This window comes from Lineus longissimus, chromosome 4 (genome assembly GCF_910592395.1).
Source record: "Lineus longissimus chromosome 4, tnLinLong1.2, whole genome shotgun sequence".
In the NCBI taxonomy this organism is placed as follows: Eukaryota; Metazoa; Nemertea; class Pilidiophora; order Heteronemertea; family Lineidae; genus Lineus; species Lineus longissimus.
This window is the reverse complement of record NC_088311.1, coordinates 3,581,374-3,844,420: the sequence shown is the minus strand read 5'-3', so window position 1 is coordinate 3,844,420 and position 263,047 is coordinate 3,581,374. Positions and strand designations below refer to the sequence as shown.

The 263,047-nt window shown below is 40.9% G+C and overlaps 21 protein-coding genes across 56 annotated transcripts; 11 read left to right on the top strand and 10 right to left on the bottom strand.

Moving 5' to 3' along the window:
* Positions 1 to 24,076: 24,076 nt before the first annotated feature.
* LOC135487194 (meiotic recombination protein SPO11-like) lies at positions 24,077 to 38,222 on the bottom strand. Its single transcript, XM_064770682.1, has 12 exons — positions 38,092 to 38,222; positions 37,508 to 37,621; positions 37,152 to 37,240; positions 36,927 to 36,993; positions 36,655 to 36,763; positions 36,302 to 36,388; positions 35,979 to 36,015; positions 35,437 to 35,546; positions 31,033 to 31,170; positions 29,937 to 30,013; positions 25,471 to 25,582; positions 24,077 to 24,371 (listed from the first exon to the last, which is right to left on the bottom strand). Exons 1-12 carry the CDS (start codon positions 38,136 to 38,138, stop codon positions 24,252 to 24,254), a joined length of 1,107 nt encoding a protein of 368 aa, XP_064626752.1. The 5' UTR covers positions 38,139 to 38,222; the 3' UTR covers positions 24,077 to 24,251.
* Positions 38,223 to 39,017: 795 nt separating this feature from the next.
* LOC135487181 (integumentary mucin C.1-like) lies at positions 39,018 to 43,988 on the top strand. Its single transcript, XM_064770666.1, has 8 exons — positions 39,018 to 39,132; positions 39,552 to 39,728; positions 40,106 to 40,288; positions 40,583 to 40,759; positions 41,050 to 41,232; positions 41,852 to 42,391; positions 42,700 to 42,796; positions 43,241 to 43,988. Exons 1-8 carry the CDS (start codon positions 39,078 to 39,080, stop codon positions 43,476 to 43,478), a joined length of 1,650 nt encoding a protein of 549 aa, XP_064626736.1. The 5' UTR covers positions 39,018 to 39,077; the 3' UTR covers positions 43,479 to 43,988.
* A 775-nt stretch (positions 43,989 to 44,763) lies between these two features.
* LOC135487165 (CUB and sushi domain-containing protein 3-like) lies at positions 44,764 to 59,158 on the top strand. Its single transcript, XM_064770620.1, has 25 exons — positions 44,764 to 44,827; positions 45,389 to 45,592; positions 46,315 to 46,662; positions 46,863 to 47,060; positions 47,378 to 47,710; positions 47,971 to 48,171; positions 48,762 to 49,097; positions 49,430 to 49,633; positions 49,904 to 50,089; positions 50,288 to 50,488; positions 51,100 to 51,297; positions 51,595 to 51,816; positions 52,067 to 52,270; positions 52,742 to 52,945; positions 53,293 to 53,496; positions 53,786 to 53,989; positions 54,500 to 54,697; positions 54,926 to 55,129; positions 55,541 to 55,741; positions 55,984 to 56,187; positions 56,602 to 56,799; positions 57,109 to 57,306; positions 57,607 to 57,657; positions 58,074 to 58,170; positions 58,492 to 59,158. Exons 1-25 carry the CDS (start codon positions 44,770 to 44,772, stop codon positions 58,622 to 58,624), a joined length of 4,989 nt encoding a protein of 1,662 aa, XP_064626690.1. The 5' UTR covers positions 44,764 to 44,769; the 3' UTR covers positions 58,625 to 59,158.
* A 4,166-nt stretch (positions 59,159 to 63,324) lies between these two features.
* LOC135487182 (cytochrome P450 3A11-like) lies at positions 63,325 to 70,120 on the top strand. The gene is made up of 13 exons (XM_064770667.1): positions 63,325 to 63,481; positions 63,988 to 64,081; positions 64,753 to 64,805; positions 65,152 to 65,248; positions 65,652 to 65,777; positions 66,110 to 66,198; positions 66,495 to 66,664; positions 67,123 to 67,256; positions 67,502 to 67,675; positions 68,150 to 68,293; positions 68,559 to 68,647; positions 68,988 to 69,134; positions 69,481 to 70,120. The coding sequence occupies exons 1-13, from the start codon at positions 63,426 to 63,428 to the stop codon at positions 69,722 to 69,724; spliced, it is 1,617 nt and encodes a 538-aa protein (XP_064626737.1). The 5' UTR covers positions 63,325 to 63,425; the 3' UTR covers positions 69,725 to 70,120.
* Positions 70,121 to 73,544: 3,424 nt separating this feature from the next.
* LOC135487198 (retinol dehydrogenase 7-like) lies at positions 73,545 to 76,469 on the bottom strand. Its single transcript, XM_064770688.1, has 5 exons — positions 76,166 to 76,469; positions 75,270 to 75,589; positions 74,610 to 74,874; positions 74,298 to 74,455; positions 73,545 to 74,094 (listed from the first exon to the last, which is right to left on the bottom strand). Coding segments are annotated over exons 1-5 (957 nt in total). The 5' UTR covers positions 76,168 to 76,469; the 3' UTR covers positions 73,545 to 73,882.
* A 352-nt stretch (positions 76,470 to 76,821) lies between these two features.
* LOC135487197 (phospholipid phosphatase 3-like) lies at positions 76,822 to 79,860 on the top strand. The gene is made up of 6 exons (XM_064770687.1): positions 76,822 to 77,021; positions 77,349 to 77,503; positions 77,693 to 78,024; positions 78,252 to 78,309; positions 78,664 to 78,840; positions 79,204 to 79,860. Exons 1-6 carry the CDS (start codon positions 76,961 to 76,963, stop codon positions 79,396 to 79,398), a joined length of 978 nt encoding a protein of 325 aa, XP_064626757.1. The 5' UTR covers positions 76,822 to 76,960; the 3' UTR covers positions 79,399 to 79,860.
* On the bottom strand, positions 79,861 to 85,672 carry LOC135487187 (glycine amidinotransferase, mitochondrial-like). The gene is made up of 9 exons (XM_064770674.1): positions 85,588 to 85,672; positions 83,678 to 83,758; positions 83,248 to 83,430; positions 82,534 to 82,732; positions 81,794 to 81,984; positions 81,268 to 81,390; positions 80,727 to 80,964; positions 80,327 to 80,471; positions 79,861 to 79,986 (listed from the first exon to the last, which is right to left on the bottom strand). The coding sequence occupies exons 2-9, from the start codon at positions 83,735 to 83,737 to the stop codon at positions 79,893 to 79,895; spliced, it is 1,233 nt and encodes a 410-aa protein (XP_064626744.1). The 5' UTR covers positions 83,738 to 83,758; positions 85,588 to 85,672; the 3' UTR covers positions 79,861 to 79,892.
* Positions 85,058 to 92,170, top strand: LOC135485979 (proprotein convertase subtilisin/kexin type 5-like). Its single transcript, XM_064768419.1, has 13 exons — positions 85,058 to 85,234; positions 86,824 to 86,981; positions 87,408 to 87,498; positions 87,755 to 87,843; positions 88,192 to 88,313; positions 88,478 to 88,516; positions 88,940 to 89,035; positions 89,463 to 89,573; positions 89,827 to 89,928; positions 90,132 to 90,257; positions 90,813 to 90,974; positions 91,263 to 91,385; positions 91,626 to 92,170. The coding sequence occupies exons 1-13, from the start codon at positions 85,058 to 85,060 to the stop codon at positions 91,775 to 91,777; spliced, it is 1,548 nt and encodes a 515-aa protein (XP_064624489.1). The 3' UTR covers positions 91,778 to 92,170.
* A 554-nt stretch (positions 92,171 to 92,724) lies between these two features.
* Positions 92,725 to 102,166, bottom strand: LOC135487170 (uncharacterized). 2 transcript variants are annotated; one of them, XR_010446787.1, is made up of 10 exons: positions 101,706 to 102,166; positions 100,743 to 100,910; positions 99,182 to 99,343; positions 98,717 to 98,841; positions 98,038 to 98,219; positions 97,550 to 97,769; positions 95,733 to 97,296; positions 95,276 to 95,367; positions 93,366 to 94,872; positions 92,725 to 93,067 (listed from the first exon to the last, which is right to left on the bottom strand). XR_010446787.1 is itself a non-coding variant. In XM_064770638.1 (9 exons), the coding sequence occupies exons 1-9, from the start codon at positions 101,957 to 101,959 to the stop codon at positions 94,721 to 94,723; spliced, it is 2,919 nt and encodes a 972-aa protein (XP_064626708.1). In that variant the 5' UTR covers positions 101,960 to 102,166; the 3' UTR covers positions 92,725 to 94,720. The 2 variants fall into 2 exon arrangements, 1 of the variants encoding a protein (XP_064626708.1); XM_064770638.1 differs by having other exon boundaries at positions 92,725 to 94,872.
* Positions 102,167 to 105,052: 2,886 nt separating this feature from the next.
* Positions 105,053 to 127,746, bottom strand: LOC135487164 (coiled-coil and C2 domain-containing protein 2A-like). 7 transcript variants are annotated; one of them, XM_064770613.1, is made up of 39 exons: positions 127,418 to 127,746; positions 126,881 to 127,046; positions 126,570 to 126,626; positions 126,084 to 126,411; positions 125,704 to 125,849; positions 125,382 to 125,483; positions 124,963 to 125,043; positions 123,475 to 123,699; positions 123,106 to 123,172; positions 122,793 to 122,813; positions 121,395 to 121,523; positions 120,977 to 121,119; positions 120,616 to 120,738; positions 120,194 to 120,403; positions 119,622 to 119,752; positions 119,178 to 119,318; positions 118,718 to 118,940; positions 118,210 to 118,409; positions 117,917 to 118,009; positions 117,629 to 117,713; positions 117,247 to 117,400; positions 116,854 to 116,998; positions 116,422 to 116,560; positions 115,885 to 116,109; positions 115,446 to 115,630; positions 115,051 to 115,261; positions 113,919 to 113,978; positions 112,020 to 112,129; positions 111,418 to 111,613; positions 111,077 to 111,268; positions 110,155 to 110,169; positions 108,532 to 108,732; positions 108,194 to 108,283; positions 107,891 to 107,987; positions 107,518 to 107,672; positions 107,082 to 107,204; positions 106,593 to 106,753; positions 106,242 to 106,317; positions 105,053 to 106,014 (listed from the first exon to the last, which is right to left on the bottom strand). In XM_064770613.1, exons 1-39 carry the CDS (start codon positions 127,426 to 127,428, stop codon positions 105,826 to 105,828), a joined length of 5,406 nt encoding a protein of 1,801 aa, XP_064626683.1. In that variant the 5' UTR covers positions 127,429 to 127,746; the 3' UTR covers positions 105,053 to 105,825. The 7 variants fall into 7 exon arrangements, with proteins under 7 accessions (XP_064626683.1, XP_064626687.1, XP_064626684.1 ...); XM_064770617.1 differs by lacking the exon at positions 113,919 to 113,978 and adding an exon at positions 113,277 to 113,297; XM_064770614.1 differs by lacking the exon at positions 124,963 to 125,043 and adding an exon at positions 124,317 to 124,385.
* A 600-nt stretch (positions 127,747 to 128,346) lies between these two features.
* Positions 128,347 to 134,626, bottom strand: LOC135487186 (regulator of chromosome condensation-like). Of its 2 annotated transcripts, none has more exons than XM_064770673.1 (11): positions 134,544 to 134,626; positions 133,644 to 133,766; positions 133,096 to 133,283; positions 132,668 to 132,847; positions 132,275 to 132,422; positions 132,002 to 132,073; positions 131,163 to 131,327; positions 130,769 to 130,882; positions 130,472 to 130,630; positions 130,056 to 130,164; positions 128,347 to 129,614 (listed from the first exon to the last, which is right to left on the bottom strand). In XM_064770673.1, exons 2-11 carry the CDS (start codon positions 133,732 to 133,734, stop codon positions 129,551 to 129,553), a joined length of 1,290 nt encoding a protein of 429 aa, XP_064626743.1. In that variant the 5' UTR covers positions 133,735 to 133,766; positions 134,544 to 134,626; the 3' UTR covers positions 128,347 to 129,550. The 2 variants fall into 2 exon arrangements, with proteins under 2 accessions (XP_064626743.1, XP_064626742.1); XM_064770672.1 differs by lacking the exon at positions 134,544 to 134,626 and adding an exon at positions 134,300 to 134,416.
* Positions 134,627 to 135,441: 815 nt separating this feature from the next.
* Positions 135,442 to 148,744, bottom strand: LOC135487171 (epidermal growth factor receptor substrate 15-like 1). 7 transcript variants are annotated; one of them, XM_064770644.1, is made up of 23 exons: positions 148,702 to 148,744; positions 148,029 to 148,073; positions 147,602 to 147,691; positions 147,099 to 147,242; positions 146,770 to 146,832; positions 146,358 to 146,441; positions 145,898 to 145,999; positions 145,520 to 145,717; positions 145,128 to 145,294; positions 144,706 to 144,981; positions 144,237 to 144,408; positions 143,974 to 144,036; positions 143,684 to 143,731; positions 143,232 to 143,381; positions 142,846 to 142,986; positions 142,384 to 142,579; positions 142,095 to 142,204; positions 141,773 to 141,836; positions 141,411 to 141,469; positions 140,504 to 140,974; positions 140,138 to 140,161; positions 139,365 to 139,420; positions 137,438 to 137,568 (listed from the first exon to the last, which is right to left on the bottom strand). In XM_064770644.1, exons 1-22 carry the CDS (start codon positions 148,729 to 148,731, stop codon positions 139,403 to 139,405), a joined length of 2,715 nt encoding a protein of 904 aa, XP_064626714.1. In that variant the 5' UTR covers positions 148,732 to 148,744; the 3' UTR covers positions 137,438 to 137,568; positions 139,365 to 139,402. The 7 variants fall into 7 exon arrangements, with proteins under 7 accessions (XP_064626709.1, XP_064626712.1, XP_064626713.1 ...); XM_064770645.1 differs by having other exon boundaries at positions 137,548 to 137,568; positions 139,355 to 139,420; XM_064770639.1 differs by lacking the exon at positions 139,365 to 139,420 and having other exon boundaries at positions 135,442 to 137,568.
* Positions 148,745 to 149,719: 975 nt separating this feature from the next.
* Positions 149,720 to 175,720, top strand: LOC135487166 (uncharacterized). 13 transcript variants are annotated; one of them, XM_064770623.1, is made up of 34 exons: positions 149,720 to 149,789; positions 150,517 to 150,851; positions 155,265 to 155,399; positions 155,987 to 156,079; positions 156,919 to 157,054; positions 157,187 to 157,346; positions 157,756 to 157,782; positions 158,529 to 158,588; positions 158,776 to 158,906; positions 159,340 to 159,372; positions 160,002 to 160,148; positions 160,542 to 160,702; positions 161,629 to 161,700; positions 163,006 to 163,121; positions 163,530 to 163,736; positions 163,980 to 164,184; positions 164,466 to 164,576; positions 165,359 to 165,520; positions 167,001 to 167,119; positions 168,974 to 169,097; positions 169,289 to 169,562; positions 169,747 to 170,003; positions 170,288 to 170,407; positions 170,542 to 170,697; positions 170,960 to 171,076; positions 171,310 to 171,483; positions 171,754 to 171,978; positions 172,167 to 172,253; positions 172,404 to 172,586; positions 172,701 to 172,808; positions 172,986 to 173,141; positions 173,386 to 173,475; positions 173,727 to 173,870; positions 174,071 to 175,720. In XM_064770623.1, the coding sequence occupies exons 2-34, from the start codon at positions 150,669 to 150,671 to the stop codon at positions 174,104 to 174,106; spliced, it is 4,509 nt and encodes a 1,502-aa protein (XP_064626693.1). In that variant the 5' UTR covers positions 149,720 to 149,789; positions 150,517 to 150,668; the 3' UTR covers positions 174,107 to 175,720. The 13 variants fall into 13 exon arrangements, with proteins under 13 accessions (XP_064626693.1, XP_064626692.1, XP_064626691.1 ...); XM_064770622.1 differs by lacking the exon at positions 161,629 to 161,700 and adding an exon at positions 162,479 to 162,550 and having other exon boundaries at positions 149,724 to 149,863; XM_064770621.1 differs by having other exon boundaries at positions 149,724 to 149,863.
* Positions 175,721 to 176,632: 912 nt separating this feature from the next.
* Positions 176,633 to 181,806, bottom strand: LOC135487185 (DNA methyltransferase 1-associated protein 1-like). Of its 2 annotated transcripts, XM_064770670.1 has the most exons (13): positions 181,701 to 181,806; positions 181,342 to 181,445; positions 180,872 to 180,957; positions 180,458 to 180,578; positions 179,858 to 180,151; positions 179,516 to 179,623; positions 179,147 to 179,338; positions 178,726 to 178,797; positions 178,548 to 178,620; positions 178,097 to 178,251; positions 177,826 to 177,954; positions 177,547 to 177,570; positions 176,633 to 177,172 (listed from the first exon to the last, which is right to left on the bottom strand). In XM_064770670.1, the coding sequence occupies exons 2-12, from the start codon at positions 181,435 to 181,437 to the stop codon at positions 177,565 to 177,567; spliced, it is 1,332 nt and encodes a 443-aa protein (XP_064626740.1). In that variant the 5' UTR covers positions 181,438 to 181,445; positions 181,701 to 181,806; the 3' UTR covers positions 176,633 to 177,172; positions 177,547 to 177,564. The 2 variants fall into 2 exon arrangements, with proteins under 2 accessions (XP_064626740.1, XP_064626739.1); XM_064770669.1 differs by lacking the exon at positions 177,547 to 177,570.
* A 137-nt stretch (positions 181,807 to 181,943) lies between these two features.
* LOC135487179 (methylcrotonoyl-CoA carboxylase beta chain, mitochondrial-like) lies at positions 181,944 to 186,344 on the top strand. Its single transcript, XM_064770661.1, has 10 exons — positions 181,944 to 182,491; positions 182,708 to 182,967; positions 183,133 to 183,311; positions 183,576 to 183,765; positions 183,966 to 184,057; positions 184,317 to 184,474; positions 184,675 to 184,793; positions 185,016 to 185,111; positions 185,428 to 185,574; positions 185,833 to 186,344. The coding sequence occupies exons 1-10, from the start codon at positions 182,044 to 182,046 to the stop codon at positions 185,908 to 185,910; spliced, it is 1,767 nt and encodes a 588-aa protein (XP_064626731.1). The 5' UTR covers positions 181,944 to 182,043; the 3' UTR covers positions 185,911 to 186,344.
* Positions 186,345 to 189,003: 2,659 nt separating this feature from the next.
* Positions 189,004 to 208,864, top strand: LOC135487172 (muscle, skeletal receptor tyrosine protein kinase-like). Of its 3 annotated transcripts, XM_064770647.1 has the most exons (10): positions 189,004 to 189,358; positions 193,876 to 194,151; positions 194,446 to 194,570; positions 195,286 to 195,445; positions 198,674 to 198,766; positions 201,252 to 201,381; positions 202,161 to 202,412; positions 203,353 to 203,552; positions 203,887 to 204,129; positions 204,400 to 208,864. In XM_064770647.1, exons 1-10 carry the CDS (start codon positions 189,295 to 189,297, stop codon positions 205,617 to 205,619), a joined length of 2,763 nt encoding a protein of 920 aa, XP_064626717.1. In that variant the 5' UTR covers positions 189,004 to 189,294; the 3' UTR covers positions 205,620 to 208,864. The 3 variants fall into 3 exon arrangements, with proteins under 3 accessions (XP_064626717.1, XP_064626719.1, XP_064626718.1); XM_064770649.1 differs by lacking the exon at positions 198,674 to 198,766 and having other exon boundaries at positions 201,255 to 201,381; XM_064770648.1 differs by lacking the exon at positions 198,674 to 198,766.
* A 364-nt stretch (positions 208,865 to 209,228) lies between these two features.
* On the bottom strand, positions 209,229 to 210,870 carry LOC135487208 (proteasome assembly chaperone 3-like). Its single transcript, XM_064770700.1, has 4 exons — positions 210,823 to 210,870; positions 210,190 to 210,291; positions 209,768 to 209,848; positions 209,229 to 209,526 (listed from the first exon to the last, which is right to left on the bottom strand). The coding sequence occupies exons 1-4, from the start codon at positions 210,862 to 210,864 to the stop codon at positions 209,383 to 209,385; spliced, it is 369 nt and encodes a 122-aa protein (XP_064626770.1). The 5' UTR covers positions 210,865 to 210,870; the 3' UTR covers positions 209,229 to 209,382.
* Positions 210,871 to 210,979: 109 nt separating this feature from the next.
* LOC135487175 (CAP-Gly domain-containing linker protein 4-like) lies at positions 210,980 to 225,416 on the top strand. Of its 3 annotated transcripts, none has more exons than XM_064770655.1 (14): positions 210,980 to 211,126; positions 216,013 to 216,337; positions 216,888 to 217,143; positions 217,474 to 217,617; positions 217,711 to 217,910; positions 218,208 to 218,343; positions 218,607 to 218,747; positions 221,449 to 221,580; positions 221,915 to 222,038; positions 222,267 to 222,370; positions 222,624 to 222,650; positions 223,291 to 223,369; positions 223,607 to 223,719; positions 224,099 to 225,416. In XM_064770655.1, exons 2-14 carry the CDS (start codon positions 216,035 to 216,037, stop codon positions 224,317 to 224,319), a joined length of 1,980 nt encoding a protein of 659 aa, XP_064626725.1. In that variant the 5' UTR covers positions 210,980 to 211,126; positions 216,013 to 216,034; the 3' UTR covers positions 224,320 to 225,416. The 3 variants fall into 3 exon arrangements, with proteins under 3 accessions (XP_064626725.1, XP_064626722.1, XP_064626723.1); XM_064770652.1 differs by lacking the exon at positions 210,980 to 211,126 and adding an exon at positions 213,466 to 213,842; XM_064770653.1 differs by lacking the exons at positions 210,980 to 211,126; positions 222,624 to 222,650 and adding an exon at positions 213,466 to 213,842.
* Positions 225,417 to 226,558: 1,142 nt separating this feature from the next.
* LOC135486463 (ethanolamine kinase 1-like) lies at positions 226,559 to 230,653 on the bottom strand. Its single transcript, XM_064769258.1, has 8 exons — positions 230,445 to 230,653; positions 229,707 to 229,981; positions 229,217 to 229,378; positions 228,806 to 228,948; positions 228,255 to 228,341; positions 227,717 to 227,877; positions 227,126 to 227,208; positions 226,559 to 226,821 (listed from the first exon to the last, which is right to left on the bottom strand). Exons 1-8 carry the CDS (start codon positions 230,559 to 230,561, stop codon positions 226,749 to 226,751), a joined length of 1,101 nt encoding a protein of 366 aa, XP_064625328.1. The 5' UTR covers positions 230,562 to 230,653; the 3' UTR covers positions 226,559 to 226,748.
* Positions 230,654 to 240,713: 10,060 nt separating this feature from the next.
* LOC135486496 (doublesex- and mab-3-related transcription factor dmd-4-like) lies at positions 240,714 to 247,307 on the top strand. The gene is made up of 2 exons (XM_064769313.1): positions 240,714 to 241,151; positions 245,975 to 247,307. Exons 1-2 carry the CDS (start codon positions 240,740 to 240,742, stop codon positions 246,799 to 246,801), a joined length of 1,239 nt encoding a protein of 412 aa, XP_064625383.1. The 5' UTR covers positions 240,714 to 240,739; the 3' UTR covers positions 246,802 to 247,307.
* A 3,041-nt stretch (positions 247,308 to 250,348) lies between these two features.
* LOC135486051 (FGGY carbohydrate kinase domain-containing protein-like) lies at positions 250,349 to 256,475 on the top strand. Of its 5 annotated transcripts, none has more exons than XM_064768532.1 (16): positions 250,349 to 250,394; positions 250,760 to 250,971; positions 251,230 to 251,341; positions 251,614 to 251,765; positions 252,082 to 252,170; positions 252,450 to 252,574; positions 253,028 to 253,156; positions 253,445 to 253,533; positions 253,711 to 253,818; positions 254,089 to 254,150; positions 254,416 to 254,572; positions 254,991 to 255,065; positions 255,248 to 255,371; positions 255,547 to 255,641; positions 255,841 to 255,902; positions 256,067 to 256,475. In XM_064768532.1, exons 2-16 carry the CDS (start codon positions 250,780 to 250,782, stop codon positions 256,140 to 256,142), a joined length of 1,647 nt encoding a protein of 548 aa, XP_064624602.1. In that variant the 5' UTR covers positions 250,349 to 250,394; positions 250,760 to 250,779; the 3' UTR covers positions 256,143 to 256,475. The 5 variants fall into 5 exon arrangements, with proteins under 5 accessions (XP_064624602.1, XP_064624600.1, XP_064624599.1 ...); XM_064768530.1 differs by having other exon boundaries at positions 250,369 to 250,394; positions 250,693 to 250,971; XM_064768529.1 differs by having other exon boundaries at positions 250,385 to 250,515.
* The last annotated feature ends 6,572 nt before the right edge of the window (positions 256,476 to 263,047 follow it).

The window sequence follows — 263,047 nt, the reverse complement described above, 5'->3', positions numbered from 1 at the left end:
ATCTGAATTGGTCAATTCAGTCAAGCGGGAACTAATATCCTTGGAACTTTGCGATGACTAGAAATTAACGAGGAGAATCTATATCTGAAGCTTACTGGTGTTATTGAGAATTTGATTGAAAAAGATTAATGGGCATAAGCGTTGCATGCCACAACGGTAAGTTATGCGCCAATTGGTTTTCTTTTACATTAACGGGACATCAACCAACCGATCACAAGATTACATGTAGCCGACTGATTAAAAATGCGTGAAATCGAATCGATCATTACATCGGCAATCGCACTTCAAAATCAAAGGGCTTGGCTCTCAATAATGCTGCACCAGGCAACTAGGGACCAATCAATATTTTTTCAATCATTTTCGTCCAAGCATACGTATAATGAGTGAAGGCACCATAAGAGCTGGGAAATAATTCTGCTAATAAATTGGATTATTCCGCTACTTGTGGCTAGCCTCTATTGTTTGCTTTGTAAACGAAGCTGATGCTTTGATATAGGCTGTTTCCAACATGCATATTAACACCGACAGATTTCCCTTCACGTAAGGCCTATGTACTAAAAATGTCAAACACTTTTTAAGGCTCCTCTGGCATTTCGAGGAGGGTGCAGTTCTTTCAAATTGGCAGCGTAATTGTGCAAGTGTTGCCTGCAGGGATTCTTAATTACTACTCTTTACGTCTACACCCCGGATCTCACCGCCGAGACATTAACTTAGCTTCACTCAATGGACCGTAGATTAGCGTTCCATTTAGCAAGAACTCCATGCCAGGGAGTGTATTATTTTTGCTCTTTTTCTTCTTGATGCACTTTAGCAAGCATATCTAGCAACGTTTCAAAAGCTTTTACGATTATCTTAAGTACGCCCATACAGTAGTAACATCCGATTAATTCATCGAAAAACTTATCCATTTTTGGCCTTTTTTCGAAAAAGTACAGCATGCTATATGAACGCGAACGAAACTTGAAGAACAGTTAACACATGCAGGATGTGAATACATCCAAATGTGTACACAAAAATGTGTTGATAGAATGTCTGTGCATGTGCTCTCTGCCCGGGACGTATACCTCAATATGTACCCTGTGATGGAAGACAGTAACCTAGCCCAAACACCCTTAAAACCGTTCAGATAAATCACCGAAGAATGATCGAGTTGTTTTCAGTTATAACTGTATTTGGACACATAATAAGGTCGAGGTCACAATGATCCCCTGGGTATGATAAACTTGCTACTTCTAAAGACACGATTACGTGTCATGCAGCTTTAAAAATTCCGTCCTCCAGACCCCCCATCTAATTTTTATCAATAATTCGATTCGATAATCGTGATACTGCACCTGGTCTGGAGAAATAATCGCCAAAGCTTCTGAATGATAAGATTAACAGAAAGTTAATGCATATAATAAAATTGACCACGTCCTTAAATAATCTAAATTTATTGGTCGCGTAACGTAGCGTCAAGTAATCTAGCTAATGTATCTTTTAAGATGTCACAAAGACCTCGGGAAACTTAACCGCATTAGTGTGCATTAGCAAATGGCTTTAATACAATCAATTATTCACGAAATCGTCTAATCAATCATAAGGGTGGACAACAACAACTTAAAGGTTGGTGACATCTCAAGGATTTTAGGGTGTTTAATTAAAATGCGGAGAAAACCATGGTGGAGGCATAAGTATATGTTCAGTACAACTCATTTGTAACTACACTGTAAATATAGACTCCCCGAGCAGTCCATATCTTCACCATATTCATTTCGTTTCATGAGCTGAGGGACCAGGCCGGTGTGACAGCGGATATAGTCCCCCTGGAGTCATAGTCCGGTAGCATTGTATTTGACCAATTAAGCAGCATGATCTATTGTACCGCCAACCCTAACCAAAACATTTAGCAATGCGGGCTATTGTTACACGGACTATCAGCCCTAGGACTACTATCCCCGCCACACCGGCCCACTACGTTCCGGGTGTTTGTAACTTGCGACAGCACTAATAAAGTCACTATTCTCCTTATTTAACTGCGTTTGCGCTGAAAATTATGCAGAATTTGTCCTTGTTAATGGTATTGCCGACAAGGGAGTCCTTAATCCTCCCAATTCCATATCCTCTTATGCTATATCACGAGCCACCAAGAGATACTCACCGAATGCACGTGACCATTAATATTCCATTGAGGCCATTAGTTTATGGTGAAATTAGTAACTGGTCGAGACGTTAATGATGAAGTTGAGGAGATTTCGTATCGGAGAAGTACCTTTCCATCAATAGATCAAGAGGTCATATACAATTATTGATTGCTGAAGACAAATATTAGTTTGAGACAGGTTGGAGGGCCGTTCACTCATAAATCGAGCGACGAATCTTAGGCAATCTATACTCCCAAGTCTGTGCTAATAATGACAAAAGCAGGGTGGACAACGACCAACATTTTCCAAGAAAATCGTTCATGTTGTAGGTCGATTGGCTAATGTCAGAATATAAGGGGGATAGGAGAACCACAGGGAAAAGTTAGTCTCTCCATTGCGCTCTCGTCGCGATTCTCACAGCGCGCATAGATATACTAGATAGGGGCGAGCTTTCCTCAGTTTACCTCACAAGCGTACAAGCCGACTCCGAGTAAATGGACATGAGGGAGGCTCTGTCCTTTACTGGCTAATTCCTTAACGATGATAAATCAAGTCTAACCCCACTCATAAAGCGAGCTTTGAGCTATATCACTCGGATTAGCCGTCCTATAAATCATACCCCAACATCATATTAAAAGGACGATGTGAATGTGGATGTGAATAAAAATTGTTCGTCATGGGCTGAAGGCATTACTACTCATTTTGTCGGCCGGCTTAGGGAGCATAAGCTGATATTGATGATTTATCCACAGATTGATGTCTAGGGCATTTAGGGTGTAATAAGTCAGTTGGGAAGTACTCCCTGCGTCAACAAGTCCACCAAAGATGCCCTGGCAGCTTTTAAAGGCATACCTTGCATCAATAATGATAAAGGAAGTTGGTCTACAGTCGCGAAGATTATATTTTTCCGGACCTTTTGCTGCTAATAACTCTGAAACCACCTGGAATAATTTGATAACTTTTCAAACTTTATTAGTTCATATTCGGAGACACTCTTAATTGAAAACTGATTACATTTGATAGCCTGCGGCATAAGTTAAATGGATGATGTTGGTGTAATTTCATGCAACATTGATTGCGATAGAAACGTGGGTGAAATCGGTCGTGCAAACGCATCACTTTCTAAACACTCTGAAACACAGCCCAAACGCCTCACGGCACCATCAATAATAAACCAATTAAATGGTAAGTGGATCCAAATCGGCACCAAAAGTAAACTCTGGCGATGTTAAGCATCCTCAGTCACCTAGGCGACCGTTAGAACGCATGTCATGTCACGAACAACGCCACTTTGTATTATTTACCACCGTGTTGACGGCCTGTCATAGTTCATCCTGAGGTAATCAGGGGTTAATGTTCGCTTGTGTGCAGGGCCGGTAGAAGCGAACATTAACTCCTAATTTCCTCAGGATGAGTTTTGTTAAAATGCTGCTGAATTCCAGTGGACTTCCAGGTAAAGTGGTTACGAGTACAACTGTGCCCAATGTGTAACAACTGTGGATCCACTAGTTGACGTTTATTAACAAGCAGAGCTTCGAGAATCAAACCACTGTCATGTGAGACACCCGTCTCAGATATGTAATTTTCATTTTATTACGATAGATTTCTACATATCAAAAGTGGCACACAGCTCGACCTGGTGAATAAAACTGAGCTAAAACAAACGTCAACAGATAATTGTCGCAATTCTGCTTAATCAGTCCCAAAGCGAAGAGCAGGAAAATAGTAGGCCCAAGCACTTTTGATGAATTGTACAATGTACCACCTGCATTTAATGGCAAGTGCAGCTGTTATCTTGTCTAATTGGTCACTTTCATTTGTTAAAGCTTTTGAAATGGAAGGTGACAATGGTGCCGGATACCATCGTCACAAAATGATATTCTGAAAAGAGATTTAATGAGCCAACAGGTGGCAATTTGATAAGCACATGAATTGAAATTAATGTTTGGATTAAACGATTAGAATTAAATTGATTGTGACACTGAACCTATTCAGTACTTGGCCTTAATTGGCTACTTGGAGTACACCTTCTCACTCTGCGGTGTGTAGGTCACCATGGTCACTGCCATAAGTTTCATATCCATCCTCGCACAACAGGGTCAGTGTCATACATAAGCGAGGTCGTAGGCCCCGAAACTCATGGATGTCAAATAGCAGGTGGGGTTTGTTGGGGTCCTTACTGTCTCCCGCCATGAGGGCTGTGATAGCAAGTACAGGGTTAACATAAGTAAGCTTGTTGGAGCCCGTTGTGTCTTCCCTCAGGGCTGTGCGGGTTGTGGCTTGCGAGTTATCATCATCAGTATCGCAGGTATAGGGTATAGCATAAATTAGCTTATCGGAGTCCGATATGCCTCCCCTCAGGGATGTGCGGTTCGTTGACATGGGTTTAGCAGGTAGGGTAACATAAAGGTTCGCCTGTTGGAGTCAACTATGTCTCCCCTCACGGCTGTGCGGGTTACAATAATCAGTTGTGTCACATGCCCGAAGGTCCGGCGACCTCCATAAAGGGTCGCCCAGGGGGTAGTATAGGAAGTAGACGAAGCTAATCATGTCTGATCCTACTAGTCATATACAATGTACATGTATACATCTATATCAATCGATGAATGACATCCTTCACGTCTGCTGACGGTTTCAGCCTAAGTAATGGATGGACGTTGAGGAGTAATTGCAAGTTCAAAACTATAGGGCGTAAAATCGCCGAGAAAGCGAAGAAACATTTCTTGCAACTTGACAAAAGGTTGCTTCTTCAGTAAACAGCAACGTATAAAGTGAGCTTGTTTTCAACTACTGGGCCGAGATCTGAATGGGACCTGTGATTTCTTCTAAACGGTTAGCGTCCACAAATATCGAAAGCATACGTCAAGCAACTATTGAGAACTAACAGTGCGGGGAGCAAAACATGATTTGATGTATCTTCTTTGTCACTGGTTCTAATATCTGCAAAATGAACGCCAGTAAAAACGATTTCCACAACCATTAGGAAATAAAAAATACTTAGAGTTTCAGCACCATTTGATGTTGCCCCCGGGGAATTGGCTTATCTATGATTGGACTGTCAAGCCTCATGACATATGGCTCCCTCAGGAAAAACCTCTTTTTATAGCCTCGATCTACATACCGATTGAACAGTAAATGATCCATGAATATCGAATGGTATCTGAACATAAGGACTGTTTGGTAAAGAACGATATAATAATTTAAGATATTACCATCCAATATTTACCTTCAGTTACATGACTGTATACATACGCACAGTCAGTCAACTATCAGTACACGTAAAGACATCACCCGCTAAAATTCCATGATTAAAGATGTTCAAGTCATATTTTGGTGTTTGCCAAAAAGCTTTTCGTCGCAGCACATCCATCACGTAGTTATAGCGTAGTAGATATCTGCACACTGCATTGAAGCATTCCACAGTCGGATGCGCATTACACAGAAACGTTAGTTGCACGCGATACATGTTTTTAAACATTAGTTGCACGCGATACATGTTTTTATATCGCGTGCAACTAACGTTTAAAAATAGTGTATGTGTGAAATATGTATAAAAATATGTGCTTCACACATATTTAAAAATATGTGTGAAGCTGATCCACAAGAAAGAGACCCCTCGCCACGAATTTCCTAATAGGTAGCCTCAAATTGAATCATTGCTTCAAATACAACACACTTAACAAATTAGAACCACGTCTCGCTTCACTTGGACTCGAGACCATACACGGATGGTGGGGTTCAATTCTACCCACCGCATGTTGCTTTGCTCCGGCATGGTTACCTTCAGCAGCCTATACCTTTCTTCATCGAAGATGTTTATTGATGGATTAATTTGCTTTCAGAGTAAAAGCGACGCAAACCAAATATATAAAAGCTTCTCGGCAAACTCACTCTCTGTTGGGTGTTTTATCCGATATAATACCTTACCGCCATCCGTTTTACGGCATCACACTCCTATTACCCTGATCACGCTCAGATGCCATGATCTACAAGCAGCTGATCGCAGCAATACTCCCTGCCAGAAAAAAGACGAGTAAGCATGCCAGAAGCAAGAGGGCACGATTATCTTGTATCCTTCAATGCCGCGAACTATCGGGACATCCTTTCATCCATGTTCTTGACATTTACCATTTTTATGGCGCACTGAAGAAATGGTAAGGCAACAATGTCAAGAATATACAGACAGAGGCCAACCGATATCTCTTGGATTGGGTCCATGACAGGGATATGGTTACCGTTATGCCGTCAGACTGAGTATGACCTCTGCAACCTTGAAAAATCAGAACAAAGGTGATAGAAATATGATGTAGCCTCATCAGATACACCCATTATACATGTAAACATTTTGTCACTCTAGCTAAAACTGCCGGCCTCCAAATGGTAAAATACAGATTTTCAAGACGGCGTCTTGGTGACCATTAAGTAGGTCAAATCGCGAAAGCGAAAATTCATGTGGGACCGGGCATCCTGCCCAAAGCTACCATCAGGCCACGGTTCGGCCATCTAGCCCCAGCGGCAACGAAAAGTGCTCCGCCAACGGAAGACGGCCGCCAACGCCCAAGCTCCCCACAGTTGAGCTAAAAAAGTATCCGTGCTAACGAAAAGACGCTGGCCCATCTTTCACCTTACATCTCGGTAACTAGCTTCATCAGCAATAACCTTTCAGTAATTTTGAAACCCTGCAACTAACTGTCTCCAGAGGAAGGTGATTAAAAAAGCTTCTTTGAAAATCTGCAATGATTCTCGATGACCTTTAAGATGTGCCCCTCAGAACAGTACTTCCTCAGAAGCTAATAGCTTTCAATTATCTTGCCGACAAGAGCCAATCAAGGGCGCAGCTTGAAAACACTCGAATCCACGGTGAAGGAAATTACAAAACGGAAGGACAATCACTAAGATTTAAATGAGTGAAAACGTTAAATCGAAAAGTACCAAATAGAAGTAATAAGATACCTTATTCTTAATCTATCTCTATCTGTCAATACTTAATTACAAGTAAACTTGTACCGGGTAAAGCGATGACAACATAATTACTAGAAATATTCCTTTTTTCGGTCTCAAATCTTAACACTGCTTCAAAGGTATAAACGTTTAAATCTTTTAATCTTCTCAACACAAGCACTTCAAATTTGATAACATCAAAGTGCTAAATAATTTTGTCAAGTTTAAGATCCGAAGCGAATGATATCGAAATATTTTATGAAATCGTAAGTAGATCCCATTGTCTATCACTTTATATTTCATCTTCTTCCACTTTAATGCTCGTCGCGCATACTGTCATTACATAATGCTTCTTTCTGATAGCAACAACAGTTTATCCTCTTATTAAAGGGATTTAACTTTTGATGCATTAAACTCGATTTTTTTCTTATAGAGAGAAAAATGTCATTAGGCTCAGGTGATGTACTAAGTTATTCAATCATGAAATGTCAAAAACGTGACTTCTATGGGACATTTTAAGGAATCCTCACTTAAAACGCTTCTGCACCCTAGAGATTTCGAGGGGATGACAACGAGCGCAACAAGCACATCACATAATCTGTTATAAATGTATCCATCATTATCAAAAGAACAAAGCGATTCGGAAGGGGGTTCTTCTTTGCGAACACCCTGCAAGACAGTCACTCCCTTCACTCGGTTTCTATGACAAAACTTGCTGTCTATTATATGATCTGTGCTTCTGCTCGATACAGATGGTTCTGCCCACAATAAGTTCTCTCGGGCCAAATTTCCTTTCGGACGGTTGTCAGCCTTCAGGGCATTCGAAGCCTTCAGCCACGCAGTCCCAACAAGAAATAGTATCAAAACCTCATACGCATTTTATCTCAAGTTTAGATGGATGTCGTTCTTCAAACTAACATTAAAGTAAAACATTATTTTCTGCTTAATTGAGTTAGCAATGGCATATCTTGAAACAGCAGCATTTGCCAAATTTCCATTTTTCAACTAACATTAGCAGAGGCCATTTAAATAATCAATCGGCAAAACAACTGCATATTTCATGGTCTCTTGACAGTCTAATAGGACACTTAGGGAAAGACAAACCTCTCAATTGAGTTAGTGAGGATATCACTTTTCGAATTAGAATGAGCCAATTTTTTTTAGTGTTTGTCTATCTATATGCGGAGTTTCCTCGATACGCTTTTTAACTAAAAATTCAACTCACTTCTGATAAAATAACTGCCTCAGCCAATTTGAGAAAATTCCCCGGGGTACTTTTCCTCAGCATTGCAGTTGTTGAAAAAACACCGCAGGAATGTGCACCGGGCTATTGTTAATTCCAAAGTGATGTCATTGCCAAGTCGATTAAGTTAGCTAATAGATTTCCATCCCATGGTATCTCAGGTTAATTGGATGTCGTGGTAATGGCTAATGACATAGTAGCAGACGCATAGCAGGATAGTGGAAAGAGCTCTCGTGTGGGTAGATTTTGTCTGGTCTGTGAGAAATTCCCAGTTGGTGTACAATGTATGCACAGTTGGACCCCAAAGCTGGGTTGACGTTCAACCTTTTCACTTGTATCGCGTCTCGCTCGCACTTTTCGCATGTCTTCCAACTTTTCACATGCCACGTAATATGAAGAACGAACACATCTGTCCAAAGAACGGGCCACGTAGGATTGACGATGTCACTTTACCCCAACTCAAACTGGCGTCAGTGGCCGTTTTCAAAAATAAGGAATCCTATACCACCTTTGATGCCTTTACTAAGTTGGGAGTTGACCAGTCATGCCGGGAGTGTCTGCACGACCACCATTGCGATGATGGATGAAGGTTAAAGATCTCTTCAAAGGACATCGATCTTTGTTGTTAAGATTTCCTTTAGCCAATCAGAATAACTATTCAGCGACAACTACGAGCCTTTTGATCTCCAATATCTGCCTCTGCCAGAAATGAGCACCACTCTCGTTCTTATATAAAGCAAATTAGTCAGACAAGTATTGACTGTGTTCTCCTTAAGTAACTCCGTCTGCTGATCTGTCTTGATGTGATTCTCATCAGTAACTTTTTCCAAAGTATTTCAAGTACAAAGTATATATGGCTGATTTATATCAGAGAGCTCTGTCGCGCGAGAGGAAATCTACTTTGCTTGTTCTGGAGGTCCGGCACAATTCTGGGTGCGAGTATGGATGAGATACAACTGTTACCATACCCTTGAAACTGATTGCTCCCTGAACCGATTATGATGTATTTCATCAGCAGTATATTGATTTCATCCATTAATGCCATCCAACCGGGCTACCGGAAAGTTCTACACATTCAGATTCCTCCATAAGATCACGCGAGATTAGATATTGATCTAGAATCAGACATGACTCTTTCCCTGCCGAGTTTTAATTGACGGCCTTGAACAGGTAACATGGTGTTACCATGGCAACACGGACTCCAGTATAAACAAACACAACTTGTAGATATTCAGTTACATGTTACATGTCCCTCTAGTATGCAGATGACAGCATGATTATCCTGCCAAGATGGACCGCAAAGTCGGGTTTTATGTATCAGAGCGGACAAGACAGCGGACAGAATCAGCTAGTGGATCAATGCCAGACTGATGGGCAGGTGTACATATTTCTTTCTGGAGTGCCACGACGAGCAAGATAGATCCTTACTCCACGTGAATTCAAGCCAGGACGAGTTAATTTCCTCATCCGAAGTAGGAAGCAGCCATGAAGGATTATGCGTTATAATCCTGGCTCAGGCCCCCTTCAACTCTTCTCAAGCCTTGGGTGCGTAACAAAGACACTGCAATAGGCTTCGGCTAAATCCCCTCATTCAGTTTGGTGTTATACTTGGGTAACATCCTCTACCTCTGATCATGACCATTGAGTGGTCTGGATCAGGAGCCATAATCCAGTTTTCAATACTTATTGAAATTGTTTCTTGAAAAACCTTTGCCAGTTAAAAGCAGTGAACGGAGTTTCACAAAAAAAGTTACTCTTAGTAATCTGGGTCTCAAGGATATTGACTTTATGAAAACGGTATGCTGATGGTATCCCACATTCAGGCATACGTTCAAAACAACCGGTAGCCTGTTTAGATTTGTTTACTCTTTTCGTAAGACATTCTTCTTGAGGATATAAACATAAAACCAGACTTCTGGCATGTTTGTTATGCAGGGAAGTATCAGTGCCACACCTTCTGTAAAATTAGCCATTACTTTAGGATCGTGTTTGAGAGGTAGCTCAACTGCTTTCTATCTTTTTCTGCTGTCTTATATCTTATTCATCCTTCATAGTTCTTTCAAGCATAAGATATCACTTATTTTAACCTTACTGAGTGGATCACTTTGTCATAGAAAAGACTGAAGTCCTTCTGCTTAAACTGCATAAAATAACCAAAACTTTATTTTCAAGAGAAATTGTTAATGGATTTATGTATCCCCAAGAGGGCAATAAACAACAGTGTTCTCTATTAGGCAATATTATTACTCTTTAAAAGCATGTTGGTATAGGACACATGAGAATAAATAATACTAGAAGGTCGATATGTAGTTTTCAACAGCCAAAACACAACAGGGACAGCACATCGTATTCAAACTCGCTTGGGCACTGTAATGTTGATGGGTTTGAACTGGAGTGCCGGCTCCTCGGGGGAAATTACGTCATGAGCGTACCGAAGTATGCCAGGTTTACCAATAAGTAAGATCAGTGTTTCTTCTTAGTCCTTTACCAAAATAATGCGACCAAAGCATAACTAGTATTGGTTTTAAAATGTTCATCCCGTTTTTATCTCTTTTGTGTTATTAGACAATGCCTCTAGTACCTCTATTAAATCGCCAAGCGCCTAACAGGAGAGCTTGCGAGAACAATAATTCCGCAGCCGATAATTTCGGAACCAATGTTTTGTAGCTATAAGGTATACCGTATAGCTTTTTTCCCAAATTATATATGTTAATATGTCAGCTAAAAAAATATGCCACCTTAAACTAGAAGCTTTAGGAATTTGTTTGGAAAAGATTTCATGAAAGATGTTGTGGGTATTGCGTAATAAGCCAAAATGGGACATTCATTAGCATTTTCTATGGCCCAGGCTTTAAGAAACACCCTGTACAACTTGCAGCAGACTGGATTAGTTTATACTTTAGAATGTGAAATGACCTGCATGTTTATCAGAAATCTCTTCACAGCTCGGTGCTTTTAGAGGGTACCAATCAGCCGTCAGTAGCATAAGTGGTTAGATGTAAACTTCGCTACCATTATATTCCCGCGATTAACCTATGAGAGCAAAGGCGCAGGTGTTTCCCAATCCTTTACATTTGAGGACTATCGCAGAATCTCATGTTTGTCTATTGTAACATGCAGGTCATTTCACATTCTAAAGTATAAACTAATCCAGTCTGCTGCAAGTTGTACAGGGTGTTTCTTAAAGCCTGGGCCATAGAAAATGCTAATGAATGTCCCATTTTGGCTTATTACGCAATACCCACAACATCTTTCATGAAATCTTTTCCAAACAAATTCCTAAAGCTTCTAGTTTAAGGTGGCATATTTTTTTAGCTGACATATTAACATATATTAAAGGCAATTTATATTGCTCAATTTTTGTGAAACAGTCTGCATCATACATATGCATTCCCCGGCTGGCATATGTATGAGGTAACTAGCACCATTACCCCAACCCCCGGGGTAGAGCATTTAATTTCAAGAGGAAAATGAGATTCATGACATTCTTGGGGGGATATTTGCTCGTGGGGAACAACGATCAGCGGAGAAGGAGAATGCGATTTTCTAACGGGAAATTACATGCACATACACGTTACCTTCAATCGTGTTTACTCGTCGGTTTGCCATTTGGTCTTCTGCAAAACACGAAAAAGATTTCACGACCGTTTAATTTTAGCAAATGCATTGTCAAACGAGAACATTTAAAGCGCAAAATATCGATCAACAGCAAACGCGTTAACTGTCTACCGTTACATTAGAAAAGACGAAAATTCGCTGGCTAACTTACTTTGCGAATGTATCGCAGCTTACGTCATGCTACTCTTGTGCGTCTTCGAATAGCAGCATGGATCAGATGAATGCTGCATGCTCCTCCCTTCGCACACATCACTAAGACGTAGTGCCAAATGCAGGTCAGGATGACTCTTCGGGGTCCTGAGGCTATAGACACCTCAGCTCGGGAGACCCATAAACTCTTAGCTGATATACCAGTATACCTACCATATGTGTTCTGCATATATAAGCCCTAATCTCATTCTACAATATCAAATGATAATAGACAATTAGCATAAATTGATAATGGTTTGATACTAAATCTTTAAAAAATAAAATGACAAGATATAATCATACAGACTCGAATTCGTTCCTTCAACTAATTAGTAATTTACCTGCCCATAATTACCCCGATTCAATTAGCCAGAATCTTCATTGTATCATCTTAACAAAAGCAATGAAGTCGATAAAAACGAAAAGGCTAATTATCTTTTCAATTTTGTATCGTATTATTTTCTTTTGACGGCTTGCGTTTCTGATATAGGCTATTAAGAAAACGCATGATACTGAGCACTTACCAATCATCTTGCTATATTAGTGGTTTGAAGTTATTCGACCTCACCACAATTTGGTTGCAGTCATCTGAAAATCAACATCAAGAGTGTATGCTGGCACTTATTAATCCCAATAGCAGACCGATCTGCTTCAGCGGAGATTGCGTTTTTTTTCGTATCAGCCGTATGAAGCTGCTGACCTCGTCCCAAAGCAAAACAATTCCGTCTGATTAATGGACGTGAGCTTGCCAATTATCGTTTTCATTGTCTTCAAATAACGTTACTAGCTTTATATGACACAAACCAAATGACATGACCATTCGCTTGAAAGCTATCTTTCAGCACGTTATGATAGTTACGATCGACTGTAGCCTACTTCATCATCAGACACATTAATCACGCCTATCGGCCCATACAGCATACAGCAACGTGCCCATGTTCTCTAAATCAGATTTCGCATGATCAGCTCAAGTCGATATCTGCACGACCTCAAGGGGGCATTTTATCTTTCTTCATGCTTGACCACTCACGAAGTCACAGACCGTCTGGCTACATACTACACAACTTTATCCAGGAGTGATCATGATTAATTCGGAGAAAGAGACTGACGGGCGAGGCATTTGCGACAACTGACCAAAGGCACATAAAGCATGTTCAAGTGGCCATTTCCACGGCCTACGTCGGTCAAGGATATCTCGTGGCCTAATGGATATGGCATTGGTCTCCGAAACCGGCGTCCCCGGTTCGAATCCCGCTGCGGCCTTTTAAACTTTCTTTCCGTATTTTTCTTTAAATTTTTGAGATAAGTTAAAATACAAAACCGATTCAAATGCTATAAGCCCATAGTTATCATGGCCAACTCTTACATTTAGTGTTATGCGTACCCCTCGTCCTCCTGAAGCAAATTTCACATGATGAGCGATAGTCGATATCTGCTCACTCATTCATGACTTACCTCTCGGGATCATTCCATCTTATCTCTCTGCATGGTCACTCACGAGACATTGATTGTCATGGCCCGTCTCCACCACGTTTCCGAGGAATGACCTAAATCGATTTGGAAGCCGCATCCCCGCAGGAATAGTTGGATCACTGCATAGGCTGCAAAAGACTCACGACGTTTTGAGTGTCAGTCCACAGATAGACCATGAAAAAAGTGATATAGTGGGGAAATGGGGTCGGCGGATTTGACTGAAACTTTTAGCATTGGTTAGTCTTACATGTAGAACAGGATTATTACTGGTCCAGTATTTTTCAGAAAAAATAATTAGGACAGGAATGGGACGCAAAATACGTTTTTCAGGGATTTTCAGGAAAAAAGTGCTCCGTTTCCCTGACTAAAAATACCAAACTTTCTTGGGGTGTTTCTACATTGGACACTGCTTCAGTTGACACAATTAGAGCATACAGAATGTGCACGTTGATTAAAGATAGTTTTAACCGACTACGTAGGAGTTTGAAATGAATTTTTATTGACAAGTGTGGAATTCTTCAGTCACTTCAAATATTCACTGTACCATGCAATCACAATATTTTCACACTGAAATCTGCCAATACGAATTTGACTGAGCATCTCCCAAACCTCCTAGGAAGTTTCTCATTGCTTATCCCAATGAAATGCTCACATCTCCCTTGCTATGCTCAGACCCCGCAACGCATACCTAATGGCAGACTCTCATTAATGCAGGACTGCATCCCCATCTTGAATGACAAGTAGTCTTCAATGATCAATCCAAGATAGAAGATACTACTTTTTCTGGACGATGACAGTCCCCAGGGTAATCTGTCTCTTTTCATGATGCAGTATTCATGAATATATGATGTATAGGCCTTCCTTAGTCGAAAGAATCCGAGCGCGAAAATCACCAATAAAAAATCTCGTGTCTTTTTTATTCCAATCCTCTAAGATGCGCCGAAAGAACGACATACGATTGCTGCAGAATGTAGTGTTGGACGGATGTTTCAGGCGTCACTGGTTACACGGTACAAACTACAACCTCGGAAAAAACACCCCTTGTAAATCGGTTAGTTCCAAGCTGAAACCCTGCAGAGAATTCTAATGGAAGACTCACATTAACGCAGAACTGCATCCACATCATGCATCCTAAGTAGTATTCATCGATCCTTCACGATACAAAACACCATTTCTTTTATGTCGATGATGGTCTCTGGGGGTAATCTGTCTACTGACACAGCTGTCCATGATCCTACGTTATGCAAAAAGGGCTTCTCTATCCTGGCCAAAGGATTTGTCCTACGGTATTTAGCCCCGGAGTTAGTTGCCCATGATATTGGGCTTCCTCCATTCTGCATCATCTAGCAGTCCTAGTCGTCACTCCACGATAAAGATATTTCTGGACGATGCAGGTCTCGCACAGGGGGAATCTGTCTTCACGGTACCAGCCAATGACCCCATAGCGAAAGGTACGAAAACCTAGGAATCTTAGGTGAGGAGACGCTTTGAAAGAGGACGGGAAGTTATTTTGATAATTTGAAAATATGGAAGATAAGAAAAGATGTAAATCATCTGCTTACAGAAAATACACTCGTCTCAGGGACATCAATACATCATAACTTTTTAAAAAGTTTTCCCTTTTCCCCGATTTCTGGTTTGGCCAAAACTTTGTACCATTCGTGATCTCGAGTAGCGTACATAGTATATTGATTTCTTGCCAGAGTTTATATTCATCTCTGGGACCGACAGTCCCAGAGGTAATCAAGATCTACTGATTCGCTTCTCCAATGACCAGAAGTAATAGGAAGAGCAAATGAGGTTTTGTTTGGTGAAACACTGCAACACAAAAATTATTACGGGGAACTCTCCCTGTGCCAAAAGAAAAATTAATATGAGTAATCTAAAGGTGAGAGCATTGTTTTGTTTTTGTACTATAAGCCTAATCTCCTCGGACAACCTTATAGATGCATGGATGGCCATTTGTTAGCCTGGCATAAAAATGAGAAGTACCACAAAGTAGGTTGTCCAGGGATGGCATGGCGTCGGGAGAAACACGAAAAGAAAGAGCCTACTTTAGTGATAGCTGCACAAAAATATGCACGACAATATCGCCTCCTTTTTGTTCGTTGAACTTTGATCTACTGAACGTAAAAAAACATGGAAAAGTAAACGCAGCTAATACCATGACGACGAGGAAAAACCATATTTTCCTTTGACGTATAATGTCAAGGTCACGTGTCAAAGGTAATCAGGCTATCGGTTGACGACTTCATCTCACGTTTTGAACGGTTTATCCCTTTCGGTAGCACACGATTCCTCCAATAAATTTCGTCATATATGCTCAACTGACTATCACTCACGATGACTGCCTGAATGAACGAAGAGGCGGGGAGAAGGCACGCGTTTAAGCCTACATTTAATGCGGTGTTTGATAGAACATTTAAAGTCGCCCGTCGTCGATTTCTCTCCTCGGAAACCCTTTCTGTGGCCGCGAGTCACGTCCGCTAATAAAATTGCGGAACTCGGAAGAAAGTGTTGGATGTCCCGGAACGGAGGAGAGGTTTAGTGTCAATGTCAATAGGCGAGTCTGCCAATCATGCTAAATGCCATTAAGCTTCTTTCTCATCCGTAAACTGTTTTGCTGCGCTAGTTTCCTTAGAGGAGGACAGTTGTGATATTGGAAAAATGCCACGATATCGCATTAACTGGTCAGATAAAGCTACAGAAAGTGTCTAATAAACGTAATGCCACCATAACAGGGCGAAGCTAAGATAGAAGTGATGTACAGATTTCCTATCAAATATTCAAAATATCGCTGTCCCTCACAAATACGTTCCATCCATCCACACTGTAGCTTCCCCTGGCACGCCCCTTTTAGTAAACCTACTAGTTTTATTATCCGATTATCATGTTCCTTCTTTGAGTCATCCCGTACAAAATCCGTCCACAAAGGGTGAAATGTCCCCTAGATGAAATCCAATGGATAAAATCTTGTCTTTCTTCCTTGACTGGCAAACCATCTGTTCACCAACTCTCGTCTCAAAGAAATCAATTCTCATCTTACAAGTAAACCGATCCTGCCGAGAGACAATTTCTAAAGGATTTACAGGATATGGGCAACATTATCACCAGGGGGACATGCACGTATAATGTACACATCGTGATGCAGTGTGCCTGGCATTCTGAGGTAAGGTTAACGTCTGCTCGTCAGTTTAAGATCCTCGCGATGTGGTGATGTATGCTTGTTATGGGCTTTCTTGTATGAATTTTGTTGAAGATGACCAAAAGCAGTACAGTCCATCACGTTTTCTTATCTTGATTTTATCATTCTAGAAACTTACTCTAAACAAAAATTCTTAATATTATATATTTATACCACATTAGTGGAAGTCTCTCCCAAACTCCCCACCCGCACCCCACCACCAAATTAAGTCTATTGTGGCATCAATTAATCTTTAGATGGACCCTAAGCAGAATATGACAGGGAAGCAAACAGTCTCCATTTCGAACAGGGAGAACCAGTGAACCTTTAACCACATCCTCAAAAGTCAATCCTGTGCAAAACGACAACATTGTGTCGGGGGTAGCTGCTTATGTCGTGACGACAGCAGAACAAAGAATCGTAATAACCCAAGGTGGTGACAAACTACATTGTCACGGCAACACAGCAGCCCCCAGCACGTAATGCTAATTTTGGTCTCGCTCATGCAGTTACGCTGCAGGGACACTCCAACCTGTCATCGCCTGAGATTGTGACCTGACACAAGGATGAAGACAGGGTAGCACTTCATGACCGTGATGTCGCCCTACCATTTTTCATGACATCTGATGTTACGCAACGACCAATGTTACCAAGACCCGATGCAACCTTGGGGTGTAAAGCATGACCTGGTTAAAAGTTTATTCCCGCAGATGACAAAATGACGACTCAAAACACAATTCAACATGCTATACGAGGGTAAAGTTTCAATCTAACCTTTGCAAGATAAACGCTGAAGTCACGTCAAGATCTCCCAAGACAACCAAGCCAATTAATTTCAAGCTATCATTTCACGTTTTGCCATGCTCTACCAAGGCTGAACTCCGCCATGACTAAAGCTGGAGAATTCCCAAAGCGCCGAATTGATTCGACTCTAATCTTCATGTCAATCTTACAGAAATCAATTCCATAAGGTTATTTTGTTTCTTTGCTTATTATGGATAGATAGGGTACGAACTCTGTAGAGTCGTAAACGTAAACGAATTTTTGTGGTGCTGTATGGCATGATTAAAAACAGGTGATAGAAATTAAAAATGAGAGGTAGCGGGAGTTATTGCCGGCAAGCAATAATGCATATATCAGAGTTTCTTTTTGAGATTCAAGAAGTGGTATGAAAGGATTTGTGTACATTTCCCGATGTTCAAAATCATCTTCTATAGCAATACACTATTAGCCTGTCGATTCAACGGACGGCGCTGCCCAGCGCACCTGAAATTTACCAAGTTCAAAGACCAATCACCGCAAACTGGCTTTCATCACATCAAGAGTATTATTCTGAGCACGACACAAGTAGTAATTCCCTAGAAAGTGACTGTCATCCTAAACCATTCCAATCTCCCCATCTCGCAAAGACCTCCTTTGATCCACAGAACAACTCCACTGTCGCCAAACCCTCGGCACAATTTCCGTTCCGCACGCATCGCAATCAAACTAATTCACACTCGTGGCTTATGGAGTTATGGTCTAAAGGTGGCGTGACCTCAGTGCAAGCATGGCATGAACTGATACCATCAAGTAATGGACAAATCTGATCGCATTGATCATGCTGACATTGCCTCGATCTTTTGATACTCTCTTCCTATGATAATGATATACATGAGAGAATGATGGAAAGTGAACAAGAACTGGCCACTGGCGAGTGGATGTTGAATGGATACAGTTTTGACAAATGGTTACCATGATCTAGGCTAACAATAAGCTTTTTCAAACTTTAACACACTAAGCTATCAACCTTTAAAATACAGCTTCCTGAGTTACAACTCCAAGGAGTTTCATGATACACGTCAGGATTCCTTAATACAACTCTAGATTTCGACCTAAGTTTACAACTCAGGAATCGCGTGATCGAATTCCCAAGTGTCAAGTCAGGATTTCTGAATCCTGGGTACAAATCATTACTGAGTTACAAGTCAGGATTCCTGCAACCCATGGTGCTAATATTATGACGAAGTGCCTGTATGTGGCAGATAGACCATATCAAGGCATTAACCAGCTGTCAATTTTCGTCCGATAAGATATTCAGTAACAGTCAGAGCGATCTGTCAAATAACCAATACCTTATCAGTTTATTGTCAGTGTCGGACAAACACCCTATAAATCGGAGATATCGCCTATTGAAGGTAAACGAGCTGAATTCGTAACGGTCTAACGAAATATTTCTGGAAGTGGCCAGCCGTTTATCAGAATTCATTCTAGAACACGAATTAGTGAACAACACGCAGATTAAAAAAAAAACATCCCCTTTACTCTTCAGCATAAAATCAGCACGTAGATCGTCATGAGCCTTTTTGGCCCCTGGTCATTTCAGCCGAAAAAAATGTTACACAAAAGCCTTTAAAAATCTGTCGCAAAGATTTCCTTGAAGATGTCTCAGGTCGTCACAGTCTTTGAAGGCAGAGAAGCATAGTAAAAATTAGATGTGACAACGCAAATTGCATCGCAGTTTCAATGAACTCAAACCAATTACTGTGTCCCCCTCGATATATACACAACTTCATCATGAAGATTTTGTGATGCCTTGATACCTCGCCAAGAATTCCTTTCAACAAATTGCATAACAAACATATTTCTATCAGAATTTCTTGTCAAAAAAAATGAAATGAAAACGAAACATTCCACCACTGGCTGTTTCATTTCTAAAAAGATTTTGACTTGAATTGATTTAAAACTTACTTTGAATGCAAGAAAGATTTTTGCCTTTTTTACTTCAGTCATTACACTTTTGAAATAAACATGAAATACGACACTATGAAGTTTGCTCAAAGATACGTCAGCCATCACAGCGTTTGAATAGCTGTGAACATGGTGAAAATACTAGCGAATGAAATGTCATATTGCGAAATGCATCGTACGTTCACTGAATCCAGGCCAATTACTCTTTCCCCCCCGTGGATATGCACCACCTTTATGATATTGTCATGTCTTTTAAGAAAATATATTAGTCGTATTACATTTCCTTTTGAGAAGTTTAAAAAAAGAATTATCATTAATTCTTGTTAGAGATAGTTCCTTCCACAAGGAAGCATTCTATAAGGAAACTTTTAATTATTAAAGACTTCAATTTGACTTGAACAAAAATCATTTATCACGGCGTGCCATGGTAACGTTTTCTTACGAATTCTCAAAACATTTTTTTTAAACAGAACTCATTTGTTTTACATTTGTATGGGCTAAAAAGATATCCATGCATATTTTTCAATAGGATAATGATGTTTATTAGCCTGGGAAACTTTTCTTCAGCATTCCATACAACAACAGTCCCGGCAAAGTCCAGTTGTTCATTATCCTGGATTAGAATTTTCCCTTTAATATGATTCCACTCTTGTTGATCATTGACAGCTACTGCAGGTTCCCAGCAATTTGTGACAGGAAACCAATGATTACTGAATTATAAGCATATTGTGCAGACAGGATAATTAGATTTCTTGTTTGTCTTATTGGTAATTGATAAGCTGGTAATGAACATTGCGTGACAACAACAAACCGATATGGCGGCAGTTTATTGCACAGTTCCGTGGAGAGGCATATATCACCATGACCTTGCTGGTCTACCAAGCTAAGACCTCAGTTACATGGACTGCAGTGTCTCTGCCGGTATCAGGGTATATTCTGATGATATCACTATCAGAACCAACTAAATCACAAAGGCGAGATTACCACCATGCACGCAATGCCCACTGCCGATATGATATGAAATGACAGTTAAACCAAAATTTTCAATTCCCCTCGGATACATAGGTACTCTATCCTATGCGTCTCGCCCTAGACACTATTAGTCCTTTGAACGATGCACACAGTCTGTTGTTTTTAATGTCCAACAAATGCTCAACAAGTTGCCAACAATAATAATGTCTACTTTGTTGTTGCAAAAATTTTACCCGGCCGCCCCTAAAAAACGGAGACTAAGAGTACCTTGGCACATGTTCAAAAAGCACAAAAACCAGTGGCCAAAAGGGAGACAACACATTTCTTCAAAGATACAGATTTTTTTGTGCTTCCAGCTGGCTTTGTCCCCTATCTGTTTGTATCATTCTATTTACAGCTCGTATGCCTCCAAGGCATATGGTCACAAAGTACAAGATTCAACCTTTCTCCTTTGCAGCCCACACAAGGATTTGCTTTGCTTCTTTCCCCAAAGGGAAGTGACAGTATACGCTTGCTTGCTTTGACGACACTATTAATTTCATTAATTATTTTTCTTCAGAAACTAAGGAAGAATTATGTCCTGAAAGTGGCCCCTCTTGGAGAGGATGTCATCCTTTGATAAAGACGCAAGTTTACTAGTTCGTGTTTGGCAAACAATCTAATCCAAAGGGAGGATCATACATGTAATCATCAAAGACAAAGAAGTTTTTATGAGTAGCCCACCGGCCCTTGGTTTTTAATGCAGCATCCAGCGATGATTTAAGGTGGAATGGCCAAATAGAAACGAAGCGAAAGGGAACAGATCTGGATATAAAATATCCTTCGCCTTTATCAACCTCAAGAATTTTGAATCTTAGAACCGAATCAGGAAATCAAAAGGAAATCGAGCAAGACGTGAGGAAACCAATACCACTAACAGTAAATCGGTGTTTAGGAGGTAGCAATACGATATTCTTCTTTAGTCATCCCGCGATTCAGGCCACCTGGGTTCTACCAATAAAATTCAATGCATGATATCACAATAACGGACCATTTTAAGCAGAAACAGGTCTGAACAACGCTTCCAAGACAACGTATCTTTTTCTCGACATACGGTAATCTCCGTTTGCCATTTTGCGGCTTTGTTCATCATGACAATCAATATGCCACAGAGAGCCGAGGAAAAAGCCTACTTCCTCTCTGCCATTGTGGTGATTGAGCAAGGTTTGCTCAAGATTCATACCATTAAAACTCATCAAATCCACAGTGTGCCTCCTTTTACAAAGTTAAAATCATGTCACATGATGCACCAAAGTTTGTTTGGTGATAAATGTACATCTTTCCTTAATGACGCTGCCTTTGTAAACAGGCTTCTCTGATGTCGTTTCCATCAATTCCTGAATGACAACAAAGTCGTCTTACCAGCTCAGAAAACCTTTAGATGAGCCGAGATGAAAGACTATGGCCCATTCATCCCGATTTATGCCATTTTTCTTAGGAGTTTGAAAGATTATAAGAAAGATACCCTGGTGTAATTTAGGAGGCAGGAAATGTTCCAAGAACTGGATATAAGCGCGTTTTTTTTTTGTGGATCTTCCTTTTTAATTTGCTTCGTGGATCTGTCTATCATAATCACTGGAAAAGAATGTTTTATAGAAAGAAGTTCACTTTCTTTGCTATTGGCATCTGCGAACGGCATCAATTCCAAGACCCACCTACCTGCCCCCCTTGCCCGACAAATACTCAATCTCCACTCTTGGGGTTCCATCCAGGATAGCCGATTTCCTCCTCTTTGTGGAGACACAATCATGTATGCCAGGACAACCAGAGTAGAAAAAGCATCACAATGGACGACAACCCTTCAGTAGACACCATAAGAAAATAGTACTTTCATAGTGACTTCGTAAATGGTTGTCCCTACTCTATCTAATGAACCCATGCCTGGGCAGGATCTGATATTTCTTGACCCGACCAACAAAAGGATGAGTACTTTTGTAGCGTATTGTGCAGCAGGAGTCTGTTTCTAACAATGGCAACAAAAGCACCTGCAAAAGGTGTCAGTGTCACAAGTAGTTACTCGGTAAATCACCACATCTTCATCACCATGCTGCATAACGTGTATACCATTCACAGACAGAGTGGTAGGGACATTGCCCAATACACCATTAGGGCAACACACAGGGAAAATCAATGCTAATTAACCATTATTTATTTTTCTAAATATCACGAAATGACAACTTAGACATGTTTTCAAAATATCAACATTTTATTGAAAATTTTCATGATGACATGGAAGACAATGTCAGTCTGAGTACTGAACCAGGATTCGGGATGAAAACATCAAAGTCTAGTTGATTGAGAGGGACTATCGTTTTCGTGATATTTTGAAGATTTACTACCAAACCAGCATTGATATCAAAATTTCGCTTTAACATCTATTAGATTATGTATCTATTATCAATATCCGCATTTTCAGCGTTATATCACGCACAGTTTGCGGATGCAGACCACTTTAAAAATACCTTGTACCCAGGTCTTACAGGCTTTTCAGTCCTGTACATTCATGCTCATGGATGGTCATATCGACCCTGGATCCAAGGCCCCTTTTTGAGTTCGATGGCAGAATTTTGCAAAAATTTACCAAATGTTTGAAAAACCATGAAGCGGTTGGAATTTTGAGCAGATTTTTGCATGCAGCATCTGTACGACATCAACAACTACATTGGCAGTGTTTTATTGGTTCTGACATGTCGAGATATCAATTATAACAATATATCAATTAGAACAATACATCATTTTGGGTCATTTTTGGATGGATTTTCAGGGTAAACACGAGCGACACTAAGATGCTGAAAATTTTGGAACGTAATGATGGATAAATAATCTGATTGATGCTAAAGCCAAATATCGATATCGGTGCTAATTAACCATTTATTCTTCCAAATATCACGAAATGACAACTTTATCATATTCTCAAAATATCAACATTTTTTGAAAATTTTCTTGATGACAACGAATACAATGTCAGCCTGAGTACCGAACCAAGATTTGGGGTGAAAACATCAAAGTCTAGTTGATTGAGAGGGACTATCGTTTTCGTGATATTTTGAAGATTTACTGCCAAACCAGCATCGATGTAAAAATTTCGCTTTAACATCTATCAGATTATGTATCTATCATCAATATCCCGCATTTTCAGCATTATATCACGCACAGTTTGCGGATGCAGACCACTTTAAAAATACCTTGTACCCAGGTCTTACAGGCTTTTCAGTCCTATACATTCATGCTCATGGGTGGTCATGTGGGCCCTGGATCCAAGGCCCCTTTTTGAGTTTGATGGAAGAATTTTGCAAAAATTTACCAAATGTTTGAAAAACCATGAAGCGGTTGGAATTTTGAGCAGATCTTTGCATGCAGCATCTGTACGACATCAACAACTACATTGGCAGTGTTTTATTGGGACTGACATGTCGAGATATCAATTATAACAATACATGTATATCATTTTGGGTCATTTTTGGACCCTGATTTCGAGGGAGAACTTGGGTGTGGGATTAAGGTGACCAGGAGGAAAATGCCTGCCCTCCCCCCCTACTCCCAAGCTTGAGTGATGATATACAGTGGAATCCCGCCAAATTTATCTTGCTACAGATGAACATTTTTTGTGATTCCTGAATGTTGGTGCTATGACAATGACTGTTTGTCATCATTTTCCAAGGCAAGCATTTTGTGCTAACCCCCATTACATCTACATGTATCATTACTTCATCATAAGCAGCCAATTGTGTGTCATCTCTCAAATCCAGCCACCGTAGCGCACCTTGTTTGGCAGATACACCTCACTCAGGAAGTTCATGGATATCGACGCAAGACACTGGATCTCTGCTTTCAGCCCCATCCTCAGCATGATGTCAATCTGGAAAAGACAGCGGGGACAAAGGAGCCAAATTATTGGTATAATTAATATCTTTCTCTGATCATCATACACAGACCGTTTTGCACTTGGCAAACAGAAGACAAAGTTGCTTCGTTCAATTCTTGACCTCAGGTGGACAGATTAAAAAAGTTCACCTGAACTGATAACCTCAGTTTGAGAATTAGGTGAGCACATCAGATAATTCTACATGTCCTGAGCCAATTGGTACTTGTAATTTGTTCAGAACTTCTTGGGCTATCGACTATTATTGGGAAAGAGAAGGAACCTGACAGAAGACTGCAGAGAACATATCACCTGTCCTTACAAGACATGCAGACACACAGACTTTGAGACAGGGCGATTTCTCCAATGAAGCCAAACAAATTATTCATGCCTTTATCAAGAGCAAACATACCATCTTAAAAGGCAGGTTTCTTACACCATGTTCTGGCAGTGATTTATTTGATCCCATATTGGTTTTATCAAGGGACATAAATTCTGGCGAGCGAGGTAACCAAACTGATACGGTTGGTCAAAATGATGGATGACTTAATATCTGACGATTGATCCGTTAAATATTTGTTTATCTGTACACAAGTCCAACGTGATGGCCAATACATCAGATCATGATTGCAATATACCGTTTCGTGGCCATTGATATCAAGGAACAAATAATCTACTGAAACACTAACAGGCCAGATTATTGAGACTGAACCCTGGGAACTGAACCTCGCTATACCATATCTTACAAATATTCTGTTCATTCATACGAAACAAAATTGTTTTTTGTAACTCTCCTTGAGGACTTTGAGGACTTTGAGAACCTTGGCAGATTTCATACACATGTCAGACTTAATTGCAAAAAGTGCCAGTAATAGTTTTCAGTCCGACTGGAGATGAAACTGACATGGGTTGGAAGTCTACTTTGCGCTGGACTGTCAACAACTGTCGCCTACCGGTAATAGAGTTCCTCTTGGCTCCTTCATTTGGTTCCTGCCCATAAAAACTGGAAAGCACATAACTCCGATATAGATTTTCATTTCATGAGCAATGTTTTGAGTGAATCATATATTATATGTTAATACCCTCTTTACCTTACCTCTTGTTTCCATACTGGATTCTGGAGTATGTATGGCCTCCTCAACAGATCTCTGGCCTTATCAACATCAGGCTTGGTCAGAGGAATCAAGGCTGAATTGGGAACGTTCAACCTGAAATGACACAAGATGAGAAATTCAGGATCATCAAGTTTCATAAAGAACTAGGTTCAGGATAATCATACTGGAATCGTTCATACCTAGTATAAACAGGAATACAAACTTGTACCAAAAACTACTACAAAAATTGCACACCACTCTTGGTGTGCTGATGCTCAACATCAGGTCATGCTGTGAATTTTTCACAGTATAGATTTTCTTTTTCTTATGGCAAAATTCTTACATTTACTATCGACAATTTCATTAACTTGCTATGGAATAGGATATTTTATCTTCATAAATATTTCTATCTTTCCCATGCAACATACCTTCATTTATTAGAGACTTTTCTTCTCTTCTAATTCGTCTTTAACGAAATTTCTTTGGCATAAAAGTACTTTTGAAGCAACTAGACCAAATGAATTTGAACCATGTGAAAAATCAAACCAAAAGTTCTAAGGACATTCCCCTCTGAGTATAATGCAGGCCTCAGCAATATTGTACAAATCCTGTCTTTGAAATATAAGTATTTTCAAAAAGCTCCAATATCGTCTTTGTCAGTCTCTTGACAAATGAGAACCTCATAATGGCCTGGGGTTTCTTGCTGCAGAAGATAAGGTTTAACCTATTATTAAAAATCTTATTTTAAAAACCCCTCGACGCAGCTATTTCTTTACAAAGTTCTATCTTCTTGGTTTCAATATTGCAAAATAAGGTGCCGTGCTTTGGTAATCTTGACTCATTGTGGAAGTTCTGGAGGGGCTGCAATGTGCTGAGAGAATGCGACAACCCAGACCTCATTTTTAAAATAGCTATCCACTAGTCTTGGTATCAAGAAAACTTTAGAGCCCAAAATAATCTGTGTTAGTGGCAACCAAGTCAGTTACAGTTGATGTGGTCCTTGTTTCCCATGATGACTGACCATCTTTCTCCAGCATGTTCATTGAGGTTGCCCTTCTGGCAACGAGATATTTCACTTTTTTACTTCAGAAGACTATTGGTTTCTGAAGAAGGACAACAACTTAGCAAATTCGTTGATAACATGACCAAAACCCTTACAATCAAGCTGTTCCAGTTTCTGTCTTCTTTCCGAAACTGATGTTGTCAGCAGCCCTATAACAGTATGATAAAGCGACCGTAAGAGGGTAAATTGACAAAGTAAGGAAACAAGTAGTCCTTAACTGAACGTAATGGACGAAAGTGACACTTTATGGCCAGAGAAATAGAAAATCAATGCAATTATTGTAGAATTATTGGGCAGTGACATACTACAGTGGTTGTAATTCGTGATGACGGCCATTTTCTGATGTAAAGTACCCTTGTTGACCGTAAATCAGAAACAAGAGAGGATGTTGGTCTCAATAACAAGCACTGGGCTTAGTTACAGAAAGGGGAATTAAGACTGTAAATCTGGATCATTAGTGACAAAGTTTCCATGGCCCCAATTCACAAGCCAAAGTCACAACTGATGGGCCTGACTAAATGGATCAATTCATGCACTGCCGTATGAAGTTGAAGGCTAAGGGATTGATAACAATTTAACTACTAAACAAATAGCCCCTAACTCCACCTTAGTTGCGAGAGTCTGTCCACAGTAATTCCTTTGACTTTCCTTTGACTAAGTCAATACTAGTGACAATTAGAGGGACAGATCAAGGTGACTAATCGAATGAGAAACCACAAGACAGAGAATGTGCAATTAACCCCATTCATCGTTGTCTATGTCTAGAAAGAAAATGATTTTGCCATTTGTAACAATTGTATTATCATGAGTGAGGCACACTCAACCATACACCGATATGAGGTGGGGGCTTGCTGAGGTCATGGAACACGGGTAATGGATGTCTGGGCAGGATACTGCCATTTTCTCATGAGAGCTTTTGGATGATCCTTTATTACTTCACAACTATGTCAAGGTATTAAGGGGGGGGGGGGGTTCACCTGAACCATTCTCCTGTATATGCCCCAGATCATGATTTGGGGCACCATTCACTTTGAACAGCAATATCAAAAAGATCAAGGGGTCACAGATTAGCACAATCAAACAATGTGCAGAGGATATGGAGACAGATTTGAACACTCCTATTCTATAGTCGATCATATTAGAAAACAAAGCATTGCTAGACGAATGTCAATAGAATTTGTGATATCAGTATCGACAATAAGGGTTCACAGAATAACAACATATCAACTTGCAGATGAGCTGAACACAAAGGATCAGCATAACAAAGAAAAGTAATTATTAGTTGAAGCTTTCATGATCTCCCTTATATCAAAATAGTGGGGATTCCTGCTTTGGCTCCAGGTAACATGCCTTGTATCATTTGACTAGGTACCAAATTCACCAGAACATCATCAGGCCAAGAAATATGACTGTAGAATAATGAGACTCTTGACTAGTGGTAAAGATGTCCTTGGTTTAAAAATAAGTTGAAGTGAGTTTTCAGGTAGGTCTCTTGACCTAATTTGCCTTCCACCCAAGAGCATAACCTATAAAAGCAAGAAATTAACATAGTTTGGTCTGTTGCCTATTGAAACTATCCAGGACAAACGACCACAAACTTTATCACTGAGCCTTGGTTGATGGATACTACCAGGCCCATAATCATCGAGCTATGAACTACAATCTCATCTACCCCAAAAAATACCCTAGAGTCAATTCAGCCACCCGTTTCCGACACAAGAGGAAATGGCGGCAAGCTGGCTGGATGATGCTATCAGAGCTCTGCTGATGAAATGTTCGACTTTATATCACAGGGACCTGATGCAAATCTCTTAGTCTTAAATGGTGATGGAAGGCATGTTCAGCAAGGTCTCATCTTGGTTCATCCAATGTCTTGTCATCATGGTGTTGTGACTTTAGCCACAGTCAATCGACCCCAGATGAGCACAATATTAGGTCTATCAGACTGATCTACGGCCTATATCATATGAATGATATCAGAAATAATGGCCATAATATACTTAGAAAAGATATCACGTTTGCCAATAAAAGTGTCAAGACCACTCCACAAGATATTGGATGATCCAAGATGAGACCTTGTTCAACATACCGTCATCTAATGTTACTTCACTTGGTTGATGAGGTGATATCATAGAAGACAATATATGGTGAAGAGTCAGGATCAAATATGGTGAACACACACAAGAACATTGTAAATCAAGAAAATTTTGCGTGGGTTTTAATCATGCTTGCGGATTTCATGAAAAACTGAAAGAAATTTTTGCAATCCACCAAATTGAGCTGGACACCTTCACCACACCAGCCAGCGACAATCCCTCTTTGGAATGTGTGTCATTTATAATCTATGTTCAAGTTGCTTATGTTGGTTCATATAAGGAAAGAATGAAATTACTACCAAAAAATCAAGTTGCCTTGACAAGGATTCGAACAACAGATCCTTGGACTGCCGGTCCTTCGCAAGTCGGACTGGATTACCAGTCTACTGTTGTGAAATGGTTTTTAAAAACTCATCAAGGTACGTACTGAAAACCTTGTTACATGACATATTGTGTCTGATTGTAATGAAAATATCTTGGTGAAGCCAACATTCGTATCCATCCTTTACAGTGTATAATCAATCTCCATATAACTGGAAATCAATTTCAGTAACTTGATCTTTTAAGAGCTGAAGTAAGGTTCATTGTTATGGCAGCAGTAATCATCCTAACAATGTTTGAACTTGATTAGCTCATGACATTTCAATTTAAAACGTTGGACAATGTGAATAGCTTCATTGAATTATTCAGGTGAATTAATAAGCTGATACAGAAGTAGCAGATCCCGCTGTTATCAAAACCAGATAAAGTATCAGGTATAATACAAGACACATAGGTTTTCCTTATAAGTAAGAAGTTTTCTGTGGCCACAAAGATGATTTTATAGCTTGCAGCAGAATCTATTCTAAGCCTTATTAATGTGTTGTCAAAACTGTACTTTCTGCTGAATATACAATGATTTCGGTCCTTGTGAAGCAAAATCCTTTATATCAACAATTACTAATGCACTTTCTTTCACTTCTTCGTTCTAAACCCTTTTCAAGTCTGGAGAAAGCGAAAGCAATGTTATCTTTAGAAGTGTTACTCAATCTACTCTGAATAAATAGAAAACCTTTCCTGATGATCACTGAACAAAAACAGCACTTTTAGAAAGTTGCCACTAGCAAAAATTTAGTCTAAAATTGCTATGTGAAGCAAAAGTCTGACTTTAGATACATAATATGGAAATATGAATATGAATTGTCTTATATGAAAGATGAAGAAGGATAAGCCAAAAATCAGGTAAGCTCCTCAGGTGTAACCGTGTGGAAAGACTGTGACTTTTTTAAAGATTCATAGTTTCTTTATTTTATTTGTATTTTGTGCTTACCTCTGTATGTCAGATGGCAGCACACCAAGCCACTTGATGGCTGGTACGGTCAGGTTGTGAGCTTCAAATGAGAGCGCCTGAAAAAAATAACAACATCTCTTACAAAATCCGTCCTTCCAAATGATATGTAAAACTAATTCTTGCACCAGGTGCCCATGCAAGGCCATGCAAAAGACTCCATCCGAGTGGGCAGATTTTGTGATGCACTCCTTTCCCTGGCCGAGACAGAGTCACTAGGCCAATAAACCCAACTGGTGCCTAAATAAACCGAAGTAGCAAGCAAAACTGCTCATCCTACCTCCTCAAATTGCGGAACAAGTCTGTCTAAGAAAGAGTAAGATATAGAGACATAGGCTCAATTTACTATAAATTATACATTTATGCTGTTGTTTCAGGCTCTCAATAATCACTTTCTGATAGAACCATTGAGTAATGGAATATTTGTCATCATTTTTGCCCTGGCATAAAATGAACATTTCCTGAAAGATTCTAAGCCTAAGTTTAAGGATTAAAACACTCCATGCTGCATGATGAAAGTTTATGGCAATATGGTAAAAGGTTAACCAGGAGTGAAGAAGAGATCGAGGAAAAAAGCTGACTTGTTATTGGTGGTTTTGAATAAAGCATCATCTGGTGTAGTCTTGTGGATGATGGTTTATGGTTATGATCAACATTAGCTAAGACGATAGCGATGACTATGGTCACCAAATGGCCATGAAGGCTCAACAGTCCATAATTTCGTGGATTAATGCTCCAATGTCATCAACAGGGAGAGTATTTTATGACTGTTTAAGAGTTAATTTATGAACACTTACTCGGGGAAAGAAACAAGATGATGACTTCCCTGGAATCCCCCATCGATCAATGATTTGTATCAGCTTGACGCAAAATGTATTTGCTTAAGGTGCCAATCTTTTTTGCATATTTAACAAATTTTAATTGCATAACTATATCTTGTACACATGTGGGGGAAAAATTTCTCTGAAACTGACAGCACATGCACTGGTGTCCTCCAACATAGTTGAATAATCAATAATGACAAAAATCTTGATATGACATAAAACAAGACCTCAATCGAAGTGAGAACAGGGGTTACCTTTGACCCAAACTTGTATATGGAGAGGATTTCTATTCCATGAGGGTCGGCATCCACGAGGCCAAAGATTGGAATCTTGAATTCATCCCATAACCTCTTCAGCATCAACCTTGTGTTTACATCAGGAAAGCCTTTACCCTAGAAAATCAAAAATAAAAGGGGATGCAAGGACAAAACATAGTAGTTTTCAAATCTGGTTGCCTGCCGAGTCAAAACATAAGTCAGGTTGCATCTATTAGAAGCCTGATGGGAAGTTTGAGGCAAATATTAATCTTAGGCGTGGAAGGCTGCATGATGCCCATCTTTGTTAATGGGATCCCTTGCCTGTGTTCAGACTTTTAGACTACATCAATTCTAAAAGTACAAGTGCCATTTTTTCCAAAAGGGGCAGAGTCCTTTTTTGAATTTTCAGGCCTGTTAGGTTGAATAGTCACCAACAACCTTGATCTAATAAAGTATGCCCAACACACCAGAACTGGTCAGGGGCATGAAAGCTCAGTTTCATCATAAGCAAATATTCCTAGCCATCTTGAACTGCAGCTGGTTATTGTACGACATGTGTGACCTTTCGCCCACTAGGAACCTGCTCAATCATTTTTGGTGTCAAATTAAAGACTCTATCAGTGATTGATTTGATTAAAGCTGTGTCCACACAATACAATAAGCCTGATTCAAGGCCATATCAATTCAGTTCTGCAACATAAAGATAAACCGACTGTCACGCCCTAAGTTCCTTAATAATGGATTATCTCACACCATGTTACCTTTTCTCATTATGAATGAGCTCAATCGATCATTGTTGACATCAAATTAGAGTCCATCATCGAAAGATTTATCTTTAAGCTGCTTCCATGCGTGAGTTGAACTTATTTCGAGGCTCATTTAAAACTGTGTCATGAACCTTTAGCAAACAGATCTCGAGTCTATGGCAGGCAGATGACTGGAACTTCTCACTTCTCACATGTGGATGTTTGGTGATGACAGGCCAATAAGTTTATTGTCTTCTTTAAAAGTAAGATCTGTCACTTCAATTGTGCACAAGGTCAGAAGAGCAACACGTGACAGGGATCTAAGCACAATTTATTCAATAGCTTTCCTTCAACTAGAGCAAAGACATGACAGACACCTCCACAGTAAAAGACTGAAAGCAATTTTTCCAATCCAATTAATTTCCACACAGAATTAAATTAGAACCCACATGTCTTGGAGACATTCAGCGGATTCTAACATGTTAGTTCCAGTCGATTGATGTCTGTCTGTCTCCTGGAGGAGTACGGCGTCCATTTCAATTTATCAAGGACAGGAAGGAAGCCATGCCAATGTTTGTTTTTGATAGTGGATCATTTTTTAAGATAAAGATGCAAAGAGTGGATCTTCTTTTTCATTATTTAAGACACTAATGTCAATATGCTAATGCACTTTATCAAGCCAGATGAAAAGATTATGGCCAAAACACAAATTTACAATTGGCAACTTTCAGTCCTCTTTAAATGATTATCATACAAAACCTGGTCATCTGCAGGTTGGTTGTTCAATTAGCTAAAAGCTACAATGGAGGAAAGAAATAAGTGGCTACACTGGGGGATTTGATATTGGCAGATCACAAATTCATCACATTGTCACTGAGGATTGCGAGGCACTAGCTCTCCGACGAATATTCGAAAGCTTTTCGGTGAACTGATAATCCCTGAAGAGAAACCCAGACTCACTATGTAGGATGAGGCAGATGGAGAATAGAACTAGAAGTTTAGAACCAAGCTTGCCAACATTTCAACGCATGTTTGTGTGCCAGCTCTTTGACAGAGGAGACAAAACCTTTACACCATGATGCTACAAACGAAAACATCAAACAAAAGACCAGCTAGTATTGAGAATGAGAAGACGCCAATCTTCAATTTGATATCGTGCAGAAAGAATGACTTTATAACAGAGCAGCCAGCAGTATTGGCAAACCATGACTGCTGAAGAGACAACACCTTGGTGACGGATATTTATTTTTGCAATTGCTGCAGCAGATAGTAGATACCATGGTTTGCTGCCGGACTTTCTTTACAAGGTTTCACATGAGATCTCTATCAGAGCTGAAGAAATAATACTATTCAGAGATACTGCAGCAAACACTGTTGCAACTGATTGAGTTAACTGCAAACACCCCAACAAAACAAGATAATTCATGAACTATAGTTAGGGATTAAACTAGTACAACTTAGATTTACCACAATGACTTAGACTTGGGCAGACAATCTGTCTCCCACACTACTGTGCAATGGATGACGCCATTGCTCCTAAAAGAGTTTGATAAAGTTTAAACTACACGAATGTACTTCCTGTGTTGTCTGACCTCAAATAACTAGGCACCTTACAATATTGACCAAGTGGCCAGTTTGTTTACCGACAGATAGAAATCCAATAATTGGCTGTGTTTGACAAGGCACAACCAGCACAAATGGACAAACCCAATAACTCATCTTCAAACACAGTGTCCGGTGATCAATCGTCTCTACTATGGGGTTATCGGGCAAGTCAATGTTGTTCGAGCCATTACTAATGTGCAACAGGATGCCCAGTTGATGAAAATGGAACTCAAATGCAGATAAACAATCCAACTCACTCAACAAGCGTTGTTTGTGGAGAGAAAGCTGCTTTTGTTGTGTATCACATGTGGTGTGATTACACTTCCTGATCCTAGGAAGTTGACAGAAGGTGGACACAAATAAATGAGCTGGTCCCAACACATGGAGTTCTAGGGAAATGTCTGTCATAAACTTCTAACTGGACCAAATGGCATTTATAAGTGTGCACTCGCCCCAACTGAAATGTCAATACAGGAACTAGATGCCAATTTTTTTCCAGACATGACGTTTAAAAATGACATCCTACTCCAAAGTATCTATGATGTCTATAAACGTCATTTTTCACTGAAAGTGTTAAATGCACCCCAGAAGAAAACATGATATTTATCAAAATATCATAAAGAAAGTCTGACGTTCAAAACTTCATGAGGAGCTACAGAAGCTAATAAAAATTTTTCACGAGAAAAAATTATATCATCATGATTACCATACATCTTCTCACATAATAGGATGCTTACATACATCACAGGAATAAATCTTCCTTGCAACTTATCAGGATACTACCAGTAGATTTACTGATTACAATGAACTAATCCGCTCACATCATTTAGTCACAAAAGCCGACTGATGACAAAAACATTGTTCCGCACATGAAAACAACTTAAGACGATTATGACACTCCTCGTGAACACATTGTTATCCTATGTACTTAACGCCAAGCGGCTAAAAATATGCATTGTACCGTGAGAATATGAGTTTTTCTTCTCCAAGTTGTGAGAAAGTAGGTACTTACTGTTTGATCTATAGAGATAATCAACTCCAACATCAGACTTTGGAAACAATTAGAATGTTGAGTTTTTACAGTAGGATCTCATTTTACACTGCCTATGTACTGATTGTAAAGTAATGTAAGAACGACAAACACCATTTTCATCACAACGCTTAAAGAAACTTAGGCAGCTTATATCACATGATCTCCAGATGATGATAACGCAGTATCCAAAATTGTTTTCATATATTCTGAACTCTACAATCTACAATGGAAGATGCTCCACAAATGAGGAATTTCTATTGCTGAAAGCTACAATGTAGCCATGACAAAACAACATTATTGTGATACGAAAACAGGAGCCTATCGAGTTTTTAACAAACCCCCTCCAGCAGGTACAACAATCTAACACCTTTGCCCCTTTTGCTGGCATACTGTTCATTTCCAACCCCAATGCAGTTGAACATTCACATACACAACCGCTTAATGGTATTCATCTACCACATGCAACACGAGTTGACTCTGAGTAACAGAGTTAAAAAATAAGGTGCCTAACAGGAGTGTCGAGTATCTTTTGAGGTATGTAGGCTCCAGGTCTTATGCCTGGAGGGACTTGACTGAAAGATGGAGGTCTATTTGCCCACTGCAGGCAATGCTTTGCCGACTGAAAAAACGTCACACATTTTTGGTACAGGGATGCTTACACATGTCAGTGGGAGTGCCCCCCCCCCCCTCAAAGGTCTGTAACAGTGTTAGGGCCATCTATGGGCAGAAATGAGATTTGTAAGTGAGAAAAATCCCAGAAACTTGAGAAGTCATTCATATTATAGTATAGGATAGGATATGTAGGCCTTATATATTCTCTAACCTGTCACAGTTGCGGAAGTAAATAGAATTAAATGGGATAACAGTACCACATCACAATAGATTCCACTAAGTCAATATAAAGTAGTTCCAGAAATTGCACTGTCAGGCAAACACACAGTAGCATCTCCATCTATACTAAAATCATGAAATAATAATGAAAGAGAGTCGGCACTTAATACAATATTTTTCACTTACCGTAATGTAAATACAGGGTGAAATCTTCCTCGTAACGTTATCATCAAGCAATCTCTGAAAGGTTGCATCTTTCTCAATGACGAAAATGGCCTTGGCATCACTACGCAAATCTTGAACAAGTTAAGCGAAAAAAGGCCCGCACTTCATGAATGTGGATGTCGCGAATAAACCAAAAGTACTTCGAAACCCAACCAACAGATTTGAGTGATTTTTTAAAAATCATTTCACTCTGATGATGTAACACTGACACTAACAGTAACAAACAGGTTTAGCCAGTCGAAACCCAACAAGCAGATTCAACTGAATTTGAAATTTAAAACACAACACGAACAGATTTAGAAGTGTGAAAAGTAAAGAGGCCATCCTAATTGGTAAAGAGGTTGTAGAGGTACAAGCTGTAACCCCTTTATTTTTGCAAGGAATACCTGGGATGGCCTCAGGTGTTCGTAAGTGAATCTGCTATAAACAAAGCAATTTAATACTATCTGTCATGAGGCACTTAGTCCCTCAAAGATATACTGCAGCTATTTAAAAAAGAATACTTTTTATTCCAAAGATGTCCATTGGTATCATCACACCCTAAAATGAAAAGATTTTGTCACTATCAAACTCTATGACACACTCTTGGGGACCACCCTGGTCTTGCCTGAATGTTCAAGATCGCTGCCCAGCAAAAATTCCAAATCACTCAGATTGAATTTCTTACAATTCCTGTAACATTTTGCATAATAGTCACTAGTTTTGTTTGTTTTGGTAACTGAAATGGTTGTTGTTGTCATTGATAGACCTACAAAATCGCAAATATTGACACAGTTTTTCATAAAGCGTTGTTCTGCATTGAAAAGAAGGATGAACATTGACTTACCGATGGGGAGAGGCTGCAGTCGACATAGTTCATATCAGCTTCTGTATACTTTAGGTCACCAGCGACACAACCTTTGGATGTGGCAAGCTGGAACAATCGACAAAAGAATCTTAAATAATTTGCAGTAAAACAGTTACCCAATAGTGATAACTTATTCTAATTTGCTTGGAAATAATGTGTTAAGCAGCCTAGAAACTTTCTTTCCCAATTAAGCTACATGCATTCAGAGATTTTTAACTTCACCACACCCTTAGAATGGATCCAATTGGTCTTTATCAACATGATTGAACGGTAACAAGGTCAGCCAAGGCCTCCTAGTGTTCTCCTAAACGTAGTACGTTCTTCGAGCTTACCACATGCAAGTCCCATCTTGGCACTTGAATCATGCATGAAACGTTGTCCACAATGTCATCAACGACAGCTTGATTGGTGAAGAGATGAGGGTCCTGATAGTACAAGTCTCTGAAATAAGGAATAACTGTCTTAAAATTGCATGCTACTCATGATTTAGGCCCTATTTATACATCATCAACAGAGCAGACATGTTCTTCAAAGGACCTCAAGCAATAGCTAGAGCATTCCAGCTCTCAATCGAAACGGCTATCTAACTGCTTGAATTACCTACCTCTTGGTACAATAGGAATCTGTCTGAACTAGTTTGTAAATGATGGATATCACCTTCAGAGTAAGAGCTGCAATGAGGAAATAGAAATATTTGTTTTATTTTTTCAATTTTAACACGAGATAAAACATAAATTTGGTGAAATCCTCTACTTCGACAATAATACAGTGTTTGTCACTAAAATCCTGATACCCGTCTTCATCTATTAGGGCCAGTATCATTGCTCACCAAATTTATTAACAGATGTTAAACTGTTGAATCGGATTGAACTGGTTTTGCCATCTTTCTTAAGTTGGACTCCTACTCCCTCAGTGTACCTGCAACAAAAGAGATTTGTTTTTGTATAAAATTGAATGGCTGAAGACCCTCGGCTTAAAGATGGCAACGCATTTTTTCTCAATGAGGCAATGTTTCCAGAATGTCATGGAAAGGTTAACCACTTATTAATTTGATTCCTGAAAGACAATGACCATGACTGCAGCCACAAGTTCCACTGTAACAGTTCCACTCCAGGCTGGAGTATCTCACTCGATTCTATAACTCATAACACAGATGGCATAGGGGAACTAGGAAGTTCTGGTTACCGTATGTTATCCCAACTGGTACGGCTGGCCATAGAGAGGACAGGAGGCTCATTCTTGGAAATCATTCTAACCACATCTTTTATCACTCCTTCCAATAACAACATTACTTGACTCCTGAAAGTGAAAGAGCAACACTTAAGGAGAATGAAATTAGCAGCTTTTTATTGTCTTAGAAGAAAATATCATTTCAAGACAGCTTTCTTTGTCAATTGGGCATAATTTGTCTTGGTTTCTCTCCTCATCCTACACTTCAGCTGCCTGTGGCTGTGGATAAACTCATCAGTTTGTCATCGATTCATATTTCAAAACAATCAAATGATGGCAAATTACTTTGGCCGCATCCAATATACTTGGCCATCATCAGTCAATCAAGTTTACATAGTCATAGGGCCTATCGAGCTCTAAATTAACATTGCACGGACTGCCACTGGACCTGGTCCAGTCACGTGGCGATGCACTGCCCCGCATGCACTGGGATTGCATGCATGAATGCACGTGAACATCACGGCAAGGTCAAGGAATGGATTGAGCCGGTACTTCAGTTTTACTTTCTGAATCAGACCCAATATTTTTTAAACACCTACGCGCTTATTCTCTCAGCTCGATCTCTCTTGGTTCCCTGGATATTCATGCCAGCAGTGCATGTCTTAAGAACCGTTTCAACACGTTCGTTCTCATCAAAATTGTCTCTCAATTCATCAACCAAATTCCAGAACTCCCGCTGCAGGATCGACGCCATCTTTAAGAGGATGAGGATAACCAGCTCATGGAGGTTTTGGGCGTGTCAACATCGATAACCAGCTGGGTGAGTAAATCGCGAGAAAAGGATAAGTATGCACATGTTTCTGGCGAATTACTCTCGCAGTTGACCAGTGCACCATTCAATAATTTGGTCGTCATCACTAGGCTATTCACCTGAGCCATGACATAATTTGGGGTATAAATCACCACTGCACTGGCCTTGGAATTCAACCCACATCTTGAGCAATTAGGCACGATGAGGACGCATCAGATAAGATGTGAGATATTTTGATATTGTCTTCCATCGTGCCATCGATCAGCAACCATAAATAGATCTTCTCCCAAATCTACCCGACATGATGAACGCATGTCAAGTGCCTCGCCGAACACTGGGACCAGCCGATCAATGCTCTCTAAACCATCCCTGGAAATGTGAAAAATGCCGTGAGGTTTTATAGGTGACCCGTCACAGCAAAACCAGGGAAAAGTTGCTCTAACCTTGGCAGGTTCAGTTATTTGTTCTTTTCACTGCTTTCTGCCTTTTGAGTGCAGAGTGAACCTGAATAGGCTAACATCAATTTCTTCCATCATTCCTGATGTCATTTGGGCTCATCTTCTGTGCGACATGCGCCTGGTTTTTTGGCATTTTTTCATCATTCTTGTAGAACACCGTCAAGTGGCACATGACCGATGGCATCACTGAATTGATCGATCCTCTTAATTGTCAAGCAAGGTCAAAGATTTCACCATACTAGCACATGATCACAATTTGACCCATGCACTTTTTCCCTGTGTGTCGGAGGATTTAATCACACCACTTTACTATAGTATGCATCCTTCTGTTCCTATTATATTGCTGGTACTTTTTACTGTAACCACCAATGGTAAGTAATAGGCTATGAGGTGTTACAGAATGCATTTGACACTTTTGATTGAGAAAGATTTATTTCGGAAACCGTTGCAGTCACTATAATATGGCCATCTTAAATTTTATATGGCTCTGCTCCCACTGCGGCTACGTCCTTGCTAGCGAAATTTTTGCGTACATTCGACCTCAGATAGATCAAATAAACTTCTTATTTTTGCTGATAGCTTTAGATTCAATGCTTAGTTACCAAGTTTAGTAACCAAGGTAATGGCGTCACCGACTGCTCAACTCACCAGTCCCGACGGTCGATTCACAAGTCACGTATTCGGCCAAGTATAACAACAGTGCCTTTAGCTTGTATGACGGTGCCAGTCGAATGGGACAGGAGTGGAAAGGGTAGGCATCTAGATAAAAACCGTTTCATTTCTTTTGTAGCTTCCACTTGTCAGCCGCTTTCCCAGCCTGAGAATGGCTCCATCGACAACTTGGCAACGTCGGTCGGTTCGAAGGTCACTTATTTCTGTAATAAGGAGTTTACTCTGTCTGGCGGTGACAGTGCGAGGACATGCCAGTCGGATGGGATGTGGAGTGGAAAGGCACCAATTTGCACACGTGAGTTATAACTTAGAGTAACCAACCTTAGGTTGTTGAATCAGCCGAGTTTATTCGTATACAACAACTTCTCATACTGCCTACGTTTCTTCTAAAATACCGGCATTACCCAAGTTAGACTATAGGCAATGCTTCTTACCCGAAAGGACGGACACCCGATTCAGTTGCGAAGATGGAATGCCTCACAGGTTACAAAATGAATGGAGACAGTGTAGGAACGAGACTTGGAGTGGAGACAGATGCCATATTGTCAGCGTATTAAGTAGCCTATACATCGCTGCTATAAGAGAAAGGAGCTAAACTAGGAAGTTGCGAGTTTGTCTTGATTTTATAATTTAGGCTGTGCTGAAATAAACTGCTTGTTTTCTCGTGTGCAGAAATCCAATGTCCCACACCGAAACCCGTCCAGAATTCCTACCTCAATTCAACAGACAGAAATAATGTTGGGAGCAAGTTGACGTACACATGCCTCAACGATGGCTTCACCATGACGGCCGGTGACAAGGAGAGAGTATGTCAGAAGACTGGGACGTGGAGTGGGGTTCCACCCACATGCACGCGTAAGTTATAAAACTTCATTCAGACTGGGGCAAATAACTTTACTCTGACAAGATGTACATGTACTTCCAGTGGGACTTAAAACCGCTGAGATTCTTGAACCTCCGTCAGAAACATCAGTAGCTAGGGCCTACTGGTCATGCCATCCAAGGCTCCTACCCCCACTTGGAAGCTATAACTGCATTAGGAGAGGCAAGCAAGAATGCGCGAACACACACAGGTGATCACATATCGCATTACATATAATAATGATATTAAAACCACGGACTTCATCCACATTATCTTACTCGTTTCAGCAATAACGTGTGGAAAATTGGACCCGCCATCGAACAGCTACATCAGCTACACCAACCTGCACTATGCGCACAGCAAAGCTTCCTTCAAGTGTCGGGATGGATTTGGGCTTAGGGGTCCTAAGATGAGAGAATGTCTACCAAGTGGCAAGTGGAGTGGGTCATCACCAATGTGTCTCCGTAAGTCATTTCTTCATCACTTCATCTTATTCTCTGATACTAGCGATTAGGATGCAAGATCAAGCATATGTCCGGGTGATTGAACACCGACACCACAATGTGTGAACTTCTCACTCCTTGCCACTCAAGCCCACAAGGAGGGGTGTACTGTGATATCGTACGTCAGAGCAAACTAGATCTGCAAATATACGTGATGACGCTGATAATGAAATCATGAAATCCCACCCGCTAATGTCATAACGTTACCTCCCTTTAAAATTATTCAAAAGCAACGTACCGTTCTTTTGCAGGAGTGTGCGCTAACACGATCAGAGTCCCTAAGTTTGGAACTGTGGACCGGTTATCTCATGGGGGACTGTTCGCCGGTGATACCGTCACCTACAACTGCCGTTTTGGTTACAAGCTAGTCGGGAATGCAAAGCAAGTGTGCGGCAATGATGGGAGCTGGATTGGTACTCCACCAATCTGTGAACGTAGGTCAATGATATTATCACTGCAGACGCAGCTGTTGTTATAGAGTCTTTTAAGGTATTTTTACCTACTATTGGGAAGAAATAATTTGCTTAGTGCGATGCCCAGCCAAGCTAATATGATAGTAAGAGATGCTCAGATGGACGACAAATTGATATGCTACACTGTGTTATGCAGTGTTACATTTGTTTAATTTAGCGCAGGGCCTAGTTATACCAGACACGGACCTCCAACACCCGAGCCCTAAGAAACATATGAGTATAGAGAAATAATAACCATATGTAATGGATCATGATCAATTTCAACTCATGTGTCAACTCGAACTGGTCAGTGCCGGTAAGGTGGTTCCCATAGTTTCCATGCCCTATATGGCACATATCTGACCTTTGAAATTGCGTTCGTATATGGGATGCCATTCATTTTAAAGCCTCATATCATAACAACTGCAGATGGATTGTGTAGAGTTTTTAACCAATGAAGGTGGCCATTTACTGTCGTATGAAGTAATCGGGAAGCTTATCTTTTAACATTTCTCAGTAGACTGAGCTATTTGCAAAGCTCTCCGGACTCAATTAAACGTGAATTGCACTTTGCTCTCACTTCTTTACCTCTTCATTTTAGCTCCCACGACAACAACCATATCAACCGCTACAACTTCAACCACTACAACTTCTACTACCACACCTACCACCACGACAACGCCTACCACTACCACCTCTACCACCACCACAACGCCTCCTTCCACCACGGCAACGCCAACCACAACCACCACGACAACGCCAACCACTACCACTACGACAACGCCAACCACTACCACCTCTACCACCACTACAACGCCTCCTTCCACCACGGCAACGCCAACCACTACCACCTCTCCCAACACTACAACGTCTACCACTACCGCCTTTAACACCACTGCTATCACTACTAAAACTACAGCGCCTAAAGACACAGCTAGACCACCATACTCTACCACCCTTACCACAAAATCTACCACTCGGCAAAGAACACGATCTACTACCATCGCCACTGTTATCACTCCGACCTCACTTACGTCGAGACCATCGATACCAAGCAAGCAGACGATAGCATCGACGCAACAAGCAGACCAAGTCATTTCCATCGGTGGCAACCCAAATTCTGGCGCACAACACAAAGATGGTAGATATTTTTTGGTAGAAAGTGTAAGGCATTATCTAGTTATCAGATACCAACCCTTGACAATTTCAGTGACAGAAGTATGCCTTTTGTATCAGTAAAAGTTTTTATTAAAAGACTATTTTGATAATTTTGAAAGGACTTCAGTTGGCATTTATTTGAACAAAAGAGAACAGCCGAACTAACATAACTGATATGTTATCGCCTCCGTCTTTGCCTATCGCAAGAGAGCGAGCTTTATGCTGTGATGAATAGCGGAGGGACTTCAACATGTTCGTGTCTAAACCAAATTACCTTTCTTGACTTTGCAGAATCGCCTTCGAACTTGCCACTGATAATTGGAGCAACAGTCGGCGGCTTGCTTCTGGTTGCAATAATTCTTACTGCTATCATTGTCTTTACAAAAAGGTACGTGTTAAAACATGCACTCTTCCGATCCTTCGGACTAAATGACTTGCCATTATACTTACGTCACTGATACTACTGTCTTTTTCATAATCACGAGAATATCCAATGCTAAGAGCAGAGTTCCCTTTTTCACTCCAGTGGTCAAACCAGCTGTCTTCAGTCCTGCCACCGTGGAGGCAGAAACAAATATAATTTCATGAGAATAATTTTCTGGTTATTATCGTGTATCTCGTTTCGGAGCAACTCAGTATTTTTTGCAAGAACTTTTGCTATATGTAAAGTAAACATCTTACTGATCTTGAGAAGAACATACTCCTGTCCAAAAAATCACGGGGTCTTTGGGTTGGCCTTCAAAACATAAATTGCAGGTCACTGTTATTGATAGCGAAAATAGAATTACCGTCCTGGATTTCTAACAAATTTTCCATTCTTTTCATATTCTAGGAACCAGCCTCCACCTCCAGGCGCCCAGAAATTCGAAAATCCAGATGACGCTGATAACAATCTCAAGATAGACATTGGGCGACAATCCGTCATGTTTGAGAAAGCTAAAGACGACTGGCGCGCTAACCCCACTTATCGGGACACGGACGACATTATTGATGACGAAGGTGTTGATATTGAATATCAAGATGATAACCTGTATGCGAATGCGACATCTTTTCTGAAACCCGATGCGTAGACTGCTTGTTATGATATATATGCCTATACTTACTTAACTGGATTACCTTCGATCAAGGTGGCTTCTCTGTTCTCACAGTAATATTTAATAAAGCTTACTTTCCGCTGAAGTAGCAAAAGCGGGAAACCGCTCGGGTTTCACAGATGTTCGTTCATGAGTTTTGGCAATGGTTACTGGCCACAAAACCTGTGAAAGCGATAAAACCGCCTCGGTAAGCCACTGTAGTGGAATTAGACCTTAGTACTCCCTGTGCCACCATCGAGAGCGCGCTGGGGGTGGGGGCATAAGGATACAAGGCACTGAACTGTATTGTAGATACATTTTATGCGCCGATAGGATTTGCGAAACGATTGGTTACATGATAGAATGTATAAAAATGGAAGAGAAATCATTGTTAGAATTATGGATTCTTTTCATGTTAAGATATTGGTATATGCAATTCCTTGATTGGTAACTGACCAATTAAAACCAGCGAGCTGCAGTTGTGAAATAAAACTCTTATTGGTTCCAGTTTGTTGTTGTTTGTTGTTGAATCTTCTTGTTCGGTCGCCTGCATATCACGAGCAGTTGCTAACAATTTTCACGGGCCTGCATGGGTCACCTGCTAATGATGTCAAGGACTAAACAGATTTCTTATAGCTATCATCCAGCTCTTTGCAAAACGCAATGTGCCAATCTGCTTCCGGTGAAAAGATAAGACCGACCGCTGGGAGGCCCAACCTGGAAAAGAAATTGTTCTGTCAGCTCTATCGAGTTTCTCCTGTAATCGAAGACTCAGAAAATAGGGCATGCCATTTGTGAAAAAGTCGAGGCTATGACACACTACAATTCTCCACCTTCAGATGCCGTATTTATTTTAGTGGGTTATCATTTAGAATCATTAGGAAATCGTTACGTCATAAGGTCAGCCCGTAACTATGGAGCCCAGAAACATTATCGGCCAAGATCCAGTTCAATCCCCTCCAATATGATCAATTGGCCGGTTGACCTAATCTATTGGGTAAACTTCGCACGAAAACGTTTACACAGTTTGATTCTCGTGCTATTAAGTACAATGTACCAACAGGGAGGCGCCGATGAATAGATTTATCAGTTTGAACAAGGTCACAAGGTCATGTCACAGATTTCGTGACCGGGGCTTCTTTGTTATAGTTATTTTAGTTACTGTACTCAACGATAACAAAACAGACCTTTCATCATTAGTCACTACCTTTAGATAAAATGCATCGATATATTGATTTGTTCGTTTCAGAACTAAAATCTAAAATCAAAGCCTATACCTCTGTTCAAGATGGCTTGTATCGTCTCATTGTTGATTCTCCTCTTTTTGAGTGTGGGGTATGGTGCAGGTAGGTAGGGTCGTAAACTTGAGCGATACCTTCAAGTTTATTACTTTATTGTAGGCTGTAATACTGTGGTATCTACCGTATACTAAAGGGGTTTACAAAATAGCAAACTTAGTTATTCTTTCTTGATGATTTGATAACTAATTTGTTTCAAATCACTATTTCTCCCTCAGTGCATGATGTACAATTCGGTTGGACGTCAAATGAATGTACAAATAATTCATTTTTAAATATATTAAGAAGGCCCCTATATTTGAGATGCCTGTCTAAGATGGCTTAAGTTAGCCTTCACTCTTTTTCATCTATGAGTTGTACCAAGTCCTGTCTTTCCTCAGATACGATGTGTTAAGTTGGCCTTCCCGCTGTTCCAGCTGTCCCAAGCATACCAAGTCCGGTCGTCCCTCGAATATGTTCATTTTTAACGGCTTGCCTGTCTAAATGGCTTAAGTTAGTCTTCCCTCTTTTTCATCTGTGAGCTGTCCCTGATCCTGTGTTCCCATAGATATGATCATTTCTAACGAGGTCCCTGTCTAAGATGGGTTTAGTAAGTCATCTCTGTTTCAGCTGCGGGTTGTCCCCAGTCTGGTCTTCCCACGGACATGATCATCTTGAATGCGCAGCCAGTCTACGACTTCAATTTTGTTGCCCAGATGACCTGTCCACACGGTATGAAGATGATCAGTGGGTCCACGGCCCCCCAGGAGTGGAAATGCAACACAGCTGGCAGGTGGAATATGATAGGTCCTATGGACTTTTGCACCGTGATTGGTAAATACATGTATACCAGACTAGAATATTAGTTGCATCCCGAAGGTGCAATCGACCAAACTAACCAAATTGGAAGTACATGTAGTTGGATCCTGGTGAATTCACTCATAAGAGCCTATCCAAATCAAATACGGATTGTGAACATGAGACAAGACCATAATAGATTTTTTAAGCCTTTTAGCAGTTAAATTGTCAATGCATGAATGTTTGACCGCGACGCATCAAATACTGCGTGGGGTTGTGATTCTAAAATTTTCATATGATATTCTGGACAGTCGGGCAGGTAAAGGCTGGTAGTTGACCACGGAAATTTTTTGATAGTCGACAAATTGGACAGACGTTTATATTTCCACTCTTTTCCGCCAACTGGCAGAAAAATCTCAAAACACGCCCCCTATTGCCAAATTAGCAAAACTCAAAATTAATTTTTTCATCAAATAATTTCTTTATATCTGTAGACTTGCCACACCAAATGTCTTTTCAATACCTCTCCAAATATGCACTTGACAGTTAAAAACACACTCGCGTCTAATTGTCTCACATCGTCAACATAGCAACCTCAGTAGCATGTCATGAATTGCAATCATCGTCTACATAACAAGCTCAGTAGCATGTCACCTCGTTCCCTTCCGCACAATAGTGGAGCAATTTTCACCTTTTATTGCCTGTATTCTGTGAGCATTTGCGCTAGGTTTATACTGCCGTTCATCTATTCTACGCAGGAAGGTGTGACTATCACTTGACTCTACCTTCCGGCGATATAAAAAGCCCGGGATTCCCAGTTGGAATGAGGGGGCCACTTCACTGTAGGTGGGACATCGAAGTGAAACACGGTCAGAGGATCCATCTCGAGGTGAAGGAAAGAGAGTACTCCTGCGCTATCAAAGCCAGCCTCGCCATTGATCTGGAGCCGTGGATGAGGCCCGACACCCCAATCGAACTCTGCCACTCTGGGACCCTCAAACCATTGGCAAAGAGTGTATATGAATCGCATTCTAGTACAGCCTTGGTGACGGCAAGAAAACCTTACGATAGGGCGTCGCAGAAGGGGTTTTGGATAACATATCTAGGTGAGTACTTACCAATGAACAACATGCTTCTACCCACGGGAAATTAAATGGGACCAGTATATTAAAGTTGACTGCTCCATCCGGTGACATAAAGAGTCCTGGATTCCCAATTGGAATGAGGGGCCACTTGGCTGCTCCTGGAACATCGAAGTTGAGCCAGGCAAGAGAATATTTTACCCTTTCTACCCTCTTCATTGTAGCTGTTGGTTGCCCCGAAGCTGACCTGCCTTCAGGCATGATAGTGGACAATGCAGTTGACGTGTACGACCATGGCTATCTAGCCCGTCTAGTCTGCAAAGAAGGTCAAGAACTACCATCTAGAAGTAATTCGTTGGAATACAGATGCAATGAGGATAACACGTGGAAGGTGGTTGGATCGAAGGAAAAATGCATGCCAAGTAGGTGTCGTTAGTTGCCCGCTGTAAACACGTTTGTCTTCGCGCATGTTGGCCATTTCGATGAGATCTTCGCATGCCGCTATACAGTCAAAAGCGGTGACCTTCATCATCGTTTTCAAGGGGAAGCAGGATAAAAAATAACTCTGCGGGATATACCGAGTTTAGTCAATACGCTGCTCCAAACATCAGCTGAAAAAAGCCTTTGTAAGAAGTAGAATTTAGAGAACTAATATTCGCCAAATAACATGCTGTTCGTAAGGAAGCCAGTTTCTGGTTATCTAAACTATTGCTTAGTTCTCCATTCATATCCAATACAGAGAGATGCATCTATGACCTGACTGGACCTTCCGGTGAAATCAAAAGTCCGGGCTACCCGACCCCATTGACGGACTCAATTGATGGCTGCACCTGGCTCGTGATGGTAGAACCTGGCCAGAGGATCCACCTCGTGGTCAAGGAAAGAGACCTCCGCTGTAATGTGGCCAACTTCACCCTTGATCTGTACGACGGTAAACCGATGAATCTATGCCACAAATGGATGAATAAGCCATTAAATCCTAATGAATTTAACTCTGTGGCTAACAAGGCGTCTGTCTACTGTAAAAAGCATTCAAGCGACCCGATGAAAGGATTTTATATCACATATAAAGGTAAGAAACAGTCTAGAAGGTTGATTAACTCGTCCATACATTTTCAGACGTGGGGCGACCTGTGCCCTTTAATTTCCCGAAAACGTCCAACAGATGGATATGAAATCCTAGAAACGGCCACTAAAAGGCAGCTTATGCACACCGGAAATATATCAAATAAAACAAATCGCTTCAATTCTCTGTCCATCAGTGAAGCAAGGAATGCCGTGGTTTCCCCATGGCACAGTATAGAGTCCGACGCTCTTCTCCTTCTTTTACAGCTGTTGGTTGTGAGAAGCTAGATCTTCCCCCGGGAATATTTGAAAACGAAGCCACGGTCTACGACCCGGGGTACGTCGTTCGACTGAAGTGTCCGGCTGGAATGGAGCCGCAGTATGGTTCCAACGATCCGTTTGAGTGGAAATGTGGTGATGACAACAGGTGGACGAGGGTGGGGACACATGAACTTTGCATTAAACCAGGTACAAATGTGAATCTTATGTTTGTTCTTTTTCTTCGCTTGGGCATCATCACCATCGATAATAGGGAGATTGAGATCAGGGAATTATCACGGATTCTTATAAGTACATGTACATGTACACGGGTAGAAATGTACACAAAATTCATCCTCTTTCTACGGAGTTTTATCCGGATACGTATGTTATCAGCCTTCTTATTATTATCATCTACTTGTTTTTCTTCATCGTCTTCTTTTTTCTCCTTTTCTTTAGAATCCGATTTTAGAGATCAGTTCAAGTAGAGATATATATTCTGAATATTGCCTGACCTTGGTGGTTAAAGTAGCCTACGTAGTGACATCGTCTTCTACTATCTACCATACATACTGCAGCGTGCATCACTGCAGTTTGAAGCATATTCTCCTTTATACCTTGGTCACTCATGCACAATTTATTCTCTAAGATCTCAGCCAAGGCGGATATCTCAAATACAGAATGCTCAGTGATTCTCTCCTATTTCTGGTCAGTGGCATGGCCCATCCATATCTTTATTACGATTCGTTCCATTGTTTAATCATTTGCTTCTTACGTCGATGTTCTTATTTTTTCCACAGTTATCGTGCACCAATTCCTGACAGCGCGGTTTGCCGAAATAAGAAGTCCAGGCTACCCCAACCCACTGACTTTGCGAGAAGACCATACCTGGACCATCAAGGTGGAGCCTGGTCAGAAGATCCGATTTGAAATCAAGGAGAGAGAGTACCGTTGTAACAACTCTACTCTCATGCTTGACATGTTCCACTTTGGCCGGATACCTCTCTGCGTTCCTTGGGATCAACCGACAGAATCTTTGATGAAGACCGAGTATGATTCTCAGACCAATGGTGCTGAGATTTTCGCTAGGAGCTATCCATGGGACCCTTTGAAGAAGTTTATAATAGCCTACAAAGGTGAGAGAGACATGAAACATGGGTTGGAAATAAAACTCTTCCACGACCTGACCGAGTTTATTCGTTTCCTTCCCTAAGAGCTAAACCCAATTACTATAGAAAGGACACTTCTGAAAGATTAAGTTTGGCGACACATCATCTTTGGCGATTGGATTGTAAATAAAGTATGCACCGTCTCTTTAGCCTCAGATATTGTTTGCATCCCAACTTTAAGGAAGTGTAGCTTCAAAGCTATTTAAAAACACATAATTTCTCAGCGCCTAGCATAAAACTCGAGTTCATGATTTTTGTCCTAAGGGCCCGGTATCCTAATGTTTCTTTCTCTGTTTTAGCCGTTGGTTGCCCCACCTCTGGTCTACCTTCAGACACGATGATAACCCCAAAGGGCCTGGAATCCAGAGACACAGACTACATCGTCCACGTTGTATGCAAGGAGGGGTTCAGGTTGGCCTCTGGATCCCATGCGCCTCTGGAGTACAAATGTAACGCTGATAACACGTGGACGAGGATGGGAGGGAATGACACATGCATTTCAAGTAAAACCTTTTTTAAATTACGGCTTCTAGCTCAGAAAAATCGTATTGAAATAGCTTTTCCAAGCTTCCACCAGTGTTTAGTTTAAGAACACTGTTGATATGACGTACATTTTACCCAGTTTCGTTTGAGCTACAACTTTGTGAATAAGAACATTGCTTGGAGAGGGTTTTTTTCTGAAACAGACCCCTGACTGAAGAGATCGTTGTCGAAAGCAGTTTCATTGTTTTACTTATTTTTTAAAGGTCACTGGTGACTGATGCTCTTTTCAGTTGTGAATTGTACAACTCCTTCTAATAAAATCCTCCATGGTTTCCTGACTGGCACTTCTGGTTTCAATGCCAGCTATCGTTGCACCTACGGGTTCTACTTTGATGTCGCCCGGACGAAGAACGAGATGAATATAACATGTGGTACGGATGGTGTGTGGAATAAAAAGGAGCTAAGCTGCCAATACAGTAAGTAGGCGCCTCGTACAGTTATGACACCCGTTCATTTGTTTTCACCATCGATTCTTGTCACCTCCGTCAGGGTGAAGAAGCGACGAAGGGCACATTTGGTTCAACATTTTGTTTGTTTGCTTATTACCTTAGACCTACGTTCCAACTGCAAACGTAACAAGATGTGGTACAGCCAAACCCTTCATTGCTTTGCAGATGCTACATGTAGATCACTTCCCGATGATCATATCGAGAATGGCATAAGAATAAAATACACCGGCAATTCACTGGAGGATACTGCAGTCTACCAATGCAGGTATGGCTTCTTCCTCGATGCGGGACTCACCGTCAACTCGACGCAGTTGGAATGTGAACCGGATGGAACTTGGACGGAAGGAGTCCCAGCTTGTGATTATGGTGATTACAGTTTTTCATAGCAAGCTCCCTTTTAAACACACCGCTCCACTTTAAATGGTTCTTCGCCAAAATCCTTGGCCATAACAAGTGCCGTCCTTCTCCATACATAGTACCATTCAGTTACTCTCTGGACAAAGAATGGGATCAACACCCGAATACACTTTTTCAAACATCTTCGCCTCATTTTTTACTCGCACAAATTGACCTCAGCTTCTGGCAGCGCTGAATGGTGCGGCGACTACTAGTTACTTTCTCATAGAGCATGCAGACTATGTCCCTGCCTTGTGATAACAATTATGTAAGACTCATTACTGATGGTGGTATGTTTTATCAGTAAAGAAAAGTCTCAATTCCAATAGTCTTATATTATACCAGTCACCGGACTGCGACATCATTATCATGTCCGTCATGGATATGCTGCGAAGTGTGACGCTTGATTAAGACACATAGGAAGGAATTTGTGTCGTCTGTGAGATTCAGTCGAATGAATGTGACGATTGCGATAATATCTATGGTATAGATCATCAAAAACCATCCAGATCAAGATGTGTATTGAGACATTCTCTCAATGTTTTACAATCTCTATCGAATCAAACTTTATTTTCCCCCAGCTGTTTCCTGTCCCCAACTTTCCCACCAGGCGAAGAATGCCTTTATTTTTGACCAGACCGGACACAACCCACGAGACAACGCCACCTATCGGTGTATTGATGGTTTCTTTGGTGACGAGAGCAGGACGATCACGGAGCTGTCAGTCATGTGCCAAATTGACGGGACGTGGAACGGCTCGCTCCCAGAATGCAACTACGGTATGTAACTGATTACTAAGTAATAAACATAAAGGGCGGCCCATCGCCGATTTATCAGCAGCTCAGTTTGTGGTATTTCTTATATCAGTGAATCGAATAAATCATTACACAGTATTGCTTGTATAAATCCAGACATAGTAGAAGATTTTTTTGGAGATCATCTTTCTCCATTACACTCCCCTACCTTTACTCTTGCAAGGCAAATTATTCCTGCAAGGAATCATGTCTAATTGCTTTCAGTTACTGGCACAATAGCCTGCAAAATAAAACAGTCATATTGGCAAAATTGAATTTCAGCTGCTATTTGCCCCGACCTACAAGATCCGGTCAATTTTCCATTTTGGCACTTTGTAAACCGCTCCCGTTACGACGGTCATTCCCTCGGGGACAGGGCAACCTATAATTGCCTTCATGGCTTTGAGATGTACTTCGTTGACGGGACCAATGCGAGTGTGGTCGAAACTGAATGTCGGTCAGATGGGACATGGAGTCGTGAGATCACGATGTGCAACCAAGATAGTAAGTATTATAACATATACCAGATAAGGTGAGAATGCGAGGTGCTGATTCAGTCCACAAATGAATAAGCGAGCCCACCTCCAAAAGATCCGCTCCACTCAATCGCTAAGAGGTAATTCGTCGACGTCAATGGGAGTTTTCTTCTCGAAAGGACACAACGATTAAAGCACTTACCATGTCCGTAGCCGCCTTTACAGTTGCAGCCATTACAGGCACCATGTATTAAAGAGCCTTTTCATATTTAATACAGTTCCGAAATGTCCCATCCCGAAGCTTTCCGGTCTAATCACTAATGGATTTACGAAAGATCTCACAGGAAATAGCCCCGGAGATACCGCCACCTATCAGTGTGTCCCGGGATTCTTCTTCGATGAGAAGAGGACTCAGACAGAGAAAGTGTTAACCTGCACAGGAGCTTCGACATGGAATGCTCCAACACCATCATGCATATACGGTGAGATACTAATCTTCCAAAAACACTGCTTAATTCTTCAGCGTTCTCATCACTGATCACAGTCCCTATCAAAATATCAAGAAATCTTACGGGGGTGTGCTGCCACAATTAATCCCCGCTGGGCGTAACCTGCATGTTCAAGTTAATGGAGCAACGTGAGAAGGATATCAGAACCCGCTTCTCCATACAAGTTTCCCTTTCTATTTTTCGCTGCACAAAGAACACAGCTGATGGTTGTAAAAGTGTCATCATTCTCCATACATGTTCCCCTCCCGTTACTCCCTTACAATATTTATTTAGTTGGGTCAATTGCCAGCACGTCATTTTTCTTGTCGTGTAGACGGCATGACTGATGAACTGTTATGTACTTTGTACTGCATGAATGATGATCAACCCCTCTAGTAACAATCCTCACTGAGATGCTAGCGAGCCTGTCACAGACATAAAACACCTTTTCATAATTTTTTTCAGCTGCCATTTGTCCCGAACTCCCCGCCTTCCTCTCAGCACACCGGACACGCTATGACGGCCGCTACCTTGGAAACCAGACCACCTTCACGTGCTATGACGGCTTCTTCATGTTCTTTGCTGACGGCACGAACTCGAGTGTTGTCAATATCCACTGTGGAGCCGATGGAAAGTGGAGCCGAGAGATATCCGCATGCAGCCCAGTAGGTAAGAAAATAATGTAAGGGTGTAAGAGTGTGGTGCACTCATCTTAAAATAAGAGGCAAGCAGCACAGAGCTCTGCTGTCAGCATACCAATTATGCCTTGTATGAGCAAAGATAACTGATGATTTAGGCATGTGTTATAGGTAACACACGTGGTTAAATCGAAACTTCTCCTTTACTGAGTTTTGAATAAAATCCTTGTTATCAACAGTCGCTGCTGATTATTGCAAGAGAATTTGAGAGAATTGTGAGAGAATGAAATAAAATCCTGTTTTTTTTCCTGGGTTTCTGAATTAAGTCACGAGGAACATGTTCATATACGTCGCTTATCCTCTTCTTTTAATATGTAGTTCCATTATGTGACGTGCCGAGGCTGTCAGGCACAACTTTCAACGGAATTCTCTACGAGGGCACTGGGAATCACCCTGGAGCGAACATGACCTTCAAATGTGACCATGGCTTCTTCTACAACGAGGAGAGAACGCTCACAGAGAAGACGTTGGTTTGTAATGGCAATGGCAGTTGGAGCAGTATGATACCGTCATGCAAATATCGTGAGTAATTAAACGTGCAGCATGCAAGTAGGAGTATAACTACAGGCATAATGAGTTACCTGTTCATATAAGCGTTGGTGTGACCGATCGAAATGCCATCCGCGAAATACCATTCTTCGTTTCGATTTTCGTTTATTAGCATTATTATCCACACAAAACCAATTCACAACTTTCTTCAAGTGTTTTATTTTGAGTCGTCCGATCGTATTGACCAACTAGAAGCCCCGAATCCTTTTGCCGGTGCTCTTTTTAAAAGAAATTGGTGACGGTTGAAATATTTTATTTGCAGCCATCAGCTGTCCAGAGCTCCTTGCTGTAAAGTCGGCGAACCGCACGCGCTATGACGGCCACTCTCTCGGTGATCGGGCAACCTACAACTGCAACAACGGGACCATGATGCACTTCACTGATGGTATTAAGAAGGATGTGGTTGAAATTGAATGTGAATCTGATGGGAAGTGGAGTAGGGACGTAGCTGACTGCAGGGCAGACGGTAGGCTTGTAAAAACCAATGGAAATGACGCTTGTAATGAACTTCAGTCCCACTGCTTCCCGAAGACGCCGGGTCCCTGGACTAATAACATAAATTAGTGACCAACCGCAGTGGCACACAACAAACGCTGACACACAAAGAGGACTGCAGATTGATGGCCGAAACGTCTGACTACCACGAGTCATGCAAATGTTGTGCTTTTTAACACTGAAATGATTGCGCATAACCGATAATACACTGACCTTCCAGTTTGATTCCGTCTCAGATTATATCAAATAGAGTATGCAATCCACCGCAAAGGGCCCTCGCCTGCACCACGCAGTACCAACGCCGGTGAAAACAACATAATAGAATGATAACTTTACTTCAGATTCGCTGGGTGACCTACATCTCTGTCGTCGACAATCTGTAGAAGTCACACAAAAAACATTACGGTCACATTGACGATGTTGATTGAGTATTTTCAAATCGTTCCTATTTATTTTAGCGTACTATTTATCTCGTTTGCAGTACCAGAATGTGTTATCCTCTCACATACGACCACAAACGGGTTCATCGTGGACTTGACCGGAAACCACCCTGGCGACACTACCACCTATCGGTGTAACATGGGATTCTTCTTCGACCAAGAGAGGAAACAGACGGAAAAGACGTTGACGTGTAAAGGCGATGAGAGTTGGGATGGACCAATGCCTTCTTGCGCATATCGTAAGTATACCCTGGTGGTGATGTACATGTACGAAACAGCAAGATAGATCCGCTAGGAGGCGCTACGCAACATAAACATAGACATAAATAAATGACTATTTGACAATAACCCAAACATTTTCAGCAACCCCAATTTCAAAAACCTACAGCATTCGCCAAAAAGGCTTTCCTAAAAACTTAAATTTGAAAGGTAATAAATAATTCAGCAATACTGTACTCCTTTCTCAGCCATCGAGTGTAATGATCTCACCAATGTCCAGTGGCTCAACCGTACACGTTATGAGGGTCATTCCCTGGGCGACAAAGCGACCTTCAGCTGCCCAAAGGGACAAGCAATGTTTTTCGTAGACGGAACGAACTCAAGTGTTGTGGACATAGAATGCAACGCGGATGGAAAGTGGAGCAGGGAACTATCAATATGCAGAGTAGATGGTGAGTGGTTCGTTATAATTCAGGAAGTTCACTTCCTTTTGAGCCAAATACCAATTGAGAAGAGACCGTTGTTTGATTACTTACTATCCAGCATATCATTTAATTCTTCATTCCCTAACATGCCTTACAATAACAGATATACTTATGTCTGTGTATCATTAGCAGGTAGGGATTAAACTCCAGCGCAACTTTCAGAAGTGGCCGGGTGAATCTATATAGCTTCATTCTACGAGAAGTACTTCGACACTTTCTTCGCCTGATTTCCCTGCTTGTGGCCGTATTCTGAAACTATGACTGATACACATATAGTAAACGTGACCTGATTTAAGTCCGAGCATCTCAGCTATGAAAGTGTGATTATTATAATGCACTATCCTGCTTAGGATGACGTGATATTTGTTCGGGTTTCAGCTCCAAAGTGCCCAATCCTGTCTCACTCCATCGAACAAGGGTTCATTTATGACGTTACCGGAAATAAGCCTAAGGATATCACCACCTATCGGTGTAATATGGGATTCTTCTTTGACGGTTTGAGAACGCAGACAGAATACACGCTGACATGCAGGGGAGACGGCAGTTGGGACGGGATAGAGCGACCAACATGCAGATACCGTGAGTGTCAATTTTCATCTTTGTCTTCAATTATTGGTGGCGTCCCTCCACAAATACTTGTATTTTTTCCACTGAAACATTTGAGGATTGAAAAACACCTGGATTAATACAGTGAATTGGTCTGTAGTCCAAGGTCTGAAGCGTTATCAATACCGGTTCCCCGAACCAATCTATATCACGGATTATAAAACCTGAAAACGTGATGCTTGCCATATTTATCAGGTGCTCCCTTTTATGTCCAGCTATTTTATGTCCGGACCTTCAGAATGTCCACATGGCCCAAAGCACCCGGTACGACGGTCATTCCCTCGGTGACCAAGCTATCTTCACCTGCCATAATGGCTTCTTCATGCACTTTGAAGACGGCACAATGGTGAGCAAGATCCAGATAGAATGTGAGGCGGATGGAAAATGGAGTAAAGAAATTACTTTCTGTACCAGTAATAGTAAGTAGTCTGTCCCAGTTCATAAATAAAACAACGCGAAGACAGCCTCGGGGTAATCTGAATTTTATCTGTTAGATTCCTGTCACAGACATCGGTGGTGGAACGCGGGGCCACCTTCCCAAGAAGCGTGTTTTAAGGCAGATTTTGGTCGTTAAATGGCAAGAAGGTCTCGCTATACGTCCTGTGGTATTACCATTAAGAATGTCTTTCCACCATTACATGTACCTTCATTATCAACGACGATGTGCGCAATTTCGGTAGCCCTGGTCAATCGAAATGTTGGGGAGAGTGCATTAGCAACGTAACCCTCTTGTGATTATGTCGTCTCAGGACACTTGATCTTGATCTTTGTCGTTATGTATTGAAAAGGAATAGTCGGTTTTCTTTCAATTATCAACGTATCATTGACTGCAGTTCCAGTATGTCCGACCCACGCCCGTGACGTCACACATGGGTTACTGGTAAACGTGACCGGGAACCACCCAGGGGACAACAACACCTATCAATGCAATAACGGTTACTTCTTGGACGAGGCGAGAACGCAGATAGAGAAGACACTGACTTGTAAAGGTGACGGGAGTTGGAACGCTAATCGACCATCATGCGAATATCGTGAGTATCCGGGGGAAATGGGCCTCGCTTACACAACATGCTATTTATTCTAATTCTAATAAAGAATTCTGGGATTTGCGATGGCAAGTGTAGGGTTCAACTTCTGTGAATTGTCAAATCAAAACTGCCGACCATTAAGAAATGCATTTTAATGCACTTCTTAAAAGAGGACCAGATTTGTGATAGCCGAAAATGACTGTAAGGTTTTGCAAAAGCTCAAGAGAGTGCAACTAGCTACTGAGCCCGCTTTGGAGCCAATTTATTCTGGTCTCTTCGATAATTTGATAAAACTCAATTTATGTTTCCCAGCGGCACTTTGCCCCAACATTGATAACATCCCAAATGCCATCAAAGTACGCTCTGACGGCAATACCTACGGCGACGAGGCTGAGTTTCATTGCAAGGCTGGCTTCATCTTCAGCACGGGGAAGAAAGACAACTTCGTCATACTTGAATGTGAGGCTAATGGGAGATGGAGTCGGAATATCTCGGAGTGCATCACGGAAGGTGAGTGGGTTTGGTTTTGGAGATCATGAGAACTATTTTGCCGTGTGCTCTATTACGAGGTATCTGACATCAAACTCTGTTGTAAAGCTGAATACCGATATCCGCACCGTCATAAACGAGAGCTTTCAAACGTATGGTCATGTCGGTAGGTTCTGACGATTCCGAACAATTTCAGCCAACCCTAAAAATGGGCGCACTTGCTGACTTGCGCACTTTGTCTGACATTTCAGAATATTCTATGTAAAAGTTGTCGTGTCCATGATTGTTTCAAAATCTCACTGTTATTACATTTCATTCCAGAAGAGTGGGAACGAATAGAGAGCGCTAAGCTGGGTGCAAACAGGTCGAGTGGTAGGTTAAGTATGCTTCATAGCAAGACATAAGTCACCGAGCGTTCGGAGTACAGTTGCAGTACAAAATTAATGGGTGACTTTGTCGTTCAAAAGTGTGTCTGTCAGTTGGAACAGTGCCTGGTGGTGCTCTCTAGGCTACTATCGTCCACAAACATCACTGTGGCCGATGAGATACGTCTTGTAATATTAAAGGAAAGAAGTATCCATTGAACATATTCCTTATATGGTGGTCCATTCCAATCCGCCAGGAAAATGTCCACCCTCTATAAGATTAAATCTCGGCCACATTAGTTGGTTCACTTGCCGCTACCCCTACAAAACCAATAACATATTCAAGTAGCGCATTATAGTCGCGGTGAAGAGCACCACATCACGTTGAGTTGTTAAGGTAAAATATTATTTCCTTCATCATAGGGTTAGATCGTGGCAGCACAGCTGGTGTTGTCGTGGGCGTGCTTCTTATTGCTTTGATAGCCCTAGCGGTGGTGGCAGGAGTCATTTACTATAAAAGGTAACTTCATTTGTGATATACATTGAGTTGCATTGTCTGACAATTATACATAGCCTTAGGCAGTATAAAATGTACAGCGTGAAAGTGTGAACCTCTGAACTGTTGGACAGGTTGCACTCAATTGCTGGATCCAATCCGAATAAACATCCATGTCAGACTGCAAATAAGACATTCTCACACGAATATTGAATATATCAACCTTCAACGACCGCAATCACGGTCGATATGTATAATAAAGGTATCAGTCTACCTAAAATGTCTTTGTTTTATTGATGAAATGTTGGCCTACTACAATCTAAATAACATATTTCTCTTCTGAAGGGTTCGTGTTCCCGAAAATAAGCCGACAAGGTTTGAAAACCCAGCTGAAGAGATGACGAGCACGACAGATTCCAATGTTGGACTGAGTGTTCAAAACAAGTCGGCGGCTTACAAGGCAGACAGTAACTTTTAGGGAACGACAAATAACTGTTGGAGAGAATTAGACCGACGTTCAGGCTATATTCCTTTACACATGATGTGCAGAAAGGGGTAATTCCTTTTCTAGTGTTCTTGTGCAGCCGGTGTGTCGACCTCTGAACTCTGATATGTCCAACGAATCAAAAAATTGTCATCTTCTTTCGACAAAAGAGGCTTTTTCAATCGTAGCACGTTCCTTAGTACGTAAGTTTGTCCACAGCGGAGAGGGTGCCGTGCTTTTTATCTGTTTTTGTAAATGTTCCTTTAACTTCCAAGTTGATGTGGAAAAATTTTCAAGGTCAAGTCGAGTTTTCCCAAATGTGGAGTTACCTTTACCTTTTAACAGCTGACTTCCCAAATATGTAGAGACTTTCTTCACGTTTTGACGTATTGCATGTTCGATATTATTCTGTTATTGCCGATTCGGCAATGTTGCGCACACGGATTCCGTATGCGTCATTTTCATGCGCACAAAGGCACATACAGCTGTAGAATGTTTTCGATTGATTAACAGTGATTTGATTTTAGTAAAACGTTAGTGTGATATTGTTTGTAACCCCCCCCCCCCAAAAAAAAGAAGATATTCTTAGCATCCAAGCCCCCAGACTGAAACGAACTGTCGAACAAATTTTACAACGTCAACTGAGACCCACAAACCCTCAAGCCGCCCGGCCCCTCCCTCTATCAACAGATGGCAAATCCCTCGAAAGAATTATCAACTGAAGACATGGATCCCCTCACAAGGACTCCCTTTCATGCCATTGGCAACGCTCTGAACTATTAAGCACCATACACCCAACTTCTCACTTTGCCCATCACACTGAAGCTGAAAGGGTGGATGTCGTCCTGGGTGCCGACAAATGGTACCCAGGTTCGAGATCGATTGGACAATAAGCACCCTGGGTGCCATTGCACTAGACAAACAGCACCCAGCTTCTTTTTGCCTGGCTTACGGATCTTAGGGACGAGGACCTCGTTTTATCTCGCGCCGTGGTGCATATCACATGGGGCAAGGGAGCGTATGTCAACCTCCTCCAGGAACCAATGAAAATCCGTTATTATAATGAGGTAAACAATGACACGTGCTAGTCTTGTAGTTTGCCATCTTCAGGCAGCGATGACTGTGACGTCATACATCAGGTGGGCGTGGGCACGAAATTCTTTCACCCGCGAGTGACTGCATGCTGTTTGACACATTTGTCTTGTACAACCGTTATTAAACAATATACAATGGAGTTCGGCTTAGGCCAAAAAGGTGAATAATCAAGTTATCACATCGTGCTAAATGCTACATTTTAGTCTATTCGATGTTGATAACAAGGTCTAGGCTAGTAGGCCTAAATCGGCTGCTAGCGCTAATTAGGCCCCTCAAGGGCCTAGATGCCAGCAACAGCACTAGGCCTACCATCATCCCGACACGCATCATGTATCATGTCCATCCATATGTGTGTCAAACTGCACTCGGTGCTCTGTGTGTAGGCACTACTAATCGATGTTGTGTTCGGATTTGGAACAATCGGGGGGGGGGGGGCTGAGCAAAAAAACAACATAAAAAGCAAGTTTAGCTGGTCCTCCAAACAACATAGTGTCCTCCAATTGCCCTGTTCCCTTGATAGTCCAGCCCTGCCGGCTGTATGGTGTATATCAACATAGAATACAAGACTAGCACGTGTCATTGTTTACCTCATTATAATAACGGATTTTCATTGGTTCCTGGAGGAGGTTGACATACGCTCCCTAGCCCCATGCCCATGTGTACATATCGACTGATTGTCAAGAAAAATACGCAGCAAATCCATTCATTTTGTCATCACACAATTTTTCATTCTCTGAATATATCCCTCCTCCAATTCGAAATGTGCTTTCAAAGACCTATAGGCCTAAACGCGTTTTTTTCTGTTTATCTGTTCTTTTTATTTCGCGCACTGCTAATGCCGCAAGTAGCACGGCCCGAGATAAAACGAGATTGCAAGAAAGGTCCTCGTCCCTAAGATCCGTAAGCCAGACAAAAAGAAGCTGGGTGCTGTTTGTCTAGTGTAATGGCACCCAGGGTGCTTATTGTCCGATCGATCTCGAACCTGGGTACCATTTGTCGGCACCAAGAAGTATTAAGGTAGCAGGAAGGGTTGGGCGTTTGTGGTTTCTGAGTCTGAGGGGGTTGGTGTCTGTTGACTGCGCTTTAAGAGAGACTAGGCATGGCGCCAGTCTCTCTTAAAGCACAGTCAACAGGCATTTGGTCTCAGTATTTGGGTAAGTACAGAATCAAGGCAGCTCAGAGAGCAATGATTGAACGATGCTGTGGACAAGTCCAAGGATACTGCATCAGTCACGACCAACTTCTCATCAGAAAGCGTCACCACCAGCATATTCAATGTTCAGTTCCAACCTGTACCAGTCCAATGCACGCCTGTCATGGTCAGCAGTGGTCAGCTTAGCGCGATATGGAACATTCTTCCGAAACTCAAGCGAGGGAAGTCTGCTCATTAGCATATCTCGCGCACTGCTCCTTCTTGTCAAACATCGTAGTGAAATCGTAATGGAAAACGTCTGGCTTTGCGCCAGACATTGAGACTAATAAGTGAAGAACTAATAGGTAAAGAACTTCTACTTGCGCGAGACTGCTGTGATAAAATTATCATTGCAGAGACTCCGGTGACGTTCACATATATTTTTTACAATCAAAAATGCCCTCAAAAGACGACATGGAATGATTGTTTTATTGATATTTCCTACTATATACCTTCCAATTATCACTTTATACAAATAGATCGGCGTTAGGTCGCATGCTTTTTTTTCCTGGTGACACTATAAAGCAAAATAGTTGCAACCCCGTAAATGCGCTATAAGTCCAATAATAAGTGACGTTTATGGCAAGCCAAAGCGGAATTTATTCAAGACTTTAGAATTACCATTCAAGAAGTTAAATATAAGTTCAAGAAGGAAATATATGTTCAAGACTAAAATATGTTCAACCTTGAATCAAATGTTTTCAACCTTGAATAAAATATGTTCAACCTTGAATAAAATATGTTCAACCTTGAATAAAATATGTCCAACCTTGAACAAAATATATTCAACCTTGAACAAAATATATTCAAGACTCACGTGACCATATTCAAGACGCACGTGACCACAAAATTGATGACGTAGTTGCTCATGTTTTGATGCTTTACGGACTTTCCCGAACCCGCGTCCGGACTTTCCCGAACCCATGGTACTTGTGTTGCGTTTCGGAGCTCGAATTGTTCGCACGAGGTTTTGACACATGGTTGTACACGTACATTACCTAGCCGCCTACACCTGACATGTACTGTAATCCTACACATCATGACATGGATGCCGAGTGAATGTCAGAGTCGATACATGTTTCACAGACATATCAGGCAAATTATAGGTTCAAAATGCGCAATGCCTCTCACCTTTGTATCGGATTCTCGTTGTCTTTTGACATGTTTGAGTGTTTAGGCTATACAGGCAATCAATCATGTCGTGAAACAGAACGCATCAGAAGTACCACAGATTCTACGCTCTACGTCATCAATTTTGTGGTCACGTGCATCTTGAATATGGTCACGTGAGTCTTGAATATATTTTGTTCAAAGTTGAATATATTTTGTTCAAGGTTGGACATATTTTATTCAAGGTTGAACATATTTTATTCAAGGTTGAACATATTTTATTCAAGGTTGAAAACATTTGATTGAAGGTTGAACATATTTTAGTCTTGAACATATATTTCCTTCTTGAACTTATATTTAACTTCTTGAATGGTAATTCTAAAGTCTTGAATAAATTCCGCTTTGGCTTGCCATAGACGGTGACCCGTTATAAATGTTTCGCCACATTCTCCTATGGCAAGCCAAAGCGGAATTTATTCAAGACTTTAGAATTACCATTCAAGAAGTTAAATATAAGTTCAAGAAGGAAATATATGTTCAAGACTAAAATATGTTCAACCTTGAATCAAATGTTTTCAACCTTGAACAAAATATATTCAAGACTCACGTGACCATATTCAAGACGCACGTGACCACAAAATTGATATGGTACTTGTGTTGCGTTTCGGAGCTCGAATTGTTCGCACGAGGTTTTGACACATGGCTGTACACGTACCTAGCCGCCTACACATGACATGTACTGTAATCCTACACATCGACATGGATGCCGAGTGAATGTCAGAGTCGATACATGTTTCACAGACATATCAGGCAAATTATAGGTTCAAAATGCGCAATGCCTTTCACCTTTCATTCTTAAGGCCGACACCACTGTATCGGATTCTCGTTGTCTTTTGACATGTTTGAGTGTTTAGGCTATACAGGCAATCAATCATGTCGTGAAACAGAACGCATCAGAAGTACCACAGATTCTACGCTCTACGTCATCAATTTTGTGGTCGCGTCTTGAATATGGTCACGTGAGTCTTGAATATATTTTGTTCAAGGTTGAATATATTTTGTTCAAGGTTGGACATATTTTATTCAAGGTTGAACATATTTTATTCAAGGTTGAACATATTTTATTCAAGGTTGAAAACATTTGATTCAAGGTTGAACATATTTTAGTCTTGAACATATATTTCCTTCTTGAACTTATATTTAACTTCTTGAATGGTAATTCTAAAGTCTTGAATAAATTCCGCTTTGGCTTGCCATATTCTCCTACCGTTATTACTATTTATCACTACATGGGCATTTGAATGAGAATATAGGTCACGATGAGAAAGGCTGGTATATACTGGCTGATTGACTGGCTAACTACTGGCGATAAGAGCTGCAAGTGCAAAGGCGTGAACGATGATAACTGAAATTTTGCTGCTGTTGGTCGTCGGTCTGTTAACAGGAATTGTATGGTAAGTTGTCCCTGACTTTGGGTCTATGACATTCTTAATCTGGTAAATGTATCGAGGGTAAAGGCCTTCGCATAATAATGCGTTGTGGCGAAGGCCGTGGCCTTCATAGATCTGCTCAGTACATCCAATACACGTGTACCTTGGTAGTGTTTAGGGAGTTTTCGCAAATTCCCGAAACCCCAACACCTATCCCATTGTTTGATTTCCTGCTAACTATGTTGAACAGTGTAATTCGTTCGTGTTGACGTTTCGGGGGCTTTGTGAAAACTCACTATGTAATACTTCGTGAGGAACCGTCGCCTCTGCCCAGGAGTCTGCACGTGACCGACTACTTATCATTTGTCAAATAGAATCGTATCCCGTGTAGCATACCTCAAACTCTTATCAGCCCTCGGGCTTGACCCTTTGGCTGATACCAGCAGTGTCACTCCTGCTGGCCATGATACCGGGATAGCCTACTGCTCATATAATAACATCTAAGAGTGTCTCATGTTGCATGTTTATAGGAATCGCAAGAAAAAGCAACAATGGTTCAAAGATCTTGGAATCCCTGGCCCTGAACCCAGCCTATTCCTTGGCAATCAGTTGGAACTCCTCGATGTGAGTACAAGGCTCACTGGTACTGGACCCAATGGCCTGATAGTGGTACAGGCATCGCCTCGTCACATAAACAGCGGAGATGGTCACCAGATACTTTGAGATGGACTTTGTGACCATGTGATTCAAAAGGCAGTATCTTAAACAACATACCACATACCACATATTCACATACCCACATGCCAATTTTTTCCAGGTGGGGCAATCCAATGACGGTTGAAGCTTTTTCTTCACAACTATTGTTAAAGGAAAATCTGTCGGTCTTTCGACCTTAGAGGGCGCCACCGCCAGTAACTTATGTTAAAGGGGAAGTCTATTGTTAAAGGGGCAATTTGTCGACTTGAGGGCTTCCACTTTTCACATCATCGTACTTTATTTTACACGTTTACTCTGACGTCGACCCTGTCGTTTCACTCAAAATATTCGCTGCCATGCACCTCGGCTTTGGTGTATACTATAGCTCCATCTTCGTTAGTTCGGTCATCAATTCCGATAAACTCATCGAAACTGAAGGGTGAGGTTCTCTCGGTAATTGTCTACGTGCTGGCATCATGCTCCATATCTAACGAAAAATTTCAGGGTTTCTTGATTCAGCACATTTTGCTGACATAATTTGCAATACCAGTAATTCTCAGGCCTATAAATGTAATACTAAATCATGTTTTTCGTAACAGGGACCTACGCAAGCTGTCAAAAGGTGGACGAAGGAATACGGGAAGACCTTCGGGCAAGTACTAATACTGTAATGCAGGCAAGGTTCGAGGAGGTAGAAAAAGGCTCGTGAAGTAAAGAATTGCCAAATTCCGAACATTCTGGTGTTAATACGGCGAAAATATGCATGGCAAATTAGATCTTTTCTCCAAAATAGAGCCCCGTGGGTCTTTGCCTGCTATGAGATCATGTGGAGGTTTATTTGGACACCCTGAAAAATAGATGCAAGAAAATTAAATGCACGATGCGAACATCTACCTTTGTTGCTCGAGGAGGGTATGATAGTTTCTCTCATTGGTCATGTCGGTTGCGCCTTCTTTTTGTGACTGTCTTTAACGTTACCGGTATGTCTCATTCTTCAGATACTTCGAGGGTGTCACTCCAGTTTTGGTGACATCGGATCTTGAAATCATTAAGCATGTGTTCATCACAGATTTCAAACATTTCATGGCAAGAAAGGTAAGTTTAATGTCGCTCTCTTGTAAAATTTCAACCACGGCACTCGGCTACATGTATATACTGGTTTGCCTTAGAAGGCGAGTGTTTAGTATTTAACGTAACTATTACCCTTCATTTGATACTTTGTGCCTGAGTTGCCTTAACCCAGTGTTACTTGCATTGACACTGCCTGTGTTTGCCTTCGCATGGAAAACACAGAACTCGAGATATTTCTGAACGCGCTTTTACCTTTCTCCCATTGACAATGTACAAATTGTCTGAAGCCGAATTCATACTCCGACGCGCGACCATCGGCGTTCGAGTTTTTGTATTGTTGATTTCCGCGCAACTGGGATACAACGCCGTCGCCGATGGTCGCGCGTCGGAGTTTTGTATTCGGCTTAAGAGCACATCCATTTTTCAGCCTTTCCCATTTGGGCCTGACCCAGAAAGCAAGAATTTCAGCAATGTGTTTCTTGCCCATGGCCAGATGTGGAAGAGATACCGCAGCTTCATGAGCCCAATGCTCAGTACCACTAAGCTGAAGGCGGTAAGTCTTACCACAGACCCTGTGAGAGGCCCATAGCTATCCAGACCAGAGGTTCTGGGAAGGCATCCTCTCTTTATACTCCTAGTAAGGGTTATGCCACCAGCACAAAGTTGTGGAGCAATTTGGTCATTGCAACGGTATTTTCAACAACAGCCTGTGGAGTGCACATCAATATACGATCACGTTGCTGTGAAACCGCGATTTGCGAATCTTGAACAGAATCTTGATGCTTGGTGTTGAATACCACACATCTTTTATCAAAAATTGTAGTCACAAAATACCTTTTCTGAATCTTCTCTAAAAGATATGTTCTAATCATGAGTTATTTTCAGACAACCCCCTTAATAACGAAAGCCTGCGATACAATGATGGATATTCTTGAGGAGAAGAGCAAGGAAGTGAAGCCATTCGATGTGTTACCGTGAGTACATGTATGTGCTATACCGTGGATGACCTGACAACTTGCATTCAGTCAATCTTGTTTCTTGGGTGACACATTTTACCTAGACCTCTGCCTGTAATTTCTCTTAATGTTTTGTTTTTGCTTTCCTCCACTACGCCAAACATACTCGAATAATGTGCACATCAATATGTACCGGTATGTTTGTTATTTTGAGCAAAATGTTGCTTTTGCGAAAAGTGCTGCATATCCCCAGATACACGCACCTAGTTATGCGAGTCCGGCTTAAAACGAACATTCATCTCAACTTACTACAGGTACTATCAGGGCCTGACGATGGATGTGATCAGTTCAACCGCCTTTGGCCTCGAAATCGAAGCGCAGAAGGACCCGGAAAATGAATTTCTGGTCAATACAAAAGCGCTCTTCAAGCACCATAACTTCAGGAGAGAGCCCCGTTACCGACAAGCCTTGGTGTTGATGGCGAGTGGGTACTCACGCTACTTGAGGCTTTCCTTTACAGGGTTTGGTTGTTTAACACAAGTTGGTAACTAACTTTGCGTTAACTTAAACTGGAAGTAAAGTTTACTCTGCTTCCCCTAAAGGAACAACGCCAAGTTGAACTTGGAACCAAGGTCAGTGGCTTAACTTGTTTTGGAGAATTGGGCCCAGGACATTAGCCATCGCTATCAGTAAAATTATATATTACGAAAATGCACGTGTACTTTGTTGGTCCCTTTCGGCCCTTAGGGTCAAAGACACAACGAGTTTGATAAAGAAATAATGATCATCTTGGCAAAACAGGTGAAAGGACAGCAGACTTACATCTACACACAAAATTAAAGGTTGGGAATAACAAGATCACAAGATCTTTGGCAGAAAATTTACGAAAAAAGTAGCCAGACATTAATCCATTTTGACAAATGCCGGTCTTTCTTCTTCCAGTCATGTTTCCATCCGTAGGATCCTTTCTTTTCAAATTGTTCGCCTACCTGTTCATGTTAGGAATCATCAAGTTTGAGGCGTTCCAGCTTGGGGAGAGACTTGAAGAGGTCATTCAGGAAAGGAGACAGTGCAAGGTTGGTGCAGAGAAATTCTGTTTTGCCAGTAGACGGAAAATAGCCGCGACCACAGATTCGTACTCCCTTTGGAGATAAAAGTACAGAAATATGTCGTTGAAAATAAAACCGCGCCAACCAAGAATTTTTAATATGTCATTTCTTTAACCATGTCACAAAAGTTCGGGTGACCTGGTCTAAGATATCAACGAATGACGTTCCGTTCGTATCAGGTGGTCAAACAATAAGATAGGCGTTCGTTTCAGGAACGAGGTGAGGAGTGCCCCAAGGATTTCCTCCAATATATGCTGGACGCGGAGGTGGACGAAGTGGACGACTTGGACATCCTAACGATCGTACATGATGAGAGCGAGACGCCTGTGGAGATGAGCAAGATGACCAGTGGTGAACGTAGACAGGTCAAGAAGTTGACCAAACATGTAAGTGTAAACAGAGAGTTTTAGGACGAGTGTAGAGTAGTTGATCGCGCTCGATCCGGAGTTTCAATTTTGACACTGACATGCTCGAGGAAAGTGAGACGCCCGTGGTAGACGCACACAGAAGAAGAGGCAAGATCTTGGGTAAAGCTTCATCGGCTGGATGTTCCATATTGATCAATGCTTTTCCAAGCAAAAGATTGAACTATCCATTTATATTTCATTCTCACGTCTTTAGCACAATAACTGACCGATAAAAAATTATTTTTAGTGCCAAAAGTCAAATTCAGGCTGTGATAGGTGCATCGAGGATAAGTGTGTAGATATCAAAGAAAGGTTTCAACGGGCCGAATCTGCCTGGTATGCGAGTCATTATGAGCATGCAGCCTTTTGCGATCAACATAAAGGACCTCACTCATAAAAAATCCTGTCGACCAGTTTCTTATTATTATTACTCTACCTATGGTTTATTTAAAGGAAACGGTTAGCAACCTTTACGTATTTCAAAACGCAGGATTTGATACCACGAGCGCAGCCCTGGCTTACGCATCCTATGAACTGGCGCTGAACCCGGAAGTTCAGAGGCGTATACAGGATGAACTGGACGAACAATTAGGAAATGTGAGTTAAGAGAAGGCCTTTTAGTCGAGGGCGGTGCCTCATCGTACGTCGTTACCTTTGCGTTGTCATGCACAACCCTGTGAAAATCATGATAGTAAAGCTAGTAAATACGGTAACATGCGAAGGCCTCAAGACCTCACTTGAAATACCGTATCGTCGTCTATCAGTGAAAACGACTCGCAGTGTATGTCTGTGCGTACTATATCAATGATTGGAAAGACTTGGAGCATAGGACCGTCTCACTATTGGAAGTTTATTGCTTCAGAAACCTCCTGATTATGAGGACATCGGCAAGTTGGTTTACCTGAGCATGGCTTTCAACGAAGTGTTGAGAATGCACCCAATCGGCCCAAGGTAGAGATACAAGTTACTTATTAACTGTTCATACAGCACTGTCTGGGGCTTTATGACCCACACACACATCTGCGTCCAGACGCCCAGTTGCATGGCTGAGCTGCTATTTCCAATTGACGGGTGTACCATTACAGTTGAGAAACCACTGGTTTCCCCCAGACATGTGCCGCTTACACACCCGGCAAAACTGCTCACAGTAACAGGACTAAGTAAGTGCGCCAGGGAACTTGGCAGATGCAATTCTAACTTCATTTCGTATTAGCCGCCAAAACGATGGGAAAAGGCTAATCAGTCCCACATTAAGCAAAATTTATAAAAAGCATGTTATGGAATGTTTCAGCCTGGTGACCCGACTCTGCATGGAAAGGACAACCATCTGCGGCCTGACGATACCAGCGGGCATGACCATTATGGCCAATGTAGAAGACATCCACTATGACCCCGAAATATGGGGACCAACTGACCCAGATGTCTTCGAGCCGGAACGGTACGTCATTATTGTTGTCTTATTTGATATGCACGGCACTTGTAGAAGGTACGTTTCTTAACCTGGCCCCCACTAATCTTTCAATCCTTGCATGTTCACATAGGACTTTCATGGAAGGATTCCGCTAAATACCACACTGAGTATTACAGATCAAAGTGTATTGCTCGATACTCTATTCTTAACATCCGCCATTTTGGATCGACCCTTTGCAAAAAGCAGTCTACGGGTATGAACTGGACGGCAATCTTCCTCAAGTTAGAGGTGTTATCTGTTTTGGCGGTAGAGTAAATAAAATGAGAGAGAAAGTTTTCTTCACTTATAAAAGTCATATATCCTTTAATTGCAGTTTTTCAAAAGAAGAAAGAGCGAGACGTCACCCCCTTTCCTTTCAAGCCTTTGGAATTGGTCCGAGGAATTGCGTGGGCATGCGGCTAGCCCAGGTCGAGGCAAAGATGGCGCTGGCTAGAATCCTTCAAAAGTTTAGCTACGAGAAGTGTGAGGAGACCGAGGTCCCGCTGCGGAAAGTTGAACAGTTGACGGTCGTGCCGGAGAATGGTGTGACGGTGCGATTGGTACCGAGGGAGTTGTAGGACTGGAGAGGCGGTATTGCATTAAAAACACGAAGTGGTCGATTCTCCCTTGCCGATTCATACGATACAAAACTTCTATTATCATAACATTGTATTTATTGTATGGTAAAATACGCATGGTTTTAGTCACTCCTAATAAAATTCATATAGCCTGTATCTCCTTTTGTTAACTTTTTTGAAGATTTTGTGTACAGTAACTATTGAACGGCTTTCGGGTCGCCATTTATTTTAACGCTCATTATGAATGTGTGAGATGAATATTAGTACATGTATACAGAGAGTATGTACTTGCATGCCAGACAAGTGATGTGTCAATAATTGTAGTATCTATGACTGGAATTGTTGCTGATTTTGTAGGCCCTTCATGAATAAAAGTACCCACTTCTGTACAATAAACAGTGTTATATCGCATTTATATGATTGGATGATCAAGCAATCCATTCAAATTTTCAGCAAATTCGTATGCATGATAACTGCGCTACGGCATTGTGTGTGACTGCATTTCTATTTTCCTCCACCACTTATTACGAACGGCGTACCCCTTTAAGGCAAATAATCGAGACGTTTGGTATAAAAAAAGTAATGGTAACAAGTACGTGGTTGCAGATTCGAATGAAATTTAACTGAAACCTATAAACAACACGTATCACTGAATCCCGATTGTCATTTTATTGTTCGTCTGCACCGGTTTGGCCTTGTAATCAATCGCTTAATCAATACCAAACTTGAATCAATATCAAATGAAACCATCCTTATTGTCTTCCGCTACTTTTTTACCATCATCTGCGCACTTTATGCAATTGATGAACATCATGATTTTATCCTGGTAATGTGTTGTTGAGGTATGGGTATAGATGAGAGAAGCTCCATGCGTCAGTTGGATTGTAAAATATTATAAAGCAGTACGAACATAATGCTTGAAAAGGAAGTTGGCCAGAACATGATATTTTCTTGTTTTGGAGTAGCACTCGATGCATCCTCGTAAATCCAGAGTCAGTCGTATCCTCCTCCCCTCGCACACGGCTAAGCTCGGTCGATAGAGCCGAGTGTCGACCTGCAGCTTCAGGATGCACGCGATGTTTGACTGGCAGTAATAAATCGAGGAGAGATGAAGGAAAAAGATTATACTCTTGTCATCATCATCGTCGTCGTGGCATGTTTTTGTCGAAAGGCGCAGCCTTAGCAAGTCGAAGATATTCCGAGAATTGGCGATTCTTACAGTTACTATGCCCAGCAGTAACAGCGACGGCAGTAAGTGGACTCGGGCCTTGATTTAGATAACTGACATCAATCCGTGAAAGCGGCAAAACCGCGCCGGTAACCACTCATAATGGAATCGGATGTTCATCGTTTTGGTTGAGGATTAGTTTGAAGTACTCTACCTCCGAACACACGTAGGCTACATTTACATGATGATATATCAAAGTTTTAGATATCTGAAATGAACGAAAGCATTTCAAACTCTGTTCGTTTTTTAATCGGAGGCCGAATTATCCTCAAGCACGCAGACCTGGGGACCTCTCAAGCCCGGTCTAGCCTAGAGTGCGCAGTAATATGCTTCCGGAATCGGCCATCTTGCTTGATACTTAATATTCTGCCATTTCAACATGGCTGCAAGCTTCACAGTAAAGGTATACGATCGAACGACTACGTGGTTGCAGCAGACGGTGATTGCCAGATTTATGAGAGACAGGTCAAGTTGCTTTCATTTTGCCTTCTTTGCAACTCCGATATTTCTTAAAAGCTGTCTTATTGTACATTTGTGAACAGCCAAATCTTGCGCACTGCGGCAGGGCGTCAGCTCACGTCCCGGGGGCTCTCATATACAGGCCGCGGCCACCTTAATTTCAGCCGAAAGCTGCTAACACAGAAATTAATCAAAAGTTGTATATAACCAACTTACCAAGATGGTACAGAGGGGTAGGGTGCGCGCCTTCAGCGTCAATAGGGGTTAGAATACATCAGTTTGACGGAAAGCGATGAAAATTGACACTGTTGACTGATAGATTTGTTTTCCGCCAGCATTACTGCAACTGGAGGTCTGTAAGGTTTGAAAATGTGTTGTATGATTTGATGATAACTGAGTGGTATCTGAGAAAATCTGTTGCTTGTTTTGAGTGCGTCTTACAAATAGATACCTATACAATGCATATTCCTTCGTTTGGTTAAGTGCAGGGTGTTTAAAAAATGTTATTATTTGACTGCGCTGTGTTTGTAAGTGTTCATGGAGTTGACTGCGTGAGGACATTTTGTATGGAATCATACTTTTTTTCTCATGAATTGTTGGTGTTTCCTTACACTTGCAATCTCTTGCTTTCGTCACTTCGACCACCCTGTTGATAAGCCTTACCGGGAATTTCTTCGTGCCTGTGTATCAAGCCTATATTATATCGTCGACGTGGTCAAGGTCACAAACTGACTCAAAAATGAACCACAGACCTTGAGTTAATAAATGTCCCCACTGTATGCGTTGCGATAATCATACAGGGAACGTTTGTCAGCTTAAGACGTCTCGGACAAGCAGCACAGCAAGTAGAAATTAGACGACACGTAGAAAAACTAAATAACGACTGTAAACCTTGGAGTTAATAGTATCAGCTGAACCAGCATTTTTGTCCGTTATATACATTTGCTGATCCGATAAAAGAGTAGGAAATTCAAGTGTTTCCAGATTTGAAGCAACTTTTGAAAGCTAGTAATGGTAAATAAACAGCAGACTTTCCGTATCAGTGTTTGATATATATCGTAGTGATAGATTGCCAAAGTAGGCCCACTGCTGCACTCAAAAACACAAAGGAAGTCACGTCTTATTACATCAATGATTTTGACTATCTTTACAGAGAATCAGTTATACAAGTTACACCCTTCGAGTCAGTTATTCGGTGCGCCCCCCTCTAGTGGCGTACTACGTTGGAAAGCAAGCATTCATCTCTTATAACACGCTTACGGATGAGATCGTTGCGGTGACAGGAGGAAGGAGGGAAAATGTGGCCACTGTTAAGGTGTACAGCCTCAACCGAACCACACACTCATTCAAACTCCGCAAGATGTCATCTTTTTCTAGCTGTACTAACTGGATAACGCTTTTTCTCTATAAAAAAAGGTTCTTTATTATTCTATGTATGAAAGACTATCATAAGCGTTTTATTTTACAGTACGATTATATTAAGGGTAAATTTACTTTGGGGTATGCGGTGCCCGTAACGGATTTTTGTGTTCAAGATGACCAGAGTTTTCATTTTAAGGCGCGAAATGACATGTTTTTGATACTTTGCGTCATAAATAAGGAGACGAGGGGAACACTTTACACCACTGACCGCAGAATTAGGCCTATTCTGGGGACCGTGCAACTACGACGGAATAGCTCATTCACGATGGGACCGCCAGACCGTACAGTTGTTCTCACAGATTTAGGAGACGTAGTTTTTGTCGGTGTGATCAAATTCAAATTGAAGTTTTCGATTTTTTGCAAATGTCGTAATCGCTACAGCAATCAAACAAAGCAATTGTTTTTAATCAAATATCCACCGGAGGCAATGCACGCTTTAAAATTCTTCGAACGAATTGTTTACGGGGACTGGGTGGACGAAATGCATCTTGGTTTGCTGTACTTCAACGTACCCCTCCTGTTCACATTTCGGATGACAGCTTTCCCTGGTCACGAATGCAAAGTTACTGACTTAACTATCAGATGGGAAAAGGATGCATTTACGCATCTGCATTCCATCAGTACCAGACCGCATTTCAACCCACGTGGAGATTTGATTCAGCTTAACTTTTCCGAACTTCATACGTTTGGAATTGACTTGATAAAATTGAATTTGGTCCGTCGTTCTCTTTAATCATACTACTGATCTTATATACACGATAGTATGAAAGTATAACAATCTTACAAAGGGTTCTAAGGGACCGTCCAATGCATTCAATGAAGAAACCGGAAGCCCGTCACGTTCGCGAGCCTGGTGCATGATACATGTATGTGTGATCAGCTGGCACTGGTATATGTGTGTGTTTTTTTTCACCAAATCTTTTCTCATGCCATGGTATTGTACTGTTTATGGGACACAGCTTGAACAGCGGTTTGAATTACAGCCAGTCACTGATGAGTCAGGTCCAAACCGTGCACACAAGTTAACATCCCGAGCAAAAAACAGTAGCCTACTTCGAAGTATAAAAAGGACAGGGAAGAATGGCATCTGCAATCCATGTGGGAACGACAAAGGCAAATAGCTTTACAAAGTACACATCATTTGACAGATCTCCAACGAGGTAACGAGACTTGGGAACCTTTGCTGTCAGCGCGTGCTCATACGCATCCACAACGAGGCTAAGGTTGGGCGATATTCTCGAATGCATCTCGTTCATGACCTCTGAAACGAGAAATACTGAGATGAGACGGAACCACTGATAATGCGATTCAGCTAAACTATTTCTTCTCGCGGAGAAACAATTATGCATCCAAGAGCTACCAGGTCGCAATCCCATGGAGTACAATAGCCTAGGCCTACTTCTCATAAAGCAAAAATGTTGCATCCTACAGCTGTTCATACAGAAGAAGCAACAACAGGCGTACCTTTGTTGATGTAACTCGTCCCCGCGGCACCTGCTGTCATTTCCGGCTCGGTCGAATATGACCCTCTAAGTGACTCGTTTTCCTTGTCGACAATATTTGTCCGAAAACCAGATGGCTCAATCATGGATACTTTGATGTTAGTCTTGTACAGCTGGCGTCTGTAATGTAAGAAAGGTCTGACTGGCAACGTAAGAAGCTGCCGGTTTATACTAGTCTGACAGGGTCGGCACAACGTTCCACTTTTAAAAAACCGAACAGTATATACTAGAATGTTATAAGATAACGCATGCAGTTACCGGGTATTCAATTTACCTTAAGCAATCCGAGTATGCCTCCACACCGTGCTTCGAGATGCAGTAAGGCCCGATACCACTGATGGAGAGTAATCCAAGTGTGCTTGACATATTGACGATTCGAGCCACTCCTGCTTTCTTGAGAAGTGGGAAGAATACCCTTGTCATTTCAACCATCCCAAACAAGTTTACTGAGAGAACTTCCTGGTATTGCTCGACTCGAAGCCATTCTGCTGGGCCAAGCGGGCAACTCATGCCAGCATTGTTTACCAAACCCCATAGACCTAGAAAAGGCGAAATTTAAGAAGAGCCTTGAGTATGTGTTGTTCCGGTTTCATCGTGCAGTAAAGATTGAATCCACAATATCAGTATGATTTTTTTATCTTAAAGTTGCTTAGTTTATGATTCTCAGTTCAGCCCCCCCCCCCCCCCCCAATATCTTGACATGTTTTGAAAGCGACATGGGAAATGTTCTTATACAAATTGGTAGTGGCACTAATTTAAAGCAATACTTTTACCAACGAGCGTTGGGATTTTAACCAAGCATAACTACGCCCCTGAACCTAGCTGTGTTAAGAGGCAAACATGTGAGAGGCAGTCGGAGGATCGAAACATGGCATTAGTTTAACGCCCGTGTAAGTTAACAGCATTTTTACGCAACCGGCCCCTTATCACCTACCACAATCATTTGGAATATTCGCTAAGACGAAGTCATATGCATTTTGGATACTTTCAAGTTTCGCCACATCAAGTGCCAGAGTTTTGAGATTATCAGAAGTGCTGTAATCCAGCTCCTGTTCCCCAGCCTTGGTCAAACAGCCGGCGAAAATATGGAAGCCGAGACCATCCAGCCTCTTTGCAAGAAGATTTCCGAATCCTGTATCACATCCGGTAATGAGAACGTATCGTTTGGTGTACTGGTCTATTTTCGGATGGTGTATCAACCAGTTGATTATGTAGTATCCAGTGATAGCCAGGCATGGGAGAAGGACAAAAAACCTGTAGACCAAGAATCAGATCAAATTAAAACGGCTGCTTTATTTTGAGTGAGTTAGTGGATCGGCCTTTGAACTGGCCCTACCCCATTGTTCATCACTGAGTGAGTTAGTGGATCAGCCTTTGAACTGGCCCTACCCCATTGTTCATCACTGAGTGAGTTAGTGGATCGGCCTTTGAACTGGCCCTACGCCATTGTTCATCACTAAGTGAGTTGGTGGATCGGCCTTTGAACTGGCCCTACGCCATTGTTCATCACTGAGTGAGTTAGTGGATCGGCCTTTGAACTGGCCCTACGCCATTGTTCATCACTGAGTGAGTTGGTGGATCGGCCTTTGAACTGGCCCTACGCCATTGTTCATCACTGAGTGAGTTAGTGGATCGGCCTTTGAACTGGCCCTATACGCCATTGTTCATCACTGAGTGAGTTAGTGGATCGGCCTTTGAAATGGCCCTCCGCCATTGTTCATCACTGAGTGAGTTAGTGGATAGGTTTCTGAACTGGTCCTAAACCCTATTGAGTAAACGGATAACGGGTGCCGAGTATAGGCTATCATACTGAAGGCTAAACACACTTACATTGCTGTTTATTGTGATCCACTTATCAGAACGACATGAGCTGATATAAATAATGGCCCTGTATACAAACGCACAATGACATAAGATCCGGGACAAAAATTAGGTCACTTGAACAGGCTCTTATCACTTAACCTGATACCGCTGACTATAGCCGCCACGGTCATCAGAGGCCTAGCAAATTTAAGTCACTTTAGAGTTCGAGTAATGAATAGAGAAGACATAGAGTTACAATTTGTTCCAAGGAATGAATTTGAATTTTTTTTAAAAAGTACATGTACCATGATAATTACTGGTAAATAATTAATTGTTGGTTAGTACGTCTGTAAGTTTGTGTTGAACATTTTCTTAAAACGAAATTAATAACTCAACTCTCAAAGGTGACTCTCGCCCATCTTGAGATAAGCGAGGTGCGGTCCCCTTGATTCAAAATGATCCCGTTCCCTGGAAAACTGTAACCCCAAGTATCACCTGCTCAGGATATACCTGCATGATGTGCATTTAATCAAATGTGATTTATTAAACGTTGAATGAAGAAAGAGACGTGTTCGTGTGATTGTATGTTGCCCCATTTGATAACCACTGACCTAATGTGATGACAGATTGAGTCCATGATGATAGTGTCCTGACTATCATATCTGCAACAGCCTAATTATTGAAGGGCGTATTGTCTAATAGGAAAATCATGCAGCATGGAAGATAAGTGTACACAGGATTTATAGTGTGATGAGTCATACGGACATTCAGATGTGTTTTCCTTGAAGCATTGATGTCGTGATAACACAAGGAGTAATCGGCATGGAAGGAACCACGAGACGGATTGTGCGCATTGGCATTGATGGGTTGTGCCTTCTTACAAGTAGGTATAATGACGTATGTTTCAGATTTAAACTGCCATATTCTTGAGGAGTGGTTCAAAGGTAGATGGGGTCCTTGATTTCCTGCACAATATTTGTAAACGGAATTCAAAGGCAGTGTCTTCTTTTTGAAAATGACGCAAAACCCCTCCCGACGGTCGGTGTGCTGTTGGTGCAACTGCAGCAGCTGTATCCGTCTTGTAATTGATATAGCAACATTGTAGCTAGGTATTAAGTTGAATAAAATGTGTGTCGCATCAACCCATTGTTTATTTTTTATGACCCCATATTTACAACTGATTTTAATCTTTTCCCTTTCTCGCTCCCAGTCTGTGTGCCAACGATAGTGTTCAAATACGGTAGTATCCAACCTTACCGACGGGGCTTCTACTGTAATGATGAAAGCCTAAACAAGCCATACAAGGCATCCACTGTTGGCTGGAATGATACTCTAATCACATGTGTTGTATTGGTCACGCTCATGGTAAGTCCATCAAAACCGGTACACATATGGGTCGTCCCAAAGAACGTCAGAGTTCTAATTCATCTTGCAATTTAGATCTCGAAATGACTGATTGACCTGAACGATTTCATCTAGTTGGGAAGAGGGTATAGGTAACATACTTAGTAGTACATTGCATCATAAATTCTCTACTTTAATTCTTCTTTCCAGATTCTTCTTGTCGAGCTTCTCCAATACTTCACGGCAAAAAACAGAGATCTTCTCCCCGGTTACCCAATCGGCTCAGTTTTCTTCAACGACTTCTTCGTGAAAGTCTACAAATACATAGGCATCTATTTCTTCGGGTTAGCCTTCTGTATGTCCTTCACAGATATCGGAAAGTTTACCATAGGGCGCCTGAGGCCACATTTCCTGACGGTATGTTTGCCTAATCAAACTGGTTGGGACACTGTGCTGAACTGTACGGGCCCGATTCCCGGGACTTGGCGGTACATTGAAGACGATGTCTGTACCGGGGACCCAGCGACTGTTTGGGAAGCAAGGTATGTTGACTGTGTTAACATAACTAGGTGATGCCAATGAATAAATCCAGGCAATGCTTTACCAGCTTGGGTTATTGTCACTTGTCAGTTTTAAAAAACCCTCATTTGTAACGTTTATTTTGATGCCTGCCTGTCGTTCCTCATACATATCAACAACAAAAAAAGTCATAACATTGAAGTAGGAGCTGTGATCCTTCATACAGCACGCTTATTTTGATTCGTTTCAGACAATCGTTCCCATCAGGCCACAGCGCCATCACTTGGTTTGCTATGCTGTATTGTGCGGTAAGGCTTGAGCAAGCAAAATATAATAATCCATCGTTTCCGAAAGAAACTCAACTACGGTTATCACCCCCCCCCCGTTCGATTTGGGCATCTCGTGCGCCGACAATTTAGTAGGTGTTTAGTCTGGCTTATTGGTCAGCTTGTTGCTTGGTCACAGAGTTCAAACCTCCGAATGGTAAATAGCAAATATTTGACGGCAAGATCATAATGAACGGTCAGTGGTTTCTAAAACCATGCACACTTATCCGTCATCGTTGTATCCAGAAGGACACTGACGTTTTCAGGAGAACTGCGATTACTGCAACACTGTCCAACAAAAATAACTTTAAACCTTTTTTTGTTATCTTCCTCCAGATCTACCTGCAGGTCCGGATGACGTGGAAATTTAGCGTCCTCCTGCGTCACCTTCTGCAGGCCTGTCTCCTCTGGATGGCTTTCTTTACCTCCCTATCAAGGGTGTCGGACTATAAACACCACCCTACCGACGTCCTTGCTGGGGCTGCGCTTGGCATCCTCGGAACCATATTCACGGTATGTGACTCTTGATCTGCTAGCAGAAGTGAGCTTTTTGCTCTTGCCGAAGTCACTAGGCCAACGGCGCCCAATGGTCTTATGGAGAGAAAAACCTTTCCCACATACGAGGTCTTATAGAAAAATTACCAGCGAGGTCTGACAAAACCTCATTCTGAGGTATCATGCAAAACTTCATTCACAGGGGCCAGTTCTTCATCTAAAGTCGCCAAATGTAGCAGTCTGTATTTTTTACAACTGGAATAACACTAATTAGCTTTGCTACCATGACATGTCAACAAATAAGTATGCAAAACGCATACAGTCATGTTTTTCTACAGAATACTTATTTTGATTAACATTTACTATTTTTCGTCGTTTAAGATTCACTGGGTCCCGGATTTATTCGGTCTACCGGTGCGCCAAGATGATGAGTACGTTACGACTAACAAAAACGGAAACCGAAAGATTTCTGCCATCGTTCACGTTCCTGCCAAGAAGCTCAGCCGGGTGAGTCGGGATGGCTTTAGTATGCATGTGGGAGAGGCTGAGCCGAAAACAGAACTGGATGACGTCTAGTAGGCCCTGCTCCAAGATTCAGCGCGCTGAATTCAAGATTTCGCTTTGTGTACCATTTGCCGAACCAAATAATGCAAACCAATTCCGCACTCTATATTTCTTGGCCCAATATTGTCCAGGTACTTCAGCTGTCTTCCTATCATATAAAATTCGCGTCGGAGAGTTGATATCGTGATTATAAGGACTCCTAAATTGCGGTGATTATGATGGTTGTAACAGCACCGAAAGCTGCACACTGACACCGCATGCAACATATCCATAATCTGCACTTTTGTGTGCAATCGTGATGAAGAAGGGGAGGGGCTAACTCTAAATTATGTAATTGAGACATTTAAGTCCTTTTAAGAATGTACAAATGTCAACTATAAGATGTACGTACCATATTAAATGCAAAGAGACATTTATAAGTACATGTACTATCAGTATCACGCAATATGCAATAATCAATATCATAGTAACCAATGAATTCTCGACCTTGTTTTGTCGTAAGACATTTACATGTATAAATCAAAATACGACTCCATCACTCCCCTGCGCCTGACGTCACAGGTCCAACAATGGAAGCCCCCGCCGAAGTAGTTCGCATGTCTGAAATTGAGAGAAGATATACAAGAAGAGGGATCGTACGGTTAATCATGCAATCCCATTTCAAAACAAAAAGCAACTTCCTTTCTTTTGTCATGTACCACGGCAGGAGTGGAAAGACACAAGTTGTACCTCGGAGAAGAAAATATCATAAGTCTAAAGGCATTGATCCAATGCCATCAATACCTCAACTAGCATGATTCCAACAGGTAAGGCGGCAGCCATCTTGGATTTTGACGTGGTGACCTTCTTTTCGATTAAACGTAGGGTGAAGGACTATTTCTCCAAGTGGATAATAATGGCAAAATATTTCAAAACCGGCAAAAGTTCGTGTTTCACTTACGTGATGTCAAGAGTGATGCATTTGATTCCTAACTTCGCGAACATTTTCTGAGTTGGTACTTCTTCCTTACCGCAGATCACTCTCTTCTCATCTAGCATCAACGTGTTCATTGACAACCAGTTTGAGGAGAACCACAGAGGATGTCCTGCAATAAGAATCCATGGTCATTTTAAAAGCGTGACCCAGTTTGTTCGTATAACATTATGGTACATGTATCTCCATCCATCGGTGGCATTTTCGGTCGGTATCTTTTTTCACTATTATTATATTATTACATGCACGTGCGATCGTCTTTCCCACAATCAACCCATTTCGACGACGACGATTTTGCAACATGTGCCGGCATGTTTACCGGCCAACAGCATCGCACGGAATGGTTACGGGGTGAGAGTGCGCTCACCTTTCATGACTGGCCTGGCAGCTTCGACTATCTTCCAACCCGCACGATCAAACATCTCCTTGTGCTCCTTTCTGCGGAACGAATGATCAGGGTTCAAAATAGCTAAACCTGGTCCGATTATCGAGAACGTGGCATCTATATGCATTGGGTTGAGATCGTTGAACTCTAGACGATGAATGCGAATACCTTTCGGCGCCAGGTGGCGCTCTACCCAGTCTATTCCCATGTCGTTTGTCATCTATAAAACAAGAAAAGTGTACTTCTTTTGGTTAAAATGGAACAAAAAAATAATGGCTGATGAACAATAACATGTGTAATAAAGTTCGTACAAGTCACCTGCCGTTCGTATGATTGGTCCACTATATTCACCACTATGCAATCGTTCATAATATGAATGCGCCCTCCAAAAAGGCAAAATTGGGTAGGCTATTTAAGATACCTCCAAGTGTCACATGAACGATCATATTCTGTTAAAATTCTGTGTCTCAGTTCCTGTGTGAAATCTTATATTGAAAAGTACGTAAAAGGATGAACAACTGACCATACTTTTCTGTGCAAAGATGTCTCTTCCTGCGCGCATGAAATCAGCTGCATCAAAACATGGTTCAAACTCTGTTGTGACAAATTTTTCTAGAGTTCCGAGTCCTTGACTTTCCACCCAATTCTATAAGAGGAGACACCGTCAGTACAAGTATGTGAAATTTTGGCATAAACAAGTTTACCATCTATATTTTTATTGCAGTTGAACTGCGTCAAGTAACATGTATCAGTCTTTACATAGATCGAACGAAAGGGTGATACATGTATTACTATTGTCCTTAAATGTCTTTTTTGTTGTTTTTATCCCATAATATTGTATTATATGTTTTTATACATGTATCTGCAACAGCCTCATGGGCATTAACAAGATAAATAGATTGAATTGAATTGTATAGTGGCGGCACTCGGGTGTTAAGAACTGATTGACTCTGCCGGGGCGGGGTTTTCCGCTGCTAGCATCTGTCCCTCTGTCTGCGCCTCATTTGATTCAGATTACAGGGGCTGAGTTTAGTCAACACATTTCCTACCTTGTCAAATAACTCATCGGACATTAGGGGTTTAGGAGCAGTGGTCCACTGGGCACCGCCTCTGAAATACTCCTTCATCAATGTCCGATAGGCTCGGTATTCGAAGAAACGCGATCGCCATGCCATAGGAGCTTCGATAATCTCGTCCCCGACCACCATCAGGATGTCACGTGGCATTGCAGAATAAAAGCCTGAAAATTAGAGAACAACGTCTGCCAAGCACCGGTCACATCGATTGCCATGAGATGCCCTGGGTGAAGACAATATAAAACTTGTCTTCCCCCTGCAGGATCATCCAGAGATTCAAGTTTTTTTCACTCCTCGCCCGAGTGTATTGATAACCACTGGGCTACGAGGATTCCATCCTGGCATAACCTTTAACTAGTGGTTTTCAATATACTCCGCCTGCCGATATATTTTGTATATGACGTGTAGGAGTAAAAAAGCTTGATCTCAGGATGCGAAAATTCGGGAAACATCTAGCTAATCCACTGTGAACGCGTTTTGCCGGTGTAACTTGTTTTTTAAAATCTTGGATTGCTCAGTGAGCAAACTGAAGACATTTTCGCCAACGGTAAATTGAAATGATAAACCGCTGTATAAGGTAATATGCTCAAATATGGATTGAACATAATCTATACAATTGATGCCATAGATAGAAAGAAAAGATTCTGTAATACTAATAATGACTGGTAAATGGTTTTTCGACAAGGCCCGATTCTATATAGCGTATAATATACCCGATGCCTTAAAATCCGGTGTCTCGTAAGTCTTCCCATGATCCACCACATCAGGACGCCGCACTTTAACCCCTTCTTGCTCAAGAATATGAACAAATTCATTTATCTCTTTCTCTGCTTCATCCATAAATTTCTTTGGGAATGGCTGACCAGCATACTTTTGGAAGAGGGGCCATGACGCCATTGTATTATACAACGCCTTGAAAAAGAAGTGATAGTATTACAGGGCGATTGATAAATAAAGAGTAACTTTTTCAACCACAATACTTCAGGGAACTTAACCATTTGCCTGTCAGTATCCCGTAATTGGCAATCAAAGTTCGACCAATCCGGCGGCGCCTTACGGAGCAGCAATTCGTGTATGGTATGAGGTTTGAGCTGGTAATCCTAACAAGATTAACGACTGCCCAATTTCAGTTGTCATCTGCTTGCACATAAGGACCTTTTCAAGCAACCTTGCCCCTGTTGGAGCGTTTGCAAATTTGCGCCATTTATCAGGCTTTCCCAGGAAGCAAGGGGTTAAATACCTGATGGTGGGAAGTTGACTATCGGTATTCAGTTTGAAGGTTCCCTTTTGAAAGCTTTAGTTGATCTTTGAAATGCACTGTACTATTAGTAATTAGCTTGACACTGGCTCAACATCACGTCCATGGTTGACCCAAAACGAGTGTAAAGCGTCTGCCAAGTCGTCAGCACGAACTTTACAATACTGACCTTGATTTCCGGGCCCATAGTAGGCCAGACGGCATTGTCTATCCTCCCGACTATCACCTCCTCCAGGGAGTCCCACTCGTTGCACGACCAAACCGGCGTTCGCTGCCAGGGTTTGAGAACCTCCTCAAAGTTCGAGGAAACGGCAGCAGTTTGTTGCAACTTGGAAGCCGTCGTCGAAAAATTCTGAAAAACGAATTTTGATGTATCATAAACGTGTACAAATTATTATTACGAAAGGCTTACCCCTTTAACGCAACATTTAATACAGGGCCAGAGAAGCGAACATTAACCCCTGATTTCCTCAGGATGTGCTGCCTCAGACACAATACTGTAGTGCAGGCAGATAGCACTCTTCATGGTTGACCATCATATCCCCGTTTTGGCTAGAACGTGACTTCTACCTCATGCAGACCCCATATTTGAAACTTACCCGGGTCTGTGATAGTCTACTGTGTGACAAATGTCTTCCCAACGGCAAAATCCTCTTCATTTTGTTTGGGATTTCGAATTACTGCAACGAATAAAATAACTCATCAAAGTGATTAGCACTATATACATTCGTGGTTTATATGATATTCAAGTTCTTGAAGTTTGCACATTATCCACCCTCTCGATCGGCTTGATATTTCCTCTAGTCGTCTTTGCACAACCTTCAATAGATTTTTACCTTTCCCAAAACAGGCCAGCCCTTCAAACCGTCATGGAAAGCCTGCTGATTCTAGGTTATCTTGAGAATTCATTCTCCAGGAGGATAAAAGATTGAATAATATCGATCGAAGTTAGTTTCCCAAGATTAATGGTTTGGCGATGTGACATGGATTTTAAAGCTGGGCGGAGTGTTTTGAATGCCCAATGTAATAGGTATACATTTCCTCTTCGGAGGGTTCGAACAGAATAGAGAACTACATGTAGTTTAGAATGTACTGTATATATACTGCGTTGTGATTATATGAAATAAGCCTTAATTTTATATGTCTTGGGACAGTATATCCCGAACAAAATTTGGTATTTTGGAAATGTACAAAACCTTTATAAATTTCCAGTAAAGTATTTATCCCAAAAAATCTTAAAATTTGGACACGAAATGGAGTGATGGAGTCCCGGTGTAACATCTGTGGTTGTTCCCCATGTTTCAGTGTTTCCAAACAATAGGCAGCTAGAGAGACCATGACTTTTCAATAGGGGGGATACACAGAAAAACTCGTCAATCTATTTTTGAGCGTTCCAAAACAATGAGGGGAAACACTCAAAAACAGAAACACTCAAAAACATTACACCGGCTGTGGTGCGAATGATAGTGGTGCTGGCTTCGAGTCAACAACACGATGCCCCCATATTAATACAGTATTTAAGTTGGGTACCTATTAGGTAATCGTAAACTATTTTACGTGAGTTTCGGTTGCGCATGTGGGCAAGCTGAAATAGCCACTTTTCACTGTTTTACCTGGGACGTCAGAGGTTGGCGAATGGCAGTTAATAGCAGGCGAAAGAACCATTACATGTATACAATAAACCATTACATGTATCTTGTTATTCTTCATTATTCAAAGTGATTTTGGTGAAGGAGCATCTTGACCATTAAAGTGTTTACATCCCTACATGTAGGGAGTATGAAACAATCATGAAAAACATGTGAGTCATGAAGATTTTGGTATACTAAGAAAAGGTATCCCTGGCATGCCAGCCCTGCCTGATCGCCTTAAAGTAATTACTAGTAAGCCGGTTCAAGGCGTTTCTGAGGTAATCCGTTACCTCAAAGCGATACCTGTCCCACCTTTATCATTCGTACTTTAACTGCGGCGAGAGGAAGATGTTTTTGATAGCGCTTGCAGTCGCCCTGGTCGCCCTTGCATCGGCCCAGACCCAGGATAGAGGTTTCTCGAACAAAGAGAAGCAATTTATGTTGGATTTGCACAACTTCATGCGGCACAAGGTTGCACAAGGTAGACAACATCATCAGCCGCCCGCAACTTATATGATAGCGATGGTAAGTCAACATTTCTTTTTTGTTCATATTTTAATTGTATTCTACGACAGAAGTCCCTTTGGTCATTTGATGCTGCATCTGCGAGAAGATGTAAGAATGTACAATGTTTGACCGTACCACTTATCACTTAACAACGCTATCATTGGATCCGTTACAGTAGCTATTACTAAATTATGTTCGGTATCTCTCTATAATAGGCACTTTGGATAGCAATCAAGTTGAACTAAGGGTCAAGTACGTGGTCATGATATTTAGATATGTGCTTTTACAAAATTCTGTAGCAAACACTCGCTGTTAAAAGGTAGACGAGGAGCCGATTTAGTTTGTGATTGGCCTCTATTGTTAGAACTTACCTGGTACCTGTGCTAGATAAGGTAATGAAGTACTGCTTCGATATTCTTAGCCTTTATTTATTTTTGGTGCTTCTTGAAATATTTCACTTCGTAATCGCTGCAGTCCTTTGAATTAAAGTCACTTTCGTTTTGACGCTATTGTCTGCGTTTGCAATAGTCGAACCAGTGGTTCAGGAAGTGTAACACATCACCATCAGGAAATAAAGATTATGTCATCCTCTTTATTTTTATGTTTTATATCGATTATAGCACATCATCTGTTTTAATCATAACACCACCATCATCATCACCATCTGCTTGTTGCAAACTGAATAGTTTGATATTGAAAGCATCAGTCAAAAGTACCCCCACAATTTGCTTTATATAATATGCGCAAACTAGAAGCTAATTAAATGCTTGCAGGTGTAGTGTTGTTATCGAATTCCGTATGAATTCCCCGGAGGAGAAATTGTCTTACATAAATGGCAAGAAAGCAGGCGGTCTTATCTCAGAGTAGTCTGGTTACTCCAAGGTCTGACTCAACCATGACGTTTTGAAGGGCCAACTTCGGCATAAGATATGTTGTTTTTTGTACAAAAACGGCTTCCAGCAGGACCGTAACTTCTCCAAACAGGATTCATGAAAACTCTTTGAACTGCAATAAACAATGCACAAGAACGGGGTGTAACCTTAGGACTGCCTGAAATTCGCAAGCCATTCCCAAAACTGCCTTCTAACACTGGTGAAAATCATCAGAGAACGGCATCAGTGTAATACTACAGGTGGCGGCGCATGGTGTCAAACTGGCACATTATCCTCCTGGCTTGGTAAATCCCACGTCCAAGTTGTCCCTTTAAACCAAAGTAATCTTTTTTCCGATATATCTGAGAGGCGTGTAAAGGGAAATTATTCCTATGAATTGTGTTCTCGAAAATGTAGACACCTTTAACTGCATGAGTTTCGTATTTCAGAAAAGCTCCGAATAAAAAAATATGTTTTTGATCAAGCATGTAGTGTTCTCCGAAAAGTGAGACAATGCCCGTAGTTTGTGATTGATTGTGTACTGAGACAGCTATTTGTAAGGTAAGGGACGAGGCCGGTCCACTGCGTCCGTAGTGCAATGGCAAACGGACTGAGATTTAAGTCTCCCTAAATGTGTAAATTATAGAATATTTACTCCCAATGTGTACTTCAATTGAGAAGCTTACTTGTATATTCTTAAATAGAAAAAGTGTTGTATCAATTTGACGATTACAGGAATGGGATGACAATCTGGAGGCCCACGCCCAGCAATGGGCTGATGAATGCATCCCTGAACACGCGCATGCAGAGAAAAGGCGGTTCCCAGTCTACGGGGAGGAAGGCGAGAGTTTGAGTGGAGGAGAGCTCATGGCAATTAAAAATGGATTCGAGAGGTATGAAGAAACATCCTGACGACTGTCGTCATTAACTTAGCATATGGTGAAACTGTTAAAGAAAGCCGAACAGGGTACAGATTAGTATCATACATGTATTATAGTTGATAAAGACCTATAATGCGCAGATACATGTGTACATGTACTTTTAATACAAAGTCCTTAATGATTTTAACTAGGCAATAGTTTGGGAGGTAACATAATCGACGCGCATGTAGTGAAAAAAGTACCATGGCTGCAGTATGATTAAGGATCAAGGTCAAATATGGTCAGCATTTTGATACATTTTTCCTGGTTGTTTTTTATGTTGGCAGGCCTGCTCGTCTTTCCGGTAGGTTGACCCAAATCTCCAACTGATAGCAATCTGCCTCTTGGCTATACAATGAATTGACAGATCCTTCATTCGGACGTTCTTTGCCATTTTAGGGCTTTTATCACATGGTTTGAGGAAGAAGACCATTCTGAATTCATTGCCAACTTGTGTAAAGGTCTTCCAGCATGTGGGCATTATAAACAGGTAGGGAGCCAGCCAATTGCATATGACTGGAACCAGCTGTATAACTTTCGCTTTATTGCCATCTTGTGGGCGAAGTTTAGATAGTTTTATTTTTGTAATTCATTATATTCATGTTAGATTCTGTAATCCTCGATGTACCACAAATGTGTGGTTAGGGAATAATAAACAATCCTCTATAATCATTCGTCAATGCAAATCATGATGCAAATTATATGCCAGTGCGGTTTCCCTTTAAAGTTAGATTTTTTCCTTGCAGATTATTTGGGGAAACTCGACACGAATTGGCTGCGGTTTTAATCGGTGCCCAGGAAAAGCACCCACCATCTTCTGTAGATTTGCACCAGGGTGAGTATATCTCATGCGATAATAGTATCAAGAAGTTCATCTGAGATTGTACGCTTTCCGCTTGGAAAAGAAGTCCGCCTGAGATTCTTTCCCACGCAGCATACGCTTAGCAAAAGTGGTCAGGCTTAGATTTCTTCCACCGCGGTATACGCCTACTCCCGGACGCTTACCTCTAGCAAAAAAAGCTGAGATTCAGTATAGCAAAATAGTCAGGCTGAGTCTTTTTGCACCGGTATACCGATTATACGCCGGCCTACCGCTAGCACAAGAAGTCTGGTGTGTGCAATTGTGTCTCTTTCATGAATCCGCCGGATAAATAATTTCAAATATCTTTCGATGTTCTTTCAGTGCGAATGGGGTTTACTATAAGGATGCACAACCAATGCGTGAATACATTACCGGTGTCGCTGGGAAACAGTGCGATGACTGCCCACAGGGATACAGCTTCTGTATGAAGGATGGGTTATGTGGTAAGGAATGTACTGTTTAAACGTAGTATTATGTTAAAGCCTACCAATAGCCTCCACGCTTAATTCAGTAAGCTTCTCATCACAGAGCGATAAACTTGGGTTGTATTTCATTAATTGGCAAAGAGGTCAGATTCCTAATGTCAGTTCCTCTCTTCTTTCAACAGCTTCTGCCACAGCCTGCGCGGGCAGCATGGAACAGTGCAGTAAGTTCATAGATTCTGACTACTCTGTTTGGCATCATCTGAGAAATATCTTGAATAGCCCAAGTTCAAGTTGTTTGTATATCGTACTGGTTTTTAAAAAAAATCAGTTGTCACCATCGACTCGAGTTCATCATATTTCGGAATTTGCCATTATGCCCTCAAAGTGTAATGCAGCACTTATCGTTAGCAAAAAGATCTTTATGCAGATTGGCTATAAAGCGGAAGAAATATTGCTAGCCACTACAGTAACTATGGTTGTTTTATAAAGTTTACATACACTATACAAAGGTAGGCGTTTTCGGAGTCGCATACATTGGTATCAGCAATATGAAGTGGAACTTACTCGATACTGTAAATGTGCCTTTCAGTCGTTTCAATTTGATATGTATATATACATGTGAAAACGCGTATGTATCATTTCAGGATGTACCCTTACCGCGTGTGAGAATGGCGGGCAACTGGACAGAGGGAAATGTATATGTAACTGCCCATCTGCTTTTGAAGGACCAAGATGCGAGTGTAGGTTTCGGTATGAAAGTATACATCTAGTCCCCGTGGAGAAATAGTTTTGAATTAAAAAGATTCTGTATTCAGATTAATTTCGCTGATTCGGTTTGAATTTCACCAATGTGTCTACCACGGGGTAAATGTATTGGTTTACCTTTCCAACACAATAGCAACAAGGCCGTCCCATTACAGTGTTGGAGGGATACAGTGGGATAAAAATAATAAATGCGGGCCTTACGTCCCTCAAAATGAACTAATCTATTGTACGTTTCTTTTGTGTCATCATTTCCTCTCCTGGTAAACATCATTTTTGTTAGGCAAACCAATACTTTTCGTGCCTTTAGCCACCGTGTCTACGCTGCCAACAACCCTTCGCGACACACGGCTTTATCTTACCATTTGAACTTCGTTGACTCATACACATGGTTCTTTGTTACAGTGGAATGCAAGGATCTTGTCTCTGATTGCCACAAGACAGTGGATAAGTGTCACGACCCGACCCTCATGCAGTGGAATCTTGAGGCTTGCAGGAAGACATGTGGCTATTGTCGTAGGTTAACTTGCTATCTCCATTCCCATGATGATGGAGCTATTCCCCATAGCTGTGGCAAGGAATTCGAAATTGACGGTCATTTTTGACGGATTTCTTCTCAAAAGCCTTGTCAAAGATTACACTCAATTTTATTAAAAAATAATCTCAATGAATTTCAATTGTGTGCATGCAAATGGTTTCATCTTAATCGAGTAAAAAAGGGTAGAAAGATGTGAACGGCTTTACTTAGTAGATCATTTTCTATATACAGGTGCATTCAACATCAAGTTCCCCGAGCCAAGGCCAAACAAGTACAACATCCTCACCAGAGTCCTAGACGAGCGCCCAGGTGAAGTCGTCAACAGAAAACGAGGTATGACATGTTCCCGTCTCTTTGTAATGAAGAGTAAACTAGGTATATGTTCCTATCTTTGTAATGAATAGTTAACGAGTAAACTTGTGAACCATGTGATAAGTACCTCAGATAGGTCTCTATTTCAGATCCAAATTTCATTTTACATGCACACAAAAATCCATTACGTTCATCATTATCTTTATCATCATCATCACTTTTAGGCCCCTGTAAGGACGCACAAGGCGAGGAAATCTGTGGCATCTGGGCTGATCAGGACAAGTGTCAATACCGATGGGTGAAGGTTATGTGCAGGGCAACGTGCTTTGCATGTAACAGCGAAAAACGAGGTATTGATATACATGTAACCCTATTCCATGATATTGGTTTTGAGCATCAGATATCAAAGCGTGTAAGATCGGTTGGGCTGAAACTGTTCCCTTTATCTGCATACATGTTTAAAATCTCAAATTACGTTGTACACAAATTGCAATTGACACTTGTTTCACAGTCCTATCCCAATCAACGTTTGCGTACAAGTCAGCCTCTGCTCACTATTTAGTCAGTGCCGGACTGAGCGTGGCTTTTACTGCACCCTTCTGACCCTCGGCAACTGATGGCAGCCAAGAACAGTAATGGTTTGCATGATATTTTGAACATCGTGTAATAAGAGGAGGGACAGAACAGGAGGTGACAGAGGTGCCTATATTGACAGGGAGATTTCATCTTGACACACCCATTTTTGATACAACAGCTAATAGTAGTTGTTTTGACTACATGTATATAACATTGCTGCGCACATAATCATAGGGTCCTTGGATGCAGAACTGGCATCCTAGTGCGATTCATGCTCTGTTGTATATACATTGTAAAGATTGTTTAGGTGTTCCCGGACTCTGTTGCAGGTCCTTGCAAGGACAATGCGGACCCGGACATCTGTACTTACTACCAGCTGAACGGTTATTGTGAGGAGGATAAATGGAAGGAATCCCTGGCCAGGAGTTGCCCTGGAGCGTGTAACATGTGCGGCCAGGCGATCCCGCGCCAAGTCAGGACTGGAACAAGTGGTAAGTGTGGAGTACGAAGTAGAGAGCCCGGTACACTCTTATAAAAAAAGGGTTCCAGAGAGAAAGGATTGCATGTCAATGCGATGAGCCTTGTAGCTGCTCCTTAACCTTTCCACCAATAGTTTGGGATGCCGAAGCGATTTTAGTGAGGTCTCATAGAAACGTATGTAGCTGTCCTCCAAATAGAGGAAGATGAGTGTGCACACATTTTACATGCCTTGTTGGTATAATTCATGACGTCAATAAGTGTCATCATATTTTGAACATGTTACCTTTCTTGCTTTTCAGAGGATTGCCGAGACTTTCACACGGACGAGGTCACGTGCAGACGGCTCCAGGAGAGGGGCGACTGCGAGAATGATAGGCAATGGACGAGGTTCCACTGCGCCAGAACATGCGGTTACTGCCCAGGCAGGTTTTTTCATTAAAACTCACCCTGCTCCCAATATATAGCGGAGGCTACGCAGGCAATATATTCCGCTGGAAGTTCAGTATGCATGCAACGCGACTTAAAGTTGGTCTCACGACATAACTATATTAGAAGTCATGGAATTCCTCTCAAGAGTTTTTATATGTATCAATGTAAATGGACTTTGAAGTCTATAGTAATGGTAGGCGATACTAAGCACACTCATTGAATTGATTTTCCAGGTCTTCCTAAAGGTGCCTGTACCAACGCCTATGAGGACCGAGCCTGTGAACTTTGGGCTAAGAAGGGTTACTGCGACCAAGCGTGGAACAAGGAGAACTGCAGACGATCATGTAACTCATGTGATACGCCTCCTCCACCCGGACAGCAGTAGACAATGAACAGCTCGATGAACTACTAATTTACCCGAAACAGAGTCAAACGCGATACATGTACATGTCCATGCTATCGCTATACGACAAAAGCTCGCTGTTGTTGACATCTCGCTACCCTCCAAACATTTTAATGGTTCCTAACAACACCATCATGACACATACATCAACAGCTGACTTTCACGAACTTATCTGCGTCATAAGTTTGTGAACATTTCGCCCGTAAAGCTTCAGGATGAATAGCACTGAACGTAACCATTTTGGGTCTGTGTACATGCATAAATGTACTTCGGATGCAGTTTTATATTCTTTATATTACTTTACTGTTCCTGTGATTTCCGCCATCCCCATACATCATGTGTACCTCCTTGAGCAAACTAGCGAAAAGTATTTGAACGAATGAATTGTTATGTACAAGTTTCCGGTTTTACGAATAAACAAACCATCTCTACTTCAGAGGTTACGTTTTTACTTCTGTACTTATCAAATTTTAAAGTTGGTTGCCGTTTAGGTTTTTGGGGTAGATTGCCGACTGTTATATTTGAGCTTGCCACATCGTGATACACCATAACCCGTCTTCCTGTATGCAGGACGCTAAGTCAGAGATGGAGCCAAAACCATCGAATTGTTGAGTTTGCCAATGAAAATGCACATCAGTGATCTCGCATACTATGAACTCGGTCAGGAAACAATACGGTAGGACCAACTGGCTCGGTCTGTAGCAATCGCACATTTCTAAACAGAAGACGGTACTTATTCTGTAATGAAATACAATGTACTCCATCTCAATTTCCTCGTGGCACGGCCCTCCATCGTCAAACCAAACAGCTCTCAACTCCTCTTATCCACTTGCTCTCCACTGAAGTTTCACTGAATCTATAAGGCTTGGTTTGTATGATAGCCACCGTACACTTGCCATTTGTCACTCGTCACGAGCATGTTCGTTCATTTCTGAGATGATTTCGTTATTTTATTCCGACATCAACAACAGAGTGATATAATGTGACAAAGACCAAATTCACATGTACATGTAACGATGAAATTATAGGAGTGTTCTGTATCATTGTTTGAAACAGGGCTGAACATTTGAAGAATTTTAGTGCAAGAATACATGTCTTGTTAATGTCTCATGCAAGGTGTTACCCTTGATGATTATATTTGTTTCTGGCACAACACTTTTGAATAATATCGGGTGGACAATAAACATTCCAAAGTCCAAGTCGGGTTCACCCTACAAGCGCTCATCAGAATTCTTTGAATATGATACAAGTTTTTTGTCTGGTTCTGAACTGCTGAAAAATAAGTCAGAATATCATGACATCAACGACACCAGGAACTCCAAGAAAAAAACGTGCACTAATAATGAAGACAACTCAATTCGCTACCACATGTGTCTTAAGAACAAGACTGAGAAATTTGCTTACCAGCAAATTTGATTAGCCCCAGGATTGTGGAGGAAGCAGTGGTGCCTGATGATGGTATCCATATGCGTAGAGGGGGAAGGGGTTATGACGAGAGCGGAGAAATTACTATGTCCGGAAGTAGATCATCCGACAATCGAAAGTGTAACTTTTTACGAAGGTTTCTCACCCAGGCAAAAAAAGATTCCTTCCTTTTTTTCATTTTTATAGTTTCTTCGCCGGATGGTCGGTGTTCTTGCCAACATCTTCCAGTATTTGCCTACGGCTGGCAGACAGCATGATTGATCAAAACTCACCCCGTAGGCCTACCCAATGGCAAATGCAGCCAGCGGCCAGAGCCTAGAGGTCCGACGTCAGTGGGCATGTACTAGGCTAATATAGAAATGCAATAACGTTAGAAACACAAAAACACTACTCCTTACAAGCGTCAGGCGACCAAACGCATTGATATAAGGACTACTAGAACTACAGGGAGTCTCATACGCCCTAGTGAGTCGATCGGGAACCAATCTATCAAGTCTGGTGATCACTAAATCCTAAATGCTAGAGGGAGGTTTTTCAAAATGACGTCATGTACTACCCCACCCACAGGGCCATATTCTGATTGTCGTAGTTGCAACTTCTAGCTCATCGATTACTTCCAGGGCTCTCTTGCCTGACTTCACAATGCCGAAATTGCTTGTTATGAAATGGTCAAACAGAACTTAAGTTGCCGCCATTGTGATGTAAATACTTGGGGTATTTCCCACCCGAAATTCTGGTAATGACGTCATCGGGTCGGGCGGTGGAGATTATTATAATTACCTCCCTCTAGCCTTTAGGATTTAGTGATCACCCAATGGTCTGCCCGTGGCTTCAAATGCGCATGCGTGAACCGAGTAAGCCGAGTTATAAGCCGAGTTAACTGTTTTATATGAGAATGCCAACACTCGGATTGAACTCGGGTTTAAGTGATGTCATCGAATCGAACTCGTGTTACGTGACGTCACCAAAACGGGCGTGGCCTAGTAGTTGTGATTGACTGAATCGCTTAGGAGATTTTCAAACAAATCAGAAAATAGGAGCATAAAAACGCTTCAAAGCATCGAAATGATCCGAATTTTGAAAAGTCTTTTGCGACGCACACTAGATGGGATTATGTTTGGTGGTATAGGGCTGATAGGTTTTTGGTTTATTTAGTTTGTTTTGGAGAACACTCGCAATAATGTTTGTAAAATGTGAACAAAAAGAAAAAAACCAGAACATGAGTGATCTCAATATGGTCAGTCTAGTGCCCATAGTTACAGCCGAGTAAAACTTTTCTCTTAAGATCACCCTTGGGACTGACAACTGCTCTCCTAAATGGAGCGGGGACCTAATTACAGAGGTCAAATTCTATAGAATTTCTAGAAGGACCCATTTGGGACCAACATCACTACACTAATAAAGAAGGTGCCCTGCTACAGAGGTGTTCGCTGAGAGAGATTCCGCTTTACAATTAGGTTTTAACTGTTAGTGTATGGTCGAATTAAAATAGCCTTCAGCTCAGGCTTTCGTTGCTTCGGGTTCCACAGCCTTCTTCTTCGTGCAAGATCCAATACAAGCAGAGACACCCTTGGAAGTGACGAAATAGAGCAGCTCGATGATCGACAGGAGCGAAGCCCCGATAAACAATCCAGCAGTTCCACCAACATCACCTGCAATGGAAGTCAAGACAGTTACTGCAAACCCAGGTTGACGATCGAAATAAACGAGCTTGCAATGAATAAACCAGCATTTTCTCAAACACCACATGCAATGTACATCGAGACCGTTGCAGACTGCTAACCAAAGCCTGCAGGCCCAGTTCAATAATCAAGATCAAAAAGCTAGCAAGTCCATCAACATCACCTTCAATTAAGGTAAAGGCCGTTAAATGCAACACCCGAGAGGAACTTGCACTTCGAGAGCAGGGTAGGCGTCCAAACGCTACTGCGCAACCCCCCCCCCCCCCACCCCCCCCCCCCCCCGTGGGCAAGATTATGAGGCATGCAACGAGACTCTGGCGATAATGATCTACGGCTAGACCTTACACCAACATCAGTCATGACAGCTACTTACAAAGAAGGCCAAACCAGGTATACCCCACTTGCTGGGTCACCCCTTGGCGCTGCAGGACTTGAAAGTAGATTGAGACGGTCAGGAAGTTTTCCCTAAACATAGAAAACATTCAAACCTAAAGTCTCAACGTCATGGGTCATCATTATAGTACATTGTTTATAGACAGTTGTTGGTCAAGTGTGTCCAATCCACTTATACAATGTACATATAAGCTGATATGCTTCTGTTGTGCATCAACTAGTGTACATTTGATGATCGACCAGTACTTTACCGTGCAACTTTCAATCAAAATGTCTGATAATATTAATTTCCGCTTAAATCCAAATACGAACATAAAAAAGGACTTAAGGTATGCCATCCTAAACTTCGTTGTCTTTTACTTCCTTCAAGTTTGGGGAATATCTTGATCAGATGCAAACAAAATAGGTGGTCAAGGATAAGGTTCATGTATACGTACTTGTAAAACTCTTTATTCACTTGCAACGACTTCCTAAAGGCTTCCAAATTCTCGATAAACCGTCTATACTCTAGGGTGAAGACGATGACATCCACCTTTTGCTTGAGATCCTTTACCTCCTGGATGTAGGAGGGCATCTTGCCGATAAAATCCCTCAAAGGCGTAGTACTGTTGTCGTTGTCTTTCCGTGACTTCTGTGAGGCGATGAGTGCATTCAGAACGTCATTAGCCTTAGACTTGACATCACGCATGTAGTTCATCGTCAGTTCGAAATTTCCCATAAAGTCCTTCTTCTCCAGCACTGCTTTCTCAAGAGCTAGATAGGCGGCATTCCCGGCGTAGTCAATGGCAAGCTGCTTCTTGGACAGCTCGCGCCATTTTGGTATCAGGTCGTTGAGATCAGACGCGTTCCGAATAAGTTTTGCCATGTTGGGTAACTCTTGATCCGGCTTATTGTTTATTTCGCGGAGCTTGTTTATACTTGAGTTCATGATGCGTGAAGCTGTTTCAAGGTCACTGAAGAGGCGGTCCAATTTGGCGGACTCCTTTTCAAGGCGGTTGTGTGGTTCTTCGAGAATATTCAAAAACGTTTTAGATTCCTGTGATGTGTTCTTCATGATGTATGTTGACACGATGTTTGCTTGATCCTTACAACGCGTTGTCTCGTGTTTTATACTGTCGGCATTTAAGACACCCTGATCAGGGATAGGGATCCCTGGAAGGCAAGTTTCCAGAGATTTTAACTTCTCACGTAAACCTGTCACAGAATCTTGGAAATCAGTCATTAAGTTCAACGTTTTATTTCCATACTGCAGCATTATAGCTTCTGGTAGCTCCATCTTTTGACCATTCCATGTCCCATTCCATTTTTCATTGACCACAGCTGTATACAGAGCAGAAACTGTCTTCAGAATGTCAACTAAAACGTCAATTTTGCCCATGTAACTCGTTTTTATTGTGCTCATACGCTCATTGTAAGCTGGTTTGGATGTAGTTCGAGTATTTTGAAGCGAGGGGGAGGAGGAGGCAAAATTGAAACACTCTTCCAGAATCGTGTACAACATCTTGACCTCACGCCTGAGAAGGTTCTGAACGTCGAACATGATATTTCTAGTGGCAACATAGTCTATGGTGTTCTTGAACGTGTTCACCTCAACTTCGACCTGACCTTTGACCTTGTCGACCTCGGCTTTGGTGGATGAGATCAAGTCGTTGACCTTTTTCTCAACATTGTCCAATACCCTCATGGAGCTTGTCGAATTTGCTGTCGAGTTGGCCGGTTTCGTCCTATTCCCAATCGAATCTCCTAAAGCCGCGTTCATCTTCAGAGCCTCCGCGTACAACTCCTTGATCTGCTGTTTGTCCTCTGCAACACTCTCGTCATCTAGACGCACCCGGATCACCCTTCCCGCGCGAAACTTTTTGACGATACCCCGCTGGTAGGTATTGATGTATACGGCTTGCTTTCTCGCCTCGAAGTCCGAGATGGCCGAGTAAGAGACTGTACTTACGAAGGTGGCTTCATGGCATGGAATTGGACAGTGACAGTCCGGCTGTTTGCCGTCTGAAAATGTAAAAGGGAGTTTTGTACTCGCGTGCATTTGCATATCAGTTGTACATGCTTTTCAAAACCGGTGATGACCGCGATGTCAAGTGAATGCGGACAGTCAATTGTTCAGTCATAGCTGTGTCAGTTTGGTGGTAGAGATGGAACAAATGTACGTTACGTTCACCTAAATAGTAAATATATTTGAGTGCTTTCGTTGAGAGTGAGAATAGAAAAGAAGATTTTATTAAGTATAATGATGAACAGTTACGTGTAAGATTGCTGAGACATCCTTCTGTCTGTGCCAGGGTACAGTAGGCTGGCGGGTTCGGGTCGGTTGCATTCCAAGACATGTAGATGCCACGACATCCACACTTGTCAACGGCCAGTTTGGTCAGGCATTCAACCTCGCAGGATGATTCCGCGTATTTCTGGTAGTTTTTCAATTGGACTTCTCCGCATTTTCCGTAAGGGGGTTTGACGTTGGTCACCTTCAAATGAGATAATGGCGACATATGGTAATTGGAATATGAAAAATATGTAGGGAACTTGGCATCCGTAAATAGGATCAACCGGTTTTCCCAGTCTGATCGTCTAGCTGTGAAACTAACAGTAACCACAGCTCAGATGTGAACAGTATCATATACTGACAAGTCCACTCAGTTGAGTATAAAAAGATTAATTTCCTTCCTGTATATTCAACCTGTTGAACGTATTCGAGAATCAAGCAAACAAATTTGTAAATTTCAATGCACTCACCGTATTGACTTTAAAGCCAATGAGTGTGTTACTAGCGGGTGGGATCACCAAGCCGAGATCTCTTACGCGAGGGAAGTCGCTCTGATTGTACAGCAACAACTTGATGCCGGCTGCCGCATTAGGTCCTGCCATGTATTCATACTGCTCTAGGTTCAGGATAACTTTAAGGCCGAAGGTCTCACCTGAAGAATTAGGCACACACAAATGATGTTCGTAACTTCGGACAAGGGCGCTTCAATAGTTTCTGTAAAATCTTAGAGTATACGTTATCAGCGTTGGCCCCTCCTCCCGGCCGGCTGATCAATTGCAAAAAATGATAATTACCCATTTTTCCGGTCGCCGATCCTACTTTCAACACTCCAACAGCTACTTTAGGCAACGCTGATTACGCAAAAGGCGGAAAAAAATTACCTCAATCCTGAAATTCCCAAATCAATCACTAAAACCATTTCCTTCACCAAAAACGTTAGTCTCCAAATCCTACACATCCATCAAATCTCAAACATTCCTGACTTTCCCACGTTAAAAACAACAAAAACCGAATATATATTTTCTATACTACACTGTGATCAATTTTGAATAATCTTCATTGGAATATGCTTGAGCAATTACTGTACTACAGTCTCCGCATGCTCATTTTTGAAGATGGGAATCTCAACTCGGCTTAGTCATGATTCACCTTTAGTATGGACGTCCAGTTGCCTTGAGGATGACTTCCCATCGTTGAAGGTAAAACAGACGCCAAAATCAGTGATTTCGCGAGTGAAGTTCTCCCGGCCACATTTCTCTGGGCCCCATACGCAGCTAGTAATTAAGAGAGAAAACATATTTTAATGCGATAGTGATACAATGTAATTACTATCGGCTGACTCTATAAGGTATATTGACTACGTCACGTATATTTGGAGATTTCGATATTCGATGGATTTTGTATTTAGCAGAATTTTTTTGTCCAGCAATACAAATATTGAAAATATGGACCGAATATCACAGGCATGCACTGCAACTCACAAGACATGCCGCGAGATAATTTAGAACATTGGAATTTTTAATTCACAGCCACTACTTCTGCAAATATAAAGGTGGCCGTCAGTCAGCCATGTTAACATTGAATTCGTACACACGCATACGTACGCATACGTACTCGTATATGAAGTCATCCTTCTGGTGGCCTAGTTCCATTGTCAGATTCCTGAAGTCCATACTGGCGACCTTGTATCTGTCCTTGTTGTTCGTCCCATTCTTCAGGGAGCTGTAATAATCTTTAATGCCGTTGTATACACCCATCTTCTCAGCTTCAGTCATTCTTGTGAAAATAGGCAAAGATTGTCAAAGATATTTATTTTGGTATCTTATTTGTTCATTTTGATTGACATGACATGCTTAGAAGAATAGGGTCTGTTGATGCTGGGAGTTTTTTTCATTCGAATAATGGTGCCTTAGCGTAGGGTGCCATAGAAAAGGGGTGCTAAGGATTAGGGTGCAATAGCAAGCGGTGCAGCCACCGTACGTTTTAGATGTATAACCTCTCGTTCAATCATATTAGCCTAAACATCTTTTTTTAGCTGCGATTACTTACGATCAAAAACTCATTTGTACAATACACATTATAAATCAACATATATTATTCAAGGAGTTAGGTTTACACACAAAGAGAATGAACCTGCAGAAAAAAACGTTAGAATGATGAATCATTGTGAGGCCCGCAAAATCAATCAAGATGCATGCCACTCTCGTAATCCAATTACGTAAATTGAAGCACAAAGTTAGTTTAAAACAATTACTAATATGTTAATATGTCAATCAGAAAAATTTCTAATTTCAAATTCATTTATCAGAGAGGATTAGAGATGTTTTCCGCTTAAGCTGACGCAGAAACGTAAATGCTATCTTGTGGCTGATAGCGTATGATAGCATTGAGCCAAGACCGAAAATTTTGGTCTCAAATCATACTTATTTACGATAGATGACAACTGTAACATCTGTGGTTGTTTCCCATATTTCAGTGTTCCCCTCACAGCTTGGGAGACCATGATGTTTCAGTATATATAGATGACCACTGTAACATCTGTGGTTGTTTCCCATATTTCAGTGTTTCCCCTCACAGCTTGGGAGACCATGATGTTTCAGTATATAAAGGGGGAAACAGGGAAAAAACAGGTCAATTTGTCTTTGAGCGATCCCAGACAAAGAGAGGAAGCACTCAGAAGCGGAAACATAGAGATCCGGCAATCCCGGCGTAGTCAATGGCAAGCTGCTCCTTCGACAGCAGAGTAACCTCGTAAACGCTGTTTTCGGAAATTTCGGCATTATAAAGTTACGACCCGTGCTCCAGTCCTACCTGTTTGCCGGACAACCATTTTAGGGCAAAAACATTGTCCAGAATCGATACTCTGTTAATAGGGAGTTTTCGCAAAGCCCCCGAAACGCCAACGCGAACGTTTATCCCATTGTTCGCGCTGCTGATAACGATGTCGAATAATGGGACAGGCGTTCGCCCAGGTGTTTCGGGGGATTTGCGAAAACTCCCTATTATTACTTTACTCGAATCTTATCAGGAGGATGGCATCACATTTGGCTTCCTCAGTTCATAGCATTCTTCAAGGACGGCGCCGGAAGATAGATGGACGGTTCTGATTAATCAAAACGACAGAAATACTACATGTATATCATAAACTTGAGAAAAGTGGTTGAAGCGAAGTTACCTATATTGGTTGGTGTTGCACATTACAACAGCCGGGAAAGGAAGCGACGGAGCCCGCTTCACATCAATGTTCACATTAACTGGACGGCTACTGTAGAGGTTGACCCGGTCCAGGGTTTGGTAGATTAGTCCTCCGACGGCGGTCAGAAAGAGCAGCAGCCAACATACTCTGTAAAATATTTGAAACGAAAATGCAGGGAGGCGGTTTCATATGATTTTTCGCACTCCCGCTGTAGAACCCTCAATATTCATTACGTATATCTTCGTTCCTTTAATAATAGGCCAGAGTCATGAACTCCAGTGCGACGAAAACAGACTGGTCTCATGAGGACAAAACCACAACCGGAGATTAAGGCCCGGATAAGATCGCTTCTGAAGCCCGCAGCACACTAGCCGCCAACTTCGGCGTTCACTGGCGTTTTTTGCCGCAAGAGTCCTGAACGCCTGAAAAATCCCTAGTCTGCTACGAACGGCGTCGGCGCCGCCACTCGCCGCAACTAAACGCCAAATATCTAACATGTTTGATTTTTGACGCGTGTCGCCGCGTTTGAACGCGAGAGGAAGCCAGGTGTGCTACGGATTGCCGCCTGAATTGGCGTCGGCGGCGAGGCTATGGCCAATCAGTATGCGTCTTGATGTCACATGATTTGAGAATGGCAGCCTCAAGTTGCGGAAAAGACGCTACTGGACGCCGATTCTGGGCAGGTGTGCTCTGACCGAGATCCACTGGCCGCCAACTTCGGCGTCGAGAGGTTCTTGTTGCCAAAGTTGGTGGCTAGTGTGCTGCGGGCTTAACCGCGCAGCTGTTGTAACACTCCAATTGATGTAATTTGGCATATCGCCAGTCCACTGCTGGCCGGTGGTCAAGAATAATGATTATGACCCATTGCAATGTCGCAATCAACCGCAGTCTTTTTCTGTAGATTCAAAGATGTAAAGTAATGAGGATATCAAAGAAAGTTACCTTCCGAAAATTGTAGGGGCAGCAAATATGTAGCGGAATCCGTGAAAGTTAGTACTCTCCGAATACTCCACTAGCACTCCGAGGGTTCCTCCCCCTTCCTCTGCTTCGATCGCGGGCTTTTCACTATTCACCAAATCAGCCGTCGATTTCATATCAAAAGCTTCGTTTTCATAAGAAAAGAGGTCTCCCGCCTTTTCTCCTTTTGAGAAGTCCGAATTGAAGACAACTGCGTCACTCATTTTCGAACGTTTCATCCTTGTTTGATTTTTGTAAATCGAACATTATTGATTCTTTAGTGATACAAGTAAATCGAACAGTAATGATGATACTATACTGTAGTCTTTAGTGATACATGTGAATCGAACAATATTGATGATATATACTGTATAGTGATAAGTGTTACATGCTAGAAGCGTCGTTAAAACACAACTGTGATATCATCAAAATGTCAGAATGTTGAAACCTTGAGAATTATTCATTTTAAATTTCTTCACCTAAGACCTATATTGATGTACATGTATACACGATATAAAGCAATCCGAAGATGACTGGCAAGTCCCCGCAGGTGAATATTGAAATCAGTGCAGGAGAAAAGAACAAACTTCAAGCTATGGACAAAGAAATAGTAGAGTTTATGAACTGACAGCACTGCACTTATGACTCCTTGAGAGATCCCAAAACAAATCTGCATTCAGAGCGCGCTTCTCGGAGATGGTGATGACATTGACGACATAAACCTGTTTGGCCACATCCCGTGTTTTCAACCAGTTGTATAATCGCCCCCACTCCGCCCACAGTTGCCCGGCATGATCACAACTTCACAACCACTCCCAGCATGAATCAGGACACGCGAATGTTTCCGAATGAACAAGAGGGACGTGTGGTCCACGTTCTGGTACTGCTCATTCCATCTCCGGACATAAAAATGAGGACACACGACGGTTGCCGAATGGCATTGGATAGTGTTCTCACCTGCCGAATTTGTTTTTACCAAAATAATAAATTCACCAACCGACCGATGTTTTTTTTCTATTTAAAATAAGTTGGACCACCACACAAAAAGTTTCCTAACACCAGACCATCAATTGAGAAAAACTTCAACATCACAAAATTGTAAACTTACGACTTGACCAAAAGAAAATTGAGTGGAGAACACTGTGGAACAGTGACGGATCCTTCACGCGCGTTCCTCACCTGTTGTCACAAAGTCACAACCAGACTCACAAAGTTACAACCAGAATGGAAGGATCTCTTAAAATCGGGACTAACAATATCCGGTGATATCAAATTAACAAACTACCCAGAGGTCTGTTGATGGACTTAATGAGTTTATAACCCCATTATTGGTCGATTAAAAATCTTAACACAATAATGATAATATTGGCATCTATAGTCCCTTGTTGTACGCACCATTGAACATCGATGCATTATGGATGCGACATCTAGAATTACGGCGCATCTCAATGGACTTTGGACAATGGACGAAGTACACAGTGGACACAAATATCAACCAAGTGGAATGAGCTAATGTTTGCGGGATAATTGGCGGCAAAGGCAATTCATTACCATGATGTTCTCTTTGGATCATTCACCCCAAGACAATGTTTGGTGAGTGCAACATAATCAAATGATCAGTCAATCGATCAGTCATCTCGGCAGTGTCCTCAGGTGGTAGACGAATATGAAATTATTTTTTTTGGGGGGGAGGGCGATCAATCAGTGAGCCCTGGGCTAGGTGTCTAGGCGGAGTCGCGGATGGGGTCTATTGGGTTTCCATTTCAAGAAGGACAAAGGATATCACATCTATCCTTTTCAGGGAATCGCATCTAAGACTGACATGGGACATCACATTCTCTTTTGGGAGTAACACTCAAAGTTGGACACGGGGCAGCATATATGATCATCAAATACTTATGGAATCGTGTCAAGGACGGACGTAGAACATCCCATCTGACAGATTTTCATGGAATCACATCGAAGACGGACACAAGACATCACATCAATCATATCTTTCGGGGATCACATCCAAGACGGACACAGCTCATCACATCAATCATATCTTTCAGGGATCACATCCAAGACGGACACAGATCATCACATCAATCATATCTTTCGGGGATCACATCCAAGACGGACACAGATCATCACATCAATCATATCATTCGGGGATCACATCCAAGACGGACACAGATCATCACATCAATCATATCTTTCGGGGATCACATCCAAGACGGACACAGATCATCACATCAATCATATCTTTCGGGGATCACATCCAAGACGGACACAAATTATCACATCAATCATATCTTTCGGGGATCACATCCAAGACGGACACAGATCATCACATCAATCATATCTTTCGGGGATCACATCCAAGACGGACACAAATTATCACATCAATCATATCTTTCAGGGATCACATCCAAGACGGACACAGCTCATCACATCAATCATATCTTTCGGGGATCACATCCAAGACGGACACAGCTCATCACATCAATCATATCTTTCAGGGATCACATCCAAGACGGACACAGATCATCACATCAATCATATCTTTCGGGGATCACATCCAAGACGGACACAGCTCATCACATCAATCATATCTTTCGGGAATCACATCCAAGACGGACCCAGCTCATCACATCAATCATATCTTTCGGGGATCACATCCAAGACGGGACACAGATCATCACATCAATCATATCTTTCGGGGATCACATCCAAGACGGACACCGATCATCACATCAATCATATCTTTCAGGGATCACATCCAAGACGGACACAGCTCATCACATCAATCATATCATTCGGGGATCACATCCAAGACGGACACAGCTCATCACATCAATCATATCTTTCGGGGATCACATCCAAGACGGACACAGCTCATCACATCAATCATATCTTTCCGGGATCACATCCAAGACGGACACAGATCATCACATCAATCATATCTTTCCGGGATCACATCCAAGACGGACACAGATCATCACATCAATCATATCATTCGGAGATCACATCCAAGACGCTCACAGATCATCACCTCTATCATAGCTTTAGGTAATTACGTCCAAAATGGACACAGGACATCTCTCAAGTATGAACTGATACTATCACATCCACTTTTATAGGTGGAGGACAATGGTTCGGTGGAGAAATGGATTGTTCATTTTAGTCAAGAATCAGCCATTGCTGTGGGAGTCATCTGCGTGGGGTATTGAAAGGTGGGATTGATATCTACTGGGGCCAGCAGCAGTTCTTCATCCATCATAGACTAGTACCTAACATCCGACACTGAGATATCCGACAACATCATAAATGACAAAGAAATTACAAGTGTCTTCTATAAAAATGTAGAAAAATTTATTTTCTACCTAATGAGCCGGCTTATCAGATAACCCGTCCCCTACAAACTTGATAAATTTTGTAAAAACTGTGGCTATCATCAAAAATGTCTAACAACACGTCTTATAAATTTTGCTATTGTTGTTTATACAAATAGGATCGGAATATGCTGAAACTACTAGCTAGAAAGATAGCTTACAGACATTTAAACTTGCATCAGACTTGTAGGGCTGGGAGACAGAAATACACTCATGTCTGTGCTTAATTAAATGGAGGTGGACAACAGAGAACTGATATAAGGTTTAAATGGTTCACTTCCCTTTATCTCTAAACTTATTGGACATATAAAAGAGCTTTGATTTATACTAAATATTTTTAAGTCTAAAATCATCATGAAACAACTACAGCCTTCAACATTACGACTACCTCATGCACTAAAATAAGATATAAATTATGACTAAATTGACCTAATGCCTGGACGGAATCACAGATGAAGTTATATGAAAACAACTAAAGTAACCTTCAAAAACAATCACTCCTCAAGGGAAACCTGTCAACGAGAAGGCTTAAAATGTCCACACACTTCCGATGGATAAACAGATCCTTTGCCGTTGTGTACTAGTATTATATATAGTTTGTCCTGAAATGTTTGACAATGTATGAAGGACCAATGTGTCACTGGGCAGGGTGATTTGCTATGTCAAATATCCAGTGAATATCCAATGGAGTGATAAAATACACCCATTCAGTCTGTGAGAAGTCAGTGGACCTATTTCTTCCTTGTAAGGGATGCAACATAAACCCAGACAGACAGGATGGAATTCGGGTACGGATGGATGTACACAGCTAAGGCAAACTCAACTTCCTTGGCCTCATTTTCATGGACGCCTGTAGCAAACACGGAATCAACAATCGGTTCGATTTCGGTGAATGGTGAGTTGAGAGGGAAGCCAGACATCTGAAAATGAAGAGAGCATATTATAAGTACAGTCATGGTCAAGGTGAAGGATGTATTATACAACAAAAGTTGTGGAACCAGTCCAGGAGTCCAGTTGCAACCAGAGCTCCACCATGCAAATCCCTGAAGACTTTACTATAGGCTTTTTCCAAAGTAAATGACCACGTCCGTTTGGGCCAAAATTATTGGGCCGATTTGTTCGAAGTTTGGTTTTTCTGAAGACCCACCTTGTATGTTTGCAATATGCCATCGAGTTCAGCAAAGCTTTTATCTCTCATGCTCTTCCCACCAGATTCTTCAAACCTGGAAAATATGAAAAGACAAAGGAAGTTAAATCTTCTACCTAAGAGGGAACGAGCAAACCTATGGCCATCGCTACGTGGCGTAACGAGGATGTTGCACTGTTTTGAGTGTCTGATATTTTGACATCATTCTGATGCATATTCTATAGTGAAGGTGGTCATCACGATTCTTACGTGAACCAGGATGGTCGATGAAACCTCTCATAATGTGGTCGGGCAGTTGCGTGTCCCTATTTTTTAGCCATAGCAAGGAATGTAACCCAAAACACCACTCACTTGATGAGCAGTTTCCTGAAGGCCTGCATACAGTAGCGATTCCACCTGGTCACATGGCGTGGCCTCCATTCCATGATCTTCTCCCGAAGTGTTCGCTCTAACTTGTCCTGTAAGTCTCCCACGAATGCCCTCTCGGTCGGTTGGTAGTCGAGACGGTCAGGCTGGAATAGCACATCAACAGTTAACACACTATTCGATCAGCAAAAAAAGAGCCGTCCGCAAACTACTAGGTGGCAGCAGTTAGTTTAAGGAATTGAAACATAACTGGAGCTATCGGTGATCTCACCAGACACCATGAGGGTGGTGCTAAAATGTAACCCAAAATCATTGTAACCAAGGTGTTTTAGAATTCATTGTTACATCAATCAGAACAAAACAGTTTTGATTCCGGTGAGCCTAGTTGTGAAAGTGAAATGGCACTATTCAACTGGCGACATCCAACAAGATCACTACTGCAACACTATCAGACTTTCTCAAGTCATATCTCACCTGAACACTACTGAGGCCAGGATTAAGAAATCTGGAATAGAAGAATGGCTTCCAGCATTTGGCATCTGTGACGTCGAATGACATCCTGGCTGGAGCGTCATGTTCTTGGATATTAGCCCAAATCTGAAATGAATTTTTTTATTGAAATAATTGGATTTTTTGTGTAAATAAACTTTGATAAGGTTGTCCTCATTTATACTTCAGACTGATGTTATTAAATGTTGTAAGCAGTACTGTCCAGTCAAGCAAGGATCCTCGATAAAAAAAGAAAATGTTTTCCAGAAGGGTCACCGATTTTAAAATTACACTCCTTTTGAACCCCAAAAGTTGGATTTTAATTTTTACTCTGAAAAAAAGGCGGGTCAGCACAGAAAAGGATAATGGTCCAGGCATTTCGGAGATTTTTCCCTTAAAGCCTGAAGTTTTCCAGACTCACATTCTCATGGTTGACGATGCAGCCAACAGACTGTAGTGGCACGAAGTGGTCCCTCTTGATGCTGTAATGTTGCCCGCTACTCGCGTTCCATAACCAGTAATCACTGTCCTCCTCAGTCAGAACATATGCGGTCGAACCCTCTGGTATGGCCTGCCCTGCAAGCAGAAACAAATTGAATCAATCACACAATTTCTGTAGTATACACAACTGATAATGCTAGTTCAAGCACCATTTTTGTTAACAATTTTGACCGATTTCTACCACTAAAGGTTGACATGGCAACTAAGCACTCAACAGGCTGTCTGTTCGTTTACCAACATTTTACTTCATTCTCCTTAGTGAACGATATCCTCTGAAACTTCAGTTCACTTACCTAAAACTAGCCACACTTTCTTGTCCATGCTCATGAAATAGTTTGTCAACAAGACGGCATGTTCTTCTTCATCTCCCGCCAACATCCGCATGAATTGCTGGAAACGATAAACATAGCAATCATTAGCCATGTATACACCTGACTTTCGTAAGAAATCTGAACGATGTTCAAGACTGTGTAACAATTGGAAATGAGTTGGGCTCAGCACACACAATTTGAACATCATACCTTGGGCTATGATTTAGACACCTTTACAGGACACTATCACACTAACTCAGAAAGATATGTAGGCTAGTAACTTACATCACAAGTGCTCCAGATATCACAAATTCCAGGGAAAATGACGCTGTCTGAGACGAATGGGATCATAGACACATAGCGCGCTACCTCTTCCTGAAACCAACAGCACAATAATAATCTAAATATCACTTCAATTTTTTTACTTCCCCGGCCTTACAATTTCGCACACTTAGTGTGTCATGAAATTCAACACACAAAATTCGAGGGATTGACTCCAAGCAAATTATCAGATATTTCAAATTTCTGCATGTAAAAATGTTGGGGTGTGGCCGTGACAAATACCCGAAACAACGATATGTGTGATGTAACCGATGAATGGAATGCCACCTTTGATAACTTACCGCTGTTGCCAATGAACCGCTGCTCTTATTCAGCAATTCTTCTGGTGGCTTGATTGACTTGAAGTATCGTGTGATGAACACAGACTTCCCATTCAGATCTGTCACTGTCGTTTTGTAATCACGTTTTTGAAACTTCTTGCGTAGTTCAGACTGCCACCCCTCTGCTGCCTCGATCAGTTTTTCATCTTCGTTACTTTCAAACTGTTGATAACAAATAAAGTTCATTGTTAAGTTTGGCTTCAGTTATAACTCTTATCAAACAAATACTTTCACTAAGCATGCAAACTCAATGTGAAGTTTGAAAGAAAACTAGAACATATGTTTCATTGATGAAAATTATAGGCAGAATCTGAAAGTTCATATTTTACACTTTTGGATATAGACTACCAGCTCTAACCAAAATCACTTCTTTTGAAATAAATCTACAAAGTTGGCCTGTTAATCCAGTCGTTACCTTTGAGACATGATGGACTTGGTCTGTATTGCATACATGTCAGCAACTAATGTCACTTTGTATTGGTATCATTATCTGCTTAAAGACCAAACCTGGTTGACCGCAACCACACAGAATTGCCACAGGTCATCAACACAGAAGATACAATGACACCAACCACCATGTGAAACAGCGAGGCATAGCATTGGTGCTCAGAGCAAGCAACAACTTTGTTTGTGACATTCAAAAAACACTCAGTTTGACAGTAAGACATGTTAGAGATAATATTCAGATAGATTTCTTTTTACATAACCGAGGAAAGTATATTTTCGTCCATCATTGTTTGCCACCTCCTGGTAATCGAGTGGTAGTTCAAGAAAGATATGTCTCTTCTCCATGTCTGGGTTGCGATACATGTACATGTTCATGTAATTCCAAGGTTTTCACACCGGAGGGCCATATGAGACGATAAAGTCAGGAATCTATGCCGAAAGTATCAACAAGATGTCATGAACAGAGAACGGTAAGAATGTGTGATTCGCTGCTCAGAAATCGAATGACAAGCTCTCATAAGAACTCCTACTCCAAGGTAGAATATATCAGGAAATAGTTTTCTTAGCTGTGCAGAAGAATCACATGTACCTGTGAAGGGACGCGGAACAATGAGTCACAACAACATATTGCCCATCAGCCTATGCACAGAAAGTCAATGTCAACTCAGATTCAAGTTAGTTTGTCATTTAAAACACCATCGTGTTGCTCTCATGCATCTGCGGGGTATTTTAGGGGCTGTTACACTTTAAGATGGACGATAGCTTCTCTGTTATTTGAATTATATTAGGATTTATTTGACATGATGGAAGGTGTTAAAGAATCAGTATAACTTCAGAAGACACTCACATGCAGAATGGACTCTAAAGGCCTGCACCATTCTTGTTTATTATTAGTAGCCAATTGAGCTACTCATCTGAGTTCTACAGATTGACTGGGGACCAAATGAGAAGCTCTTTGAGAAGGTTGTGCATTAAAAGGCGACATATAAGAACTTCAAGTTTATTTCTCAAATTTCTGAATGAATGGAGTAGGCCTTTATACACAGGGATACACAGACTTCGTTATAGAAAATGGTTATTAACTTGAATTTTATGTTGACATCACATCATGACAGTAATTAACAACAATGAACTCACTAATAGGGCTAGTTGCTGAAATAGGAATAAGTGATAACTACAATAACTACAATGTAGGACGATCAAACAGTGACTGACTAATGGTGGGGGGGGGGATTTGCCGATGGATCAGCTTTTATTTTTGGGAACTCTAAAGCAAAACTAATAACCAATACAATTGCAGGGAATCAATGACTGACAAGCAGTCAAAATATCAAGGGCCTAAATAATCAAACGAATAAGGTAACAATGCAGGGGTCAATGATTGAGGGATCAGCTACACCATTTGGGGAGCAGTAACGCAAAACTCATAACCGCAATATAATCGTAACTAATAGTCAAAGGCGAAAAGGAATCAGAATCAGATTGCTCAACTAGGAAGACATCATACAGAGATTTTTAAAATTTGCTTTCAAAAAATATTGATTCTACCAACGAAGCTCTCATTTGATTGGCCAGGCATGCAGCCTGAGGAATAATCAAGAATGCATAAGAAGTGCCATTTTCAAACTTATTTCCAAAGATTGCATCAAACCTGAACGAAGTACCTTTTCAAGCAAAAAGAAACTGATTCCCAAGACTGAAGACTGAACATATTCAAAAATGTATTATTAATAAGAACTGTACACGTGTTAGCTCCTTAAACTTCTCTTTATACACCTCGGTCTGCAATCAAGACAATGTATGGATTACATGGACATGTATGGAGAATATTTTTTATATCAATAATAGATAAAGAGCTACCGCAGACATCACTGAAGGACTGTCCACATTTGCAGTCAACGCTGGGTTCTGCAATGGTGCAGAACAACAGACAACATGGCATCATCAGTTGTTAGCGCTGTCATAACAATGTTTGCATGGGCATCTTGAAATCATTCATCAACAATAGGGTAGGACTGACAGTTTCTCCATGGGACATCGATTCCTGTTACACACTTACCTTTTCTTCAAATGGTTCAGGTGGTGACAGCTGAGGTTCGATGGTCAGAAACATACTGAGGAATGTCTGATCCACCTCTCCCATTGCTACCTCCATCTCTGGGCCGAAGTCTGAATCAATACGGTTCCCCTTCAGATCGTGCATGTAGCCGAGAAGCACCGGTGGCATGTCAATGCGGAATGTGCCTTCAATCTGAAAAGGTCAATTGGACATCATGAAAATGAAGTATCGAACAGAGTATATACAGTGGCTTCATGAGCCCTTACAATTATAGAAAATAAGGGTTGGATTAAGCATTGTCTTTAACATATCTTAAAAATTGACACAGTCTGATATGTTACCTTTGAATTAAGATACAAAGTCGAGAATGGTATCCTAAGGCATCCAAGCCATTTCTTCTCAATACGGCGATGAATGTTTGTTGTTCTTTCTCGGTCGTCCTGAAGGACGTCCACAACGACTTCATCGAACAAGTTAAAGTAGATGACGTCCTTTACGGTCTGCAGGTTAGTTGATGTGAAGTCATTGTTGGGAGGGCTGCAAAGAGGAAGATATAGTGCAACTTGGGGACATCAGAATTATACAATGGATGACATATTGAACATGAGTCATGTAGTTGTCATTTCATATGACAAAGGCACCTGGCTCATTTTTTCTCCATTTAGAGCGAATATCCTTTGGGGAGTTTGACTGGACCATCATTACAATGTCTGAGCTAATTTAGGATGAAGAACAGATACTGAGCAATTTGGAATTTGGAAGAAACCTGTTTCAGACCATAAAGCCCTGGTAAGTGGTAAAGTACCTGCAATATAATGCTGTTCAGTACCAGGCTCCGGGCAATTGAACTGCGATGAAGGTAAATGAGTTGGAGCACCAAGGCCAAAGGAAAGGATACACTCTTCCTCGGTGCCTGTTAGACTTGAGACGTAAGAGAGCTTACCGGAAATGTAGCAGTAGATCCTCATTCCAGCTGGGGTTTGGCCCATCAGCAACGGATGTACAATAGACCTCCTTCTGGAACATCACCTCAACGTATGGTCGCACCAGGTCCTAGAATAAGAAGATCGCTGATGATCAGATGAAGCTGACTAGCTGCACCCAGCATTGCTTTAGCTTTGGTGATATCGACACAAATATCAACACTACAAAGGAATTCGCAATGGAAAATAGGCAGGGATAGACACTTGAGGGTACGAAACAGAAGCAATTATCTAGAGACTGAACTGACTGCATTTGACCCTGCCTTTTTGCTTTTGAATCGAAAAAAGTGATAGTGATGGCCTTTACAAATTACTGGTTCAAGTATTTACATTTCGTGAATATTTACAAGAACATACGAAAGGAAATAAATTGGAATAAAGGAGAGAAATAATAAGCTGACATTTTGAAAAAGGAGGTATAGTAACATAACGGCATCATTGAATGAACAAGGACAGGATCCTTAGGAACCAGAATGTTAAGATTCATACGAATCCCACACTACACTGAAACAATATCTGAAATCTATCTGAAACAGCTCATGATGAAAAACTCCTTTAGATAACAATCTCTATAACTAGAAGGCCAAATGCTATATTAAACATGTAATAACTGCAGAATAACAAAAATACATTTAATGTATGACTAAATAACCCTAACCCAATAAAGCCAATGAAACACTGTAAACACGGAAATACTCGTGTGCCTTTTATTTTTGAGATGAGTTCAAAGATTGCTTAAGTGGAAATTTCATAAAGTCATGAATAAAATGGCCGTGACTGTTTCCGGTTTTACAGTAATGGAAACATTTTCACAATCTTGCGTAAAAAGATACAATTGTGGCAAGAAAAACACATCTGTCATGATATGAGCAAAAGAGATCTCTTTGTATTTGAAGTCAGACATTTTATCTTGAAAAAAATGAAGGAATTAGGGAGACCTATCAAATAACGTCCTTGAGATGGATGTAGATTTTACTAAATGTTTTAAGGGGCTTTAAGAGACGATTCCCTTTCCATGTAAAATGAATAGTCGGCACAGGGCTTTCCTGTCCTCCTCCATAAACTTGGTCGTGAAAATGACTAGGTAACCTTGAAGTCACCTTCAACAAGGTATTCATATCAAGGATCCGCACCTTTTGACAAACTATATATTCATTTTAAACTAATATTTCTTCTCTTTTGCCAATATCACCGAAAAATCTTTCAAGAATACATACCATTCTATTAACCTTAACACGCTGTTCCAAAAAATAACGAATTCAAACCAAATTACAACAAACATTCTTATGACATGAATAACTATGGTGACTGAAGCTGCCATACACAGTGTTCAAATAACTCTAGGACAGGTCACTGTCTCAACTAATGGCCGTACCGTACCATTATGACATAATCATTCAAAGATATACCCGGACATATGATTTGTACCAAGAAAACTCGTATTCAAAGAGTTTAGCAGGCATTTTTTTGGTGAACTCATGGCACTCGTGACTTCAAAATGTCATCCAGCTTCAAACAGAAAAACTAAAGTGTCCCTGTACATCTCAGAATGGTCTGGCCCGCTAGATTGTAAACCAATGAATTGCATAAAATGTGTCAAAATGTCATGAATATGATCACATGTGCACTCTTTCTACCTTCGTGTAGTGTTGGTCTTCGTGTTCAACAGTATTGTGTGGGTAGCCCTTGAACTAGATCGTACAACAACATGTTTGAATGGAATAATGAAGTAAGAAAGAAAACTTGAGACAAGACCACTTAAAAACAGACTTTGAAGGAAGCTTAGCCACGTTTACTCCACAACAAAATAGAGACAATATCGTCTGAAATATACAGTTGTTTCACGCATGCAAACTCACGATCTTCTTTTTCCAAAGACTCAGCACTTGTGCTATTTGTCTTACTTGTCCCCATTGTTGCTGAGCAATTCAAGGTGAATCAAGTAAAATGAGGAAATATAAGAAGAGGAAAAGCCATCGAACCAGAATACCAGAGGAGGTGCAGGAAGAGATTGACTCTGGAACTTATGTTTGATTTGACAAATGATAAGACAAAAGGCAAATTCGTCACAATATAGATTTCACTGAGAAGCAAAATTTGACAAATAAGCAAGCACCTTTCACATTGATTTTGAATACAATCTGGTCCCTGACATTTTAATACTCCCCGGCAATATTGATGTCTTGGACTTTTTGAAGCATGCCACAATGTAGCATTACAACTTTTAAAATATTTTTCACTAAAGCGCGACTCAACAGGGACATTTGTTACTTATTCTGAACGACTCACTCTTGAGGTTTGCCAGTTCTGCACTCGAGCTGCTCGTGAAAACCTAGAACTTGGGTACTGAACAGGAGGGAAAATGCAACCATAAACGCAATAGAAAATATTGATAATGAAATTTTGGAAATAGAATCGGTCACTATTTTTCAACTCAATACTAAGAAAGTACTGAAATAAATTTGTAACATTTACCAGCAAATTATTCAATAACAGATTATAAAGTGTGACTAAAGTATGAACTACAAATGTTGTGAACGTTTTTGTTGAAGATGATGATGTTTATATGATGACATGCTTGTTTGGACTCTTCAGCCCTTGATTTCATGTGTTGTGTTTTACAAAAGTGATTGCTTGTGACTTGTTTAGTTTTTGTAAAGACTTGAAAATACCGCTTTACGCCTGAATATTTCTCCAATAGAAAACTGCTTGGTAAAAGAATCCAGCATTAACTTTGAATCAGTTTAATGACCCTTAAATCCTCTTGACAAAATCTCTAACAAGGCATTATCCTGGCATGACGTTCTGCAAATTTATGACAAGTCACACACTTCACCTGTTGCCATAAATTCTTCATACGTACACAGGTGTAGACATTGTTGAGAGTCAATTCCTTTGGCATGCATAGCAAACTACAAGGCTTCCTCTTGACGAAGTTATAGTCAGAATGCCATACGGAAATGACACAATGCACAAGGATAGGACACTTACGCTGACTTGACGACCCCTCCTTTCAGATTTACGCTCATCTCCACTGGATTGGTCCGATCTGATTGGTACATCGTATGCTCGGATGATGTTTACAAGAATCTTGACGTCAATGCCGGACAGAGTCTGTGCCGTGACCTTCTTCCTCTCCTTCCTGACTGGGCGTAGCGGGCGACGCACTTCACCAAGCTTTATCAGCATGGGGATCAAGGTGCTGGAGAGAAGAGAAAATGGCACCTAAAGTCCATTCAGGAATTTGAGTTGTCAATTGGAAAGGGCGCAATCTTGAAAACATAGAATCTTGTTGACGAGGGGTTTTCGGGGATATTGGCATGAAACTGGTAAAAGTAACCGCACTGTGATTCATGCATCTATTAACTTCTGTATGAACTACCTACCCTATCTGTGGGACCTCTTCCTCTGACACCATATCTGAAAACTGTTTCTGATGCGCCAGGATCCTGAACCTCTGCATGACCGATTCCCTGACTCTCTGCATGAACCTGGTCACGGCCGCCCTGTGACTTTCAATGTCCTTCTGCCGTCTCATTCTTTCCTCCTCTTTCTTTTTCTTCTCGTATTCCTAGAAATACCAGATCGGAAACAAAATATACAAATCTTTCAAAATGAAAAAGAAGGAATGGAGTAACATTCTTCTTCATTCGATAATGAGGATGATGAGGGTAAAAATGATCTCTATCCATTGGGTTGCATCGCAAACATGTCTGCTGGGACTTCCCTTTCTAGGGCAGGTAGTTTCTTAACTCTAGTAGCTCCTGGACCTTCTACTTCAGTAGCCAGTAGTGGAGGTTCCCACTGAAATGATAAATATCTTACGGCAAATATATCGACCGGTACTTCGCGCTCCAGAGCAGGGATGGGTCGATAGTTTCTAAACTCCTGTATCTCTTGGTCCCGGTACATCAGGAGCCGGTAGCGGAGGTTCCCATCCATCTCCTCGTCCGTGGCAAAGTTGAATTCCTCCTGCAGCTGTTCAAGACGGAAGTACTCCGGTACCCTGAGTCGGCCATCCATGCCCATGCCGTCTGATCCTCCCATTGGCTATGATTGGAAGGAATAATGAAATTAGTAGCGCCACAAACCACATCAGAGATTGGTTATGTTACAAAATATCATTAAGGAGAGCTACACTTTCTAAAGTGTTAGCAAATGTACGGAATTGAGAATTGGCCTGTGACCTCCCCAGTTTGACCTTGACCACAAGGGTGACTGGTGCCCACAGCTCAATCTAAATCAATGCACCAAATATGATTAACAGCTTGAGAGGTCAAAGATATAATGTTAATGAAACACACATCTTTAATTCCAAGGACAACACTGTCAGGATTTTCTGGTTGAAGAGTGTGAGCTTACCTTCATGAGATAGACAAGATCAGCATTGGTGGGATCATTGGGGTCAAGTCTCGCCTCGGCAATCCATTTAGAAAGTTTATCCAAGTCTACCATACCAGATGCACCAATCGCTTGGACTGCATCAAATTTCTTGAACGCACTGTAACATATAGAATGCAAATGACTTTAAATACTTTCGAAAGAAACCGCTTATGATAAACAGGACTCCATACACACTATATATTGTGCTCTCAAATGGACTGATTTCTGAAGAAAGAAATTCACCTCGACTGAGCCAACAAAGTCTAACTTCGGTGATAAGCCAAGTTTGTTCAGGATCTGGTAAGATTCCAAGGTTACTTTGTCATAAGTACTGAAGTTTACATCCAAGTGTTCCAAAGCACACAATAGTCATTGCGAACCGAACTCGATAAGATACTCTTAACTACCTACCTATAAGCACTGGTTTGAGAAGTACTTGGTGGTACCATTGGTACCCCATCATCGTTGACAGACCAGCACACACTGGACTTGATCACCCCACTCGTATTCAATGATATCATGTTGGAGCCGTCTGCTTCAAAGGTAAACAAGACATCTGTAAAGAAATGATGTAAACATTTGCAGTAATCTTCTCCAATACATGTAAACGCGTTCTGACCTTTCATCAAGCTTTACTTCTTCTGTTTCTCCAATTGGCGCAAAATGGTTTTACGGTTTTAGTCATCAGTGGTTTCTATGTGCAGCAGCTCACTCATTTATCGCCAAGAGCAACATGATTACAGAATAGATACTAGAAGTATAGAATAGATAGAATAGACTACTTGAGCTGCTTTTCAAACTTACCACTGCCTACGCCCTCATGCCGATGAGCCACAGCCTGGTCGCTACTAAAATCCATGTCTTCCAGCACAACGTTGTCAGTGGTTGTGCTACTCTCAGGGATAGCCATGTACACTTCTGTCATCCTCTCAACAGCAAAACCACTCAGTTCATACACCTAGAGGATAGAACAAAATACTTAAGTTCACTCATGGAAGTACTCACGGAAGTACTCATGGAAGGACCACAACAGCTAAATCGATGTGCCCCTTGGGCATGACACTTCACCTTCAACCAAGGAGCTCAGCTGACCTTTATTGGACAGCTGAATGACAGAACACACACAGTGCTACTCTTCGCCAGATGGAGACTGACAGTTACTATAGGAGAAGATGTTCAAACTCACCTCTAACTTTATAGACTCCGGCCACTGAACAATTTGAATATTGAAGATCTGTGCAAAGGTTACTTGGAATTCCTGGCCAATATTTCTGTAGAAAAAAGTTTTCAATATATAAACATGTAATATTTATAGAGTTTGATCAGTGGTAACATACTGAAGACAAATCTCTCAATAGTGTACAGGATATGTGTCTCTGCTAATTGATCAGAAGCATGTCATCATAATGAATAGCTGCTAAGGCAGAAGAACCATGATTAATAGCTTACACTATTTCTTAGAGGGATGACCTACCTTGAAGGAGTTCTTGAGACTTCCTTGTCATTAAATAGCACCCTGACGAATAGCTTACACTTGTCCACAGATTCTCGGCGGGCTTGCTCCCCTCTGAAAATGCACAAACAGAGGAGAATGAACTATTGTCTGTTTCTGGCACTGGGCATACATCTGACACCCGACCATCTTAGGACAAAATCAACCATCACTTAATTTTGGTGGCATCCAAGACCAATAAAGTGAGCATTCAAAGGTCTGTAGAGATAGAAAATATATCCCAATCTGAAATGGAAATTGTCAACCAAGCTCACCTTGGACACTGATTTTTTGGCATAACCGTCGCAGACTGAGATAATTCTGGTGTCAGTTTTGGTTCACCTGGCCGGCGGCGGATTCTGAATGCCTTTTCTCTCACTTCCTCCCTAACATTATCTAAAGGAACTCTGACTGGCGGCTCAGGTTCAGGTAAATCTGCCTCATTTAGAGTGTGCAAGTCTTTCTGCTCAGCAACCTGAAGACAAAGGAAATCATAGTTAATAGGGTTCTTCTTCTTCAGTGTTTGCTCAGCATTTGGAGATATTATTCTCCGGGGAGTACTCCTCCTCCAAAGCAAATGAGCAGTTTAATGTGCCACGACGCTTTGGCACCAACTTGGTTTATTTGCCATGCAACTCAATCTTCGGCCAGATAGGGTTCAAGTTTGATCCAATTCAATTTACTTTACAAATATAACCAGTGACACAGATGATTATTCGAGTAGTATCACCTGTAAGTTTTCCTTGAGCCATGTTTTCAACATATTTGTCCGAACCAACTTACTGGGTCATCGTCCAAAAGATTCCCCTGTGAGCTATCCCTCTGCCGTTGTCGAGCATCTGCCTCCTGCTTGGCTTGTTGCTGTGCCCTGAACTTGCCCATCGCCTCATTGTATACCAGCATGTTCTTGCTGTATTCCTCTTCATGTGCTTCCTGTATCTCGTCGACCTCGTCGTCAATCTCCTGCTGCCAGATGATCTCATCTGTTTGTCGGTCCTTAGCTTCCCTGAAAACCGTAAATCATGTTAAGTCTGTTGATCAAAGTGTCACGCTTTTTCCAATGAACTACAAGACTTGGTGTCGTTCATTGAAGTCAACGGGCTTCTGCCATCTGGATCAAACCGTACTACTGCTTTGACATAAAATATTACATATGTGATAGCAGCCTTGAACTGATAAAACTGTTCAACCGTCTATAAGCCAACTTATAGCTGTAAAACCTGTAGCCTTTTCAATGACTTACTTCCTAATTTGTAGTTTGACAGATGTATTTGTACATTTCTGGAATGACCTCAGACTTTTTATCTCCTTCCATGTCTTGATGACATTCTTGATGAGATTTCGATCCTCTTCCTCCTCAATGTCGCGCTGGTGACGCGTCACCCTGGAAAGAAAGAAAGTTAGATGAAATCTTTGAGGATTAAAACTACTTTGCACAGAATGATTGACGAGTGGTTAAAATCCTTGCCTATCAGCAAAAAAAATGTAAACTTTTTAACAACTGCATCCATTGTGCCTTGTATAAACAATTAGTATAAACATTCATGGTATTAACTTTTAGACAAATTCCTATCCAGTGCACGATTAATGGAAATCATTCAAAGACACTGAATTCCCCTGAAGCTGCTTCGCTGTCCATCTTGAGCATCACCAAGTGGAGAATGCATGCTACAGCCTGATGTCCTACCTGATTTCTGACTTGTAGTCTTTCAGCCTCCTCTTTTGGTCGATAACAGCATTGCTGCCACCGCGACCCTGAGCACGCTGGGATATAATGGATTCCTTCAGATGCTGAGTGGCAACCTTCAAAGCTCTCAACTGAATAAACAAAACAAATGTACCTTCCACTTGTGACCAAACTCTGAATCACCTAACTTGGCAAACTATTTCAAGAGAGTATCCCAACAGCCCTTGCACAAATGAACATATCTACTTGCACAGGACTCCAGAGAGTTCTGTATAAATGGACATGTTTCGGTTGGAATGCAGTCCACTTTAAATGGTAGGACTATCATTTGATTCTAAGAACAAGTCCTTTCTGAGAAACCGTGGTTTCAGAGGGGAACCTAAAGGCATGAAAGAGAGAAGTTAATCCTTTCAACAGATAGAGTGACAAGTGCTTGAACATGCAATCACATGAGATTGTGAGGAGATAAGTGTCGTTGATATTCACATAGAGATTTGACGTCGAATAGAATTGCAGGCTTACAATCATTTGCCTTGGAATCTGAATGATAAAAATTGGAAAGAAAAACATACCTTCTCAGTTAAAAATTCAACAATATTTTTCTTTCCTCTGAACACAAAGTTCTCATAAAGCTGAGTAAGGCGTGCTGCTAGGACATGCTCTCGACTGAACAAGTGATGATGAGTAAACGTCAATGTGTTGATGTCCAAGTCAACTTGGTAGTTCGATGACAAGCTCGTAGCGCCATTTATAAATCGGTGGTCATACTCAGTGGTCACAGCCTGAAAATAAAATTGTTCATTATTAATGGGTAGGGGTAGGCCTAGGGCTAGAAGCAGGGGTACCACATCACAGGTAAATGTAGATTGGTGACGTTTGGTGATAGTTCTGTTGCAGCTTCATGCAAATGGACGAAAAGTGATGCTAACAAAACCGCAATCCATTCCATTTCATTGGGTTTGTTAACATAATTTTGCAGACAACGATCCCTTACCTTGTACATAACAGTCTCGAGTAAAGGTTCAAGTACTTCTGGCATGGGAGGACGAGATGGTATAGCCTTGAGAGGATCCGGCAGTGTCTTCACTTTTCCATCTTCTCCAAACCATTTCTTGCCCTAGAATAAGCAATATATCATCCAATTCTGGTGGAGTTTTATAGATCAGTCATGTCAGGATACATTTTGCGGAGAAGAAACAAAATCCTTCTGATTTCACTATTACAACCATGAGGAGTCCATCACAATGTCCTTGGACTTGTTCTCCTTCCGATACGATACTTTAGGACAGATAACAGAATAGACATCATCCTCCCTCACCCCTATGGACCATCCTCTAATCCCAAGTTTGACTTACCATCCCATCTGGCTCATGCACTAGCCTGTCCTCTAGCTTGTTCTCATTCCGATGGGATACTTTGGGACGGATACCAACGTAGAGACCCTCCTCCTCTAAATATCGTGGCTGAAGATGCTCATCAATCTTCTTTGAAGTTTCGACTGAAACATTTTATACAATACAAGATATAAATATGAGTGTATTTCTTCTTCTTCCTCTGAATGATATAGGTCCAATGTCAGACTTCCACCTTGGCTTAACTTTTTTGAGGACTTGAATTCACAGCTGGTCAAACATATACATGTACTGCATGTGAGATCTACAGCTTGCCCAGTCCCTCATATACATCTTTAATCTCTAGCTTACAGGCAGAGAAGAGCCAGGACTATTTACTGATCAAAACCCAAACCGGTTCATCCAGAGGGATAAATCGTACCATTAATCATCGATGGCACGTAATATTTCTCCGTCTCCTCCTTGAGTTTTTCTCTGTAAGGCTTATACTCCGCACGTCGGATGGCAGTGTACGACTTGTTAGAATCATCTCCTGGTAGTAACAGCTCCTCTGGAATGACAGATAGAGATATCAATCAGTAAGATTGGGATACAAAGTAATTGTTGCAGAGCTCCCTTCCAGCAAGTTGACAGACTGTACCACAAAGCCTGTGGTAATATAACCAAATTCAATCATGCTGAACAGAGCAAATACGTCAGGCTTATAGAAAATGTGCTATCTTTTGAAACACCTTGTAGGCTGTTATCAGTAACTTAGTTACAATTGCAATATACAGATAGCTACATGTACATGAACTGGAATAAACCTGACTAAAAGCAACAAAATAAATTTTCACATCAGAAGCTGAGAAGATCAAGAAATCTTAAAACATTTCTAAATCAACTATCTCTCCATAAAAGAAAAGTCACTTCAACAGGTTCAACAAAATGACAAATAGTTTGTGACGTATGATAATTTCACTCCAAGCAAAAAACAATTAGGGCCTACCACCATCATCCCATATATCATCTGTGACTGGCCTTCCTGGAAGTCACCAACAGTTCGTTAGTTAGTTTGAGGATAAATCCTGATTATCATTGCCTGCCTGAGTGTGGCATCATAAAAAACTTGAGGGAATGAACAGTAAGATTTCGTGCACTGACTAAAATGCCATTTCCAGCAGATTTGAACACAACATGCATTAAAAATACCAACATGATTGTACTAATCGACCAAAGGAAATTTTGTGTACATGTACATCACTTGGTGCAATTACACAAAATGTTTGATACACAACAATTTCCAAATTACAAGTATCGGTATATGCTCAATATATCCGTTATAGTAAAACTAAACTACCGATTTTACGATACAATACAAATACTTCATGTGTACAGAAGATTTCGAAAACCTCAGGGTCGATCTCATGACTTTTAGAACTTCAAACAATACCCTGTGGGTGCTTATCTTATTAATGAGGAAGAAAATGCATCAGGGTTACTTGTATCAAGAAGAATGAATAGGAAAAATTCAAAAGGGGAGGCATGGAATCTTGGAAAGGTAAAACTTTAATCATGAAGCATATGCACAAAGAGATGAATTGTCTTTATCATTGGCCAGGTATCAGTTGCGGTGCCCATTATTTCAAACTGAGCTGCCTTACACCAAACACACAATATGTACAAGCCCACAAAAACATGAAAATGCCATCCATAACAGTCATGGCAATTGATACCTAACACTTGAGATCAGCATTTGTACATGCACTGGTTCCACACCATAATTAGCAAAGAGAGGATTGACTGAACATGCTGAACAAAACGTGAATGATACACCTACCGACTGTAAGCTTCTTTGGACCTAGATAACACCAAATTAATGAAGGTAGTTGTTCAATCTTAGAAACAAGACTTCCTAATTATAACTCAATGGAGAAGACTCGACCATTCTATTAATTTTCAAACTGTTTATAGCACAGAAATGGTGATATTTCTAGAGGGATATTTACATCACGCCACCAGATCACAAGGAGTAAAGAACATTTATAATGTGGATGAGAACTCTGATCAGGCACTGTAATATTCCTCTTATCTTGACCGTTTTGACCTAGACCTCTGACCTTGACAATGTAATATACATTCAATCTGCTCACCTTCTTCTGTTTTGGCTTTCTTCCCCTTCTTGCCCTTCTTTTTCCGTGGTCCACCCTCTTCTTCTCCCTGTATACAAAAAAGCACAATTGATCAGAATCACTAGATTGAAACAAGAGCGATACAGACAGCACAACTTCCTACAACTGATAGCTGTCCTCGCACATGATGAAAAGACTTATGTTAGTAATAAAGTGTAAAGTACACAGGGATAGGCAGGGTCTGTCATCATTGAGGGACAACCAAACTGTTACATACCATGGCATTGCCACTGATACCTCTTCCACTTGAGGTTGAAAATATTAGATACTCTTGTAATGAAATGCAGCTCCGAGATGGGAATGAATCACAATATGTGTACACAATCTTACCTCAGCATCCTTGGCTTCCTCTATCTCTTCGCCAGCCTCAAGACTGGGCCCAGGTTTAGGCTCCTCCCCTTCCTTGGCCTCTTCCCCTTCCACCACCTCACCCTCTTTCTTCTCGCCAACAGCCTTCTCAGCGTCTTTTTTCTCCTCGACTTCCTCTGGTTCTGGTTCCCAGTTACGACAGAAGAAATCATACGCTTCTTCGTTACTAATGCCCGTTGGTACAATCTAGAGGAATAAGACAAATAAAGATTAGAAAATCCTTCTCACTTAGTTGATGCATTATATACTGCAAACTTTGACCAAACAAATGTAAACTACAAGTTGCAAAGTATTCAGAAAGAAACCCTAATTACTGATCCTTGAACCCAGGACAAAAATCTGGAGTCACATTCTGATATTGCAGACAGCAAAAGTCGTATTGGCAATGTTGAATAGATATTCGTAACAGTCTCAATCCTTCCGCAGTAAGATAAAATGTAACTGTAAGAGATGGGAAGTGTCATCAGAGTACATGTACACAGCCATCTGCTATCAGGCATGCATACAAATTATTAGCAATTAAAAGGAAAACATCTACCATAACTAGTAAATATACTAACCTGTACTGAAAGTAGTTAATGTTATGAACACTAAAACAGATACTTCATGTTGTATCGTTTTCTGAGTCACATCAAACGATTTAACAAATACTTAATAGTGTCAAATAGAATAAAAAGACTTCCAAATAATTTTATTGGAGTTTAAACATCTTTCAATGTCTAATATGATAACAGACCATATCTGGGTGAGGTAATATTACTGTGAGTAGAGTTAAAATCCAGCAACAATATAAAGTATGTCACCTCCTCGCCCTCGATAGCCTGACCGATTGTCTTCTTCCATTTTCTTCTCATGGACGTCGCTTTCTCCTCCTGTTGAATAACATGCCATTACTTACATGCAAACAATCAAGATATTCAAACAAGTCACACAACATACAAGAAAATGAGTAGAGGTTGGAAAGAGGAGTCATGTCCTTGGCCAATGCACTCTATTATAGGGGAGACAGCGTTGGTTTTGGGTACCATTTTGACCAAAGCTCATACATGTACAAGTAGCTACACATGTATTGTAAGAGCATAAGAAACCACCTTACTATAGGGGGGCTACAACTACATGTGAAATTGCTATAGGTCAAAATGACATACAGTACCAGTGCCCTCTTCCCCCAAAGGAGAGTGTCCGGAACAAAGATTAGAACTGGGCTCTTGATTCCTTGGAGGGGACACCAACAACCCGACAATCAGCCAATCGAACTTTGAATTAACAATACAAACAATCAGAGTGAACATGCAATGAACTTCAACACAAAGCACTCCATGTGAATGTAAACAAGGAATAGCATGCACTCAAATAAACATGCCCCATCATACAGGCAAACAAAATATAAACATTTCATCAACATGCTGCAGCGCTAGGAACATATCCCAACAGCAGCTGCTTCATCACCTTTGTGTTATCAACAGCCCGCCTCCAGCGATCACGGCGAACTTTTTCCATGGCTTTCTTTAAATGTGCTTCTTCTGCACGCTAATGATGAAAATTGCAAACAGCCTTTACTTAAAGTGTCACTCATATTACTATTATTCAATATCTATTGAACTGTTTTGAAGTAATCTAATTCAAGACGACCACTCTTTGACAATGAATTGCAATAAAGGCTTAAAATACAAGGGGATCTTCATCACTTTAACAAAACGAAGGAGCACACAATTAAGTTCATCGACGAATTAAATCTGAGTTCTGAGTGTCTTTTTACTTCGGCCAGTTCTTTCAATCCAGATTCCATGACAATTTTAAAAATGTGAAAATAATTTCATTATAGTGCAATCGAAGGGGTCTTGCAAGTTTTTCACGACGACACTTACCATAGCTTCATCATCAAATCGAGTAGTCAGCTGTTTATCACGGATACCCCGCAGCCTCCTACCAGGTCGCAACTCTTTCTGTGCATCACTCTCCGCTTTTTCCTGAAATGAAATCGAGAAGGATTCTTAGGCTGAGTTACACTATTTCACAATAAGTTGTCTCAAGCACGTTCCTTCAATGTCTCAGACGTGAAAACCTGACCTGACTGAACGTAAAATAAGGTACCCACAGAATAGAAAATTGGAACAGCACTCAGTCCACAAAGTTAGGGTTACATAATAGTAACAGTTCATTTCATAGAAAATCTGCTGTAATCCTTACCCTTGCCGCTTTTGCTTTATTTTGCAGCCTTTCACGTATACTTTGACCCAGAGCCTTCCCACCAGGGGCACTAGACTTGCGGGGAGTTGTCGTTCCAGATTTGGCTTCTTCAGCTGCCTTCACTGCATCCACTAGGCCCATTAGTCCTGAATAAAACAAAAGTTGTTACTTGAGGGTAACCCATGGAACATCTAGTTTCGACTGTCTCTGACTTGGAATGGGTGTCTCCAACTCTGGCCTGTCCTCACTTATGTATGTGTATCTCAAACTCTACAATTAAGTGTGCGAGTACACAAGTGACACGTTTGTCTCTCAAAAAGGAGCATAGCCATTCTAATTCTAGTTTGCTCATGCAGGCAACGCATCTAACATGTAACTACCAGTTTTTCCTCTAGGTGATGGTGTGGGCTTTCGTTCTTCACTAATGCCTGCTACATCTGGTGCTAGATCTTCCAGTATGCCTTCCTCCAATCTGGCCACTCCCTCTTCCTGTTGTCCAATAGTCGTAGCCTCTACCACCTCATCTGCTGCAGCTCGCTGCCTCAAAGACGCCTCTAGTTTTGCTTTACTCCTCATCCTGGCAGTCCCCAGCTCTCCCTTGATATCTGTGTCTTTCTTTAACGAATCTGCTAACTCACGCTTCCTCGCTTTATGTTTTGTTTTCAAATCCTCCATGAGAACTTCAGCATTCTGAATTTCATCAATCATCTGAAAAAGCATGTGAATGTCAAATAAAGAACTGAGACAAAATTTGACAATACTCAACTGAACATCATTATCATAATATTATGACCTGGCTGTGTCCAAGCATCACGTCATATTGATGGTGCACGACAACACAAAATGTAAGAGTAGAGTGTACCAACCTCTTCATCTGACAGCTCGCTGCCCGACAATCTCCCTAGAGTTTCCATAGCACCATCCTAACGAAACGCAAAATCAAATGAAACGAAATATAATTGATCAAATAGAACAAAAATGCAAAGCAACTAGCACAGCAAGAACGCAGTGAAACTTAACAATTTGCCACACAAACATCTTGCAGATCTGGTTTAACTTCCTTGACAAAGCCAACAGATTTTATTTTTACAGCAAGTCAAAACTCGTTTTCAAAACTGTAAAGCACACTAAATCAAAACAAACATTGTCATCGCTTTGGGTAATTTTCTATACCCACCCAAGTACTGTCCATGCCCAACGTTCCTTCCTCAATAATCTCCTCTTCCTTCTTTCTCTTCTTCTTCTTTCCCCTTTGATCCGTCTTTGTTTCATCCACCATTTCTGCAACCTCCGCAGTATCTGCCAAGCGTGCCCGCCTGGCTCGCATTCTTTCTGTTATAGTTCTGAAATATGTTTAAAGGTTTAGAATAAATGGCAAGCTGGATTCTCAGACAAACTGCTCTCTGACTGCTGCTTGCTCCCCTGACAACATCCTCCTAATAATAATTGCTTGCCAATGATTTCACAATCACATCTTTCCTGATCAGCAACTCAGTCGTGGAGCACTATTAACGTTACTCTCCTAGCCTCTGATGTGTGCCTTTTGGTATAAATGTACCACTTGAATACTACCACTGCCAGTCAGGAACTCTTAGCCAGGCAGTATCATCTTAGGGGTAGCTTCTTAATCTATCTGAGGGACTGTAGTCCCTGTAGGCTAGATAGTAGAGGAAGGTAGAATTATGAAGGCCACACTCATCATGGTCATACTCACCGTGACGCCATGCCTACTGGTTTTCTCTAAACTAAGACAGTGGCAACACCAACCGTTCCTCCTCTCTATATTAATCCAATGCACGTACGCCTATAGACCGAGCTAGAATGCACTGCAAAATGTACACACAAAAATTGATCCTGTCCCCAATTCGAAGGGCAAATTCCGAGTTTTCCGCCCGACAAATAAGCCCGGTTCTTTGTTCTAGACCGGGACATTTATTTGAATCATAGACATGACCTACGAATGCATGGCTATGTTTCTCAATAACGGAGTAAATAAGATTAAAAGGTGATCAAAATTTCACGATTTCCGTATCGAATGTAAACAACGGAATGCCAACAGAGGTAGACCAATTCCATTGCGGCCGTGGCTAAACCGATAACCAGCTGGTCCATTGCGGCCGTGGATAAACCGATAACCAGTTGGAAGCGTTAACAAATGTCCTAGATGGATGGAAGGCAAAAGGCAGTATTTTAAACCCCAACTCTCATTCCCACACTTGATTCTATCGTTTTTCTCTTAATTTTTTCACTTCAATACAGTAACTCTACTCGAGCTGCATGGGATTTTTCTTCAGGTGTCTTCAAAATGTAGTCATCAGTTGGTCTAAAAAAGAAATGACCTGGAGACGAAATAGTAACAACTAAGAATCAGGTCAATTTGAGGGGTGCAAGGCCCACATTTCTATACCCCTCCAGCACTTTAATTATAGGAGGGCCTGGTTTCTATTGTGTTGCAAATGTAAACTGATGTCTCTACCCACTGTAGCGAGCGTTAGGCAAATCTTCTAGATAAGAGGACTAATAATCAGTATAAGCACTCTCCAATATGATGGGATTTTCACAAAACTTGCATGGTCTGCAGGAGGACGATTCTCAATGAATAACTGTAAATGAGAATCATTCTTTCTTTTCAAGAACCTTTATTACTGATCAATATAAAATTACAGTTCCAGTTGTTACAAAAATATCAAGCAGACTTGTCAATAAAAACATCGTCATACATCGAGAATAAAAACAACATTCAATAAAATAGATGGACATGATGATATTCAGAATACAATACCTTTCAGGTGTGAGTTTGAATCATTTTAACTGGGCAATTTGCTGCTAAAGAGCCAACACATGATCAGGAAAATGGGAAAAGAAAACTGCAGATACAGGGTGTCTCAATAAGTGGCAATCCTATAAACTCAGTACGCCTAATAAAGAGGTCTTTTTTTCTGACCTTTAACTGGTAGAATATTTCAGAAAAATGAACTTTTTAGCAAGTGTATTGGTTTTTTTGGGCTGGGTGTTGGTGAAAGGGGTTGACGAATATGGATGGATCACTACATTGCTCGAGTCAAGTCACTCACTGTCTCCCTCAATTGCCATTTCATTAAGTCTCCCTGTAGGCAATACATGTTGATCAACTGTCATTTCTCAGCTTCGTTTTCATTGACAAAATAAGTGGCCTTAATCACCGAGGGGAAAAGGCAATGAATTCTTTAGTAAGGCCCCTCTAGTTCAAATACAAGGAATTCCAAGAAACAAATACTAAACATAATCTAAGCTACACACCTTTTAGTAAAATATAGAAAAGAACCTTACCATGAATCTTGTGACTAATTCATATTCATGCATGACAAGAACTAAATTTTACAACCCCTTTTACAAGATAAGGGGGAGTCATTCAATATCCATATACAGTTTCAACAACACACAAATTCAAAAAGGACATAAGAAGAATCACAAAACAAACCAAGTCAGATCACACAATTGTTTCATTTCTCATGAAATGGAGTCATTTTACAACTGACGAGGACATGGATTAAAATTCACACTGCCGATTCAGAATGAGAATTTCTGTCAAAAATGCTGCCAAAGGGTACCGGTAGTTTCTGCTATAGTGCACCACATATCAATTGATGATTTAGAAGTAAGGCTTTATTAGGTTCAAATGACGTGTAACTAGTGTCCCAAGAACTTTACACATCACTGTAAACATTCAGTTCTGATGCATCCAAAAAAAACATAACATAATATGCCATCCTGGGTCCATAGCGTGTTAAAAATGGATGTAGGTGGTTGTAGGTATAAGTCCATGCATTTCTGAGGAAGTTGATATCAAAATCCAGTGGGCTCACTCTCACGCCTTATCCTTGGCAAGAAGAACCGTATGCTGCCCACCACTCGACACCATGATCACCGACCTAAAAAGACAAGTGTGAAAATTGATTTGAAAATTTTGTATCATTACCATTAGAAGGATCAGGACATGTACAATGTAAGGCCAGATGAGTACGTTTTACTTCCAAGCTGCTTTAAAGTGATTCAGATTAAATTGCTATACACCAGTACACATGCCTCTCACCAGGTGAAAACTACACTATCATACGGGTACATTCTTGAAATCATCAAAGACCTCGACAATACTCCTCTAAGGACTCTCAATCAGTGCCACTATTGACAAAGTCGGAACAAAGTTTCTGGTTTTGTAACTGGTTACGACAGTCATGCGCACACCAGATTATGCTACGGTCCATGCACAACCAGATAAGTGTGGACATTTTGTGCAAAATTTTGCCAAACATGGTACTGATTGAAAGCTCTCAAGGAGTATTCAAAAGGTCACAGACATTGGGAAGACATACCTGTTTTCTAACTGCTTGCCCTTCATTAACGTTGGTTCCCACGCATCTTCATCGTCATCTGTCGATGCCAACTGTTTACATGACCCCATTCCCCATGAAAGAGCAGTGCCTGGAATACAATATCAGAATGTATAGTAAGTCATGAATTTGAGCGTTGCCTTCCTGTCATCATTATCAGTGTTGGTCATCATCAGATTCCATGCAAACCTTTGACTAAATTACTTGTGCCCCTGGATGAAATTTTTGGGTTGGTTTGTGTTGTAATATTCTATCCTTTGCGAGAGTCATCCTAATCCCCGTTCATAAACAAGGGTACTGGTGGTACCAACTGAAAGGGACAAGAATCCATTTTTAAAACTGAGTTGTTCTAAAGTTAGGGCAACCTTTTTAAAAGGCATTTACAATTTCAAACTCACCGTCTGTAGACACAGCAAACGAACAACACGATCCAGATGCTATGCTCGAGACCTTTGTCCCATTCATTGTGCCAATATGTTTGGGCTCTTTCTGTTCCTTACAATCTTCACCGAGACCAAGGCGCCCATACTCTCCCCGACCAATGGCATGCACTTTTCCTGAAAAATAGAAACAAATAAATTTCATTATCTGCTCCACTTGAACAACGATCAATATTGATTTAATAGTGATCGCAAATCTGTCTCAGAATCATTGGAATAGTTCCTCCTAGATCAAGTGTTAAACAAAGTCTTTACCTTCTGTATCCAGTGCTATGATATGATGCATTCCAATTCCAATGTCTTTCCACTGCTTCTTGCTAAATGTCTCCATCCGCTGAGGAACAAACCGATTCACCATATCACCAGCACCTTCAAGAGATTGAGGAAAAGTACTGTATACTAAGGAGATTGAAGGAAAAAATTCATACAGACAATATCAACCTCATTATGCACAGTGGAGAAAACGCCTGTGTTCATCCAGTTTCATATTTCCAAGCACCATTTTGGGGATTTTTGTAACTCCCTGTGCTCTATAAATATATATCAACCATTTGCAATCTCTAACTCTAACAAAACAATTGCCCAGAGATGAATTGCCACTAATAGTAAGGAGGTGCGGGTAGGACCATGATAAGAATCAGATACAAACCTAGTTGGTAGTAGTTGTTCAAACCCCAGGCATACATATCACCCGACTCCTCCTTGGCCACAGACACAAAGGCTCCGGCCCACACATCAACAAATTTCAATTTCTTCCCTTTGACTCGTTTACACCGCACTTCACTCTCATTTTTGTCAGGGTTGATAAGTACTCCTGCAAGTTGAACAAATCTTGAAAACGACCGAAAATGACAAAGAGCACATTTGTAAACTGGCAATACTTGTAGCATTTACGCCCAGTTTTTTACTGGTGAGCTTTAGACCAATTGTCCTCCTAAGTTTTGTTATTAAATACCACTTCAATAGCTTTCTGTCTGCTCACTATTCAGAACATTTTGTCCAATAGACCTACCAAAGAAGAAGAGACTTCAAATGACTTGTTTGTCTAGAGTGTATATTATGTCACGCAGTCTCATCAGAAGTATTGACAATAAACATTTCATTGTTTTAGCTATCAGTGTTCATGAGATATTGACAAAATAAGGTTTTCAAAGATTGCCGCCTGGAGCCCAGAAAGTATGTCAAATGGCGATGTTTTTTTTGTATCAAGTCATGTTGTCATAAGACATTCTCACACCAAGTTTCAACTTTCTAGACTCAATAGTGAGCAAACGTGCCCCTATTGTTGACGGACGGCCCGACGGACAAGACGTGACGACATAAGCTCACCCATGTGAGCTTGAGGAGTTTAGACAGCCAAGATGTTACACACCATCCAATGAAGGACTTTAGCTGCACTTTATGGGATTGTCTTTGAGAGAAAAAGTTGAACCTTCAGCCTAGATAGTTAAGTCAAAGAGCATGTACTAAGACACAAGAGTAACCTACCAACGCCTTTTCTTCCTCCTCGCTGACACATGCATTCTGCAAGCCTTCCAAGCTGGCCTTGTTCAGAGTTGCCTGCAAAAAACAAATACTCCCCGTTAGATTTCCAGATATGCAACAGGTTAACAACGCATAAAAAGGAATGCTACCAAAGACATCACTTTTTGCACTAAGCAAGTGACAATGCTCTGGTAACACAGTTTAATAGGCTCTACCAATAGATTGCTGCTACTATAATTCTTACTACCTGCTATACGAGTATGAACTTGCACTCACCGATTGTGTGAATGATGCCATCCGTAGTCAATGCTATAATGTGATCACTTCCTGAAGCTATTTTCACAACAACCAGGTCTTTGAAAATTTGGACAGGTGTCTTTTGAACAGCTCTCTCTTCCAACAAACCAATCACCCCATTGGCATCCTGAAAGAAATCAATCAAACATTAGCATGGTGAAAAGCGACTTGTCTTGGGATCTACATCAAACACAATTCCGTCAACATCAAGTTTTTCACACTTTTGTCATATCTATGCAAATGGCATGATGCATCACTGAAACACAACTTGCTGCTGCTTCGTAAATTTAAGGGATGGCCCTAACACAGGTATAAGTCTGAACCACCTATATAAGGCATTGTGCAAAATTGTGAAATGCAACCCAAACCTACCCTGAAAGTTCCCCAAATAAACACCCGTCCATCATCAGTCAATGCAGCAGTATGACTGTCACCGGCACTGATCTGCACTACTTTTTCTAATAAATCAGCCTTCACTGGTAGCGTTTCTGATCCTTCTTCTGTAGTATCTCTCCCAAGAGCACCTTCATCATTACAGCCAAATGTATACACCTAAATAAGAGACGACAAACAATATTTAGCAATGTGTTAACAGGTTTGTCAATGCATAAATTTCGCCAAATGTGCCAAGGTACCCAGCTTTCCAGCACTGGGTCAATAAGTATCATCAGCCAATCACGCCTTTATCGTTCACTTGTTTTTGGTCCTTGGGTGAAAATTATGATGCATACACCCATAGTTCATTGGCTCTAAGCTGTGACAAGAATAAAAGCTTTTGTATTTTTTTTTATTCTACACACCTCTCCATTTACAGTCAGACAGACCGTATGCATCCCTCCAGCATGAACCTGCACCACAGCATCCGGGATGTTCACCTTGCCAGGTTTGGTACGCTCCAAGACATCCTCACCAAGACCTAACTGGCCAACATCTCCCTCACCAATTGTCAACACAATGCCACTTTCCCGACGATGGGACACATGTTCAACTGAAAATAAGTAGTAAAGATTTTACCAAAATCTTTGAACAGCAAAAAAGATGAAATAGTCTTCTTTGAAGCGCAACTTGGTAAAAAGTTACTCTATCTCTTAAAGACATAGCCACCCACTTTAAGCATCACAGCTTTTTCTTCTTAATAGTTTTTCCTGAACAAAAATACTTAGCGTTTAGGATGTTGATAAGATAACAAACGGTCCCTTCCTGCAGCAAACTTTTTTAGGAGCTGTAGCAAACATTTAGCAATTTTTCGAGGTGACCTGGTAGTGGTGGGTTAAGTGGATCAAGCCAAGAGGGGGGCGGGATATTTTCGTGTAACCTCCAGTCATAATTTGATTGTTCACCATCTTACTGTTTTTTTGTTTCTGTTTCTTTGCTGGAGCTTCAGCAGCATTAGCCTTGCGCTTCCTCCCACGACCTCCAGTAGCTCTTTGAGTAGACATTTTGCGTGACGTGGCAGAGAGGAATCAGACAACTGGCAAAAAGTAAGAATCAAAGATGAGGAGAATCTGCTAGCCAACACTTAACAGCGAACCTGCATCCTACCAGTTCACAGTTGGAGGAGGCATTCACTGCCAACCAAACCTAAATCATGAAATTAAGGCACAACAGAAGAACACATGACATGGTAAGTTGTGACAGCGTCGTTTGCGATATACTAATTATAAACTCGGTCTTCGGCAATGCTGCGACCTACCTAGTAACGCCTAACGGGGCCAGGTCAACTGGATGCCGGTCCATTGGCATCATTGTCCGTAGATACAGAACAAATGTTTAGTGTTGCATTGGAAATGCTGCAGTACCATTACCAATCACCACTGCATTGCCAGTCTCCAAGCATACAAAGACCTGGCCCAAAAAAGGCATTTTTGGCAGAGTTTTAGTTACTTATTCAGCCACCAGAGAAAATGTATATAGAAATGTACAGCGGGATACACAGCAGATTTCACTTTCTACAAAAAGTGTTTTTTTCGAGATATTCAACAAATCGATAAATGTGATGATCACCTTAAACTGACTATATGACTTTTTTTCACTGTTTGAGCCCAACCAATGTACTTGTTCTACTCGGTGACGGAAATAAAACACGATATACTGGCAGAATTACGATAAAACTATTTCGAAAACGTGGTTTCCGGCGGAAATTTAAAAACCAGTTCCTAAAGTCTCAAAACCATCTTGTTAACGTACAATTCAACAATATAATAGTGGATTTTGCATAAAATATGGAAGTAATATTTAATAAACTTACCAATTTTGTAACTTAAATAACAATTGGTGTTACAGTAATTTAGAAAATACAATTTTGGTTAAAAACATTTGAGAGTACAATTTTGTCAGCGCGAGTTGTTACATCCTTGATGTGCACATCGAGGGATGTCGGAGTTCTATCTAGTAATTATAGGTGACGTCACCATTAGTGCATGAGCTCCTAGGGAGTTTTCCCAAATGTGCGCGATGATGACGTGCCCCACATTTGGAGACAAGAGCACTAATGAATATTCATAGGTTGGAGGTCGAGGCCTATCAATAAGACGACTTGAAAAAAAAAATTAAAAGAATTAGAAAAATAATCAACTGATAAGTTGTATATAAAAAAATTAATGAAAAAAAAATATGTATATATATTTAAAAAGTCGACTTAAAAAAAAACTTGTAGAATTGAAAAAAAATGTGTAAACTTGAAAATACTAATCTCAACTTTTTGAAGAAATTTCTTGACTTGAAATATTTCATCTCGACTTTTTGAAGCAAAATCATCTCGACTTTTTGAAGCAAACCGTTTGCTTCAAAAAGTCGAGATTTTTTTTTCAAGTCAAGAAAAAATATTTCAAGTCAAGAAATTTCTTCAAAAAGTTGAGATTAGTATTTTCAAGTTTACACATTTCACCCACAATATGCTTTAATTGTCTTCTTTTTTCATGCAAATTGTCCTTGTACACAGAAGGTAGAAGTAGCTAGCATGATCAGTGAGGGTGACCAGTTATCCTGAAGGCTCATAGAAGTGGCTGGCATCTAGCATGATCAGTGAGGGTGACCAGCTACTCTGAATGTTCGTAGAAGTGGCTAGCATGATCAGTGAGGGTGACCAGTAACCCTGAATGTTCCCATGTGGCTGTATCGAAGAAATAAAGCAACAAGAAGGAAGCTTTAGAAAGATTTACATTATATTACACTTAATACTACTGTCAGATATACACTTATATAATGTACATATGGCCACACATTAGATATATCAGCATCCATCCATCATGAGTGGATGTCCCAGGTAGTCACTCCTGAGACAAGTCTGTAGAGGTGAAATACATGAAGCAAGGGTCAAAAGCATAGCTTCTGTCCCCACTAAGCTGAACTTAACAATATTCAAATTCGGCGGTCAGCAAAGCCAGGCAGAATACAAGGGGTGATATCCCAGCCCAACTGACCCCCCTAGTTCAGATACGTCTTTTTAGTTACCACAGAATTCTAAAAAATGAGGACAGGGTGCCCCCTTTTTCTCATCCATGCATCCGCCCAACCAGGCCTGTCTAAAATTCTTGAATTCTTTCCAATTTCATAGAAATACGAATAGATGCAGGGCCTTCGAATGAGCCAGACTGCTGTTCTACTAGACCTTCTGTTCTGAATACTATACAATATGTACATCATATCTACATATGCAACTACATACACAGATCTATGGTTGTTTATCTATCAAAGGACTGATGACCAGATTGCTTTATGAAATAAATGTACACGCAAATTGCCCTTAAAATTGGAGAGGAGAATGCAACAACTTTGTAACCAATGGCCATTTTCAGAAAAACTACCAATTAGTGTTTGCACTTGCCGAGTTGCACTGGGTAAAAACGTGCCAAAGACACATCCACTGACTGCCTAATGCATAAAGTATTGCACTCACTACATTCTTGCTCTCAGTGAAACTGCTGTAAAACCTCTCTATCATTTAAGAGCTGTTTCAATATTTCAAGACTGGTGTGTATACACCTGTGCAACTAACATTCATACACACATTTACACGGAAATATATGATAATGTACTCATTAAATCATCTTGGCTTTAGTTACAATTTATCATCTTCAGCCACTGGAATTATAAAACATTTAGGAATAGTATGACTCCTGATTAAACACAGATAACTCAGCTAATAATATTAAGAGGGCGGTCTCCTCTAACTACATCCCAATCCTACAATCCTTATTATCCTAGCTAAAGTTGACCCACCGAGTAAACAATACTTCCCGACAGCGTAATGTGGAATTTCCCTCCACATTTTATAAATGTCAATTGACAAACCTCAACATACATGTAACATGAAGCCAAAAGGACGTAAATGATGTTGCAACACCATAAACTCAACATCAATTTGTGACGAAAAGAAGTCTCTCAGCGCCAATGTGAACAAGATCGACACCTTTTGGCAACTTTAACTGCCAATTTTATGACATCACCAAAACTTTTCTACAACATCTGTTGTCTCCAGTATGAATAAGATCTTGACAAATGACAAGATAGATTCGAGAAGTATTCCTAAATTTCTACAATTTTGAAGATTTCAATGGGTGAGACAACCAAGATATTCTAAACCACAAATCTAAACACACTATTTTCAATAAATGACACCATTCTTACACTCACAACAATAACATCATTTTGAAATGTCATAATTTCAATGATTTATGCATATTACATATTGTAGCACCAAACAAGTTAAACATATCAAAATTCTGCCGCTGATAAATATTGTAAGCAGCAGTCTCCTCAATAATATTTCAGCAATCTGTCTCTACATGTAAGGTAAAGTCGCACAAGTATAGCCAAGATTACTGTACCACCTTAACCTTAACCTCCTATCCCTTGAATGATATGATTAGAACAAAAGAGATGCACTCAGAATACATGTATTGCAAGGACCGAATATCTGGTACCAATCATCCTTGCATAACCAGTGGTTTTCAACCTACTCTGCCTCCTTTCTCGGACTCCTAGATCTGCCCCCGACAAGTCTCAATGTCTTTCACAGAATAGACTCATCAATCTACATTCATGAACACAAGCAAAACTCAAATCACATCAATTCCTTCCACACATCAAGAATGTTCTAATTTACATGTAAGTATTTGCTAGCCCTTTTAGGAGACTCATCTATCTGCCTTGCTTAGTGCGATTGCTAATTCTAAGTCGGCCTGTTCCTGTTCCTGTGCACGTTTTCTCTCATCTGCTATTCGTTTACTGTCTTGATGTGCCCAGGCAAGCTGCTGCTCTTCGGTGGAACTCTGAAACCACAAGAGACGAATACTGAATATCATTTTTTTCTTCTCATTTTAGTGAAAATGGTAAATTCTTCCACTGCCTGAACATCAGGGTAGGATGCTTTGTGGTCAGCTACCACCGCCAAGCCAATAAGTTTTCATCAAAATTACTCCAAAAAATGTGAACTTTACTGTTTCCTTTGACCCTCCTTAAAACTTGACTTGGCGTTTTCAAGTATTTCTACAAATCTTCAACACAAGTTTGGTGATACATGTATTATTAGATAGTATGGAACATGGGATAACCATCTTTTGAACCATGGTATTTGTAAATTTGTTTTTGAGCTTGACCATCAAAAATAGCAAAAATCTTCAAACTGAACAACACTCAGTAATATATAATAATGGTGAATTACAGATTTGAAAATAAACTGTCATCCAACTTGAACATAGTCAGGCATGAAAGATCCTACAAAAATATCTTATTTCCATTCAGGACCAAAGTATTTTAAAATAGATAAGACAGGTATACATTTAACAGACAGACTGATGCCTTCAACTCTATCACATTCGAAATAAAATCACTTCCAACTCAAAACTAACAGCTGTCAAACCTACATGTACATTGTAGCAGTCGGTCTATATGGAGACACATCACATGTGCTGGAATCAGTGTATACAATGTATAGCCTACTCTAAAACAACGAAAGTAGTATGTCCTGTTATTCTAGCGACTAGAACACACAGAGGTGACATGTTCATCACTTTATACCTTAACCGATAGAACACACGAAATGTAATGGTGAAGCACAGCAAAACCCAAAGTTGAGCTTTCATATACCAGTAAACACACAGTAAAGTATTCCTCACAGATGGTCCAAGATCAGAAAAGTAACCAAAATAATCTTGGGTTAGCTTTCACCAACCCAAAATTGTCTTCTTCTATTTTCGAGGCACTGAGTTTTGCTAAGGAGGGCAGAGGAGGTATTTCTGTGGACGCATTGGAAGGAGAAATCATTGAAGATTCTAGAATGTATGCAGTTTATAGAGATGAGAGCATGAAGGTTTAGCATTGAAATCTTTCAGACTTCCAGAACATAAGGGGTGCAGCTCGTGTAGGAAAAGGTTGAAAAAAGAGCCAGAAGGTTTTCAGGAGTAACGGTGACCCAGACGATCTTGGCCGAAGAAATGGGCATTGCTGTTTCTCTCAAGAAGAGAAAAAAAACTTTTATTTGGACGGAAGAGGCTTAAAGCAGCCATTTCCTTTCCCAAAATTTAGTGACCCCCTCCCTCAAAAAAAAAGAACTTTAGATTTGAAGAAAAAACTATTCGGTTTGAAACAAACTTCCTACGAACCAAATGTATGAAATTCAATTGAAAATCAAAACACATTTCTAACACCCAATTGTGTAACGTTTTTTGTGATACATGAATGATGAGTGCAACTTGATGAAATAACAATGAGGTGGAGATCACTGTTTGAGAGAGTGGCCTCGGTGTGACCAGGTGCCTTGGTGAGGTGAGATGACCGACCCAGGAATAGGATGACCCTGAAATAAGATCTGTTTGCTGTAAAAATACCATTATGTTGCATTCAGGGCCCCTCCGACTCAGAGGGAGGTCCGAGAATAAGACTTGTAAGATTTGCCCAATTTTGTCATCTATTTGATGTATTTTGAAGTGACTGTAAGATCAGGAGAATAATTTACAGCAGTCTTGAAATTATAGTTCAGAATATCAATCTTGTGGGCTACAGCAACAAAACCAATTTCAAGGTTAACCCAGGGACTAACATGCAAAATGTGTAAACCTTAGCATACTGGTGCCGGTGAAAATAAGGGGTGTGCCCCATCCACAATTACTTCTCAGCACCAAACTGAAATAAAGCATGTACAGGGAAGTTATGAGTGCTCTCATAACATGGTAAAAATAGCCTGGCATAACACGCTTTATAGGGTTCTACAGGTACATGTAGTAGAACTTATAGCTTCCTATGACAAACATCCTTTGGTCAAAGTGTCACCTGTCAGGTTATGAATCTGCCCCAACAGTTACACTCACAAAACCTTATTAGCTAGAAGCAAGTGCAGCATCTAGAACATCTACATTTAAATGACCAGCTTGAATATCTCTGGAATACTTTGGCAAAGCTTGTAAGGCCTGATTCCACTAACAGCAACAGTAGGCAACGTGATGGTATAATAAGTCATCAAAAGTGTGTGGGAGCTCAGCCACTGTCTTCTTTCAGTGGCAGATTCTGTCAAGTCTTCACCAAGAACAGTGGCATTTCCCCCAAGTTTGCTATTTTTGGATTTGAAACTTGTCCCGCAGTTGTACATATAAATGTGGTGGTTTGTTTGATATTGCAAAGTGCTGAAGTGGACTCAGGCCTTAGGATCCTTATAAGCAAGTTAAGTGCTTTGGCTCTAATGAAGTGATGAATCTGGCCAAATGACCAAAAAGGGGGTGGACATTAAAATTTTCAACTCCAAGGAAAACACAAACATATATGTTTAAGGGGAGGGTCTCTTTAGTGTAAATTCGACCTTAAAGAAGTAATAAACCAAACAGATATGAAAATCTCTATACATGCCTTCTTTTTAGATTCGACCTCCGTCTACAAATTGACAAAGAAATTGCATCACATGATTAATGAAACACAAAACATATACACACCGGTATAGTTTTTATCGAATGGCATCGAATGGTAAATGTTTATGATGCTTATTGAGGTCAACCATGATCATCTAGTTTACTTTATCGGTTTATTTAATCCACTGCACTTCAGTAAACACACTTTACATCTTTCACTCCCCTTATTTACAGTATTGATGCATGTAAAGCCAGTTCACGTTAGTTTGATCTTATTTACTTTTGAACTGTTTAATCTAGGAGAACAAATCCTTCAAGGAACATTCTAAATCAAACTGGGTTGAACGTTCTCTCATTGTTAACTTACCTGCTTGGAACTAAAATCACCGAATGCATCCCCAAAATCTGCAAAGCCATCGCCACCCGTTTTTGCACTAGCCGAACCACTAAATGGGTCATCTTTACCACCAAAAGGATCACTTCCCCCAAAAGGATCGCTACCACCAAATGGATCACTGCCGCCGAATGGATCACTGGCACCTGATGGCGGGCGAGGACTTGCAGGTTTCTTGGTAGGGCCCTTAGCAGGTCGCGGTGGGGTTGGGCTGGGGCCTCGGTTTGGGGGCACAGGGCTCGGTCCCTTCTTAGGCCTAGGAGGAGCAGGTCTGGGTGGACCAGGTCGTGATTGTGGTGGACCAGGACGTGCTGGTGGATTTTTCTTTTTTGAAGACATTGGCGATGCTGAGCTTTTTTGCATAGGACTTGCTCTTGGAGAAGAGGGGTTGAAATTGTCACCGCCAAAAGGATCGACACCGAAAGGGTCCAGGCCACCTTGAGCCTGAAAACAATAAAGAATGGACACTGCTGGCATCAGAGAAGACCCTGTGGGAAAATATCCGCAATCCGTCAGTTTGAGGTCCAATTTTAAAGCTTAGCTTCACCATTACCGAGATCGTGATTGGAAAATTTGGTTATATCAGCAGCAGCAAGAAAGCAACTACATTGGAGTATTGACTTGCACGAGTTTTAGTAATCAGTTTCATTCTGTTAGCTGTAGCTGCTTTTAACAATGTCCTCGCCGGTAACATTTCTGATCGTTTCACTACTGTAGAGTACTAGAAACAGCAGAGGAAGAAGCCACTTTATTGTGATGTCATCAGCACTTGGCATTGTTGTTATGTTCGCACAGGCCTTGAAAAGCCATCTAGAGGGATCTACCAAAAACCTGCTACTCCATCATGCTATCAGAAGAATCTCCTTCAAATTCAACTTACCGAAGCGAATGAATTTGAAGAAGCAGACATATCTCCAAAAGGATCAGCAAAGAAGGGATCTGAAAACCACAAACAGACCGATCAAACACACGATTCACATCAATCGTGTTTGAATTCGAGCCAGGTTTCTTGAGATAATCTTTGAAACCTGGTTATAAAGAATATCCAGCCCTGTTTTAAGACACATTTTGACATGACATCCCTCTACACAATTGGTCTATCAACGAGATTGGTCTTACACCTACAACAAAGAACAGTATTTCAGTTAATCTCAGCATTGGACTGAATATAAGTTCCCTATATGGACTGAATATCAGTCCTCTATAGGGAAATGGTCAAGTGAGTATAAGACCATCTCTTACCTGAACTTGTTGAAGATCGAGCTTTAGCGGCAAAATGATCAGCAAAAGGGTCAGGATCAGGTGCCTGAAAAAGTTATAATCATATTACAGTGTCATTCGTTTAGCCTACTCTTCATCTTGAGGAGATAGCACATGCAGACTTATTTGTGGGTACATTTTACATGATTAGTCAAGGATGAGCCTATTGAAATCATGGAATAAACTTTGCAGGAGTGAGACCCAAATTAAGGTAAACTTTTAAACATATTTCATGAAAGACAAAAAATAAAGTGGAATGACGATTTTGCAGTTTAAAACAGGACAGGACGTTAGTCGTCCTCACCTTGGCTACAGGAGCTGGAACTGGAGCAGGCGAATTTGATGAGAAGGCATCTTTGAATGGATCACTCTCACCAAATGGATCAGCTGCAAACTCAGATTGAAATGGATCTTCTGAAAATGAAATGAAACATACCAACATTATTTCTATTTTTTACCACAAGTTAGTCAATGTGACTGACAACTTCCTTTCAGTTAAGTTTGAAATTTTTTTTGTCCTTAGAAAATGTCTTCAAATAATTTCAGAAATTTCCTCAAAATGCCTTTCAATTGTAGAGACAATATTTCTTTACCTCCTTTAAAAGGATCCTCTTCCTGTGTAACGGCATCCTTAAAAGGATCTTCATTTCCAAAAGGGTCAATATTTTCGGCCGGAAACCCAACCTTGTCGACGAAGGGGTCTTCCTTGAAATTGTCAGAAGTGGGGGCTGGTCCGAAACTAGCACTAAATGCACTTAAGCTACTGCCTGCAGGACTAGAACTGCCAATCTGAAGAGGAGGTTGGAAAACACTATACTGGTACTGCCTTGGTAAAATTCTTGCAGAATTTGCTTGTTATCACAGAAGACAGAAAAAAAAGTGTCTGTCTGTAGTTTATCCAAAATGCTTTTTTAAGAAGTACATAGGACTGAGAAATATCAATGTTCATATTTTCTCAAACATCAATTAGATCGTATTTGAAAATAAGGCATCTTCTATTTTGCATAGTTAGCTTGGATATCCAATCCTGGACTAAAAACAATACAAGAACCTACTGTTGCTTTTGCACTGAACATGTCCATGTCCGAGTTTAATGACTCTGCGAGTGAGGTATCGCCGTTTGGTAACGACACATTAGTCATATTTTGTTCAACATTCTGCTCCTCATCCTTCAGCTCTTGAAGAAGGCTTTTTGTCTGAAAGAGAAGATGGAAACACTAATGCCTATGCCATAATATTCTATTAAGGTTACCAGAAGCTCTGTGAGTAGCCTTGGTGGTGTAGTGGCACAGGTATCTGACTAGCAGTCATAAGACAAGGTCTACATGCCTTCACCCAGGCGTATGGGTACTCCCGATATCAATGTTGGTTGTGTAAGTCATCCACTAAAGCCAGGACTTGAATAAGTATGTGACAATAATGGGTTTTCGCAGCAACCCACCTGTGATATCGACTGCTGTGATTCTTTGCAAGATTTCATGACGGCCTCAAGCTGAAGTTTCGCTGCCTCGATCTTCTGCTCGTAACTTGATTCCTCCTGCCGCAGTGTGTTCAGCTCCGAGCGCATTTTCTGTAACTCTTCTTCCTGGTTCTGGAAACATCAAATGCTTTGATTATCACCAGCTAAAACCTGCCATATTCACATGATCAAAGGTGACCCGGTGATACTGTAGACGACTTGCATTACATAATACGGCTGTCTGACATCATGAAATGAGTCAAATCATTTGATGTCTCAATGGACATGACTCTGTTGCATTCCCGATGTCAGCCCACCATTCCCTCATGAAGTCATCTTAATAGAACGGGGTCTTGTGTCTGTCTCATTGAGCTGTACCTGTAAAGAATGCTACCAAACTAACAGATAATGCAGATAAATTTACAAAATTATACCTTTATTGTGTATTCCTGACTAGCTATTTGACTTTTGATACTTTCAACCTAAAAGAAATGAATATGCTCAATCAGTTAGCACCAATACTTTTCAACCACTCAACCTAACAATGCAGGTGTACAATGTCATAGAATCTTTAGTGGCAATATTTTTGTTCATCTAAAACAAATGTCCACACAAGTTGTAACTAAAACAACCCAACATTAACTTGTAACTTGAGATCTCGAAAAAAGGCAACGTATTCATCAAAAGATACATATTAACAATCATGACATTCCATAATAGTTACCTGTCTTTGTTCATCATCTGACTTTTCCTTCAAATCGTGCAAATTATTCTCCAAGTTTGATCGCTAAAAAGAAAAAATGAAGAAAATATGTGTAGTGACTATTAATCTATCTAGCTAGGTATTTGGTCCACACTGAAAGAAATATTGCCCACTCACAAGAAAAGCTACTCACAATACCAAATGGAATCTACTCTTTTGGTGACGTCCGGGAGAAATAACAAACCAGCAAATAAAAAAACGTGCCAGACCAGTCATGGCAGTACCTTATCATCTAATTCATCCAACCTCTTCTGCGCCTCTCCCCTCTGAGTTTCCAACTGATGAACCGTAGCAGTGATGGCATCTAATTCTTTCTGGGAGGTTTGTAGATCTCCACTCTTGATTTTCATGTCGGCATCTTTTTGAGCTTTCTCCTGTTCCAACAGCATCTTCTCCCTGAAGAAATTGATAGCATCTGTATGAACTCTTTGGAGTGAAAAACGGGCAATATTTGAGAAAAATTACAAAAATTGTTCGCTTTCTCAGGTTTGAAAGAACCATGAAAGAGAATACCTGCAAGTTCTTTATTTTTATAGAAGGGGATCGCAACATCTCCTATTTTTTCAATTCATCAATTTCTTTGGTGATTCTTTTAAGTTCTCTACTCACAGAGCAGGGGTTGTAATATCTCTGAAACTATTACTTGTCAATACTGCCATCGTATTTCTAAACAGTTTCCTCATGACAACTTACTTTTTCAGGTCATCAATTTCTTTGGTGATGGCTTCAAGTTCTTTACTCCCGGAGCTGTGGATTGCAATCTCCCCAAAACTACTACTGTTTGTTATTGCACTACTCGCGACGTCCATATCCATCTCAGTGGTTACCCCACGCAATGACGGTGGTACCATCTCTGGGGTGAGGCGCTGGGGTGTATCAATTCCGTTAATTTTCTGATTGACCAGCAGCATGGCAAGTGCAAACTGCTCATGATTCAATTTTCCTGTTCCTTTAATATCACAGAGATTCCTGCAGGCAAAGAAGAAACAATGATAAATGTACATCGATGATCGTCTTGACCAGTCAAGGGTTCCCAATCATGGGATTCCATACCCACTAAACACATCAGAACAGTGCAATTTTAACACTTAGAACTTAAAGAGACGAGAACTCACCATATATGAGCCAGCACTGGCTGCGATAAGCCACTACCCATAAGAATGTCACGAATCTCAAGGCCACTGACAAGCCCGTCCATATCTGTGTCAGCTTTCTTGAACATCACGTCATATTTTGCCTTATCCGTTGTGCTAACTACCCAATGGACTGGCTTTATGCCAACCTGCAATATCAAGACAACAATATAAACACAGACTAGGAGTTTTCAGTCCATCGCAGTTTGAAGTAGCATACTGCTCATGTATACTATAATTGTGCAGGTCAACTGCAGACAGGCAACTGTTTTCACTTATTTAATTTCACAGACCATCTCCGTACTCGGAAGAGCAAGACAATTTCAAAAGGAGAGTCATTGCAAGAGTTTGGATAGAACATAGCTGGAACTTACCGTCTTATTCAAAATAGGTGACGATGAGACTAGATTTGGACTAGTCCTGTCACCAACAGGTAACGATGGTAGAACCGGCACGGATCCAGCCAACTTTATGCTGGTCTTCCTTCTCTTCGTTGGAGGTATCAAGGCATCAGGAAGCACTTTCGGAACGGGCTCACCACTCTCCAGAGCTCGATACACAAGATACATGGCCTGAAATGAGTGAGAAAACAGCTAAACTTGGCAGAAGATCTTGAAGTGACAGGTCAATTGAAGGCTCCTGAGGTGCATTTTTAGATGGTATAAGCAGTATCAAGAATTAATTTTGAAAGATTGTCTCAGTGCACTACAACCAAAAGAAATAGTGTGCAGTCATTCACGACTGATACCCACCACAGCAAATTCATCTCGATCTAGGCAGCCATCTTTGTCAATGTCACTCAGTTCCCAGACCAATCCTAGCACTTCGACAGGAAGCTTGGAGTTGAGTAGCACCTAAAAAAGATATGCAAGATGTTATGTATCATTGCATGAATATAATGACCTCACAGAATCATTTGAACGATCATACAATGCTCCCAAAAACCCTTTAAAATGCATATCAAGTCCATAAAACTGTGAAAAATATCACTCTCTTCAACTAATCAGACAACACAGTTGGTGTACTCAAAATCAAAAAGTCCTGGCTGGTCTGAATCGTTTAAATCAAAAGCCACGGAACACCCAGAAAGTGCTTTCAAACCCTCTTTTGATAGTTAGCCTTATCATAGTTGGTAAAGTATGGCCCTCTTGTACCATGAAAAACTGTCAGTAGTATTATTCCTGTGGTCACATACATGGTGCAAGTTCTTACCGGTCTGACTTTATCTCCAGGTAAAATGTTGTTGACAGGCTGTAAACCATTGAATATCTGGTCATAGCGGGCTTTCTCAGTTGGCTGGAAAAAAGTGTTGTAATTTAATACAAAACATGGTCATACAGAATCAGTCAGTATGAATTGGTGCACCAACAAGATTTATGGGTTCCGTCTACAGTGCAGTCTCTTTTAAGGATATTGAACGAGGAGCTTGCCTTTACTGATTTGAAAAGTTTGTCACCCTGAGAGATGTGATCGCACTTTTGACGAGACTCATCCTCACAGGATAGGCCGACTAACACAAAGGACATGCCATGATTTTTCAGTGACGCATGTGTGGCAATTGTCACCAACAAAAAAGAATTTACACAAAACAGCCTGATAAATGAAATGATATAAACCAACTTACTGTAACAAGCCAATTGCCCCCTCCACCTCCTTGAGGAACATTTGCTGGGCTGCCTGCATCACCCTGGAAGGTAATGTGCTGAAGGGTGAGGACACATATTTAGTTGACCAGTCATGTGTTTCACCTTGAACAAAGGATCACCGTGTCTCTAGGCATTGTCCGAAGTCGGCTTAGGCCTTCTGCGGTGTTCTGAGTGAGTGCATTTGATTTGTTTTGGGACGAATTCCTCTTCTTTGAATTCGTCTATCGGTATAAAGTGCAGTCAATATGGTGTGACCCTCATTCTAAGAGGCATCTTTGAAAAAGCAAGATGCAAACCTTAAACCTACCATATTTGGAGCTGCCAATTGCACCCCAAGATTAGCCAGGTTCAGTTCCATGCCATTCTGGGACATGGCTATCAATTTTAATGCAACAAAAAAACTCTGTTTATCTAAGAAGCCTTTCTTGGCTTGGTCTGACAAATCCCAGACCTGAAGAAAAAGAAGATGTAGAGGAGAAGATTTAAAGACAATAGAGTAGAAGGGGACTGATAAGCAAAGGTTCCTTTCAAAATTCCTTTGGGCGGGGGGGGGGGGGGGGGGGAGGAGCAGTCGCTTTAATGACATGATTTTTGTCCGTAGCAGTAGGGATGAAATTTGGACACTGACAGCTCAATAAGACAAATACCGTACAAGAAGTTTCCGTGATGCAGGCTTGCCTTCCTCTGGGCCGCAATGTTACTCCGCATCCTAAAAACGAGGCATCAGCCTAAATTCCTTTTTCAAGCCATGCAATTCCTCATTGGACTAATTTTACATCACCCGCCAAATAATCAAATACAGCATTTTACCTTTGATAAGGTCGATTCCTTCAACCCAGATTTTTTCAGAAACACAACAGCCTCTCGGGCACCAATGTTTCCACTTCCACTTGTATCAGCCTGAAATGCCAAAATTAACAAGACGTTATGGAATAGAACAATTCTCAGACTTGAGTCTTGGAATTTATTTCAGGCAAACTAAAATGCTCTATTCAAAGTTTAATAGGGCAAGTATTAATTATGGCAGAAGACTGAGCTGTCTCCTCATGCAGGAAATGCCACTGATCCAATTTCATACTATTTACTTAGCAAAGTGATAAGAAGCACTCCTGATAAAAGGACAGGTTGAGAAGAGAGTGATGGGTCTTCAGAGCCCTGAAGACCTTTTCTGGCTTTAGGTCCCATGACATGAGATTAGCTGAAGCTCTTTCTGATAATGATGCGACATCGTGCTCACCTGTTTGAAATAGGACTCATAGACTGGCATGTGGCTCCCAGCCACCTGAAACAGAAATTTGACATATTGAACATGATGCAATGATGGTACCAGTACACGATACAAAGCCCCCCCCCCCAGCCCCCGGGACTTCCTTTCATGTTTTATTGTTGCACACACAGCAAGCAGGGCAACCCAGGCTGTTGGTATCGCTAGGCCCAGGGTCATGGGTGAATATCAACAACCCGAAAGTGGTGCACGCCTTAGTAGCAATCAGTCCTAACATCTGGCATCCCGCCAAAATCCATCTGAAATAACACTGCGAGTAAAGACAAGTCAAGTAGAAAGTTTACTTGTCTCCCATCAGGTAGAGATAAGCATCCCAAAACCAAGGCCAACTGGTCACATGCCAAGGATGACCAAAGGAAACCCTGAAAACTGAGGTATTGAGAATAAAGTGAAAAGGATAGAGGGGGGGGGGTATGGCAGGGCAAGCAGAGAAATTTCAGACAGAAGACATGGAAGACAAAAACCACACATTCACATTTCACACTGGTTTTAACATGGACCTCGTTCAAAATGGCCACCAGTTGTGTGACCTGCATATGGACTGCATAAAGTAGTATCGATCTAAATAATCAATATCTTCATATATCGAATGATTAATGGTCAAATTCATGAACAATAAAGCAACCTGAGCAATAACTGGGAGGGTTGACGCCATGATGACTCAGTGTACAGCTTTATCGGCAGATGGCGCAAGTTGCTGTAGATAACCAACTGGAAGAGTCAATTGGTACCTCTTCCAGCTGGATAACCAGTGATTTTCAACTATATACTCCGCCTCTCGATACATTTGGACATAACCAGTGATTTTCAACTATATACTCCGCCTCTCGATACATGATCTCATGATGGGATAGGCTTGTATGTTTGGGGTTCATACTGTAAACCGTCCCCCGCCCTAAAAACGGGCGTGATTTTTTTTATTTCAGGTGAAGCCTGGTTCCAATGTCTTAGCTCAGATGGTAGCACTTGAGTTGATACTGACGGACTCGTATTAAGATGTGGCAAAGTGTCATACGGATTTATATACGATGGCCCCATGTTGTCACGACAATAGCCGGAAATAGTTCGAATCTGGTTGTGGACAGTATAAAATACAAACAAAACTATACAAGCAAAATGGGTTCAAATGACACAAGTAGAATAGCCATCCCTGCTGTTTTGCATACAGTAGTCAAAATTTATCATTTCGTGCAATGTGTTTTTTCAAGACTGATTGTTTTCAACGCACTTCACTAGACAATGTGGTGCTTTCTTCAGATTTATCGGATTCTGAATGGCTGAGAACCTGTGTTCAAATGTACACTGTACAGTGTACATTTGAACACATACATACTGCCCGAAAGGTTCAGGAAAAAGAATTCGCTGCCCGGGGCCTATTTGACGCTGCCCTCGACGCCGTCCTCCGCACTGTGTAGCTTCCTCACTAGTTTTTAAATTTCCCGCCATAAATACCAATCTCCCGGGCGCCGGCCAAATGTCCAATTTACATGCACCCGCTGAAATTGTCGCATAGTCCCTCTGCCACAGTAGGTCGAGTCCTCGTTGAAAACGATGATCACCATTGACCACGCTTGGAGAATGCATTAAACACCTGTAGGTCATCTCCATGGTGAAAGGGCGCTTTGTGCACTGCGCATTGGTCTGCGCATCACAATTGAATATGGCATTCTAAATTTATAGAACATAAAACTCCTGATTTTGAGGCATCTGTTCGTGAGTTTTAGGTGTCATTAGTAATAAATGATATGTGTGGTTATTTGGGATATAATGAAATAGTTATTATAGTGGTAAGATAGCCCAAACTTGTATAAATCGAACTTTTATTGTGGCTCTTAAGTAGTTTAAGTAGGCCCTATACTAACCAGTAGGCCTATCAATAACACATGATTGAACGAACAATGTACATCCACACATACTGATACTTTATACATGATCACACATGCTTTCAGTGTCACTGTCATGTCATGTCTTGTGGCTGGCTGAATGATGTCTGTGATGAGATGATGAGCGCTGCCCTGCCCAGGCCCAGGGCCCCTGCCCGCAGCCTCAGAGCCTGATCTGGCAGTGATCAGCCTGTTCTCTCCATCATCGGCATCAGTCTGAACTATATAGTATAGTACCAGTACAATGAGTAGGCCTACAGAGTCCAGAAGTGCGGAAGATGCAGCTGCAACTGGAGGACGACAACCTCTGATCCCTCGAAAACAGATGAGGCAAAAGCATATGCTATACCAGATAAAGCACCTGCCGGGCTAGGGGGCTCGTGCCAGGTCTACTGTAGGCCTACAGTAGAGCAACACTAAGCATAGGCTTAGGCCTAATTAGGCAGTGGCCGACGGAAAGTCATACATACAAAGAAAACTGTCAGAACCAAAAACCCAGCTAGTAAATTCTGCCACTGACTTTTTGACTAAAATATTCTCATTTCTCATTTTTTCAGAGAAGACACCATTTGACACCATGAAACAGACCATCAGTTACAGTACTTGTGGAAGAAGTTATTGCTAATTAACCAGTTAACTAATGTCTTAAGGTCCGAGACTTGTCATATTCATCACAGACTTGTATTAACACTCGGACAAGGCATCAACCATGGCTAGTACACTAATTTGTGAGGACTGTAACATGACATTCAAAACTGGTGCCCAGTTGACCAAGCACAAGGAGAAATTCTGTATAGGAGGGAGTCTTGGTGATCCAAACGTATTGGCCATACAGCCAAGTAATCGTGGATTCACTCCCGATAACTACAATAGTGACAGGGGATTCTCACCGGTATGTATGAAAAATTATCTATATTCAGTCATCAATAGACAATAGTTTCCTGTGAAAACAGGTTCGACTAGTAGAGTACACGGTACAGTCAAATCATGGTCAAATTCAAAGTTTAATTAGACTCGTGAGGTTCACTGTTCAGATGAAGTCAAATGTGTGAAGTCAGATGTGCTCCTGTCATGTCGACCACAGTTGATATCAGAGTGATAACCCCAACTTTAGACTTAGTCTTGCAATTCGTTGAACCAACATTGGTGGAATTTGGAAGCGGTTTGAAAAGAAAATTATGACACAGCTGTAGTTAAAAGGGCCTTGACTTCCCTCATAAAAAAGTGAGATGAGGATGTGATACATCCATCAGGTATTGCCCTCTTTTGGAGTGTCAGTTTATGAACTTGTATTGTTGTAGCCATCCTTATTCAGTTATCTAGCTCAGTGAATATGAGAATAGTACATTGGTTCCATCGATGGCATGACCATTGGACAGTGACAGTGAGTGATAATTTACCTGGGTCACTGGTTTATTGAGAATTCAAGTCATGCATGTAGATGTCTTTGAATTCCTTTATCTGCACCTGAATACACCTGACAGTGACTTTGTCCTCACTCTCTCTGTTTGTGAAGTTAACTGTTAAGTGACGATTTGATATCGAGAGTTGAGGGGAATATCAATCATTTATGGGGCTGTTCACTTTATCGTTCAGCCCGGCGGTTTTGAAAATTTGTCACCTGATTGCAAAGCAAAAGGGCTTTGATTATCAGATTGAAGAATGTTTAGATTTTCCATTCTTCGTCGACGAAGATTATTAGATTGAATGTCTTGATGATTCACAAGTAAACTTCATGTAACACTCTATTAACTTGAAGTTGGCTCTTTTGCCTTGCCTTGGAAAGCAAAGAGCATCAATCAGGTATGTCAGGAGGGGGGTTGTTCAATTGTAGTAAACGTCATTAAGGAATCATTGATGGCTTGTCATTCGATATGACTTGAAGAATGTTGTTTGATCTGATATGAGTTAGAGTCATGTACATAGACTCATAAGTGATGGAATGTTCATTACAGTGTATTTGAAATAGGAGTTTCCAAAGAGGTTTTTTCATGGCTGTCCATGATGCTTGGAGATGACAACAAACACCATAATACCATGTGATTTACTTTCACAATGTGTTCTGTTTTGGAGTATAATTGGAATTTCTTACTTTTTGTGAACTTTGAAACTTAAAAATGGCTAAAATTGGACAAGGAGGTGGAAATAATGATTACCTTTCAGGCTATTTGTCAGGGGTTTATGTAAGTCGACTTTACATTTTATACACGAGATGTAGCATAGCAAATCAGTGTCCGTATTCTTTTGATATAAAAATCGATAAAATAGTTCAATAAACTGGAAAAAAAACTGCAGAAATTCTAGCAAAAGCAAATATTATGAGTATGGAGACTAAGTGTAAATTGGTTGTGGTAAATGCAAATTCTGCTTGAAAAAAAATGGAACATTACTTTTTATCAAAAATTTTGCAAATATTTTCCTTCTGTTTGTTTCATGATTCGATGAATGCGTCTGATGTGCATGTGAATGTTTCAACTTTCGTTTTCCCATTTCATTGTATAAAGCGCGTCGCTAAGGAGACATCAGTCACTATCATCTGCAATTTAGCCATGAGAAAATGACGTTTGTTTGCTATTTCGCTTAGTCGGCAGCTACTTATCCAATCAAGATCGGCATATCATCTTAGCTCGATGTATCTATTGTATGTCCCAGGTTGCAGCGATACAACATGTAGAAATTTCTCATTAGATAGCTTTTTAAAACAAGTGGATTGCAAGAATGACATTGTCAGTGATAACCTGTGTGATGCAGTGTGGATTGCCAGTGACTCTTTTCTGACTTGTTTATCTAATACTCAAGAGAAGTTGAGCCTCTTGCAAGTTAGTAAACCATTCTATGAAACAGTACTTGAGAAAGTTACACATTACATCTTCATTTTCTGATACGTCACACAAAGGAACTCGGTTTAGTTGGTTAAGTGCTGGCCCGGCATTATCTCAGGACCCTCACTCCCCTTATGAAACCGACAACTCCACCTCACACATGTCGGTATGGACATCAAAGTCATGTTTATTTGTCCTGGCATCACGCCTCTCATTCTCGACACTGACAGTCAAGCCTGCCTTCAATATTCCTCTGTGGACACGGATCAATTGATAACATTCAACCTACTACATAAATAACGAGTTGACTAGTCTTCGTGACGATATGAATTAAGTCAGTTCAGATCTCCTTTGAATTCAGCCTAAGGCTTTATATTATACACATTTCACCTATTTGAGAGGCCTTAGAAAATGTATTTACATTGACAACCTGATATTGATAATAATAATGCGATCAGAAATCGAGTCTAAGAGCTTTGCGTTCAACAAGATAAGCCTGTTAAAAGTGTATTTTTTAGAGTGTATGAGCAGAATGGAACTTTCCTCCTTCGGATTCGTTGGTGACTTGTTCTACAATCTTGGCTCTGTCTGCTGAAATAATCAGATATAACTATGCCGGGTAGGGAGATACCTGCAGTAGAAATTCTCGGCCCCGCCTGTGGGCCGTGCACCCTCCTGTGCCGCCACAAGTATCGCACGGTCTTTGGAGGTTTCACTGGACCTTATTGCTATGAATGTAGTCTTCTGTGCACACATGTCCGTCATCCTCGGAGGCGTGACCCCTGGGATGTCGAGGCGGCCGAGGAAGAGGCTTTGAAATTGAACTTTGAGGTAAGGTGTTCGGTGTTGACTGTGTGTTTAGGTGCGGAAAGTGCATGGTGAAACGTACATACATCGCTGCATGGTGTAAGACTCAAGTTGGTTCGAATCTAAGTTTAGATGTCGTTCTGATGCCAATTTCTTGATGAAGCATCTGACATCAGTTTGAGCAAGCACCTGCCATACAGAAATACATGTGATGGGCAGCTCTGATGGGGGTAAGCTGAGCCAGTTACAACGCGTAATGATCTGGTGGTAGAACTCATGCATCTCACAATCGCGGCAATTATGAAAATGTACCGAATTCTTATTCAGTTTTGAGGAAATCACTAACTGTCGTGAGGGTTTCATGTCAGCATGGCTATTAACTCAACTCAACCCTCATGTTTCATTGCAGCAAAGCTTGCATTCCTCCACTTCCTCCTGGAGCACTGAGCCCAGTGTGATACGAACCTCCCGGGTATGGCGTGATTATTGTGTTATTACGTGTGCTTGCTCACTATGACTTACACCAATCCCTCTAAAGGTCCACAGCACTGTCATTTAAAAGCCAACTGTTCTGGTTTAAAAGCCTGGTTTAGGCTACACTGACCACTCAAGAGTCTGAATTTTTGATTGGTCAAAATGCAGTTTTCCATGAAATCGAACTTGTAGGATTTGGCAAGTTTGGTGAAAAATGCTAAGATCGCAAATATATCTGCGTATTATTAAGACCTGGAGAATTTGCTTTTAAGATAGTTTCATGAAGAGTTTCAGAGGTGCTGTGGTCCCCAAAATACTTCTGTAATTCTGTGTGGTGATTGTTGTTTGTTTTTTTTCATCATGGTTGGGGTTTTGATGCATGGAGGAGGTCCTGTGATGTTGACTTCATCCTTTAACACCAACTGTCAATGTGGGTCCATCGAGCTGTGTCTGATTATGCATGTTTGGCTAAAGTGTGGATGTGTTTGATTGAGGATGAGGGAACATGAATCGATGAGGAAATTTATCAATCTTGGTTTTGGGAGAAGTGTCTATTTTAGTTTAAAGAAACATAACAGATTGATTATTTTGACAGCCTAAAATGTATCTAACGTGTAAAATAAAGGTATGTGCACTAACAATCAAATTAAAATACACAGTTTTTGAATCTTGCTGGAGTTAAAATTTGAGTTAAAGTTTCTTACATTGGTTTGAACGTGTTATCTGCTATGTTTGGCTTGTTGTATTTTACATGTAACAGGCTATTTTCAATTTGTTATCTTCTGTTCCTCTCAATTTTCTCCTTTACATGAATTTTACTTGTTGGCTAAACCGAGGTTGATATAAGTATAAAACACAGCATAGTCCATTTAATATCTCTTATAACTTTTATCTCTTGATCTGAACTTAAGTTACCAAGACTGGGCTTAAGTTAAAACTGATTCGTGTAACATTCGGAATTGATCATACATTTCAGATGTCAGAAGGACATTTATGCTATGTAATCATTTAATTTCATCACCTTCCTTATGATGGAAAGATCATAATTAAGCATGACTAATAGCTTCGCAAAAACATTGAAAGATAAAGACACCTTTAAGTGTGCTGATCACTCTCTGTGGTGTTTGTTTAAAAATGTCTAGAAAATATCCAACTGAACTCGATATTGGCTTTATAAGTGCTAATCGAAACGTTTTTAAAAGGTGGAGGAACTCGAAAATCTGAAAAAATCTCGTGCAGCGGATAGACGCATACGCCATCTGGAGGAAAGCATGTTATTACGGGAGCTTGATGAATTAAATCGGAGGAAACCTCCGGTCAATACTGTGCGTGACGAGGTATGTTGAAAAAGTATTGCTGATAGAAGTTCTTAGGAAAAGATCACACTGGGGTCTGATAGAAGCTGCATGAAGAGCACATTTATATGTATAGCATTACATCTAGTTTACCAAAAACAAAAAAAAGGCTTTATACTTATCTTTTTGATTGCAGCTTTGATTTCAGGTACACTTTTCTGTTAGGCAGGGATGTGACATTTCTTTTGGGAGGAATTTCTATATTTCTTTCTGACAGCAGAAATGGAAATGTCTATGTCTTAAGCCTCTCTATAGAACTGGAAAATTTTAAACTTGGTACTCAAACAAGCATTTTAGAGGCATATTTTTGCATACAGTTCTGCATGACGACAACATTTTCACATCAGAAAAACGTTTCAGCTTTTTTGCTCTGAGCAATGTCACAACCCTGGTAGGTGGTGGTTCATGATTGCAGGTTCAGTTTAGAAGCTTTGTGCATGGCTTTTGATCTAGTTTGTAAATCGTTGAACCCAAGGAGCAGCTTGGAGGACAATTCCTAAGGTTGGATGGCATCTGGTCAATCTTTATGCTACAGACACCCATCTAGCATTTTAGTATCTTTCTTTCAGCCCACTAATCGTAAAGTACAATTACCAGAAAGTTATCGCCCTCCGCGGTCAAGGAACACTAATTCTAGCATGAGTATAAAACTGCCAACAGACGTAAGTGAGAGAGGATAGATCTGCACTGATACTCATTCTTTCCCTGGCTTGCTAACATTTATATTAATCACATTTTATGTTTGATTTCTGTTGTCAGTCTATTCATCAAAACTAAAATACTCTCTTTTACACATTATGAGGTCTATCCTTGTAAACTTGGTAATACCACCCACTATTAATATACCAATGTCAGTCCCATGTTAAAATTGCGTTCCTCTTCCAAATCCTGTAAGGCATGACCTTTCCTTTTGCTATATTAAATGTAAAAGTCTAGCTAATGCAGTCACACACCTGTAGTTCCCCTGGAGAATCCCTCTTAGAGTAGTCGTCCTCCACTCAATCCCTTCCTATTCCTCTGAGGTCCTTCTAACTCGATATTCTTACATTATAAGACCTAATCAAGCCCTTTGGGGGTAGATTTTTATTAAGTATGGTAGTCTCTAAGTTTCTGCATTCCTTTTAATCTTTCCCTTTTAATTTATATATTATTATCTCACATCATGATTTTGTGTTTGTTAGGATTGTCTTTTTAGGTAAAACAGTATTCCATATCAGGACCAGCGGAGGGGGTCAAACCCAATCCTAGCATTGTTAAGATTGTTAAACACATTGATGTTTATGGAATATCCTTAATGCAATTTCGGTTGTCTAATGCCAAGACAGTACCAAGGTAGTGACTTGTAATTGAGAACAAATAGGTTCGAGGGAAGTCACTGCAGCACCGATTTGATCAGATGAAACTAGAGTAGAAATGGGAATTTGGTTTGGGACAAATGCTCCAAATTGATGTATACGATAGCATTATCGCCAGTATTTCACATGTCTGTCTCTTCTCCCAGGATGATCTGGAACCGCGGTATAACCCAAACTGGGAGAATGAACATCGACGGGACATCATGAACATGGCAGAGGATCATGGCCGACAGGTCGCCACGATAAAGAACAGGAACGAGGAACTGGAAAGGCAGAAAGAAGGTTTGTATGAGACATGCGCTGCACTCGAGGCACCTTTTCCAGATTCGGCCTTGTTCATCCTCTTGAAGACTTGGCTTTTCAAGCAGTTGCTAAAGAAGAAAACATGTTGACTTTGATTTATTGTGCTTTCAGACATACGACGTCGGTTGCGAGAACTATCCAATCAAGATTACACAACCGGGCCTCCGGCACTAGCAACGGCAAAACTCCTAGAGGATTTACGCCATCAGGAAGAAAAGAACCAGAAGTCATTGGAGGATCTTAAGAAACAAATACAAGTATTATCACACAGGTATGAATCGTGGGACATGCTCTCACGTTTAGGTTATGTTTAGGTAGTTGACTGATTCGGTCAAGAGCGCTCCGTGAAATATTACATCATTGGAGCATTGAAGGTGATTCTCACTCCTGTTGTATATAGCTTCAAAACAGCATCAGATGGGACCCTCTGAGATTGCATGTTGTTTCTAAGTACATCACAACTTCCACCTCTGCCTGAGGTTTGAGGTGATAGTAGGTGACAGGAAGGTCTAGGATGCAAGAGGAATACTCTCAAAGTGCGGAGCAAACACTGAAGAAGAAGATGGACTCTTCTGTAGAAATCCTCAATCCAATCCATCAAATTAGTATAAGTTCCTGTTAGACTCCCATTTTCATTTCATCCAAACCTTTCAACTCGAAATCTGTTTCCAACCTTCCAGAGATAAGGAACCTAAATCCACAAATAGGTGAGAGAATTAGAGCTATCCTTTATTATATATTCCCTCCCTTGCTTCTCTGGAGCACATGTGATTTCCTAAAGTATTTTAGAACCTTGTGACTCTTCTGTTCCCTCTCGCTCTCCTCACACATTTGATTAAATTTCTTGTGTGAAATTGATTATCTGCCTTATTCTGCATACTGCACCTCCCTAATGTTTCACTCTCCTCCACATGCTACCAAAATGTATCACATCAGTTGCCCTGCCAAGAAATCTGAGAGATGTAAACCCTCAGTGGATAAAGTCAATATGGCTACATAAACACGTTTCTGGTAGGGATGACTGATTTCATCCCTCACCTACATCCTATCCTATTCCTATACCCTCAGCCTACACCTTGCATGCCTGTTATCCAGTCCCATACCATCACACTGCTCTGAGAATGTGTTGACTTCTGAATCTTCAAAATATATCAATAATTTATGGCCGTTCATTTCAGTGAGAAAATTCTAGGAGAACTGAAGGAATATGATGATAATCAGAATGATCTTTCTAATCAGCACTACCCTTTTGTGGACCGTTGGAAAAATATTTCAGAAAGTTTGGAAGAATTTAAAATCATAGAGAATAACTCGTACATGGGCAGGATTGTGCGGTTGATTACCTTTTGACTCAATTGCAGAATCCCTGACAAATTTGTCATTAATATCAGGGATTTTGCTGTCAAAAATAACCTTATGTGCTGATAAGATTAGTCTTACTTTATTCTTCCAGGGAAGTTGTTGTGCCAGATTTCCATCTTCTCTCAGGAAATACACTTGTAGCAGAAATAGCGTAAGTTCTCTGAGTGGCTCTATTGGGAGGGAGGGTTTGTTGGAAACTCGAAACTGCAAGAGAATGCTCAGGAGCAAAGTCAAAGGAAGTAGCTTATCATTGATATAATAGATTGTTGTAATATTCTAATACCTGACCAATAAAACGATTGGTGGTAACTGCATACCTTATCACTGCTCCTTTCTAGGTCTATACGACAAGCGTACCTGCAGAGGGGGGGCAATGATCCTATCGTACTCGCCCAGATGGCGCAGATGTTGAGAGAAGCGGAACTGGCTGAGCAGAACAAAAATAAACCGGAGAGTCGTCCGAGGCGAAGTAAGTCAATCAAATAAATGCTACTTAATAAGGTGTTGAATGATACTCGCTGATTTGAGTCAGTACAAAAAGAACTACAGTTGATCTTTGGGCTTGAGATGTATAACCCAAAGCATAAGGAGTGATTTCACTGCACTCACCATATGTTCTTATTACTGGTCCATGTGATATGTGTATGCTTTATTAACAATTCTTCTGCCAAGTGGCACATTAATGAAGGTACCAATTTTGAGGATTTGGGAATGTATGATTTATGGAAACGGGACACATCGGAAAGGTTTCTGTCCCAAGTTTCAATGGATTTCATTTTTGGGGTACTTTTAATATATCTTCTCAAACATGTCAAAGGGATAGGTATTCCTTCCTATCTTATTAACTTTAAGTTTAAAATTCTCTTGTGTGAGATGGCGTGCTAATTGTCTTCTGCCTGTAGGTGCAGCTAAATCAAACTCGCCACCAGCGCCAGGTAGATCGACACATTTTGATTCACATTGTTTTGCTTGTTTTGGTCCTGGTTGAGATTTCGATGGAAGACATGTCTCCACAGGTGATCTGCTGTTGATTCTTCAATTTTGTCGAAGTCAGAACTTTCAGTGACGAAGTGACATAATTCATATTGAAAAGTAAAAACTGACATGTCTCTTATCACGAGCTTTGCCAGGACCAAGTTAACAAATTTTAACCAAACTTTGTATTCTATTTGCTTTGAAGAGTAAATAGATTGAAATGCAGTGCTTTTTTTGCTAAATTTGTTTTAAAATCTCCATTAAAGGCCTTCTTATTGATTTCTTACCTCTGATATGCGATAGAATTGATAAAGTCTGTAAATCATGCCTTCAGCAGCTTCATAGATGCTATTGTTAAATAATTGCAAGCTTTGCCAGTTTGGCTGCTGAGGAATTTGCTGAAATTTTCTCTGAAATTCGAAAAAGTTTTCTTACAACGGTTTTTTTCCCAAAGGTGTTTGTCATTTTAGCTAAATACTTGATGGAAATTTTATTTTTTGATTTGAAGTTTGAAAAACTGGAGTTAAAATCATATTTTAACTCATGAATCTATCTTCTGTGGGTTTATACCACTGCCATAACATTCCAGATCGCACGAGGTACAACACACTCTCTGACCAGTTGATAGCATTTGAGATCGAGAACCAGCGTCTGCAGAGGGAGCTCTTACTGATGCAAGAGAAGAATACAGCACGCCCCACGTACCGTGAAAAAGAAAAGGGCAACTCAGAAGAAGGTGAAACTTATTCTTCTTCAGTGTTTGCTCTGCACTTGGAGGTGATTTTCTCCAGGGAGTATTCCTCCTTGAAGTAAAGGCAGCATGAATGCTTTTACCACTACAGTTAGGCGTCAATTGGGAATCAGTTTTGCATTCAAAGCACAATTAAATGTCGTCAATTTTAAGGAGATTGCCCAAGGTGATGAGCATAGGGGTCTTATGTAGAGGTATGTTTTGGCAGATCAATGTTGGGAAAGAATTCACTTCACGAACAGAGTAAGTCCAAGCAGAGAGCAACAAAACATGGCAGTCATCATGGTGCCAATCAGAAAAACATGTATCAGAATGGAATTGAGGTCTTGGTGCTGCTGGTGTAGACTTTATGATTAAAGTGATGACATATATTTGCAGATAAATTTCAGCGAGAGATGAAGAAGATGCAGATGGAGCATCTGCAGAAGATGCAGCAGCTCCACCAGGAGATGGAACTCACCAAACACCAGATGCAGTTAGAGAAATATAAGAAGGAGTTAGACTTGGATCATCAGCAACAGTCATACAGTCTGGCGCAGGTAGGTCACTGGGATTGTTAAGGTGCGGTGTACAGGTCTGATGACACCACTTTTCATTAATTGCATGGTTGTGAGCTTTACTCTTATTTTCATTTATACAGTGCAAACGTTTGCACAAACTTACACAATTTCTTGTGGGGTTCTTCCTTCATTTTGAATAATTCATCACCTTCTGTTATGCACAACATCTGACAGATCTGTTGCAACCATTTCATCTCGCATTTCACTTTGATTCATGACATATATCATCAGAGATCCTCAAAACATGTCATCGAAGGGACTGCATGCCAGCACAAAACAAACTTTATAGATACACTGCAGAACACTGATACCTCACTTAAAAATGTCAGGATCAGTATTTATTCACCGATTTTTCAGATTTGTTTAACTTGATGAGAGTTGGTGACTCAATCTAAAATGAGTGCTGTAGTATCAATTATCGAAAGTATCTACTGTGATATTATGAAAAGATTCTTTCAGCTGGCTTGAATTCTTTTATCTCAATCTCTAGCAAGGGAACAATCGAGTACCTGTGCAGTTACCGCACCCATTTGTGAGTAAAAACCAACATATAATGCATTGATGCCAGTGGTTCCTGTGGGATAATTGCTGGCCCCTTTAACACATAACGAGAAAACTTCCCGCTACGCATGGTTAACCAATGAAACACATAATTGGAAATTGACACTAAGAAACCACCAGAGACAATCACCACCACTACACTCAGTGTGCCTACTGTGGACACCCTTCCACACTGGTTTACTCCACCACTCAGCATTACATAACTCAAGACATTTCCACTGTTTCTAATTCCACTTGACATGACACTTACAGCACAAATGTTCTCTCACCCTTGTTGAATCTGTTTCTTACCTTGTGACTGTCCCCCTATCTTCACCTGAAGACAACTATCCTATCTCACCCAGCTATTGCAGATGGCAAAGGAGGGAACAGACCCCCAAGGCCAACAAGGCCAACAAGGGCCACCCCCGGGGCCAGTAAGTACACTGTAGCCCCTCTCCTGTAGTCAAGTATATAGTGGCACTCTTACCAAGCACATTCCCCTGTTGGGATGCTGATACTCTGTTTAGAAACACTTCACGTTTTCTTATTTTCATTGGTCCCTGATGAGTCTGACCTGGCACCTCTGCACCGACCTTAAATTGACTATAAACATAACATATTTTCACAGGCCTGAAGTTTTGTCTTGTCACAGCTAGCTTATCTGCAACTTGACCCATATTCACACCTGACAAATGCACTTTGCTTCATTTCATTGTTTTTCCAGGGTCTCTTAGTCTAAACTTTTCTTTCTTTCAATTCCAAGCATTATGTCTTTTATCTTTAATGAATACTCAAGCTTGTAGTGTCTGTCATGGCATTGGCCCTGCTAGATTAATTAGTGATAAGTGGCACTGTCATCCATTGACATATCCATCAACACATTATAGTCATCTGCTAGATGATTTGGCATACATATGCCAAATCCTCTAGCTGATCCGTAAATTTTAAAAGTACTGATATTTGCCTTTTCAAAACAGTGGAATATGTTCAGGACCTCCTTCTTGAATGGTTTGAACAGTTCGAACCCGTATAGCTCTCCAACAGAAGTCATATACACTACATTTGAGGATGTAAGGATGTTTACTGCAATGTGTATGGTTTGCTACAATGTGTGGTGTCTGAAGCTTTGTCTACGTCTTTGCAAGTGGCATCGCCAGTCGTAGGTCACAGCCTTTAGATAGACGTATTCTTAACTTCTGTCTTTCCTTTCAGAATAGTTTCAATGTGCCTGTAGATAGCTTCTCTATGAGTAACCTGCCAACTATACCACAGCATTTAAGAAAGGTTAATGCTTTTTACTTGCTTGCCTCTTTTCTTCATTCATTGTAGTTTATGACAGCACTCTAATAGCTAGCATCAAATAGAAAGTTTAGTTTGCTGTAAGTTATTAGTTTGCTAATTACTTATGATTTGGGCGCTTTGAATGAGTGCCGAGATCAGCAGAAAATCGTGAAAAATTTCCAGATTTTGTGTCCAGTGGCGTATGCCCATAATTGAGTACTGTTGCAGAGTAATGGTAATGCAAATATTTGCTTATGAAGTCATTTTCTGAAAACAAGAAGTAAATGTGGGCAACTTGAATAGGATGACGGGAAGGCCAACTAGCTTGCCGAGGCAAGTGTTTTGTTGGTGGTTGATGTCAATGTGTGACCATTGCATGGCCTTCTTCTGTTGTTGGATCTTTTACTGCTACTGTGTGTTTCCTTTTGTCAAAGATTCAAATAAAATGTGTCTTTTAGCCCGGTCCACCTCGGATAGCCGGTGCAGATGATCCCTACCTACGCCAAATGCAGAAGCAGAGCAGAATGAATCAGTATGACATGGACCCCCTTCCATCCTCGCCATATGACCCTCAGTAAGTGTCCCCGGCTCATAAGCAATGGTGGTGAATGTTTTGGTAAGAGATGACGTGCCATCATGAGGATGAATGAAAATCTGTTGGGGACTTTGAGAGGAAGTGTGCAGGAACGTGATGGGAGGATGCCAGAACATGACGGATGGATCTCGGTGGATCTCCCACACGAGGCCTCCATCCAACTCTGGGTTTGATTGCATCAGGGAAAACTTGCTCACAGCCTCCATGGGGTCAATCTGATGCTTTAATAGGCTACCACTCATACATCGGGCATTTAGGAATTGCCCAGGGGTTGAGCCTGCCCGCTGAATGATGTCGCGATGACCAATAAACTATCTTGTGTTTGTCTTTTGTTTTTGGAAGCACGGTTAGAGCTAATGAGTACAATTAACTTATTCTTCATTTCAGTTATGGTTTTGTCATCTTCCACGATTTCGTACTTGGCCTCGATCCCCACGTTGCTTCTTTACGAATCATTGTCAGCCTTTACAACGAATCCCAGGAAATGGGTGAGCCTGCCATTCTGCCAACCACCCATGCCGAGCCACATAAAGGTGGTGGCTATTACCAGGGGATGAACACTGCGATCATCGGAGCCAAACAACCTGTGCCAAAGTAAGTCATGTGAACCGTTTAAAATGAGGGATGGACTGATGTATGACATAGTGGATGTTTGATTGTGATCTAACTCTTGTATTGGATACCTGTCATGGACCAGTACCCTGACCATGTTACAGAAGAAGAGAAACGTGCTGATTTACCGAATGCCCATCACATGGTTCAAGCTTATAAAGGTTTTGGTCCCCATGGTGAGCTTTTGTCGAAATGTTTATCAATGAACCATTTCTGTTGTTTCAGATGTCCTGCTCAACTAGATATGTCACTACTGATTGAAATGCAGATCGCCGAGGGTAACGACTCACGACTGATGTCCCGGGCATGGAACAAACTAGACATATTCGACGACCAGGGTCGTGTCAACAGTGGGAGGTGGAGGGTCCCGATGAAGATGTCACCCATACGGGCTGAGTTGAGTTCTATGGATGTCAATGCAATTCCACAGGTGAGCATTTTGAAGAAATAATGTGATATAGTGTGTTCAGTGTTGGAGGGCATCGGTAGAAAAATCTCGTGACGACTATCTTGGCTGGCTTATATGCCGTGCTGTGTTGTCTGCGGAACTACTACAAGGCAATATGTTTTTGAAGAAATATTGCCCAGATGTTCAATATAACCATATTTTCTTCAACTGTTTTTCACAACCGCATCAAAAAGTTTGAGAAAATGTGAATAATAGATGTCGTCTGTTCAAGGTGAGTGATATGCTCTCCATTTCTCTTGCAGTACAACCAAGTCGAGTTGTATCTCCGTCTTGTCAACTTCCGTGATTCTGATTCCCAGTCTCGAGCAACGATCTCACCATTCAACGCCAATAACTACAAGTATCCACCACAGGTAAAAGACTAAAAATATTTGATCAAAGATAATTCAAGAGGAATTAGTTTTACATTCTAAAATAGAGGATTAGACTATTATTGCCTGAACCCAACAATGTTCAGAGGCGTTCTTTTTGGAACGCTGCAAATCTCGGTCCAATGAACTCTAGGCTTGACCAAAGAATACCATTTGAATGTTGTTGGGATCAGTTCAAGGGCATTGATTTGGTGTCAGTTCGAGGGCACAGAAATATGTTGTTGTTTGTAACTGTTGATATGGAGTGTTCATGAACTGTATCATCTTGAGGTGGTATGTTTTTCCACCTCACATCATCACTGCTTATTCATCAGATAAAAACTTTTCGCATGCATGTTTCTGTTTTAACCTGTTCGTCTATACACCCTTCTGAAATACCTTATAAAATTTACAAGTTACTTACTGATTTTAGCGTAAAGCATGTATCCACCAAAGCAGCACTACATATCCTGAATGCTTTGGGCAAGCGCCAGGTTTCATTTTCTTTACAGTTTACATCTAGCCTTTAAATGCGTTTCCCTTCCTTTGGGCTAAAAGCCTGTATATTGTATACTTCTATTTCTTCCGCCGACATCTGCTGACTCCTTATGCTGTTTTAAAGTGATCCGCTATGCTGTGAATACCACCTGATGAAAAAGCTGCCTCTAGGATTGTGTTGCTGAATGAGGTGGCTGGTCACATCCTTTTGTGGGATAAATTCATAAGGACACGCTGTGGGTTGTTGACATATTTTCAATTTTCACCTTATGATACTGCTGTTACAGTTCGACTTGCAAGATTTCCTTGTATACCCTGTCCGACAAATGAGGCAATTGGGACAGGGAGACCCACAGTCTCAGCAACCTACAAACATGGCAGACCAACCAGGAACACCCCTTAGCCCGCCAGAGGGAGGACACTTAGAGTTTCCCGACGCTCGACGCAATGTATAATGTCCTATTCAGAAATAATGCACTGAGTAATCTTGTAGAGATGATCCTTGCTATATATCCAGTAATTTTGTAATTCATGTAGGTTTCCTTGCTTCTTCGAAGTAGTGGTTGAGTGGTACTTTGATTTAATGAATAGATTTTTGTCTTCGTTGCACTTACATATATGTGTAGTTGCATGTATATATGTACTGTTTAGTTGCTTGCCAAAATTGAAGTTTCGATTTGGTTGGCCAGCAATTGGTTGTCTATCACAGCAAGAAACAATCTCTCTCTAAGGAAACACCAACAACCAATACGCAGCCTGCTTGGGAAACTCAGTTGAAGGACATCACTGCAGCCTCTATCTATCCCTGCTTGCCTCTTTTTCAGTCCGATAAAGTCCATCATGTCCGAGATCCTTACCGGCCTATTGGTCATTCCATAAAATCTCTGGAGGCTCTCAGTTCAACAGTTTCGACTGCAACAGCTTCAGCTGTGGTCATACCCCCACCATATAGTCCCGTCTCTTCCCTTTCACGAATGCCTACCTCTGCCTTGGCTAGTGTCAGATCTATAGGACAAGAGGTAACACGGAAAAATGCTAATATGATTCAAGTTCAGTTCTTTATTTTAGATGTTATTGAATTATTTTCACTTAAACATTCATGGTTTTGGAGAATAAGTTGTGCTTCTGTTTAAATCAAGTTACATGTTTGATCAAGGCATGCTTGTGTGGGGGGGGAGGGTCCGCCTCGATCATGAAACTTACCGACTCAGTTCTGGCAGCTTCGACTTACATGACTAGACCATATTGGTCAACCCCTTTCCCTGCATGAAACTTTGCGCCATGCCATCCCAGGCTTCCCCCTAACCAGCTGACCAGTTTTCCCCCGAGCTGTCAGTATTCCTGTAGATATCCTGCATGCCCTTATCATCACCTTTAGTTTTCATTCCAGGCATAGTTCATAGGCTTAGCCTGGATCACCAGGGGGTCTTTTCCCAGAACCCTTCCCCGGCCCAGTCTGGCTACGCCTATGTAGAATTTAGTTAGTTGCATTGGGTCCTGGCTATGGATTCAAAATGTGAATTGTACCAATATTGCTTGTAGTTCGCACGAAATAGACAGCAATCCTGGCACTGAGAAATAACTTCTATTGTTTTCTTTGTCATATTCTTTTATCTTGCTCTTGATAAATTTTTGAAACAAATTATTGAATTTTGTTGAGATATGGTTTTTAAGTGCTCACCGTTGTAAAGTCTGTTCTCGTGTTCTCAAGAATAGAGTTTATTTAAAATCACCATTGTTCAAAATAAGATGAAAAGGTTGATGTATTTCTTTTACTTTTGAAGTTCCTTCAAACTTGTGTTGATAACTACACTGAGTCAAATTTCTCTCAGAAAATTATTGATATTTTGAGATGTGCCATGTTTGTAATAGATGCATGCACGCTTCCTTTAATCCTGCTCTGACATGGCTCTCTGCTCTCTTTTCCAGGCTATTCAACCCCCCATATCCCCCTCTCGTGGCAACATCCCTCCTCCCCCATCCACCACGCCCCCACAATCAACGCGGGACCACACCTCACGACAAAAGTCACCAATGTTTCACACAAGGTAGGCCATTTCATTTAGGTGGAGAGGAGGGCCCATCACCGGCCTCCCCTATCCTCTACCCCTTTGTTCATGAAATGGTCTAGTCCGTTCTTTGACGGTCCAGTTATCATTTGGATGAAGCCACTTGTACAAGGGGGATGAGGATTGCTTTCGCTAACAAGCTTTTTAGCAGCTGCTGCTTGACAATAGTCCACTGATTATCCTAATCTGACCTTTATTCTTACAGTTCTAATCACTGAATTTTGAGTCAGTCTTACTAACTACTTATGCTTGTTCACACCTGACTTTATTACTACAAAACTTAGATGAGATATCTTTCAATATCTTACAATTTTGCATCTATCGACATTATTTCATGACAATCATTGAAAAATTGGTTATGAAAAACCTTCAAAAGTTTTGATCAAAGGATATCAAGAACTTGATGCTACTTTGCATGTAATTTCTTCAGGGTGCAATGAAAATAACCAGTTAATCCATTACTAACATCACTACACCTAATATCACGCTAAATCAAATGATAATTCTAATTCTCTTAAGCTTTTTAGGTTGTCAGGGTTATTCTGTACTCAAGTGGATTATTCTCCCATATTCAGGTGCCGCAGATAGGGCTGACCCTGGCAATATGCATTCCCCGCTTGATTCGCTGACTGTCTAGTTTCTTGTGTTGTAGCTGCAAGTGTCCCCTGGTCTAACAGACCGATATTACTACTATAATCAAGGCGGGAAGGTAACCAATATTCCTCAAGTCGCTTTGTAAGTAACGCTAACTACACTTCCTGCATGGTGAGAGAAGAAGAAGTTCACATTGGTGACAACATTAGTATCAAGTTGTCTCTAGAAGCACAATACACAAACTTTGACATGAATTCAGATAAATTAAGTGCAAGAGCCGTCTCACTTAGACTTCTCTGCGACTTCACTGCATTTCTTAAAAGGTTCCCTTGGAGTATCTGACTTCCTTCTTTGTTGTGTCACAAATTCTAGCCCTTTTTAGTAATGGTTGACACTGAACATTTATCTCAGAAGCAGAATGTCACATCAAGATGTCCCTAAGTGGATTTTCCTGAGGTAAATCTGTATGGTGTTGGGGTACGAGTGCCGAGTCACTGGATTAAAAAAATTGTTGTCTATTTTTTCCAGATGCTTGTTCTTAACATTGAGCTGTGTTGATTGAACTATGTGTCTTCATGGTGCAAGAGTCATGCCCAATATCTATTTGTTTCCTCTGGACTGTATTAGGTATAAAGTTGGAAAGTCCAAAGAAAACAGGCAGAAATAGAGTGTGTCTTGCTGCAAACTATACAATATCTTTATGGTGGCGGTGTGTGTGTTATCAATAATATACTATCAATAATCAGCACTGGGATGTTTTCTTTTCCTTTTTGCACTTGTTGATATTAATACCAGACTTTTTCAGTAGATGATGATGGTGAATAGTTCAGATTTTTTGACTTTGTAGTGAATACATTAGCAGACATTCCTGCTTGCAGCTAAGCGCTCAGACATGATCTGCTACCAGCTTTGAACCTTGAGACAGACTGCTGGAAATCAATTTCAAATGCTAAAAAAGGAATATGGCAAGAGTTTAATGTTGTACTTCCCAGGAGACCTTGCGTGATAACAAGGTGTAGATGTTTGCTGTTCAAGGCTTTCATTAATCAGAAGATCGGATTGCTGTTTAAAGGTACAGGTCATGCTGAATAAGAGGAACCCCTGGATGAGTGGAACACAACGAGTTGAACACCTAAAGTAGGGCAACACTGGAAAGGGGAACACCAAGATCGATGGATTTCATCATTCATTTGTCTTTTCAGCAGAAAATACTCACAACTTTCCATTTTCTCTTTGCAGAAATCTTATGGATTTGACCAGTACGGGGGACCCGACGCTGGGTTTTCAGGTTATTAGAGTCAAACACGCAGAGGGAGGGGAGGGGAAAATTAGATTAACTGCTTATTATACGAATTCTGGAAAGGTGAGTTTAGCACATATTTCATTATAAACACTGCTGAATACGGAATAGACACAACAATTTTCTGAGTTCTGTGTTGTCTTACCCCTGTCTATTATTGAATTATCTTAATCAGCGCCAGCAATCAACAGATCTGTGCTTCAAATCTTACAATCTGTTTAATTTTTCTGTATTGCCGGTATTTCTTCTTACAGGTTGCACAATCAGAAACTAGCCCTATAACTTGTAGCACTACTGCCGTTAGAACAAATTTCAAATTTGGATATCACGTCTTTGGACAACAAGAAGCCATATTCGAACGCATCCAAGTCAAATCACCCATCATTCTCATTGTACGATTTTACCTGAGGCGCCAAATAAGAGTCGATAATAATGAAGACGAGTTAGAACAAGCTGAGGTGCGCCTGGAGGAGGAGGAAACAATGGTTGCTTGGGGAGCGATACCCATCCTGCTACCTAAGGCCAATGGTAAGGAGATTTCTGTTTTGGTTCAGGTCTTTTAAACAACAAAATAGTGAAATGATATCTTGATAATATCGCAACGATACTGCACTGTGTTGGTCTAAAAGTACTCTCCAATGAGTGATTACATTTCATCAAAGGTGCTCTTTGGCATGGCGCATCTCTCATGTAATACTGCATTACTTTCCAGTCAGACCAATGAAACTTAAGAAAGATGCTGTCGTCGGGAACTTCCTGGCACCACTTGGTACCCACAGCATCCAGCTCTACCTGCCACCAGTACCGGACGTTGACCGTATCCCTGTCGAGGAACACTGGGCTCCAAAGGAGTGGGTTCGATATGGAAAGGCGACGCTCCGGCTTAACATTTTCCTGGATTCACCGCGGCCTGGTTCCCTAACACCCAGTGAGGCCTCCGACGATGACGATGAAGTAGGATTACCAGAGGTAGATCTTTACTTGTTTCTAAACAGTTAAACTTCTAGTTATAAAGCTTCTTTTCTCAGGTTTCTCCCTAAAGAATTGCGCATCCCAAGGGGTTCAGGCAGATGATTTACAGATTGTAACAGCATCTAAGAACAAAGTGGCTCAGAAGACAAAAGTTCACATTTCTTTTGATAAGATTTGACTCCCTTTGCCTTTTCGTTGGTTACTCTTCCTCTGAAAAACCCATTTGCCACACGCCTGTAAATAGTGAATGAAATAAAATGTCACTCGTTATAACTTTCCAGAATGTCTGGATCTCACATCAGAGGAGACGACCACCAACCGATAACTTCCGCCCTGTCGATGGCTTTGACCTTTACATTGATACCTGTAGGTTTCTACCAGATTCTACAACCATTACAAGAGTGAGTATGTTACCAGTCTTTACGTCTGCTAGTACGCTCTGTTTACTATTTTGAGGGTTCAATTGTGTTTCATGCCACATCATGTACACCAATTGGGGCCGTTGGATCGACTAAATGATGCTTCTTTTCTCTAGGTTGCGGGACGTGTTCTTAGTCGGACGTTCGACATGATTGGTCAGGATATATCAGCATGTGTATTGGCTGATTCGACTGTCTTTAATCCAAAGTTTGAATATCGACAAGAATTCCGCCAGCCCAGCATGCCTCCAACTTCAACTCTACTTCTGAAGGTAAGCATACATATTTTGATTTGACTTTTTAACCAAATTCCGATGCCATGTTTGCCAAGGATGCCATCAGTTGACTGTATTCCTTGAGAAAGAACATGCAACATCATTTTACCCACAAGATACAACTGATTAACATGAAAAGTAGTTCCACAATAGGGTTTTCCCACTATGGTCATTACAACTCTAAGCTTTTTGGGCCAATTTTTGGCGACAGATCTAAATGTCACGATTGTTCGTGAAATATTCGTGTTTCCATTTCCAGATCTACACCATTGACAGGTTTAGCAACAAGCTGACCATCGCCGGCTATGCGACCTTGAATATTTTTGTGGAGACGGGCACGGAAAGACAACCTCAAATCGATGACGGTGGACAGCAGGTAAATTGTCTCAGTGGTTTGTAAAGAGCCTTATCAAAGGCTTCATCAGGTACTAAATTGAAATCGGTACTGTTCAGAAGCCAGAATCAGTCATGGTAAAACAATATTGGGAAATTCATTTGGTATAATGTAGGAATTTTGGCCTTGGTATTTTCATCAAACCTGCTGGCCAGCGAGAAACGACTGAGTTACTCAAAGATCGTTATGCATTGATGTATCACATTCATTTTCAGATCTCATTAAATGAAGGTGCCCACCAGCTACGACTGTATCATTATGGTCCGACAGGCACTGAGCCCTTGACCGACTCCACCTTGAGAAACTCTGCAATCCGCACTATTCCATGTGCTTCAGTCTTGGTACGATTAGTCAAGGCTCCTGTTGGGGCTGATGACAAACCCCTGTTGGTAAGTTGTTGGCAAAATAAATACAGATTTTAGACAGGTTATATATGAATACTATTAGCTATCTGTACCTGTTTTAAGCAAAATATCTGAAATTCTTTTTTCTTGGTTAGGCCTATTTACCCATTGTTTTCTTATAAATTTGCTCCAGAACACTTCAGCATTTTACTCATTGTCAGCATTGAACTAACTACAACATGTTTAACTCGCTCATTTCATAAGAATCATCATGTATACATGTAATTAACACGTTGACTCATCATGTACTTTTAGGCTGATAAAGTCCCACAGCGCGATTGGGTCCAGCTTGGCCTGATGCAGCCCATGCCGCGGTATGTGGACAGGATCTACTACTCTCTCAAGTGTCAGCCAACACCAGGAGAAACCAAAATATTCCACTCGCAGCTTAAACGCCCGCAGATCAAAATTCCTTATGAGGTGGAACAACAGTCTGGAAAGAAGTTTAACTCGGACAAGAAGATAGAGGAATATATCAGGGTAGGTAGAGTTGTCGTAATCATCTTCTGAGTTGGCTCTTTTGTTCGTTTGTTGCACACCACTTCAATGAGAAACTTACCTTTTTGATCAATCCCTATTAATGGCATGCCCAGTTACGTGCCTTTTCTTCGTCTGACACTGAAACAACTGGACCAAACTGCCCTTTCAAGGTTTCTTTATAATTTCAGAACCAACTCAATAGGTTGATGGACACAAGACCTGAGGAGCTCGACATGACATATGTGACAAAATATGTCCCTAAACATGGCATGAAGGTTTGTATTTCTCATTATTTTGATTAAATTCAATTGAAATTAACATAACCGTAAGGTTTCAAGTTGAAAAATTACGACTTTAATTCCTATTTAATACCATTTCATAATTACTATCATTGTTAATAGTCAACTCAACTGTTCTTTCTTCAGATTTCCTTGGACAGTGCCTTGAACTTGCCATGGAGTAAATTCACTCACGGCCACATCTGTTTGAATCCTCCTGGTGCTTTCTACAAGGGCCGACCTAATGCTGCCTTTGACAAATTGGAGTTCACTGATAAACTCGATCTGTACAGTACGAACAAGGCACCTGCTTGGAAGGATGGTTTCAGGGTAAGTTTCAGAAGATTGAAAATAAACTCTTAGCGCGAGATGCAATTGTACACAATGAAATGTGATCTTACATTACCTAAAGTCATGTGATCTTACCTTTTGTTTCTATTGCAGCATTATGTGAATAGGACATATCAGCGCTACATGACCTTCATCATTCACCTTCAAGAGATCGTTGTCACCGTTACCAAGGACAACTATAAGTATGGACTCATGGAACAGGTAAAGTTTTTCCGACAAATTTGATAGGTCATCCTGTGCCAAGTTACACCACCTTGACTGAAATCATTCTTGTCTTCTTCACATATGGGGCATGCATAGAAACTAGTTTAAACTCTTTTTGCTTTTGTTGAGGATTGAATAGTATTTCATATCATTGTTTTTTGTGATTTTCTGCAGGCATGGACACCTGTGGCGGTATTCAGTGACATCTACATCAACACGAACGTGTACCAGCTCCCCCTATACCAGGGACAACCAACTGCTGCCATGCTGAAGGAGTTAGCGACCATGCCCTGTCTGGATTGGATTGAGAAAAACGCCAAAGCTGGGAAGGTATGTCACATAATGGTTTTGAACACCTCCATGGGAAAATGTTAGTTTGCTATCTTTATTCTTGCTATGAGAGGGATACTTGTCATAATAGTCAAAGGCTTTGCTATACATCAGCTCCCAATGTATGAAATAAGTTTTCTAGTCACGAAATTCAGGTACATCTTTGGTAAAATGACAGAAAATGAAAGCTGTTCAGTTGTGTTGAGGTTTTCTGTACATCACCAGGTATTTTCTTTCCTCATAGATCAAGCCAATAGTTGGTGCTTCGGTCTTTGTCCGCCTTTGTGATGGGCGAAGAGATGAGGAGCTCACTGCCATGAAGGAAGATGATATAGTGAGTATACTATAGACACATGTATGATGTTTGGGCTTTCTGAAACTGAATCTTGGCATGGTCTAGCATGATGTAAAATGTGTCATCACAGTGTTACCCTGAGTAAAAGGGCAAGCCAGAGATTTGACAGAGGAGACACATTTCACTTCCAAACTCCTATAAACTCAATGCCAGGCACCTGAAAGAAGGTAGTCTGAATCCTACATGTAACTGGCTAACCAATTCATACTACTCCATACTCTCCTCTACAGCTTGAGCTCAACACCGAATACATCCCGGTATCCATCTTCCCCAAGTACAGTGAAGAGATCCAAGGCATCGAGATGAACACCATGGTCCCCGAGGGAAAGTCGCCCAATGAGTTTGTGGCTACTCTCTCGGAAAAGTTCAGAAATGTATGTAATATTAAGTCTCTTTAAATTCTGTGTTGTGTTTTTTTTGAAAACTTTCAGATAATAATAACGGTTCCAATATGAACTGTATATAGGTGCATGCATAAAGTTTTATTGCAAAGTGCACTGTTCATTGGAAATGTGTTTAGGGCCTAAACTTGAAATCATTACCACCCATAAAAACTACCATTTGTCAATTTCAGCTTGTGTTCAAGTTATATGAAGAAGGGAAAACGTGAGGAGAAATCTGATGGCCATATTGTGACACCCAAGCAAAAGTTTCGAGGATAAAGACTTCATTTCATTACTGTCTTCTGCCATCTGTGTATCATATAGATTTAGTGCAATGTATTACTCCAGTTCTGCCCTTCAATGTCAGAGGGATGCCAAAATGAAGAAAACTTTGCCAGAATGACCTTTTTCTAGTTCAGGACCAAGTTGTCATCCACAACCATTGATGATGTACGCTGACTGAGAGTGGGTTAAGCTGTTTTATGTTTTTTAAAGCAATTTGTTTACAACTACATGTAGAATGATTACCTCAATTGTGTGTGCAACCTTTCCAGAATCTCTTTGTATAATAAGATATCTAAGCAATATTATGCATATGTACCATTTATTTCCTCACTAACTGAAGCAACAACAACTTATATACTGCTGTTCTTGTTGGAGTTACTGTGGATTCAATATTTTAGTGTTTAGATGTGTAGTTTCGAGACAATTTTATATTTCTTCCTTAAATCTTTAAGATTTCCATGACATCGCAATACTTATGATTAGTACAACTCTTTACCTCAAGGATTCTTGGTATTGAATATTGTACTGTTAACCACAATGCTGGTGGAGAATGTGGTGAAGAAATACCGTAATATGGTGTGTTTTCACATGTAGCATGAATGTTTTACAAATCATCAAAGCCAGAGTCAGTTTTAAAGTTTCATTTGTGTATCCATGGCTAAAAACATTATGAAACCTGCATAATTTAGTTTTTTCATGAAGTCATCGGAGCATGTGAGCACATGATTACGGGTGTACTATGGGCTTTGAACTACTTACAGTGAAATCAAAATTCCCTCTGTGGGTAAAAAATAAGCAGATTGGGGTGTGATTTGACTATTTTAAGGGTGAAAGCAATAATATAGTCTATAGAGTTTTCTGCAATCTTCGTGAACATAATCCTGTAGTTTTAGTACATTGTATGCTGTCCAAATGAGGTTCATTTCCTAAAGTTACTTTGTCATTCGGCAAATTGTGTCTTTAGGCTGTTGAAAAACATAATGTAAACAGAATTTTTATACACACAAGATTCATTCATGTGGTGTGATCGAGACACAACATACATGTGTGTAGATAAGTAGAAGTGTTAAATAGTACATGTAGATGCATTTGATCATACAGAGTTCAGGTAATAGACCTTATACCTGACCCTTCTGCTTAAATACGATTCATAGTATTTCAAATTTGACTGTAAAGAAATGTACATTATGACGATATGAGTTGGTGTATGATGTATAAAGTGTCTTCATTATCATGTGTAATCTAGCAGCAATATAATAGTGTACAATGTACATGTACATGTATTGTACTTGGACAGTGTTGTCTTTCATTTCAAAGGTGTTTATTTTTGATGATATTAGATTCATATTCTTCCGTCCTACAAGAGAGATTATTTTGTTATTTATGATTTCTTATATTGTTGATTTTAAGGAACTTGTTCTGTTTCAAGCTGATTTCCTAAGCCCTCCTATACTGTCACATCGCAATGATCATAATGCAAGTATGTCTTTATAGATGCATGTATCGTTGAAAGGAAGTCATAATAAAGTTTGCTACAATGTAGAGATGAAAACCTGTATCCTAGTTCATTTGCAATTCATTTGATTCCAAGGTTCTTTAAAACGCCATTGCCCTTGGCGAAGCAGACTTAAGAACTATTCAAGGACGAGAAAAAATTCCACGTCAAATCTCAGATGACCCCACCCCCAGCTATCTCCCAACTCTCTGAAAGGTACCAGGATAAAACCAGCAGCCCAAAAGGCTCAGATATTACCATGATAAATAGAACTGTATAAGGTCGCTGAAAAACAGCTGTGTGGTCACCCACACAAGAGGACCTTGCCACAATCCATGAAGACTACAGAGCATGTCGCATCAGTCCTCAAGGACATCATCCACAGCATGGGAAATAGTGTCAAAGTTGGACAAACATTTTGGTAACCAGATTCTACATTGAGGACCTTTCATTTCTCTCAACATTGGTCCGAAGGAGGACTGCTGCTGGTTCAGTGCGCATGCGTAGACAACTTCTGGGTGCATCATGATGCACTGTGAACCACTCTATATAACAGTTAAGACACAGTGACATTGGCTACTTCTCCTCAAGCCACAATACTGGTCCTAGAGCTCTTTGATCAAAAAGTGAAACATTACATCGGACAAATATTAGGAGCATGCCGAGACGCAAGACATCACATGTATATTGGTCAGGGCATTTTGTGTCCACGTATTTGTTTGGGGATCCTTTCTCCTTGGATATGTTGGGTGGGATGGGTGCTCGTCCTGACAGTGGGGAACGTCTGGTGTTATTCCTGCTGCACTTCCTCAAGAGGCCTCGTATTAGGGGAAATTATCCTCAGATATAAAGTGCCCAGCAAAGAGTGTCATGGGTGATCCTTGAAACTGCTGGTCTTCAGGCATCCAAGTATGTCCATATTAGCAAGGCATATTGTAAAAGACGTGTAATAATAATCAATTTTCAAAGAAAGTTATGGCTTCAAGTTCGTTTTATTCACATCACTGCAGTAAATTTGTACCTGTACATGTATGTACTATTGTTATCAACCCCAATTATTACTTACATTTTCATCCAGAGGCTTCTTGATGAAAATGCCAGTGATAAGTGATGGTTAATCGACTCAAATCAAACAAAAATACAGTTTTTTCAGTCCACAGGGACCTCAAATGTCCTTCACTGCATATCATACATATGTACCATGAAGATTTGCCACAGTCCACAAACAGAAATGTCTTCTTATTGTCCAAAGAGTATCACTCCACACGCTCATATTCCTGGAAGGAAGAGTTCCCTCACTCAACAACGCCACATTCTTCAAATAGAAAACGTTTTTCTACAATGGCATATCATCCAATCGTAGTGTCCCCACATCAGTCTCTCGATATCAATCATCATTTTCAAACTCTGTATTTCTTGAACTGGCGTAACCATTATTTGCCTCTCAATCACGTCAGTGGCATTCAAAAAAGCCATCACCTCACATATTCCTTATTTTTACTCGGCTGGACATCTGAAATATGAGAAACAATAGACATAAGTATCTTCCTTTGTGATGACTTGGGGGACCCCGTAATTATCTCGATTTAGAATGTCCTGGACTATTTTACCGGTAAAATCATCTACGGCCATTCGAGAATGTTTAAAAGATCGGAAACTGCAAGATTTCGCCTGGGAATAGCTGAATACTGGGTTACATTAGATATTGTGAAAGTGGGACTGACTTTCATCAGGCAATGGCAGAACTAGTGATTTCAATATCGACTAATTGTTGTTATTAATGAAGGATGTGTTTTAAAGTCCAAAGCAATTCATCATCATCATCATCAATTTTCAGGCGGAGGTGATCCAGTTGAACATTTTGAAAAAACACTCTCTAAAACTTACTTCATTCAATGATCAGCATTAAAACTGAAATAAAGGAAATGAACTTGGGAATTTTCATACCAAACGAATTTAACAGAACAACATGAATGAACTTCAAACTCAACAGAAGAACGTCAATTAACTAATCCATGTATCTATCTCAACATGCAGACACTAGGAACAAATGATGGCCAACATTCTAGGATTCATGCAACAAACAAATAAAGACAACCAGCCTTTGCTAGCCTGCAAAAAGGCAAATTTTTCAGCTTAAAAATTCATCTGATAAGTTATACTCACAATGGGCGTACCAGGATTGCCAACTACATCTATAGTTTCTGATATCTTTTTCTCTCCTTTCGGCGGCGAAAAATCAGGATCGATCTTTATTGATGTTGCTGATGGAATTAAAGGCCCCACATCTATTAACTGAAAGGCAAGAAATCATTAATCAATTGAAAACCTGAAAAAACACAAATAGTCCAGTGGAGACAGTGACTTGGCACCCAACTGTAGTGGCAAGAACCAAATGCTCAAAAGAGTGAATGTGGTCGAGGAAGATGACACTTACCTTTCCAGGAGCTAGTGTCTCATATCTGTGGCGCAAAGTCTGCAGTTCATATTCACAGTTCGCGAGAGCTAATTTCAATTCATAGAGAAGGACAATGTCCTGACGAAGTTCGTTGAAATTCTGCACTATGTCGTCAGTAGGTATTGGGTTAAATTCTGAAACAAAGCATATATAGTGTAGGAAAAACATCTTTAATTCACGGAAAGTTAAATTTAGCACCTTGCTAAGTTATCTCTGGCAAACATCGACACTAAATAGCGGCTTTGATAACTATTGAAATAGCTTCAAAGCATATTGAAGAAATCTTGCCTGCATGCAAGAAGATTTTGAGCTAGATGATATCATGACTATCACTGAGGAGGACAAACATAGCTTTTCCCAAGAACCAAGTATAGTTTTTTTCTTCTGCTTGGCATAAGACATAATTTCATCTACACTTCTGGTTGCCTACCAATTCCTAATTCTTCCAGGACCTGTTCTAATGCTTTCGTTTTCTTCTGACCAATCGTGCTCGGCAGTTTCATCTGAAATTGAATACAACACTATTAATCTCAGTTCTGCCTTGCCGTCATTAGAAATACATGTGAACAATAAAATTCTTAGATGCTGTGTCCTTACAATGTACTCACCCGCTGACTTCTTAACGTAACACCAGACTGTTTTATTTCCATAAACTTTATGCCTGTCGTCTCAGGAGCAACCTGGAAATTGAAAACAACACAATTCTATCCATATACTACATAAAAAGCAACCACAGAAGAAGATGACCTGTGCCGACTGTAACCCATCTTTCCATTTCAATGTCATATTCCATTCTTTCTAGGAGGTGTTCACAGTAGGGCCTCTTTATTCAAGACACTCTTGCACTAGAAAATGCTATCCTAGCAAGCAACACTACCCAACACTGGCCTCAGTTTACCACACAGCCAACGCTGGAAGACTCAGTTTAACCAACACCACTTCTGCTGTCATTTCCATATAACACCGATAAATCAGAATTGTGTGCCGGTATACATGCAAATAAATCATATAACAATGAATCAACCTTACACTGACAGTGTCCCGTGCCTTTGTTTGTATTGGGAGTTTTTTCTTCGTACTTTTTCTCTCGGCCCGCCTATTTTCCATATTGCTATCTGCTGCCGTGATGAGTTTCTGGAGATCTTGTGTTTTCTTTTCCCGCTCTTTTTTGCGCTGTTCGATCTTTTTCAACTCCGAGTTCAAATATTCCTCCTCTTCTAACTAAAAAACAAAATGATTTGAAACAGAACAGTAAGTCTATCAGCAGAGAGTAGCGTTCACAGTGAGAATTCTTATCCACAAGGCTCCAACCAAGTGCTTACATAATTCCAGGTTTGAAGACGTCAGTAAAACTGTGTCGTGAAATGAAAACAAAACTTATCATATAATGTTACTCACATCCTCTGATGTGCGGTTGAAGAGTTTGATGAGCTGCTCCTTGCGTCGTCTTTCGTGTTCTCCGTCAAACACTTTGGTTTTTGGTTCATGTCCTTGTGGAGCCCGTACCTAGAAAAGAACAAGAAGATAGGAAAGGTTTACCTCCTTCCAACTTAAATGTCAAGAGAAGGAATTTATTTGGTGAAATGACTAAATTTTCAAACTTCTATTGAAAAGTGTCTAGAGTAGAGATGGGCATGCCAGAAAGTTGCCCAATTGCATCTGGCGATAGCGATCGTTAAGCTATTTGATTCGAAACCTGGCTGTGGTGATCAGAGTATAAAACCTTGCGATGTGTCTTACCTTTGCTAGGGTATTGCTAATAGCATAATATCTTTCCTTTAGGTCCTCAATACTTCGATTTGGGTAGCGATCTCGGTCCCAGCGATCATGCATCACGACAAAACGAAGGTCAAATCTTTTTGCAAGGTCAAACAGATGATCTGTTTCAAGCCTGGTCCAGCTTTCATCATGAAGATGCTGTGTGTATTCGATATCGGTATAGACAGGCATGTCAACGCTCTTGTTAAACCGTGCAAACGGATAATCTTTACCCTCTTCGGCAACCCGCCTCCAATGATAGAATATAGCACCATCCTAGGCAAATAAAATCACACCATTTAGCAATAAGATATTTCTTAAAAGGATTTTTTTAACTTTGAGGTAAATTGAAATCATCAAGCAATCAAGGATTCTAGCTCGCTTTCTGTAAATTGCTTTTTAAAGTACTCTTGAGACATAGGTATTGATTAGACAACTCGACATATTATTCATGGCTTTCCCTGGATAAGTGCCATTCCCCTAATAATTGGGATGAGATGTTTATGACATGCGCGTAGTGAAAAGAATGACAATTTTTTTTTATTGACATCCCAACAGCCCAATTCCAACTGGATTTTGTACTTTTCTAGCTGGGTTTGTAAAAGGCATCCATTTCCACGGCCTAACACGACTCCGCCCGATCTTGGCCTTCATCTGTTTGTACCCTTGATTGGTATCTGTTGGCATGATAGGAGGAGCATCTCTGGAAATTGAGTAGGCAGTAATGGTAAGGCAAGGCATCTGTGTTCTATCACCAATGGTCGCATCAAATTCAAAAGCAGTAGAGGGGGAAGGTAATTATGTAGAGGCAATTTACATTGATCATTAACAACAAAAAACTCATAATCCCAGTATTCTTTACACAAGATTAAGGACAAGATACACCGTTTCCCCCAAATTTTATTTAAGATTATTGAATTTTCGCTTAACTAGCTAAGAATTATGTTTACTAGCACATTTTTAGCATTCTGATTTAAACATAAACAGATCACTCACTTGCTGTCGGTCCACAGGAGTCCCCATAATTCTCTGTGCATGCCCTCAGGACGCTTGAAATTGAGTTCTGGCTTCTTCGGTTTCTTCTGCAAAGACGAACAATGAAACTCTACTGACACCAAAGATGTGACAGTGCTCAGCTCAAGAAACCTCATGCTTTTCCATGTGAAAATGTTGTCCTCAGAGCTGGCCTTATTTGCAAAAATATGTCTCATAGTCATACATGTGCTTATTTTTTGTCCTATTCCTATAAAATTATCCTTCCATTTTTGCTGCCAAATTAAACTTAACTCTTTTCACTTTCAGGAGGAGAAAAATGGAAATCTTCCAAGAATTGGAATTTCACATGGGACCAGCACCACATCAATTTGATCAAAGAAAGTGGGAATGCTGTGTTGAATCATGGCCTAATGTGCAAATATCCTTGGGTGATTCTTCATTCACAGATATAAAACTCATTTTCAACCAACCTTCTTTCCATCCCCTAGCAGAACTTCTTTTGTCATTGGCTGTGGTTCCCCAATTGGAAGTTCCAAGATTTCACGAACATCACTCGTTGCAGCCATGTTGTCCTCTGAAATTTGCAGATTCGAGAAGCTTACTGAAATGAACGTGACTTCTTGTCTCTTGTTTACCCGTTCAAAATTATTTTTGACTTTATTTGTTTTTCAACCACCCTGTACACCACAGCAAATTTACAGGCGAGATACACAAGGAATATACAATCAAAAATTCAATGCGTCAGAATGGCTTCGATTCAACTTAATCACCGACTAAATGATTTTCTAAACTAACTTAAGATCATGATGAAACTTAAAAAGCCACTTACTGTGCTATTGAACGCAAAGAAAAGACAAAATTTGGGTTTAAATCGAATAAATTTTGAAAAATTTTGTTTTCATGGAGGCCGCCATTTTATTTTATAGGTGGCGCATTGCACTTCCGGTGCAAGCAAATATCGCGTTCGATTCGGTAAGCACCTGATCTCGGGCCTTGAAGCGCATGCCCAGTATGAATCGAGCCCCAAAGCTCTGGCGCCCGCAAGTACCAAAAGAACGCACTGGCGCTTACTCGGGCAAGCGCGGCGCTAGTAATCGAACACGTTAAAAAAAATTTTAAATTTTGTCCCTGCAAAATTTCCTTTCGCCAATGAATGCTGCATCTAAATCATAATGCAAGCCTTGAAGCCTCAATGCTTGTTACATAGACTATGTAGATTCAAAGACCGACGCCTGTTGAGCATGACATCGGCTGTATTCATTGATTTGAAGTCTGAAGTTCAGCTGAAAAAGTCAACAAAAATTCAGCTCCAGGATGTCAAAGACAAAAAGAAGCATTTCCCAATCCTTGACCTCCCAGTAAACACTTTTTCTGCTGATTTCAAAAACCATTCAGAACGATTCAAAGCCATTGAAGAAAAACATGTAAAAACGCTCAAAACTATCCAAAAGGGAGGCGACGAGAAATCTAGAGAGAGACACACTGTTAGAAATAAGAAAATACTGGTCAACGACAGAATTAAATTATTATTTGATGATGATAGCGAAATCCTTGAAATTGCTCCATTTGCTGGGTATGCTATGCCATATGGTACTGTGCCAAGAGCTGGAGTTCTTGCTGGTAAGTTGATGAGGGAGATATGTATAGACATGGACATTGGCTAGTTGCTAGTTGACATTACACCTGTCAGAGGTGCGGTTGCTGTTCAGAGCCCAAAAGAAACAAAATATAGGCACAACTAACAAAAGAACTTGTGATATGCGACGAAGCGGTCTTTCTGCTGCCATTTTGTTGTGGTTATGTCTGTTTTCCTATCATTCTCCTTGCACTTTACAGCAATTGGCAAGGTGAATGGTCATTACTGTATTGTCCTTGCTAACGATGCCACAGTAAAAGGTGGGACTGTCTTCCCCATCACAGTGAAGAAACAATTGCGAGGACAGGAGATCTCTGAACAGAATAGGCTGCCATGTGTTTATCTAGTGGACAGTGGTGGTGCCTTCCTCCCGTTGCAGTCCGAGATCTTCCCCGATAAGGAACAAGGTGGTCGAGTGTTTTACAATGAAGCGGTGCTTTCTGCAGACGGAATACCCCAGGTGAGATTATGACTGTGACTCCAAGCCAATTGAATCTAAGCTAGCCTTTTTACTATGTTTGAAAGGAAGTTTCTTGGAGAAAGTGCATCCATGAACTCTGCGGTCTCTATTGTGACATTTCCAACATTCGGAGATAACACATACACTAATTTTAACTTCTACCAGGTAGCAGTCGTTTGTGGCAGTTGCACTGCTGGCGCAGCATACATTCCAACCATGGCAGATGAGGCAGTCATTGTCGACAAAATTGGCACCATCTTCCTAGGGGGACCTCCATTAGTCAAGGCAGCTACTGGAGAGATAGTTACGCCAGATGAACTTGGGGGCGCCACATTACACTCTAGGTACAATCATTATGGTTGATTTCTCATCAAATATTTCTTGGTATGAGCTTTTCCAGAGAATTATAGTACCATTTACAGTACATGTAAAGTCAGTCGGAACACAAATGGTACTATCAGAAAATATTCATCAATAGCTTCTCAATGAATGTCATGTCAACAGGTTATGATGATTCCTAATTCTTTGGAACAATTTCTTTGTGCGTCACTTGAAAACATAGTAATATCACCATCAGTCTTTAACTGCATGTTAATTTACTCTTTCAGTGTGAGTGGTTGTACTGATCATTTTGCTGCCACAGAAGAGGAAGCATTCACCATAACCAGGGACATCATAGCAAGTTTAAATCTACCAGAGTATGAACCAAATACCTCGTATGATGAGCCGTTGTTCAGCCCGGAAGAATTGAGTGGCTTGATACCAGAGAAAAATATGCATGAGATAGATATGTATAAGGTGATTATCAAATTTGTTGGCCTTGTAAGTTTTTTTCTTCTAAACAATGAAATGAAAGTAAGCATTTGAGAATCTCTTTCCAACTTGGAATTAGGAGTTGCATTTCAAAAGTCTCTACAATCTGATTCCCAAATGAAAGAAGTAATTTCCTACTCTTGCAGAAAGGTTCTCTCCTCTGTGCATGACTCATTTTTCTTCAGATTATTGCCAGACTGGTTGATGGAAGTCGTTTCCAAGAGTTCAAAAAGAAATACGGCTCAAATCTGGTGACAGGATTTGGTTATCTGCAAGGGTGTGTAATTTAACTAAAGACATGATAAGAAAATGAACAAATAGATCATACAAAGTCACCAGAAATATATAATGGTAGTTGTTGATTGGTACTTTGTTCACGCTAAAAGATTCCAAAATATTTATGTCTCAAAATTACATTGAGAGTTTTACTTGAGATCAACCAAAGCCGGTTTCATTCTTTGGCCATCAATGTTGTGTTGGCTGTGGTGCCTGTATTTTGATAATATTTTGCTCTGACCAATGCTTTCCCCTTCCAGCCATCTTGTTGGTCTAATTGGAAACAACGGTCGTCTGACAGACTCTGCTGCTGCTAAAGGTGCTCATTTTGTTGGTGTTTGCTGTGAGCGGAACGTTCCTATTATTTTTCTTCAAAACACCCACCCGGCTGATGCAACAAATGTGGATTTAGATCCAGGTAAGGTCACAAGAAATTATGGACTGAAAAGCAATTTGTTACATTCATATTGGTTGATAAAGTTGATTGCACTTTGAATTTTTTAAAGTTATTTGATTAGGATGGGGCATAAAAAGTATCCTTGCCCCTAAAATAGAATTTTCTGACTTTTTTCAAATATCTTTCCTCTTCTAAAACGTCTGCCGCCTTCTTCTTTTCAGAGATTAGTGGAAACTTCCTCCGGGACTATAGTAAAATGCTTGCCAGTGTGGCTTGTGCCAGTGTCCCTAAACTTACTGTGATTCTGGGAGGCAGCTATGGCTCGATGAACTACTTAATGGTAAAGGAAGTTGTGTCCAATAAACAATCAAAGACTTCAGATGCAAAAGCCTCTAAAAGCCATTTCATCATTATGCATGTGCAATACCAAAAACTCATTAAATAGTCTCCTCTACCATACAAATCTTTTAGATTGGGTGAGCTAAATTGTCCCTTGTGTTCTGGTTCGTGCATTGTCTTGGAATGAAATGCATGTTGTTGAAAAAAATACTCTTTCTTTCAGTGTGGTCGATCACAAAGTCCAAGATTTCTGTTCACGTGGCCAAATGTTGAGATGTCGATGCTAGATGTGGACCTGATGGTTCAGTTGGCTATGAAAGTAAGTAGGTAAACACAGCAAATTTGGATATCAGACCATGTATGTTGTATCCTTAACACTCATTCGCCAACAAACTAAATCTTTGATCAGGTTAAGTTTTAAAGATTCTTGCTCTTTTATCAGATATGCATGAGAGAGAAATTTCCGAATGGTTGAAGACTGCCAAAGTATATTTCAATTACCATTCGTTGGAATGCTTGCTCAGAGCACTCTCTGAAGCTACCTTGTGAAAAAAAATGATTTTGTTGTGAGGTGTAAAATTGAAAATCAGGTCTGGAAGGGGTAAATGATGAATTTGCATTTTCTCTGTCTTCAGGAGAAGTTTCCAAATGATCAGGACTCGGACGATGCCATCCAAAACAAGACTAAACTATTAGAGAGATTTTTGCAAGAGACAGGTGCTTTTTACTCCAGCTCCAGGTTACATGATGATGGTATTATTCTACCCAAGGACACTAGAAAGGTATATATATGAGGAGGGGAGTTCTATAACAAGAATTTTTTTCAAACTTTAATATGTAGATGTTTCTGGCCTGCTTCTTGATACACTTATCTCAGTCATTGGCTAAATTCTTCAGTCAGATTAGTCAATTAGCTCACAAACATTCTTCAAACCTTATGTTCATGCTGATTTTAGTGGTACTTCTTGTTTAAAATTCAGAAGAAGATGATGACTTGTCCCCATAAAATATTTTCTTAACATTACCCTTGTTTGTTTCAGGTGCTCGGACAGTGCCTTGATATTGTGTCTTGTTACAGTGCCAAGGTGTCCACCAAATACCCAGTGCTCCGGATGTAAGATGCCCTCATATTGTTTCCCAAGGCAGCCACCGATACTCAGGATGACAGATATCACAGTCATGACATTTCCAGTGCAGGGGAGCTTCTCGATTTTTCCTTCTGGAAATTCTTATTTACCACAGTATGAACGTTATCAGAAAGGTCTAAAAATGTGAATGAGTCAATTTCGATTTTATTGACAAATTGAGGAATCAGTTCCAAAGCATTAATTTTTGGTCACCTCCCAGATACCTCAAATACTGAGCTGTAAACCTAGTTTTTGACTCACTCATAACCACAGTTTTTCTTGCACTTGTACATGTATGGAGAAGAGATTAGTGAAAAACTGTGTTGTGAACATACATCCTTGACATTTTGCAATGAATGGCTTTTAAAATTTATTGTAACAATTATTGAATTTCAAATGTACAGAATATAAAGTTGATTTAATGATTTGGTTGTTGTACCTTTTATATAGGCTAGTTGGTTACATACAGACAAACAAGCCTTGAACAGATTGTGACTTGTCTCTATGACAGATAGTGTCATCAGATTTGGTAAAAATAAACAGTTTGCCATTGGGTGATATGAATAAAGACACGCAAATGCTTTTTTCTAAAACTCCACGTACATTTACACTAGGCCTTCTGTACAAAATTGAAATAAAAGCAGTTGCTAATCTTTTTTCATATCACCCATTGTCTTGGTCTGTTTGGTCTGGGTGATTGCTGTCTAGGGTGTGTACAGCCTCGAATACCAGTCAGTTGTATGCTCCTCCCCTTTCATGCATGGGGAGGGATAAAACGGAGTGGAAGTCCCTGAAGTTCAGGATGGGATGTGTATTGACTCGAAGATGGTATAATCTGTCATCAGTCAAAATAATCCCCCCTCCCTTACCCTAGTCGCTGGATGGAAAATTCTTTGGTCAATGAAATCGGATTCAGGCCTGGCAAGCTGTGGCACAATCAGTAATTGCCTGTCCTCTGGAAATTCTTTCCAGCCTGGTTCCAGGTCTGGTAATGGCAGACTTTTCTGGGCTCAGCCAAGCCTAACAACATGGTGAGCATGGTTAACTCTCATTTACCATGTTGAACACTGAATTCACCATGGTGAATCCCTGATCATTAAAATGCCACCTGATTTTTTGTCTTGTCCCGACTAGATGTGACATGATCCAGGTTGTCTTTTCCCCAGAATTCTAGTTTCGTGTAGCTGTCCATCTGACTGAGGAGAGCAGGAGATCAAAGTCACCCTTAATTACATAAAGAGACTACTCTGGACCAGACATTCAGGACAGTTATACCATGTTCTGGTCAGTTTAAACGAAAGTCCTTCCTCCCTAGCTCCCCCGTTGTGTATCTGAGGGTGGATGCAGGATTTGAATAACCCCCCCCCTCCCAGCTCAGCTAATTACAGATGCCACGAGATCCTTTACCGTCAATTCCCTTACCGTCTTCGGATGCGCATCCGATATGCCACGAGATCCTTCACCGTCAATTCTCTTACCGTCTTCGGATGCGCATCCGATATGCCACGAGATCCTTCACCGTCAATTCCCTTACCGTCTTCGGATGCGCATCCGATATGCCACGAGATCCTTCACCGTCAATTCCCTTACCGTCTTCGGATGCGCATCCGATATGCCACGAGGTCCTTCACCGTCAATTCCTATACCGTCTTTGGATGCCACCATATTTTTTGTAACTTAACCGCCAATTCCTATACCGTCATGGATGCCACCAGCTTTGTTGTCGTTGTAAAGGTTTCGGGGATACGACCAATGCATGCGAGCACCGTCGGCGGAACCCCAAACCGCCCTCTCGATCTATCCGTAAGGACAAGCCACTCTCGTGACCGTCACGGTTACGGACTCCGGACCTCCAGACTTTAGAGACCGAGCTTTACTGTATACTCGGCGCCTCACTTATATGTGTTGTTTTTTTCACATACATTGTTCTCATGGTTTACGGAAAAGTAGGCCTAAAATGTTATAGTGTCTAAAAACAATATTCAGTTAATGGAATTACACTTTTTTCCATTACTGCTTGCTTGATATTGCCCTAACAACTTTTTCATGAATCAATTTTGAGCATTATGTTTACAACGTAGTTATTATAGCACGAAATATGAGTCTAAAATGCCAAATACTTGCAACTATTATGTTAATCACTGAAATCTTAGTGTACTAATTGCTCGCTATAAGCTAGGTTATTGCGCCCCTAAACCAACGTACTGACAACGCTACCTCCCCGGAACTCAAACTTTAACGTGAGTTAATTGTAATCTTACTCTCTATATACCAAAGTGATTTATACCTAGGAAACCGAATACAGTTGCACTTCACTGAAAACTAATGATGTGTTGATGAGTTCAATGAATTCCTTCGATTCCTTTGGTTTTCTTGGCGAACTGACGTCCGACGAATTACTGTCGTTTCGCTACATTGCCAGTTCGCTACAAGTCGTTTCGCTACATGTGGCGGTCGTTTCGCTACATGGTAGGTCGTTTCGCTACATGGGTGGAGTCGTTTCGCTACATGATGGGTATGGTCGTTTCGCTACATGGAGGACGTTTCGCTACATGGGTGGAGTCGTTTCGCTACATGATGGGTATGGTCGTTTCGCTACATGGAGGACGTTTCGCTACATGGGTGGAGTCGTTTCGCTACATGAATGTAGGTCGTTTCGCTACATGGATGTAGTCATTATTTTTACTCTATTTTACCCTACTATAATTCCCGGTGGTGACTACAAATTTATTATAACACAGTTTGCCGGTAAAAAAACTTATACGGTTTGATGGCGCGCAAGGGGTTTTTGTCGTCCTGGCCTGGGTTAGGCCACATAAAAAAAGAGTTGGTGATCGTCCCCGCCCGCCCCTACGAAAAACGCCCGGCCCTTTTTTTTTAAAAGCTGACATTAATGTCCGAGATCGCCGGCATTTCATCCCAATGATCAGATTGTACCATTGGCTTTGAGCAACAGCTGTGCAGTTTTTGGGACAAAGGCACATCCTAGATGGCAGTACGGTACAAAAATACCATGTGCTTTTGTTATGCGCAAACAGGGTGTAACCTGGTTTGCTTTGCGCATGTTAAGTTTAGTGGATTTCAACAGGGCCAGACAGTGGTTGCATGGATAACTTTTTATAGACTATTTCTACCACTTTCCCAGCTTTCTAATTGCCCAGAATGGGATTAACGGATACTTATTACAAATGGGGGCATTAACATTGATAGGATACAATGTAGTTAGGAGTGCCTTCTTTGCGATAGCAGTGACTACGCGGCTGCGTCCGTCCCGTTCCGAACTGGACACCGTCTCTGCTGGTCCGTCATGGCGTATTGCCTAGATTTCTCATTCCAACTTCGCGTCTTGAAACTTTTCTGTGATGTACTGCAAGAATGAAGATTCTGATCCTGCTCTGCTTGAGTTTACAGCTTTTGCCACGGGCTAATTCCCAAGAAGGTAAGATAAAGTGCTGCAAAGTTGCTGACGTTTTGGTGTTAGTTGTATACAGAGTGTCTTCTCAGTGGCTACTGCATAGCTATACTGTACATCATAGAGTAACCAATGGGGTTCCAGTGGTACATAATAGTAACCAGTGGATTTCCATAGTTCCAGTAATAACGAGTTGGTTTGCATGTCTTCTTGAGCAAATTTCCTTAAAATTGGGCAGAGTAGAAGATCTGTTGGCCTCATCCCACAAATTGGTTTACTCTAGATCAGTAACATGTACAAGGGGAGGAGCATGTGACTGACCTTGGTATTCGAGGACGACTTCCAATCAACTAGATAGATTTCCCTTTCCCAACACATATACCAAATAGTTTTTTTTCAGGTACCAGTATTGGTTATAGGATCCTGCACTCCATACTATTGTTTACATACCCTTGTGCATGATTCATATTTACGTGTAGTGACCACTCAAAAACAATGCTCACGCCCATGATTCATACTTTCATTCTGTTCTGTTGGTCCTTGGTTCCTGTCCTATTATCATGGTAGGTTCTTTCAATTTCAAATCTTTCACATATTTGCTCAAGGCCCAGTATTAGAATTCGTTGATCACATGTTAAGGACTCTCGACCTTTAGCATTCTGACCTGGGGATACGGGTCCCGTACCTCCAGCAAGCGCCTTGATTTTTTTGGCCTGATTGATCGGTATCAACCAAATTATCATATTTTGGCTAAAACTCCTGTTCTGCACATCATTTTATTGACAGTGATTGACAATTTATATTGTGGTAGACCCTAATAGGTTTTGATGAGGCAGTTACAATTAGCTATATAAATGACATCAAAATTGCCGTACCGGTATATACATTTGTAGTTGTGATGAATATGGTCATATTATACAGAATACATGCAGGGGATTCCTTATTAATTGTGGATCATTGTACCTTGGTATTGGTGCTAAATTACTCTTTTTTGTCAACTTTGTTGGTTTTGGTTGGAATTCATGACCTGTGTCTACAGTCAACCTTTCTATGGAATGTCTGAACACACAAATTCATTGGTCGGGGTCAGTCACTTGGGCTTCAAAAATGTCCTACGACCATCCCACAATGCATGTAAATCCTTGATACAGTTATGCCCAAAAGAAACATCCCTTCATACAGGTATGGATCCCTGCTTGTGAATTCTGATGCAGCCCTGTCCATGCTTCTGACGACATGTCCATTGGGCAAGGTCCGACCAGTTTATGAAATTTAGAACCAGAGGTAAAGGCCAGTTACCACTACAGCCTCAGATGAGAAGCTTCAAGATGCACCTGTCCTTCAACTTGAACTTGGGCCAAATATTTCACTGGTCCTGCAGTCTTTCGATTGGTCTGTTCTAAACCTTGTTTTTACATGTATGGAGAACACTTCACAGTGGGATTGTTCTTACCCTTACTGTCCCATCAAAAACAATTTCAGGACAATCTGAAACGGTCATTTATATAATGCTATGATAAAAACTAGCTCTTGAAAACTACACATCTGCTGGGCCTAATACCAAGACAAAAACCGGTTTGGCTTCATATGAAGTGTCTGCAAACCTTGAATTATTCAGACATTTTCATTTGCACCCATTGCCTCTTTTGGCGGCAGTGTTTGACAGGGTTTGCTTTTCTCAGTCATCATTCTCAATATTTGAAGAACTTTAAAGCAAATAGCAAGAAACTGCCGGCAACCTTGATACTGGGACTTCAGACCTGTAAGGTTATTTGGAAACTGGTTGTGCAAAGTAGGAAACGATCAAATTTCATTATCTCTGACAATATTATGGAAATCCTGAGCCAATTGCAAATTTTGCCGGCTCAACTTCTGCTAGATCAAGAAACATAGACAATGGATTTTAGATCTATCATCATAGTGCAGTCAAACATGACCATAAAAGGGATCAACTGAAAAATTGAAGTGTCAGCCGAAATATAGTGAAAGGGGGTCAAAAGAGGATGAATTGGGCAAAGGAAAACGTGTCGTCCATCGTTATCCTGGAGGATGGACTGTGTGGGGACACAAATTATGTCCTCCTGCCTTGTCCCCAATTAGATGTATCCACACAACCTACAGCATAGTAAAATTCAGTACATGTACGACTAGATATTTTATAGATTCAACTTTATTTTGGCCCAAAAATTATGGGAGAAGGGTGAATTTGCAACCGTGCAGAAGCAGTAGCATGAAAGTTGTGTGTAAAGGCCCTTGTACCAGCTTGTGTACATGTTGGCCTATACATGTCTTTTACAATGATGAACACAAAATACTAATTCTCTTTAGCATACAAGCAGGACTATAATAATGTTGTTTGCCTACAATAAGTTCCTGGAATCACTGTCATTGTATGATTACTTGATTTGAAGGGTTGAGTGGAGCATGTCTGTTCCTGACTATAGTGTGAGGGTCCCATGACATCGGCCAGTAAGCAATGACCTCGTTCAAGCGAGGTAATCGTCTTCTCTATGGCTATTCTTTTGGGTGACATTCCTTACATTCAGATGGCAAGATTTTGCAAGACAGTATGTCACACAAGAGTTCATACAGGATAACTTTCCATCAAAATGCGGTATGATAGCAAGATCTTGATCTTGCGGTAAACTCCTTCTCCTTTGAAAAGCAATACCAGACTTGCCAATGATCCAATCTATCATAAATCAGTTCGTCGGATCCTTCTCAATCAATTTGATGTCGAGTACATAGTATTTGTACGTCTATTGCTGTTAAGCTGTATTCTGCAACTTGTGCTGGATGGGTAAATCATACCCCAAAACCAAAACCTGTGCTCCTCAGCTGTGCATTTTCTGCAGTGGATGGATGAGATTTTGAAGTCAGGGTGATGCCAAATGTACATAATACCTGAGAGTTTCTCTCTCGCTGACAGGTGTGCAATTCCTTGCACACTTGCAATTCCTTGCAATTCTTTTGCTGACTCATGAAGGAAGAACTCTAGTGATGCCTCTCCACTACCTGTTGCTGATGAACTAAAGGAGTTTCAACCATGAACTTTCTTGGATTCACTCTCAACTGGACTGTCTTACTGTATTCCTTCTTCTAACGAGGCAATTAGGAAGAGTATTGGAGTGAAGAATAAACCTTGGGGTGTTCTTGACTTGATTGGGAACAATTACAATGACTTGCCAAATAAACTGTGATGCTGCTGGGTTTTCCAAGCTTGTGTTGAACTTGCTGACAGTGGATGTTCCCACTCCTTCTATGGTTTGTTTGATGATGATCATGAGTACCTCCTCTTTCCTAAATAATGTGTTCTGTTTGACATGTTTGAGGCTCACTGTTAAGTGAGACCAACTGCAGATTGCGAGGGATGTGGATAAGGGCTTTGCTGATTAAATTGAGCACCCAAACAGTGAAAGTATACCGTCACTTCCAATTTTGTTGCTCCAATTTTGCGGCAGACATAACATTAACCTCAGCAGACGTTGTTTGTGGCAGGACAATTTTTGTGATCCCACTATATGCTGTGTCCCTTAGTTACAAAAGGTCCCGATGTACGCGTTTGACCCTTCGCTTGTGGCAAGAAGCCAGGTGACACATTGCATGCACATTCACTTTTTGTGCAAACATTCTCCCAGCCAATGTTTGCCCTTGCCTGTTGGTAAACACAACATTCTGTGCCACCAGATTGTGCTTCTGAAATCTCACAAGTTGGTGGTTGACCAAGAGTTTTCAGAAAACAGTAAAAAAACTTATTTGGCCTGGGTCAAATCTCCAACTACTTGCTGGAGCTTTGTTTGGCTAACCCCTTGAAAGAATGCTGTTCTTGGAAAGTGAGACATAACTTTTTAAGTACATGCACATAGCCCTAAGGTTCTGACTTTAGTCTGGAATGTATATTTTGGATTCCCATGCTTTTGTTGAAATCTTTAGTGCGTAGAACAATCTGCAAGTCTCGCTGTTGAAATTGTGATAGAAATAATCAGAATAGGTTAGATGTGAAGGGTGTGGAATTGCCTGGGGAATGGAACTCCCTGGGGAATGGAACTCCCGACTCATTCAAAGGACTTGGCAGTTAAAGTCAAGTGAGTTGCTAGAGGTCACAAGCTGTGCATGTGCGTGTCGGGTATCAAACTTACCACATTCAGAATACTGAAACCTTCCCTGCAGACCATGCCAACCTCTGCCTGGTCCTTTGTAAGCGTAATCTTTGTACCTTGTCCATCCACCGTTGTTGTGCGTATATCCATCCTCCACAAAAGCGACGAGACTTTAGGACTGATATTCACCAGCTGATATTGATAAGGCGGCATGCTTTGTACCAGTTGTAGGTGGCCATTGAGAACCACAACCGACAACAAACCAGCAGCCATGTTGTCGCATATCGTGTGTTGTTTTGTTTGTAGTCTCCTCCCACCGTGTACATGTACATTTTGTGTATGCTGTGACTCTTTAGCAGGGGGGATGGGATGTTCCTTTATCTATTAATCATCCTCAGCCATTGAGCCGTGTCTCATAAAGTGTATACATTTCTCTCTCTTCAGAACCACCTCGAATAATAAGGCCACCAGTAGACTCGACCGTTTTGGTCTACGGACGGAAAACACTTTATTGTGAAGCAACCGGGAACCCACGACCGACCATCACTTGGTACAAGTTTGACTGGAAGCTTCAGGAGAGTGACAGGAACTACAGAATCAGCAAAGCAGGAGCATTGAGGTTTCGAAAAGCGTATATAACAGACACCGGGAAATACAAGTGTATTGCAAAAAACTCGAGGGGAGAAGTACATTCACAGTATATCAGTTTTAATGTAAAAGGTGAGGAGCTTCTACAAATTCGCAGAGAGGTGCTTGTAGTGCATCAGCCGGTGCAATGGTATTGTGCTTTAATGCGCTACCTGAATCAGTTATACGTGTATGTTGCCACCCAGCAATGATGATTTCCGCTTTCCACCAAACACACTCTCGGTACATTGTTTAGTACAATAATTCGAAGTACCAAATACCCACTTGGGCTGAGCATAGTACATACATGTATACCCACAGCGGGAAAATGCCCTGCCCTATTAGAAACCTTTATCACACATATATTTCAAAATATTCTTGTTTCAGCACCAGCAGTGATTGTGAGAGGACCGACCGACCGCACGGTGTTCTATGGCACCACGCTGGTCCTTGCTTGTGTAGCTATGGGAATACCAATGCCTGAGATACTGTGGCTCAAAAATGGAACTGTGGTGAGTATAGATACTGTCTAAATCTGCTTTCAAGGAGCCATAGCAAAAATGTAAGCGATCTACCTATACTTTTGGCAGTGCTCACATTTTTGTGCCCTTTTTGTTGCCAACTGTACCATGTGTCAACCTTCACAGCTGTAACTACAATGGTGGATTATGTTGTTGTGCCATCTGTCTGAAGTAAAAATTAGACCTTGGATTTTGTAGGACAAGTGCAATTTTTGGGGAAATGGACCCTGGAGAGGATCCCTGGGGTTGAAGTGTGCACGTCCTTTGAAAGGGACCTATTTTCAAATTCCAAATAGATTAAAATGATTAAAATGTAATCATTCTTTGTTAATGTATCGCATTCCCTCCTTATTATCAGGGTTTTTTTGCACTTCAGAGTTGAAGTACCAAAATTCTATAGGGTAATTCCTTTTTTGCCAGCTCTTGCTGCTAATATGGCTCTGGCTTCATATCTGATATTATCCAGGGAGTAGTAATAACTTCGATGTAGGCCATTTAGGCCATCATAATATGTATAATCGTTCTTTTGTTGGAAATCGACTACGGAGCTACGGAGCTGGAGAACCTGTTATTGATTATTATCATCTTTGCTCAATCCATGTTAGTCTTTTCTCCACCTTTATATCTGAAGGGCAGTCATGTTTAAGGGACTTTGCATTCTCCGAGCTTTGTCTGTCAAGATGATGATTACTCCTTTCCTCTTCAGATAAAGGATGGAGCGAGTGGCTATAACTTTTCATCGCCACGACTTGTGATTAACGCAACGGAAACTGCACGATATTCGTGTGAAATTCGGAATAGAATACTTAATAAAGTTCATTTGGATCGAAAGGAATCTACAGTTACTGTACTTGGAGCGCCAAAAGGTAGGCACTGGTTTCGTAAATTCATCTTTCGAAGAGGAATCTGCATGCTTTTTCATGGGGGGAGGACTGTGAGCATTGAAATCTCGTTGACAGTCATGCCAAATATTCTGTGGTTGCACGAAAGCAACTTACAACTTAACAACTTAACTTAACTATCGGTAAGGTGCCAAATAATTTCTCGTTCGCATGCCATTGGAGATTAATGTTGGATCAGCATTTCTTTTCTTACGCACATTGTGGATTAAAGAAATATTCAAGAAGATTATAATAGTTCATTTGCTATTGTTTTCACAATTGCTGATTTATCCTAAGTATTTTTCATGTTCAATAGCCATGAATTTCTGAAGAAATATTCCTATTATTTGAGTTGTTAAACTTCTCACGGGTATGAAGGCTGCCTCATTAGTCATCTTGTGGATTAGTTTTGAACTGGGCGGTCCTGTTTTGACATCATTACGTACCTGGAATGCAGATCTTGCAGAAAAGCAAAACAAAAAAATAGATGAAAACAATGGTCAAAGTCAACCTTTTTGATTGAGATGTGGACAGGTACTTTTTTACGGAGTTTGATGCGGCGGATTTTGAATTCCTTTTCTGCTGCGTGGGACTCCACAGTTGCACAGTAAATAACTCCACTCCTGACGTCCAAAAAATATTTGATTTCTCACACAGGAAATTGCCCAGGTAAGCTTAAAGTTGGCAAACCTGGACATGGACTGTGTCATTTCATATAACGTTGTATTTTGAAACGAAGAATATAAAATATTTTTATGGTTTGGACTACAATGTACATAAATTATTTGGCGAGATATCAGAAAAATTTCCATTTTGATAATGGTGAAAAGGGTATTGTGTATTCAATATTGAGAAATGATAATAGTAGTACAAGTGCCTATGGTCATTGGCCACATCAGTCAATGCATCAGCTTTGTGGAAAATATTTTTTTAATAGCCAGTCCAGGGTATTCCTGCAAATAAGACCCAGAGCTCCACGAAGTCAGCGCATCACTTTACCTTCAAGATACTGCTGGATCAGAAGGGTTTTGAACCTTGGAACTCTCGCTTCTAAGTCTGGTGGTGTGGCAGCCCCTAGTCAACGCTGTTTGCCCAACGCCGTCTACGTAGACCTCTCGAGGCCTAGGTACCCCTTCAGAGCACACACAGGCACTACATCTCTGTACTTGTGCGAGGCAATGCTTTCCTTTGGTGGTTCCTTTTGTGTGGGCCTATGGTGGGTTAGAGAAAGAATGATAATACCTTCTGGCAAGGATTGTGTTTGTAGGTCTAGAGGCCACACTTCTTTATTACTTTGATTTACTGAGATGTTATGTGCTGGCCCAGCATTTACTTGAGACAAACACAGTCCTTCTTTAAGGGGTGAAGTGGACAATTTTGGGTCAGATTTTTATGTAGCTGGAAGCTTTCCTCCATATTTCTCAAAATCACATGGAAACAACTTCAAAAACATTACATTTCATTTCTTCTTTCTGTATATTTAAAAAATATTTTTAGTTCATCGAAGAACTGAATGAATAGAGTTTGAGCACCACTGTGGTATTTGCTGTGCATTCTGACAAGGGTTATTGCTAAGACCCGGATAGCGTTGACCTGGTCTATCATGGAGAGGACACTTGTTTGTGAGGAGTTGTTCATATTCAGATGAGCTATTATAAAAACGATGTCATGAATGAGGAGTAGTATTATAACTTTCATGTTCAACCCACACAGAATCTTCACAGCTTGAATTAACCCTTTTGGACTTTTGAGAGATGTGCCTAAAAATCAACCAAGGATTTAATCAGTTATGACTGAGTTCTTAATGTTTCAACGAATAGGTCTTGTGAAGACGAATTGTGGGATACGTTGTCTTATGGGATAAATTATCCAAGGAGGATGATACATGTAGGGATGAATTTTCCGGGTTGATTTTACCATAGGGGGTCAGATAGTCCTTGGAGAATTGTCCTTGGGGTGGATGAGGGCAAATTGCCAGGGCCCTTTCAATCTCTATTTTGATTAAAAAATTGAAGCAAAATATTTCTCTGCCACTTTGGATGCTCCTGCATCACCGTGGTGGGTCGGGACTGCACCTCAGTACTGCGACCGCTTCTCCCTCGGGCTGTGGTCCAAGGTGGCGCCATGTATGTTGAACTATTTGCTTTTCACATGTGTAATCTTTTAGTCTGATCTTGCACGCCCCTTCACAAGTGCAAACACAACGTCATTTGTCGAAAACACAATTCTTCGATTCTTCAGAAGTGCGATCGGTCATGTCGGTGTCTTGTGAGAAAATGACCCAAAAACGATATGCAAGGCTTACATAAACATTGAACAAGTCGTGGGGTCGTGAATAGCGATTTGGAGGAATTTTCCCTTTGGGCAGTATTGCCAAATCACAGAAAGTGAAAAACGTTATGAAAAACATTTAGACTGTTGATGTTATTTTTCGGGTGTTGGGCCTGTAGGACGTTCCTGGAATTCAGAGTGTGACCAGTCTGCAGATTTTAGATAAAAAAATGATGCATTTTGGTTGAATAAGAATAGAAATGGCATGGTAGGTTAATTTATGTGAATATTGTCAAACGTTTTTTGGTGCAATGTCCTGGATGACATTTTGAATAGGTTGGTGTATCCTTTGCTTATCGCTGGGTGACCGAGATGCGACTGAAATTGTCTAGAGGACAGCTGTTACATGTAATTCGAAGTTGTTTTGCTGATTGAAAGATATTGTTCCTGCCCCCTTGAAAAATAAAGAAGCAAGCCATCAGTGCGATTTTACTGGCTCATAGAGATTCATTGGACTTGAATGAAAATCATGATTCGTCCATGGAAGGCCAACGAACCATCTTCCTGATTCTTGAGGAACTGTCCTCATTATGTCAGTAGGTCAAATCATGAATAGGTCACAGCTAATCTCATAGAGAGGCAATTGCCATGACAACCAAAGAGAATACAAGCATATTGTCAACTAGATCTGAGGAACCCTAGTAACCCCCTGGAGGTTTTGATGCCGACCACCAGAGGTGATCGTCACCAACAAATGTTGAAAAGCCACACCATGGGGGTTGGGGTGCCTGCAGGTAGTGATAATGTATTTCAAGATGGAAGTTCATCTGCTCTGAGGAAATTATTTGTCTTCAAGCTTGTTACTACCATACACCCGTCCTGATCTGTAGCACCCCAACTCTCTGTCGCTCTTCTACAAGTTTATCCTTCCTTCCTCTGCAGAGCATGGTAAAGATATTTTGGCCGATGAAGCTGTGTTGGCAGTGACAGAATGGTCATCGCCGTCCACCATAATGGAACTCGATGGCACAAAAGGTGGGGTCTTGATTTACTGGTACCTCATCTTCTCATTTTGTTTCAACATACATGCTGGATCAAGGATTATCGATTATTGCTCTCAAAACTTGGGTATTTCGAACAGCCCAGTCGTGCACATTACTCCTGAAACGTTTGATTTCTCTATCTTCCTGCATATACGAGACAATAGGTTGCTCTCTGCATCATCTGCAAAGGGTTGGGTAAACTAAACATTGTCTTGGTGTGGGTCATGTGAATGGGTTGGCCGAAACCTCCCTGGAATGCTTCCCTTTGTTTGAATTGGGTCAAAAGTAATTTTGTAACGGTTTCAAGATCATTGCAGTATAGACTTGTGTGCTCAAGAGACATACCAGGACGTGCTTAATCCGTGCCTAACCCTCCTCTGTATCAGTTTTCTCGCTTTTGAGAGTCACAAGGAGAAAAAACGCAAGAACCCCCGTTATTGACCAAAAACGTTTTAAGATTGAAAATAAATTGCCTATAAGTATGCTGCTCTTGTGTTAGAAAACTATTGGTAACTACATGTATAGTGTGTAATATACAATAACCTAGAAATAGCAAAAAATGTTCTTTTTCAATATAACTTTGTTCAAATTTTATTGAGAGAGTTTGATTTTTGTATAGTGATTGTCATGTGCTGTGATATCATATTGTATAGTATTCATTGGTATCTTTGTTGGGATCATAATGTTCCTAAACAGGGCACTGACACCAGTTCCTGTCCATCACAATGTTGATGGTACATTCGGGTCATTTGGGCAAAGGGAAGCAAATTCAGCGTTTTTGTCAAAAAGACCCCCAACCCAAAGTGTAAATAAGGCTTCACTTGAGAAATGCTGTGAAACTCGCGAAAATTAGGCTCATAAAAATAGAGGCGTTTACAGTGGATGAATATGTTATTTCAAAATTATTAAACTTAAAATTCAAGAACTATTACAGTTTGAATACATCCAACTCATAATCATGCATGAAAATTCTGTGAAATTGTCAGAAACTTTGAATTTGTTTGTTCAGCCTTTGGTTGTGGGCCAAGAAGCCTTTTACAATAGAGTTGCCTGTGCAATATATGGCAGATAGTGCGTGTATATCCTGGTTTTGACAATGTTCAAGATGATCCAATGACTCACTTAGTGCACTCACTCCGATCTCGTATGATTTACATTGGCGTAAATGAGTTAACAGTCCAAGAATAAGCTTTTTTTAAAAAGTGAATTGTGTGGAGGGGGGGAGCTCTAGAACATTTTTATGGATAGTCTGAAGCCATTTACCAATGAAAGTCTCTGATAATTGCCTTCTCATCAATTCCTCCCAAACTGGTTCTGCGGGGAGGATTAAGATTGGGGGGGGGTAGGACAACTTAGTTTAGCCAACTTCACTCAGCTGTCTCCTCGGAAGTGATCACCAGTGAAATGTCTTGGAAATTGATTCATAAGAATAAAAGGATTTGCAGTCGGTTATAGGAAAAGTTTGCAGCTTTGATTATTTCCAAGTGATGAGCTCAACCAATCAGTAAAAGATTCGGGAGTGATGCAGAAAAAACACATGGTCTAATTACGATAACAATTATGACAACAGACAAGAATTTCTAGTGGGAGGGCTGGCACGTCTGTAGCTTGGGGACAGTACAGCCCTCCAATTCCAAGTCATACATGAGCGGAATATTTGGGTGAACAAAATGCTTTATTTCGAGATGAAGTAAAAAATTATGATTGTGATTTTCACTGTCCACTTGAAGCAGAATCATAACAAATTCTCCGGCCCATCTCCGACCCCGGGGCAAGTACAGCCCTCCCATAATGTTACTGATGGAAATGGGGTGTTCTTGAAGCCAAAGTTTCAAGCATGGATAGTCACCATGAGAAAAGGAGTGGCAAGCGCCATTCAGTTCGTATTATTCTGACTGAGAATGGAGCCTTTTCTGGTACTTTGCTACTTAAACTGAAAACTCAACAGTTGGGAGTTCAAAAGAGGTCAGAGTGAGGCACATAACAATGAAATATGAGGTATCACACTGTTTGAATTCATCAAAATCATATCTGCAGAAAGTTTATTCAGTTACAATGTCACTATTGATCAAGTCATTGCCATTGGATAGTTGGTGTATTGCTGCAGATTTTAGTCAGCATCAATTATGCTTGCTCAGAAATGATCACTGAGTCACCGGCTGATCCAGATCATACAGTTCCGTTCATAAATAAGCTTTCAGGTCTTCGCTCTAGTCTTGTCTTCAGCATGTTTAGGGATAATGAAGGATGAAGCAGTGTAGGCTTTGGGGTAAGACAAAACAGTGGTGATTCTTCCGAGTTGAAACCATGACCTCCTGAGTATGAACCTGGCGTTCTTAACCAATATGCCTCTGACCTCCCTCATCTTTCAGATTATTTTCAAGAATGTATTGCTCTGCACACTTAACGACTTGACGGAAGGCCACTTCATCATTTTCTGACATGACTAATGTCTTCTTTGTATTTTTGTCTTTCAGTAGATACGCCCCCTACAAAGGAGCTACCAAAAGACGAGGGCAAGCCAAAGCCGACAGAAGGCCCTGTACCTCCAGTGAAACCACCACAACCTTCTGAGAAACCTGCTACTCAAAAACCAGATAGTAAAAAGTAAGTGTCCTTAAAGCAGAGGAAGGGTTTGATCAAGTGGTAAAGGTGTCACAGTAATAATTTGTTACATTGTTTTCTTCATATACAAACTCGAAATGGAAGAACGTTTTTTGAATTGGTGAAATACCTACAAAGCCGGTGAAAAACCCACAGAAATTCTTGCTGGAGATGTTCTTATGCAGTGGTGCCATCTACACATAGATTGTGCATGTGCAGGTCCACTGTTGATGACTTAACAGCAGCATGTGAGAGATGAGGCTGGGCAAAGCATGTATACCAGCCGCATGGAAAGGGGGAGGGACGTGGTGTCGAGAGGTGAAGGAGAGGGTGCGTCCGATTGGATCTTATCCACCAAAGATCCAATAAATAAATGTGGCAAAACAAATCTGTCAGTGTAGTAGGAAAACTTTCTTGAACTGAAAGACACCGATTCAAACTATTCATATGAAAATGTATATATTTCTTCATAATTGAATGCTTCCCCCTATTCAAGAAAAGTATTTTGCCTAGGGTTATGGGGAGTATATAACATGTGTGCAGAGTATTGTGTTTTAGTGGCATGGCACTCACAAGTTTTGGTATAAGAAGACCATTGTTCTTACTTGTGTGGGCGGTGTTTGGTATGCCAGTTGGGAACAACATGCTTAAAGGCATAAGATGTGATCTGCCCCCAATTTGTTATGATATCAGTTACTATTCTATTTCTACAGATTGCCAAGTAATGATATTCTCAAACACTGATATTCTAACTACATGTATCATCTGTCTCTATTTTTCAGACCTGTTGGTTTCTGCGCTCCTTACAACGGGTCAATGTGCCAACAATACATTGGTAATCGATCAGTATTTTTCAACTCGTCCTACGATAACCCCGAACAAGTACACGAGAGTATTGTTAAAGGTTTATGGGAAGAGATGCTCTCCACTTTCGACATGGCATGCCGTGGACCTGCCGAGAAGATGCTGTGTCATTATGCCTTTCCTGACTGTGATATAACTCGAGGTAACCCTGTACCGGCGCCTATATGCAGGTATGTGGTCACCACGATGAGACGTAGATTTGATAAGAATCATGTGCATATGAGTGCTACAATAGAGCATTGAGTGCTACAATAAGATGCCTGCCTGACCCTTCTGTACCCGTTAAACAAAATGATAGATAGGATGACTACTCATTTTAGAGACTATGAATATTTCAGTTGACTTCTCTTTGGTATTTTCCTCATATCTAAAAAAGTTTCCACGTTATAAAGCCAAAAATATTTTGAGATTTACGAAAGTTCGGATTGTTAGACAATAGGCATGATTCCATAAATCTGTCAAATTACAGTAGTTAAAAAACAACTGGCCAAATATTTCATATTCAACATTCCAAAACGGCCTGCTGGTGATTTTGACTAATCGCCGTTCACTTGTAATGCACATGTAGCCCCCCCCAGCTGGAGACATTCCTTGGCTACTCAACCAGTGTCAGGTTGAGGTAGGGGGCCCTTGGGATCTCGCATTCCAAGAAGGGATTTTGCGACCTAATCTTTAGGCAAGTTTACTATGGTCTAGGAAAAAAATATCAGTTATAAGATCAACATTTCTTCCTAGAAAGGAAACAAAAGCTTGTTAAAAAAACTGCTGCAACCAATGTAGGGTTGTCTCCCTTCCTAGTGGTTCTTGCTTTCGCACCCAAGATGCCGTTAAAATAAAGTTGGAATTTTCAGTTATATGTACTTTAAAAAGTCATTTGATGTGTATGTAGTATGTGGATATTTTGGCCAAGTCATGTACCTGCTACTATCCCTGTCACAACAAAGGCTCTCTTGGGTGTCTTGTGGCAGTTACAAAGCTCAAACTGGACATAGACCAGACGGGGAATCAGCCAGGCTGGGAATGGAATCCACCACCCCTTGATCATATGACCCCATCACCACCATCACGCCTCACTCTGTCAGGTCCTTTGTATTGTATAACTGCTTTCAGGGAACACTGCTATGCCGTCAAAGATCTGTATTGTCTCTCAGAGTGGCTCCTCCTAGCGGACAACATCAACAATGGGATCTACATCAGCTCCAGTGGACATTTCAGTCTTCCTGTTTGCGCGACGCTACCCAGTCGCCATAATTCTTCTGAGAACTGTACGAATGTAAAAGTGTATGAAAACCGGCCAGATCTTAAGACAAGTGAGTAGAAAAGAGCTTGAAACCAGAGGCCAGGTCAGGATCATCACTTGGATATCTTGGCACAGGGATGGGCAGCTCACTGCGCCAGCGCTGGCTGGAAGCATTGCTGAATTTCTAGCAGGCAAGCTGCGGGTACGAGTTGCCCCAACAGGATTCCATTTTCCTACTTTACCCACTATCATGTTATCATCTCCCTTTGCAAGCAGACAATTCCACGGTGCCTTATTGCTGCCTTTCCATTGCCTATTTATGCATTAGTACCAGGGTAGTTGACCCACTGACTCCAACTTGCCCTTCTTTTATCTTCTCTTTATGTGTGTTCTCTTCATTTCAGGTACTTGCTATAAAGGCACTGGGCAGTACTACATTGGAACTGTCAACGTTACAAAGGATGGCATTGCATGTCAAACATGGGAGGCAGGTACTCCACATCTTCATCGACGACCTCCAGAGATCTTCCCAGAGCTCGAGAACTCATATAACTATTGCCGTAACCCGGGGTCTGAACACGAGGCCCCCTGGTGTTACACAATGGATATCAATATTAGATGGCAGTCATGTGATATCCCCAAGTGTGGTGCGTATTATTTTCTGTTCTGTGATGCCTTTTACCTGGGTTTTCACAAGTAACTTGGTTAAAGCAAGGGTAGTAGACTGGTATGAAGAAGGATACGCCAAAAATCCGGTTAAGCTCTTCAGGTGCCCAAGCTTCAGGTGAAGTAGACTAGTATTTTCAGTTTGTGTGTCCACAATCTGCATGAAAACCCCCTTTTTTGTGACCTTTGCCTCCTCCCGCGCCAGCTGTGGCTGCCTTTCTTTGCTCATTGTTCTGCTAAATTCGTTTCAGATGCGAACATCACAACTGGGGAAGTAAGTGAAGACCCTGTGCTAGCAAAGGGCAATGGACTATCAATTGACTTAGTCTCACTGGTCATAATAACTCTGGTCTCGGTCCTGACAATTGGAATTGTCATCTTGATCACAGTGCTGTGCCACCGTCTCTATCTACAAGATCGACGTCTTCAATACAACGTCACTAATCAAGACGACATGGATATAGACTTATCGCGGCTGCCAAGCAATGCCATTTATGAGTTAGCGGCACCCATGTCATTCTTGAATCCCAAATTAGAGGCACTGGAATACTCTAGGAATGATATTGTTTATATCCGTGATATAGGGCAGGGTGCATTTGGTCGAGTTTTTCAAGCGAGTTGTTGTGGTTTACTTAAAGGTGAGGATGTGACGCTTGCTGCGGTAAAAATGTTAAAAGAGGACGCAACAGAGGATTTGCATTTGGATTTTGAGCGGGAGGCTTCTTTAATGGCGGATTTCTATCATCCGAATATTGTGAAGTTATTAGGTGTGTGTGCAATAGGAAAACCTCTCTGCTTATTGTTTGAATTCATGAGTCGCGGAGACTTACATGGTTTCCTAAAATTGTGTAGTCCAGATAATAATAATACATCGCCCGACAGTGGGACAGATTTGATACCATCAAACCATATTTTAACAAAGTTAGAATATTTAGACCAGTTGAATATTTCGTTACAAGTTGCTGCCGGTATGGAGTATTTGGCTGGGAAGAAATATGTACATAGAGATTTAGCTACACGAAACTGCCTAGTCGGCGAAAATCTGATTGTCAAAATTTCTGATTTCGGACTTGCGAGATCGATAGAGAACGGTGATTATTATATTGGGGATGAGCATGATGCCATCCCCATCCGATGGACTCCAATTGAAGCTGTGCTTTATAATAAATTCACTGTGGAATCGGACGTGTGGTCTTTCGGAGTCGTGTTATGGGAGATATTTTCATACGCACAGCAGCCGTACTCTGAAATGTCACACGAAGAAGTGATAAAATTTGTTAAAGATGGTAGTACGATGTCACCACCACCGGACACCTCACAAGAAATTTGTGAAGTGATGCAACATTGTTGGCACAGGAAAGCTAGTTCACGGCCATCATTCCAGACACTGCATCGATCTCTCAAAGCACTTGTGGAAGAGTACTCAAATAAAACGAACAAAGTGTATGAGAACCACAACCATAGACAGTAGTACATGTCATTTTATGCCAACTTTGCCAGAATTTTCTCTGTGTTCTTATAGAATATTGTACATCTTTGCAGTTATTATGGCAAACTTGTTACAAAATGTACATTAGAAGCATGAAAGTGGATAGTTACTTTTTTGAAGAGAATGTATTTGATAGAATCTTAAACCTTTATACAAAATCAGTCTCACCACTACTGTGCCTACTAAATATTGTCATGTTTATTGTTTGAGATTTATCATCAGCATTATGCGGTCAGACATAAGTACACTGATTTCAGATTGCATCTCTGGAAGTTTTTACACAAAGTGTCTCATATGGTGTTTACAGAGAAATGGTTCACTTTCATTTGTGCGTTGGGGGTAAGGGGTCTTTTCAAAAGAGGATCCGAATGCACATCACAAACATTATTGCTGGAGTGATGGGCTTTGGCCTTATTCGGGAAAGTTTATTTGACCTGTCAGCCCCAAGGATTTAAAACCAAATGCTCATAAGTTAGAATCTGTGTATTACCTTTATTTGTACAGGTTTTAAATTTCCCATGAAATTTGTTTACAACTCCATATTGGTTCTGTATTCTGGAAGTAACGTTCAAAGTTAACTGTTTCTCTCAAATTCAGATATTCACAAATTTGTTCTGTGAGCATATTTTGAACATAATGAGAGATTGATCGATCGTTGTATAGTTTAGAATTGCTGAATTGTTGGCTATGTTCATGAAAGCAGTTTGAGACTCAACAAGAGGTTACTCAATGAAAAGACAGGTTAAGGTCTTGAATCTCGCTTTTCAGCAGGTAACAGTTTAGGAAAATCGGTTTCACTGTTACGGCTAAATATTTTTAACTTTTAAACGTAAGTGCTAAAGATGAGGGTTATCTCTTGTCATAATATGTGAAGAAAAAGTTGTAAATATTATAGTGTCTAGGTAACTTATTGGCTAGAGATGTGTGTAGTTTGGTTGTGAAGTGTCAAAATGCACAATTATGGCAGTTCCAGGTTTAGTCGTTGCCTTATCTCACTGTCGGAGAGGGAAAATTCTCAAAGAGGTTGATTCCACAAAACTAGAGTTTTTATTGCAGGATGTTTTACATGTCAGTTTGAGGAGTTGAATCTCACTTTAGATGCCGGAGTTTGTTCCTTCGAGGACAACCTCAATCAAAGGGGAAATGTTATTGGGCGATATGAATAAAGACAAGTACATGTAAATGCTTTTACTACAATTTTGTACAGAGAGGCCTTGTGTAAATGTACATGGAGTTTTAGATAAAAGCATTTGTTGGTCTTTATTCATATCACCCATTGCCTCCATTTTGAATTGAAATTACTCCGAACTCAGATGAGGATGCTGCAGTGTTCTCTTTAAAGTCTGCCTGCAGTCTAACTCAAGTATTCAGATGTCAATTTCATGTAGTGTGCCAAATTAAATATTGTCCTGCATATAGAGAGGGAAAGGGGTAACTTTATTGTGCATGTTTCAGCTAAAACCATAATTGTTTAATGAATCTCGCCCATTTTTATCTTGTTATTCGGTATGAATACTATTTATTAATTGTCCGCTTAAGGAGCCAAGTCTACATGTAGTATATTTAAAGGAGGAGTTGATTCTCTTGCATTCTACTAATATTGAAGTAAAACTTGAGATTGTAATGTTTACTCATTTTCCAGGTCTCCCCACCATTTTATATACTTGTGTGCTCAAGTATGGGGCAGGCCTGTTTGCATACAAAACTAGCTGTTTCCGACTTTGTTAACAGTTGATCTGAGGCTGGTTTTATGTGACACCATTAATGTATATAGCAGTTTGAATTAATAAGATTTTTTTTTGAGTTCAGGCCTGATTCCACTTTCGCATGCTTACGCTACTGTCACCGCCCTGGAAACCAGCGGGTTTTTGGTATTTCAAATGAGCCACTGGCAAGGTTGGTGGGACACAGAACATCACAAGACAGCCACTGCATCAGCAAATAACTGCTGTGTCCAAGCGTAGTGTTGCTGCAAACGCGGAACCAGGCCTTTAATCTGCATTTTATTGTCAAAATAAAATGTAGACACAATATTTTCTCACCTTATTCATTGTCAAGTTTTAGTTGTAGACAAGGTTTGGTTTTGAACCACGGCACGTTTTGGACCGAGATTATTTCTTGGAAACTTTCCCACAATGCATCTCTATCGTTGAGAGTTTTTATCTGAGAATTTGCTGTTCTGATAACTGCAATAGCATGAAAACTTAAAACAGTTTAGCATGGAAAGTGGTAATTTCTGTCTGTAAAAAGGCAAAGTATTCCACGATGATACCCTGAGACCATCTGTGGGTCATGTTGAAACCAACACCCCCAATTTCTCTTACCTTGAGTGAGTGTCATTTCTTTGTGCTTGTGCTATAGATGAATATGTATGTTTGATACTGGGACATATTCTTCCTACAGAATATATTTATTAGATTCTTTATTAATAGCTTATGGAGTGAATGCGAATGATGGATGCAAATAACGAGTAAATCATCGAACCAAAATGCTATTGGTATACATGTATTTTTAAGAAGTATCCTTTTCTTTGGAAGGAGAAGTAGATTTTCATTTCAACAGTTTGATAATTCCACATGTTGATATAGTTCTTGTGTTAGAATTTTTGATAAAATGTCCCAATTGCATTGTGCTAATCACTTTGAGCAGAGACAACTATGTCTTCTATCATTATGTCTTCAAATGAAGTTTATTGAAAGTTTTAGCAGAGACTTATGAGATCTGTAGATATTGGGTTGTCATTCAAGGTCTTTGAATAAGTAGGCCTAAACTGCTAATTTGATGCGGGCACTTAATTTGATCATGTTCACAAATACTTGCATAATTGAAATATTTGTCTTTGATGCAAAGCCTTATTTCTAGAACAGAATCTCTTTCATTGCTGTAATGTCAAAAATGACCGTAATGTTGAATTCATATGAAATGTTTTCCTAAACTTTTTGTAAAATTGGGCCTTTAACGCAGAAGATGTGGGCTGGGCTTTCTGGATGGGCCACAAATGTTTATGATTAAAGAAATTTGACTTCAGCTTGAGATTATGATCTTCTTTTGTAAAAATAAACCTGTTGTGCTAATCTCTATCACTGGTGAGTAGTTTTATAGGATCTAGCCAATATTTTGTAAATCTCCAGTGTTTAGATTGATGACCTACAGGTTCACAGGTTTGCCAAATGGATGCGAATGTGTATGCATTTATTGATACAATAAAACGCATTTGTTTATATTAACATGGATTGTAGGTTGTTGATTCTTTGTGAAGGTGACAAGAGAACCAGGTACTCTAACGAGATTCATGCATGTCCTGGCGACGGGACCTCAAGAGTGACAGGAAGGCCATTGGTCACTCTTGGTCGGAACTGGAGAGGATCGCCAGAGACAGGAGACATTGGTGGAAAGTTGTTGGTTGTATGCTCTCGGAGGAGTGAAGGGCAAGTGAAGGAAGTCTTATCATGATGAACACTGTTCAGTCCTTGCACTGCTCACCTGCAGTGCAATCAGCAGGCTTGAAGCGACTTCACATCCAACATTGTCTATCCTATCTAATGAAGCCCAAAATCTGGCACTCTCTGACAAAAAAATAGAACATTACTGTCTTATACAAAACTATTTATTAGTTCTATTTACATAAATCTTTACGAAAAGAGTGAGGGTTCACCAATCACGTTCTTCGAATTAAAATGCATCTGTGGCTTTGAACTCCTCCAGTTTAGCATGACACTGTCTTTGTAAAAGTCCAAGTATCTTTTCACCACACTGTTGCCTTTTCTAACAGTCCAAGTATTGCTCGTAATGTCTCTCGTGATGTGTCCTTCAAAGCTAACGACAACAGCACTGGCTTCTTCAGGTTGATTTTAGTGACTATCTGTTTTGCGATAACATGAAGAATTGGCTGAAAATAAAAGAGATAGAATTCAGGAAACCACAGAATTCTTGTACTAACATGATATTTTTGAGATGGGCCTATTTAATCAATAAGCATACGCTATCTAAAGCAAAGGAGGCATTTTTTGCAATCTGCATCAATATCAAACCTTGCAATTACTAGTTTTTCCTGCAGACGAGATCTTCCAAGAGCAGCAACTTGGTGAATTTCGTCCCTTTTAAAAGGATATTCAGTTCAGTTGACGCACCTCGTCTTTCCCTAAAAGCACTTTTGTTGTGTAGGTGGCATCGCCTCTGTCTTCCAGCACCACATCTTTTGTTATATCCATCTGAAGATGATGAGAAAAGACTTCACTTAAAATTGATCAAACTCGGCATTTAGTTATCAACCATCAATTTAGTTCTATTGTTAAACACCAGGGTACAAGGTTCTGTGGATATTGATTTTTCAATTGAAATCTTTAAAGATTACCACATGCTGAACCATAAACAATTCACTACATTTATACTGGAGTATAATATACCAATTCTTTCTTGTGTAAACAGTATCCTGTTGACAACCTTATCGCAGTCATGACATCAAACATTTGAAAGTGGTTGATAAGGAAGCTATTCTGCAGTTTGTGTTCAATTATTGCCCATTTTCGATGCGATAATTCAAAATACTTACTAATGTGCCCATCTTTTGATACTGTGTGACAATAATAAACGCTACATCATTATAATTTGAACACACAACTTCAGTGTGGATATCATTGATGAGGGCAGCATTCTGAAAGTAACATAATGATTGACATATTGTATGCACATTGACATTTATGCATAACAAAATGAACGACTGACATATGCACATAATGTTCCAGACAATAAAGGATGTTCTACATGACATAATAAGGAAAGGATCAGTTTGACAGTTCCCGGCCGGGTACGTTCTGTGCCTAGACTAAGATCTTCTTACCCTCAGGCTCAATTAAAGAAAAACTGATCGTTTCAGTAAACACACACAGACAGTTAAATGTGTCACAACTACAGCTGACAACCATACTGGTATGCTTCGGCAAACCTACACATACGTTTTAGCCTTGATTCATGGTGAACACAGTTATTAAGGACACATCTCTGGGAACGAGTTTGAAACTAGTGCATTCACCACTGTGTTTCTGTGTACATATTCAAATTCAATTTAAAGTTAGTTTTAGAAGCAGAACTGGACATATCCTTGATTTGTAAAGTTTACAGTATCTCTTATCGTAGTTTTAACTCCAAAGACAGTTTCTGAAATTACCAGGAATTCGTAATATACCTGTTTTACTGGAACAGAAAATTTTGTCATGGGCGCTGCCATATTGAATGTCTTGCACAAGTCAACAATTTGTTGGTTCGGTAGTTCCTTTTAGGAGATAATTACATTGTACAAGACTACCAATTAGCCTGGCAACCTCGTTCCTGTTAGTGGGGTCAAGGCCGGAACAGAAAAGTTTTGTTTTCTTTATAAAATTACTGCTTACTGCTTTATTTTTGCTTCAAAAGTGCTGGACTTGTGGTAAAGTGAATATTAGTTTATTCAAAAGGGGAAAGATAGAAGGAGAAGGAAATCCAGTTTTGCTGTGAGTATCAAATTCTTCACTCTTTTCCGTGTCAAATTATGGTCATGTAGGCCTACAGGGTGACACAAGACAAGAGATTAGAGAAATTATCATCTGTTGTTCTGTATGTTATTGGAAGAGGGCCTGACTTGTTGAAATTTACCATCCCCGATCGTAAATTATGTAGATTCTCTTACATGTTTATGATATCGAAGGACATGAAAAGTGGGGAAAGCTTTTTTCCTATTGGTGGGTAATGATGTCGCATCCACCCTGACATGTTATGTATGATGTACCCTGTTCCCAATCCCATGGCGGTAACACTGACTAATCACCCTGGAGAATCAATTCTCCAGCTTGCCGAGAGTCTCATCTAAATCTGTGTAATAATGTGTATTCAAGGCGGGCCCTCCTACTTACTAAGCAGTGGTGCCTGGTTGATTGATTCTCTCGGTTGCTCATGATGGTTTGTTGCACTCACTTTATTGCCTGCCTACATGTAGGTTTATGAATGCTCCTTGACATTCCTCTAGCAGGTACATTCAGAATGCTACCTGATCACTTCGTTGTTTTTTGTTGCTGCATATTTGTGAAGTGCATGTGGAAATAGTTTACGTTATATTGTATGAAGATGTGTGGCAGTCTGGTTAGGTTTGAGTGACCATTCTGGTGAAGGACTGCTTTGGTATTGATGGCAGCTTCTGATTACTTCACAGCTTCATTGAGAGAAGTCAATGGTTTCTCTTCAATGTGCTCTTCTGCTATAAATCAACATCATAAATCAACAGAAAGTAATGCTTGGCATCCACCATTAAATGGATCTTGTGCAATTTGTGAACATGCAATCTTACGTACCATGATATCGACATTCCAATTTGCACATTCATGGTTAGCCAGCTAAAGGGTTATGAACCTCATGATTACTTGATTAGATATTCCAATTACCGGTATTTAAGAAGACATAAAGATGAACATTTTAAACTTCAGAATGGCCAAAATTTGTTTAAGGGCATCCCCTCCTCTCAAGTTAACACAAAACACGTCAAATGTCTTTGTGGAATTACAATTGGTTTGTGATGAGAGATCTATGCCTGTCATGTCACAAATCCAACCTGTTCATTTTACAAGTTTGGGCCTCTTCATTGCTCAGTCATCCCTGAAAATTTAATAGGAAAATGAGTCCAAAGTTTAATTATCTTGAAAATTTTTCTGAGATTTCAGTGTTGAAAGAAATTGTTGTTCAAAGCCAGGGCAGATGTTAAAAGTTATAAAGCCGTGGCATATTGTGTTCTGGGGATGGCTTAGAAATACAATGACCTCAAAGCTTTGATGCTGTTGGTATACTCCCCTGTGTCCTGGGCAGTAATATATGATGTAATCAATAATTCAAACCATGATAATCATCATGTTTAGAAAAAACCTAAGGCAAGGGAACTATGGTTGTTTTGGGTAAAACTGGTCTTATTTGCAAGTTCTTGCTTGTGTATGGTGATTCTAGACCTGTCACTAAAATGTCATTATTTGCCAGGATACAAAGGGTTAAGTGGTGCAAAAACAAACTCCCTTATGCAAAGATTACTGGGATTGAACCGATGATAAAATGTCTCTTTTCTTGTTGAATTTACTAAATAAATACTTCAGTTCATTTGTATACTTTGTGTAATACTTGTAACATGAATAATAGGCTAGCGTACGGTCCTAGACAAACTTTTGAGTGAAATAGTACACTTTCTGGACTACTTTAGAAATTCTATCTGTAATTGGTCACTGCATGTTGAGCCATGAATTCAAGGCCCAGTGGGTTGTCAAATTTTTAAATGTTGTCACACCCATGCCGCTCTTCAAATGTTGTTATATTTTCATTGGTTGTGAAAACCCATAATAAGAAAAGAAAAACAAAATTTGGTTAAGAAAATGTTCAGATGGCATGACACATACATGTAAAGACATTTAATTACATGACTCCTAGGTCTGCGCTTTCAACAACACAATAGGCCTAGGGTCTGGACAAGTGTCCTGACTGACAAGAAATTAGACATGTCCAACCTTGTACATGCGCCTATTGTCGTTATTCTGACAAGAATGGTCGGACTGTCAAGTCATTCTTTGGCCATGAAATAAATGAGCATCATGCAGGGAAGTGGGAAGTGCCTTTGACTATTGCACGTTGTTTATGTCGCATACCCTCGGTACTTGAATTGAATCAAATTTGCCAAATGATAAAAATTCAATTTGACAATATTACGGACAAATTATGCTTTTGTGTGGTATCAGTTATTGTCATTGCTGTCAAATTCAATAGGATTGGGTACACACAGATCATCGAACCGACAGTCAAGGTTTACATTATGTCCATATTCAACGAGTTTTGGAGTAAGTAGTGGATGTTGGACTAAAATTGTAATCTGGACAAATTTCAAAAGGCAATTGATGTTGGATGACGATTTCAAAATTTGTTTGGCAATGAGATTTTGACAAGTCAGTGGAGGTAATATCTTTCGTCTGATTCAACTGCAAGGTTTTTGGAGGACATCAAAGTGAATTTTATGAAGTTGTAGTAAAAAGAATGATTTGTAAAACAATTGTTGGATCAATCTACAATCGATAAATCTTTTCTCTGGATTATAAGAGTGTCTACAATGAGGTATCAACTGAGCAGTGGGAATGTTCTGGTCATGTCCAATGTTGACATGGAAAAATATGATGTTTACTTCTCTGAAGGTAAATGGCATGAAAGGTAAGCACTACACTCTGTTTTTCCTTCCTCGTATGCTCGGGATTATTGTTATACTCTGGGCAAAAGAATTTCTTCTCCGATCAGAAGGGACACACAGGTAATTTGATTCACCCATCTGGGAGAGGGTCACATGTAGGGTTATAATGGGATAATCAGTTGACAATATGATGGAAGTTGATTGGGGATTGTATACTCATGTAGGAAACTTGTTCCCTGTTTAATATGTGAGGTGCGGGACAACCAACCCCAGTATTTTGTGCCAGCTAGAATTCTTTTTAGGTTTTCAACTCCCAACTGGTGACAAAACTTGTTTGAATAACAAGATCCTGACCTGGCTAAAGCAAAAGCAAGGACAGGACAGAGTTTGGCATGTATAGCAAACAAATGTTGTCTCATATGAATTTGTCATGGCTGTTTACAAAACTTGAAAAAATATCTGCAAGAATATTTATATTATCTGCCAAATATTGTATTAATGGTTTGTATTGATACATGTTTCTTTGTTATCTGACATGTTCCTTTTCTTCAGGTTATGATATAAATCATTAAGTGAAGGACCATACTGTTTATGAGTCCTGAGTGGGTCATTCATGGTCACCCGTGCATGGCAGGCTCTTTGTTCTGGATGGGTGGCACACTGAGTTATTAGCTCGATACATTGAAGGTTGTGATGAACAAGCTGGGGCAGGGGCCTCGAATCGAAGTTCCCCGCTGTCGGGACTATAAAATCATGCACGGTTATTGATAAATTTTGGCAATATCACCCCTGGCATTAATAATTGGTAGGATAAATGTAACTTGTGCATGATTTTAAGTCCATATGTTTGGTGTTAATTTTTTATTGATTTTATTGATTGGCCGATAAAAACATATTTGAATAGTTTTTGGTAATGCTTTTTAGCTAGTCAAAGGGCTTGTCTCGACTTGTGAAACATTACATAATAATTTATCAAAGGTGTATAATTGTATTGTGATTACCTATTCAACCAAACAGATTTAGAGATTAATCTTATCAAAACGTCCCCTGATTAAAAAACCTGAGCCAACTCGGTGTTATTGCTCTAATATAGTCTTGAATAATAATAATTCACATTCATATTGTCAGACTTCAACAGTAAGAGTGTGGACTCCATTTTTATTGCTGTTTTCATTTTCCTGCTCAATCGATTTATTTTGGAATAGAAGTGGATTTGGATTGACCTTATCCAGTCATTTTTTGGTAGAATTACAGATACAACTGTATATTTTACACATCTTGATCCAATAATTTTTTCGGATTTTGAAGTGCTTTTCCCTTAAAAAAATTGGATTATTTCTTGCATGGCTCCTGTTGCTTGCAAGTCCTGATGATAAAAACTGTAAAACTGTGGTATTTCAGTCGCGTGTAATATGTCTGGAATTTAGACTAAAGCAGTTGTTTGCAGTCACCTGCTGAAAATTGCAATTAGTTTGAAGATTTTGCAGGAGCATCTTTACCTAGAGGAATAGAACTGGTGTAAAAGTTTTGTATTATCAAACAACTGCCTCCTTGGAAAGGATTTCATTATTTCAAATGTGCGGAAGTGGCCTAGTCCAAGACTGGGCAGTTTAAAGTAACTTCACATAGGAACATATATCCCTTGCCAGGATTCCTAGCTGCATGCTAATATATTGAAGGAATTGGACCTATGCAGTGATGTCTGTCTGTAGCGTCGAAGTCCACCCGCAGTTGTTTTCAAAACGGTTGTCAATATACGAGGGTGACGATGAGAAGGAGTTCTGTGACAGTTTTGAGGATTCCTGGTTTGAGGATTGCTCATACTTAATAACCACATCCATAGAGTAAGCACTTTATCACATTAAATTTAATCAACCTCAGCTCTGACCTGTCCATGAGGTGGTTTGATTTCCAGAAGGAAAAACATTATCTTTCAGTACCAATCGCATCTTTAACCACCAAACGTATATAGAAAATGATTGTTAACAATTCATTTCAGCCTTATGATCTCCCTTATTAGTTCTAGAATACACTCTGTCCCTAATCGTGAGTTGAGCTTGACACATCGGAGATCTTCATCAATGGGCTGAGCTGACCTGAATTTTGAAAGCTTTGCACGTCTGCCTTTACATTAACCGCCCCGGCTTCCTTGGTAGCATCTTTTTAACAAAATTTGTGTTTTTATCTTTCCAGAATAAATGGTTATGCAAATGAGATGACACTAACAGACGAGGAGACAGATCCTGTCAATGACGCCGTCGATGATGCATCCAATTCCAGTGGAGGCTCGGCCGAAGTTAGCGTCAAATCTCGAGAAAAGCCTTTCATCCATTTAGCCGTTGATCCACCATTATGCCACACCTGCCAAAAGTTGGATCTAACATTCTTTGACCCTAGCTGTCCAGGATGTTCCGGTATCTTAGCCAATACAGAACAAACTGGGATTCCAGAAATCTTTGCGATTTTGCGCCAATGGACACCACAGTCGCAGCAAAATATAGAGACATTGATAAAGGAGGTGTGTTTTCAAATTCAAAAATACTGAACTGACAAAAAAAATGAAACCATAAGATCATTCAGTTTGACCAAGAATGAGTCTTTCTTTATCCTTGTTTAGATTGAGTTAGCGGGTTCAACAGACGGAATGTGAACCTGTGATCATGGAATTTAGTGATGTTTTTCCACCATGTTCAGGTGTCGATGAAATGAGTCATGCAACATGGTGTCTATTACTGTCTGGCTACCTCCTGCTCTTACAAGAGTTTTCAGTGTTTGGGTTGTTGAACCAATTGGTTGACTGATTCTCAAATGATGAAAATGAAGGAAACATAGTCTTTCCTAGAAAAGGAATAAGAGTATCTCCATAATGGGGAGACAATCCCGACTTAGCCAGGCACCCCTGACCTCAGTCCCCACAGGAGGTCGTCACATCCTCCCTTCATGGCACGAAATTATTAAGTTGCATGTACTTAACAAAGGAACATCATTGGAAAGACAGGTCAGACGAAATTGACTTGGCACTTTAGAACTGTCAGAAAGGACTTCATTTTTCTCGTCTCCTTTTTCAGATCCTACAGCGAGGGGCAAATCCAAACGATCGGGATGGTCTCACAGACATGACACTGCTTCACTTTGCTGCGAAAGCTGGAGCCCACGGAATGGGAGATGCCACGGCAGCCTGCAAGGCAGTGAATCTCCTTATCTCGTCAGGCGCTGATGTCTTCATCAGATGTCGATGGACGAATATGTCCGCACTTCATTATGCTGCTTATTTTGACTGCCCAGCTGTGATCCGTGTTCTTTTGAAAGCTTCCAGGGGTATAGGTTAGTTATCATGGGCATGGAGAAATCCTGACTTCCCCTCAGAGTTCTGCATTGGACACTGGAAACAGGAACTAAGGTAGAATAAAGGGAATCTGGAGAAGGTCTGTTGACCTGGAAAGGCAGGCATTAAACAAGTTATGGCATGAGTAGACATGGGGCACACAAGACACGGCTGGCTGGCACAGACTCATGGATGCCATAATGCTGTGTATAGAGCAACGGGTAAATGACGATGATGGTGTCTGTTTGGAATTGTGAAGAATGACTCCTTGAATGAAAACTTTGAGAGAGGTAAGTGTAAAGTAATTGTATTTGCTTGACTCTTTCCAGATATTGATTGCACATGCTCTGAGTTTGACCACGGTGCAGCCCTCCATATTGCTGCTTCCAACCTGGCCTTTGAAGCTGCTAAGTGCCTGATACAGAATGGTGCCAATGTGTGTATCAAGGATGATCACGGGAGGACACCATATGGTAGGATGAATGTTTACTTGGAGGATATACTAATAAGGGAAGTGAGTCATGCCAGTGTGATAAATACTCAATCTTGTTTTTCTCTCACTTCAGATGTCCTTCCAGATTCAGGTCATCCTGATACTAATTCCGAATCGGGTCGTCTCGCTCTTAAAATGAAGAAAATGTTGTCGGAAGCTGAGCCAGCCACGCCCAAGAAACAGCCAGCCAATTATGACCTTGTACCTGGCAAGGTGACTCTGCGAGCCCTGGGGATAGAACTGGGGGAGAGGGTTGTTGTTGGGGGAGCAAAGGTAAGGGGTATTAGTAGTAGTAGACTAATGGTTGTTGGTTGTGCCAGTGGTGATGCAGATTAGCTAGGGTGGAAAGGGAGTCTTCCCAGAAGAATTTTGCAGTCCTGACAGCTTTCGTCATATCAAAATTGCTGTTAATTGACCTTATAATTATGGAACAAGTCACTTGGGTTGCAACCCATGTTTCTAATACTGGTTCAATTTCAAGACAATGCTGCAAGCTTCTCGTTCATCTTGAGGTGACTTTATGTATCTCATTTAAGACAATGCTTTTCAACTTGATTGTTTCTATTGCAGCATGGCACTCTCAGATACTGTGGTCCGACCGAATTTGCAGCTGGAATCTGGGCCGGAGTTGAGCTTGATGATCCTGTGGGGAAGAATGATGGCACAGTTGGCAATATATCATACTTTGCATGCCCTCTCAAATATGGTATGTTCATTTCATTGAAACCTGCGCTTTTGGGAAATTTGCTAGCAGTTCATTGAAAAACTAGTTTAGAGAGCTTACACTATAAAACGCCATTGGGCAGTTAACCACTGCTGAGCATGTAGAATGTAGAGGAAACATGAGCCCATGAGCATCTAAACCTGTAACGTGGTCATTGTTCAAAGCCTTACTCACAGCAGAAAAGTCACAAACGCCCTCCGAAGAAAATCCTGCCCAACCTCAAATTCTATCTACTATTACTGCAGGCATTTTTGCACCGATGAGTAAGCTGACCAGGGAGGGAATGCGGCCGTTGGGAAGTCCATCAAAGTCCAGTCCAGGTGTCTCACCAGTTCGTCAACATCAGCGGGTGGATGTGTCGCATGTCGGTGCCAAGGTTGACACAGGTAATCCTCAGAAGATTTTAATTTCTTTCTCCAATTTGTGTGTAAGTGTGGAAGTTTAGCCACTAAACTTATGAAAGGATTCTTGTCAGGTTTTGTTCTGAAAATCACCCAGATCCAACTGAGATATTAATCCTCACTAATAACTCAGTGGCACCAACACAAGTTGTCAGTCACAGTCATTCTTAAAAACTGATCTCGTGACTGTTTGAGAGGTGCCGCTTTTGCTATTGCTATTGCTTATTGGCGGTCAGATCCCAGGCCAACCATCTTTTGACAGGACCATGACACAAGAGAGGACAGCTCCTTAAGTGGGGTCCTCTGGTTGTCCATTGCATTACAAAGCACCAAACCGATGGTAGCTTTCTATACAAGTTACTTCGGATGCGTCATGATGGACATTTCTGTTCATTTGGCTATCTCCTCCTGGTGTGTCTTCTCAACCAGCTTTTGATTATCAATTTTTGGCAGCACAAAGTTGTAAAAGAACGACACAAAGAAATCTTTCAAAATATTCAAATTTATTTAGCATGATTGCTCTTCAATAGGATTGTTTCTTACAACAACAGTACATTCTATATGTACTTCATAAATCATGTTGTGTCACATAAAATAGAAAGCTTGGGGAGTTTGGGCCAAGTCTGTAAATCAACAATAAAACACAAAGGTACAACAAAGTTCGACACATGATCCAATTCCAGTTGTTTTAGAAATATTTATATTTAGCCAACTCTATGAACATTAAACTTGTGTCCCCAAACCTGTTCATAACCACAATGATATTGTGGCTTGTTGTGCCACTACAACAAGACAAACATGTAACTCATTGAGTTGAGTCACATGCTTTAAACCGAGTACTTGGACACAGTTGTACTGTGTAACCAATTATTTTAAAATCATTAATCACATGTTGCTTCTTGAAAGGAAACTCTGCTTCCAATCAAGGCTAAAATAGTTGATATAAATCCTAAAGGATCAACGGTTATAAGACTGATGCAATAAAATCTGCATGGCATTGGGTTTTTTAATGCCCAATGCTGAGTCATGATGTCATTCTTCCTCAGCAAAAATCCAAAGAACATTTATCTGCTTTGACATGCTTAAACAGGTAGGATATCCTTTTAAAAGTCTTCCAGTTCTCTAGAAAAGCATTACAAATAGATATCCCAAATTCTCAGAGGAAAATCCATGCCAAAACACTGTAACAGTGTAACCACAAATCAGAATACATCAACATAACAAATTCTCTTTTTCTTGTCAGGAGAATTTCATCATATCATGTCACATTAACTGCATTGTTATTTTCTCCATGTTCACTTGCACTTGTGTCCTCATTTCCCTCGCCCTCTCCATCCTCCGTGCTATCATCATCATCAGAGTTTGGTCCAAAAATCTGACAACGCAAGTCTGTCAATTCGTCAGCTTTACGACAGGCGTATTCGTAATACATGTTCCGGACACCCTCCAAAACAGCCATACGTAACCGTAAACTGTATCTGAATGACCGCTGCTCGGCCTTGACAGCTCTATGATAACGTAACTGAAGGTCATCAAGTCTTTGATTGAGAAGTACGATCTGCTGACATGACAAACGGAATTTATGCTCCGTGTGTTGAAGGCGGAAATAAACACTTGGTCGATTTCTTTGGCTTCTTGTCTTCGGCATGATTGTCAGGGGATCAGTGGACTTGGACCTTTGGTCTATAAAACTGTGAAAGAAAAAGAAACTGTCAATATATTATGAACAGGGCTAGCCTACGAGTGCCTCAGTCTTTGGAATTATCTTCGTGTAGGACCTACATGTATTGTATGTATGAAAACCTAGCAAAAACAGCTGAAAATGCATTCCAAGAAGAGTAATTTTCTGTGATCATCTCACCTGCTGTTGAAAAACTGGTACTGACCGCCCTTACTCTCTGTTACGAGGAAGATACTTCTCCATTTGATAACTTCAGCAGGGAGTTAAATCCCTCGTTAGAAGGTGTTTTATTAACCCGTTTTAAACAACATCACAGATTCTATTCTAAACTGACCTTGACCTTTTGCCCAATCATCAGCACCACCACGCGACAATTTTTGAAACTAAAATGTTGTTGGCCGATGCTGTCAATCTCCCGGTCTTCTGTCCGTCTGTCGAATTTTGCATGCACCCGCTGAAATTCTCACATTTTAACGATGATCACCATTGACGACGCTTGGAGAATGACTGGCGAGCCAACTGTGGCAGAGACAATAGGTTGGGTCAGACTTGACACTGGTGATCACCATTTACGACGCTTGGAGATCGAGAGCCAACTGCGACAGAGGCAGTAGTTCGAGTGAGACGTGTCGGCGATGGTCACCATTGACGACGCTTGGAGATTGACTGGTGATCCAACTGTTGCAGAGACAAGTAGGTCAAGTGTACTTGACAACGATGCTCACCATTGACGACGCTTTGGAGAATGACTGGCGAGCCAACTGCGGCAGAGACAGTTAGGTCGAGTGAGACTTGACAACGATGATCACCATTGACGACGCTTAGAGAATGATGCTGTCTTTGAACGAATGCTTGATTGTGACTGTCTCCAGTCACTAAGAGCTGTCCCACAAGTCCAGTATCAACAAAGAACCAGTTTGGTCTCAAAAAGGTTAATTCTACCCTAAATTGTTTTAAATGGTGTGCATTTATTTTATTGGACTCGATGTTTTCTCATCTTTCTAGGTCTCAATCATGGTAGGACGTCTTCCTATGGGTCCGAGTTGGGAACAGACCTCGAGCTTGGTGATCGTGTGGTGGTTGCTGGTCAGAGGAAAGGAATCATCAAATACATTGGAGAAACAAAATTCTCACCTGGTAGGTTATGAATTCTGTCATGATGGGACAACGTCACAATCAAGTTCTGATCGTGTTTTGCCTGTTGTTCTTGGTACCCTGCTTGTTGAAGATAAGATAGCAGTCATTATCTTATTCTGGTGCCTGGCACATTGTCACAATTACTTTATGGTGGCAGGCCTGTTTGTTGCCTGTTTCTTTGGAGACATTGTCACAGTCATTTCATCATGCATTATTCTGCAGGAGCTGGAGACATTGTCACAATCAGGTTATGAAAGTAGGCCATAAGGCCCTTTAACCTGAATCTGTCCTTATTCCAGTTTATTTAAAACTACAATCTTTGACTCTCTTTTAGGGACTTGGTATGGGATTGAGCTGGACCACGCTGTTGGAAGAAATAATGGGACAGTGAATGGTGTCCATTATTTCACGTGTCAACCAAAACATGGTGTTTTTGCACCACCATCGAGGGTTAAACCGTAAGTACAATGATACCTCTCTTAAGCCGCCACTTCTGTCAGCAGGTCACACTCTCTAATTAGGGACAGTGGTTTTGGTCCAAAATCTGAGGTCATTTCTGTTCTACCTTACCTTTATATCAGGACACCTCTCTATTAAGGACAGCATTTGTAAGTCCCAATCCGGCCACTGCCTGAGCCCCCAGTTAACCTTCCCCTATTCTTATAGTTCTTGTTATTATCTTGCAGTTGGCTTGCCAGCATATTAGGTTCAAATGAATCACTTGACACCTACAGCCAGAGCCTGGACCAAGAACAGCAGCTTCAACAACCAAAAGACCATAGATTATCAGGTACGTTTGAAAAATAACAATAGGCTGCATTACGTGTTGGCTTACATGTGCATTTTGAAAATTATGTCTCGGTTTATCACATGATCTCAATCTCTATAAAACCCATTATATTCCTTTGTCGTGAAATTGAACTTGGTTGTTATTGACCTACTTACAAAGAAGGACAATAAATCCAGGCGAATATGGGTGGTCTGTCATTAAGGGCCCTTGCAATTAAAATTTCTGTCTAATCGGTGTCTGGCTTTTTCCTTAGCAAAGTGGGATTCGTCCCCCAAGACGCGTAAGTTTGTGAATTAGATTATTTAACAGTTTAACAATGAAGTCACAAGCAAACAGGTTTCGACAAGATGGTTGACTTGAAACTGAACTACTAAGTTAAATCAAACTCAGGTTCAGGTGAATATGTAACAATTGCTGTCCTCTTCACTGTACTGATAGCACATCCACTTGCTTTTATCCCCTGCTAAGTAACGTGCTAAGGCGAGTTTGTGGATTTCTGGTGCGAGTGCATTTATCGACATGATTTCAACTTAAATCTGACATTGCTTTTTTTCTCCATCTGATGGTACATACAAAGCTCAAATAAAACTTCCTATGCAACAAAATATTCATTCTACCAGTTACTGCTTTGGATGCAGTTTGTTTCTGCCCTGTTAGATGCTATTGACCACCTCCTTCCCAGCTTGTTCTGCCACTGTACAATAAAGTTAGGGCCGTGCCTCATTGACTAGACTCCTGTTCAAAATCGTTGAGGAATGCTCTGTTGTAGTGTGGTTTTTCCAAATTTCTTTTTACATCGAGAACACAGTACATTTGTATCTGACGTCTTTTATCTCAGGGGGCCTCACCAACGACTTAAGCATATTAGAACCTTAGTTTTCACACAGTGTACCAATTGTTTGTGTTTCCATCTTCTTCAGGAGGATTTAAAAATGCATCGGGTAGTCTGACCAGCCTTCAATCATCACCCAGCAGAGCATCTACTGCAACCAGTAGTCGGTAAGGAAGTGAGAGCCAAGTATCTAGAAACATTGTTTTCTTCCTCAGTTTTTGGAAAGATGTTCAGATTTTGAAATTGAAGTTATTTTTGTAGTGGCTCAATAACCCACTGCCATTTCCCCAAAAGATCCTCTGCCTGATTGACAAAATGAGAGGCATTTATCATTGGAGGAATAAAGCAGCAGTGAATTCTGCCATCAGGCCTTATTTTTACATGCATTGTTGTGTCAATTTCAGGCCACAGAGTACAGGAAACATGCAGAGACGACATGGAAGGCAGGCACAACCTGACTTTTCAGGTGATCTGAAGTTGAGGGAGAATCTCAGTGTTTTCTGTAATGGAGAGCTTGGTAAGGAAATAACACTTCTATATCGCCCAAGAAAACATTTCAATGAAGAACATCACATGCCAGTTATGGGACTGACATAACATACTGGTATTGTAGCATATGAAGGTTTCACTTTTACTGCCTAAATAGAGGGATCTTATACTTGCTCTGGCAAAGACACTTGGGTACAAGAGACCACAGCTTTTAGTCTCATCCGACAGTCTTTCTTGGATGAGCCAGGAATTTCCATACCTTGAATCCCTGCCCGTGCATCTGACAAAAACAATCCAGTTTCTCACCTGGGACTTGAACTCGGGCCCATTGTCATTGTAGCCAGCAGTTTTAACCACTAAGTTATGCGTTAGATCACAGGTTTTAATAATCCTTCAAACTTTTTCAGGTGTCATCAAGTACATAGGACCTACAGATTTTGCCGAGGGAGTTTGGGTCGGTGTTGAACTGAGGGTACCAAAGGGTAAAAACGATGGAAGCGTCCAAGGCACGCGATACTTCACATGTAAACCAGATCATGGGTTACTTGTAAGACCAAGTAAGGTCACCTGCCGAGGCATTAATGGAGCAAAACTTTTGGGCGATGTTACCCAGTATCTGGAACGATGAGAAGTGTGCATGTTTAGTTTGGGACAGACCGGCACTGTTGCAATTTCATTCTCACGATCAGCTGTATGGACATCTGAACTTCTGAAGTTCAAGAAAGGAACTCTAATCAGTTGGTGAAAATTGAGGAGGACTCTTTGGAATATTGGTGCCTTTGGTATGAATAATCAACTGGATTTTCCATAAAAGGCATATGACGGCTGTAAACATTTGCAATTAGCATCTGCGTCTGTAGGGGGGAAGAATCGTTCCTCTTTGAAAAGATATTGGCTGTCGTTGGTACTGCCTTCCAGCATTTTTAAAATGCATTTCAACAGAGTAGTTCATTAAACCTTGCACTGGTTGCAGTTGAGTTAGGTGTGATAGATAGTAGGATAGATGATATATGATATGGTATTGAAATCAAAATGCATGTGAAGTATACAATAGGAGCATATTTGCATTTGAAGCCGAATGTTTATCAACCGAGTAATAATGAGAACCTACATATAAAATGTTTGACAAAGCATAGAAGATCAAAGTGACACCAATTACACCCGAGTTAACATAGATTTGACAGTGTCACATTTGGAATAAACAAGTTCGACATCGGCGTTGAATTATGTAGAGATCTTTAAAATATGCCATTACATGAAGCTAGATTTGCTGAGTTTGTACTTCTAAATTATCATTATGTTTATTACAAATTTTAAGATTGTCCTGATGATCAGTTTGTTTTGTTATGTGGTCTGAAATTATTTTATTGATTTATTGAGAAATGCTATTACTTTTTATTTCAATTGAAATTATGTTTTGAACTTGTAAAAAATCTTGATTTTGTCTAGTTTTGAGGGTATAGTAGTGATATAAAGATCATATAGTACCAGTATTTTATGGGCATGGTGTTATCCTAATGAATCACTTTTTACCATACCCGTTTAGTTATGCAACTAAATATGATTATAACCTCTAGAGTATTATTTTAACCCAGTAGCATAATATCTCATTTCTATACCCATCTCTTTTATCAGAATAGATTTTTCTATCCGTGCTTGGTGCCTGTTATTGTGTTTTTTTATTTTCTACTTTGACATATATCAATAAACTGTATTGACAATGAATGTAGTGTTTCTCTGACTCACTTTGTGGTCCTCTTTTCAGTGCCTCATGGCACAGAATTGGCCCTTAATCTCAAAGTCACAACCCGTCTGACTGGATGTGTTTGACTGGTCCCCCAATTGAGCCTCGCTACCATAGTCACATCCAGTCTGACTGGATGTCTTTGACAATCAATGAGCCTGCCTTCCATAGTCACATCCTGTCTGACTGTATGTCTTCGACAGGTCGCCCCAATGAGCCTGACTTCCATAGTCACATCCTGTCTGACTGTATGTCTTCGACAGGTCGCCCCAATGAGCCTGACTTCCATAGTCACATCCTGTCTGACTGTATGTCTTCGACAGGTCGCCCCAATGAGCCTGACTTCCAAAGTCACATCCTGTCTGACTATGTCTTCGACAGGTCGCCCCAATGAGCCTGACTTCCATAGTCACATCCTGTCTGACTGTATGTCTTCGACAGGTCGCCCCAATGAGCCTGACTTCCAAAGTCACATCCTGTCTGACTGTTTGTCTTCTACAGACCACCCCAATGAGCCTGACTTCCATAGTCACATCCGGTCTGACTGTATGTCTTCGACAGGCCACCCCAATGAGCCTGACTTCCATAGTCACATCCTGTCTGACTGGATGTCTTTGACAATCAATAAGCCTGACTTCCATAGTCACATCCTGTTTGACTGTATGTCTTTGACAGGTCGCCCCAATGAGCCTGACTTCCATAGCCACATCCTGTCTGACTGTATATCTTTGACAGGTCGCCCCAATGAGCCTGACTTCCACAGTCACATCCTGTCTGACTGTATGTCTTCGACAGGCCGCCCCAATGAGCCTGACTTCCATAGTCACATCCTGTCTGACTGTATGTCTTCGACAGGTCGCCCCAATGAGCCTGACTTCCACAGTCACATCCTGTCTGACTGTATGTCTTCGACAGGTCGCCCCAATGAGCCTGACTTCCATAGTTACCTCCTCTCTGACTGTATGTCTTCAACAGGCAACCCCAATGAGCCTGACTTCCATAGTCACAAGCGGGGAGAGCATAACCAGGAGGGGCTATGGACAAAGTCGAGGAGCAGAAAGGAAGGCATGGATTCTCGAGGAGTGTCGACCGGGTCAACGAGTAAAGGATAAAAGCAAAGTTTTAAACTAAGATCTTTTAAGCAACTTCTAGCAATTTCTAGCAAACAAGTTCCCATTGTTCGAAATCGTGATAGACAGATCTTACAATGAAATAGGCGTTCGCGTTGGTGTTTCGTGGGCTTTGCGACAACTCCCTATGACGGGAGTCGCACGGATTAACCGATATCTGATTTTGTATTTGCTGTGGATTTTCTACTCTGGGATTGGCATGGCCAACATTCGTTCCCTGTGTTTGTAATAGTACTCAAGTCTTGACACACCAACTCTGAAATATCAAATTGAAAAGCGGGTGGAAGTTCAATAGTATCGATATTTCTTTGTTTGTATGTACTTTTTTTTGCAAATAGACGTTAAGGCATTTGTATTTTTTACTTAGCTGCTGGCGCAAGTTGCGACGTCACATGGGTAAAGAGCTCTAGATTCTAATATATGACATCGCCGTATGCGACCTTTTGGGAAGAAAAGTGTAGTTCTGCATCTGCACCTGCCCGAAAGCTTACCGCCCCCCCCCCCCCGCCCCCCCCCCCCCCCCGGTTAAATACGGCCGGGAATACGCAAAAAGAACTTACTTTAGAAAGAACGAGTTGTCTCCATGGCTTGTTGGTGCCGTTGCCAACAAAGTAGCCATCATATGCCAGAAATAGTTGAAGCCCTGAAAGTTTAATGAAAGATTATATAGGCCTAGGTAATGGGAGCTGGACTGAGGAGCGGTATTCGTGTCATTTAGCCTGAGTCTACCGACGAGAAGAATTCAACAAGAACAACATTTACGAAAGATTGATTACCCCTCAAGAAGAACACTTTTTTAGTGGAGGATTTTGTGATGTACTATTTGGACGATAGATGACGTTTACTCTATTTTTCATGTTACTTCACTGATTTTTGATGACGCAACTAAACCACTCCTATAAACGGGAAGTTCATGGGACCTTGACTGGGAACATGACGAGAGTTGGACGCCTACATGTACCAAAATATCCTTCAAAACAGATATGCTACATGTATATGATTTCGGTTTTGCTGGACATTTTGGAACCTTGACCACGCCTATCTCCCTAACACTCTGGACGCAGTGGACCGGTCTGGTCCCTTCCAGGGAAGAAGGGTATCCTGGATGACGAATGCACTGCCTCGTGGGTTTAATCGCCCCCTTAACTTACAATATCAGCAATTTCCAACATCGTTAAGTATGTCGACAACACTCGTTCGTCCACCTCCTCCGGCTCCCCGTCAAGTTTATTCTTTTCTCTGAAATATTCCATCATGAACTCTCTCTTAAACTCTGGGGTATAGTCCAACCCCTCAGGGTCTGGGGAAAAACCTGCAAAACATTAAGAAATTATGTGAACTGTAAATATAAGTTGGTCCAGAACCGAAGTCATTTTTGATTGGACATTTGTCAACTGACCAAATCAATATCAATTACCAATTTGCTTGGTATACATGTACATGTATATATATACTTGACTTAGAAGGTTGGTCGATCGGGGATATTTGCCTGACTGGTTAATTATTCGTGTTTAATGCTGCTCTTCCAACACCTTGCTAGAAGACAGGTTTACTGAAAATGTCACGGTGCCAAGCTTATCTTCTATAGTTCTAGAGCAAAAGTCTATATAAAATCACAGATTTTGAATTTCAGAAAACTGCAACGCAATGTCCTTTCGGACTAAACCGGGCATTTCTTGTCGATCTCACCGTAGGCTGCGGACCCTAAGAAACCAGCGATATCCAAAATTGGCATACTGATACCAGCACCTTCATAGTCGACCAATGTAGCTTTGTCTGAAAAGAGATAAAGAAGCCCACTGTTGTGGAAAAAGACGAAAAAGACAGGTTGTCCCCACCCCACTGAAGGCTGGCAGGCGAGAGGGCACTCGCGGGGCAGGTGGATATAGCACAAGGATATAGCATTTTAATTCAGATACAGGGATGACATGACTCGGATCGGCATAAGCATATACATTGTATAAACCAATATGTACTTATACAATTACATGTATAAAACTATAGGCTGAATATTACTTGTCATCGCTGTCATGAACAATAATGGATTTGGCCTTTGACCGAGTTATTTGATAGCCGTGTGATCGACATCCTATGCCGGGACTTGTCGTATGATTATTAAAGGCCAGGTTCCTTTTTTTACAAAATTTTGAAAATTAGAATCGAATTAAAAATTGTCCACCATTGTTTGAAAAAAATGTGCGTGCGTACGTGTTGGTGCGCGCGCCGGCTGATACACTTACCATTCTCTTCATCGTAAATGACGTTAGTTGGGTTACAATCGCCGTGACAAAGCGCCTTTGGGATACTTTTTACTCTTAAGAGCTCCATCAACATTTTCATTTCTTTTTGACGCTCTTCCATAGAGGGCACTTTACTGTTATACCTGGAAAAAGCACTACCCGCATCACCGTCGAACGCAGATTCTTGAACGCATTGTTTGTAGAAGTTTATCATCCGACGAGGAACAAAGCAGCAGGAGAGAAGTATAAGAAACTACATAAATGTTATCATTTCCAATGTATGTCTCCCATCAAAATCGTTATAAATATCTTAATTTGTAAAATTGCCCTTATAGGCCTTTTGATTCAATAAATGTTCTTTTCTTCTCTCGGTTGATCGTTTGACTTTATATCATATGTTCATTTTCTTACCATTTCGTGGTCTCCTCATCAATGATACACTCAGGCCAAGGCTTCACCACCAGTTCTTCGAGAATGACTTCAATATTTTTAGCTTTGTCGATATTGTACTTCTCTACGGCTTGCTTGTAAGTCTTCTTGCAGTGAACCTTGGCCATCTCCCGAGCAATTGCCCTTAAAATGATAATTGACCAACTCAAATTTCTTCAGTGTCAAGTTCGCCTGTTCGCCTGTTTAGGTCAGGCAAACTTGGCCTTGCCACCAATTCGCCATCATTCTGAGTTGGCAGCTCTCGAACCTTTATGTGTCAGGCATCGCAATTATGCGAGTTCTGGCAGTCCTCAAATTGATTGAGCTGAATGCTATAACCTTTGAGATGCGTCGCCCAACTATTGGTTAAGTTTTGAAGTCGCCGCTTAAAGGCCCACTTCCACTATTAGAGTCACGGACGGACTCTTACATCGAAGTAGATTTCAAGTTATTCATGTTGATCACGACTTACTTGCACAACTTGATATCTCGGAACGCGGACAAATCAGTCCAGAAAAATGTCTTTCCTTTGATGAACTGGAACAATAGCCCGTTTTTGAAGACGCAATAAACAGTGGGACCTATCTCCCGCTCCGCGAAAAGCTTGGAGTTCTTGACTTCGACATCTCTCTGCTGCCCGAAATCTAGGTCGGTGCCGAAGATTCTTGCCACTATCCAGTCATCGTCCTTGTTGTCTTCGTCGATGAAGCAAGCCAGCATGTGGTTCGAGTAGCCTTGGGTGAGGTACTGTAAGCAAGGATTGTGGTCAGTGATCCAGGGCCAGTGATAAATGGTCTTGCCCGCTGATTGAGGACACAACAATCATCAAAATATCTTGCTCGACAGATTTTTTTCACAAAAAAACGTCCTCAAATTTAAGGGTTAATAACTCTATTTAACTTACCGGTATTTATAATTGCAAAATGTAAATTGAAATGAAATTCACACGGCGATATGGATGCATATACTTCGTTTTGAAAATGTCATGTATCCATGCATGCGTTAAGTCTTTACACCATGAAAATAATGCAAGTCCAAATTCGCAACATGCCATGGGCGTGGTGCTATGGCTTGAGAATCTGAAGCGAATTGTAAGCAATTTAGTATTTGACTAACAATTTCCTTCATGTTGAATACTACAATACTATATAAAGACAGCACCAACTTTCTTAGTGAAGGCTCTCCATTCAGCCAAGCATTCCTCGCCTACCTTAAACTTGATGTCTTCGCTTTTCCAAGTTGGTCGGACAACTTTCAAGACATCTCGAAGTCCTTTCTCATAATTCTTCTGGTCTACAACAATATCCAATTCTGGTATAGCAGCCATGGCTGAGCAAGGTATATGTATTGACTAGAAATTTTCAATCTGCAATGACCTGATTTGCGAGCAAGGCCGTGTTTGCTTTTCGTACGACTTGTTCGCGGATTCAGATGATCATTAGCTCGATTTATCAAACAGGTTAAATAGGCTTATAATGACATTTCCTTGATCTAATCAATGAGTGAACGCCAACTGTGTCATGAGTATTGGGAACGGCAAATCATGACTTCAACCAGTTTTTGTTTTAAACTGTGCACCCTTGCCGTCATCGTTGTGTTGACTATTATAACATAGATTGACCAGAATCAGGTAACCACAGGAATTAGTAAAAGTAAAAAGAAAGACTGACGGTTTAGTCTCGCTGCAGATTCTACCTGTCATTGGCAAGCACTAATGCACCGATCTGTCTCCACGATGGGATGTGCCCCCAGTAATTTTTTTCCCCAGAGCTTGCACTGATGTTTGTCTCCAAAGGTGGGTTGTTCTTCCAGTATATACACCAACTCCCAGAGCTAGCACTGATCTGTCTTCAAGATAGGTTGTTTTCCCAATACACCATCGTACAGTGCTAGCACTGATCTTTCTTCAAGATGGGTTGTTCCCCCAATGCACTATAGGCCCAGAGTTGGCACTGACCTGTCTTCAAGATAGGCTGTTCCTCCCCTTATACTACATGTATATCACCCTGCAGAGCTGGCTGTCGCCAGATAGGTTATTCCCCCCAGTACGCCAACCATCAACATCGAGGAAAGATTATAAAGCTGAGGTTGTCCGCAAGTGGAATTATCTCATCCGGCTAGGAGGACTAGAGACGTGATTTGCCTTGCGTGCACATAATTCCGTGCAGCTGTCTCATTAGCCCACTGAAATAGGCTTCGATCCGCTACGCTGTACACTTGCAAGAATTCGTCTCCGAACCCCAAATAAACTCCGTTTAACATTCAAACATGAGGTGTTGTTAGCGCATCAACACTGAACACCATTTAACACCTTCAGCAACGAACTACGTAGATCTCCGCGGCCCAAATCCCCCTGAATTGGTTATCGGAGTCTCATGGACTTCATGAAAGAACTATGCCATTGCCATCTTCAGTGCAAGGTAAGAACTCAAAAGGCCAAACGGTATTGGCACGGTATTTTCAGTTCCTACTTTGCCCTGAAGATGACGATGGCGTAGTTATTTTATGTAGTCCATGAGACTCCGATAACCAGCTCAAAGAGGGGGGTTTGGGCCACGGAGATCTACGTGGTTCGGCGCTGAAGGTGTTATGAAATTTGAATAAATTTATTTGTCGTCTGCTGTGATGCAACTGTTGACCAATCAAATCAACAGGGGACATTTGCTGCGGGAAAACAAAGTGTATACTTGGCGGCGACAGTTCGTGGATAGGTAAGAGGGTCGGCGAGGTCATAATGTCCAGGACAGGTGGCTGGGATGCGGATTTATTTAGTATGTAATCAGAGAGACAGGACAATTTGCTGCGATTACAACATCAAAGAGAGATGGATGGGTGATGACGCTGTGCTAATGGAGTTTTCTTTACCCTGGTTCGTGAGAGGTGCAATCTGGAGTCGCGAACCAACGGCTGCAAAAGGATGATGAGATGCAGCGGCGTGGCTGAAACAAAAGATCAACGCCTGACACATAGTTAGGGTTGTATTAAAACCCAGAAAGTAGTTTCACCTTCGTCACCAGCAAGTGGTTTTGCATCCCTTATATATAGTCGTAAAACGGCGGCCACCTTACTGAATTGTCATAAAAACAAGTTTCCTCATTATATGATTAACCGAGTCACTTGATTCTCACCGATCCGAAATTGGTCAACAAAACGTGATGGCAAATGACGGAATCAGATAAAAGCAAAGTCAAAGATATTGTTTTCATTTCTTTCATCCACTTGGTCTGGTTGCTTTCACTTCCGCTGACTTTGGGCCCATTAGGAGAAGAATCTGAGATTATGGAAACAATCTAATCAAATCACCCCGCACATATCCATCCCGAATCAAATATTCCATTTCCAAGCAGGGACCTTCTCAAGATAGGTGAAGAATAGGCATAACCCCTTTGGTGCAACACTTTGATCTCTTTGGGGAATGTAAAAAACCGCGGACAAAAGCTCAAGGGCTCCTCTATTTTAGTTTGATCTACCATAGATTCTAATTAATCTTCTTCGGTCCGTATATACCATGCCGGGCCGTTTACACGAGACCAAACCGATCTTGATCGATCTGGATTGGTCTCGATTGGTCTCCGTGTAAACGCGCACGAATGTGATCTGGGTTGGTTCGATGTACATTCGACGTCATTCGTGACGTCGCGAGCGATGTGATCCGATCTGGTCTGACCGGCTTTGGTTTGGTCCCGTGTAAATAGCCCTACCGTGCCACTATAAATCGGTCTGATTACAATACTGAAAACCCGTTCTCGTTTACTCTAGTTTCATCTTGTACCGGAAACGGGGAACTTTGAGATGGCCCCGCCTCCTTGCTGAAATTGCGCTACAGTTTGCAACCGGTATTAATCGAGTCTGGTTCGTTTGCTCTCCGTGGCAAGACGTCCTAACCAAGACTCTAAGCAAGACTCCGAGGTTTCCAGTTTCTCCTTAATGTAGCACGGGCATGCTCTTGACGGCATCGTAATAATTTACCAGAGGAAATACATGGTTGGGTGTCGCACTTGAATAACTTATTCCCATCAAGATGCAATACATTCGAGTCAAAAATCTTTGATTACAAGCGCACAGGAGAGACAAAAATGGTCGTTTTGTGTTATTTGCACGGCAAGGATTGCTATTTGTACAGGAAATCATTCAAATAACAGTAACGCATTTTGTCATGGGTTTGATTCGTTCCAAGTTTATTTCCTTTAATTTCCCTTTGTTAATTACGTTGATGAAAATCTTTTCTTCCCACATACTAGATTGAATGGATATCCTTCATGATGAGCACCGCCTTGCCATTGTTGAGTTTGTATGATTCATGAAATAGAGAACATTTGCCAGACATCCTGATGAGCAGAGATACCTTCACATTGTTTATCCACCAAGTTATCAGGTCTCGTGGATACAAATTATGGAGGTAGTTTTGTCTGTTTCTGCAATGTAACCCTCATCCTGAGGGCTGTTAACCAGAGTGCCAGACCAGCCGTGTTTGTTCGAGTTTACATTCTAACATATGCACACGTGGCAAGTTGATGTTGCAAAGGAATGAGTAGGTTTAGAAAAAGCCTCTCGCTCTTTGTGGTTTATTTCACATGTTGTTATTTTCAGTTTGTGCATCAAAATGCCGGGGGGAATTGCACTGGCAATTGTCAGCCAAAGAAAAGTTTCCAGCTTTCAAACAGGGATGTTTTGCATTTCCATAAAGCGGATCCTTCAAGTTCATTGTTGGGGCGAAAATAACTCGGGCAACAAACTGCTCCTGAGATTGCCAAACTCTAGCGTCCGTACCACATAATAATACATGTACTTAGAAAGCGTTTCGTAATCTGGGCGCGACGAAACGCGCTCAGAAAAATCGCTTACATGTAATATACGTGGATCCCTGGCAGTCTGTAGATGTAGTTCAAGTAGGCCTATAGGTCATCTTGTGTTTCATAATCCTATATCAAGTCGGCTATTAACAAAAATATCAGAATACTGAATCGATTTATCAACTGGGCATTGTTATTGACTTCAATGGATGTTGATTCACCTGTAATCAGTGGCAATCACCGTTAGTAGCACTGTAAGCCATTGCAGGCAATATAAACATGGGACTTGATATCAAGAGTCCAATATTATTCCTTTGATCAACAATTAAATATTGTCATGCAAAATATTTCTGAGCTTTTTTTCAATCAATGAAACCCAACTGAACACACTGATTTTCACAGCATCAGCTTCCCACTCAGTGCAGTGATTGTTTTCGCACTGTCCCCTGAAATACCGTGACATGAGAAATTCCGAATCGCTCAAAATGTTCTGCAGGTCCTGAATCAAGTAAACATTAAACGGCCGCCTCTTCTGCCATGATCTATTAACTGGTGAGCCATTAACAAGACAAGTATATGTTACCTGCTTGTTAAAAGCCCGCGTTTTTCTTGCCTATTTGTTGCAATTAGCCTTGTAAACACTAACGAAGGGTAGGAGATGCTTCTGAGATATGACTTTCTGCGCTAATCTGGCATCCCAAACAGTCACGAAGTACATGTAGGCCAACTCCTATACCTTCTATTCGCCCCACCATCTCTCTTTTCCTTGCGCTTCAACTCGTCTTCTCCATGTCACACCCTATCTATCCCTTCTCCTCCCCCGCCTTCGTCCTTGTCTTACGTCAGCCACCCAAGTCAATCTCGTTTTACTTTAACTTCCCAACCCCAGCCTCTCGTCCGTCCCCTCGCAGTCAGATGAAGTATTTGTCCCAACGACAGCCCAATTACCTCCGGCAAGTAGAAAATCGAATGTTACGTGTCGTCAAGGGAGCGCAAGAACCGTGCGCAAAGATGCCTTAGATGGTGCCAAAAGTTTTAGTCTTGATAGGCCCACTTGGAAGGCCCCTATATACCGAAAACACGTAATTTCTCGGGGACTGCGAGCGCTGCCGTCGGACCTTGAACAAAATTTGCAAGTCTGTTATTGACTTCTCAATATCACAAACCGCCTATCATCTCAGAGACTTTCACTTTTCTTTACCAAACCAGTGATTGATTATGTTTAATTGTCACCTAAAACAATATGTACGGAGCCGAAATGATTTCCAGTTCTATTTATCAGCGGGCTAGTAGCCGAATCCCCAAGCTCCAATTTACCGTTCTCTAAGACAATCCATCAAGTAAGAAACATTAAATGACGCAAAAGCGTTTTATTTTAATTTCCCGGTGAATATTGATAATAAGCAAAGGAAGAAAATATAATTTGCAAATAGATTTATAACATTTTGACTTTGAGTCTTTTCCAATTATTGGTTTGGATCAGGTTGCAGAATCGCAATTTAAAGATATGAACGTCGAGCGGAGCCAGATCTCCCTGAGAAGTAAGTAAAAAAGTGTTTTTCATTGCGAGATGAAATATAGATTACCGTATGCCCCAATATACTTCTTGACCACGTGATCATTTAAACACTCATATTCTCATTTCCAAATGACCAGCCAATCATACCATACTCGAACAGACGACAATGTATAGTAATTATCGCTCCAAGTGACCATGTTGGTAAACATGGCAGGCCATTTCCTCCTTGTAATTGCAATGGCTCCGTTTTCGTGTGTTATTGTTTTATCCGGACCCTTGCATCGGGTTACTGTTCATTGATACTGCGTGGCCAGCAAAGTCAATCTCAACTTCATTTCTGCGCGACAAAAGGAGAGAAAATAAGAGATGTACGAAAAACAAGCTTTGCGGCGACGGTGGTTCACGTTCGGTAGAGTTGAATGGAGACATAACACAACGAGCAAAAAAATAAGACGATTGTGTCGTGCTTGTCTAACATTTTTGTTAGTTACATTTTAGAATCTCATTATTTCCCCCGGGATAGTTTCTTCCCTATCTATACGGATCTCAATACTTTGAGGCCGTTGTGGGTTGAACCGGGGCATAGTTTGAGTGACTCAGATGTGTCTCATTACCTGAGTTATCGAAAGGTAAAGTGCTGTAGATGAAACAGTCCGCCAAACCTGAACATATCGCCTTCAATTGACACACACCTGCAGTATCGATGTTTCTTTCCTCCTAAAACAACACGATATCTGAAAAACTAACATCCAAGCTTCTTAACAACTCAGTAAAAGCTGTGTTTCACGGGTGGTCCTTAAAGTATTGGCAATTCGTACTCAATGAACGGAAGAAAGGGTGTCCTCAGGGTCAAAGTACTGGGTTACCGAAACGTTTATCTTTATCGACAAAGTATTGTTGAGGTATCGGCATGCTGTATCAATGGTGAAGCATTATTTGACAGATAGCTGGTGAAGTGCTAACGAAAATTGGATTCAGTTGGTAGGATGGTTCTTATATTCAGTCATAAGATCGTCAATTTATAGTTTTCTTGAAGAGATGAGGGTCAGGAAACGTGCGGCACATGACGGGACAGCGTTGCGGTTTTTCAGCTGACTTTTGGTAATTGAATATTTGTTTGGAAACCTAAAGCTAGGTTGCTAGGTAACGGTATGTCGGACTGCTCTTTTATTTTGCCGTCAAACGCATATCCCGCAAAGATGGTCAAGGGCGACACTCATGATCACGTCACGCGCACTCGCGCCGTAACTGACGACTGCGCAGCAGCCGCGAGTAGCAATCAATTATCGCGGCGATCATGATGACACTCCAGCAAACCCGGAATCGTGACATATGATCTTCATCAAATGATTGGTCTCAACGAGATAGAATGTGTAAGTTGTGTCTCTCTTAGAAACGAGTGCGACACCTCTCTAAAACAGATTCATCACATTATCCTCCACTGCAATTACAAACTGGCCACTCAACGTTACTAAATTTTACTTTCAGCACGAGGCAGGTTGTGTTCGTCAGATAGAGTCTGTTCAGGTCCTCGGAATCGCTAGGCAGGTTTTGCAACCCTTATGAGTTAGCAACGAATGGCGAAGTACGAATTATGTAATTAACACTCTATCGTGGACTTTAAAACTTCACCAATTCATCGTACGACTCAGTACCAAAGATCGCATGGACTTGACGACAGAACACTTTCATTATCAATCTCATACTGTATATATTCTTCAAGTCGTCATAAATCACCAGCTTCACTACTAAGTTTTGTCAATTTTAAGTTTCTTAGGTAAAATTTAACTCCGTAGGCCCTCTTAAATACTGGGAATGTGTTGCAACTAACTTTGGTATCTTATCCACCATTTAGGAATACCATATAGAAGCATGTCTGGAGCATGAAAGGTATATTGCATCGTATCATCAATCACCAGCAATTGTCATAAAGCATCCGAGAAGTTTCCAAAACACGGAAATTATTTCAGTGTTGACTGACTGGTATCCCTCGCACAGTGTCTATCAACGATTGGACGTGTTCGGTTCAGACCGGGCAAACACGGGGCGTGACGTAGGGAGCGCAAATACAACATGGCCGGCTTCTGTAAACAAATCAGTTGTTGATGATGAAGTAGTGGCCATTCTCATATATCTGAGATGACGATATCATTATGATATGGTAGGAAGTTGCCTTAGCGAAAAAATAGATTAAAAATGCAAACAAAAAAGGAACGTATAGTCTGCTCTTTCTGAAACTAATCGTAAATTTCTAAGTTGTTAGGTTGGAGGCACTGCGTAATCGCACTGGGTAACCTTTTCAGAAGTTATTTTGCTTCTGTGTGTATCAATCCGCACCAGACGTGGTGTTCTCATGTCATCTCTCATGACACTTGACTGACAGACCATGTTTGTTATTCCGCCGAGGTTAATAACACCAGCAGCAGCCAATTAGGCCTTAATCAGCCAGAAAATGTCCTGCCATACTATCAATACCAATTGTACAAATAAAACTTAGTAACAACGTTGTTTGAAAAGCACCAAGGAATGGCAATTGACTGGTTATCCTAATTAGTCTTTGACAGGTTGTGACAAATAGTTTTCTTAACAGGTTCAAATGTATATTTTTTTCCTGAAATGCAAATCGGCGGCTGTCATTCCATAGCCTCGCTCGCTCCGGTTGGTGGTCTCGCCGTTGCCATGGACGTAGTTGAACCCAGTTCGGGATGCTAACTGACACTCTGATGTTAAAGGAGTCTGTGGCGACGGAGAATATCTCCCAAGTGACTAAAGCAATACATGTATATGTTTGGGCCATAAAGTGGTTTAAATCTAAACTAACTACATATCACCATATTTCAATTAAAACCAAATTTGATTGACCCGTCTAAGTTTCGGGGTTAGCCAAGTGCTCGTCGTGTCTCACGTCAATCACAATTTAACCAGAAATATTTCAATGTAACATTATTTGAAAAGTTAACTTGTTAGCACTAGACGACCCCGTCTTGCGGGTTTACTGTTGACTTGCCCAAGCGATTGATAGTCTGCGCAAATGTCTTTATCAGTTTGTTACAACCTTTTATCTCTTTTTAATCTGAATTGATTGCTTCTTCGATTGATTATCATTTGTCAGGCCAAAGGAGAAAAGTCAAATAATACACCTAAGATCAGCAGGTCGCGTCCTTAGGCCCTCCCTCAAGTGTCTTGGATCTCTTCAGAGCGTCAAAGTTTCAGCTGGCCCTCCCATCTCCGAACATTATAAGGACACGCGAAGGTTGCCGAAAGATGAATGACGAATGGTGAGATTATTGATGACGTCATGACAAAAAGTGATGCGGACGGAAAGCTGAAAGAATACGTGCGGTATGCACAAGGCACCGCCAATTATTCCATGGTTGGCCTCATGTTGTGACCCGGCCAGTGCGGTTTTGATTGACAAGATTGTCACTTGCCCTGTCATAATATCCAATTGGTATGATACTTCGTGCCTCTTGTCAAACTGCCAAATAGTCTGACCGTGAGAGTTTTGGCGAAAAAAACGTTCTTAATGAACCTAGGAGACGCACTTGTCATGTACAAGCGGGCGTGGATTATCGCGTAATCGACGCAGGGATATCAGGCCAAAAATTCAAAAAGTCGTGAGAACGGAATCTCATATATCTTATGATATATGATTTTAATTCATTCAACGGACGAACGAATAATCAGCGAAAGTGTAAACATGCTCGGGCGGAGATCTGTACTGCCATGCGATTTTGAATGCACACACGGTTTCAGGGATTGACAGGGTAGCGGAAGCGATGGCGATATCGCGCGTAATATACCCTTGTTGAGCACATGACGATTAACCGGCGGCATGCGTCAATCCTAAAGGCTCTACCTAAATCAATTCCTTTGGAGGGGGATATCGACGCACAACGTTTTGGTTGATCCCGGTCGTGTAACCTGGTTTGAGAACATGCATGAACACGAGAACACCCTTCCAAGAATTCCTCCGCCGCTTTGGAACTAACCACCAGTTACTGGGATCAAATCGGCAACCTATTCGACCATGTTCGCGATTCTTCATTGAATATTTCATGCTACTTCCAAATTCAAACAAACTGTCAATGAAAAATACATAATGCTACTCCGTCCAACTACAACCTATCCAGCCATATAATTGACCCATTGTTGTGATATCTATCAAGAAAATAGTCAAACACTAACATTGACATGATCCAGCAATAACTGGTGTCTATTTGCTGTTTAAAAATGATTCCGTGGGACTTCTATTTCAAAGAAACTGCCGCGAATAAAAGAGCCAGGCTTTGAATGATATTTTGCCCACTTAAGCAACAATGGTGAACAAGATGATTTTGTTTCCTTTCCTTTTTTTGGAAATATCATGAGATATTCATCGGATTTTTTTATGGAATGAAGGCACTGTTTTGCATAGCTTTGCAGAAATGAAATTCAAGGTACTGTATGAACCTCCCTTTTGAAATGAGCCGACACGTTGCACGTCTTGGCGTTAATTTGTCTTGCGGGGTGTTTGTTACATTCCATGTAGGGCTAATTCATTTCATTTTCTACATTGCAGTAACACTCGTAGCGTTGTGGAAATTTTCAGTTTTACAGACGTTCATTACTTATTTGCTTTCGAAAGATGCGTCAAATTTACGGCTCCACAAGACATCCGATGAAAAGAGGAATAGGATAGACTATTGTTCGGCACATTAAGGATTTGTTACTTATTTCTTCCTTGTTCTTGGTGCCAAAGGATTGGCAAAAATCCTGAGCAAAGTCTGTCCCATTTTAGGTCGCTACCGCAGAGTTCAACTTTCGCTTTTTGTGTACAGCCATGTTGACACGTTGTCAGTACAAATTTACTAACAGTTTAATGCCATTTTGCTCCCCTAAAAAGAACGGCATTTTCGCCTTCAATGCATTACATGTTTAATCATTGTCTTCTATTTAGGTTTAATGTAGACATATAAACGGCATGAACTTCCCTACAGAATGGTTCAATGAAAGACAGATACTTGGCAAATATTGACAACAACTGACCAATCACAGCTGTTGTTGTAAAACGCGAAGTCAACTCTGCGCGGCTGCGCCAATCAAATACATGGTAACAGGTAAACTAGAAAGAGTTGAGATTTGGGTGGTCTCGCAGCGAATCTCATTGAGGCGGCAACATTATTACCAGTGTCATATCAGAATTTTTACAGAATGTTGAAAACTTTTCATCGGTCGCATCCGAACAGAGATAGTGATATGATGAATCCCACTTCCACGCCGCTTTATCCCGTCACAGAGAAAGGTGCACGAAAACCGAAGTGCGCCCGTTGTCGCAATCACGGAATGGTGTCCTGGCTGAAGGGACACAAGAGACACTGTGGTTTCAGGGATTGCACTTGCCCGAAATGTAACCTGATTGCCGAAAGACAGAGAGTTATGGCGGCGCAGGTTGCCCTGAAGCGGCAGCAGGCCGCAGAGGACGCCATCGCCTTGGGACTGAGGACTTGTACGGAGGGGACGCTTCCTATCATGACGGCTGGACCACTTTGGGGCCCTGGCACTGTTAGCCCGCCAAAAGACGACACAGAAGCTGAAGCAACTGAGAAAACGAAAAGAGGAAAAGGTAAGCACTTTTTTTGAAGCGATATTTAAGATTATGTACTATACTACGCATCTTATAACTAATGAAACTGACCAATCGGCTCTTCAAGATTTTCATCACTTTCCTCCTGATTGATTTGTACAAAAGAATTCATAGAATAAAGGACCATCGCTAAGTTTTTGGTCGTATTGGAGACAAAAAACTCTCTTTTTGCATGTTTGCAGAAACTTTGAGGTACAAGGCTTTGCATCAACTAGGGCCTATTTCAATTACCTTTTCACCTCAAGTTAATACCGGTCCTCAACTCCGAATTTTCAACTTTGAAATGCTGCTAAATATATTGATATATCCCCGTACCGGTATCTTTAAGAAATTGAGTCGCGGGAATTAACTGCTGAAGCACGTATTCATTCGGCTGGCAAACTTGGTGGTCCCGTAGATTTGTTTCAGAGACCATTGATACACGAAGTAAAGTTTAAATACACAAATCTAAGCCAATTTGAAGTAAAAAGATCATCATGTCACTGATAAGCTCTATCGCCAAAGGCAATGTTGTGCGTCGCCGGACGTTATCACGACATTTCTGTTTATTTCTGTGACATCGGCTCTTCTTGACAAGTGCAATATGACAGGTGATCCGCACACTGACGACACGCTCATAGAACTATGGTTTTTTCATGAAAGTTTTCTATAAAAGACTAACTTTTCAAGCAGCGGGAAATTCCTGAGGCCCTGAAAAATCCCTTTTAAATACTCGGACGAGGATAATCGTGACGACCAACATTTAGAATTTTGGTCTTTTCTTTTTCCAAAATCTGTGCCAAGAAAGACAAAAAGACATGTCAAAATATCAAGTACCGGGAAAAACGTATGAGACTTCTCTTCAATGTGATAAATAGGATATCTAGGCTCTTGAATTACTTATACCCACATATAGGCTAATATCGCTAGCTATATGTAAGTGGGTGAACGGATGGATTAATTTTACGTGACTTTTTGGTCCTCAAAGTTTGTTGCGTTGCCACCCGAGTTGACCGGGAGTTTTGAGTTGTTATCCCCCAAAAGATGGCCTGCTTCCCGCCAACGTTGTGAATGCTGGTTAATGTGTACATTCAATTTCAATTTCATTCCGGTCAATATGGCTGGTAAGACATTATCATGTTGATAATGGCCACGGAGCCAAACAACCAAATGTCAAAAATATGATCGATTGGTTTTCATGGCAAATATAAAGCGTGAGTTTTATAGAGGTATTTAGATATTTGATGGAAGTGAGGTGTCTGGTGAGAACATCAGCCCCTTACACATAAGTCATCCCACTTGCTGTGAACCTTCTCCCGGATCAAATTCAAGGCGTGATACGCCAATACCTTCTTCGATCTTGTTTTATTCTTCTGCGAGTCAAGCTCTTGGCGTCATCGTGTCTTTATCACTTGGGACATCTCCCCATTTTGGTTTTTCGATGACAAATTAAGAATAGGTGGGCGATAAATACTGAAAAATTCATTTGCTTTGCCATCCGGCGAAGGGAGCGTGTATTCCGATAGGCTGACACATAAAACCTGATGCCGTAACACTTGCAGTATTTAAAAAATGTTCAGTAGTCTAAACAATTTTTGAATGATCTGCGAACGTGTCATTATGCGTGTGAAAGTAACATCGAGTTGGTATTTTATAGTCGAGATTTTCATAACCAAATGCGCATATCTCAGGACTCTTTCGGCGCTCTTCGAGTACAACAAACAGTGAATAATGAAGTTCTGTCAATCATTGCTTTCTCTCTTGTGTATCTAACTAAAAATGGTTGTTCATTTGACGGGTATTTGACACGAGGAACACACAATTATCATCATCAGTATTATTCTTATAATCAGTATCATCATTTCGATAATTTTCTTTCGGTTGTGTACTGGTAAACCACGGGTTATTTCATCATGGGACATCAACTCATCGTTTTATGTGTGTAATTACTGATACAGACTTACTTGTACATTGTACATTGCACATACAAATTTTTTAAAGTAAATTCGATTCCGATTGACATATTGATGGATGGGTGGTACTATTTTTTTCGCCATTATCTGGTGTTCGTGTGATATTTCAGGCTTTCAAAGTCATTCATCGTTTTGCTTCTGTCAATTATATGATGCTGTCTGCAGTCATACGGATCAAATATGTATCTTTAACCAGGTGTCCAGATTATATTGTTTCAATTGAATGAGTTATTAAACCTCTGCAACAGCCACCAGGCAGCTGCATCAACCGAAACGACGTGGTCTTCATACGTTATACTGACACAATCATCGCATTTTCAATAAATATCATAATGGCAACTTTTTTAATTGCTCGGCATCAGCGATTATTGTAACAATACACTAAATTTCAATGAGAAGATATTTGTACTGTATATTTAATCAGGATTTCTCATGTATGTACGTTATTGGTTTGCTGTATTATTGCCGTCTGAACCAATGCAAAAGAAGTAAATAGTTATTGCATGTAAAGATTTTTGAGCTTTTGTAAAAGTTGTCACATGAAACCCTTCGAAGCTCAAATGCCTTTATGGCCGTGTTTTTACATTCCGTACACAATTGCAAAAACTGAATTCACGTGAAGTTTAGGAGCGCCGGATCCGAAACCCTTGATTCAAGGATCTTTCCCCTGAAAATACCTCCCAGGGGTTCCACCCCTGCTGACCGCAAAATGTCTGTTGACCAACCACAGCAGAGCAAACTCCCCGATCCACTGTCATCATTGTCATTTGCACAGAATCTTATCAAAATGTTAACCAAATCGAATATCCTTTCAACGATATTTAACGAATGCATTCCTTGTCTTGTGCAAATGTGACATTTAAATCAACTTCAATGGATAATGAAATGTAACAGTTCATTCCTAGGAACCCCACCGATCCCTAAGCGCCATGATTTCATTTGCGTTGCGTCATTTACCTTTTTTGCAAGTTCGTTTTTATTTGATAAGAACGGCTTTTATTTGAGGGTCTGATCAAATCAAATTTGCATCAGAAGTTTAAAATGGGCCATGTTTTGATTTGGAAAATATCTAAAAAGATTTAAAGTAAAACAGTACACAATTTAGGGACGTCTTTGGAGGTAAAGCCCTTCTTCCTATTCTCTAATTCAATAAAGAAAGAAAGGCACAATATGGAACATTGCACAAATGGTACACTGATACTTTCTTTCGCAGACCAACCTGTTTACACTATTGTTTACACCCTTCTTTATACAAACTTCAGAATTACCTGTTTAAAGTTGATAGGCAAGTTAAACCGGTCCCAGTGTATACTTGTTAAATACTTATTTCAAATAATTGTTGAGTATCAAATGTTGGTAATAATTCATCCTCTGGTCGACCCTATCATCTGATCTGAAGATAGGTGACTGTACATGAATAATCGACATCAAGGTTCAACTAAAAATCTAAAATATCACATTTCATTACTTTGACAATTGATATATTTAACACTTGTTCACGGACCGAATTTTGAGTTTCGCTCTTACGGACTAAAATTTGATCATTTTGTCTTTTTTCTCCGGTAGCAACCAGTCAGTTGTGTGGACAACACTGTATCCCTTGGCTCGAATTAGCCCTATCATCACTTCACCCCATGGAACCGAGCGATATATTTTTTAACATCAAGAGACGCTAATTTTTAACGCACATTAGAAAGATATCTTACCGCCCCATAGTGGGGGCTAATCTCGGCCGCTTTACCTCCAGCGGAAAGCAAAACATATAATGACACCGTGACGTCGGACAGAAAGCATCGAGCCCTAATCAGTCTGTGACCGGGGATTTGTTTTCCAGACGTTGCTTGCAGGGGGTTAAATGCCATCCAAACCCAGCAGTAATTTGCTCATTCTCGTGTTGATACAGTTGGATGTAGTTTTTATAAAAAAAACCCCAAGAACCAATCAGTGTACATGTTATTATATGTCCTAGGTGGTTGACGGACGAGGTGTAGCCAGGGGCCCATCGACCATAGTTCCCACGCGCCAAAATATTAAACGGAGAAAGACCTGAGTGGATATCATGTGCCCAGTTAAGGCGAGATCTTAACTCGACTGCTGGGAAGGAAGATAAACAAAAAAGATGTCAAACTATGTCAAAAATGAAACGAAACACAAAGCCGACTTGATAAAAACTAATTTCATCAAACTTGCAAAAGATACTGTTTTTCGATGTGTTTTGATACAGGCACTTAAGAGCTTCCTACTGGGAATACCTTTTGAGTTTGGATGTCAAGTAGGATGGATATAAATAACGATTCCATTTACACAACAGTTGTCAGAGCATGTTTTTTCTTGCCCTGAGTGCGGGGACATTGAGAGAGCTTTTAAGAGTTGGCGAAGATAAGATAGACTTCTTATAAGTGACTCTCAGTAACTTGTTTAGGCTGATTGTCCTCATTCTAAAGTGTGGCATTCCAAGCAACAGGTTTGGCATACTTAGTTTAGATGTTCTTTTTGATATTTCATTAATCCAACAAAAACTGCTCAGCAGAGCCACACTTTGTTCCATCCTCACAGACACAGCGGCATCGTTGGTAACTGCTCAATGCCCAAACTAAACAGGACAAAAGCAAACTAGATATTCAACTCTACATATTCAGACTGTGCTGCCATCGCTTCCAGTGAGTTATACTGGCGGCGATGTCATTCTACATTTCAAATGACTGTTTTTTCCACAGAAAGTTTACTTCGCGCACACACCTCAACGCCCTCTGCAAGTGGAATTGGTGCGACGCTTTAGGAACCAAAGCTTTTGGAGGAGCATGAAATTAGTATTCGTTTTAAGACGTTTCTTTGCCTTTTTCTTTACAGATTCGCCTTCGAAGATAGATGCTGACAGCGATGATGGTAGAGAGTCTCCAAGCACCAGCTCACAGGTGGACAGCAGTCAGCGTGACGTCATGACAGACCATGCCAATAGGAGGCGCCTAGGCATAAATAGACCTGAAAGTCCGTGCCCAGTTTCCGCAATGCCGACAGCTTTTCGGCCCGGGCGGTTGAACAATGTGGAAATCCTGGAACGAATCTTTCCAATGCAGAAGCGGACAGTTCTCGACCTTGTTCTCCAGGGTTGTAATGGAGAGCTAGTAAAGGCCATCGAACACTTCCTGTCTGCGCAGGACACCGTAATCGCCCAGCACCAGGTAGCGGCAGCCGCGTCTGCCGTCCACAACCGCCATGACGGAACGATGTTCCATCCATATCTTCACCCGCTTCAGCAATTTAAATCACCAAACACTATTCATAAGTCACACATAGGAGGACTGAAATCTGCTTTCACGCCGTTGTCATCAAACACGTCATACACAAGCATACATTCTGCGTTTTCGCCTCGTGCTGCTGCGTTCACAACCGATGCCTTGCTCGGGAGGACACCAGTGGTCCCGAGTTCTCGCGAGGGTGACATCATGGCGGTTCCACCTCCGGCACATTACCTGGCAGGTTTCGCCCATATGCCTCACATGACAAACAGTTTGAGTTCGCATTTTCTCTTGGCACCTTACCGCCATCTTGGAATTGATATGACGTCATCAATAAGAGAAAGGCAATATGGCAATAAGACTCCATCGGACTCGGACAGGTCGTCTGATTCGCCAAGTGAAGATAGCTTTAATAAAGACATAAAAGAAACTAATTAACTGTCACAGAAGAATTTCTTAAAAACTTACTTGAAAGTGTGATGGTTGGAGATCATGGGTGCGCTGCTACCAACGCATTCGCAAAGGCATCGCTGTAGGATGCTTAATTGTGTCACTGATGCCGGCGTCTGACGTCTGTACGCAGAAGTTTGACTTAATTGACATTCGAGATTGGATATCAATAGGATAAATGTGGTTTAAATTGTGCTTTTTGAAAGTTATATCACGATTATACCCGGCGGACGCGCATTTTCAGAATTATTCCCTAATTGTGATGGCCGATTGATTAAAATACGGAGGACATGTAGAGTCTTCTTTCAATCCGGTTATCAAATAACCGGATGCTGCAAACGTCCGGGTCCTTAGCTTTATCAGAAATTGTCACCATCCACTGATGATGGCCTTCGGGCATGGCAGTGTATCCCTCACTCAATGTATTCTTCTCATATACCGGGTACAATACCTTTGTTGTATGTCGCTTGTTGTTAGCTATTCTGTAAAGGTTAATAAATATACATGTATGTAAATTTATCTTTCTGATCATTACCTTTTTCAACGAAGTCACAAATGTGTAGCATGAAAGGCTATAAGGATTAGATATTATTGGCGTCTCGCTCTTCCTTTCCATTTTTTGGACTTCTACAGCTTTAAAACCAAAAACTTCGAAACATGTGTCAGCATCCAGCGGCAAATTAGCGATGAATGGTTTTAGCCAATGCACTATGGGGAGCCACCCAGTTTTGCAATCAAATGAGTCAATATGTCATTTGGTTAATTAAAATATGCCTGAGAGTTTTCGCAAAGGTCCCTGAACGCAAACGCCTTTCCCATGGTTCGTCATCCTGGTTCGTCATCCCGGACAGAACTGCTAAAAAAACCAGGTGGTCCATTTTTGTGTCCATTCATGTCTTGTCACTCTGACAATCACGCCAATACGGCGGTGTGTCCACAGGAGTTAGAGATACACCATCAGCCGCAATGAAATCGATCCAAAATCGAAACTGAGAATTGTTTACTTGAATTGATCGTTGATTGGGACCGCGTGCTAATATATCCCGTGGACTATTTACTTCAGGTGCGGCCATGTTAGTTTTTGTGTATCACTTTTGCTTCCTAACACAACAGACTGCTGTTGAGGGCCACATGTTGTGAAATGTCCATGTTTGATCAAATGACACGACTTCGAGTAAACACGAAAGCAGACGGTAGATCAATACAATGGAATGGACATGTTGATACATGACAGATTTTGATAGAACATAACAAATGGATCAGAGGTGACGTTCCTTTCACATTTCTCCGTAATCGTCACTTTTTCAATATGGCCGCTACGGCAGCCATATTGCATTTCGTTCTTCTCCAGCATTGAGCCCTTTGGTTAGAACACTCCGTTTGATATAACTTGAAGTGTTTTTACCAACCAAAATCAATGCTTAGCCCAACGTTGAGAAAATGCAGCGCGGAAGTGGATGGATGCCATTAAAAACTCACGTTCTAGCTGTGCTGCCGTTGAGGTTTGAGGCTCGGGTCAGTTTCACTTGGAGACCACCTCCTTTAATAGTGCTGGATTGAGGAGCATAATGTGAATACCGTCGCTGGCTGGTTTGTGGGACAAAATTGGCGGTCGCATCCATGCCATTTTAAAAGGCTGATTCACTCCGAAATACATGCATCTCATGATCTCAATGAAAAATGTTATGATGAGAGATCATGCAGGTCAACTTCTTGTTACATACTCCCAATATGAGCTAAGGCATGTGATCTGGTCTTGCAGTGCCCTAGCCGGACCATCGTGACCATGACCCAATATCTGGCAAGCCCACCCAACTCATAATATCTTGTCACGTCAATATCCAATCTCAGATTCAAATCGAATGATATGTTATGGCGAATAACAACCATTTAGTGAAGAAATCACACAAAGCGTGCCCTTGCATAAATTAACCATCGATTTTGGTGTAGGATTTCAAGTTGTCCTAACGACTCGCTAAAGTCAATACTCTAATCATTCATAATGAATATCCTTTCTCCTTTCGCTTTAACTTGTCCATTACATCCATTGGCGACACCCAATGATGGCTTGTCACAACCTGGCGTCACAACCGTTTCGGTATATATGTTACACGCCGTGGAAAAAGTGTCCTTCAGTTATGGTTCTATAGTCGACCCATATAAAATCCATTGTCCTCATGACACTTTATAATGGGACAAATGAAAATGTTACACCGGCGTGTGTCTCTTGGGATCGCATTTTCCCTTTACGCTAGTCTGCAGATGGTGTGGAGACTGGGTGTGGCCGATAACGAGAACAGCCGTCACTTGGAATCCGCTGGTCACATTTTATTACATCTGTGAGTTACGGAAAACAATACCAAACGAAATGTTTGATATTTCTAAGTTATCACATCTGATTGTGAATCAAATGGAATAAAGACGTTTTGGAGTGCTACCAGAGTAGCTTATAGGACGCTAGGTCGGTTTGGCTTTCTAGTGAAAGGAAACGGACACCACTGCGGTGCTTCGTGGCATTGTTCACGCAACAAAGTGAGGCACACAAACCCGTTTGGTTTTATTAAATATAAACGTAAAGGACAAAGCAAACAGTGATATGATCAATTTGTCCCGGGTTGGGTATCAGTCGGACAAGACTGATTCAGTTGAATGGGCGAACGCGTTCTGTTTGTCAACCTTTGATGTCGCAATTGTTGTGCCTTTTAGAGGCTCCTCCGCAAGAAAGCCGTGTCTATTTGCAAAGGAGAAATGGCCTGGATGGAAACGCTCGATAGAAAGCTAGGATACACCGGGCGAGTATCAAATTAAAAGTTTGTCGTCTTTAGATGGTCCGGGACACAACTAGCAAACTTAGTGTTGGTAAGACCAGTCGCGGCGGCTCCAGAGAGCAAACATCTCGCCTGGGAGAAAATAATCTACTGGCCGCATTTGAAATCGTATCAATTCAGTCATTATTTGTCTGTAAAAGGGACCGTGTCTTGATCAAAAAGATGTTCCTCATGAACGCTTTCGTGGCCATCTAGAAATTGTGATGTTGGGTGGAATCAACGCGTCCCAGAACGAGCAGATAGGGCGTGGCATCTTTGAAATAAGAGTTCCTCTAGTCCAGCCCTGCACACAAACATTAACCCGCCCTGATTTCCTCAGGATGAGTAGACCCCAGAAGAAAGAATAAATATACGGATTTTGCCGAGTCTAACAGGAAATTTAGATATTTCTCGTTATCAATTTGGCTGGTTGACGTACTCCTTATTCCTCCTGGAATGCTTTTGCCACGTTTGAAAACAAAATCTGTAACTGTAAGGTAAAGCCCTCGGACCTTTGCATGCAAATTGCCACCTTCAAGCACTCTCCAAACACAGCACTTATCAATTGTAGTTACAACAAATCACTTTCAATAGTTGGAACTGACCTGCTTTACAACAGCAATCATTGCCAATTTTGCCATCTTCTATTTGCCACGCGCCACGTCAATACGTTTCGTCTTTACTAACCCGTTGCCAATACCACTTCGGCGTGATGTTTTGTCGTTACCCTTTATCAAGTCACATGACATATAAATGTCGGCGGCCTTGAAATAGGTAAACAGGCCAAAAATTACTCTAAAAACCTGAATTATTTCCTTCCTGTACATTATATGAGCATTTAGTTGTCCTGAATTTATTGAAGCTACTACTCCGTTTGATCAATACTGGAAACCAGGTACAATCACAGATATTTGAGACCAAAAATGCAAGCCTAATTAAAAGAAATTTTAAAAAACTGAAGAGCGGGAGTCAGGCAGAGCCAGAGGTACTATCACCCCCCCCCCCCAAATCTTGTAATTAGCAGTTCTTACCTCAAATTTGGTCGTAATTTAGTTTTCATAACTAATTTCAGGCATGTCACTTGATGATGTGACAGTGACATGACAGTTCACTTGCTCATCTATCTCCCTTCACTTCAGATTGAGATGCCACTGCCAGCATGTCACTGCTAGAGGAACACTATTTCATTGGTGTAGACGTTGGAAGTGGAAGTGTACGGGCTGCACTGGTCACATCAGGAGGCCATGTAAAAAACGTGTCTTCACACCCACTTCAAATATGGAACCCAAGACCAAAGTTTTATGAGCAATCCTCGGACAATGTATGGAATGCATGCTGTATGGTGGTGCAGGTGGGTTGTTCTTATTTCAAGATCAAGGGCAAAACTGCCATGTTTGAGAGTGCTGAGGACAGGGCATGATATACGAGTTGTTTATACATCATTAGTATGGGCAACACTATCGCTTGATGAGACGCTATGGATGTCATGCACATGCAAGAGAAACGGCCCAATCAGTATGAAGATAACTACAAAGCACTTTTTGAAATATTGCATGTTTCTATGTGCTTGGATATGGTTGGCAATCTTTTTGACTATTTCCTCTTCCAGACTGTCACTCAAGATGTTGACAAGGACCTTGTAAAAGGCATAGGCTTTGATGCCACTTGTTCATTAGTGGTTCTGGACAAGGATTTTAAGCCCACAACAGTTAGTCTCACAGGTTAGTAGTTGATTGTTACTGGTTGATTGTCATCCTAATACATACTATTTGTTACCATCTTGACCCTCCCCCTCCCCCCAGCCAACCACATGCACTTTTTCAACCAGGTGTTTTGTTAGGACTACTGTAGGCCTACACGAGGCAAGTGCCTGTACCATAAATTTCATGGATATGCCTCTTCAGATTCTTAAATTCTCTAATCCTACACTTAAATTGTTGGTATTATCACAATCTCCTCGCTAGATTCTCTCCAATAATTTATTGTCTCACAGGTAATGATGAACAGAATGTGATAATGTGGATGGACCACAGAGCACAGGATCAAGCTGATAGAATCAATGCTACAAAACATGATGTACTAAAGTATGTTGGCGGGAAAGTGTCTCTTGAGATGGACATGCCCAAAATACTCTGGCTCAAAGAGGTAATATGCAATCATAGTATGTTTGCGTGGTGTGTCTGTTGCACTAGTGTAGGTGAAATTCAAGACTCTGGAGATGGAAATGTGCAAAATTCTTTGGGTCCTAGAGGTAGCATACTATCCGTCCTAGTGTGTTTTCATGGTGTGACTGTTGTGCTACAGTAGATATCATGTCGAAGTTTGTTGACTGAAAACACTGATGGGGATACTGAGAACTGTACAAGTACATGTATAATGAGGGCTAGTTGGTGATCACCTACTGGTAGTATTACTCAATCCATGAAAGTTCTGGTGCAGATCTTGAATAATCTCATTGCAGAGTATGAAGAGCCGATGTTGGGATGTAGCCAGTCATTTCTTGACTTTGTCCGACTTCATGACATGGAAGGCAACAGGTTCTCTTTCAAGGTAGGATCATTTAAAGACATCTTTGGAAGAACTGAATGAGGCACTTTCTGATTCTGATTAATTATGTTTTTTTGCTTGCCTTTGAGGGCTGAATAAGGAGACCTAGGCTAACCTGTGTTTTAAAAAATTTGTTAAGGCAACATTAGTTTCTATCTAAATGCATGTTTGTTGAAGCATGTTACAGTCATAAAAAACTTGGGTAACTGGGGATGATACGGTTATAAAGATAAAAACAAAGGTTTTCCTACTCTCATTACATCCAGGGAATACTACTTCCAGGTCATTGTGTGCACTCACTTGCAAATTCAATTATCAATCAAGTCCTGGAAAAACTGGCTGGAATAAAGACTATCTTAGGCGAATTGGCTTGGAGGAGCTGATTCAGGACAATTTTTCAAAAATTGGTAAGTTTTGTCCTTACAAGTGAATGAATCTACTTGGAGGGTATGGTGGTGGAGCGGACAAGTGTGCACTGACTTAGGATCCACTGTGGTCTAGTGGTTAGCAGGCAAGAGGTCCCTGGTTCAAACCCCACAGTGTGCATGCAACTCTATGCAGGTCTCTTTGTCCAACATGCCTTACCCCGGGTGTATTGGGGTACTGGTCAGAAATGCTCTGGTCATAGTACTGATCGAGAATCTCCTCTTGGTTCTACTGCAAGTTTTAGGATAGACCAGGGTTAAAGCAGGAATCAGATAATTACCTCTACCATGTCTACCATAGTTGATAACCGAAAACTTTAATTTGCTTAACTTTATGATTTCAAGTGGTTTCTTGCCTGTTTCTCAGTAAATGTGTCTGTTAGTGCTATTTGAGACATTATGATGACCTTTCAATTAGCAATTTGTTTTACTCAGGTAACACAGTGTTGTCATCAGGTCAACCATGTGGGTCTGGTCTCTCCCAAAAAGCTGCCCAAGAATTAGGTCTCAATCCGGGAACCTGCGTTGGGGCAGGCATCCTTGATGCACATGCTGGGGCAATAGGTATGTTCAGTGAATTAACCCTTGTGTGGAACTTCCTTGACTTGACTTATTCTGTTTCTAATGGATAGGTGTCCTGATTTCAGAGTTTCAATTTATCTGAAATTTCCAAGTTGAGACCAAAATCAATGTTCTGCTTTGAATGAGTGAATATCCCTTTGCTTGGCTCGTTTGTGGATAGAGCCCTTGGTGGTCTTTGTCTTTCTCAAAACGTTGATGCTAATAAACACATTTTCACTTACATGTCCTGAATACTGATTGTTATTCTAAGTGATTTCATGTCATTTCCAGGTTGCCTTGGTTGTAATGTTCCTGACCTTGATATACCCTTGACCTCCAAACTTGCCATGACCTGTGGCACATCCACTTGCCATATGATTGTAAGTTGTGAATCTGTAGCATCATGACATATTTTCTCTCTAATTCTCTGCATGTGTATCGTTGAAATAAGTAGATATGCAAAATCTTTAAAAGGATGTCTTTGCAAATATATAGGGCAACAAAAATAATGGGGTTGCAGTGATATTATTATGATTTTGTTTCCATCTTTTTTCCAGTTGAGCAAAGAAATGCGGTTTGTGCAAGGTGTTTGGGGACCCTTGTACGGTGCTGTAGCTCCAGGCCTTTGGTTGCATGAAGCTGGCCAGAGTGCTGCTGGAAAACTGGTAAATTTGCATAGGTTTCGTTATGTAACGACCAAACATCTGAAATCAACGAAGTACTCTTGTATGATAGATAGATTAATGCCACTGAGTATACAGTAATAGTGCAGAGAAAAGTGTTTGTTGGAAAATTTTTAAGCATATATGTGCTCCTGAAGGTTTGGCTGCAAGTACCAGACACTGTTCTCCTTTGGTTGGTTATTACAATGGTGTCCCTATCCTTTCTGATGTTTAATTCGTTGGTCCCCTTAATCGGTTTTTCTTATCTTTCAGATTGACCATGTTATTGAGATGCATCCTGCATACACCGACCTGAAAGAAAGAGCCAAGTCAAGGTAATATAGCCCTACAGGACTACAGTGGGAAACCCTGTGGTTTATCACTTTCCGAGGCTCTGTAGTCGGTTAATATTGCTGAGCCACTAACTTACCTAGGCAATCTAAGACCTGTAAAAGCTGTCCAGTTTCAAACATTTGCCACTGTTTTGGAGTGTTGTCGAAACTAAGATATATTCACATGAAAAACTACTTCAGACCCCGCTGGCTCCTTTTGTACGTTGAACAAGTTAGAGAGTGAGTAACAAAGGTTGATTTATTTCAGGGGCGCCCATATTCATTCTGAATTGAATGAGATTTTAGAGAAGCTTTCCCAAAAACAAGGCCTATCAAACAGGGGACAACTCACAGCTGACCTCCATATGTGGCCTGATTTCCATGGGAACAGGAGTCCAGTTGCCGACTCCAGCCTCAAGGGAATGGTGAATGATTTCTATTTATCTTCTGTGTTTGTGTCATGCTACTGTGTTTGATTTAACATGTGGGTTATTGGCCTTGTGACAATGTCTTTGGCGAGACAGGAGGAGGCTGTCACTGGCGATTTAGACTTTGCTGGTGAAGGGATGATCAATACCCAGGAGCTGTGGATGAGGGAGCTACTTCAGCTGTGGGGAATGGGTGTCAAGATAGTACCGGTAAATAAACACCATCCAGAGACAAATTTTATGGTATGCATTATCAGTGGTGGGAATAGTACTTGTTCCATGTGGTGTAAAGAGATCTTTTAGTACTCAGTCTGCTGGCTAACTAACTACTAGACGACACAGCCCCTGTGTATTTAACTGCATCATCAAAAGCTTATATAGCCTATATAACGTGTGCCATTGTCTTCAATTGCAGCTCTGTGGCTTAACCCTCAATGCCACGAAAGAAAGTCTTGCCTTAATCTATCTTGCCACAGTTCAAGCTTTAGCAGTAAGTATAACAAGTCTCGGCTGTCTGTACATTGCTTTAGTCTTTACAAGGGTCTGATAGAAGAAAGTTTATCATATTGCATCTTTGTGGCTTCAGCATCAACAGAAGGCATCATAATCATTCAGAAATCAGGACCTTTGTCAAAAAGTATGAAACACAATGCAATTTTCTGTATGTTTCAGTATGGTACGCGACATATCCTAGATGTGATGAAGACATCTGGTTACGAAGATATCCAAGCTGTCTGTGCCTGTGGAGGACTCAGCAAGAACTCGCTATATATCAGGATGCACGCTGATATCGTTGGTAAGCAGACATGAATGAAAATGTTGTGGGGTTTTTTGCTGTGAAACCTCATCTACCCCACAGCACCAAAGAAAGATAGTGTAATCGACTATTGTTTGGTTGGTACACAACCTTGGCAGTAAGGTTGTGTATTTTAAGGAATCACACCAGTTGTTAAATTTTGTTATCTTTGTAGGTCTTCCGTTCATTCTTCCCCAAGAGTCTGAGTCAGTTCTCCTTGGATCCGCTATCTTAGGTGCTATTGCTGCCTCGCACATTCCAACCATTGAGGTTAGTATGAAAGGGACGATTTGGGCAGGGAATTTTCCACCTCTTTCCTGGCCAGGGGAAAATGGCCATAGAAAAACCAGACAGCCCCACCAGTATGAGTCTGGGATCCTGACCCACTTGTTTGATGCTGATGCTGTAGTAACTGAACCCCAAGGCCAGCAGTAACAGACTGTATGAGTTTTTTGTTTTCTTTTTCAAGGATGCCATGAAATCGATGTGTGGGAATGGTGAGATGGTGAAACCAGATATGACAGTCCAGGAGTAAGTGTTGCCTTAAGGTCAAGCATGATGTGATCGGCCTTGTAGGATGTGGACTGGTGTCTGCACCGCTGCCTGGCATTGGCATTCTGCTAAAAATACTATGTCACTCTTACAATGTCTTAAATAGTATTAGTGATATGAAGACTTTTATTGTTATTTTTTAGGTTCCACAACAAGAAATACAAGGTGTTCCTGAAGATGTTGTCTGATCAACAGTCGTATCAACAAATTATGGAGTGATGGTGCTGTGAAACTTGTTTGGACATTTAACTCTATTTGTGCTATAATTCACTAGTCGATGGTGCTGTCTGAGCATCGGGTATGTCAATAATGTGGAGTGGTGATGAAATGAAACAGTGTGTTGTGCTTGCCTTGAAACAATAAGACAGGAAGATTAACCTGATGACGTCAACCAGGGGAAAGATTCTCCTGGTTCTTGTTTTCGTATCAAACTCTGAACCTTTCTAATGTCTGCTGAGGTGGATGATCAAGTATTATCCTGCATACACACATTGGGTTGGCTATGTATTCAAATTAAAATCTGAATAAAATGAGGATATTCAGAAGACGCATTAGCTTGGTTTTGTTGTTTATTTTCACCATAACAAGACAAGCTATGATTGGTAATGTACAGTTCATGGAATATTTTTTTTACCTACAAGATTGCTGTTTGTGGCGTTCTCATAGCTGTGGACTGGATTTGCACAGTCTCTGTCCCTGTCCTACTCCTTTCAGCTTCATGTAGCAGAGTGAAGTCCATCTGACCAACCGTGATTATGATAATAATGTACCTTCTTTGCTTTTGATTTTGCTGTGGGTGGGTTTTAAAGGTAAAATCAATGAGGTGTGGGGAGGGGGTGATATTCTGCAAGTGCTTCGACACCCTTGGGACTGACAAGTGCTGTCCATAAAAGTGAGGTGAGAGGCAATCGAATCGAATGGAAACAACCAATTTTGGACCAAAACTAGTGTCCTTAAGGTCAAATGCAGAGCTATTTAACCTGTATTTGTGGTGAATTTTCATAATATGCTATTTTAAAAACATAATAAACCGAAAGGAATCCAAAAAATAGTGAATCACTGCTGCAGTTTGGTGAGGTGCGACGCAGTAAACCATTTTTGCATTAGAACATGTAAAATAAGGGTACCCGTAAAATAATTGGTTTTACATGGTAGGAACGGCGTGAACGCAACCAGGAAGTAGAATCAGCTGTCAGATGAATGAAAACAAAACCGGTCTCCTGTCTTGCGCAGGCATCTACAGCATGGCGTTTGTGTATGCAGGCAATGGGATCAGTCTAACAATGACTAGTGACGTCACTCCTCATTTGGAATTCCCCAAAACCGCGAGAGTTTCCGAACGAAATACGAACTTTGCCGAAGCAAATTCACGCTGAGACTGGGCGGTTTATTTGAATTTCTTTGCGATATTTATGCAAATAAATTTACTACATTTGACATCTAAAGTTAACAAAAGGTTATCCTGATGTACTTTGATTAAGATTAGGCCTAACCATTTAACCTTTAATAGAGAGGGTGTCCTCATGATAGAAGGTCCGCCGCTAAGGGAGGTATGTTTGAGAAGAGAAAGACAAATCAACCTTAATTCAATTAAAAAGCCTTTATCATTCAATGTAATACAATTGTCCTTGATAGGATCTGCAAATTGAAAAATAAGACTGTCTTTCTGGCAATGAAGACCACTTGGCTTAATGTAGCCTGAAGTACAAACACAAAATGCTCTGATTTACGTGTTATGAAATATCACTAAAGTATATACATGTACATTCACCTTGGAGTTAAAGGGGCTTTACATTCTTGTTATTCTACATGAAACATGAAAACGATTCACATGGTTATTGCAAACTTTTAAAAATGTTTTCAAACAGACTTGTCAAATTTAATTAATAATTTTTAATGTTATACAAAATATAAAGTCCCTAATACAATGTTTTCGTTTATAAAACGTAACACTTTAACTGATACACAAGTTATCTCGTCATAAAGAGATGGCAAAACATAGAACTTGTTCAATCCACTTAGGAATGGTTCAATCCAATTAATAGCACAACTTAGAACTTGTTCAATCCACTTAATAGCCATATAAGGAATGGTTCAATCCAGTTATCAGCTTGACATGTACACAGGCAAAATTTCAATAAAAAATCTATATAGAAATTTTTTTATATAGATTTTTTAACGGACAGTTTTGCCTGTGTAGGACTGATCCCATCCATAAGGTTTAACCCACTGAATCATATAACGGAGTTAATCCGTTTTTCATATTTTAATTTTTTTTTTTACTGTGTTAGAATTTTTAGAGTTTCTATTTCATTTTTGTTTCACTATATAACGAGAGCTTGAGTATCGCACACATTGTGCCATTACCGGCAGTTATTACAGTTAAATATGATTAAATGCATCATGGATACATTCCTTACAATCGCACACAGAGAAAATAATCCAATAATAGGATTTTTCAATGTTATACTTCGAACGAAAATACAATAAATTAAATGAATAAATATTTACATCAATAAATAACAATAAATAATGATGATGAAGTATCGCTGTGCATTTTGCAAGAAAAGCTTCTGACAATAATCAGAAGTCTAGCGATCGAAGTACATCGAGACACCACATGACTTGAGCTTGAATAATGATAGATCATGAATATAAAATGTATCACTCTGGGAAATTCTGTGAAAACGAAACGAATGCCTTGCCCATTTTTCAGATCACGATTTCGAATTGACAAGCTACAGCAACTTGCTTCGAGTGAGATGTGTCGGAACTTACATTGGATAATTTACATGATATCAATCTATGCTAGATGATATATAAAACAAACGTAAAAATGCTAACAAAATGTGTTACCTTGTCGCTGACCGGCAGTAGACAAGAAACTAAACTTTTACTATCACGATATTCGTCCTTTGCGGACGAAGAGACCAAAGATTCATCTTTAAATGCCATCAAGTTAACCAGGAAATTTAATGACTGCCAAAGTTGGACGATGCAACGTATTTTGCATCACGAGGAATAAACTGCAGAAGAACAATGTTAAATTGTACTGAGACGCGACAATCTTGGAGGAAGTAATTCCTCCAAGGGACACAATGTTGATTGATTGAGAAAGCAACCTAGTTGCCCCTCTCGATCTCGAAAGCTTTTCGAATATGGAAATTCCCTGGGACGGATTCTTTCTCGGCTTAACATGTTGTGCTGCAGGCAAGATGAGCTTACTGATCGTAGTCTGGTGCTCCACTGTCGGTAGTATAGGCTCCAGGGGAAACCGTCGTTGCCGCGACAGTATCCTGAATAAACTTCCCGGCGCAAACCGATGCGACAGCGATCTCAATATCGACCGGTTTGAACGTGTAGAGACCGTCGGCACAACCTTTCTTCTCCAGGACCGTGACTGTCCTCATGACGGGTTGGCAGGCCAGCCTCATGTCGCCTCCTGTAGCAATACAGGACTTTGAGGTACACTTGCCTACAGCGACAGGTATGAACTCAGGGAACCTGTTGCGGGATTCATTTATTTCATAATACCTGAAGAGAGAAAAGTAGATACAATGTATGAGATTTTGTCCCGGATTTTGTTAAGTGCATGCGGTTGGTTGGACGCATATCAAACACTACTATCTCAATATGAAAATGATTTATACCTCAGTGTCATAACATTGTGACATTTTCAAAACACTGATTTCCTTTGCACTTGATTTCATCGCCATGACCAATTTTTTCACCAGATAAGTGAGGAACAATCAGGATAATGGTTTTTTCCTTATATGGGACAAGCTTCCTGGTTGCGACAATATTCTTGATCGTGCTGATCGGAATATAACACAACATATTTCTTAGTTTGTTTTGGACGAAGGTGTCAAATTTAGGTCGACAAAAGACGCTTTTGACATGAAAAGTCCGTTGATCCAGAAACATATTGGCAGATATACCATGACATATAGCATACGATTTAACTTGGATGATTAACATTGGATTACTTTCTGTGATATCTAATGGTCGGAACTCTATTGGTCCTAGCTGATCCGGATAAGTATGTTACCAATCATACATGGGCCTTATAGGCCAAGAAGTGATCTAGCCTTTTGGAGAGAAAGTGAGTGAGTAATTTGTGGAAGTGATGTAGAAATTCAAAGACGACAGGAAAATGAAAAATGCATCGGGGTTCACGGTTTGGAAATGGGGAAGTTACATAAATCAAAATCTACTTGTTCCTGCAGTAACGGATATTTCGAAATTTTGATTGATTTAATGAACGGTTTTATAGTATTATCCAAGCGGGAGCACTGTAAGCCGCCATATTATTGGGAGCGTTTTATTTAGATTCGGGAAAATAAGAATCGGGAAAAATATTTTTGGTTGGAAAAGTTTTTTTCCGAAATGTTCTTGAATCGAAAATATAAAAAGGTGGTTTACAGCAGTCCGTAAGATATTCATTTTCCATCATTATGTCACATGAGAACAGTAGAGACAATGAACATGACACGATTGTCATGAGAAAGGAACTCATCCCACTTAATTGTAATAGCCGATGATTTGTCAGAACGGATCGAATGATTTTCACACGTACCGCTTAGAAACTGCAAAGGAGGGCTTTCTAAGTAAAATGATTATAACTTACCAAGGACAAATGGCACGCTTTTCTATTGGGTCACCCAATTTTGTGTTGATTTGTGTTGGGCACTTATCCCCTTGCCCCAAATCATTATTTGATCTCGTTTTTCCCTCTACTCCTGGGCCGCCTGCGGTCGGGTAGCCATGAACGGCATTCCCTCCTGCTACTGTCAAAAAGTTTTCTGGACCGGCTTTCTTGATAAGTTGTTCCCTCAAACTCTCACTATCGGGCATTTGGCAGAGGGGCCCTGGAGTCTGTCTTCCGGAACCAGCTTTTGTTTTCGCGCTTAAGCGCGCTGCTCTCGCTTCCCGCGAATACGGCGCGGCGTCGGCCAGCGGTGAGAATAAAGTTAAAAGAGCGAAAATGAGGGCGAAAATGTCTTTGATCGATGGCATTTTTGCGGGAGCAGTTGTTCCTTGTCTTGGAGATGATGAGGAACTGCCGGATGATGTGATGCTGCCAGCAGCAGATGTGATGAATTGTTTTACCTGCAAATAAACAAATAAAAAAGCATGTAAGTCACGTTTTTTTTGGGGGGGGGGGGATGCAACGAAACATTTAATAATGTTCACAGGAAGAACCATTGTGGAGTGTACCGGCCCAGCCTCGAAAGTTTAGTCCAGCCACCGATTCGAACCATTCTCTACACTACCTTTTTGTGAACAACCGAAGTTGTCTCCGAGACGTTTCCAAATTACTTCTGGTTAAGACTGTTCATCAAGTTTCTTTTATAGCTATACATGTATTTGTATTTTTGATTTGGAACAAAACAGTAGGAAAGGCCCATGATTCATCGGACCCGGCCACAATATCAGCTAATTCGCCGTCATTTTAATAGACCAATCGAATCTGCATGTCCCATGTGACAAACTAGATCATTTTCGCGCCGCAACTAGGGGATTCCCGTGACGACAGACATTGTCATTGTATACGAGTTGGCCTAAAACATGATCAGGGAACTAAGGCTGAATGCAGTGAGCGTAGGAGTCTAGGAGTGCGTTTTCATCTTTCATTTTCTATAAATATATAAATGATACTAAGCCTACACTAATGAAAACATTTTATGACATAATATTCATGAGACGAATTTCTATGGTTAGGAACTTGATACAAGATATAAGACCAATTGACGCGTTTTAATTACCATAGTTTGCAAAACCTAGCGTCAAGAATAGTCAAATCTGCTTCTGCCAGAAGATCATGTCCCGCAAAATTACTTTGTTTGTGAGAAAAGGATTCACGATGACTCTCGTATCATGCTGGTCATCCTGACATAACCAGTGATTTTCGATATACTCCGCCTCTCGATATTTAAAATTTTTGTACACGAGGTCTCAGGATGCATGCTGGTATACCTCGGAGGTAAGATTTGTTTCCAGGAAATGGGCTTCGATCGATTTTAATTGGTCGACCTAATCGACTAAGACTGACCTGGTGCCCTCAATATGGTACGATAGCCATTATTACATGTCGTCGTTGTATGCGAATATAGGCCTGTATGTATTATGACTTGCCTGGAAACCAGGTTACTGTTGCACCATTTTGGGGAATTCCCTGACCTCATGTCATTATTCTTTGAGAGAGATTCATGTCGTGGTCATTTTCTGTGATACAAGACACCAGGGGGGGGGGGGGGGGAATAAAGGGCCTATATACATGATAAACTGGTCACGTTGCAACATCGCTAAAATCATTTCAAACGTAACAAAATGAGGCTGGTGGTTGAAATATAAAACATCAAACGAATAGTTTTCAGCTGTTTTTCTCCAGAACTATCACTAGAATAGGTAGTGTCCCAATGAGGTGCGGGTAATATTGGCTAAATCTAATAAATTGAGCGGTTCGAAACCGCGGGGGCTCCTCCAGCAGGACCAGTTTTCTGCTCAACGACAAACTGATCAAGGCAAGAGGCCTGATATCATTATATCAAATGGGTTGATAATTAATATGTAGAGGCAATACAACTTTGTACAAACCTTTTCCATGATGTCCACGTTGTCTATCATCCTTGTCACTGTCTTTAGCTCTAGATGTTAATTCGTTGTAAAGTTTTTGCACGACTGACAAACAGGAGATGCAGGCCATCTTTATATCCTAGAAGAAGTCCAGGGAGTTCCTTAGAGTATTCTAAATTTAGCAACTCCTGTCAGGGGTTTTCCGATTTAGTCACAAAAGCCGGGAAATCGTTCGATATGCGATTTACTACGAGAGCGGGTGACACAAGGAAGTGTAGTGTCATGAATGGGAAGGACTTGTAAATATTGTTTTTTGGTTGACCAATCGATTCATTTGCTGGTGTGAATCTTGTTGACTTATTGGATTCATGAATATTAAGAGGCGACAATTCAAAGGGCTAAGGCTGGAAAATACGTCACAGCATTTCTTCAGAAAGGAAGCAAGTTTTGAAAAAACGTGACAACACAAGCACCTAGCGTAAACCGAAAAACCAAGGTTTCACCTCGGACTGCACAAAATAGCATTTTTATTTGGGTAGAATTTGCAT

What these genes read in the sequence shown, in the direction of transcription:
- LOC135487194 (XM_064770682.1), bottom strand. Translation starts at nt 38,138, where the DNA reads ATGAATATCCAGGGAACCAAGAGAGATCGAGCTGAGAGAATAAGCGC. An exon ending in AACATCTGTTAATAAATTTG is followed by an intron (nt 36,994 to 37,151) that starts GTGAGCAATGAT and finishes TCCTCATTGCAG; the next exon opens with CTCTTACTCTGAAGGTGATA. An exon ending in ATCCAGTATGGAAACAAGAG is followed by an intron (nt 24,372 to 25,470) that starts GTAAGGTAAAGA and finishes TGTCTTTTCCAG; the next exon opens with ATTGACATCATGCTGAGGAT.
- LOC135486496 (XM_064769313.1), top strand. Translation starts at nt 240,740, where the DNA reads ATGTTGAAAACTTTTCATCGGTCGCATCCGAACAGAGATAGTGATATG. An exon ending in GAAAACGAAAAGAGGAAAAG is followed by an intron (nt 241,152 to 245,974) that starts GTAAGCACTTTT and finishes TTTTCTTTACAG; the next exon opens with ATTCGCCTTCGAAGATAGAT.
- LOC135487164 (XM_064770613.1), bottom strand. An exon ending in GGAGGGGTCGTCAAGTCAGC is followed by an intron (nt 113,979 to 115,050) that starts GTAAGTGTCCTA and finishes TGAATTGCTCAG; the next exon opens with CAACAATGGGGACAAGTAAG. An exon ending in GCGGTTCATTGGCAACAGCG is followed by an intron (nt 108,284 to 108,531) that starts GTAAGTTATCAA and finishes TGTTGGTTTCAG; the next exon opens with GAAGAGGTAGCGCGCTATGT.
- LOC135486463 (XM_064769258.1), bottom strand. Translation starts at nt 230,561, where the DNA reads ATGGCTGCTATACCAGAATTGGATATTGTTGTAGACCAGAAGAATTAT. An exon ending in CATTTACGATGAAGAGAATG is followed by an intron (nt 228,342 to 228,805) that starts GTAAGTGTATCA and finishes ATCTCTTTTCAG; the next exon opens with ACAAAGCTACATTGGTCGAC. An exon ending in TGTTGGAAATTGCTGATATT is followed by an intron (nt 227,209 to 227,716) that starts GTAAGTTAAGGG and finishes TTAAACTTTCAG; the next exon opens with GGCTTCAACTATTTCTGGCA.
- LOC135486051 (XM_064768532.1), top strand. Translation starts at nt 250,780, where the DNA reads ATGTCACTGCTAGAGGAACACTATTTCATTGGTGTAGACGTTGGAAGT. An exon ending in CACAACAGTTAGTCTCACAG is followed by an intron (nt 251,342 to 251,613) that starts GTTAGTAGTTGA and finishes ATTGTCTCACAG; the next exon opens with GTAATGATGAACAGAATGTG. An exon ending in GATGCACGCTGATATCGTTG is followed by an intron (nt 255,372 to 255,546) that starts GTAAGCAGACAT and finishes TTATCTTTGTAG; the next exon opens with GTCTTCCGTTCATTCTTCCC.
- LOC135487179 (XM_064770661.1), top strand. Translation starts at nt 182,044, where the DNA reads ATGCAAGCCTTGAAGCCTCAATGCTTGTTACATAGACTATGTAGATTC. An exon ending in ATGAGATAGATATGTATAAG is followed by an intron (nt 183,766 to 183,965) that starts GTGATTATCAAA and finishes ATTTTTCTTCAG; the next exon opens with ATTATTGCCAGACTGGTTGA. An exon ending in TACCCAAGGACACTAGAAAG is followed by an intron (nt 185,575 to 185,832) that starts GTATATATATGA and finishes TGTTTGTTTCAG; the next exon opens with GTGCTCGGACAGTGCCTTGA.
- LOC135487198 (XM_064770688.1), bottom strand. An exon ending in GAATATTCCAAATGATTGTG is followed by an intron (nt 74,875 to 75,269) that starts GTAGGTGATAAG and finishes CGCCTTTTCTAG; the next exon opens with GTCTATGGGGTTTGGTAAAC. An exon ending in GACGAGTTACATCAACAAAG is followed by an intron (nt 74,095 to 74,297) that starts GTACGCCTGTTG and finishes TTCTCGTTTCAG; the next exon opens with AGGTCATGAACGAGATGCAT.
- LOC135487171 (XM_064770639.1), bottom strand. Translation starts at nt 148,731, where the DNA reads ATGGCGTCAACCCTCCCAGTTATTGCTCAG. An exon ending in AGGAATCGACCTTATCAAAG is followed by an intron (nt 147,243 to 147,601) that starts GTAAAATGCTGT and finishes CTTTTTCTTCAG; the next exon opens with GTCTGGGATTTGTCAGACCA. An exon ending in CCAGTGCTGGCTCATATATG is followed by an intron (nt 144,982 to 145,127) that starts GTGAGTTCTCGT and finishes CTTTGCCTGCAG; the next exon opens with GAATCTCTGTGATATTAAAG.
- LOC135485979 (XM_064768419.1), top strand. Translation starts at nt 85,058, where the DNA reads ATGTTTTTGATAGCGCTTGCAGTCGCCCTGGTCGCCCTTGCATCGGCC. An exon ending in ATGTAACAGCGAAAAACGAG is followed by an intron (nt 90,258 to 90,812) that starts GTATTGATATAC and finishes ACTCTGTTGCAG; the next exon opens with GTCCTTGCAAGGACAATGCG. An exon ending in AGTCAGGACTGGAACAAGTG is followed by an intron (nt 90,975 to 91,262) that starts GTAAGTGTGGAG and finishes CTTGCTTTTCAG; the next exon opens with AGGATTGCCGAGACTTTCAC.
- LOC135487166 (XM_064770623.1), top strand. Translation starts at nt 150,669, where the DNA reads ATGGCTAGTACACTAATTTGTGAGGACTGTAACATGACATTCAAAACT. An exon ending in ACTGGAAAGGCAGAAAGAAG is followed by an intron (nt 157,055 to 157,186) that starts GTTTGTATGAGA and finishes TTGTGCTTTCAG; the next exon opens with ACATACGACGTCGGTTGCGA. An exon ending in CTTGGAAGGATGGTTTCAGG is followed by an intron (nt 172,587 to 172,700) that starts GTAAGTTTCAGA and finishes TTTCTATTGCAG; the next exon opens with CATTATGTGAATAGGACATA.
- LOC135487208 (XM_064770700.1), bottom strand. Translation starts at nt 210,864, where the DNA reads ATGGCAGCGCCCATGACAAAATTTTCTGTTCCAGTAAAACAG. An exon ending in ATCAAAAGATGGGCACATTA is followed by an intron (nt 209,849 to 210,189) that starts GTAAGTATTTTG and finishes CATCATCTTCAG; the next exon opens with ATGGATATAACAAAAGATGT. An exon ending in TGCTTTTAGGGAAAGACGAG is followed by an intron (nt 209,527 to 209,767) that starts GTGCGTCAACTG and finishes TTTTATTTTCAG; the next exon opens with CCAATTCTTCATGTTATCGC.
- LOC135487181 (XM_064770666.1), top strand. Translation starts at nt 39,078, where the DNA reads ATGCATCCTTCTGTTCCTATTATATTGCTGGTACTTTTTACTGTAACC. An exon ending in AAAGGCACCAATTTGCACAC is followed by an intron (nt 39,729 to 40,105) that starts GTGAGTTATAAC and finishes TCTCGTGTGCAG; the next exon opens with AAATCCAATGTCCCACACCG. An exon ending in TGGCGCACAACACAAAGATG is followed by an intron (nt 42,392 to 42,699) that starts GTAGATATTTTT and finishes TTGACTTTGCAG; the next exon opens with AATCGCCTTCGAACTTGCCA.
- LOC135487197 (XM_064770687.1), top strand. Translation starts at nt 76,961, where the DNA reads ATGGAAGGAACCACGAGACGGATTGTGCGCATTGGCATTGATGGGTTG. An exon ending in GCGACTGTTTGGGAAGCAAG is followed by an intron (nt 78,025 to 78,251) that starts GTATGTTGACTG and finishes GATTCGTTTCAG; the next exon opens with ACAATCGTTCCCATCAGGCC. An exon ending in TCCTCGGAACCATATTCACG is followed by an intron (nt 78,841 to 79,203) that starts GTATGTGACTCT and finishes TCGTCGTTTAAG; the next exon opens with ATTCACTGGGTCCCGGATTT.
- LOC135487185 (XM_064770669.1), bottom strand. Translation starts at nt 181,437, where the DNA reads ATGGCTGCAACGAGTGATGTTCGTGAAATCTTGGAACTTCCAATTGGG. An exon ending in TGCTAGGGGATGGAAAGAAG is followed by an intron (nt 180,958 to 181,341) that starts GTTGGTTGAAAA and finishes TCGTCTTTGCAG; the next exon opens with AAGAAACCGAAGAAGCCAGA. An exon ending in GCAATCCTGGTACGCCCATT is followed by an intron (nt 177,173 to 177,825) that starts GTGAGTATAACT and finishes CTCATATTTCAG; the next exon opens with ATGTCCAGCCGAGTAAAAAT.
- LOC135487170 (XM_064770638.1), bottom strand. Translation starts at nt 101,959, where the DNA reads ATGAAACGTTCGAAAATGAGTGACGCAGTTGTCTTCAATTCGGACTTC. An exon ending in AAGGATGACTTCATATACGA is followed by an intron (nt 98,842 to 99,181) that starts GTACGTATGCGT and finishes CTTAATTACTAG; the next exon opens with CTGCGTATGGGGCCCAGAGA. An exon ending in ACTGGACGTCCATACTAAAG is followed by an intron (nt 98,220 to 98,716) that starts GTGAATCATGAC and finishes CTAATTCTTCAG; the next exon opens with GTGAGACCTTCGGCCTTAAA.
- LOC135487175 (XM_064770652.1), top strand. Translation starts at nt 213,745, where the DNA reads ATGAGGTATCAACTGAGCAGTGGGAATGTTCTGGTCATGTCCAATGTT. An exon ending in CGGTGCCAAGGTTGACACAG is followed by an intron (nt 218,748 to 221,448) that starts GTAATCCTCAGA and finishes TCATCTTTCTAG; the next exon opens with GTCTCAATCATGGTAGGACG. An exon ending in GGATTCGTCCCCCAAGACGC is followed by an intron (nt 222,651 to 223,290) that starts GTAAGTTTGTGA and finishes CATCTTCTTCAG; the next exon opens with GAGGATTTAAAAATGCATCG.
- LOC135487182 (XM_064770667.1), top strand. Translation starts at nt 63,426, where the DNA reads ATGATAACTGAAATTTTGCTGCTGTTGGTCGTCGGTCTGTTAACAGGA. An exon ending in AGCCTTGGTGTTGATGGCGA is followed by an intron (nt 66,665 to 67,122) that starts GTGGGTACTCAC and finishes TTCTTCTTCCAG; the next exon opens with TCATGTTTCCATCCGTAGGA. An exon ending in GATGTCTTCGAGCCGGAACG is followed by an intron (nt 69,135 to 69,480) that starts GTACGTCATTAT and finishes CTTTAATTGCAG; the next exon opens with TTTTTCAAAAGAAGAAAGAG.
- LOC135487165 (XM_064770620.1), top strand. Translation starts at nt 44,770, where the DNA reads ATGGCTTGTATCGTCTCATTGTTGATTCTCCTCTTTTTGAGTGTGGGG. An exon ending in GCTCCCAGAATGCAACTACG is followed by an intron (nt 51,298 to 51,594) that starts GTATGTAACTGA and finishes ATTGAATTTCAG; the next exon opens with CTGCTATTTGCCCCGACCTA. An exon ending in AATGCCTTCTTGCGCATATC is followed by an intron (nt 54,698 to 54,925) that starts GTAAGTATACCC and finishes CTCCTTTCTCAG; the next exon opens with CCATCGAGTGTAATGATCTC.
- LOC135487187 (XM_064770674.1), bottom strand. Translation starts at nt 83,737, where the DNA reads ATGAAGAGGATTTTGCCGTTGGGAAGACATTTGTCACACAGTAGACTA. An exon ending in ACCGGATTTTAAGGCATCGG is followed by an intron (nt 81,985 to 82,533) that starts GTATATTATACG and finishes TCTAATTTTCAG; the next exon opens with GCTTTTATTCTGCAATGCCA. An exon ending in TCTTTGCACAGAAAAGTATG is followed by an intron (nt 80,965 to 81,267) that starts GTCAGTTGTTCA and finishes CTTGTTTTATAG; the next exon opens with ATGACAAACGACATGGGAAT.
- LOC135487186 (XM_064770673.1), bottom strand. Translation starts at nt 133,734, where the DNA reads ATGTCTACTCAAAGAGCTACTGGAGGTCGTGGGAGGAAGCGCAAGGCT. An exon ending in GAACAACTACTACCAACTAG is followed by an intron (nt 130,883 to 131,162) that starts GTTTGTATCTGA and finishes AATCTCTTGAAG; the next exon opens with GTGCTGGTGATATGGTGAAT. An exon ending in GGCAAGCAGTTAGAAAACAG is followed by an intron (nt 129,615 to 130,055) that starts GTATGTCTTCCC and finishes TTGTCTTTTTAG; the next exon opens with GTCGGTGATCATGGTGTCGA.
- LOC135487172 (XM_064770647.1), top strand. Translation starts at nt 189,295, where the DNA reads ATGAAGATTCTGATCCTGCTCTGCTTGAGTTTACAGCTTTTGCCACGG. An exon ending in ACGGGCTAATTCCCAAGAAG is followed by an intron (nt 189,359 to 193,875) that starts GTAAGATAAAGT and finishes CTCTCTCTTCAG; the next exon opens with AACCACCTCGAATAATAAGG. An exon ending in TGTACTTGGAGCGCCAAAAG is followed by an intron (nt 195,446 to 198,673) that starts GTAGGCACTGGT and finishes CTTCCTCTGCAG; the next exon opens with AGCATGGTAAAGATATTTTG.